At 50.7% G+C, this 282,241-nt stretch overlaps 6 protein-coding genes and 2 long non-coding RNA genes across 17 annotated transcripts in view; 5 read left to right on the top strand and 3 right to left on the bottom strand.

Moving 5' to 3' along the window:
- The window catches only part of SERPINF1 (serpin family F member 1), a 19,062-nt gene extending 14,811 nt beyond the window's left edge, over positions 1 to 4,251 (top strand). For all 3 annotated transcript variants that reach the window (XM_033185150.1, XM_033185149.1, XM_033185151.1), the window contains 3 exons: positions 1,022 to 1,164; positions 2,963 to 3,173; positions 3,870 to 4,251. In XM_033185150.1, coding sequence (XP_033041041.1) covers positions 1,022 to 1,164; positions 2,963 to 3,173; positions 3,870 to 4,129 — 614 coding nt within the window. In that variant the 3' untranslated portion in view covers positions 4,130 to 4,251. The remainder of the gene's footprint in view (positions 1 to 1,021; positions 1,165 to 2,962; positions 3,174 to 3,869) is intronic.
- A 1,970-nt stretch (positions 4,252 to 6,221) lies between these two features.
- On the bottom strand, positions 6,222 to 53,243 carry SMYD4 (SET and MYND domain containing 4). Of its 7 annotated transcripts, XM_033185146.1 has the most exons (12): positions 53,072 to 53,198; positions 52,341 to 52,415; positions 51,209 to 51,354; positions 38,727 to 38,871; positions 31,829 to 31,918; positions 27,539 to 28,748; positions 14,445 to 14,627; positions 13,828 to 13,991; positions 11,683 to 11,818; positions 10,714 to 10,830; positions 10,389 to 10,512; positions 6,222 to 8,206 (listed from the first exon to the last, which is right to left on the bottom strand). In XM_033185146.1, exons 3-12 carry the CDS (start codon positions 51,340 to 51,342, stop codon positions 8,059 to 8,061), a joined length of 2,451 nt encoding a protein of 816 aa, XP_033041037.1. In that variant the 5' UTR covers positions 51,343 to 51,354; positions 52,341 to 52,415; positions 53,072 to 53,198; the 3' UTR covers positions 6,222 to 8,058. The 7 variants fall into 7 exon arrangements, with proteins under 7 accessions (XP_033041037.1, XP_033041036.1, XP_033041035.1 ...); XM_033185145.1 differs by lacking the exon at positions 52,341 to 52,415 and having other exon boundaries at positions 53,072 to 53,243; XM_033185144.1 differs by lacking the exon at positions 52,341 to 52,415 and having other exon boundaries at positions 52,737 to 53,216.
- A 98-nt stretch (positions 53,244 to 53,341) lies between these two features.
- On the top strand, positions 53,342 to 117,824 carry RPA1 (replication protein A1). The gene is made up of 17 exons (XM_033185140.1): positions 53,342 to 53,498; positions 65,590 to 65,640; positions 66,690 to 66,768; positions 67,638 to 67,746; positions 75,204 to 75,292; positions 90,937 to 91,029; positions 94,756 to 94,888; positions 96,288 to 96,390; positions 98,931 to 98,999; positions 99,152 to 99,344; positions 99,498 to 99,637; positions 100,430 to 100,578; positions 103,732 to 103,864; positions 108,791 to 108,967; positions 110,371 to 110,478; positions 114,788 to 114,874; positions 116,820 to 117,824. The coding sequence occupies exons 1-17, from the start codon at positions 53,466 to 53,468 to the stop codon at positions 116,922 to 116,924; spliced, it is 1,851 nt and encodes a 616-aa protein (XP_033041031.1). The 5' UTR covers positions 53,342 to 53,465; the 3' UTR covers positions 116,925 to 117,824.
- A 38,090-nt stretch (positions 117,825 to 155,914) lies between these two features.
- RTN4RL1 (reticulon 4 receptor like 1) lies at positions 155,915 to 248,287 on the bottom strand. The gene is made up of 2 exons (XM_033185139.1): positions 247,782 to 248,287; positions 155,915 to 159,024 (listed from the first exon to the last, which is right to left on the bottom strand). Exons 1-2 carry the CDS (start codon positions 247,792 to 247,794, stop codon positions 157,700 to 157,702), a joined length of 1,338 nt encoding a protein of 445 aa, XP_033041030.1. The 5' UTR covers positions 247,795 to 248,287; the 3' UTR covers positions 155,915 to 157,699.
- LOC117067941 lies at positions 240,720 to 243,677 on the top strand. Its single transcript, XR_004430902.1, has 2 exons — positions 240,720 to 241,112; positions 242,167 to 243,677. It is a non-coding gene; the product is annotated as an uncharacterized LOC117067941 (long non-coding RNA).
- LOC117067940 lies at positions 240,721 to 246,627 on the bottom strand. Its single transcript, XR_004430901.1, has 2 exons — positions 246,542 to 246,627; positions 240,721 to 240,964 (listed from the first exon to the last, which is right to left on the bottom strand). It is a non-coding gene; the product is annotated as an uncharacterized LOC117067940 (long non-coding RNA).
- A 13,700-nt stretch (positions 248,288 to 261,987) lies between the features above and the next one.
- DPH1 (diphthamide biosynthesis 1) lies at positions 261,988 to 277,037 on the top strand. Of its 2 annotated transcripts, none has more exons than XM_033185137.1 (13): positions 261,988 to 262,119; positions 266,006 to 266,158; positions 266,281 to 266,344; positions 268,474 to 268,595; positions 269,032 to 269,189; positions 269,338 to 269,459; positions 272,573 to 272,641; positions 273,041 to 273,197; positions 273,328 to 273,428; positions 274,267 to 274,345; positions 274,656 to 274,796; positions 274,970 to 275,077; positions 275,772 to 277,037. In XM_033185137.1, the coding sequence occupies exons 1-12, from the start codon at positions 262,059 to 262,061 to the stop codon at positions 275,057 to 275,059; spliced, it is 1,317 nt and encodes a 438-aa protein (XP_033041028.1). In that variant the 5' UTR covers positions 261,988 to 262,058; the 3' UTR covers positions 275,060 to 275,077; positions 275,772 to 277,037. The 2 variants fall into 2 exon arrangements, with proteins under 2 accessions (XP_033041028.1, XP_033041027.1); XM_033185136.1 differs by having other exon boundaries at positions 273,325 to 273,428.
- Positions 275,084 to 276,583, top strand: OVCA2 (OVCA2 serine hydrolase domain containing). The gene is made up of 2 exons (XM_033185138.1): positions 275,084 to 275,433; positions 275,772 to 276,583. Exons 1-2 carry the CDS (start codon positions 275,250 to 275,252, stop codon positions 276,269 to 276,271), a joined length of 684 nt encoding a protein of 227 aa, XP_033041029.1. The 5' UTR covers positions 275,084 to 275,249; the 3' UTR covers positions 276,272 to 276,583.
- Positions 277,038 to 282,241: the final 5,204 nt, after the last annotated feature.

Genomic DNA, 282,241 nt, shown 5'->3' with positions numbered 1-282,241 from the left:
TATTTTTATTTATTTATTTATTTATATACTTTTTTGAGACAGAGTCTCACTCTGTCGCCCAGGCTGGAGTGCAGTGCCGCGATCTCCGCTCACCGCAAGCTCCGCCTCCCGGGTTTATGCCATTCTCCTGCCTCAGCCTCCCGTGTAGCTGGGACTAGAGGCACCTGCCACTGCGCCCGGCTAGTTTTATGTATTTTTTTTTTTTTTTAAGTAGAGACGGGGTTTCACCATGTTAGCCACGATGGTCTCGATCTCTTGACCTCGTGATCTGTCTCGGCCTCCCAAAGTGCTGGGATTATAGGCTTGAGCCACTGCACCCGGCCAATTTTTGTATTTTTAGTAGAGTCAGGGTTTCACCATGTTGGCCAGCCTAGTCTCGAACTCCTGACCTTAGATGATCCACCTGCCTCGGCCTCCCAAAGTGCTGAGATTACAGATGTGAGGCACCACACCCAGCCATTTTTATATTTTTAGTAAAGACAGGGTTTTGCCATGTTGGCCACGCCGGTCTCAAACTCCTTACCTCAAGTGATCTGCCCACCTTGGCCTCCCAAAGTGCTGGGACAACAGGCGTGAGTCACCGCGCCCGGCCATTTTTATATTTTTAGGACAGTATTTTGTCATGTTGGCCAAGCTGGTCTCAAACTCCTGACCTCAAGTGATCCGTCCACCCCAGCCTCCCAATATACTGCGATTACAGGTGTGAGCCCACTGCGCGCGGCCACCAGTTTACTTTTCTTGCAGGCTATCACAGAACGTGTACAATCCAGAGAGCCTAATCAGCCAAATCAACATCTTGCTATCGGAGTTTGCTGGTGAAGGGTACTCGGGGTCCTGGAAATAACTGTGGGGTCCAAACCACACACACTGAGACAGGCCTATTCCCTGAGGCATCAGAGCCCCTGATGGCTAAGCTGCCTTGAGTCAGGCAATTTTCAACAACGCGCTTTGGGGACACAGCATGGTGCCACTGTCTTTCTGGTCTCCTGGGGCTCAGACTATGTCATTCATTTCATTCCAGGGCAGTGGGTAACAAAGTTTGACTCCAGAAAGACTTCCCTCGAGGATTTCCACTTGGATGAAGAGAGGACCGTGAGGGTCCCCATGATGTCAGACCCTAAGGCTATTTTACGCTATGGCTTGGATTCGGATCTCAGCTGCAAGGTCCGTAGGGGTGGGGGCAATGTGGGTGATGGGTGGAGGGAGAGGACAGAGAAGCAAAACAGGGGAGTGGGAGTAAAACGACCTGTGAGATCCGACAGCTGTCTACGTTTTGCCTGCTGTTTGACTTCGAGCAGGTTACTAACATCTCTGAGCCTTTCCTCTTAAGATGGGGAAGGGGATTGTTATCAACACTTACCCTCCCAGGGTTTGTTTTATTTATTTATTTATTTTTTTTGAGACGGAGTCTCGCTCTGTCGCCCAGGCTGGAGTGCAGCGGCCGGACCTCAGCTCACTGCAAGCTCCGCCTCCCAGTTTCCCGCCATTCTCCTGCCTCAGCCTCCCAAGTAGCTGGGATTACAGGCGCCCGCCACCTCGCCCGGCTAGTTTTTTGTATTTTTTAGTAGAGACGGGGTTTCACCGTGTTAGCCAGGATGGTCTCGATCTCCTGACCTCGTGATCTACCCGTCTCGGCCTCCCAAAGTGCTGGGATTACAGGCTTGAGCCACCGCGCCCGGCCTCCTCCCAGGGTTTGTTGTAAGGATGAAAAAGGTAATATGAAACGGGCCCTCAGATTGGGTGCCCAAATGTTAGTTCTCTTTCTTTCCTTGAGACTCCTATTTCTAGAATTTAAAGCCAGACTTTGAAAAATAATGACAAACTCCAAATTGTTGGCATTCTTTTTTTTTTTATTTGAGACGGAGTCTTGCTCTGTCTCCCAGACTGCAGTGCAGTGGCATGATCTTGGCTCACCGCAACCTCTGCCCTGTCGGGTTCAAGCAATTCTCCTGCCTTAGCCTTCCTAGTAGCTGGGATTACAGGCACCTGCCAGCACGCCTGGCTAATTTTATATTTTTAGTAGAGACAGGGTTTCACCATGTTGCCCAGGCTGGTCTCGAACTCCCAACCTCAGGTGATCCGCCCGCCTTGGCCCCCTAAAGTGCTGGGATTCCAGGCGTGAGCCACTGCACTCAGCCAGTCATTGGCATTCTAAGGCTTTCAGTGTACCTGACTTCTTTTAGTTGTAGGTCTGTAACTGTTAACCTTTGTTGGGCCATGGCCATCACACGGGATCTCTCTGGGAATCTGACGACAGTGCCTCAAACTGGGGAGAGCACTGCCAGGTGTACACACACATTTCTGAAACCCGGGAGAGCACTGCCAAATGTACACACGTTTCTGAAACCCGTGAGAGCACTTCCAGGTGTTCACACACACGTTTCTGAAACCCGGGAGAGCACTGCCAGGTGTACACACACACGTTTCTGTCAACGATTTCAGGAGACTCTTGGGGCCCCGACACCATCTGTTCCATGGACCGTAGGTTGAGAGCCTCTGTTCAAAGGATGCTTTTGCTCTTGGCGGGTGGATGGGGTGGAGTCTCCAAGCCCTCTTACGGCCCCTTCGGTATTCCTATCCCCCGTTCCTCCTGTCTTAGTCCAGCGCTCTCTATCTAACAAATCATCAGCCAACGTTGGCAGACGGACTTTGGGAGAAAATAAAGACCTGAAATTCAATTCTAGCTCCTTAAACCACAGGAGAACATTCTTTCAGCAGATAACTTCAGTTGGTATTAGGCCAAGGTAAGAAAGGCCAGCAGCAGCCTTTCTGAAGAAATCTCAGGAGATGGCTTGCTGCCAGAAAGCGCTAACCTAGAGGGGAAATTGTTAAATAGATGAGGGGCTGGGGGAGGGACGAGGCCAGGGCCCCGCCACGGGAGAGGAAGACAGCTCCTGGCTGTGCCTGTCCCGGGCTTTTGGGCTCTAAAGGACTAACCCACATGCTTTCTCACTTGTCTCAGATTGCCCAGCTGCCCTTGACCGGAAGCATGAGTATCATCTTCTTCCTGCCCCTCAAAGTGACCCAGAATTTGACCCTGATAGAGGAGAGCCTCACCTCCGAGTTCATTCACGACATAGACCGAGAACTGAAGACGGTGCAGGCGGTCCTGACCCTCCCCAAGCTGAAGCTGAGTTACGAGGGCGAAGTCACCAAGTCCCTGCAGGAGATGAGTATGTCTGAAGACCCTTTTGCTTTTGGTGGGTGGGGCGGGCCGGGGTCTTCGGGCCTTCCACTTTGCTAAGCAGAACTCAGGGCTCCACGGCCTTGCAGGGGCTGTGGATGACTCCTTAAGCCTCGTCCCGCCAGAAGGGAAGGCTGAACTGCCTTCTCTCATCAGACTCATTCCTCAGCCTCAAGAGCAGACCTCCTTAACAGGCGCTCGCGACACTGCCCCTCAAGTCAAGTCTGTCTGACCTGTTTTCTCATCTTTTTTTTTTTTTTTTTTTGAGACGGAGTCTGGCTCTGTCGCCCAGGCTGGAGTGCAGTGGCCGGATCTCAGCTCACTGCAAGCTCCGCCTCCCGGGTTCATGCCATTCTCCTGCCTCAGCCTCCCGAGTAGCTGGGACTACAGGCGCCCGCCACCTCGCCCGGCTAATTTTTTGTATTTTTAGTAGAGACGGGGTTTCACCCTGTTAGCCAGGATGGTCTCGATCTCCTGACCTCGTGATCCGCCCGTCTCGGCCTCCCAATGTTTTCTCATCTTGACCTAACTTGCTAAGCACTCCACCCTCGGCCAGCTCTGAGCTCTTGAGGCCTCCCAGAAAGTCAACAGTGGTGCGCCATCCCAGCTTGCTTGCAGTTGGATCCCTTGGCTGGGGTGTTGGGGAAGGCAGGGTTTTAACGGACATCTCTCTCCATCTCTACAGAGCTGCAGTCCTTGTTTGATTCGCCAGACTTTAGCAAGATCACAGGCAAACCCATCAAGCTGACTCAAGTGGAACACCGGGCTGGCTTTGAGTGGAACGAGGATGGGGCGGGAGCCACCCCCAGCCCAGGGCTGCAGCCTGCCCACCTCACCTTCCTGCTGGACTATCACCTTAACCAGCCTTTCATCTTCGTGCTGAGGGACACAGACACAGGAGCCCTTCTCTTCATTGGCAAGATTCTGGACCCCAGGGGCACCTAATACCCCAGTTTAACATGCCAGTACCCTAGAAGAAAACCCCAGAGGCACAGCAGATTCCACAGGACAGGAAAGCTGCCCCCCGTAAGGTTAAAATGCATACAATAAAAGAGCTTTATCCTTAACTTGCTACTTTGTTCCTCCTCCTATTCTGAGCTATGCTAAATAGCACATGAAGAGAAACTGCTCTTTAGGAATTTGGTGGTTCTCTGCTCCTAGCCTGGTTTTATCTAAACGCTGCAGAAAGTCACCGTTTATAAGAACTTTAAGGTACCCGTGTTGGATAATGCAGGGACAGCTTTTCTGCTCTGGGGGTGTTTCGGTACTAGGATCTGCGATCCTCCCGGGAGGCCATTTCCTGCCCCCATAATCACTGAAGCACGCTTGTGAACAACACACGGAGAGATAAGAGAGGCCATCTGTAACGTAAGGAAATTGTTATTTTATAAATCATTTAAAGAAAGCTTTCAAGGACACAGTAAATAGACCCGATAGGTAAAGATTCTAAACAGATTCTTTGTAAGGAGGTATGCCTATTTTACAAAGTACAGCCGGGCGCGGTGGCTCACGGCTGTCATCCCAGCACTTTGGGAGGCCGAGGCGGGCGGATCACCTGAGGTTGGGAGTTCGAGACCAACCTGATAGACATGGAGAAATCCTGTTTCTACTAAAAATACAAAATTAGCAGGGTGTAGTGGCGCATGCCCATAATCCCAGCTACTTAGGAGGCTGAGGCAGGAGAATCGCTTGAACCTGGGAGGTGGAGGTTGCAAAGGGCCAAGATCATGCCATTGTGCTCCAGTCTGGGCGACAAGAATGAAACTCCGTCTCAAAAAACAACAAAAAACCCAAAGTATAACTGGGCTTTTTGAGGAACATGAAACACGCCCAGTGTTTGAAGTAGAATAACTATCGAACTGTCCACAGGACTAAACTTTTTCTTCTTGAAAAAGCTCTACCAAAAAAAGTCACTGTCTTCTCCCTTGCCACAGAATATTAGACAGGAGGAGAAATGATATTCTGGGGCCCTTCATTCTACAGATGTTTGAGTGCTAATTGTATTCCAGATTCCCAAAAAGCTATTGCCAGGTATCTCTGGGGCTACTGATTTCCTGATCATAATACAATGGCCACCGACGGGCACTTCTTGGGCACACTCAGGGTGGGTAATCTCTCAGCAGCAGCGTGGATCTGGCATTCTTTTCCACGAATGCACCCGAGCTACTTGGTCACCAGTGGTAACACAGCAACCAGGGTTCCGAACGACCTAGGGAACCCCGTACCCTTCTGACTGGAATGGGGTTGGGCTATTGCTACACATCCTGGTGGAAGGGAGCCGTCATCCCTACCCTCGGTCTCTTAAAATCGGAACCACAAACAGCAACGAATCCCCTGCAGCCCCCGGTTCTCATACTGTCTGTATTCGACTCGCCAGCTTGGAGAGGTCTGGTAGAGAAAAGGAGTCTTTTTAGGTTTGACAACAAAGAGAAGAACTCAGGGCCGGGCATGGTGGCTCACGCCTGGAATCCCAGCACTGTGGGAGGCCAACGCGGATGGCACACCTGAGGTCGGGAGCTCAAGACCAGCCCGGCCAACATGGAGAAACCCCGTCTTCACTAAAAATACAAGATTAGCTGGGTGTGGTGGCGCATGCCTGTAATCCCTGCTGCTAGGGAGGCTGAGGCAGGAGAATCGTTTGAACCCGGGAGGTGGAGGATGCAGTGAGCCAAGACTGTGCCACTGTACTCCAGCCTGGGTGACAGAGACTCTGTCTCAAAAAAAAAAAAAAAGGCCAGGCTTACACCCGTAATCCCAGCACGTTGAGAGGCTGAATCACCTGAGGTTGGGAGTTCGAGACCAGCCTGGCAAACATGGAGAAACCCTGTCTCTACTAAAAATACAAAATTAGCCGGGCGTGGTGGTGTACGCCTGTAATCCCAGCTACTTGGGAGGCTGAGGCAGGAGAAATGCTTGAACCTGGGAGGCGGAGGTTGCAGTGAACCGAGATTACGCCTTTCCACTCCAGCCTGGGCAACAAGAGCGAAACTCCGTCTCAAAAACAACAACAACAACAACAGAAACTTAGAAGGAGGCATATGTGTTATAAAGTCTTTACTACAAGTTTGATTTTATCAGTGTTTGGTTAGTGACTCTGCCAAGAGTACAGAATGAAGGGCAGAGAATAAGGACTGGAAAACTGGCAGGAAACACACTGAGAACCGCCATCCCTGGAGGAAACTGCTCAATACAATGGCTCCATATTCACTTCTCTAGTCACGATTTATACTCCACCGATTTTCACAAAAGATTCAGGGAAGCTAGATACCGTAAGTGGAACCAGGCGTCTCTGGAGGTAAGCCGTCTTACTGATTTCTTGTTTTACAATTATTTTTCAATTACAGTGTAACTACTAAGAGTTTTAGCTCCCACTGGAGTGGTGCACACATCTCATTACGACTAAAACCACAGGAATGTTCCAGGGAAACAGACTATCATCATTGAGCGAGGTGGAATCCAGCCAAAACCCCAGGCTAACCTCCAGATGCCTGCAGATCAGCTAAAATCCTTTTAAAGGACTTAGACTCTCCAGATACTAGTTTTAAGTCTTTTCTGGGAACTAGGGATTGTATTGGAGGCCACTTAACTATTTCAAGAAATATCCACCAAAATAGGTGTCTCTCTGAGTGCAATGGTTTCTGAGTCCCTCCAGCCCTCATATCCCAGGCTTGGGACTGTTGGGAAAGTCCTGTCTCCTGTTGAAAGCTCAGCAGCAACAGAACCTGTTTAGTTTAGTTTTTTTTTTTTGAGACAGGGTCTTACTCTGTCACGCAGGCTGGAGTGCAATAGTGTGATCTTAGCTCACTGCAGCCTCAGTCTACCAGGCTCAGGTGATCCTATCTCAGCTTCTTGAGTAGGTGGGACTACAGGCATGTGCCACCATGCTTGGTGAATTAAAAAAAAATTTTTCTGTAGCGATACGGTCTCACTATATTGCCCAGGCTGGTTTTGAACTCCTGGGCTCAAGCGATCCTCCCTATCTCAGTGTCTCAAAGTACTGGGATTACAGGCGTGAGCCTCCACACCCGGCCAACTCAACGTACTAGGATTACAGGCGTGAGCCTCCCACCTCAGCCTCTCACAGTACCGGGATCACAGATATGAGCCTCTATGCCGGGCCTGCAGAACCTACATAGAACCCACACCTGGTCCGCAGAACCCACAACCGATCCACAGAACCCGCACACAGCAGCAGAACCTCATTTTTTTTTTGAGATGGAGTCTCACACTGTCATCCACGTTGGAATGCAGTAGAGCGATCTCAGTTCACCGCAACCTCCGCCTCCTGGGTTCAAGAGATTCTCCTGCCTCAGCCTCTCAAGTAGCTGGGATTATGGGCGCCTGCCATCACGCCCAGCTAGTTTTTGTATTTTTAGTAAAGACAGGGTTTCACGATGTTGGCCAGTCTGGTCTCGAACTCCTGACCTTGTGATCCGCCCCCCTCAGCCTCCCAAAGTGTCGGGATTGCAGGCGTGAGCCGCCTTGCCTGGCTGGCAAACAAAACCTCTTTATTTTTTTTTTTTAGACGGAGTCTCACTCTGTCGCCCAGGCTGGAGTGCAGTGGCACGATCTCCGATCACTGCAAGCTCCACCTCCCAGGTTCACGCCATTCTCCTGCCTCAGCCTCCCAAGTAGCTGGGACTACAGGCGCCGCCACCACACCTGGCTAATTTTTTGTATTTTTAGTAGAGACGGGGTTTCACAGCGTTAGCCAGGATGGTCTCGATCTCCTGACCTCGTGATCCGCCCGCCTCGGCCTCCCACAGTGCTGGGATTGCAGGCGTGAGCCGCCGCACCCGCCCGGCCATAACCTCTTTAACTTGTGTTCCATGGGCTCCTTTTCTGTGGGTCAAAATCCCCTTGGGACCCTAAACTCAAGACCTTACAAGGGTGGGTGGTAAGTCCAATAAACAGGATTTCATCTTCTGGAGCTCCTGGATTTCATCGTCCCACGGGCCACAGTGCAGCGACAGAACCTCCTCAGCCTTCTGTATTGTCCTCAGGGCTTCGGGTACTGCAAACCTGAGCCAGGGAGGTAAGAGGAGTTAGTTCACTGATTCGTGAGGCAAATGTTAACTGAGGGCCTACTCACACACTGTGAAGAACGTAAGATCATTTCTGTCATCAAGGATCTTACAATCTAGAAAAGTAAGTAAGACACTGTCACAAACACGCTGCAAAGCAGAATGAGAGAAAAAAGTTATAAAAGAGAGTATAGACTCCAGGATCCTGAGAACAAGAGGCAAATCTCAAAGCTTTTTTTTCTTTGAGACGGAGTTTCAGTCTTGTCGCCCAGGTAGTGGTGCGATCTCAGCTCACTGCAACCTCCGCCTCCCGGGTTCAAGTGATTCTCCCACCTCAGCCTCCTGAGTAGCTGGGATTACAAGCGTGCGCCACCACACCCGGCCTCAAAGTTTTCATCTGGTATTGACCACAGGTTTACACAGCAGTTTTCATCTTAGAGTGACCATCTTAGGGCTGACCTCTGACCTAACTCTGCCGCCCTTTCCCCTCTCTCTGACCAAACAGAATGTCTCTGTGTCTTGGGTATCGGGCCCACTCACCATTCATAGCCTTAGGCTGAATCTCTTTTTCTTTTTTTTGACACGGAGTCTCACTCTGTTGCCCAGGCTGGAGTGCAGTAACCGGATCTCGGCTCACTGCAAGCTCCGCCTCCCGGGTTCATGCCATTCTCCTGCCTCAGCCTTCCGAGTAGCTGGGACTACAGGTGCAGCCACCTCGCCCGGCTAGTTTTTTGTATTTTTTAGTAGAGACGGGGTTTCACCGTATTAGCCAGGATGGTCTCGATCTCCTGACCTCGTGATCCGCCCGTCTCAGCCTCCCAAAGTGCTGGGATGACAGGCTTGAGCCACCGAGGTTGAATCTTTAAACACTTTCTCACCAGGGCAGCTTTACCAAGGTTGGAGGTGTTCCCCCCAGAAATCCTGAAATTGGGCCCTAAATGGTCTCAGTAGCAAAAGTGGATTTGGCATTAGTGCATCCGTGTGCTGTTCTTTCCTTTTAACCTTCAAAGCAGGTTCCCCTGCTTAGAACAGAGGATTAAAAAAAAAAAAAAAAGCTGGGTGCGGTGGCTCATGCCTCCAATCCCAGCACATTGGGAGGCCGAGGCAGGTGGATCGCTTGAGGTTGGGAGCTGGAGACCAGACTGACCAACATGGAGAAAGCCTGTCTCTTAAAAAATATAAAATTAGCCGGGCGTGGTGGCAGGCACCTCTAATCCCAGCTACTCGGAAGGCTGAGGCAGGAGTATCACTTGAATCTGGGAGGCAGAGGTTGTGGTGAGCCGAGATCGCGCCATTGCACTCCAGCCTGGGTAACAAGAGTGAAACTCCATCTCAAAAAATAACAACAACAACAAAAAAGCAGGGTTTCTCAACCCTGATACTATTGACACTGTGGGCTGAATCCTTCTTTGCTGGGGCTGGTGGGGTGCACTGTCCTGTACACGGCAGGATGCTTAGCAGCACCTCTGGCCTCTTTCCACTAGCTGCCAGTAGCACCCCCCTTCCAAGTCATGACAATAAAAAATGTCTCCAGAGATCGCCTGAGCCCAGGAGTTTGAGGAAGCAGTGAGCTGTGACGGTGCCACTGCACTCCAGCCTGGGCAAGACAGCAAGACTCCTTCTCAAAAAAAAAAAAAAAAAGTCTCCAGGCAGTACCACATGTCTGGGGGTAAAATCAGCCCTGATTCCCTGGTTCAAGCAAATGCACTACAAGGAACAGGATGCAGAGTAGGGAGAAGGCAGAGAGCCTGGAGTTGAGAGTGCTGGGGATGAGACAGCCAAGGAGGCTGTGATGAACCCGAGAACAACGGGAAGGAACACTATCCTGGAGGTGGGTGGGGCTGCCCGGCCAAGTGCTCTCTGGGAAATTCACTTGAGATCTAAAAGCTTTCCCCATATCTCCCAGGAGGAATTCTTTTTTTTTTTTTTTTTTGAGACAGAGTCTCGCTCTGTCACTCAGGCTGGAGTGCAGTGGCACGATCTCGGCTCACTGCAAGCTCCGCCTCCCGGGAGGAAATTCTAAAGCGTTAAGTTTGTTAGCAAAACAGGCAAAGCTCTCTCCTAAAGAGGAAATAAAGAAGTTTCAACATGCTTTTAAAAACACCATAGAAAAAAAGTAATGCCCAGAAGAGCCTAGAAAAAGAACAGTGTGTGCCCTGTGAGGTGGGAAGAGGACTCACCCGTTGAAAAAGATCTGGGCCAGTTTGAAGAGCTCATGGCCCATTTCAACACTGGATGGCCCGTGGCGAACCTCCACCACGCGGAGACTCTTCTGTAGATGGGTGGCTGACTTTTGCCAGTCCCCTGTGAGAAGAGAAAAGTCTTATTCCAGAAAAGAACCACAGTCAACTGTGGATGCACATTTTTGGGGTGAGAAAACGGAATCAGAGGGGGAGCAGCGTCAGTTTACAGAGTGGGGGGTAACCAGGCAGGCAAGGACGGGGCCACGATGAAACACCCACAGCAGACTGTTCCTGACGCAGAACATGAAGGCTGACGCTGTACCTAAGGCAGCACAGGCCCGGGCCAGGCCATCCGCGATCTCTCCCACCATGGCGTGTTCTGCCCACAGGAAGCTCTCGGCATCACGCTGGCACCCCGACAGCAGCTGAACGGCTCGCTCTGTCAATTCAGAGGAAAGAGGCCTCACTACAGACATAAGCCCAGTCCTAGAAATGAGAACCCAGGTCTCAAATTCTCTGAATCAGCTGGGCTGAATGTGGAAATTCCCCTTGGCCTCCCTGGGTTGTCACCAACCCACAGTGTCTGTTCCAATAAAGCTGCTGTTCTCTTACATTTTCTCTGTCAGTGGAGAAAGGCGCTAGGGGAGGCTTTCCCACATTTACCCTGGGTTTACAACATCAACTTGCCAACTCGACCAACTCTACCTTCCACGTACGGCCATGATTTCTCTTGACCCTGAAATCTAAGCTAAAGGTCAGCTTTCATAAAGCAGGGAAAATACAATCCCATGACGTCAAGCTCTAAGGCGGGGTTTTCAAGGGCGATGGGGAGCTCCACAACTCTCTTTCTGAAAAAAGCAAGACACTCCTATCAGTTGGGCTCTCGCCCCACTGCTCTCCAGCACAAACCAGCTCTGACCAGGGCAGAACCGCCCTTCTAGGAAGTTATGCCGCTAGGCCCTGGAATTAAAATAAATGACACTGAACTTCTGGAACTGCACAAAGCTCACGGATGTCAGTGATGACCCATTAGCTGGCAGGGGTACTTCAACTTAGCAATCGGATGCAGAAGGAAACAAGAGCCGAAATCACCTGGCCCCTTTTCAAGGGCCCCACAGTAACAGGGCTGGTCAGGGTTTGGTCTCACTGGCCTATATAGCCATCTTGTGGCTGGCATGGGGATAATGACATTCAATTCTTCCATCAGTACTGAGTATCCTTGAGTCCAAAATGGTATCAGAATGAATAAAAGGGAAGGGGCTGGAGGACCAAAGCCGGGAGCCAGTCTCACCCAGTTCCCCATCTCTGAGAAGCTTCTGGGCCACTCCGACCTGCTGCTGAAGGTCCTGTAACCGAGAGACTAGGTCGTCTCTGCTGACGACGGATTCTGCACAAGGTCTGTTGCCACAGCGCAGCACGCCATCTCCCTGTGGAAGTCAGTTTTCTCTTTATTCCAGCGCCAGGGTCGGTTATCAACATTGCCTGTGCTTACATTATAGGATTGCTCCATAGTTTCTTACCTCATGGAGGAAAGAGACGCCTGTAATAACACATCACGACCAAACCCTGACAGAATTTGGTTTGATGGCGGCAGTTCTAATGAAGGCAGGCGTTGATCCCACCTGAGGTTTCATTCTTGGAACAGAACGGGGATAGTGCACCATTTCTGTCCATTTCTATAGCCCCTCTCGTCGCTTTTTGGGGCCAGGACTTTAGATGACGAACATTTCTAGTGGTTATGAAAAAGTCCTACGAAAACCAATAGAAAGGCCAGGCGCGGTGGCTCACGCCTGTAATGCCAGGACTCTGGGAGGCCGAGGTGGGCGGATCATGAGGTCAGGAGATCGAGACCATCCTGGTTAACACAGTGAACCCCATCTCTACCAAAAATACAAAAAATTAGCGGGGAGTGGTGGTCACGGGTGCCTGTAGTCCCAGCTACTCGGGAGGCTGAGGTCAGAGAATGGCGTGAATCAATCTGGGAGGCGGAGTTTGCAGTGAGCTGAGATCGCGCCACTACACTCCGGCCTGGGCGACAGAGCGACACTCCGTCTCACAAAAAAAAAAAAAAAAAAAAAAGAAAGAAAGAAAACCAATAGAAAGGCTGGGCGCGGTGGCTCACGCCTGTAATCCCACCGCTATGGGAGGCCGAGGCGGGTGGGTCTCTTGAGGCCAGGAGATTGAGACCAGTTTGGCCAACACAGAGAACATGGCCGACCCATCTCTACTGAAAATACAAAAATTAGCTGGGCGTGGTGGCGTATGCCTGTAATCCCAGCTACTGGGGAGGCTGAGGCAGGAGAATTGCCTGAATCTGGGAGGTTGAGGCTGTGGTAAGCGGAGATCGTGCCACTGCCCTCCAGCCTGGGTGATGGGGCGAGACCCCATCTCAGGGAAAAAAAAAAAAAAAAAGAAAACCAATAGAAAAAGGTGCTAGGTGTGATCGCCTACATTCGACCTCGGGTCTGCAAGTTTAGCTTTCTAACACAACCAGCTCTGCTTTCTAACACAACCAGCTCTGCGTTCTAACACAACCAGCTCCGCGTTCCACTCATGACTCTCCGAAGAAGGATACGGCACCTCTGGCAGAGGGGAAAACCTGAGGCGGGCATCTGCTGTGCTTCAAAGGCCAATATCTATTTTCTCATTTGGCAACAGCAACCCAGTTTCTCATGAGGATCCCTCTCACCCTCAGTCCCACGGCTGCTGCCCTACAGCTGAGGGTGTGGCATGTGGCTCACATATAGCTCCTTTCTCTGGCCCAAATGGCTGGAGGAAAACTATGTCGCCACAGTTCTCAGGTCAATGAAACTCAGTAGCATCTTTGCCCAGGCTGCTGTTAGAGTGGCGTGTGCTCTTATCCTCCCTGGCAGGAGGTCCGCAGGCTGCTGGCAGCTCTCCTGCACCATAACAGGGAAGTCTGTGTGAGGATGGGCCACCACGGAGAAAATGAAGCTGAGAGGGGTGGACAGAAAGCCCCTGGATCAAGCTGTATCTTAAGTAGCCTTATCCTGGAATTTTTTTCTTGAAATTTTTTTTTGGTAGAGACAGGGTCTTGCTATGTTGCCCAGGCTGGTCTCGAACTCCTGGCCTCCAAGTGATCTCCCCACCTCAGCCTCCCAAAGTGCTGGGAAATAGGCAAGTGTCACTGTGCCTGGCCTATCCTGGGACTTTTCAATGACTTACTTGAGCAAATAGATTCCTAGTCTCCCCCAAATCCCACACCAGTTCAGAAGGGATATTCTGTCCTTTATAAGAGAAACATTAAATGGAACCTTTCCCTGTGGTTTCTCTGGAGGGGAAGCAGTGTATGCGGATGACTGGCTACAATGGAGGATGACTGGCTACAATGGAGGCGGCTTCCTCCCAAACACTGATCACCCTCGGGCTGGAAAACGGACCTCCGGGAAAAGTAGAGGGGAGAGGAGACAATTACCTGCATGGGCGCTCTGCAACTGTTGCAACAGAATGCTTTCCACCTGGGCCCTGCAGCCATCCTGTGTGCCTCCGACTGACAAGCTGGACAGGTGCAGTCAAAGAAATACTGAGACCTCAGCTTCTGCTGCCTTTCGGTAACCCCCATCCGGCTCTTGTGAGGCCCTGGAGGGAGATCACCCTCAGCCAATATTGAAAGCAAGAGAGAGTCAAACACTACTTAAAAACCTTCAGCGTAGTGGAGGGTCTGGACAATTACTTATCATGGGACAGCTAACCTTTACTCAAACATTTGTGGAACTGGATACTAAAATAAGCTTCCAAGTTGCTGAGACAGGAAGAAAGAGAAGCCAAGAAGTTGTTCCTAGCCCATTTTCAGAATAGGAAATTTATAGTGATTAAACAGAGCAAGACATAGTTTAGCCACAATGGAGCCCTAGTACGAAGGCCCTTCCTTCCTTCCTCCCCTTCCTTGTTTTAGGCCTAAGTGTTCACTGCCTCTTCCAGGAAGCAGACAGTAGACAGGTGAAGTCACACGCCCGGTGGCTTGCTGACTCGCATCCCCCCGTCCTTTTCTGTCGGAGAAGGGCAGGACAGCAGCGCGGAGGGATGGCTCACCGTAGCAGTGCAGAATCTCTTGCCCCTTTCCAATCCGCTGTGATGCCCGGATGGTGGCGACAGTGCTAGTGAAGGACACGCTGGTGTTGGGGCTGCAGGAGTGGTTCAGGAGGCTGATGACAGGGAAGATGCCTGTGGCAAGGCGCACCTGCCTGCTGTCGGTAACGATGCTCCCTTTACATCCTGACAGGGCAAGAGGAAAGAAGGAAAAAGGTGTCAGGATATGAGAGCCCTGGCCTCGCCGTCTATTCCTCGGAAGATGAGCCGGGCAGCTAGGCCTGCAGCCCGTGTGAGTCATGGCGCCACGGCCGGATCCAAAGTAAATCAGATGGACCATGACTCACCGCAAGCGCTGGTCCCCAGGAAGCAAAGTGGATGAACCACACCAAGTCCACTGGAGTCCTGGAACCTGATGACTGTGTCTCTACACCACAAAATAGCCCAAGATGAGAACTTATAGAAAAGCAATAAAAAAGGAATGAAGAGTAGGGAGCGTTCTAGATAGTTTCAGGATGTTCCTGAGGGAGCACACAGAAACCAGAGCCCCTGTTGAGGTGACTTCCCAGAGTTTTAGAGCCCAAAGGCTTTTGTTTATCTGGTCTTTGGCTGGTTAATAGAACAAGCGACCTAGTTACTAACCCGAACTTTATATATTTAAGCAGGCCAGGCCCCGGGGCTCCTGCCTGTAACCCCGAGGCTCAGGCAGAAGGATTGCTTGAGCCTATGAGTTCAAGGCCAGCCTGGACAACACAGCTAGATTTGGTCTCTAAAAAAAAAATTAAAAAAATTAGCCAGCCATAGTGATGCATATCTGTAGTCCCAGCTACTCAGGAGGCTGAGGTGGGAGGATCAATTGAGCCCCGGAGTGAGAGGCTGCAGTGAGCCATTATCGCACCACTGCACTCCAGCCTCGGTGACAGCGGGCCCTGTCTGGGGAAAAAAAAAAAAAAAAAACCATAAAATAAAGAAATAAATAAATATTTTTAAGAAGTTTTACCATATTTGTAAAATTTATTATTTTTTTCTTTTTGGTCTTTTCAAGCCCATAGTAGTTTACTTTAAAATTTTGTTCATTTTGGCCAGGTGCAGTGGCTCACGCCTGTAATCTCAGCACTTTGGGAGGCCGAGGCAGGCAGATCACAAGGACAGGAGATCGAGACCATCCTGGCTAACACAGTGAAACCCCGTCTCTACTAAAAACACAAAAAATTAGCCGGGCGTGGTGGTGGGCGCCTATAGTCCCAGCTACTTGGGAGGCCGAGGCAGAATTGCTTGAACCCAGGAGGTGGAGGTTGCAGTGAGCCAAGATCGCGCCATGGCACTGCAGCCTGGGCGACAGAGTGAGACCCTGTCTCCAAAAAAAAAAAAAAAAAAAAAAAAATTTGTTCATTTCAGAAAAGAAAACATGGTGGCTAATTAGCTTTTTTTTTTTTTTTTTTTTTTTTTGAGCCGGAGTCTCGCTCTGCCGCCCAGGCTGGAGTGCAGTGGCCGGATCTCAGCTCACTGCAAGCTCCGCCTCCCGGGTTCACGCCATTCTCCTGCCTCAGCCTCCCAAGTAGCTGGGACTACAGGCGCCCACCACCTCGCCTGGCTAGTGTTCGCCAGGATGGGCTAATTAGCATTTTAAAAGTCCACTTATAACGTGTCACTTAGCCAGAGGCTCCACCTGTGCCGGTTTTTGTCAAAGTCATCTGTCCTAGGAGTATGTACAGTAATCTTGGGCATACAGAAATGCTTCAATTATCTTCAGTAGCCTCAGTTTAAGCATGAGGCAAATTATGTTTCCAACAAAACAGGTTGGAAGATAAAAGATACTAGTATTTAAGAGGAAACATTCAGTTTTCTGGAAAACTAGAAAAAGCATGAAATAATTGTGATTATCACCGAACACATGCCAGGAATCTCAAAAAAACCACTCACCAGGCTGGGCACCGTGGCTCTTACCTATAATCCCAGCACTTTGGAAGGCTGAGGTGGACGGATCACCTCAGGTCAGAAGTTTGAGAGTAGCCTGGCCAAAACGGCAAAACCCTGTCTCTACTAAAAATACAAAAATTAACTGGGCATGGTGGCATGCGCCTGTAGTCCCCGCTACTCTGGAGGCTGAGGTACAAGAATTGCTTGAATCCAGGAGGCAGAGGTTGCAGTGAGCCAACATCACACCACTGCACTCCAGCCTGGGTAACAGAGCAAAACTCTGTCTCACAAAACAAAAAAATTCACAAAGAAATAAATAGTCTAGGTATAAATGTAATGGATAAAGAAAATATTACGAATCATTGCGTGAAAATGTTTTATAGGCTGGGTGCTGTGGCTCATGCCTGTAATCCCAGCACTTTGGGAGGATGAGGCAGGAGGATCACTTGAGGTCAGGAGTTTGAGATAAGCCTGGCCAACATGGTGAAACCTCGTCTCTACTAATATAAAAACTTAGCTGAGCGTGGTGGTGTGCACCAGTAATCCCTGCTACTTGGGAGGCTGAAGCTGGAGAACCACTTGAAACTGGGAGGCAAAGGTTGCAGTGAGCCAAGATCGCACCACTGCACTCCAGCCTGGGTGCCAGAGCGAGACTCTGTCTCCAAAAAAAAAAAAAAATTAGTTTTATAAAGGAAAACACTAAATGTAGGAATAATAGGAATAATGTTGTCTCTCTGGAGGCAATTCTACTATCTGTTGCTAAGATACAAGAATAGAGCAAGTAAATACATTTCACAGGGAATCCAAATGACTCAATTCTAGTTAATAATTCTACAAATTGTATTAAAATCTCTCATCAGAGCTTCTCCGAAGTGCCTCACTGATTTTGTTTCTCCTTCTCCGCCTTGTTCAATGCCCACCTTCTGGTGTATGTGCCAACGAGCAGTGAAAATGCTAAAAGGCAGGTGGCAGGAAGGAGCCGGCCAGGGCACGGACAATCTGTAGTCTGAATAATCAGCGTGTGCATCATTAAAAGTGGACTTGCATTGCCAACTACTGATAACTGGCAATCTATATTAGAACCGCTGCTAAAATTTTCCAGAAAAGCATGATCCCACTACAGTGAGTAATGTCAGCTTTGTGAATTATTTTTAGATTACCCTCTGACAGAAGTAGGCCCAGGAACTGTGGGTATTTATGTCAGCGTTAAATCTCTAATTATTTCTAAAAAATTAAGTATCGATTTTTTAAAATTACTCAATATTTTGCATTAATCATCTATTAGTAGAGATAACAGAAAGTGAGAATATGTATGTACTTCATCAACCAAATTTATTCTGTGACATTTTGTATTAAAATAAAGAGGGAGTGACTCTATACCAAAAGGGTATCTTGCTAATATCCCTAGTGTGTTTATTTTTTATTTATTTATTTATGAGACATAGTCTCACTCTGTTGCCCAGGCTAGAATGCAGTGGCATGACCTAGGCTCACTGCAACCTCCGCCTCCTGAGTTCAAATAATTCTCCTGCCTCAGCCTCCCGAGTAGCTGGGATTACAAGCGGCCACCACGACTGGCTAATTTTTGTGTTTTTAGTAGAGATAGGGTTTCACCATGTTGGCCAGGCTGGTCTCGAACTCCTGACCTCATGATCCACCCGCCTTGGCCTCCCAAAGTGTTGGGATTACAGGCGTAAGCCACCGTGCCTGGCCATCCCTAGTACATTTAAACTGGGATTCAAGTAAAGAAAAAAAGATTCATTCACAATACTTTGAGAATATACATCCTCTGATATATATTTTGCATAATGAGAAAATTGTGAGTGTGTGTCTAATCAAGGACCCAAACTAAAGATAGATTCCTTCGGCCAGGTGCGGTGGCTCACGCCTGTAATCCCAGCACTTTGGGAGGCCGAGGCAGGTGGATCATGAGGTCAGGAGTTCGAGACCATCCTGGCCAACATGGTGAAACCCCATCTCTACTAAAAATAGAAAAAACTAGCTGGGTGTGGTGGCGGGCGCCTGTAGTCCCAGCTACGTGGGAGGCTGAGGCAGGAGAATGACATGAACCCGGGAGGCAGAGTTTGCAGTGAGTGGAGATCATGCCAGTGAACTCCAGCCTGGGTGACAGAGCGAGACTCCATCTCAAAAAAAAATAAATCAAAATCAAAATAAAAATAAATAAATAAATAAAAAGATTTCTTCATTGCTAAAGAGTGAAAGCAATGGGCAGTGAATGGATGGGAAGTGGCATGACACAGAAACCCAGTAAAACGTGTTATGACAGGAATCCAGATAGATCACGAAGGTACCATTCCCACTGAGACAGAGCCACATGTCACGGTCTAGAAAATCATCACTGGCCAGTTCTGTCCCTTGAGATAAGCCCTGGTGAGAGGTTTCTGGGGAACTTTGATTAAATAGGATTTATGCAAAGATAGTAACATACATTTGCATAGGTTTTTGTCAAAGTCTATCCTAGTTAACACTTTAATCCTTCACCTGCACTGCTAATGAAACAGATGCTAATGAAATTCAATGAGAACACTAAATTGGGAGGCATCAGAACCCCGAAGAAATAATAAAAAGGGATATAATAAGATTAGAAATATGAGCAGACTAAAACAAAATGAGATGAAATTTAAAAATGAAAGTGAACCTTGCTGGTGGGCGCGAAACAGTGGAACTTTCCTGCAGGGCAATTTTGCAAGATGTATCAAGTGCCTTAAAAAGGGTCACAGGAGGCCGGGTGCAGTGGCTCACGCCTGTAATCCCAGTACTTTGGGAGGCTGAGGTGGGAGGATCGCTTGAGCCCAGGACCTCAAGGTTACAGTGAGCTATGATAGCCCCACTGCACTCCAGCCTACGTGACAGAGTGAGACCCTGTCAAAAAGAAAAAGAAAAAAAAGCCACTAATTGAAATTACAAAAGGAATATGTGGTAGTCAGAGAAAAATTTTAAAAATTGAACATTACAGAGAAAATGACAGTCACCTGTAATGCCATCACGCAGATATAACATGTTGTCTTTAAATCCTAACCTAAAATGCATTTTAGAATTAAAAATACAGGTCTGGCACGGTGGCTCACCCCTGTGATCCCAGCACTTTGGGAGGCCGAGGCAGGAGGATCACTTGAGCTCAGGAGTTTGAGACCAGCCTGGGCAATGTGGCAAAACCCTGTCTCTACAAAAAATACAAAAGTTAGCCCAGTGTGGTGGTGCACACCTGAGCCCAGCTACTTGGGTGCCTGAGGAGGGAGGACCACTTGAACCCTGGAGGTCGAGGCTTCAGTGATCTGAGATCGTGCCACTGCACTCCAGCCAGGGCAAGAGACCCTGTCTCAAAAAACAAAAACAAAACTAATAAAACAACTTGCTGCTGTGATAGGCCCACAAGAGTATCTGGTTTTAATTACTAGAGAGAGGTTAGAGAGTGACTGTTTTCATGTATCACTATTTTATCATTATCAATAAATAACATCGATCATGACCGATTTTGTGTATCATTATCAATACAGTGCTTGCGCATTTGTGCTTTTAACAGCTGTACTGAGGCCGGGCGCGGTGGCTCAAGCCTGTAATCCCAGCACTTTGGGAGGCCGAGACGGGCGGATCACGAGGTCAGGAGATCGAGACCATCCTGGCTAACATGGTGAAACCCTGTCTCTACTAAAAAACACAAAAAACTAGCCGGGTGAGGTGGCGCGCGCCTGTAGTCCCAGCTACTCGGGAGGCTGAGGCAGGAGAATGGCGTAAAACCCGGGAGGCGGAGCTTGCAGTGAGCTGAGATCCGGCCACTGCACTCCAGCCCGGGTGACAGAGCGAGACTCCGTCTCAAAACAAAAACAAAAACAAAAACAAAAAAAAACAGCTGTACTGACATAGAATCCGTCTACCATAAAATTCACTTACGGGTACGATTCAGTGCTTTTTTGGGGGGAAATTTACATGATTGGGCAAACAGGACCACAACCGGTTTTACATTTTCATCATTATGCACGTTTTTATTTTTATCTTGCTTTTTTTAGACAGGGTCTCACTCCGTTGCCCAGGCTGTCGTGCAATGGGCTGACCTCAGCTCACTGCGGCCTTGACCTCCTGGGCCCAAGTTGTCCTCCCACCTCAGACTCCCGAGTAGCTGCGACCACAAGCGCGCACCATCACGCTCAGCTAATTTTTGTAGACACAGTTTAGCCATGTTGCCCAGGGTGGTCTCTAATTCCTGGGCTCAAGTAATCCTCCCGCCTCAGCCTTCCAAAGTGCTGGGATTACAGGTGTGAGCCACTGTGCCTGGCCGCTATGCATATTTCTAAACGTTGATTTTAAGAGCTGTATAGTTGCTAGAGATGTTCCCTCATTTTGTCCATTTACATCTTAATTTTTGTTTATGAGGTTTTTTTCGGGGGGAGGTTGTTAAAACAATGACAATTTCATTTGTTCACAATTCTGTACCGCAGCAGTTTTGGCTCAGCTCAGTTGAATATTTTTTTTTTTTCCTGCTAGTTTTGCCTGGGGCTTACTCACATGCCTGCATTCCTGTGGCAGGTGGTCTTTTATCCTCAAGGCAGCCAGCCCAGGCTTGTTCACAGGGCTACAGTATCATTCCAAGACGGTGACAGTGGAGGCAATTAAGGCTTAGACTCCAAAGTTACATAATGTCACTTCTGTCTATTGGTCAAAGCAACTTACAGAGCTAGCCCAGATTCAAGGGAAGGGGGAAAAAAAAAACTCCTTTTTTTTTTTTTTTTTGAGACGGAGTCTTGCTCTGCCACCCAGGCTGGAGTGCAGTGGCCGGATCTCAGCTCACTGCAAGCTCCGCCTCCCGGGTTTACGCCATTCTCCTGCCTCAGCCTTCCGAGTAGCTGGGACTACAGGCGCCCGCCTCGTCGCCCGGCTAGTTTTTTGTATTTTTAAGTAGAGACAGGGTTTCACCGTATTAGCCAGGATGGTCTCGATCTCCTGACCTCGTGATCCACCCGTCTCGGCCTCCCAAAGTGCTGGGATTACAGGCTTGAGCCACCGCGCCCGGCCAAAAACTCCACTCTTTAACAAGAGAAGCAGCAACGTCAAGCTGCAAAGAGGCAACTTACAGGGATGGAAGAAATTGTGGTCATGTTTGCAAACAGCCTTCCCCAGAGGTTCTGAGGCTTATCCAATCTCATCATGTCCATGATGACACTGAGATACACAGAAGTTCAGCAGATTAGGTCTTCTGCCTCTCAGTGTGGTGTTTTTTTTTTTTTTTTTTTTGAGACGAAGTTTCGCTCTTGTTGCCCAGGCTGGAGTGCAGTGGTGTGATCTCGGCTCACTGCAACCTCTGCCTCCCGGATTCAAGCGATTCTCCTGCCTTGGGCTCCTGAGTAGCTGGGACTACAGGTGCCCTCCACCTCGCCTGGCTAATTTTGTGTATTTTTAGTAGAGACAGGGTTTCACTGTGTTAGCCAGGATGGTCTCCATCTCCTGATCTTGTGATCCGTGCCTCGGCCTCCCAAAATGCTGGGATTACAGGAGTGAGCCACCGCGCCCGGCCAACGAGCTGTTCTTCTGTTGTTGTTCCCAGTGGTGGGGTCTTGCTATGTTGTCCAGGCTGGTCTCAAACTCCAGGGCTCAAGTGTTCCTCCTGCCTCAGCCTCCTCTCTATCCATAGAGAGAGACTTGCTCTGTCGCCCTGGCTGGCGAGCAATGGCGCAAGCTCAGCTCACTGCAACCTCCACCTTCCAGGTTCAAGCAATTGTCCTGCCTCAGCCTCCCGAGTAGGTGGGATTACAGGCACCTGCCATCACGCCCGGCTAATTTTTGTACTTTTAGTAGAGATGGGGTTTCACCATGTTGGCCAGGCTGGTCTCAAACTCCTGACCTCAGGTGATCCGCCCGCCTCAGCCTCCCAAAGTGTTGGGATTACAGGTGTGAGCCACCGTGCCTGGCCTGTTGAGACAGGGTCTCACTCTGTCAACCAAGATAGAGTGCAACGGCACCATCATAGCTTACTGCAGCCTTGACTTCCTGGCTCTAGAGATCTTCCCACCTCGGCTTCCTGAGTGGCTGAGACCACAGGCGTGTGCCACCGTGCCCAGCTAATTTTTAAACTTTTTTGTAAAGATGGGCTCTTGCTGTGTTTCCCAGACTGGTCTCCAACTCCTGGGCTCAAGCGATTCTCCCACCTCAGTCTCCCAAAGTGCTGGGATTGCAGGCGTGAGCCACTGTGCTCGGCTTTGATCCGTTCTTGAGAGATGTTTCTTTTCTTTTTTTGAATTATGGTTAAATATGTTTCTTAAAAGTTTTAAAGAATTCACATGGAAACAAATGGATCTGGCTTATTTTTATGGAAATATTTTGATAACTTGACTCTTCTATAATTACTGGTTTTTTAAAGTGCTTTCCTCCTTCTGGGACAATTTAGGCAATTTTTTTTTTCTTTTTTAAAAATTATTATTATTTTTTAACAAACAGGGTCTCATCGTGTTGCCCAGGCTGGTCTTGAACTCCTGGACTCAGGCAATTCTCCCACCTTGGCCTTCCAAAATGGTGGGATTACAGGAGTGAGCCCCCGTGCCTGGCTTTTTTCATATTTTTTAGTAGAGATGGGGTTTCACCGTGTTAGCCAGGATGGTCTCGATCTCCTGACCTCATGATCCGCCTGTCTCGGCCTCCCAAAGTGCTGGGATTACAGGCTTGAGCCACCGCGCCCGGCTTTTTTTTTTTTTAATTTAATCCCAACAGGGGATCTTGCTCTGACGCCCAGGCTGGGGTCCAGTGGCACGGTCACAGCTCACTGCAGCCCTGAACGCGGGCTCAAGCCATCCTCCCAGGCCAACCTCCTGAGTAGCTGGGACGACAGGTGCATGCCACCATGACTGGCCTTTTTACTTTACGTTTTGTAGAGATGGGGTTCTTACTCTCTTTCCCAGACTGATCTCAAACTTGTAGCTTCAAGTGATCCTCCTTCCTCAATTCCTAAACTATTGGGATTACAGGTGTGAGCCACAGTGCCGGCCTGGTTTTTTTTTTTTTGAGACGGAGTCTTGCTCTGACGCCCAGGCAGGATTGCAGTGGCGTGATCGCGACTCACTGCAACCTCCGCTTTCCGGGTTCAAGTAATTCTCCTGTCTCAGCCTCCCAAGTAGCTGGGACTACAGGTGCATGCCACCATGCCTGGCTAATTTTTGTACTTTTAGTAGAGACGGGGTTTCACCATGTTGCCCAGGATGTTCTCAAACTCCTCACCTCAGGTGATCCACCAGCCTTGGCCTTCCAAAGTGGTGGGATTACAGGCATGACTGTGCCTGGCCTGTGAGCTGTTTTTTTTTTTTTTTTTTTTTTAATGTTTTCTGCTAGAACTATGGGAAAGGTATACAATCATTTTAAAATTTAATCGTATAACAGGACCACTGTGTAAGTGTTTTTAATGTTAAAAAATCAGAAAAGTTCAAATAAGAGAGTAGCAATCACCTGTATTTCCACTTTCAGAATTAATCACTGTTCAGATTTTGGTATTTTTGCTTCTACTGTTTCTTCTCTATACATACATATTTTAAAAACATTACATAAACAATAAATGACGCATAAAACATTAGAACCTCATAAAGCCAATGTTTCCAAACCACTTTCCATGACCCCAAGCTGTATTATAATACGTATCTATCCAGTTTTTTTTTTTTTCCCCCGAGACAGAGTCTCACTCACTCTGTCACCCAGGCAGGAGTACAGTGGCGCGATCTCAGCTCACTGCAAGCTTCGCCTCCCGGGTTTACGCCATTCTCCTGCCTCAGCCTCCTGAGTAGCTGGGACTACAGGCGCCCGCCACCACGCCTGGCTAGTTTTTTTTTTCTTGTATTTTTTAGTAGAGACGGGGTTTCACCGCGTTAGCCAGGATGGTCTCGATCTCCTGACCTCGTGATCCGCCCGTCTCAGCCTCCCAAAGTGCTGAGATTACAGGCGTGAGCCACCGCGCCTGGCCTCTACCCAGTTCTTATTAGCCAAAGAATAAACATGTCTTTTCCTTTTTTTTTTTTTTTGAGACAGGTTCTGTCTCTGTTGCCCAGGCCCTAGTGCAGCGGTGCAACTCATGTCTCAAGGAAGCCTCCAACTCCTAGGCTCAAGCGATCCTCCCGCCTCAGCTTCCCAAGTAGCTGGGACCACAGGCACACGCCACCATGCCTGGCTTTTTTTTTTTTTTTTAGAGATGGGATCTTGATATGTGGCCTAGTATGGTCTCAAATTGCTCGGCTCAAGCAATCTGCCCACCTCAGCCACCCAAAGTGCTGGGATTAAAGGCGTGACCCGCTGCAGCTAGCTTCAGGTATTCTTTTTTATTTGAGACGGAGTCTTGCTCTGTCGCCCGGGCTGGAGTGCAGTGGCCGGATCTCAGCTCACTGCAAGCTCCGCCTCCCAGGTTCACACCATTCTCCTGCCTCAGCCTCCTGAGTTGCCGGGGACTACAGGTGCGCGCCACCATGCCCAGCTAATTTTTGTATTTTTAGTAGAGATGGCGTTTCACCATGTTGGCCAGGATGGTCTCTATCTCTTGACCTCATGATCCGCCCTCCTCGGCCTCCCAAAGTGCTGGGATAATAGGTATGAGCCACCGCACCCGGTCCTATTAAGTATTTTAAAGGCAAGACATGGAATCAAGAGTTGGTAACTTTCTGCCATTTAATCGGGAAGCCCCATATATTTTTATGTTCAGAAAAACAGAACAAAATAAGTATATTAAAAAATGCAAGTGAGTGTACCCAAAGGATAACATAATTCTGGAAGAACACTCAACAGCTGTATTTTAGATGGTAGCAATGGCTCAAAGAAGCAAGAGAGGGCAGAGGAGAATACAGGCCAACTTGAAATGTGATTTAGTAGTTTCATGGGACCAGGCCAGTCCTATTTTTACACATTCCATGTGCTTCAGGATGGGGAAGAGAATCTTGGCCAAAACATGTCTGCTGAGATACCTATATTCCATATAACTTGCCTGCTGAATTAAACATAAACATGCACATTAAAATAGGCTGACAAATTCTAGATGACCTAATCTGAGCAGATCAAATGAGTTAAGCATGTAGAGTTCAGTGAAGCCACATTTAATATTCATCTGTCTATAAAAACTCGGTTTAGCTAACACCTGGCTTCCTCCCTCTCAAGAGAGTTAATCGAAAAAATTAAGAAAAGTATAATGAACGGATTGAGTCAAAAAACATTTTCTGCTAAAATGAAGATCATAAAATAGAAAGACTGCAAATGCCGCTTTTCTAATAATAGCTGTATCTGTTGTCAGTACAGTCACAGTGGAGATATCAAGCTGGATCATGATTCTCGGCACATCCAAGCTTCCCATCTATCTTTTTTTTTTTTGAGACGGAGTCTGGCTCTGTCTCCCAGGTTGGGGTGCGGTGGTGTGATCTCAGCTCACTGCAAGCCCCGCCTCCCGGGTTCAAGCCATTCTCCTGCCTCAGCCTTCCCAGTAACTGGGACTACAGGCGCCCGCCACCATGCCTGGCTAATTTTTCATATTTTTTAGTAGAGACGGGGTTTCACGGTGTTAGCCAGGATGGTCTGGATCTCCTGACCTCGTGATCTGCTCGCCTCGGCCTCCCAAGGTGCTGGGATTACAGGCTTGAGCCACTGCACCCGGCCCCTATCTATCTTTTTTTTTTTTTTTTCTGAGACGGAGTCTGGCTCTGTCGCCCAGGCTGGAGTGCAGTGGCCGGATCTCAGCTCACTGCAAGCTCCGCCTCCCGGGTTCACGCCATTCTCCTGCCTCAGCCTCCCGAGTAGCTGGGATTACAGGCGCACACTACTGTACCTGGCTAATTTTTGTATTCTGTCATGTTGCCCAGGCTAGTCTCAAACTCTTGAGCTCAAGTAAGTGATGTGGCCCACCTCGGCCTCCCAAAGTGCTGGGATTACAGGCGTGAGCCACTGTGTCAGGCCTTTTGTGTATGTACCTTATAACAAACTTGCTATTAGTGTTTAAGACAGTTTTCCTTCATAACCAAAAAATTTCAGGTTGAGTGCAGTGGCTCACACCTGTAATCCCAGCACTTGGGGAGGCTGAGACGGGAGGACTGCTTGAGCCCAGGAGTTCAAGACCAGTCTGGGCCACATAGCAAGTCCTTATCTCTATTAAAAACATTTTAAAAGGCCGGGAGAGGTGGCTCATGCCTATAATCTCAGCACTTTGGGAGGCCAAAACAGTTGGATCATCTGAAGCCAGGAGTTCAAGTCCCACCTCACCAACATGGCAAAACCCCGTCTCTACTAACAACACGAAAAAATTAGCCAGGTGTGGTGGCGTATGCCTATAATCTCAGTTACTTGGGAGGCTGAGGCATGAGAATCATTTGAACCTGGGAGGTGGAGGTTGCAGTAAGCCAAGACTGCACCCCTGCACTACAGTCTGGGAGAGAGCAAGACTCTGTCTCAAAAAAAAAAAAAAAAAAAAAAAATTTTTTGTCAGCAATATGAACTTTTTAAAGAATTTATTTATTTATTTATTTATTTATTTATTTATTTTTTTTTTGAGACAGAGTTTGGTTCTGTCGCCCAGGCTGGACTGCAGTGGCCGGATCTCAGCTCACTGCAAGCTCCACCTCCCGGGTTCCCGCTATTCTCCTGCCTCAGCCTCCCGAGTAGCTGGGACTACGTAGGCGCCCGTCACCACTCCCGGCTAGTTTTTTGTATTTTTTTTTTTAGTAGAGATGGGGTTTCACCGTGTTAGCCAGGATGGTCTCGATCTCCCGACCTCGTGATCCGCCCGTCTCGGCCTCCCAAAGTGCTGGGATTACAGGCTTGAGCCACCGCGCCCGGCCTTTAAAGAATTTAAAAAGAATTTTACAAACATAGCTTTACACAACTCTGTAAAGTTAGCTGGTATAAAACTACCCATTTTACATATGAGACACTGGGGCAGAACGGGATCAAATTTTTTTTTTTTTTTTTTTTTTTTTGAGACGGAGTCTCACTCTGTTGCCAGGCTGGAGTGCAGTGGCACGATCTCGGCTCACTGCAACCTCCGCCTCTGGGGTTCAGGTGATTCTCCTGTCTCAGCCTCCCGAGTAGCTGGGACTACAGGTGTGCACCACCGCGCCCAGCTAATTTTTTTAAATTTTATTTTTAGTAGACAGGGTTTCACCACGTTGGCCAGGATGGTCTTGATCTCTGGACCTTGCGATCTGCCCACTTACCTGTGTGTTGTATGGTGGTCATCGCCTGAGCGTCAGTCTCCCTCTTACCTGTGTGTTGTATGGTGGTTATCGCCTGAGCATTACACTGCAGCTGTAACATGTGTCTCAGCATTGCCACTCCCCAGATAGTCACATCGGGACACAACTCAGGTGTCACTGCTGCTGTAAGCTGAGAGGAGTTCACACCTGTTGGGAGGGCCTGTGAACTGGCTGCTTCTAGCTGCCTGCACAGTACAGAAGCACAGAGAGCACAGAGGAATTTGTGCTCTGGGCTATGGTTTTCAGTATGGGGCAAAAGGTTGAAGACAGCATTATAATTACTGTCATACTTCCCATTCGCATCGCATCCAGGAATCGGGGTTTCAACCCTGTTGCCATTTTTCTCACTCTCTCCTTGGCCACAATTAAGTGTCTTGACCTGATTGTTGCTTTCTGGTAAACAGATGTCCTTGTTACTAATCTTGACACAAAGCTTCTTTACGATTTTGCGAACATCCTCAAATCCCACCACGAGAGTCAACCTCAGGGCAATGTGGCAAAAGACACCCAGTGTGAGCAGCAGCGCCCCCAGAGGACATTCTGTCCTGTGGTAGAGCTCCCAGGCCTGCTGCAAACACTCCTGGCTGCAATACTTGGCATAACTGCATCCGTCACACGGAACTGTGGCCAAAGTGTGCTTCAAACATCGGTGACAATAGAGGTCCCCATTGGTGACTCTGGTGTCCCATTGGCTGTCTGGGCCGTGATGCGGTGGTGGCAGTTCTCCTGGGTTGAGAACATTCACAAAAGCATCCTCCTTCACCAGGAGCTCTCCTGGGAGAATATCTTTCGTGGCAACGAGATAGCGACCTTTTAAAGGATCTATGCACAAGCCGACGGATGATGAAGCACTGCAAAGTTGTTCATTCTCTCCCCCGAGCGCCACATCCTCAAGGGTTTTGGCCAGAGTTGCTGGGAAGGTTTCTGTGAGATTCTCCTTTTTCTGTACCTTCATTTTCAGATGATGGAGGTTTCTCTGCAGAGTCTGAGGGGGAACATCTGCTAGGGTTGGTGTGGGCGTGAAGTTCCTTTCAAGATCACCGATGGTCTGGCTTGCCTCCTGTAGTCTCCCCAGGGCCACCAGACATTCTGCTTTACGTAACATGATCTTGGGCTGCAGTCTTTCTGGATAGCCATGCGTCTGTGCTCTGATAATGTCTTTAAGACATGTCTGAAAACAGAAAGAAAATCCCACAATGACCCTTGGTCCCTACTCTTCAATGTTTACTGAAAGTATTTCCAAAAATCTATAGGAAAGTTAAGGATTATTAAAAATGGAACAATTACAACCACACGATTATTTAGATCATATAGTTCTGTGTGATCCTTTCAGTGATTACCAACACTTGTTGAGGATATTGGTACACTTAATGTTCTTGGATTAAATATTTCTATTTTTCAAGGAAAAAAGTCTTCTGGATAGAAGAATTATAGTATGGTGACTAAGAGGCAGGCTTTGGAAAAAAAAAAAAGAGGCAGGCTTTGAGTCCAAGCAGACCGCATTCAAATACACTCTGCCAGCCGGGCATGGTGGCTCACGCCCGTAATCCCAGCACTTTAGGAGGCCGAGGTGGGCAGATCACAACGTCAGGTGATCGAGACCATCTTGGCCAACACAATGAAACCCCGTCTCTACTAAAAATACAAAAAATGAGCCAGGCGTGGTAGCATGCACCTGTAGTCCCAGCTACTCAGGAGGCTGAGGCAGGAGAATCGCTTAAACCCGGGAGGCCAAGGTTGCAGCGAGCCGAGATCACACCACTGCACTCCAGCCTGGGTGACAGCGAGACTCTGTCTCACTCACAAACAAACAAACAAACAAACAAACAAACTCTGCCTCTTACTAGCCACATGACATTGTGCAATCGACTTAATTTCTCAGTGTCTTAATTCTATTTAAAAAACAGGGATAATATCTCCCAGTGTTGTTTTAAGGATAAAAGGAAATAATGTATCTCACATGACAAAAAGAGCACCTGGAACACAGTGCATGCTCAATAAATGATAATCATTATTATAAGAAGGAAAACATTTGGGCATGGTGGCTCACGCCTGTAATCCCAGCATTATGGGAGACTGAGGTGGGAGGATCACTTGAGTCCAGGAGTTCGAGACCAACCTGGACAACATAGATGAGACCCTGGGCTCTACAAAAAATTGAAAAATTAGCCAGGCCTGGCGGCACAGGCCTATAGTCCTAGCTACTCAGGAGACTAAAGCAGGAAGATTGCTTGAGCCCAGGAGTTCGAGGTTATAGTTATCTATGATCGAGTCACTGCACTCCAACTCGGGTGACAAGAGACCCTGTCTCAAAAAAAAAAAAAAAAAAAAAGAAAAAGGAAAATAGAAACAATCAGTATAGAAAATTTATAAAGGGTGGCCCAGCACGGTGGCTCAAGCCTGTAATCCCAGCACTTTGGGAGGCCGAGATGGGCAGATCACGAGGTCAGGAGATCGAGACCATCCTGGCTAACACGGTGAAACCCCGTCTCTACTAAAAAATACAAAAAACTAGCCAGGCATGGTGGCGGGTGCCTGTAGTCCCACCTACTTGGGAGGCTGAGGCAGGAGAATGGTGTAAACCCGGGAGGCGGAGCTTGCAGTGAGCTGAGATCCAGCCATTGCACTCCAGCCTGGGCGACAGAGCGAGACTCCGTCTCAAAAAAAAAAAAAAAACAAAAAACAACAAACAAGAAAAGTTATAAAGGGTTAAATGTATTGGAAATACATTAAACGTTCTTCTTCCTAATCATTGGCCTCAGTAGTCCAGGACTTTCTTGCTTAGGGTCTAGAGTTAGATTCCTGCTTTTCTCTTTTAGTCTGAAGGGCAGTTAAGTGTGGACCTCTTACTATTTCAATAGTTCTCAACTCTAGGGTATAATTTGAATTTTTGTAGAATTCTGAAACAGATGTATCAAAATGGCATTTTAGAGCTTGTCCTTAGACTTTTTTTTTTTTCTGTATTTTTTTTTAGTAGAGACGGGGTTTCACCGTGTTAGCCAGAATGGTCTTGATCTCCTGACCTCGTGATCCACCTGTCTCGGCCTCCCAAAATGCTGGGATTACAGGCTTGAGCCACCACACCCGGCGAGATGGGGTTTCACCGTGTTAGCCAGGATGGTCTCGATCTCCTGACCTCATGATCCACCCATCTCGGCCTCCCAAAGTGCTGGGATTACAGGCTTGAGCCACCGCGCCCGGCCTTATTTATATATATTTTTTGAGACAGAGTCTCGCTCTGTCGCCCAGGCTGCAGTGCAGTGGTGCGATCTGGGCTCACTGCAACCTTGCCTCCCAGGTTCAAGCAATACTCCTGCCTCAGCCTCCCGAGTAGCTGGGACTATAGGTGCCTGCCACCACGCCCAGTTCATTTTTGTATTTTTAGTAGAGATGGGGTTTCACCATGTTAGCCAAGACAGTCTCGAACTCCAGACCTTGTGATCCGCCTGCCTTGGCCTCCCAAAGTGCTGGGATTGCAGGTGTGAGCTACCGTGTCTGGCCTTGTACATTTTTTTTTTTTTTTTTTTTTTGAGACGGCGTTTCGCTGTGTCACCCAGGCTGGAGTGCAGTGGCGCGATCTCGGCTCACTGCAAGCTCCGCCTCCTGGGTTCCCGCCATTCTCCCGCCTCAGCCTCCGAGTAGCTGGGACTACAGGCGCCCGCCACCTCGCCCGGCTAGTTTTTTGTATTTTTAGCAGAGACGGGGTTTCACCGTGTTAGCCAGGAGGGTCTCGATCTCCTGACCTCGTGATCCACCCGCCTCGGCCTCCCAAAGTGCTGGGATTACAGGCTTGAGCCACCGCACCCGGCCGCCTTGTACATTTTTTTGAGATAGAGTCTCACTCTGTCACCCAGGCTGGAGTGCAGTGGCGTGATCTTGGCTCACTGTAACCTCCACCTCCTGAGCGATTCTCCTGCTTCAGCCTCCTTAGTAGCTGGGAGTACACTACACTACACTCGGCTAATTTTTATCCCTGTTATTTCTAGTACAGATGGGATTTCACCGTGTTGGCCAGGCTGGTCTTGAATTCTTGACCTCAGGTGATCTGCCCGCCTTGACCTCCGAAAGTGCTGAGATTACAGGTGTGAGCGCCCAGCCCAACTTTAGGTAGATGCTAATGTGCTTCCAATTCAACCAATAGCAGCACGGCCTGATTTGAGTGCTCCATGGAAGAAGCAGAGATGAAGGTCTAGTCCTCCAGTGAAGGCCCTCCGGATCCTCTCCGTGCACACCAGGTATCCGGATACTCACCTCGTACTGACCCAGGTGGAAGAGGGCTGCCGAGCGGTTAGCATAGCACAGCGACATGTCCTCAGTGTTAGGCCTTGAATGTGACACTCCCTGCAAAACAATGAACTGGTTAAAGGTATAAATGGAAACTAGTATCTCTAAAGTACATTTTTCAGATATTACGGGCTCTAGTACCAAAGACTGTGTGAAACTGGGAAAGTTACTGAACCTTTTTGTGCTTCAGCTTACGTTTTAACTACCTGAGAGCAAAGCTGTGAAGAGCAAGTGAGGACATCAGTATTAAAAGCACTTTGTCAGATACAGCTTCAACCACAAACAACACTGAAGGTGAAGAAGAAACTGAGGGAAATACCTGCAAGCATAATATCCCATTTCCTGAATATAACAAAGGGTGGGTGGCACACATAGAAATTCACACAAGGAGAAACATAAATAGTTACAGAAAACAAATGATTAATTCACATACGGATAGCCAAATAGATGAAAATGAATGCAAAAAAAGGGATACTAGGCTGGGCGTCGGGTCTCACATCTGTAATTCCAGGCTGAGGCAGGTGGATCACTTGAGGCCAGGAGCTCGAGACCAGCCTGACCAACATGGCAAAATCCTGTCTCTACCAAAAATATAAAAAAAATAGCAGGGCATGATAATGTCTGCCTGCAATCCCAGCTACTTGGGAGGCAGAGGCATGAGAATGGCTTGAACCTGGGAGGCGGAGGTTGCAGTGAGCTGAGATAGTGCCTGAGTGACAGAGCCAGACGGTCACAAACAGACACACAAACAAACAAAAAAGAGTACTTTTTTCTATCATCAAATTGGAAAGGATTAATAACTATAAATATGGTTCTCAAGTAAAGGTAGGAAAGATGGTGAGTATTCAATAAAAGTACTGGGATAGCCTGATGCGGTGGCTCAGGCCTGCAATCTCAGCACTTTGGGAGGTTGAGGCAGGTGGATCACTTGAGGCCAGGAGTTCGGGACCAGCCTGACCAACATGACAAAAACCCATCTCTACTAAGAAAAATACAAAAATTAGCCGGGCGTGGTGGCGCACGCCTGTAATCCCAGTTACTTGGGTGGGTGAGGCAGAAGAATTGCTTGGATTCAGGAGGCAGAGGTTGTGGGGAGCTGAGATCATACCACTGCACTCCAGCCTCTGTCTCAAAAAAAATAATAATAATCATAATAAAATAAATACATGTAGCCAGGCGCGGTGGCTCAAGCCTGTAATCTCAGCACTTTGGGAGGCCGAGACGGGCGGATCACTAGGTCAGGAGATCGAGACCATCCTGGCGAACACGGTGAAACCCCGTCTCTACTAAAAATACAAAAACTAGCCGTGCGAGGTGGCGGGCGCCTGTAGTCCCAGCTACTCGGGAGGCTGAGGCAGGAGAATGGCGTAAACCCGGGAGGCGGAGCTTGCAGTGAGCTGAGATCCGGCCACTGCACTCCAGTCCGGGCGACAGAGCGAGATTCCGCCTCAAAAAAAAAATAAAATAAAATAAAAAAATAAAATAAAATAAATACATATATATGGATAAGAAGGTAGACAATGAGCAAAATAAAGTGATAAATCTTTCATTGGATAAATTCCAAATATATCAAATTCTTAATGTAAAAACAAAGCAACAGGAGCACTGGAAGAACTGTAGAAAGCATGCAAAGTAATGCTGGAAGAATCGCTATGACACAAAACCCAGAGGCCATAAAAGGTTAATAAACTTTACCGCCTGAAAAGAAACAATATCTTCACACCAAAAACAAATACAAGCAAAAGGCAAACACTGAACTGGAAAAAATATCTGCAATTCATATTATAGGCAAAGAGCTAATTTCTTTGTCAAGATTTCCTACAGATCACTAAGATGAAAACCAATAAATCAACAGGAAAATGGGCACCGATATGGACAGTTCTCACAGGAAATAAAAATGGCTTTTAAATATGTGAAAAAAAATGCTCAGCCTCAATCAATAAAATGCAAATTAAAGCTGTACAGAAAGGCCATTTTTTACCTATCAGGCAAAGCAAAATAAAATTGATGGCACACAGAGTTGGTCAAGGAGTGGGATAATGGACATTCTCATTATGCAGTTAGTGCGGGTGTACACTGGTTTCATAATTACCGAGGGTAATTTAGCAATATATGTCAAAATTCTACATGTATATATATCTTACATACATATAAAATATCCATTGACCCAGCAATTCCTCTTCTAGGAATTAATCCTACAGATACAATCATTTATCATACAGTTATATATGAAAAATGACATTCATGCAAGGGTTTTTTTTCTTTTTCTGAGGCAGAGTCTCTCTTTGTTGTCCAGGCTGGAGTGCAGTGGGGCGATCTCAGCTCGCTGCAGCCTCCGCCTCCTGCGTTCAAGTGATTCTCCTGCCTCAGCCTCCCAAGTAGCTAGGGTTACAGGCACGTGCCACCATGCCCAGTTTATTTTTGTATTTTTAGTAGAGATGGGGTTTCACCACGTTGGCCAGGCTGGTCTTGAACTCCTGACCTTAGGGGATCCACCCGTCTCGGCCTCCCAAAGTGCTGGGATTACAGGTGTGAGCCACCGCGCCTGGCCCTGTGCAAAGTTTCTCATCACAGAATTGTTTGAAATAGCAAAAGAGAGGAAACAAGCATGGATCCACAGGATACTGGTTACATAAATTGATACACCCATTTAATGGAACACCATGTAGCCATAATAAAGAATGAGGACACTCTTTTTTTTTGAGACAGAGTTTTGCTCTTTCGCCCAGGCTAGAGTGAAGTGGCGTGTTCTTGGCTCACTAAAACTTCCGCGCACCTCCCCTACCCCACCCCCCACACTGGGGTTCAAGCAATTCTCCTCTCTCAGCCTCCCGAGTAGCTGGGATTATAGGCGCATGCCCCACCACGCCCAGCTAATTTTTTGTATTTTTAGTAGAGACAGGGTTTCGCCCTGTGGGCCAGGCTGGTCTTGAACTCCTGACCTCAGGTGATCCATCTGCCTCGGCCTCCCAAAGTGCTAGGATTATGGGTGCAAGCCACCGTGCCCGGCCTGAGGACGCTCTTTATGTACTGAAATGGAATGATCTTTAAACTATTACTGTTAAGTGGACAAGGCATGATGCTGAACAATATGTGCAGAATGTTACGGATGTAAAAACACAGTGTGTGTGCAGGAGTGAAAGGCTGTATTTACACACGTCTGGAGTACGCTCTGGAAATATACTCAACGGTGCTAGTTTATGGGAACAGAAAACCACGTGGTCAGGGGACAGGAGAGGCAGACGACACTGTACACTCTTGCACTTTTAAAATCTACGTGAACAGATTCTCTACTCACAAATAAACCGATATAATATTAAAACTGTAATCATCACAACCAGTACTGCTTGGGATATGGAGAAATGAACATTCCCATACTCCTCCAGGAGGGATGTTAACTAGTTCTTTCCTGGAGAACAATTCAGCATCAAGTACCAAAGGCCTGAAAAAATACGTTCCTTCTGCCCCAGCAATTACCCTTCTATGAATCTACCCTAAGCAAGCAATCAGATATATACAAATATTTACATAGAAAGATGCTCATTGCAGTGTTATGATCCCGAACAATTTGCCAACATTAGGAGATGTGAAATCAAGTACGGCCTTTTCTCTGTCATGGAACACTAAGCCAGCCGTCAAGCATCGTGTTCCAGCGGAAAATTGAATAACGTGAGAAAATGGGCACACTCAACTGTCGAGGGAAAAAAGCAGGTCACAAAACAGAAGGGGCAGCATTATCCCAATCTTGTAAAAACATATTTTCGGAGGAAAAAGTCTGGCTGGATGGATGTAAGCAAAAATGTTAACAGTGCCTATCACGGGTTATGAGATTTTTTTTCCTCTTTGTGCTTCTCTGTACTTTTCGAAGTAAACATATATTACTTTTACAATCAGATAAAAACAACAAATATTTTTACAAAGAAAATAGCAGCTTTCTAGAAAATTGCAGAGCACCATAATCACCCATATACTGGCTTCATGAAATAGGAAGGCTCATCTCCCTCCGCAGTCAGAGCAAACCTTAATTTTTTTCTCTGGCTTCGGTTTTTATTTTCCCTGTTTTCCTTGAAGAACTTCCCATGTCATCACATTTATGATGCACATACATAAAGTTGAAGAGATTAGCTCTGAAAAAAGAACTATTAAGCCATTTATCACTGGATCATTATACCTAACGGACTTTAATCCCTCAGCAATCACTAAAGCTTACATTATTTAGCTAAATACTTTATTATAACACTACAAAGCAGGGATTTTATCAGCTGTAGAAGCTGCTGTTGTAGGTGTGATCGTTTTTGGAAAATTAATCCCAAACTGCAAGCACGTTCAAGCATAAACCCGTTAAAGATTCAGAGTAGGATGTACACCCTTCAAACGAAAAAATGGTTTGTTTTGAACAGAGACAGGGCCTCGCTGTGTTGCCTAGGCCTGCCTTGAACTCCTGGGCTCAGGCGATCCTCCTGCCTGGGTCTCCTAACGTGTTGGAATTACATGAGTGAGGCACTGTGCCCAGCCTACCCTTCAAATTTAAACTTACTCTTTTAATATCCAAGGTCACAGAATGGGTGCAAGAGATTGATACGTTCCTGCTTTAAGCCCATGTAAGTCTCTTAAAAGCTATGGAAGGAAGTTGCTCCAGGGATCTTGTTCCAGTTCTTACTATGAAAGCAGGACAACAAGAGTCATTTATACATTATTGTATAGATGAGGTCTTGCTATGTTGCCCAGGCTGGTCTTGAACTCCTGGGCTTGAGCAATCCTCTTGCCTCAGCCTCCCAAAGGGCTGGGATTACAGGTGTGAGCCACTGTGCCCGGCCAAGAGTAACAGATGACTGATTCCATCAAGCTAACAGTCTCATCACACATTCAGATAAAAGTGGCATGCAGTCCAACAGGGGCTGACAGACATGGGCAAGGCAGGCGAGGGGCCAGTAAGCTTACTGCTACAAGGTATGGGAAGGAATATGGACACAGAAGTTTCTTGAATAAATTCAGAACACATAAATTCCTTTTTTTTTTTTTTGAGGCAGGGTCTCACTCTGTCACCAGGCTAGTGCAGTGGCACAATCACAGCTCACTGAAGCCTGGAACTCCTGGTCTCAGTGACCCTCCTGCCTCAGCCTCCTGAGTAGCTGGGACTGATATGGCAGGTGGGCAGGGAATGCTGCATAAAGGCGGGTCCCTGGCTAGGGCTTCACCCTCGGGCCGTGCCCACTGACTTAGGTGAGGACAGGCACTCCTGCCTTCGCGCCTGAATGCTGCATTTTCCAAGACCACCCTGGTCTGCCACGCCCCCAGCCTGGGCCTATAAAAACCCAAGACCCCAGCAGGCAGACACATAAGCAGCTGGACATTGTCAGGAGTATGCCGGCAGAAGACCAGCCGACAGGCACCAGCATGCCATCGACCAGTGGCAGAACGACACAGCGTTTGGCCACAGCAGTTGGAGAAGAGTTGGGTCGCTGAGTGGCCGGACTCCAGGGGAAAACCATCTCCCTTCTGGCTCCCCAACCTGCTGCGAGCTACTTCTACTCAGTAAAACCCTGCACTCATTCTGCAAGCTGACGCATGATCTGATTCTTCCTGTACACCAAGGCAAGAAGCCGGGATACAGGAAGTTCTCTATCCTTGTGACAAGGTGGCGAGCCTAACTGAGCTGGTCAACACAAGCCGCCTAGAGACAGCAAATTAAAATAGCACCACGGAACACACGCCCACTGTGGCTTCAACTGTAATCATTCAACCCTAGACACTGCCCTGGGGTCGGAGCCCCACAGCCTGCCCGTCTATGTGCTCCCCTAGAGGCTTGAGCAGCAGAGCACTGAAGAAGCGAGCCACACCTCCACTGCACGCCCTGCGGGGGGAACAAGGGGACCCTTCCCGTTTCAGGACCACAGACGCATGCCACCACCAGTCAGGCTAATTTAAAATTTTTTTTTTGTGGCTGGGCGCGGTGGCTCAAGCCTGTAATCCCAGCACTTTGGGAGGCCGAGACGGGCGGATCACGAGGTCAGGAGATTGAGACCATCCTGGCTAACACGGTGAAACCCCGTCTCTACTAAAAAATACCAAAAACTAGCTGGGCAAGGTGGCGGGCACCTGTAGTCCCAGCTACTCGGGAGGCTGAGGCAGGAGAATGGCGTGAACCTGGGAGGCGGAGCTTGTAGTGAGCTGAGATCTGGCCACTGCACTCCAGCCTGGGTGGCAGAGCAAGACTCCGTCTCAAAAAAAAAAAAATTTTTTTTTTTTTTTGCGTTGAGAAGGGGTCTCCCTATCTTATTGTCCAGGCTGGTCTTGAACCCCTGGTCTCAATTGAGCCTCCCGACACAGCCTCCCAAAGTGCTGGGATTACAGGTGTGAACCACTGCACTGGGCCTATAAACTACCTTTTGTTTGAGACTATAACCACCGCAGAATTCTGTCAGATTTCTTTTTAAAATCCATTCAATAAATTATAGATAAAGGTAACACTGGCTATGAAATTTAGCAAGACGGCTCTATCTCCTGAAGAAATATGCATTGTTAAATGGCTGAGCTGGGCCAGGCATGGTGGCTCACGCCTGTAATCCCAGCACTTTGGGAGGCTGAGGCAGGCGGAACACCTGAGGTCAAGAGTTGGAGACCAGGCTGGCCAACATGGCGAAAACCCATCTTGACTAAAAACACAAAAATTAGCCAGGCAGGGTGGCACATGCCTGTCATCCCAGCTTCTCAGGAGAATGAGGTGGGAGGATTGCTTGAATCCCAGAGGCGACGGTTGCAGTGAGCTGAGATCACACCACTACACTCCAGCCTGGGCAAGAGAGCAAGACTCTGTCTCAATGAAAGATAAATAAATAAATTGCTTGAGCTGGGAGTGTTTTACCTTAGAATACAGCACTGCAGCTGCTGTGTAATCTTTCTCCTGAAATTTTTTGTTTCCTTGTTCTCTGTAGAAAAAGGGAGCGTCCGAGTCCTTCCCCACCAAGTAACCTTTAGAAAGTCTTTGTAGAAACAGTTCATCCTCAGGTCTGCGTGAAGAGAGGAGGAAACAAAAGCAGCAGAAATGTGTTATTTCAAGGAAAGCTCCAAATCATTGCCTTCGAAACTAGAAAGCGGGCCCGCAAAACATTCCGCACACATGAGGATGTGTATACTGTGCAGTGTGATTAGAGGAAAGAAATCTCATAGTCTCAGAGACACAGGGACCAGAACTTTTTGAGACAGGGTCTCACTCTGTCACCCAGGCTGGAGTGCAGTGGTGCCATCTCCACTCACTGCAGCCTTGACTTCCCAGGCTCAGATTCTCCCACCTCAGCCTCCTGAGTAGCTACACTAATTGGGAGGATGTGTGCCACCAGGCCTGGCTAATGTTTGTACTTTTTGTAGAGGTGGGGTTTTGCCATGTTGCCCAGGCTGGTCTTGAACTCCTAGGCTCAAATGATCAGCAGAATTTTTTCTTTTTTTTTTTTTTTTGAGATGGAGTCTCACTGTCACCCACGCTGGAGTGCAGCATCATGATCTCGGCTCACTGCAACCTCCACCTCCCCGATTTCAGTGATTCTCCTGCCTCAGCCTCCTGAGTAGGTGGGATTACAGGCGTCCATCACCGTGCCCTGCTAATCTTCGTATTCTGAGTACAGAAAGCATTTCGCCATGTTAGCCAGGCTGGTCTCGAACTCCTGACCTCAAATGGTCCACCTGCCTCAGCCTCCCAAAGTGCTGGGAAGACAGGTGTGAGCCCCCACGCCTGGCCAGAATTTCTATTTAGAGGACTGAACGCTAATTTTTTATTCTTTATCTCATAATTATTGGCCAATGAACCATCCCTTGGATCATACATCATAAATACCTTTTTTTTTTTTTTTGAGACAGAGTTTCGCTCTGTCACCCAGGCTGGAGTGCAGTGGCGCAATCACAGCTCACTGCCAACTCTGTCTCCTGGGTTCAAGTGATTCTCCTGCCTCAGCCTCCTGAGCAGTGCGGATTAAAGGCATGTACCACCACGCTCAGCTAATTTTTGTTTTTTCAGTACAGGCGGGGTTTCGTCATTTTGGCCAGGTTTGTCTTGAACTCCTGACCTCAAGTGACCCGCCTGCCTGGGCCTCCCAAAGTGTTGAGATTACAGGCATGAGCCACTGTGCCCAGCCAGGATCTTGAGTCTGGAGAATGAGATTAATATATGGTGTCTTTTGAACCAAGGAGTATTCTCCACTTCAACTGCTGAAAATACTGGAGTGGCTGACAGAAAAGAAGAGAGATAATGAGAATGAATCATAAAGTAAATGTAGTAAAACATTAACACTTGCGAAATTTGGAAGAATTCACCAAGTCTTCGTACTGGTTTTTTTGGAGACAGAGTCTCACTTTGTCACCCAGGCTGTAGTGCAGCAGTGGCATGATCTCAGCTCACTGCAACCTCTGCCTCTCGGGTTCAAGCGATTCTTGTGCCTCAGCCTCAGGAGTAGCTAGGATTACAGGTGTGAACCACCACACCTGGTTAATATTTTGTATATTTAGCAGAGATGTGATCTCATGATGTTGCCCAGGCTGGTCTTGAACTCTTGAGCTCAGGCAATCTGCCCACTTCGGCCTCCCAAAGTGCTAGGATGACAGGTGTGAGCCACTGTGCCCGGCCTCTTTGTACTATTTTTGCAAGTAAGTCTGAAATTATTTCCAACTAAAAAGTTTAAGAAATAAATATATGGCCGGGCGCGGTGGCTCAAGCCTGTAATCCCAGCACTTTGGGAGGCCGAGACGGGCGGATCACGAGGTCAGGAGATCGAGACCATCCTGGCTAACACGGTGAAACCCCGTCTCTACTAAAAATACGAAAAACTAGCCGGGCGAAGTGGCGGCGCCTGTAGTCCCAGCTACTCGGGAGGCTGAGGCAGGAGAATGGCGTGAACCCGGGAGGCGGAGCTTGCAGTGAGCTGAGATCCGGTCACTGCACTCCAGACCGGGCGACAGAGCAAGACTCCGTCTCAAAAAAAAAAAAAAAAGAAATAAATATATAAACGTTCTACATAATAAAATTAATCAAGCTGAGCTAACACATATACATACACACATACTAACAAAAAATATACCTATCTTCCAATAAAAAGAAATATATAATAACATATTGTCTTTGACTATAATGCCATAAAGTAAAATATGAATACAAAAGTACAAACTCAAATGACATGGAAACTAAAAATTCTCTTAAGCAACTCTTGAATCGAAGAAGAAATCAGAGAGCTACAGAATGGCCAGGCGCGGGGGCTCACGTCTGTAATTCCAGCACTTTCGGAGGCCGAAGAGGGAGGACTGCCTGAGCTCAGGAGGAGGCTAGCCTGGGCAACATGGGAAGACCCTGTCTCTACAAAAAATACAAAAATTAGCTGGGTGTGGTGGCATATGCCCGTAGTCCCAGCTACTTGGGAGGCTGAGGAGGGAGGACTGCCTGAGCGCAGGAGGTCGAGGCTGCAGTGAGCCATGATGGCCCCACTGCGTCCAAGCCTGGGTGACAGAGTGAGGCCCTGTCTCAAAAAAACAAAAAACAAGAACCAAAAGCCCTGGAGAATGTTTATAAGTATTTTTAAACTTTTTGTTTACAAAGACCCACAATAAGAAATTCCTTTCACATTGTGACTCAGTATAATGCTTTTGTATTTGAATACATTAAAATTTTATAAAACATTATTTATCTTTGCTGTGTATGAGGTAAAAACAAAGCTAGTATCAAATATGATTTTATTAATATTTAAATACAACATACAAAAGTCACAAATAGGGCTGGGCGCGGTGGCTTATACCTGTAATCCCAGCACTTTGGGAGGCTGAGGTGGGCAGATCACCCGGTCCAGGACTTTGAGACCAGCCTGGGCAATATAGTGGAACCCATATCTATAAAAAATACAAAACTTAGGCGGGCGTGGTGGCAAGCACTTGCAGTCTCAGCTCTCGGCAGGCTGAGGCACAAGAATCGCTTGAGCCCGGGAGGCGAAGGTTGCAGTGAGCTGCGATTGCACCACCACACTCCAGTCTGGGTCAAATAACAGAAAAAAGAAAAACTAGGAATGATTTTATTTAATTTAAGAGGTATGCTTGCCTGTTCTACATTTACTCCAGTCCAGAAAATATGAAGGCAAACCCTATGCCTGTCTGCTACACCACAGAGCTTGCTCTTTTTTGTCTTATTTATTTATTTATTTAGAGACGGAGCCCCCGCTCTGTCACCCAGGCTGGAGTGCAGTGGTGCGATCTAGGCTCACTGCAAGCTCTGCCTCCTGGGTTCACACCATTCTCCTGCCTCAGCCTCCCAAGTAGCTGGGACTACAGGTGTCCGCCACCACGCCCGGTTAATTATTTTTGTATTTTTATTAGAGACGGGGTTTCACTGTGTTAGCCAGGATGGTCTCGATCTCCTGACCTTGTGATCCTCCTGCCTTGGCCTCCCAAAGTGCTGGGATTACAGGCATGAGCCACCATGCTCAGCATCTGTTTTTGTTTTAAATTAGGTTAAACCTAAAAATCCTAGTTCAAACTAAAGGTTTGTGGTAAACAGCAATAGCAAAATTCTTCTTGCCTAACAATAGATGATGAACTCGAATTTTTTTTTTTTTTTTTTTGAGATGGAGTCTCGCTCTGTCGCCCAGGTTGGAGTGCAGTGATGCAATCTCGGCTCACTGCAAGCTCCACCTCCCAGGTTCACGCCATTCTCCTGCCTCAGCCTCCCGAGTAGCTGGGACTACAGGCGCCCGCCACCATGCCCGGCTAATATTTTTTCTATTTTTAGTACAGACGGGGTTTCACTGTGTTAGCCAGGATGGTCTCGATCTCCTGATCTCATGATCCGCCCACCTCGGCCTCCCAAAGTGCTGGGATTACAGGCGTGAGCCACCGTGCCCAGCCTTGAGTTAATTTTTGGATATAAAGGCCCAACTTCAGCCTTTTGCATGTAGATTGCCATTAGGATACAGACAAAAAAAAAAACAGCACAGTTTTTCTTCCTCCATCCTTGCCTTCTCTCCTAGAACCCTGGGGATGTAAAGCCTTTCACGGAGCTAACTGGCGAAGCAGAAAGTCCCAGCTCTGGCCCCAAAGTAAAGTGCAGATTACTGAGATTGGACATAATAGCTTAATAACTGGGACATATCCACATATGCACCATTTTTTCTCTAAGCCATTTGAAAGTAAGTACAGGCATCATGGATGTTCACCTCTGAATATTTGCAGGCCTCTGCTTTAAAAATAAGGACATTCTCCCATATTACCATAATATCATTATCACTAAAAAATAACAGTAATTCAAATATTTAAATTTAAATGTTACCAGTTATTCCTAAAATGTCTGCTGTATATTTTTCTCACCCTAACCAATCCAAGATCAATGTTCTCATGTACTGAATTTAGTTATTTCTCTTTAGTCTCTTTTTAGATAGTGCTATAATTTTTAAGTTTATTTTTAATTTTTTTTTTCTTTTTGATACAGGGTCTCACTTCCATTGCTCAGGCTGGAGTGCAGTGGTACGACCTCTGCTCACTGCAACCTCTACCTCCTGCCTTAGCCTCCTGAGTAGCTAGGACTATAGGCACGTACTGCCACACCCAGCTAAATTACTTTTTATATAAAATAAAGATGGTGTCTAGCTGTGTTGCCCAGGCTGGCCTCCAACTCCTGGGCTCAAGGGATCCACCTGCTTCAGCCTCCCAAAGTGCTGGGATTATAGGTGTGAGCCACTGGACTTGGCCAACTACAATTTTTTGGGGTTTTTTTAATGATAATTTTGTTTTTAAAGATTCAACACCAGAAAAATGTTTCACATTCTAGTTTTGCCTCATTGTTTCCTCATGGTTAGATTCACATTAAACAATTTTTATTAAGAATATGGCCGGGTGTGGTGGCTTACACCTGTAAACCCAGCACTTTGGGAGGCTAAGGCAGGCGAATCACCTGGGGTCAGGGGTTCAAGACCACCCTGGGCAACATGGTGAAACCCCGTCTCTACTAAAAATATAAAAATTAGCCAGGCACAGTGGTGCATGCCTGTAATCCCAGCTATCCAGGAGGCTGAGGCAGGAGAATTGCTTGAATCTGGGAGGCGGAGGTTGCAGTGAGCAGAGATCGCGCCACTGCCCTCCAGCCTGAGAGACAGAGCGAGACTACGTTGCAGAACAAACAAACAAACAAACAAAATGGCTACATAGTTAAACCTATATACTTCTTGTTGCCTCAAATCAGGAGACATCTGATGTCTCCCCAGCATTGTGGAAGCTAAGTTTGGTCACTCAGTTAAGGTGGTAATTGCTGAATCTTTGCAATATAAAGACACCTTTCCCTTGTACTTAAATAATCTATAGGGCCACACTTGGAGATCATGTGAAGAGCCTGTTTCCTAATGATGTTACGTCTAAAGGTTTGAGCATCCACTGATAATTGCCAGAATCATTCATCACATGGGGGTTACAAAATGGCGAGTTTTCTAATTCTACCATTATTTCTAAATTTATTAGCTGGCATTCTTTTGTAAAGACAAACTTTCTCCTTTTTCTTCTTTTACTTGTTTCGTGTGAGCAATATTCACACAGACATAACATGTATTTACTTATTTTTGTTTGTTTTGAGACAGAGTCTCACTCTGTTTCCCAGGCTGGAGTGCAGTGGCATGATCCTGGCTCACTGCAATCTTCGCCTCTGGGGTTCGAGGAATTCTTCTGCCTCAGCCTCCCAAGTACCTGGGATTACAGGCACCTAATACCACGCCCAGCTAATTTTTGCATTTTTAGTAGAGATGGGGTTTCGCCATGTTGGCCAGGCTGGTCTAAAACTCCTGAGCTCAGGTGATCTGCCCATCTTGGCTTCCCAAAGTGCTGGGATTATAGGCATGAGCCACCCAAAAGTCAAATTGCCTGCCCAAAACTCAAATAAGAAAGTAAACTCAGATATTTACAGTACCACCATGGACTTCCACAATTTACTATCATAAACTATTACCACCATTACACTTTCTCATGGTCAAATCATGCCAATATTGGCCAGTGAGAACCTCTTCAGACTGGTTCCTATGTTATTTTTGTTTTTGATCCAGGGTCTTGCTCTGTTGTCCGGGCTGGAGGACAGTGGTACCATCATAGCTCGCCACAGCCGCGGTATCCTGGGCTCAGGCAATTTTCCCACCTCAGCCTTCCAAGTAGCTATGACTACAGGCATGTGACACCACGCCCAGCTAACTTTTAATTTTTTTGTGGAGACACAGTCTCATTATGTTGCACAGGCTGGTCTCAAACTCCTGGGCTCCAGCAATCCTCTTGCCTAACCCTCCCAAAGTGTTGGGATTACAGGTGTGAGTGGTGTCACCATACCTGGCCTAGGCTCTTTTTTATAGAACTCTATTCGTCTTCGAGCACTTCCTTGTTTTCCGACACAAGTTATTCCAATTGAATCAGTACAAGATAAAAAACAAACAAGAAGGCTGTGAGTGTGGATAGTGAAGCTATGAAGAATTTCCTACGACATTCTAGGAGATTATTAATTGCAGGAGTGGAGAGGTAGGGGTGGACAGCAGGGGATCTTCGGTCTCAAAAGATTTTCAATAGATGAAAGGCATCTCTTGTGGGAAAACATTTCTCAAAGAATGTCCATTGGCAAGAAAGAAAAGTGTCTGCTTGGCTGTAGACTTTAAAGGGCCAATTCCTATTTTTACCTAACAGGCATGCATGTGGAGATCAGAAGTTTAAATCTTTTTTGGTTACTTTAGATTGTGATTGAACAGACTTACAAACAGCTATTTGAGCGAACTTGTTTTTCAGGAAAGAGGGCTCAGTATGAATTAGGGAGAGACATCCAGAGCAAACAAAAATGGAGGTGATTTATTAACCCCAGAGGAAACGAGAGCAGTACAACAAAGGAAATGTAATTCAAAGCATCCTTCGCGGTTCATGGGAGCAATATTTACACAGACCTAAGAATGTATGCACTGAATGTTGGTTCAATAAATTTAATATTCTATTGGTTATATTATAAATTATCACGAGGGAATGAAGGAAAAACAAAGTATAGGCCTGGCGTGGTGGCTCACGCCTGTCATTCCAGCACTTTAGGAGGCTGAGGCGGGTGGATCATCTGAGGTCAGGAGTTTTGAGACCAGCCTGACCAACATGGAAAAATCCCGTCTACTAAAAATACAGAATTAGCCGGGCGTGGTGGCACGTGCCTGTAATCCCAGCTACTTGGGAGGTGGAGGCAGGAGAATCGCTTCAACTAGAGAGGCAGAGGTTGCTGTGAGCCAAGATGGTGCTATTGCACTCCAGGCTGGGCAACAAGAGCAAAACTCCATCTCAAAAAAACAAAAACAAAAAACAAAGTATATGCCTGTGAGTTGGGGATACGAGAGCAAAATTACATCTAAAATTATACAAACTCAAGAAAGAGCAGCGTTTGCACTGTTTAGAAAGAATAAATTAAGTGTCAGAAGGCTGAGCACAGTGGCATCCCTGTAATCCCTGCACTTTGGGAGACCAAGGTGGGCAGATCACCTGAGGTTGGGAGTTTGAGACCAGCCTGGCCAACATGGTGAAACCCCATCTCTACTAAAAATACAGAAATCAGCTGGGCATAGTAGTGTGTGCTTGTAATCCCAGCTACTCGGGAGGCTGAGGCAAGAGAATCACTTGAACCTGGGAGGCAGATGTTGCAGTGAACTGAGATGGCGCCACTGCACTCCAGCCTGGGTGACAGAGTGAGACTCTGACTTAAAATAAATAAATAAATGAAAATTTTAAATGCCAGAATAAACAGTTAAAATAATTTAAAGTAGCTATCTCTGGGGAATAAAAATCAGGAATGGGGAAGAGTGGACAGGGAGTTGCTGTTTTTCGCAGTAAGTTTTGAAGCACTATTTGATTTCCTTCTTTTTTTTTTTTTTTTTTTTTTGAGATGGAGTCTCGCTCTGTCACCCAGGCTGGAGTATAGTGGCGTGATCTCGGCTCACTGCAAGCTCCGCCTCCCGGGTTCACGCCATTCTCCTGCCTCAGCCTCCCGAGCAGCTGGGACTACAACACCCGCCACCTCACCTGGCTAATGTTTTGTATTTTTACTAGAGACGAGGTTTCACCGTCTTAGCCATGATGGTCTGGATCTCCTGACGTGGGCGTGGTAGGCGTGATCCGCCCACCTTGGCCTCCCAAAGTGCTGGGATTACAGGCGTGAGCCACCGCGCCCAGCCTATTTGATTTCTTGAAGTATGTATACATATTATTCTGATAAAAAAAAATTAAACTAAGGAAGGAAAATATTTTCACGAAGGCTTCCAGTCTACATAGTTTTACAGGATTTTTCTACTAGCCTTTAAGAACCACATAATTCCTACATTATATAAACAATTTCAGAGCACAGAAAAAGGTGGGAAGCTCTCCAAATTCATTGAGGCTACCGTAACCCACTATGGTATCAGCTGGGATTACAGACACCTGCCACCATGCCCAGCTAATTTTTTGTATTTTTAGAAGAGACAGGGTTTCACCACGTTGCCCAGGCTGGTCTTGAACTCCTGACCTCAGGTGATCCGCCTGCCTTGGGCTCCCAACGTGCTGGGATTACAGGTGTGAGCCACCGCACCCAGCCAGATGATTTTAAATCAGATGATTTTTAATTTTTATTTACACCACCAATCACCAAGTAGAAAATGTAATTGGGGGGAAAAGTCTCATTCACAACAACAACAAAAACCTTACAACGAGAGTAAGTTGAACATGAAATGTGTAAGACCTATATAAAGAAAACTACAAAACTTTACTTAACAATGTAGGCCGGGCGCGGTGGCTCAAGCCTGTAATCCCAGCACTTTGGGAGGCCGAGACGGGCGGATCACGAGGTCAGGAGTTTGAGACCATCCTGGCTAACACGGTGAAATCCCATCTCTACTAAAAAAATACAAAAAGCTAGCCGGGCGAGGTGGCGGGCGCCTGTAGTCCCAGCTACTCGGGAGGCTGAGGCAGGAGAATGACGTGAACCTGGGAGGCGGAGCTTGCAGTGAGCTGAGATCCGGCCACTGCACTCCAGCCCGGGCGACAGAGCAAGACTCCATCTCAAAAAAAAAAAAAAAAAAACAATGTAAAAGAAGCCTTAAATAAATAGGAAGACATACCCTTGGATTAGGAAATTTGATATTGTCAAGATGTCAGGTTTCCTTAAATGAATCTACAAATCCAATACATTCTCAATCAAAAACCCACAACATTTTTTATAGAATTTGAGAATTTGGCTGGGTGCGGTGGCTCACGCCTATAATCCCATCCTGGCTAACATGGTGAAATCTCGTCTCTACTAAAAATACAAAAAACTAGCCGGGCATGGTGGCAGGTGCCTGTAGTCCCAGCCACTCGGGAGGCTGAGGCAGGAGAAAGGCGTGAACCCCGGAGGTGGAGCTTGCAGTGAGCTGAGATCACGCCACTCCAGCCTGGGCGACAGAGCAAGACTCCATCTCAAAAAAAAAAAAAAAAGGAACTTAATAAGCCAATTCTAAAGTTCACATGGGGGAAATGCACACAAAATATCCAAGATTTTTTTTTTTTTTTTTTTTGAGACGGAGTCTCGCTCTGTCACCCAGGCTGGAGTGCAGTGGCACTATTTTCTTTTCTTTTTTTTTTTTTTTGAGACAGAGTCTCGCTCTGTCGCCCAGGCTAGAGTGCAGTGGCACAATCTCTGCTCACTGCAAGCTCTGCCTTCTGGGTTCACACCATGCTCCTGCCTCAGCCTCCCCAGAAGCTGGGACTACAGGTGCCCACCACCACGCCCAACTAATTATTTGTATTTTTAGTAGAGACAGGGTTTCACTGTGTTAGCCAGGATGGTCTCGATCTCCTGACCTTGTGATCCACCGGCCTCAGCCTCCTAAAGTGCTGGGATTACAGGCGTGAGCCACCATGCCTGGCCAACAAAGAATATCTTTATAAACTCCCAAGTAGTTGGAATTACAGGCATATGTCACCTTGTCTGGCTTGATTTTTATACAGCCATATCTGTCATTTTCCTTTTTTTTTTTTTTTTTTTTTTTAAGAAATAGCCTTGCTCTGTCACCCAGGCTGGAGTGCAGTGGCACGATCATGGCTCACTGCAGCCTTGACCTCCCAGGTTCAAGTGATCCTCCCACCTCAGCCTCCTGAGTAGCTGGGATGACAGGCACATGCCACCATGCTTGGCTAATTTTTAAATTTTTATAGACATGGAATCTCACTATGTTGCCCAGGCTCCTGGGCTCAAGCAGTCCTCCCACCTCTGACTCCCAAAGTGCTAGGTTTCCAGGCATGAGCCACCACAGCCAACTTCATCTTCTTTTATAGCTTCTGGGTTATATGCCTTGCTTAGGATGGTTTACTCCACCATCCCAAGCAAGGCAGGAGGATCGCTTGAGCCCAGGAGCTCAAGGTCCGCCTGAACAACATACTAGGACTTTGTCTCTAAAATAAATTTAAATAAAATTTAAAAATTTAAAACCTATATACACAATTTATATAATGTAAATGTACAAAATTTACATTGTAAATAAGGTAAAAAAGATAAACAGATTGGGAATAATGTATATAGCAAATAATAACTTACATAGCAAAGAATTACACAGCTAGATTTATGAAGATCTCCTACAAATGAACAAGAGAAAGAAAGACAACCCACTAGAAAATGGGCAAGGGACACAAATAGGCTAGAAATAAAAATGTACTGGGGAGCTGGGTGCAGTGGCTCACGCCTGTAATCCCAGCACTTTTGGAGGCCAAGGCGGGCCGATCCTCTGGGGCCAGGAGTTGGAGACCAGCCTCCCCAACATGGCGAAACCCTGTCTCTATTAAAAATACAAAATTAGCCGGGTGTGGTGGCATGTGCCTGCAATCCCAGCTACTCGGGAGGCTGAGGCAGGAGAATGGCGTAAAACCCGGGAGGCGGAGCTTGCAGTGAGCTGAGATCCCGCCACTGCACTCCAGCCTGGGTGACAGAGGGAGACTCTGTCTCAAAAAAAAAAAAAAAAAAAAAAGAAAGGTGTGTGTTTGTGGATCTGCAAATACATAAGGTTCTGCTTTATATGTCATATTAAGCACTAATAAGAGCCAGTCACTAAACTAAGAACTTTATATACATTATCAAACTATCATTCAATTAATGTTTACTGAGCACTTATTTTTTGACACTGCACTATTTTTGTCTATAGAAAGACAAACAGGCCGGGCACACTGGCTCATGCCTGTCATCCCAGCACTTTGGGAAGCTGAGGTGGGCGGATCATTTGAGGACAGGAGTTCGAGACCAGCCTGGCCAACATGCTGAAACCGCATCTCTACTAAAAATACAAAAATATGAGCCGGACGTGGTGGCATGTGCCTGTAATCCCTATTCGGGATGCTGAGGCATGAGAATCACTTGAATCCAGGAGGTGGAGGTTGCAGTGAGCTGAGATCGCGCCACTGCACTCCAGCCTGCGTGACAGAGCGAGACCCTGTCTTGAAAAAAAAAAAAAAGAAACACAAACAAATATAAACATGGTCCCTTCCCTCATGAAGTTCACAATCTAGTGGCGAATGCAGGCATTAGTCAAAAGAGCACACACATACATAAAGGAAAATCACACAGCGTTGTAAATGCACAGGTAAAGATGGCCCAGCTGAGGCTCAAGGAGAGCTTTCCTGAGGAAAGATTGGCTAATCCTGTGGGATGACAGAAGTGAATTAGTTCACAGGACATGCTGGGATAGAAAGGAACCATGAAAAGCACTTCAGGCATTTTCCATCAAAAAGAGCTATTACAGGGGGGAGGGGAGGAGGGTTGGCATTAGGAGATACACCTAATGTAAATGATGAGTTAATGGGTGCAGCACACCAACATGGCACATGGATACATACGTAACAAACCTGTACATTGTGCACATGTACTCTAGAAGTTAAAGTATAATAAAAAATTAAAAAAAAAAAAGAGAGATATTACTGGGCCAGGCATGATGGCTCACACCTGTACTCCCAGAGAGCTATTACTGGGCCAGGCATGATGGCTCACACCTGTACTCCCAGAGAGCTATTACTGGGCCAGGCATGATGGCTCACACCTGTACTCCCAAGGTTGGGCCAGGCATGATGGCTCACACCTGTACTCCCAGCACCTTGGGAGTACAGGTGTGAGCCATCATGCCTGGCCCAGTAATATCTCTGTTTTTTTTTTTTTTTTAATTTTTTAGGTGGGAGGATTGCTTGAGCCCAGAAATTTGAGACCAGCCGGGGCAACATTACAAGACTCAATCTCTATTTAAGAAAGAGAGAGAGACAGAGATTACTTCAGAGCAAATGACAAAACAGAACATTTTTCAGATCACAATTCCCTCGTTAAAGCTTCCATTTACTTACTGAAGAAGTGCAGAGGAATGAAGAAAGATATCGCTCAAGGTCTCTGCTGTAGAAATTGTGACCTGAATGGACTTTGGGAGTGAAGCCCACTTTTGAAGCAGGTATGATTTCCACTCATCCACAGGCAAATCCATGCTGCTTTCGATCTATAAAATGAGTAAGAAAATAGGAATCTTACAAATGCACAATTTTAGAAAATCAAGAGTTTGACCCTGTGCAGTGGCTCACACCTGTAATCCCAGCACTTTGGGAGGCCGAGGTGGGTGGATCATGAGGTCAGGAGATTGAGACCATCCTGGATAACACAGTGAAACCCCATCTCTACTAAAAAATACAAAAAAATTAGCTGGGTGTGGTGGCACACGCCTGTAGTCTCAGCTACTCGGGAGGCTGAGGCAAAAGAATCGCTTGAACTGGGGAGGCTGAGGTTGCAGTGAGCTGAGATCACGCCATTGTACTCCAGCCTGGGCAACAGAGAAAGACTCTGTGTCAAAAAAAAAAAAAAAAAGAAAATCAAGATTTCATTCAAGGAAGCCTAAAGCAATAAAATCAATTCTTGTGGTCTTTTCCTCTAGTTTATATGCTAAGGAAAGATCTATATTCTCTCACAGCAATTCACTCGACATCCTTCCATTCAGAAATATTTACTGAAAGACTACTTTGTCACAGGCACCACGCAGGTGATGGTTTTACTAAGAGGAAGCAGACTAGATAGCTATCATCCGTATCCTCTTAGTCTTTTTTTTGTGTGTGAGACAGAGTCTTGCTCTGTACCCCAGGCTGGAGTGCAGTGGCACGATCTGGGCTCACAGGGTGCCTCCCAGGTTCAAGCAATTCTCCTGCCTCAGCCTCCGAGTAGCTGGGACTACAGATGTGCGCCACTACTCTTGGCTAATTCTTGTAGTTTTAGTAGAGACGGGGTTTCACCATGTTGACCAGGCTGGTCTCGAACTCCTGACCTCAGGTGATTCGCCAGCCTGGGCCTCCCAAAGCGCTGAGATTACAAGTGTGAGCCACTGCGCCCGGCCTGATCCCCCTAGTTTCTCAAGTCTGAAACCTGAGACACTTCCCCAGATTTTTCTTTCTCCCCACCCCAACAACTATTCAATTAACAGGTATTTCTCTCTCTTACATAGTTCAGCGTTTTCTTTCAACCCCCAGGTCATTCCTTCGGTTTAAGTCCTCACCATCTCGTCTGGCATTCTTCCTAGAGTGTCATAATTAGTGTCCATGCCATTGGCACCACTCCCCACTTTCAATCCAGCCTCCAACACTGAGACAGAAGTCAGTGCTCTGCCTTAAATTCACCAACGCTACTCCAAGCATATCGGGAAGCCCAGGACAAAAGGTCCTTACCTGACTCTTGGCTGACTTTCTAATTCTCAGGCCTCACTTGCTCCTCTGCAGCCTTGCATACTGAACTACGCATTACGATCCCCGGCTTGCCAGGCTATATCATCTCTCCAATGTTTTGGCATAGGCTATTCGTGCTTTCCGGACCAACCCTACCCTGGCTTTTGGAGTCCACCTGGAAAATTCCCACAGGTTCGTTCTTCAACTCGGTTCAAATGGCACCTCCGAAGGCTTACCCTGATTTCCAACACTCTTGGGGCCTGTACCACGTCTACCTGGCGCTGGGGCTACTCACGGCATAAAGTGCCCCCACACACTGTCCTCTTCTCCAAGGACAGGGACCAGGTCTGATTCCCCTTCGGAGACGCCCCCCTCAAGGGTGCCAAGCTCAGGGTTTGGCCCCGGTTGAGAACTCAGCCCCGCGTTGCTGGAGGAATCGGGTCACTGCTGCGACTCGATTTAGCAGCTGAGGTCTCAGGGAACAGCTTTAACCTCCTCTGAGCTACCAACCCGTGCACTCGCCGGAAACCGAGGCGAGAAAGCCTCGTGACCCCGCTCAGAGGCGCCCGGAACTGGGCCGCGGACTCCCTCCCTGCGCCCGTGCACTCCCTCCCCGCGCCCGAGCAGCTCCCGGCGCGCCCCTCGGCGCCCCGCCCCGCCCCGCCCCGTGCCCCACGTCCCGCGCCAGGCCTCCCTTGGGCCCGCGAGCGGGTCACGTGCGCCGCGCCTCGGCCAATGTGGCGGCTGCGCAGAGCCCGGGCCCGCCCCTGGACCGCGCGCACGTCGGGGGCGGGAGCGGCGCACGCAACTCCTCGGGCCAATAACTGCGCAGCAAAAACGCGGGACCCCGGTGGGGAAGCTCCAGCTGTCGAGGGGTTCGCGCGGGAGTCGGGGCGGCGGAGCCATGGTCGGCCAACTGAGCGAGGGGGCCATTGCGGTGAGGAGGTGCCGGGGGCCGGTCCGGCCGTCCGGGATGGCTGCGGCCCCGAGCCTCGCGGAGTGGAGAGGGGGAGGGGAGCCCGGGGCGACGGGGGATGAACGCGAGGGGAGGAGAAGGCGGGGGGCGGTGGGGACCCGCCGAGCGCCCGTCTAGTGTCATCACCCCCTCCTTAGAGCATTCTTCCGATCGTCTTTGAAACATGCTCACGTTTTTCCTACTTAAGAACAAAGTAAATAAACGCTTGCCTGTCTCTCGATCTTCCACCTGCGGCCACTTTGTTTCTTCTCCTTTCCTCCCCCGCAGCCAAACTTCTTGTCTGGTTTCAGCCACTTCCTTTCCTCGCCTCTCATCAACTCTTTAACCCACTCCAGTCATCCCCTTGATCGCTGTAGAAAACCCCGGCTGAAGGGACCAGTGGCCTCCAAGTTGCTAAATCCAGCCCTTTTCCGTTTTCAGCTTACCTGAGTTCTCAGCAGCGTTTGCGTTTGAGCCCTGCTTCTGCTCACACCCTCTTCCTTGGGTTTTAGTGGCTCAGCTTGGCGGGTCTATCCCCGTATTATTTGCAGGCCCCTCTTTGTAAATTTTTGTTGACTTAAGGCTCCCTCTAGGCCCTCTTGACTCCCAAAGGCAATTTCTTTTCTTTTTTTTTTTTCTCCAGCCTGGGCGACACTCACTGTATCGCCCAGGCTGGAGTGCAGTGGTACGATCTCGGCTCACTGCAACCTCCGTCTCCCGGGTTCAAGCGATTCTCCTGCCTCTGTCTCCCGAGTAGCTGGGACTACATATGTGCGCCATCACACTCGGCTACTTTTTTGTGTTTTTATTAGAGACGGGGTTTCATCATGTTGGCCAGGCTGATTTCGAACTCCAGACCTCCATTATGTCTCCCGCCTTGGCCTCCCAAAATGCTGGGATTACAGGCATGAACCACCGTTACCGGCCCCAAGGCAATTTCATTGCCATTTATTAATATATGTCAGTTTTTCACAAATTTCTTTGTACTGAGCCACCTTTACTCTAAAAGACAAACTTCTATAATCTATCTGCTTGCTTATTCCATGCTTCAGAGGCTTTTAAGTTCGATATACATATCCCAAAGCAAATTCGTTATCTTTCTAAGTCTGGGCCCCTTGATCCCTATCTTCACGTACCATTATCAGTTCAGTGCTAACCAGAGGTTGAGAAATCATTCCCCCTACATTGTCCATCTCCTGGGCATCCAGTCCCTCACCAAGCGAAGTGTATTGTACCTCTGCGTAGATCTATCAAGCCCACCGGCTTCTTTCCATCCATACTGGCACTATCATTCTTTTTTTTTTTCCTGGGCTGTTCACTTCCACTCAGCATACGTTCCTGCCACCATTCCCATCCACAGCATACTCTCAGCCTACTCTCCAGTCACCCCCAGATTTTTTTAAAAATTTAGATTTCTGGTATTTTCCATACTCCTACCTTCTTCCATGGGGCATTTGAACATTTTTTTTTTGAGACGGAGTCTTGCACTGTTGCCCAGGCGCCCAGGCTGGAGTGCAGTGGCAGGATCTCAGCTCACTGCAAGCTCCACCTCCCGGGTTCACGCCTCACCCTGAGTAGCTGGGACTACAGGCGCCTGCCACCACACCTGGCTAATTTTTTGTATTTTTTGATAGGGACGGGGTTTCACCGTCTTAGCCAGGATGGTCTCGATCTCCTGACCTTGTGATCCTCCCGCCTCAGCCTCCCAAAGTGCTGGGATTACAGGCATGAGCCACCACGCCCGGCCCTGAACATTCTTTTCCCTCTGCCCACTGCCTGGGTGGTTCTTCACTCTTCCCCACGCTGGCAAACACCATCTTCATATCTCAGCTCGTTTGTGACTTCCGTTACTAGGCTAAATCCCTTTGAGATCTCAATTCCTGTTCATTCACTTATTGATTTATTTGTTTTTTTCTTTTTGAGATGGAGTCTCGCTCTGTTGCCCAGGCTAGAATGCAGTGGCACGATCTTGGCTCACTGCAACCTCCGCCTCCTGGGTTCAGGCAGTTCTCCTGCCTCAGTCTCCCAGGTAGCTGGGATTACAGGAGCCTGCTATGGTGCCCGGCTAAGTTTTGTATTTTTAGTAGAGATGGGGTTTTACCACGTTGGCCAGGCTGGTCTTGAACTCCTGACTTCAAGCAATCCACCTGCTTCAGCCTCTTGAAGTGCTGAGATTATAGGCGCGAGCCACTGTGCACAACCTCATTCACTTATTAGATGCATGACTTGAGGCAAGATACTAAACTCTGTTTCTTCTCTGTAAAATGAGGGCAGTGATATCTATTGCATAAGATTAGTAGGAGGATGGAGTGAGTTATTAAATTTAAACTGCTTAGCACACTGATACATAGAAAATGCTCAGTATTTTTGTTACCTATTAATAATTACAGATACAGTTTTATGTTTGTTGTTTGAGTAATCAGTTTATTTTTAAATTTTTAAAATTAGTATTATATTTGTTTGTTTGTTTGTTTTGAGACAGAATCTTGCTCTGTTGCCCAGGCTGGAGTGCAGTGGTACATTCTTGGCTCACTGCAACCTCTGTCTCCCAGGTTCAAGCGATTCTCCTGTCTTAGCCTCCCTAGTAGCTGGGATTACGGGTGCCCACCACCACACTCTGCTAATTTTTGTGTTTTCAGTAGAGACAGGGTTTCACCGTGTAGGCCAGGCTGGTCTCGAACTCCTGGCCTCAAGAGATCTGGCCACCTTGGCCTCCCAGTATGCTGGGATCACAGGCTTGAGCCTGGCCTAATCAGTTAACTTTCTGTAAATTCCATGAGGCCTGCAATCATGCCTATGTTGTTTTACTCTGTGTCGTATCCCCAATACCTGGAGAAGTGCTGGCAAGTTTTAGGTGCTGAATAAATGCTTGCTAGTTACATGAATGAATGAGGCAGTGGGGAGAAAGGGACAGGTGAATGGGGAAGAAAGGCAGCTTGGGGGAAAAACAGAAATGGGAGGAACTGTTGTTGGACTCAAGTGAATATTTAAATTAGGAATGTGTGAATGCTGAAACCTGGGAAGTGATTTTAAATTGTAGCCTTCATTTATTTTATAGCTACTGCCTTGTGTCTTTAAGACAAATTAAGAATGTTTCTAGGCCGGGCGCAGTGGCTCACGCCTGTAATCCCAGCATTTTGGGAGGCCGAGGCGGGCAGATCACCTGAGATCGGGAGTTTGAGACCAGCCTGACCAACATGGAGAAACTCTGTCTCTATTAAAAATACAAAATTAGGCAGGTGTGGTGGCGCATGACTGTAATCCCAGCTACTTGGGAGGCTGAGGCAGGAGAATCTCTTGAATCCAGGAGGTAGAGGTTGCGGTGAGCCGAGATGGCGCCATTGCACTCCAGTAACAAGAGCAAAACTCCCATCTCAAAAGAAAGAAAAAAAAAGAATGGTTCTTCACTTTTAAAAAGACTGATCATGGGCCAGGCGCAGTGACTTATGCCTGTAATCCCAGCACTTTAGGAGGCCGAGGCAGGTGGATCACTGGAGGTTAGGAGTTCGAGACCAGCCTGGCCAACGTGGAGAAACCCTCATCTACTAAAAATACAAAAATTAGCTGGGTGTGGTGGTGTGTGCCTGTAATCCCTGTTACTTGGGAGCCTGAGGCAAAATAATCACTTGAACCCACGAGGCGGTGAGCTGAGATTGCACCGCTGCATTCCAGACTGGGCGATAGAGTCTCAACAAAAATAAAGAATGATCATGGAGATATTTAAATAATTTGATAAGTTCTTTTTTTATTTTTTATTATTTTTTAGAGATGGGGTCTCACTCTGTTGCCCATGCTAGTCTGAAACTCCTGGGCTTAAGCGATCCTCCCACCTCAGTTTACCAAAGTGCTGGGATTACAGGTGTGAGCCACTGCACCCGGCCACATTAGTTTTTGTATTCAAAATTTTATAAACCTATTTCCAGTGTAGGTGAAGGATTTTGTTCATCAATGAAAAATGAAAGTTTCACATGTGTTTGTGGTGATGGAGTGAGTTGGAGAACCTTTGTTGACTTATTATCAGCTAAAGCAAGTACCATTTTCGTTCAAAAGATGCAGGCCACAAAGGGTACGAACATACCACACAAATAGTGGATGCATTTGGGCAAGAGCCACACGATAAAATAAGAGATGATGCATGGAACGCTTGTGGTAAACAGAATACATAGCATTTGTATGTTAATTAATTATATTATAGAATGAAAGTGGAAGGGAAGTAATGTTTTTGACTATTTCTAACATGACAGATGCTTTAATAGCCAGTACTTAAGTAACCCTATAAGATAGCTATTTTTTATATTCCCACAGAGGAAGGAAGTACAGAGAGGTTAAATAATGTGTCCATGGGGTGAAGATTTGAACACATGTGCCTTTTTTATTTTATTTTATTTTTTTTGAGATGGAGTCTCGCTCTGTCGCCCAGGCTGGAGTGCAGTGGTGCAGTCTCGGCTCTCTGCAAGCTCCACCTCCCAGGTTCACGCCATTCTCCTGCCTCAGCCTCCCGAGTAGCTGGGACTACAGGCGCCCGCCACCTCACCTGGCTAGTTTTTTGTATTTTTTAGTAGAGATGGGGTTTCACCGTGTTAGCCAAGATGGTCTCGATCTCCTGACCTCGTGATCTGCCCGTCTCGGCCTCCCAAAGTGCTGGGATTACAGACTTGAGCCACCGCGCCTGGCCTTTTTTTTTTTAAACAGGGTCTCACTCTGTTGCCCAGGCTAGAGTGCCGAGGCGCGATCTCGGCTCGTGGCAACCTCCACCTCCTGGGTTCAAGCGATTCTTTTGCCTCAGCCTCCCAATTACAGACGTGTGCCACCACGCCCAGCTAATTTTTGTGTTTTTAGTAGAGACAAGGTTTCATCATGTTGGTCAGGCTGGTCTTGAACTCCTGGCTTCAAGTGATCTGCCCACCTCGGCCTCCCCAAGTCCTGGGATTACAGACTTGAGCCATTGCACCTGGCCATAATTTTTTTTTTAAATGACAGTCTTGTTTTTTGTCTCTCAGGCTGGAGTGCAGTGGCACGATCATAGCTCACTGCAACCTCCAACTCCTGGGCTCAAGTGGTCCTCCCACCCCAACCTCTCGAGTAGCTGGGACTACAGGTGCATGCCACCGTGCCCAGCTAATTTTTTTTTTTTAATTTTGTGTAGAGATGGGGTTTCACCATCTTGCCTAAGCTGGTCTCGAACTCTTGGCCTGCAAACAGTTCTCCTGCCTGGCCTCCCAAGTCTTTGGGATTATAGGCATGAGCCACTGTGCCTGGCCTTGTCCCTTAAAACGAGTTATCCATTTGTAAACAGCTGATTTCTTTGGAGCATTGTCCCCATATACTTTTCTTTTTTTTTTTGAGACAGAGTCTCACTCTGTCGCCGGGGCTGGAGTACAGTGGCCGGATCTCAGCTCACTGCAAGCTCCGCCTCCCGGGTTCACGCCATTCTCCTGCCTCAGCCTCCCGAGTAGCTGGGACTACAGGCGCCGCCACCTCACCCGGCTAGTTTTTTGTATTTTTTAGTAGAGACGGGGTTTCACCGTGTTAGCCAGGATGGTCTCGATCTCCTGACCTCGTGATCCGCCCGTCTCGGCCTCCCAAAGTGCTGGGATGACAGACTTGAGCCACCGCGCCCGGCCTACTTTTCTTTCATAAAGCATTGGTGATTTCATCCTTCTTCCACCCAAGCTTCACCTTGAATTTGGTGTTCATTGTTGCTTCCATTTTAGCAGAACTCATGTTGCTCTGACAGGCCTCTTTTCAAATTGATGTCTTATCCTTCTTAGTTCCTTACACTAGATCTTGTTCAGACATGTTACAACAAGTTATTATGAGTTTATTTCAGTGCAAAAAATTTTTGAAATGCATGGATAGTTTTTTCATAATGTACATTTTTCATATACTTTTTCAATTCCTCTCATATATGCATGTGGTTTTAAAATCAAACGGAACAGAAAAGTGTTTGTGGTCGGGCATGGTGGCTCACATATGTTAATGTCAGCACTTGGGGAGGCTAAGGCAGGAGGATCCCTTGAGGCCAAGAAGGAGTTTGATACCAGGCTGGGCAACATAGCAAGATCCTGTCTCTATTTCATTTTTTTTTTTTTTTTTTTTTTTTTTTTGAGTCGGAGTCTGGCTCTGTCACCCAGGCTGGAGTGCAGTGGCCGGATCTCCACTCACTGCAAGCTCCGCCTCGCGGGTTTACGCCATTCTCCTGCCTCAGCCTCCCGAGTAGCTGGGACTACAGGCGCCGCCACCTCACCCGGCTAGTTTTTTGTATTTTTTAGTAGAGACGGGGTTTCACCGTGTTAGCCAGGATGGTCTCGATCTCCTGACCTCGTGATCCACCCGTCTCGGCCTCCCAAAGTGCTGGGATTACAGGCTTGAGCCACCGCGCCCGGCCTATTTCATTTATAAAGAAGAAAGAAAGAGGTGTTTAATGTCATTACTGACCTTCTGCCCTACTTTGTCCACTTCTATTCCCCAGAAATAACTGCTTTTTAGAAAAATCACTGTCATTGATATTTCACTTACATATAATAAATTGCACCTTTTTTTTTTTTTTTTTTTAGGCAGAGTCTCCTGTTGCCCAGGCTGGAGTATAGTGGTGCAATGTCAGCTCATTGCAACCTCTGCCTCCCAGATTCAAGCAATTCTCTTGCCTCAGCCTCCTTAATAGCTGGGGTTACAGGTGCATGCCACCTCGCCCGGCTAATTTTTGTACTTTTAGTACAGACAGGGTTTTGCTATGTTGGCCAGGCTGGTCTCGACCTTCTGACCTCACATGATCTGCCTGCCTTGGCCTCCCGAAGTGCTGGGATGACAGGCGTGAGCCACCGCGCCCAGCCAGGTCGCACCTATTTTAAGTGTACAGCTTGATGAACTTTGACAAATCTACGCACCCCTGTAACCGCATTGCCTCCGTGGAGATACAGAATAGTTCCATCAGTGCACCCCGCCTCCTGCTCCTTCCCCACCTCCGTCCTCACCCGAGGCAACCCGTGTTCTGGTTTCTCTCTGTAGGTTAGTTTTGACTTTCCTAAGACTTCATATAAATGGAATCAAATAATATCTACCCTTTTGTGTCTGGCTTCTTTCAGCAATATTTTTGTGTTTTTCCAGAGGTAAGGTCTCTGTCACCCAGGCTGGAGTACAGTGACACAGTCATGGCTCACTCCAGCCTTGACCTCCTGAACTCAAGAGATCCTCGCACCTCAGCCCCCTGAGTAGCTGGGACTACAGGTGCATGCCACCACTCTTGGCTAATTAAAAAAAAAAATTTTTTTTTTTTTTTTTGAGATGCAGTCTTGCTCTGTTGCCAGTCTGGAGTGCAGTGGCATGACCTCAGCTCACTGCAACCTCTGCCTCCTGGGTTCAAGCGATTCTCCTGCCTCAGCCTCCCAAGTAGCTATGCCTGGCGAATTTTTGTATTTTTAGTAGAGACAGGGTTTCACCATATTGGTCAGGATGGTCTCAATCTCTTGACCTCGTGATCCACCCACCTCGGCCTCCCAGAGTGCTGGGATTACAGGCGTGAGCCACCACACCCGGCCTAAAAATGTTTTTTGTAGAGATGGGGTCTTGGTGTGTTGTCCAGGATGATCTTGAACTCCTGGGCTCAAGTGATCCTCCCACCTTGGCCTCCCAAAGTGTTGGGATTACAGGCATAAGCCACCACTCTGGACCAAAATGTTTTTTGAGATTTATCCATGTTAATTCAGTAATTTGCACTTTTGTATTGCTCAGTAGTATTCCATTGTGTGACTATAACAAAATTTGTTTATTATTTCACGTTTGGGTTATTTTCATCTTTTGACTTAAATGAAGATGCTATGACCATTTAAGTACAAATCTTTTTGTGGAAATATGTTTTCATTTCTCTGGGATAAATATCTAGGCACGTCATTGCTGGGTCATAGGTAACTGAATGTTTAAAAGAAATTGCCAGACTTTTCCAGTGTGATTATGAGAATTCTAGTTGCTCCATGTCCTTGCCAGTCACCAGTCTTTGATCCTGGGTATTCTAGTGAAAGTATAAAGGTATCTCACTGTGGTTTTAATTTGTATTTCTCTGGTGACTAATGAGCATCTTTTCATGGGCTTACTGGCCATTTGTGTATGTTCACAAAAGAAGTGTCTGTTCACGTCTTTTGTTCACCTAAAAATTGGGTTTTGTACTTATTAAAGAGTTGTAAGAATTCTTTCTTCTTGATAGGTCTTTTGTTAAATATAAATATTACATATATTTTCTCCCAATCTGTGACTTGCTTTTTCTTTTTTGAAATTTTCTTTTTTTGAAGTGCGCTTTTAAATTTTGATGAAGTCCACGTTATCAGGTTGTGGTTTTTTGTCAGATTTTGTTTTGTTTTTTGCAGACTTGAATTTGTGTGTCCTAAGAAATCTTTGCTAGGCCGGGCACGGTGGCTCACGCCTGTAATCCCAGCACTTTGAGAGGCCAAGGCGGGCGGATCACCTGAGGTCGGGAGTTCGAGACCAGCTTGGCCAACATGGAGAACTCTTGTATCTACTAAAAATACAGAATTAGCGGGGCATGGTGGTGGGTGCCTGTAATCCCAGCTACTCGGGAGGCTGAGTCAGGAGAATGGCTTGAACCCAGGAGGCGGAAGTTGCGGTGAGCCAGGATCGCGCCATTGCACTTCAGCCTGGGCAACAAGAGGGAAACTCAGTCTCAAAAAAAAAAAAAAAGAAATCTTTGCCTATCCCACCCAAGGTCACAAATCTTTTATACTGTATTTTCTTCCAGAAGTTTTATAGTTTTAGCCTTGCCTTATGGTCTGTGATGCATTTCCAGTGTACTATTTTATCTATGATATATAGGTCTTTTTCTTAATATAGATATTCAGTTGTTCCAGCCCTGTTTATTGAAGACTATCCTGTTACATTGAGTGACTTAGTCACTTTAGATAAAATCAATGGAATGTATATGTGTATATCTCTATTTCTGGAATGTCTGTTCTGCAATTGATTTCTATGTTGGCTTATGTCAATAGCACATTGTCATAAAAATTGCAGATGTATAGTAAATCTTGAAATTGGGCATTGTAAATTCTCCAGCTTCATTTCTTTCTTTTCTTTTCTTTTCTTTTTTTTTTTTTTGAGGCGGAGTCTCACTCTGTCACCCAGGCTGGAGTGCAGTGGCGCCATCTCAGCTCACTGCAACCTCCACCTCTCGGGTTCAAGCAGTTCTCCTACTTCAGCTTCCTGAATAGCTGGGATTACAGGCGCCCGCCACCACACCCAGCTAATTTTGGTATTTTTGTTAGAGATGGGGTTTCACTATGCTGGCCAGGCTAGTCTCGAACTCCCAACCTCATGTGATCCGCCTACCTTGGCCTCCCAAAATGCTGGGACTACAGGCCTGAGCCACAGTGCCTGGCGTTGAGCTTCATTCTTATTTTTATTTTTATTTCATTTTTTTGAGGCAGGATCTCACTCAGTCACCCAGGTTGGAGTGCAGTGACATACATGATCATAGTTTACTGCAGCTTTATCTCCCTGGCTCAAGTGATCCTCCCACCTCACCCTCCAAGTAGCCGGGACCACTACGCCCAGCTAATTTTTTTTTTTTTTTTTTTTTTTTTTTTTTTGAGACAGGGCTTTACTCTGTCACTCAGGCTAGAGTACAGTGGTGCCATCTCACCTTACTGTAGCCTCTGCTTCCCAGATGCAAGCAATCCTCCTGCCTCAGCCTCTCGAGTAGCTGGGACTGCGGGCGTGTGCCACCACACCCAGCTACTTTTTGTATTTTTTGTAGAGACGGGGTTTCGCCATGTTGGCCAGGCTGGTCTCAAACTCCTGACCTCGTGATCTGCCCGCCTTGGCCTCCCACAGTGTTGGGATTACAGGTGTGAGCCACCGCGCCCGGCCCTACCTGGCTAACTTTTTATAGAGATGGGTCTCCTTATGTTGCCTAGGCTGGTCTCGAACTCCTGGGCTCAAGTGATCCTCCTGCTTCCGTCTCTGAAAGTGCTGAGATTATAAGCATGAGCCTTGTTGGTAGTTTTCAGTGTGCAGTTCTTACATATGTGCTGTTAAATATATCCCTAAATAATTTACTTTTGAGGCCCAGCGTGGTGGCTCACGCCTGTAATCCCGGCATTTTGGGAGGCTGAGGTGGGCAGATCACCAGGGGTCAGGAGTTCGAGACCAGCCTGACCAACATGGTGAAACCCTATCTCTACAAAAATACAAAAATTAGCCGAGTGTGGTGGTGCACACCTGTAACCCCAGCTACTCGGGAGGCTGCAGCAGGAGAACTGCTTGAACCCGGGTGTTAGAGGTTGCAGTGAGCTGAGATTGCACCACTGGACTCTAGCAATACAGAGCGAGACTATCTCAAAAAATAAATTTTTTTTGATGGTGTCTAAGTGGCATTTTTGAAAATTTCATTCTTCAGTTTTTATTGCTAGTATATTAAAATACGTATGATTTTTCCACACCTGCCTTGTGTCCTGCAAACTTGCTAAATCAACTTACTAGTTTTTATAGATACCTTAGGATTTTCTATGTAAAGGATCATGTTATCTACAAATAAAGGAGGTTTTATTTGTTCCTTTTTAATATTTTTATTTTTTATCTGGAGAGGGAGCCTCACTCTGTCGCCCAGGCTGGAGTGCAGTGGCGCGACCTCAGCTCCCTCCAACCTCCGCCTCCTGAATTCAAGCGATTCTCCTGTCTCAGCCTCCCCAGCAGCTGGGACTACAGGCATGCGCCATCACGCTCAGCTAATTTTTGGAAGAATCAGTGTTTCACCATGTTGGCCAGGCTGGTCTCGAGCTCTTGACCTCAAGAGATCTGCCCGCCTTGGCCTCCCAAAGTGCTGGGATTACAAGCATGAGTCACCGTGCCCGGCCAGTTCCTTTTTAATCTTTCTGCCCTTTTTCCCCTTGCCTTATTGCGTTAGTTAGAACCTCTAATACCACATTGAATAAAGATGTTAAGAGGTATATCCTTGCCTTATTCCCGATCTTGGTAGCCTGTTATTGTCTTTTACTGTTAAGTGTGATGGTAACCATAGGTTTTTTTTGTAGATGTCAGCTATCAGTTTAAGCATTACTTCTATGCCTAGTTTGCTAAGACTTTATAATGAATAAGTGTTGCCTTTTCTGTATCTGTTCAGTTGATAATGATTTTTCTCTTCTGTGAATGTGACAAATTACATTGATTTTTCAGTTGTTGAATAAACCTTGCCTTCCTTGAATAAATCACACTTGGTCATGACATATTATCCATTTTATATAGTACTGGATTTGATTTGCTATTATTTTGTTGAAGTTTTTTTTTTTTTTAGACAGAGTCTCGCTATGTTGCCTAGGCTGGTCTTGAAGTCTTGGGCTCAAAACAGACCTCCCACCTCGGCCTCCCAAAGTGCTAGGATTATAGGCGTGAACCACTGCTTGGGGTGGTCTTTGTTTTTTTTTTTTTTTTTCCTGTCGTAGTAAACCTAACATCATAAAATGACTTGGAAAGAAAGTCTTGTCTTTTCTGTTTTCTGAAATGATTTATGCAAGTTTTTGTTTGTTTGTTTGTTTGTTTGTTCTTAAATGTTAGAATTCACCAGTAAAGCCATCTGGACCTAGTGTGTTCTCTTTTGGAATATTTAGAACTATAAATTCAATTTCTTTAATAGATACAGAGCTACATAGATGTTCTTTTGTATCGGTTTTGATAATTTGTATTTTTCGAGAGGTTTATCCAGTTTATCTTGGTTGTTTTATAAAGTTGTTCCTAACATTCCCTTATTATCTCTTTAATATATATAGAATTTATTTATCTAATTCCCTGTTAATGAGTACTAGAGGGAAATGACTGTGCCGTTATGAATAATGAATACATACGTGATACCGGTGTTAGAGATGTACTGTGTTTCCTTGTTGTAAAACACGTGTCTCCCTCTTACCATTTTATGGTTTGTCCAGGGTGATAAACTATATGTTTCAGCTGACAGGCTCTGAATAGGCTCTTTGAACAATCTTATCTGTATATTCCAAATACGAACCATAAAAACATGTCATTTTCTTCTTGCTTTGAGTGCATATCTCACACAAAGCTGTTTTTACTCCCTCAGGCCATCATGCAGCATGGGGACACGTCCATGAAGCCCGTCCTCCAAGTCATCGTAAGTACCTGTGTGTGTTCCTTGTCAGCTTCATTAGAGTCAGCTCGTTATAAATTACGTCCGACGAAGGACAGACAGATTTGTCCACTTTCGGAAATTCCCCGCCTTGTCACAAAAAATAGGCCAGTCTACCTTGTACCCCTGAAAGGAGCCAGGCTTTTTGAAAATATTGCTACGTGAGCTGCCAAGTCCTACTGTCTTTGGAGGTTCCGATTGAAGGCTTTGCCTCTCTTCCTCCTCACCGTTGATAGATGACTGTGGTGCACCTTGCCTTTCTGCTCTTGGGTTTGTGTCGTTCACATCAGCCTTTTACATGACTTCCAGAAATACATCTAATATGAACTTGTCTCCTGAACATTCTTCAGTTAACACATCATTTATTTAAGGGGTTCTCGAACTTCAGTGGGAGTTTCGAAAAATAGAAGCAGAATGCGGGCTCACGCCTGCCAGTTTTCAGTCAGCCGGTCTGATGGGTCTCTGCTGCAGCGCAGTAGCTGTGGGTCACTGTGGCCTCTGTGTGCAGATTTCACTTCCTTTGGAAACCTGCCTCTGCTGTCTCTCAGGTGGGGATAAAGGTCTCGGCTCTGCTACCTGATCATGGGCACATGTCACTTAGGTCTCTGTGCCTCCATCTCCCCATCTCCACCCCAGTTGTTAGGCCCTTCAGGACAAGGATACTTTTTGTTCATTTTGTATTTTTAGCACATTTGCTACACGGCACCTTGTGTATATTGGGTGCCTCATTATTTATTTATTTATTTATTTTGGTAATTGATTTTCAGCCAGATTTGAGTCAGGAGTGAGAATTCAAGAGTACAGGCAGCTCGTTTTATTTCCCTCTCTATTGTGTTTAATAATGTTAGTGGAGAGGTTAGTGGGAAAATCATCAAATCCAATTTTCTTTTACTTGGATTTAGATGTCAAGAGAATGGGCAAACAGTTCAGTTTGTGTTGAACTAATGGCAAACTCACTCTCCTACCACTTCGGTTTACTTATCCCTGGGGACGGGGCAGACGACCTGGCTAATAAATCAAGTTTTGTGTCCTAGAACATCCGTCCCATTACTACGGGGAATAGTCCGCCGCGTTATCGACTGCTTATGAGTGATGGATTGAACACTCTGTCTTGTGAGTATGGCGTATCCATCTAGAAATGTGTGAGTATTTAAATAATAGAAGCACACCCAGCCCTTTGGTTGCCATAATTTGGGGGCGTTCATGAAATCCATACTTGCTTGGCTGTGTACTTCATTCAGACAGAATTACAGCTGTCAGCATTCTAACGATAGACTAGAGGTAGTGGAAAGCTGCTTGGCTTAATTTTCTCTAACTGGTGTTCTGTGTTTTCTCTGATTAATTTCCCTAAGAATGATGTTGACATTAGTGAGCGTGATGGGTTAGCTGCCCTATACTTTCCTGTTTTGGGGTTTTATTTCTGTGTCGGAAGCTATAGAGGGGAGAAAGGAGAGAATTTTTAAATGATTTTGACCACGTTAGCAAATTCACACATTTAAGAGGAGCAGCAAATGTTTAACAGCAAAATATATAGTTTTTCACTGTGTAGAGTCTGACTAGTTTTCATTTCAGGAACATATTTAAGGCATTTTTCTTTTTTTTCTTTTTTTTTTTTTTTGAGACGGAGTCTCGCTCTGTTGCCCAGGCTGGAGTGCAGTGGCATGATCTCCACTTACTGCAAGCTCCGCCTCCTGGGTTCACACCGTTCTCCTGCCTCAGCCTCCCGAGTAGCGCCCGCCACTGTGCCTGGCTAATTTTTGTATTTTTTTAGTAGAGACAGGGTTTCACCGTGTTCGCCAGGATGGTCTCGATCTCCTGACCTGGTAATCCGCCAGTCTCAGCCTCCCAAAGTGCTGTCATTACAGGCGTGAGCCACCACGCCCGGCCTAAGGCATTTTTCTTTGCTAGCACAGGTATGAGTAGCTTTCAAGTTCTTAAGACTGCAGGATTTTGGAGGCTAAAGAAATCTCTGTGCTTTTCAGCTTTCATGTTGGCAACACAGTTGAACCCCCTTGTGGAGCAAGAACGACTGTCCAGCAACTGTGTTTGCCAGATTCACCGATTTATCGTGAACACTCTGAAAGACGGAAGGTATGTGGTGTGCTTTTTTCCTGTCTTACTGTATTGTAGAATGGGAATGAATTTAAGAGCAAAAAAGGCAATAGTGAGTTTTCAGCTAAGAATTTAACAGCTATTCAGTTAAGAACTCAGGTAGCTAACACATGGCACCCAAGGAAGAGAAACATGGAAACAAGTTGGAAATTTCAGAGCAAAAGATTAAAGTAGAATGCAGAAATCTTGTTATTTCTAATTTCTTCAGAAGCAGCGCTTTTAGGATTTCCCCCAAAAGTATCTTATCTTTTTTGTTTGTTTGTTTTTGGTAGAAACGGGGTTTGCCATGCTGCCCAGGCTGGTCTCAAACTCCTGAACTTAGGCAATCTGCCCACCTCAGCCTCCCAAAGTGCTGGGATTACAGGTGCAAGCCACCTCGCTCGGCCTCAAAAGTATATTTTAATGAAAAGAGGTCCCTTATTTTACAGCAGAAAACAACAATTATTTTGTTTTTTTGTTTTTTTGTTTTTTTTTTGAGACAGAGTCTTGCTCTGTCGCCCGGGCTGGAGTGCAGTGGCCGGATCTCAGCTCACTGCAAGCTCCGCCTCCCGGGTTTACACCATTCTCCTGCCTCAGCCTCCCGAGTAGCTGGGACTACAGGCGCCCGCTAGGTCGCCCGGCTAGTTTTTTGTATTTTTTAGTAGAGACGGGGTTTCACCATGTTAGCCAGGATGGTCTCGATCTCCTGACCTCGTGATCCGCCCGTCTCGGCCTCCCAAAGTGCTGGGATTACAGGCTTGAGCCACCGAGCCCGGCCAACAACAATTATTTTGTAATGCTGCTTTTGTGTGTGTGTGTGTGTGTGTGTGTGTGTGTGTGTGTGTGTGCAATCTTGAATCTCTTATATTAAATGCTGTATTTAGCCAATATAGAATATGTTGAACCACGTGTGGTGGCTCATGCCTGTAATCCCAGCACTTTGGGGGCTAAGGTGGGAGTGTTGCTTGAGGTCAGGAGTTTGAGACCAGCCTGGGTGACATAGCCAGACCCTGTCTCTAAAAAAAAAAAAAAAAAAAAAAGTTAGCGAGGTGTGGTGGCACATGCTACAGTCCTAGCTACATGGGAGGCTGAAGTGGGAGGATTCCCTAACCCCAGGAGTTTGAGACAGCAGTGAGCGGTGATTGCACCACTGTACTCCAGCCTGGGCAACACAGCAAGAGACTATCTCTAAAAAAAATTTTTTTTGAAAAAGGAATATGTTTTACACTGACAAGTTGCTGCATGCTGGAAATACAATGATGAACAGAACTGTTATTCTCATTGCCAAAAAATGACTTATTTTAGGCAAGGTGCAGTGGCTCACACCTGTCGTCCCAACACTTTGGGAGACCAGGTAGGGAGGATCACTTGAGCCCAGGAGTTTGTGACCAGCCCAGACAATATGGTGAGACCTTGTCTCTATGAAAAAAAATAAAAGCCGGGCGTAGTGGCAGGTGCCTGTGGTCTCAGCTACTCGGAAGGCTGAGGAGAGAGAATGGCCTTAACCCTGAGAGGTGAAGGCTGTGGTTAGCTGAGATCGTGCCACTGCATTCCAGGCTGGGCAGTAGAGTAAGATCCTGTCTCAAAAAAGTCCAAAACAACAACCACCACCAAAATAAAAACAATCAACAATACTAAAAGGTTTAAGTAATTAGTTTTTAAAAATTGGGTTACACTGGTTTTAGGACTCCTAATTTTCTCCAGCTGTTCTTTTTTCCTACCTCTTTAGGTTGGTTGGATTTCGCTCAAGAACTTTTTTCTGGACGGGCTCTTTAATGCCATATTCCCCATTATCAGCCTGTTGGCCTTTCTACTGGATGAGAACTTGCCTGGCTGTCTATTCTTAGGTTCTGTGACTTTACCCTCAGAATTTTGTTTTCTGGCATTGAGTGTTGATCTGGAGAAGTCTTAAGGGCAGCCTGGTTTGATTTCTTCCCTTGTAGAAAGCTTTGCTTTTTTTTTTCTTGAGGCCTCACTCTGGTTGCCCAGGCAGGAGTGCAGTGGCAGGAGGGCAGTGGCAGGAGTGCAGTGGCAGGAGTGCAGTGGCACCGCCAGGGCTCATTGCAGCCCTGACCTCCCAGGCTCAGGTGATTCTCCCACCTCAGCCTCCCAAGTAGCTGGGACTACAGGCACTCACCACCACCGCCAGCTAATAGGCTTTGCTTTTTCTACCTATATTCCTGAAGATTTTTTTTCTTTATATCTCGACTTCAGTACTTAACCAGGCTATGCCTCAATGTCAGTTGCACAGATTCTTTTTTTTTCTGGTATGTGATATGCTCGTTCAGTCTGCAGATTCAATTCTTTTCAAGCAAGTTTTTCTGTGTGTTATTCCTTAATGTTGTTTTCTATTTCATTTACTGAGTTCTAGTTTTTACATATGTTGTAGATAACTTTGACCTCCATATAGGTATTTAGTTTAACCTTTTTTCTAATGGATGCATTGGCTTGCCTCAAGGTTTTCCAACATAATAGTACAGTTTTTAGCCTTCTCTTTTCTGCTCCTCCATCTTTATAAATTATGAGATGTATGATAGTATTAATTTTGTTCTGTTTTTTCTTAGCTGTTCAAGCTCCCTTTTCTTCTTCATCTCCTGTTTTAGCTCATCGTTTGGCTCTTCATTGGTCGAATGTGTACAGTCGTACTTACTTTGCAGATCGCTTTGGAGGAGTGCTTGCTCCTTTTCTTGGCTCGCACTTTCTTCTAGAGTGGGTTCTTTCATTGTCTCTGCCTCCCTGTTCCTTTCACTCGGAAGCATTGTTGTGTGTTGTGTGGTTGCTTTGTGATCCCTTTTTATTTTGTTCATGCTTCATGTGGACAGTCCTGTCCCGACTTGGCATTTGCTCTGACATAGTCTAGGCGAGGTACACGTTGCCAGCCTTCTCACGTGGGACCTTTTGTCTTCCAGTCCAGGCCACCTTGGGTGCTTCCGTGGTGCTTTCCAGCCACTCAAATGTCCTCCAGGGCGTGGTCGCGGGAGAGGGTGGAAGCGTTGCTGGGATGGGGTGCAGTCCTTGCTGGGAAACTCTTCACAGCTCACTCTCTCCAGTCACGGAGACAGCTCCGCTCCCCTGGGCTTTGCCTGACTGCACTGCCTCCGCTTGGAGACTTGCCTCGTGTTCTTTCGTACCTCTGCCGAGAGGCTGTGTATGACTGGGTGTATTTACTCCATGCTTTTTTGGTGATCATCTAGGTTTATTCTAAACAGGACTTTAGCAGTCATCCTTGTACTTTACGTGTTTATGCTTTTATTTCTGAATAACAGATTATTAGAATTTGTATTGTGGGGTCAAAGGACACCTATGGAGAGTGTGTCCATTATACTCATAAATGTTATATAAGAGTATCTATTGACCGGGTGCGGGGGCTCACGCCTGTAATCCCAGCACTGTGGGAGGCTGAGGCGGGCAGATCGCAAGGTCATGAGATCGAGACCATCCTGGCCAACATGGTGAAACCCCATCTCTACTAAAAATACACAAATTAACTGGGCGTGTGGCGGGCGCCTGTAATCCCAGCTACTCGGGAGGCTGAGGCAGGAGAATCGCTTGAACCCGGAAAGTGGAGGTTGCAGTGAGCCGAGATTGCCCCATTGCACTCCAGCCTGGGTGACAGAGCAAGACCCCATCTCAAAAAAAAAAAAAAAAAACCTATTTCTGAATAGACAAATTCATAAAAACAAATTCAATGATTGGTTCTCAGGGATGGTAGAGTGTGGAGTGACTGTCATTGTACACGTGGTTTCTTTTGGGGATGACGACAACGTTCTCAAGTTAGGTAGTGGTGATGCTTGCATAACTGCGGAATGCAAAACTCCTGGGATTATCCTCTCTGAAAGGGTGAATTCATTATAGTATGCGAGTGATATCTCAATAAACATGTTATTTAAAAAGAAGTGTTTGGCATTAAATTTGTCAGCATAACTGTGTATTAGTAATATTTTAAAAAATAATTATCAACCAGGCACGGTGGCTCACGCATGTAATCCCACCACTTTGGGAGGCTGAGGCAGGCGGATCACCTGAGGTCAGGAGTTTGAGACCAGCCTGGTCAACATGGTGAAACCCTGTCTCTACTAAAAATACAAAAATTAGCCGGGTGTGGTGGCAGGTGCCTGTAATCTCAGCTACCCGGGAGGCTGAGGCAGGAGAATCACTTGAACCTGAGAGGTGGAGGCTGCAGTGAGTTGAGATTGCCCCACTGCACTCCAGCCTGCGCGACAGAGCAAGACTGTGTCTCAAAAAAAAAAAAAAAAAAAAGATTGCCTAATACTCAACTCTTGTTTCTTTCTTGCGATAAATCCTGCCTTAAGAAAATAATCCTAGGCTGGGCTGGTGGCTCACGCCTGTAATCCCAGCACTTTAGGAGGCTGAGGCAGGTGGATGACCTGAGGTAGGGAGTTCGAGACCAGCCTGGCCAACATGGTGAAACCCTCGTCTCTACTAAAAATACAAAAATTAACCAGATGTGGTGGCAGATGCCCATAATCCCAGCTACTCAGGAGGCTGAGGCAGGAAAATCGCTTGAACCTGGGAGGCGGAGGTTGCAGTGAGCTGAGATTGTGCCATTGCACTGCAGCCTGGGCGACACAGTGAGATTCTCTCTGAAAGAATAATAATAATAATCCTCTTAGCTTTTTTTTTTTTTTTTTTTTTTTTTGAAACGGAGTCTCGCTCTGTCGCCCAGGCTGGAGTGCTGTGGCCGGATCTCAGCTCACTGCAAGCTCCGCCTCCCGGGTTCACGCCATTCTCCTGCCTCAGCCTCCCAGGTAGGTGGGACTACAGGCGCCGCCACCTCGCCCAGCTAGATTTTTTGTAGTTTTTAGTAGAGACGGGGTTTCACCGTGTTAGCCAGGATGGTCTCCATCTCCTGACTTCGCGATCCGCCCATCTCGGCCTCCCAAAGTGCTAGGATTACAGGCTTGAGCCACCGCGCCCGGCCTAATCCTCTTAGCTTGCTAATTTTCTGTTTTTATTTTTTAAAATCTTTTTAAATTTTCTTTCTGTTTTTATTTTTTAAAATCTTTTTTCTGGAAAATTTTAAACATCTACAAAAATAGACAATACACAGTAGTTTGATGAGTCCCCATATAGGCCTTCATTCAGCTCCAAATTGTCACCTGTTGTCCACTTTTGCTTTATCTCCATCCTTGCAACGTCCAACTCTCCTCTGTAATTTCGAAGTAAATCTCAGACATATTATTTCATCCATAAATATTTTAGTATATATTTTTGAAAGATAAGACCTCTTAAAAAGACACTATCCCGGCCGGGCGCGGTGGCTTAAGCCTGTAATCCCAGCACTTTGGGAGGCCGAGACGGGCGGATCACGAGGTCAGGAGATCGAGACCATCCTGGCTAACACGGTGAAACCCCGTCTCTACTAAAAAAATACAAAAAATTAGCCGGGCGAGATGGCGGGCGCCTGTAGTCCCAGCTACTCGGGAGGCTGAGGCGAGAGAATGGCGTAAACCCGGGAGGCGGAGCTTGCAGTGAGCTGAGATCCGGCCACTGCACTCCAGCCTGGGCTACACAGCGAGACTCCATCTCAAAAAAAAAAAAAAAAAAAAAAAAAAAAAGACACTATCCCATTTCACACCTAAAATAACAAATACCCTGTCAGTGTTGCATTTCGAACTTGTGCGTGCGTGTACGTGTGTGCGTGTGCGCCTGCACAGTCTGTATGAATCAGAATCCAAAACAAGATTCCCGTGACAGTAGATGGACGGTCTGTTAAGTCTCTCTGAATCTGTAGGCTCTGCCTCTACCTTTTTTCTCCTTTACTGTTTATTTGCTGAAGAAACCAGGCCATTCATGCTTCACCTCATGCAGTTTCCCCCAGTCTGGATTTGGCTGATTGCATCCCTGTAAAGTCGCTTAATGTGTCCTTGTCATCTGTATTCTCTGTAAGTTGATATTGGTGTCTCCTTTTAATATGCTGCTAGATTCATCTTGCTGATATTTTATTTAGGATTTGTGGGATATCGCAGGATGAAATTAGTTTTGGTTTTGTGTGTGTGTTTCGTCTTAGGTTTTAGTATTAGAGTCATACTGAATGATTCATAAACCTTCTATTTTTATATGTTCTGGAGTGATTTGTATAATTTTGGAAAGTAGTTAAATATCTGCCACTAAGTATCTATCAGATAGTTATTACAGGGAATCTAGATACCATTTTCAGGAACAGATAATTTCAAGCTTATCTTATTGAAACTCTGATGTGAAACCTGATAAGGGTTTCAAACACACCGATTGATTGTATGTAAAAATCCAGAACCAGCAGTCAGACCATTTGAAGTGTAAAATGTGATGAAACCGGGTAGATTATTGCTTGAGTATTGCTCTAGGCCAGTTTCTTCATCTCCACGGCCACTAACCTCTCTCAGGCCTCTGTCATTTTGTCTCTTCTCTTGGGCTCCCTGCCTCCAGTTGGGTTCCCATTAAATTCCTTCTTCATGTTTCAGTTCTTTTTAAAATGCAGACATTGTGATGTGCTCATCAAGTATGCATTGAGCAACAACTGTGGGCCATTTGCTTCATTAAGCACTGGAGGGATACCTGTCTTTATTGACAGGACAGTCCAGTAGGCGAGAGAGAGAATAACAAAATAACCACTAATGAACATATAATTAAGACGGAGCAGAGTGTTCTGAAGGAAAGGAACCGTGGCTGTAGGAAAGACTAGAACAAAGCAACCTGATCTCAACTAGAGATTAAGGAAGCGTCTCTTGAAGTGATGTTTGAGATGAGAGCTAAAAAACGAGTATTAGATGAGGCAAAATGACAAAGAACACACCACCACCATCTCAGCAGCATGGACAAAGGCCTTCTGGCAAGAGGGACTGTCGCAGATGGCAACACTGAAAGGAAACAGGAAGGGCAGAGGGCAAAAGGCAGAGGGCAAGGCAGCCCCATGGATGCACTGGAGGGGGTTTAGCAAGGCCAGGCCAGGCAAGCCATGGCACAGGTTTTTCTTTTTGGCCTAAGGTCATTGGGAAGTTATCACAAGGTTTCAATCAGAGTTAAAAATCAAAGAACTCTGAAGTTCTTAAAAATGGGTCATAATTACATTTTTTAAAATACTTGTTGTCATAATTGTTTTTCACTGAGAAAAAGTCATTGTTTAGATATGTGTTTCTGAAAACAGGTCATCTCTTTTTATGCCATATATTCTCGTGTTTAGTCATCTAAATTCTTACAGTGTCAGTTGCTCCTTGATACAGTACGTAGCAAGAACACTGCATTTTAATTAAGGAACTAGACGGGAAATGAAAACCCTGCAATCTAGAAAAGGCTTGATCATGACGCAGTGAAAGATTAAGAGAAATATTTATGTAAACGGATGACAAAGGGAAAACAGTTTTATCAAAATGATCATCAGGGAAAGCATTTTGAGTAGCTTATCATTTGAACGCAATTTATTTTTCTAACCTGTTTCTGTTTGTCTGCTTTTGCAGGAGAGTAGTTATTTTGATGGAATTAGAAGTTTTGAAGTCCGCTGAAGCAGTTGGAGTAAAGATTGGCAATCCAGTGCCCTATAATGAAGGTAAAATGCTTTGGCATAGGTTGTAGCACTCAACTGAATACCTCTTTCTATAGTTGGAATTCTACCTGTTGGATTCAGTTTGACTTGTTAGTGTTAATAAAATGATAGTGATTCTGGGGTCTAGGAACCAGGCTATTCTGTCAGGCTTTTTCAGTTCTAAAGAAACGATGTGGGAGGGGGGAGGGGGGAGGGATTGCATTGGGAGTTATACATGATATAAATGATGAATTGATGGGTGCTAACGAGTTGATGGGTGCAGCACACCAACATGGCATAAGTATACATATGTAACAAACCTGCACGTTATGCACATGTACCCTAGAACTTAAAGTATAATAAAAAATATAAAAAAAAAAAAAAGAAAAGCAAGAGAAAAAAAAAAAAAAGAAACGATGTATGAAGAAAGGGCACAATTAGAAAGCAGTGGACAAATGGGCTGGGTGCGCGGTGGCTCACACCTGTAATCCCAGCACTTTGGGAGGCCAAAGCAGGTGGGTCACTTGAGGTCAGGAGTTCGAGACCAGTCTGGCCAGCATGGCAAAACCCCATCTCTACTAAAAATACAAAAAGTAGCCAGGCATAGTGGCCCGCACCTGTAATCTCAGCTACTCAGGAGGCTGAGGCAGGAGAATTGCTTGAACCCAGGAGGCGGAGGTTTCAGTGAGCCGAGATCGTGCCACTGCACTCTAGCCTGGGCGACAGAGCGAGACTGTGTCTCAAAAAAAATAAGAAAGTAATGGACAAAGATTCAGTTATACTAGACTAAAAGAAAATATCTAGGATATTATAGGGTATCTGTAATATTAATGAGAAACGTGTTTTCCTAAGATTTATCTTATGCACACTTTTGTTTTGTTTTTTGTTTTGTTTGTTTGTTTTTTGAGACGGAGTCCCTCCTGTGTCGCCCAGGCTGGAGTGCAGTGGCCGGATCTCAGCTCACTGCAAGCTCCGCCTCCTGGGTTTATACCATTCTCCTGCCTCAGCCTCCCGAGTAGCTGGGACTACAGGCGCCTACCACATCGCCCGGCTAGTTTTTTGTATTTTTCTTTAGTAGAGATGGGGTTTCACCGTGTTAGCCAGCATGATCTCGATCTCCTGACCTCGTGATCCGCCCATCTCGGCCTCCCAAAGTGCTGGGATTACAGGCTTGAGCCACTGCGCCCGGCCTGTTTTTTTTTTTGAGACAGAGTCTCGCTCTGTTGCCCAAACTGGAGTGCAGTGGCACGATCTCAGCTCACTGCAAGCTCTGCCTCCTGGGTTCACACCATTCTTCTGCCTCAGCCTCCCGAGTAGCTGGGACTACAGGTGCCCTCCACCACGCCCGGCTAAGTTTTTGCATTTTTAGTAGAGACGGGATTTCACCATGTTAGCCAGGATGGTCTCGATCTCCTGACCTTGTGATCCGCCCGCCTTGGCCTCCCAAAGTGCTGGGATTACAGGCATGAGCCACCGCGCCTGGCACACTTTTGTTTTTAAAAAGTGTGAAGCATGCAGTCTATACTCCTGTGATAGCACTCACCGCACTGATAGCTTTTAGAATTATCCCTGTTTACTGCTAAGCCGTGAGTAAACTATGTGAAGGTAGAGATCATGTTTGTTCTAGTGCCTAACTTGAGGCTGGCCTTTAGTAAGTATTTGTTGAAACAAGTTGAATATATAACATTATTTTACTGTGATTATCTCTTGATGATGAAATTACTAATGATTTAATTTTCTCATGAAAATGTATAGAAAAGCACAATGAAATCAGAAGAAAAAGTCCATTTTTTCTTTGCATCCTAAAAGAAGCTGAAAAAAAAATCATTACTTTAGACAAAAGAGACGATTCTAGAGAAAGGCAAAAAAAATCTTCAAATCACTGGCCCTATTAAAGGAAAAGATTGTTTGCCCTTACACCAAGTCAAAAAATAAAGTAAAAGCCTCACTTTATACCAAAATAAATTTGAGATGTATCTTTTCAAGTTAGAAAATGAAACCATCAAAAATCAAAAAGAAGAGGCTGCACAACGAATAATTCACAGTGAATATTTGTTTAAATTGAAAATTTAAAATTACGTATTAAAAATAGGAAAGCAGGCACGGTGCCTCACACCAGTAATCCCTGCACTTTAGGAGGCCAAAATGGAAGAATTGCTTTGAGTCCAGGAGGATGAGACCAGTCTGGGCAACACAGGAAGACCCCATACCTACAATAATTTTTTAAAAACTTAGCCAGGTGTGGTGGCTCACACCTGTAGTCTCAGCTACTTGGGAGGATGAGATGGGGGGATTGCTTGAGCCTGGGAGGTTGAGGCTGCAGTGAGCTGTGGTCGCACCACTGCCCTCCAGCCTGGGAACACAGCAAGTGTCTGCTATACCCCACTGCAAAAAATTAAAAGTATGTCAACTTAAATTAGGATAAAATATTTGCAACTGATAGGATTGACAAAGGGTTACTATCTTTACTATTTATTGAATTTTTTGCATATTAGGGAATAAAGTACTTCATTAGCAGCAGGCATTGGAGAAAAATAGATTGTTCACTATAGAAGGAAAACAGATGGCTGATACATTAGAAAACATCTTCAGCCTTGCTTGTTATCTTTGTCTTGTTCCTGATCTCAGGGAGAAAGCATTCAGACTTTCACCATGAAATATCATGTTAGCTGTAGGGTTTTTTTTTTTTTTTTTTTTTTGAGACGGAGTCTCGCTCTGTCGCCCAGGCTGGAGTGCAGTGGCCGGATCTCTGCTCACTGCAAGCTCTGCCTCCCGGGTTCACATCATTCTCCTGCCTCAGCCTGCCGAGTAGCTGGGACTACAGGCGCCCGCCACCTCGTCCGGCTAGTTTTTTGTATTTTTTTTAGTAGAGACGGGGTTTCACCGTGTTAGCCAGGATGGTCTCGATCGCCTGACCTCGTGATCCGCCCGTCTCGGCCTCCCAAAGTGCTGGGATTACAGGCTTGAGCCACTGCACCCGGCCTTATTTATTTATTTTTGAGATGGTGACTCATTCTTTCACCCAGGCTGGAGTGCGGTAACTTGATCTTGGCTCACTGCAATCTCCACCTCCCAGGTTCAAGCGATTCTCCTGCCTCAGCCTTCCAAGTAGCTAGGACTACAGGTGCCCACCACCATGCCAGCTAATTATTGTATTTTCAATAAAGACAGGGTTTCACCATATTGGCCAGGCTGGTCTCGAACTTCTGACCTCAGGTGATCCACCCACCTCGGTCTCCCAAGGTGCTGGGATTACAGGTGTGACCCACCGTGCCCAGCCTTGAGTCTTATTTTATGTACAGATTATGGTCTCTTTTGGTAAGTTCTGTGTGTACTTGAAAAGAAGATGTATTCTGTTGTTGGGCAGTCTTGTAAATGTCAATTAAGTTGAGTTGTAAATTGTGTTATTCAGTTTTTCTATATCCTTACTGTTTTTCTGTTTACTTGTTCTGTCAGTTACTGAGAGGGACATTGAAATCTCTAACTGTAATAATTATAAGTTTCTCTCTCTCTCCTTGCAGTTCTATTAGTTTTTGCTTCATGTATTTCGAAGCTCTATTATTAAATATCTATATAATTTAGAATTCTTGTGTCCACTTGAAGAGTTGACTCTTATCATTATGAAATGACTTTATCCCAAAGTTCTGTGCTTTGAAGTCTGCTTTGATATTAGCATAGCCACTTTGGCATTCTTTTTTTTTTTTTTTTCTCGTAGAGACAACGTCTTGCTCTGTTACCCAGGCTGGAGTACAGTGGTACATTCACGGCCCAGTGCAGCCTCAACGCCCTGGGCTCGAGCAGTCCTCCCACCTCCGCCTCCTAAGTAGCTGGGACTACAGGCATGTGCCAACAGGCCCAGCTAATTTTATTTAATTTTAATTTTTATTTATTTATTTATTTTTGAGACAAAGTCTCACTCTTTTGCCAGGCTGGAGTGCAGTGGCGCGATCTCAGCTCACTGCAACCTCTGCCTCCCAGGTTCAAGTGATTCTCCTGCTTCAGCCTCCTGAGTAGCTGGGGCTACAGGCATGCACCGCCACGCTCAGCTAATTTTTGTATTTTTAGTAGAGATGGGGTTTCACCATGTTGGCCAGGATGGTCTCTATCTCGACCTCATGATCCACCCACCTCAGTCTCCCAAAGTGCTGGGATTACAGGTGTGAGCCACCGCGCCCGGCCTAATTTTATTTTTTGTGAACATGGGGTCCTGCCATGTTGCAGGACTGGTCTTGAATTCCTGACCTCCAGCAATCCTCCTGCCTCAGCCTACCAAGTAGCTGGGACTGCAGGCTACATTGGTAGTCTGGGAGATGGAGTACTGGGCCTGCCTGGACTGGGACTACAGTGCCACCATGCCCAGCTCATTACTTTTATTTTTATTTGTAGGGACGGGGTCTAACTTTGTTGCCCAGGCTGGTCTCAAACTGCTGGCCTCAGTCCTCCCGCCATAGCCTCTTGAAAGGCTGAATTACATGCCTAAGCTACCTTGCCTGGCCATTGTGTATACTTTCTGTTGCTAGCCAGTCAAATTCACTCATCGTTTCTCAGACAATGCCTCATCTGCTGTTAATCCCATTGAGTGTATTTTTCTTCTCAAATAGTATAATTTTCATCCCTAGAAGCTCGATTTTGGGTCTTTTAAAATCTCTTCTCCATCTCTGCTTAATTTTGGGGACATACAGAGCACAAAGACGATATTTGTCTTAAGGTCCTTGTCTGCGGATTCTGATGTCTGTGTAAGGTCTGGGTTTGTTTCCATCAGTTGATCCCGGCCTCTCCCATCACAGATCCTATTTTCCGGCTTCTTTTCATGCCTGGCCCTCGGACTGAATGCCTCGGACGAATGATGTTGGGATTTGGACCTTGTTGGGTGCTGCAAACTTTTGTAATCCTGTAATGATTCTTGAGCTTTTTCTAGGGATACAGTTAACTTGGAGACAGTTTGATCTTTTGGTGTGTTGCTTTTAAGATTTATTAGGTGGGATCAGAGAGCTGCATTTAGTCTAGGCGTAGTTATTCCCAATACTGAATCAAGACCTGACAGGGTGTTCTACTTCATGCTCCATGAATATGAATTTTTCCCGTCTGACTGGTAGAAACAGGTACGATTTCAAGCTTGCTATAAACACAGGCATGGCTCCCTCTGGCCTTCTTAGATGGTTCTCACCCTGGCCTCAGATAGTGTCCACACACACGCGGGCCAACCAGTACTCTGCTGACTACCCAGGAAACCTGCCACCCATCTCTGGAGTTCTCTGTGTACAGCCCTCTCTTCTCTACTCCTCTGTCCGGCCAGCTAGACGGTGATCTCCCCAGACTCTTGGCCCCCATCTCTGCACCTCGGGTTCTGGCAGGCCCCCTAAGCCCTGGAGGCACTGAGCTGGTGCAGACTCACTCACTGTCTTTCCCATGCACAGCAGTCGCTGCCCTTCATTGCTTAGTGTCTCGTGTCTTGAAAACCGTGTGTTTCAGATATTTTCTCCTTTTTTGGTGGGGGGAAGGGGTTATTTTAGGTATTAGGGTAAACCTGGTCTCTGTTGCTCCATCATGTCCCGTACATAGTTTTAAAAGTTGAATATTTTTGCAAGGTGTGTCCTTAAAAACAAAACAGCATTCTCCTGGCTCACTTTTCTTTGGCCTCTGACTCCTGTCTGGAGACAGTGTATTTCAGATCTGCAGCTGTTTCATCTCTCTTTTTCTCCGTATTTCTTTTTTTTTTGAGACGGAGTCTCGCTCTGTCGCCCGGGCTGGAGTGCAGTGGCCGGATCTCAGCTCACTGCAAGCTCCGCCTCCCGGGTTCACGCCATTCTCCTGCCTCAGCCTCCCGAGTAGCTGGGACTACAGGCGCCCGCCACCTCGCCCGGCTAGTTTTTTGTATTTTTTTTTTTTTTAGTAGAGACGGGGTTTCACCGTGTTAGCCAGGGTGGTCTCGATCTCCTGACCTCGTGATCCGCCCGTCTCGGCCTCCCAAAGTGCTGGGATGACAGGCTTGAGCCACCGCGCCCGGCCTGTCTCCATATTTCTAAGTAACACATTTGTGCTGCTCTTTGTTAATTCTTTCAGTTGAAGCATTTGTTTATTAACTTCACACTACGGGAGATTAGAATGTGGCTCGCTCTCTCTCTCTCTCTCTCTCTCTCTCTCTCTCTCTCTCTCTCTCTCTCTCCCCCTCTCTCTCTCTCCCCCTCTCTCTCTCTCCCTCCCTCTCCCCCCGCCCCCACTCTTTTTTCTTTTTTAAGTCTTCCTCTGTCACCCAGGCTGGAGTCCAGTGGCGTGATCTCAGCTCACTGCAACCTCCGCCTTGTGGACTCAAGCAATCCTCCTTGCCTCAGCCTCCTCAGTAGCTGGGATTACAGGTGTGCACCACCGCTCTGCTCCCTGCTAGTTTTTGTTTGTTTGTTTGTTTGTTTGTAGCAATGGAGTCTCGCTGTGTTGCCCAAGCTGGTCTCAAACTCCTGGGCTAAAGCAGTCCGCCCACTTCAGCCTCCCAAAGTGCCAGGATTACAGGTGTGAGCCACCGTGCCCAGCTTAGCATGTAGCTCTCTTATACTTCCCTTGTCCCTGCTATCCACATGGAAGAAGTAGATGTTAATATCAGATTAGATCAAAATTAATTAATTAATTAATTAATTTATTTATTTGAGATAGAGTCTTGCTTTGTTGCCCAGGCTGGAGTGCAGTGGCATGATCTGGGCTCACTGCAACCTCTACCTCCCAGGTTCAAGTGATTCTCCTGCCTCAGGCTCCCAAGTAGCTGGGATTACAGGTGCCTGCCACCATGCCCGGCTAATTTTTGTATTTTTAGTAGAGATGAGGTTTCACCATGTTGGCCAGGCTAGTCTCGAACTCCTGACCTCAGGTGATCTACCCGCCTTGGCCTCCCAAAGTGCTAGGGTTACAGGCGTGAGCCACCGCGCCCGGTCAAAATTTATGTATTTACTTATTTGGAGACAGGGTCTTGCTTTGTCATCCAGGCTGGAGTGCAGTGGCTCAAACACGGTTCACTGTAGCCTCGACCTCCCAGGCTCAAGCAATCTTCCCACCTCAACTTTCCCAGTAGCTGGGAGTGTGAACTACCACACCCAACTAATTTATTTTATTTTATTTTTATTTATTTATTTTTTTGAGACGGAGTCTCACCCTGTCACCTAAACTGGAGTGCGATGGCACGATCTTGGCTCGCTGCAGCCTCCACCTCCTGACTTCAAGCGATTCTCCCACCTCAGCCTCCTGAGTAGGTAGGGTTACAGGTGCCCACCACCACACCTGGCTAATTTTTTGTATTTTTAGTAGAGACGGCGTTTCACCGTGTTGGCCAGGCTGGTCTCGATCTCCTGACCTCACGGGAGCCACCACACCCAGCCCCAACTAATTTTCATATTTTTTGTAGAGACAGTTTTGTCATGTTGCCCAGGCTGATCTTGAGCTCCTGAGCTCAGGTAATCCGCCCGCCTGTCTCCCAGTGTGCTGGGATTACCAACGTGAGCCCCTGCATGGGGCCAACATCAAAATTTAAATGGCCGGTCAGATTTTAGTTTTTTTGTGAAACATATCTTGCTTTGTTAAAAATTTAAAGTTTTCAAAACATACCTGTAGAAGGCAACTTTCAAATGGTTGTTATGTTTTCAGATTGATGTTTTGAGTAAGCAGAACAACGTCATTTTACTGTTTTACTAATCAGCCAATTTTTGAACTAAATCTAAGGTCACTAAGAGATGATGGTCAGTCATGAATATTTGGAAAAACATTTGTGATATAATTTATAGAAAAGACATGTTCAGAGTGTATCGAATAATTTTAAGAACATATCACTCATTAAATACATATATTAACTAACTATAACTGTGACACTGAAAATATAAAATTGACTTTAAGCTGATCTGCATCAAGAAGCTGGAAGATGGTCGTGTGGCTTGTCTGAAATCTTCTAGTGTCTTTATCTCCTCTTTCCCAAGTGATTTCTCAGTAGGAAGCTATGTTTGTACTCAGAGAAGGAGCCGTTTCTTAAAAATTAAACTGTCTCTCTGCTGCTCCCAATAGACGGAGGTGCTTAGCTGGTTCCCACTGAAGCACACTAATTCACTGTCTTGATTTAAACTTACCAGTATATGCGGGGCACAGTGGCCCACGCCTGTAATCCCAGCACTTTGGGAGGCTGAGGCGGGCAAATCACCTGAGGTCGGGAGTTCAAGACCAGCCTGACCAACATGGAGAAACTCCCTCCCTACTGAAATACAAAGTTAGCCGGGCATGATGGCAGGTGCCTGTAATCCCAGCACTTTGGGAGGCTGAGGCGGGCAAATCACCTGAGATCAGGAGTTTGAGACTAGCCTGGCCAACATGGTGAAACCTCATCTCTACTAAAAATACAAAAATTTAGCTGAGCAAGGTGGCGTGCGCCTATAGTCCCAGCTACTTGGGAGGCTGAGGCAGGAGAATCGCTTGAACCTGGGACTCGGAAGTTGCAGTGACCTGAGATGGCACTGTTGTACTCCAGCCTGGGCAACAGGAGTGAAACTGCATCTCAACAATAAATAAATAAAAATAACCTTAGCAACATGGTTCTTCAGTTTGTCTGTAACTAACTTTTGTATTAGTAGGGTTTTCGCTTTAGGATAAATGGAATTGAATTGAACCCAGTAACTCTTAACGCTGGGGACAAACTGCATCCTGTCTTCGTTTTCCTACCTGGAAATGAGTCCTGGCCTTTGCCTAAGTGAAATAATGGAAGAGAAAGGAAAGTTGGAGAGTCTCAGTTCTGGACCTTAGCTGTGAATTCAGCACAATCACAGAATGCTGAGATAGAGGAAACTATTTTAGAGATCAGTTGATCAGTTTTTAATTATTAAATAAAAGCGTGAATGAGGCAGTGAAGTAACTTACCCGAGGTCACACAGTGGGGTGCTACAAGAAATGCGAATGAACATTTATCATTTCCCAGTGAGAACAATTTCCATTGTGCCCAGAGCTTCAAAGATTAACCTTCATACCAAAGTTTTTGCCTACTTGAAAATTGTATTTAAGTACATAGATCGTGTGAGTGAGTCTATTGCAGGAATGTTATATACATAATTGAAATTATCTCTATTTCACATTTATATATTTGTCCATTAAAACTTGCATAATTAATGTAAAATATAATTGAGATAATCAGACATCTGTTTTCTTTAATAAACTTTAATCTTGAATAGATAATATGGTTAAATGATTTCAAAAAGATAATGTACTTAACATGACTTCAAGTCACAGCTACCGAATTGTGCGTTCAGAAGAGTCTCACTCCTACCCCTGCCGCCCCCCTCGCCCACTGCTGCCCTCTAGAGGTAGAGTTTTAGCGGTTTCTTTTTATCCTTCAGGCGTTTCTTCATGAGAATGTAACCAAATACAAATACATATTCTCGTTCTGTACTCCACTTTGCCTCCACAAAAGGCAGCATTCCTTGTACACTATCTTGTCTTTTTATCCTGCTTTTATTTATTTGTTATTATTTTAATAGAGACGAGACCTCACTATGCTCTTCAGGCTGGTCTCAAACTCCTAGGCTCAAGCGGTTCTCCCACTTCAGCCTCCCAAAGTGCTAGGATTACAGGTGTGAGCACTGCACCCAGCCATATCCTGGTTTTTAAAAATTTTCTGGCCAAGTGCGGTGGCCCCCGCCTGTAATCCCAACACTTTGGTAGGCCAGGCTGGGCAGATTGTTTGAGCTCAGTTCACGACCAGCCTGGGCAACATGGTGAAACCCTGTCTCTACCAAAAATACAAAAAATTAGCCAGGTGTGGCGGTGCACACCTGCAGCCCCAGCCACCCGGGAGACTGAGGTGAGAGGATCACTTGAGCCTGGGAGGCGGAGGCTGCAGTGAGCCAGGGTCGTGCCGCTGTGCTCCAGCCTGGGTGACAGAGTGAGACTCCATCTCAAAAACAAAAAAAGAAAAGTTTTTTTTTTTTTTTTTGGCCTAGAGGTATTTCCATATACTTGTATATGCTTAGAGATCTTTTTTTTTTTTGAGACAGAGTGTCTGTCACCCAGGGTGGAGTGCAATGGCTCGATCTCAGCTCTGCCTTTTGGGTTCAAGCAGTTCTCCTGTCTCAGCTTCCCTAGCAGCTGGGATCACAGGTGCCTGCCACCATGCCTGGCTAATTTTTTTATATTTTTAGTAGAGATGGGGTTTCACCCTGGTGGCCAGGCTGGTCTCGAACTCCTGACTTCAAGTGATCTGCCCACCTCTGCCTCCCAAAGTGCTGGAATTACAGGCCTGAGCTACCACACCCAGCCACAGTTTTAGTTTTTACACTGAAATTATTCATGCTGCTTCTGTCTTACACTGTTGTGGCTTCTTGATTTATAGTGTTTTGGGCTTCATTTTCACACAACTTGGAATGTACAGGGTTTCTCTGTTCCCTGGTTTCACTGAAGATGTCGTTTGTAATGAGGGATGTGCCTACGTGAGCTGGTATTCGTTCCTATGACTCTATTGGTTTTTAGAAGTGGGAAGATGTGGGGCTAGGCCATCACTATGCTCTTTCCAGAGATGGAACCTGCTAGATATTAATTTTTATTTACACAAATTGTAATTTGATCCTTTAAATTGGAGAGGGAATGGGGTAAGTAAAGTTCTAAATTATTAAATCAACACATCAGTTTTGTTTTGCAGTAGTAATGTTTTGTTAAAATGAGCGAATTGGTTATCATATTCTCAGCTTTTAGGAAGGTAGGCTAAGACAAAGCAACGCTTAGCATTTTTCTGAAACCTTTGGATGCAGTCAGGACAAGAGAGAGGTGACTGTGCCCAGCTTTATCACCTCCGGCCAGGTTTCTAGTGTTTTTTGTTTGTGTGTGCTCTATTTAATTGAATGATTGCTTTGGACATTTTCTGTTTTGGGGGCAAAAGCCCAGTGAAGATGGGCTGGGCTCAGTGGCCAGTGGCTCATACCTTCAATACCTACACTTTGGGAGGCCAAGGCAGGAGGATCGCTGGAGGCCAGGAGTTCAAGACTGGCCTGGGCAACATAGTGAGACCCTGTCTCCACAAAAAAACAAACAAAAAAAAATTAGGCAGGCATGATAGCACGCTCCTCTAGTCCTGGCTCCTCGGGAAGCTGAGGTGGGAGGATCCCTTGAGCCCAGGAGGTCAAGGCTGTAGTGCTCCGTATTCACACCAGTGTATTCCAGCCTGGGTGACAGATGGAGACCCTGTCTCAAAAAATAAAATAAAAAAAAAAAGAAGAGAGATGATGAAAGGATTGAAGGATACTTATTGCTTAGTCAGAAATATAGGGCTGTGGGCCGGGTGCAGTGGCTGACACCTGTAATCCCCAGCACTGTGGGAGGTCGAGGCGGGAGGATCAGCTGAGCCCAGGAGTTCAAGATCAGCCTGGGTAGCTGTAGACACAAAAGTAGTCTCTACAAAAAAAATACAAAAAAAAAAGCCAGGCATGATGTTGTGTAACTGTAGTTCCACCTACTGGGAAGGCTGAGTGAGGGGATTGCTTGAGGCCAGGAGGTCAAGGCCTGTAGTGAGCCATGATCATGCCACTGCACTCCAGCCTGGGCATCAGAGCAATACCCTGTCTGAAGGGGGCGGGGGGGAAAGAAAAAGAAAAGAAACACAGGGCTTTGGGAGAATACTCCTTTATTTCCTTTCTCCAGTGTCTGTCAAAGCTCAGAGGGATGAGAAGATTGCTGTTCAGGATTACTTACTCTCGAATCTCATCGTAACCAGAGCAGTGAGCCAGTGCGGGAATAGCTTTCCTGTAGTGACTTCTACCTCACAGGGCATTTCACAGCAGTGCTTTCTCCTCTGTTGGGAAAGGAAGCACAGTCTGTACTAGTGGGTAGAGAACTAAAGTTCATTTTGTATTCTCCCAGCACCTAATCCAGAACTTGTGCCTTGTGAGGTGACCAGTACAATTACTTAAGTGTAGCCCACAAATAGGCAGGAATTCCAAAATTTGCATTGAAATGGTCTTAGTCGGGCGCAGTGGCTCACTCCTGTAATCCCAGCACTTTGGGAAGCCGAGGCTGGCGGATCACCTGAGGTCAGGAGTTCGAGACCAGCCTGGACAACATGGTGAAACCCTGTCTCTACTAAAAATACAAAAATTAGCCGGGCGTGGTGGCAGGCGCCTGTAATCCTAGCTGCTCAGGAGGCTGAGGCAGGAGAATCACTTGAACCTGGGAGGCGGAGGTTGCAGTGAGCTGTGATCGCGCCACTGCACTCCAGCCTGGGGAATAAGAGTGAGACTTACCATAATGTTGACCTGTCTTATTGGAATGGTTTGATTGGCAGGTGACACAAAGCAGAAGATGTATCAGAAGTTAAGTCTCTGCATTACTTCTTTGGGGTGTAATTTAATTTTTGGAAGGATTTTTACTTAGCTGTAGACTGAATTTTCTCAGTCTCGTGGCCCTCTGCTGTGCTGCCGTGCATTCCCTGGAAGGTAGCTTTTGCTGTGTAGAATGCACTGAATTCTTGCCGTCCATTTGGCTCTGGGCCGTCTCTCGTCTCTTGTGCCAGATTTGCACATCTGGTCCAGAGCAGGAGTTAAGGATTGGCTCTAGTAAGTGGATTAGTAGCTTTTCCTAATTACCAGATCTCATAACTAGAGTTGCGGCTGCCAGAATTGGTTGTTCACAGTTCACAATTACCAAGATGATGATGGAGTACATGGATCTAGTCATAAAAGGCTCAGTTCAGGATGATGTCCTGCTTCCCAGCTGTGCGATTTGAGCAAGTTACGTGGTTCCTCTAACCTAGCGTTCTCATCTGTTAGAGGGTATGATAATAGTGTCTACATCACAGGGCTGGCAGGCACTGTAGGAATGCACGTACCTGCATTCTCCTGAATGCGGTACCTGAAGCAGGGTAAGCGCTCAAAAAAGGGTAGCTATTATTCATACATATTATAGGGCTTGATTGGAGACTGGTTAAATATGCTGTGCTTCATTGAATCTCAGAATCCAGTGATCACAAGACTGTACCGTTATATTATGTACTACTAAAAGGAGGTGATGTTAAGACATTAATTTACATGAAAAAAATGTGGATCTTAGAATAGGTAAACTAAGGTAAGTCACATTTTTAAAAGTTGTGGTAAAATATACCTAACATGAAATTTACATTTGACCTTTTTTTTTTTTTTTTGAGACGGAGTCTCGCTCTGTCGCCCAGGCTGGAGTGCAGTGGCCGGATCTCAGCTCACTGCAACCTCTGCCTCCCGGGTTTACACCATTTTCCTGCCTCAGCCTCCCGAGTAGCTGGGACTACAGGCGCTGCCACCACACCCGGCTAGTTTTTTGTATTTTTTAGTAGAGATGGGGTTTCACCGTGTTAGCCAGGATAGTCTCGATCTCCTGACCTCGTGATCCGCCCGTCTCGGCCTCCCAAAGTGCTGGGATTACAGGCTTGAGCCACCGCGCCCGGCCCATTTGACCATTTTTAAGCATACAGTTCAGTGACATTAAGTCCATCAACATTGTTGTTGTACAGCCATCATCACCATCCATCTTCGGAACTTTTTTGTCATCCCAAACTGAAACTCTCGTGCCTACTAAACATGAGCTCTCCATTCCCCACTCCCGCCAGTCTCTGGTAACCCCTCTTCTACTTTCTGTCCCTGGGAATTTGTCTATGGTAGGTCCCTCTTACTATTTAGCTACATTTTTGTTTGAGACAGAGTCGCTCTGTCGCCCAGTCTGGAGTGCAGTGGCGCGATCTGTGCTCACTGCAAGCTCCGCCTCCCGGGTTCACGCCATTGTCCTGCCTCAGCCTCCTGAGTAGCTGGGACTACTGGCGCCTGCCATGGCGCCTGGCTAATTTTTTTGTATTTTTAGTAGAGACGGGGTTTCACCGTGTTAGCCAGGAGGGTCTCAATCTCCTGACCTCGGATCCGCCCGCCCCGGCCTCCCAAAGTGCTGGGATGACAGGCGTGAGCCACTGCGTCCGGCCTGATTTAGCTACATTTTTATAGAAATTGAATCTGTGTGATCAGCAAGATTGGATGACCACGTCCTTTTCAACAAGGTTCTTAAACAAGCAGACATGATCTGAGGAGGGAATTTTCTAGTTTAGAGATTTTGGAGGGAGGAAGTGGGAGGGAGTGTAGCAGAGGCTTATGTATTTTTATGGTACTCTTCTATTTTTGAATGTTTACATCTTTATTCTCTTGAATATAATTCACGAAGCAGGTAAAGATACAGCTTTTGTTCTATTTCTTTCCAACCACTTAGCCCCAGTACTATTTCCTGAGCAACTCATCTTTTTCTACTGATTTTAAAAAAGGTTCACTGCAGAATTTTAGACTGTTCCTTCACGAGATGCCTCGTCAGAGAAGAGCAGTTTTCCCTTGTAATTTTATGTGACACTTTGTAAATTCAGAGATAATGGAAAAGCCAAAATGTAAACACAAAAATTTCACTGTCAATAATCAGGCTCTTTTTCTATGTAAATAAGGTCTCTCAATTCTTCTCTCCATAGGAAGAACTAAACGGTTCTATTTAACCTTTTTAATTTTATGCTAAATTTAATTTACTCTAATGGCACCACCACCTCTCATTTAGTCGTGCCAGTTAAGAGTAATATTGGCAGAAGTAAATTAAATCAGTGTGTAACGTGCCCGTTTGAGTTAGGACCTTGGAAAACGCAGCAGGAACGCAAACTCATCAGTTGGAGAAGGCAGAGACAGGGTGGCAGGTGGGAAGCCCTCCCAGCTGTGGGTACCATTTTTGTTCTTAGGGCACTCTAGGACATTTTTTTGAGTTGCCTTTGTGTGCTGCAAGTACCGTTGGTGAGCTGCCCAGATGAGGTTGACTTCTGCCTTTTAGAGCCAATCGCTAAGGCAAAGTCAAATTCCATAAATCTGTTATTTCACAAAACGAAGTGTATTTTACAGTTTTCACATTCGTCAGCTCCATCAACATTTGTGTAAGGAGTGATGGGTAAACACATACTCTTACGGCGGCATTTCTTAGTTTCTGCTTCAGACACGCTCATTTCCCCCCTTTCCTTTTAATCTGCCTGTTTCCTTGACACACCTGCTTCTGAACTTCATTGTCATCTCTCCCTGCTGTGACGGTTCACCAGCACTTCACGGTACCGGAGACTCTTTCAACTTGCGTTTTCCACCAACTGTCAGTTGCAAAATAAGGTTGCTTTGTTTGGGAGGGAGAGGGTAGAATCCTTTCTGAATGTCTCCTTTTCCTTTGAAGCAGGAGCACTTCAGAGACAATTGAACTGCTTTTAGGTTTTTCTTACCACCCAGCTTTTTCTTCTGATTGATCCTGCGGTGAACACACGGTTCTGTTGATGACATCGATTTGTTGCTATGGAAATAGTGGTAATGTCCCAGATTCAACCCAGTGACTTTACTGCAGGTTGTTGCAGGAGAAATGGGCAAGGCTTTAGGAGAGAACCTCATTAAAACTGAAGGCTATCAATTCTAAGCAGGTGAAAGGTAGATGGAGCCAACCTTTTGTGTAATGAAAACACAAAGTGAACCCCTAGCAGATGCACTGCGTGCCGTTGAATGTCTCAGCATGAATTCTAACCCATGGGTGTCTTTGACAAAATAATAAAATTTACCCTTTCCCAGAGCATTTCTTCCACCCCAGTTTAAATCTCTTAACCCAAATCCTTCACACTAAAATGGGCTTTCCCTTTTGGTCTTCAGGACATGGGCAGCCACAAGCAGCTCCTCCAGTGTCAGCAGGCAGCCCAGCGGCAAGCAGCAAGCCCCAGCAACAGCATGGAAGCTCGGGAGCGGGTAAGACGCCTCACGAGGGCACGCGCTGACTGTGGGCGTCAGACTTGGGAATCATGTTTTGAAATTTAATCTGGGACTAAAGGGAGTTTTCCAGATGCCATTCATTGCAGGGTTGTGTCTGGCAAAGGAGAATTCTGATTCATGTTTTAGAGTATGTGATTGAAAACATGGTTAAAGATTGTCTTTTTTTTTTTTTTTTTTTTGAGGTGGGATCTTGCTCTGTCACCCAGGCTGGAGTGCAGTGGTACCATCACAGCTCATTGCAGCCTTAACCTCCCAAGTTGCTGGTACTGTGGGCACATGCCGCCGTGCCTGGCTAATTTTTTTGTAGAAATGATGTCTTACTGTGTTGCCCTGGCTGGTCTCAAACTCCTGGCCTCAAACAGTCCTCCGTCCTTGGCCTCCCAAAGTGCTGGGATTATAGGTGTGAGCCAGAGTGTCCAGCCAAAGATGGTCTTTTTTTTTTTTTTTTGAGATGGAGTCTCGCTCTGTCGCCCAGGCTGGAGTGCAGTGGCCGGATCTCAGCTCACTGCAAGCTCCGCCTCCTGGGTTTACGCCATTCTCCTGCCTCAGCCTCCTGAGTAGCTGGGACTACAGGCGCCCGCCACCTCGCCCGGCTAGATTTTTGTGTTTTTTAGTAGAGACGGGGTTTCACCGTGTTAGCCAGGATGGTCTTGATCTCCTGACCTCGTGATCTGCCTGTCTCGGCCTCCCAAAGTGCTGGGATTACAGGCTTGAGCCACCGCGCCCGCCCAAAGATAGTCTTTTAAAGAGACTTAATAGCCAGACTTTTTAAAAAAAAAAAAAAAATCAAATTGATACATTCTTCTCTGTTCATAGTTTACCACGTAGTTTCTTAGTTTCCCACCTCTTCAGGTTTTACACCCTCTGACTTTCTGCGAATTTGCATTCCTTTTAAGTTCTTACCTCGGGACCCACTTAGTAAGTCTGGCTTATCCGTCTCCAGGTTTCCCATTTTGGGCCTCGTGGGTGTTTATCGTTTGCTTGACGACGGTATTACTTATATTGGTCACAGGTTCTCCTTCTCAATTTCATGGATGAGAAATGGTTTCTTCATTGACTTTTCTCTGCAGCAGGTCCTGAGAGGCCCTAATGAAATCATTTTGTTTACTTTCTGGCCTTTACTTTAGGAACCTCTTGATCTGGGAAGTCACCGTTGAAAATTTGGATTTGTAGAATGTGGTTGGATTTATTTTTAAAGGTCCTTTTTTCTGTCACAGCTTCACATATACCTCTTCTCCTCCCCTCAACTATTAGTTTCTATTTTTCAGTGCTAACATTCTAAGAAAAGCGAGGTTAAGACGTGACTAATGTTTCTGTGAAACTTTCAGGACTTTTCCCCCCATTGCTCTTCATTTTTTTTTTTTTGAGACGGGGTCTCACTCTGTCGCCCAGGCTGGAGTGCAGTGGTGCGATCTCGGCTCACTGCAAGCTCCGCCTCCCGGGTTCACGCCATTCTTCTGCCTCGGCCTCCCATGTAGCTGGGACTACAGGCGCCCACCACCACGCCCGGCTAATTTTTTTTGTATTTTTCGTAGAGACGGGGTTTCACCTTGTTAGTCAGGATGATCTCGATCTCCTGACCTCATGATCTGCCCGCCTCGGCCTCCCAAACTGCTGGGATTACAGGCATGAGCCACCGCACCCGGCCTGTTGTTTTTAATCTGCCTCGCAGTATCTATCTGCCTCTCTCGCTCTTACGAGTTCTTTCTCTCTCTCCTTTTGTAAGTGGATCTGTTTATACACAACTCTCAAATAATATGCTGTTGGCCAGGCGTGGTGGCTTATGCTTATAATCCCAGCACTCTGGGAGGCAGAGGTGGGCGGGTCACCTGCAGGACTTCAAGACCATCATGGCCAACATGGTGAAACCCCATCTCTACTGAAAATACAAAAATTAATCAGGCGTGGTGGTGTGTGCCTGTAATCCCAGCTACTCGGGAGGCTGAGGCATGAGAATCGTTTGAACGCAGGAGGTGGAGGTTGTAGTGAGGCAAGTTCGCACCAGTGCCCTCTAGCCTGGACAACAGAGTGAGATTCTGTCTCAAAAAATATATATATGTATATATACACATACACACACACATACACACACACACTTTTGAAGAGGGTGGTGAAATAGACTCTAACGTGGTAAATAATCATTTCCTTAGGCTGATATACAAATAGTACATTATTCCTCTCCCTCCCTCCACAGAATTATTTTTCTGGTTGTCTATCTTTGCCTTATATTAAAATACATTTTGAAAAATCTGGGCTGGGCACAGTGGCTTACACCTGTAATCCCAGCACTTTGGGAGGCCAGGGCAGGGAGGATTGCTTGAGCCCAGGAGTTTGATACCAGCTTGGACAACATAGTAAGATCCTATCTCTATAAAAAATTTTTTTTAAAGAATCAGCCAGGCATGGTGGTGTACGCCTATCGTCCCAGTCACTCAAGAAGCTGAAGTGGGAGGATCGTTTGAGCTCAGGAATGAGGCTGCAGCGAGCTAAGATCATGCCACTGCACTCCAGCCTGGGGGACAGAGCAAGACCTTGTCTCAAAAAAATGAAAATCAGTTAATGTTCCCTAAACTATGTAGTGAAAGAAAATGAACTGGATATGTACGGAGGAGAAGCTACCCAGCATGAAATAAATTGGATGAATGGATGCTTGTGTGTGTTTTATGAAATTATAAATTATGTATGGGTATACACGTGTATTCTACAAAGTACATGCGTTTCCGTACACAATCTTGAGGTAATTACTGTTGCGTGTGTATTGATCTCTCTTGACTCCCCAGTTAGAATAGAAAATTTTAACCCTGGAACACTCCTATGTATATTTTTTACTAATTTACGAATGCCTAGAAGGGTGTGGTACATGCTGTGGAAACTCGGTAAATAAATACTGTAGAGATGGTGTATTGATCTTTTTAGCCAAATTCTATTCTGAAAAAATGTTTTGATATAGAGGGTATGAAATCACTGAACTAAATTATATTTTCTGAATTTGGAGGTTGAGTTTTGCAGATACGTGGTGCATCTAAAAGAACTTTTATCTGATCCCTGTGGTTTCCCGGTGCTGGGCAGCTGCTTAGGTTTGGATTAAGGAGGCGGAAGGGTCTTAGTGGTCACCCACTTACGTGTCTTGACCAGAACTGATTCCTGCCCTTTACTCAACTCATTCTTACGGACTTCACTCTAGACTTTCTAGTCCTCTAGACGCGTGGAGATCTGGGAGTTGTCTGGGGATTTGGAGGCAATCTATTTGTGATAGGTCCTTTACGTCCTGTCTTTCCTCTTGCTTTTTTTCTTGTGTGACTAGTGCCTTGCCATCAGTTTTACCAGTTACGAAAGTTGATTTTCTTTTTCTCACCCGTTATCTTGCCCATTGACGCAAGACAAGTGTGTAAGAGGGCGGCCTTCAGAAAGAACAGTGTCTGGATTCATTACCATTACTACCTTGACCTCGGGGCTGACGTCAGCAGACGTAACAGTGAGCGTCTGTGTGCGCAGCCTTCATTCTAGATTGCTTTTCCAGCCTCCAGCCTCAGTCTCTATTTGATCTGCGTATCCCTTGCATGCTACAAAGGAAAAGCTTTGCCTCTCATGTTATAGGATTTCACTAGTGGCACCTCAAAAATTTAGAGTTATGGTAAAGCTTACTATTAAAAAGCTAAGTAGAATAATAATACTCCTTTTTGTTTGCGTTTGTTTTTTAAGGTTCCACTGTTTCTAAGGCTTTTGGTGCTTCAAAGACATTTGGAAAAGCTGGAGGTCCCAGCCTGTCAAACACTTCTGGGGGAACACAGTCCAAAGTGGTGCCCATTGCCAGCCTCACTCCTTACCAGTCCAAGTGAGTTATGCATAGAATAAGTTCAGAGTGTGCTTACGGAATCCTAGAAGCTGTTGTGGACTCTTGAGTTATTTATGTGCAAACTTCAGGGTCACCACCAAATAGAATGGGTTTACTCTTTTTTTTTTTTGCTGAGGAGGAAAGGGGTACAGATTGTGGCAACCTTTAACTCTTGTTGGAAAATATAGCAATAGCAATCTGCCATAGCCTGTGAGGTTTCATTCATTTTGAAAGAATTTGAAATTAAAAATATGTAATGCTTAATCAGTTGGTAGTCTTATGAGTAAAAATAAATATTTCTGATAATTCAAAAGGCATTTACTCTTCTCCTATAAACAGGAGACTTCGTCTTTGGTTTAGTTGGCTAAAATAATCTGCAGAATTTGTATTAACCACATTGACATACCCTGAGCCTGTATTTCATTTGTATGACTTTTTTCCACTAAAAATTAATTTGAAGCCGGGCACGGTGGCTCATGCCTGTCATCCCGGCACTTTAGGAGGCTGAGGTGGGCAGATCACCTGAGGTCGGGAGTTTGAGACCAGCCTGGCTGACACGGTGAAACCCTGTGTCTACTAAAAATAAAAAAATTAGCCAGGCGTAGTGGCGGCGCCTGTCATCCCAGCTACTCAGGAGGCTGAGGCAGGAGAACGGCGTGAACGCGGGAGGCAGAGGTTGCAGTGAGCTGAGATCGCGCCACTGCACCCCAGCCTGAGTGACAGAGTGAAATTCCGTCTCACAAAATAAATACACGAAATAAAGCAATTTGAATAGTTAAAGATTAGAGTTCTTTTTTCAGAATCCTTCCAGGTATGTTTACATTTATTCTTCAATACTCTGTAATGTAGGAAAGCTACTTTTCCCTGTGAATCATAAGTAAGGTACCTAATGTGCCCTGTGCCTCCTTTTTCCGTGCCTCTCTCCAAGGTCACGCTGCTTCGGCGTGTTGTCCCTGACAGTCCAGCGACGTCGTGGATTTCTATTCAGGGTACATTAGGAATGAGACAGAAGTTTGACAGCAGTTACATCAGTTCCCGTAATTGAAAACCATGGCAAAATATCATTGCTGGTGTTACTGTATTTTCCAGCTTTGAACCTTTCATGAAGGGCATATTGCTGCCTTGGTGATGCTTTTTGGAGAAGGGAGAGAGTTTATAAATTTACTTACTTGACAGGAGAATGAGTTAGTATTAAATCACCTTGCATGTTTTACTATTTGCTTATTCTGTAAACTGTCAAACCGATGTGTCATCTTGGGGTTTTAATTAGCTGGATTAAAATACGGGTTGGAAAATGGAATATGTGTTTGAAGACGAGAAAGGCTGTAGGAAGATGATTTCTTACTTGATCTCTTCTAAGGAAGACTCCAAACACTAATGTAATCGATTTGGTTTGTAGGTGGACTATTTGTGCTCGTGTCACCAACAAAAGTCAGATCCGTACCTGGAGCAACTCCCGAGGGGAAGGGAAGCTTTTCTCTCTAGAACTGGTTGATGAAAGTGTGAGTATTTGTCATGTGGGGAAGTAAGAGTAGTAGACTCTCTGAGAAACAAAAAGCTCAGCTCTGCGGGCCTATGAGGTGACAAATAATAGTAGGCCAGAGAGAGGCATGATTGTTATTGTGCTTTTCCCTCTGTCTTTTGATGCTGTCTGGAGTAGAGGGTTAAGGTCATAAATAAAATCTTTGATCTCGAATACAGTGTTTGTAGCAGTAGAAAGTAGTTTTCTAAATGTGTAAGTAGCCTCATGGGCAGGAGGAACTGGAGACCGTCTGATTTGCTGGCGGGTGCAGTCAGAGCACTGGGAGGTGATGCCTGCTTGTGAGTACAGTGGAGCTTTGGGCCACAGCAGAAGACACACAGTTGTGACCTTGGTACAGAAATGGTTTTGTGGGAAATGGGCTCTGACTGTGCAGATTCTTTATTTGCTTTATTTAAACTAAACAGAACCATGACAATGAGACAAAATTCCTATCCCATGGAAGCATGACAGTCTTGATAGCTGTTAATCTATTAGTTTTGTGAATAATTCCTGAAATTGCCAGGCATGGTGGCTCACGCCTGTAATTCCAACACTTTGGGAGGCCAAGGTGGGCAGATCACTTGAGGTCAGGAGTTCGAGACCAGCCTGGCTAACATAGTGAAACCCCGTTTATACTAAAAATACAAAAATTAGCCAGGTGTGGTGGCAGGTGCCTGTAGTCCCAGCTACTTGGGAGGCTGAGGCAAGAGAATCGCTTGAACCCAGGAGGCAGAGGTTGTAGCCAGCCAAGATTGCACCACTGCACTCCAGCCTGGGCGACAGAGCAAGACTCCATCTAAATGATAATAATAATAATAATAATAATTCCTAAAATGTACTTTAGCGTTCTTTTCAAACTGCTGCAGATTTCCTGTTTGTTCAAACTCCCAAAGGGGGAGAAAAAAATAGTTTTTTTTTTTTTTTGGAAGTTGATATAACACCCACAATGTTTGACTGTGTGATGGCAGAATCAATATTAGAACCTTTTTTTTTTTTTTTTTTTTTTTTTTTTTTTTTTTTTTTTTTTTACAAATTATTGCTCCAATGTGTGGTGGTTGGCTAAAATTTCTTGCCCATCTGTAGCATTATGGGTGACAGAAAAGCGAAAGTGAAAATCAGATCACAAGCAACTTGAAAACATGACTTATTCTGACATTTTTGGCAATGGCCCCGAATGGGAAGTGGTTTGTCACTGAGAGGGCAGCTGAAGGGAGCTGGTGAATCACCCCCGTGCAGCACCTTCCTCGTGGGCTCCGGGCGTGTCCCTCAGTATTCAACGGTTTTTGGTTTTTATTGTCAGAATAAATGAATCGTCATTGCCCTTTTGTGCTGTTGTATTTCTCAGCTGAGGCTAATGCAGCATGATTATGGGATCAGCTAGTTGAAATTCTCGTTCTTCAGCAGGGCCAGTGACTTGAATGTGTGACTGTAAAATGCGGGTTCCGGGGATGTCCGTAGCCCTCTCTGGGCCCCGTTTGTGTGTGTGCCCCTGCTCTCAAGATGTCACTTTGGTGCTGGGGTGGCCTGTGTTCGATCCCAGTGTCTCTTGGTGCTGGGGTGGCCTGTGTTCAGTCCCAGTGTCACTTGGTGCTGGGGTGACCTGTGCTCAGTCCCAGTGTCACTTGGTGCTGGGGTGGCCTGTGTTCAGTCCCAGTGTCACTTGGTGCTGGGGTGGCCTGTGTTCGATCCCAGTGTCTCTTGGTGCTGGGGTGGCCTGTGTTCAGTCCCAGTGTCACTTGGTGCTGGGGTGACCTGTGCTCAGTCCCAGTGTCACTTGGTGCTGGGGTGACCTGTGCTCAGTCTCAATGTCACTTGGTGCTGGGGTGGCCTGTGTTCAGTCCCAATGTCACTTGGTGCTGGGGTGGCCTGTGCTCAGTCCCAGTGTCTCTTGGTGCTGGGGTGGCCTGTGTTCAGTCCCAGTGTCACTTGGTGCTGGGGTGACCTGTGCTCAGTCTCAGTGTCACTTGGTGCTGGGGTGGCCTGTGCTCAGTCTCAATGTCACTTGGTGCTGGGGTGGCCTGTGCTCAGTCCCAGTGTCTCTTGGTGCTGGGGTGGCCTGTGCTCAGTCCCAATGTCACTTGGTGCTGGGGTGGCCTGTGTTCAGTCCCAGTGTCACTTGGTGCTGGGGTGACCTGTGCTCAGTCTCAATGTCACTTGGTGCTGGGGTGACCTGTGTTCAGTCCCAGTGTCACTTTGCTGCTGGGGTGACCTGTGCTCAGTCCCAATGTCACTTGGTGCTAGGGTGACCTGTGCTCAGTCCCAATGTCACTTGGTGCTGGGGTGACCTGTGCCCAGTCCCAATGTCACTTGGTGCTGGGGTGGCCTGTGCTCAGTCCCAGTGTCTCTTGGTGCTGTGGTGGCCTGTGTTCAGTCCCAGTGTCACTTGGTGCTGGGGTGGCCTGTGCTCAGTCCCAGTGTCTCTTGGTGCTGGGGTGGCCTGTGTTCAGTCCCAGTGTCACTTGGTGCTGGGGTGGCCTATGTTCAGTCCCACAGCCCTAACCTGCCCACTTGCCTCTGCAGGGTGAAATCAGAGCTGCAGCTTTCAACGAGCAAGTGGACAAGTTCTTTCCGCTTATTGAAGTGAACAAGGTATGGCTGTGCTGACTTTAGAACTGACACCGCCCCGGGGTGGAGGCAGATGAGAAGACTCTGGCCCAGGGGAGGGGTGTGTGGTGACAGACCAGGCGTTTCTGTCCAGTTGGATGGTAGTCTCAAGTTCTGTGACGCGGTCTCCTTCGCAGGTGTATTATTTCTCGAAAGGCACTCTGAAGATTGCTAACAAACAGTTCACAGCTGTTAAAAATGACTACGAGATGACCTTCAATAACGAGACTTCCGTCATGCCCTGTGAAGACGGCCATCATTTACCTACGGTTCAGTTCGATTTCACGGGGATTGATGACCTCGAGAGCAAGTCGAAAGACTCACTCGTAGGTAAGCCCGTGCGTGGGAAGGAGGAGCAGGGAGGATGAGCTTCCTTTGCACTGTACGGGGCGGTGTCAGGACTTCAGTGCTTGCCCTTCACCCTTTGCTGGCGTCAGAGTGGGAGCCTTGACCGCCTCCTGCTAACATGTGCCTGTGTTTTAGACATCATCGGGATCTGCAAGAGCTACGAAGATGCCACTAAAATCACAGTGAGGTCTAACAACAGAGAGGTTGCCAAGAGAAATATCTACCTGATGGACACATCTGGGAAGGTGGTGACTGCCACGCTGTGGGGGGAAGATGTAAGTGCTAGGATGGGGCGGTCAGCACACACAGGAGGAGCTCCTGGAGGGGAGGTGGTCTTGTCCTGTAGGATGGGGTCTTCAGCACACACAGGAGCCTCTGGCGGGGAGGTGGTCTTGTCCTGTAGGATGGGGTCTTCAGCACACACAGGAGCCCCTGGGGGGAGGTGGTCTTGTCCTGTAGGATGGGGCGGTCAGCACACACAGGAGGAGCTCCTGGGGTTGGGGGAGATGGTCTTGTCCTGTAGGATGGGGTGGTCAGCACACACAGGAGGAGCCCCTGGGGGGGAGGCGGTCTTGTCCTGTAGGATGGGGTGGTCAGCACACACAGGAGGAACCCCTGGAGGGGAGGTGGTCTTGTCCTGTAGGATGGGGTCTTCAGCACACACAGGAGGAGCTCCTGGGGGGGAGGCGGTCTTGTCCTGTAGGATGGGGTCTTCAGCACACACAGGAGGAGCTCCTCGTGGGGGCGGTTTTGTGCTATGAGTTGGGAGCTTTCACCGTGTAGGTGGGAAGGGTTGTGCTGTCTGGCAAATATTTGAAATCCTTTATCTTCTGTGAGATTTGCTGTGATTCAAGCTTTACGTGGGGAAACGCTCTTTCCCCCAACTCGAGGAAAGCAGTGATAGTTTTGATGTGTCTCTGAGCAGATTCTCATGTGTGAGGTGTGTCTTGTCTAGATTCCATGTACACTGATTACGTTCACTCTACTTGTTTGCCTTGTTTTCTATAAAAGCCTTCTGTGTTCTTCCTGCTAGTGATACTTGTATATGTCTGGTGTTTCTTTTATAGGCTGAAAAATTTGATGGTTCTAGACAGCCCGTGTTGGCTATCAAAGGAGCCAGAGTCTCTGATTTCGGTGGACGGAGCCTCTCCGTGCTGTCTTCAAGCACTATCATTGCGAATCCTGACATCCCAGAGGCCTATAAGCTTCGTGGTTGGTAAGTTTTGTGGGGCTAAACAAAGGGTTACTTGAGGCTGGGCTTTGAGAAAAGCTGGTTACAGTCAGTATGTGAGCTCTCTGCCAAGCGGAAGGCGTCGTCACTGAGGGGTGCAGCTCCTGTGTTTCTTGGAGGCATTATGCCGTCCGAGAGGAGGGCTTTAAAGCCCCTGAACTGACGAACCTGTCATCCCAGGACAAACTTAGGGTCTGAGGAGGCAATTAGAACGTGAGTGCTGCCTGCTGACCTCGCTTCTGCCGCAGGAGGGGATGGAACGTGAGTGCTGCCTGCTGACCTCGCTCCTGCCGCAGGAGGGGACGGCCAGGCTTCAGCAGCTGTGCGAGTGCTGAGGACGCCTCTCTTTCCAGGGCTTCAGCTCTGGGCCTCTGTGGTGTGGGGGGAGCACAAGCTTGCTTTCTCTGTCAAGTCTTTGGTGCCGATCACATCTTCTAGTGTGTATTCGCTGGACTCTGATCAAGTGTGGTGAGAACAATGGGCTTTTTGTTAGAATTAGATTGCTATTCCCAAAGCACTCAAGGGATGAGGAGAGCCTGTTAAAATCTCCTCACTGTATCTAGCTTTTCAGAACATTCAAACTGTGTCTTAAAAGAGTACTTCAAACTGAAACACGGGATGCAAGGATTGATGTGGTCAGAGAAAACACTTCGCCAGCCCAAGCTTCAATAATTCCTGTAGCTGTAGTCACGGGGGGGAGTGTGTCGGTTTCCAGCTGTGTCTTAGGATTTAAGCAACGAAAGAATGAGCTCATTTTACATACTCCTCCTTTGTTTTGACTCATTTGAACCAATGGCACTGGTGTCTGACCACTTTCCTGAGCCATCTTCTGGAATGTTCAGTCACTAAGCCGTCCTCACGAGCACTGTGGGCCACACGTATCTACCACACTGCAGGGTCCGTTCATAGTCTGACCAGAACTAGCCACAGATTTGGTTTGTTCTTATTGCTTGATTTTCTTTCACGTGCTGAAGCTCCACTCCAGGTTAATTGCATTCCCACATGATCATATTTTATTTGTCAATAACCATGATCCTAGTCAACATAAAAAGCATGGCTATCCCCAGAATAAAATAACTTGGCATTGATCAAAGACCAGTTCAGTGCACACACGCTATCTGGACAAGGATTAGAGATGTTTAGATCTTGGCTATAACAATGTAGAGTTTTTACTGTAAGAAGGGCCACCTCTGGCCGGGTGTGGTGGCTCAAGCCTGTCATCCCAGCACTTTGGAAGGCCGAGATGGGCGGATCACGAGGTCAGGAGACCGAGATCATCCCGGCTAACACGGTGAAACCCCGTCTCTACTAAAAAATACAAAAAACTAGCCGGGCGAGGTGGCGGGCGCCTGTAATCCCAGCTACTCGGGAGGCTGAGGCAGGAGAATGGCGTGAACCCAGGAGACAGAACTTGCAGTGAGCTGAGATCCGGCCACTGCACTCCAGCCTGGGGGACAGAGCGAGACTCTGTCTCAAAAAAAAGAAGGGCCACCTCTCTCCTTGCTCTTGCTCTTGCTTGTCACCACTCCTGACGAGTGGTCTTTGGTGGCAAATGTGTCCTTGGAGCTTTCGAAACCGTAAACTTGTGTAGCTGGTAGTGGTGAAACAGATTTATGGGCCTTGCTGTGCCCCGTGAGGGATTTAGCCGCTGACCTGACAGGGGAAGGCAGTTGTCTGCAGCTTACGGCACCATCCATTCTGTTCGATGGTCTCTGTTTCGGGAGCCTGTTCTTTGTGCGGTTACCCACCGTCGAATGGTGTTTGGCACGCCTTTCATCTCAGGCCGGCTCCCTCTGCCGCAGCTGTGATCCTGAGCACTTTCTCCTTGGCCCCTTTTCCTTCATGTCAGTTGATGTGTGATCAAGAAGTACAATCAATGTTCATAATTTAATACAAATTAATTTAACTTCAGTATTAGCAAAAGTAAAATTTCACTAAGAAAGTAAATCTACAAGAAAAAAGATAATGCCTTCTGATTAGTTGCCCTGGTTTATAAAATCTTTTGGAACAGGCACGGTAGCTCACGCCTGTAATCCCAGCACTTTGGGAGGCCAAGGTGGGCAATTGTTTGAGGCCAGAAGTTCAAGACCAGCCTGGCCAACATAGTGAAACCTTGTCTCTACAAAAAACACAAAAATCAGCCAGGCGTGGTGGCACGTGCCTGTAGTCCCAGCTAACTCAGGAGGCTGAGGCATGAGAATCGCTTGCCAGGAGGTGGATGTTGCAGCGAGCCAAGTTAGTACCACTACACTCCATCCTGGGTGACAAAGCAAGACTCTGTCTCAAAACAAAAAAAACCACTTTTGGCTTCTGTATCAGGCATAGGAGGCCTTTCATGGAAACCCTTTTGCTATCACAGTATATTGACTGTCCCTCTCCGTACTGATACATTTCGGGGAAGATCAGAACGCAGCTGCTGGCTGAGAATGAGCATTAGTAGCCTAAAGGACTAGCCCAGACGGCCCCTTTATAGCTTACTGGTTGTTGACTTTCCCGGTTTCTGATTTTAGGCCTGGGGTGGTCCGGCCGCTGCTGATAGGCAAGGCTAGTTTAAGAAAGGATTCTTCGGTACTTTGGCAGGGATTCTCTTCACCACTGGGGGGCATCAAAGCAACTGGGATTCAAAGAGAGGTCATTCCGTTTCTTCAGTAGACTTTGGGCCAGGAGCAGTGCCGCACGCCCTGTAATCTCAGCACTTTGGGAGGCCGAGGGAGGAGGATTGCCTGAGTCCAGGAGTTTGAGCTCAGCCTGGTCAACGTAGCAAGACCCTATCTCTAAAAAAAACAAAAAAAAAAATTTTAATGGGCCTGGGCATGGTAGTCCCGGTTACTTAGCGGGGCTGAGGTGGGAGGATCCCTTGAGCTCAGGAGGTCAGCGCTGCCTTGAACCATGATTGTATCATTGCACTCCAGCCTGGCTGACCGAGTGAAACGCTGACACCATTTTTTTGTTTAATGTAAACATTTAAAAAAAGATAGAATTACGAAGATACTGACTTCAGCCGAGGTGAGCGTGACCTGTGTGGAAGCTGGGCGGGTGGTGGGAAACCTGTGTCTGGCGTATAGCAAGCAACAGGTCGCGTGTTGGGAAGCCTATCATACCGAGGACTCGTCATCCGCTGTTTGTTCACGTTCTCAGGTTTGACGCAGAAGGACAAGCCTTAGACGGTGTTTCCATCTCTGATCTAAAGAGCAGCGGAGTTGGAGGGGCCAACACCAACTGGAAAACGCTGTACGAGGTCAAATCCGAGAACCTGGGCCAAGGCGACAAGGTACCCAGCATTCCTAACCACCTGCACAAAGGCCCGCAAAGTGTGCAGGAGGATAGATTCGGGAACTTGACTTCCGACACCAGCTGTCAGAGCTGTCATTCTGACCCGGGGCTGGGACCCGAGTGTGACGTGGGGGTTGAGATTCGCTGGCAAGGGAAGTAGCCAGGTGGGCTCCTGAGAATGTGTGTTAACCCTCAGGGGACTGGAGGCAGGAGAGTCTGAAGAACTCTTAGAGTCAATTCCGAGAGAGATCTTGGAGCAGGGGTGAGTCGAGCTTTGTGGTATCGTATCAGCTGCCTTCGGGCCCATGTGTGTTTTCTGTGATCCTTCCTGCAAATTAAAGTTCCCACATATCAAAAAGACGTTTTTTGAGATGAGCATTAGTCCGGCTCAGTGTCAGACATGAGGCAGTTTCATGGGTGCTGTTCCTGGCTGTAGAAGACAGTGTGGTAACCTCACAGGCTGAGAGCTGCCGGCATTCCCTGACAAGGCCTGATATTTGACTTTTAGTTGCAGCGTTCCTGTCAGTGTTTGTATTTAATGACCCTCCTCCCATCTTGATCTAAACCTGTATTCTGCCAGCAGTTCAGTATTTAGATCATTTATTTCTCCTTTATGCTCCTAAAATAGCAATGCCCGCTCTTTTATTTTCATCATATACAGTGTAGGTTTCCTTCCTACTCTCTCATTTCACTGTATACCCTCATCCATCATTGTCAGCAGCAGCTCTTACGGTGCTCTTATAGAGCATCTCAAGAATCAAACACTGGACAGATCCTTGTCGTCCTGTCATGGGACACCCAGTCTTTCGGTTCTCTGTAATCCCAGCCGCCCGGGAGGCTGAGGCAAGTGGATCGCATGAGCCCAGGAGTTCGACTGAGCAACGTGGGAGACCCCTTCTCTTAAAAACAAAAACTTACTTGCTAAAAAATGCTGACAATCATCTGAGCCTTCAAGTTGTCATCTTCTCGTTAGTGGGGGTTTGTTTCAGTGTGGATGGCTGGCTGATCACGGCGATGGTTGCTGAACATCGGGGTGTCTTTGTCAGTTTCTTAAAATAAGACAGCAGTGAAGTTTGCCACGTTGGTTGACTCTTCCTTTCACAAAATATTTCTCCATAGCAGGTGATGCTATTTGACAGCATTTTACCCACAGGAGAACTTTTTCAAATTGGAGTCTGTCCCTCTCAGGTCCTGTCACTGCTTTATCAACTATCGCAAAAGGATTTGCGAATTCTAAATCCTTTGTTTTCCTTTCAACAATGCTCATAGCATCCTCACTAGAAGAGATTTCATCTCGAGAAAACACTTTCCTTGCCCATGGTAAGGAGCAGCTCCTCATCCGTTCAGGTTTGATCCTGAGATTACAGCAGTTCAGGCCCATTTTCAGGCTCCACTTCTGATTCTAGTTCTCTTGTTTTCATCACATCTGCAGGTCCCTCCTCCACCAAAGTCTTGAAGCCTCAGTGTCAACCATGAGGTTGGGAATCAACTTGTTCTAAACTCCTGTCAGTGTTGGGATTTCAGCCTCCTCCCATGAATCACGAATGTTCCTTTTTTTTTTTTTTTTTAAATTTGAGACAGGGTCTCATTCTGTCACTCAGGCTGGCGTGCAGTGGCTTGATGACAGCTCACTGCAGTCTCCACCTCCCAGGCTCCCAAGCTGGGACTACAGGTGCTACCACACCTGGCTAATTGTGTTTTTTTTTTGTAGAGACGGCATTTTGCCATGTTGCCCAGGCTGCTCTCAAACTCCTAGGTTCAAGGGATCTCCCTGCCTCAGCCTCCCAAAGTACCAGGGGTTGCAGGTGTGAGCCACTGACTGTGCCCAGCCAACTGTTCTTAATAGCATCTAGAATGGTGAATCCTTTTCAGATTTTCAATTTACTCTCCCCAGATCCATCAGAGGAATCACTCTGGCGGCTATTGCCTCGTGAAATGTGTCTCTTAGACTTAAAAAGTCAAAATTACTCCTTGATCTGCATGGGCTGCAGAATAGACGTTATCAAGCATGAAAACAATATTAAATCTCCTTTACTGTGTGTCTCCATTGAGGCCTCAGGTGAACAGGTGCATTGTCAATGAGCAGTCGTATTTTTAAAGGAACCTCTTTTTCTGAGCAGTAGGTCTCAACAGTGGGCTTAAAACAGTCAATAAACCACGCTATAAATAGATACGCTGTCATCCAGGCTTTGAGGTTCTATTTATAAAGCAGAGGCAAAGTAGATGTAGCATAGTTCTTATGAGCCCTAGGATTTTTGACATCGTCAGCGAGCCCTGGCTTCACCTTATAGTCTCCAGCTGCATTGGCGCCTGACGGGAGAGTCAGCCTGTCCTTTGAAGCTTTGAAGCCAGGCATTGATTTCTACTGTCTAGGATGAATGTTCTTGATGGCATCTTCTTCCAGAAGACTGTTCTGTCTCCGCTGAACTCGGTTGTTGAGTGTAGCCACCTTCATTGGTGGTCTTAGCTGGATCTTCTGGAGAACTTGCTGCAGCTTCTCCATCAGCACTTGCTGCTTCACTTTGCACTTTTGTTATGGAGATGACTTATTTCCTTAAACCTCATGAACCAACATCTGCTAGCTTCCATCTTTTCTTCTGCAGCTTTTTTTTTTTTTTTTTTTTTTTTTTTTTTTTTTTTTTTTTTTGAGGCGGAGTCTCGCTCTGTCGCCCAGGCTGGAGTGCAGTGCCGGATCTCAGCTCACTGCAAGCTCCGCCTCCCGGGTTTACGCCATTCTCCTGCCTCAGCCTCCCGAGTAGCTGGGACTACAGGCGCCCGCCACCTCGCCCGGCTAGTTTTTGTATTTTTAGTAGAGACGGGGTTTCACCGTGTTAGCCAGGATGGTCTCGATCTCCCGACCTCGTGATCCGCCCATCTCGGCCTCCCAAAGTGCTGGGATTACAGGCTTGAGCCACCGCGCCCGGCCTTTTTTTTTTTTTTTTTTTTTTTTTGAGACAGAGTCTCACTTTGTCACCCAGGCTGGAGTGCAGTGGCACAATCTCGGCTCACCTCAGCCTCCGGAGTAGCTGGGACTACAGGTGCACACCACCATGCTCTGACAGTTTTTTGTAGAGACTGGGTCTCACTATGTTGCCTGGCTGGTATCGAACTCCTGGGCTTAGGTAATCCTCTCACTTCTGCCTCCCAAAGTGCTGGGATTACAGGCGTGAGCCACTGCACCTGTCCTCTTCTGCAGCTTTCTCACCTCTCAGCCTTCATAGAATTGAAGAAAGGTGAGGCCTTGCTCTGGATTAGGCTTTGGCTTAAGAGAATGTTGTGGCTTGATCTTCTATCCAGACCACTACAACTTTCTCCGTATCAGCAATAAGACTGTTTGCTTTCTTCTTTATGTGTTCAAAGGAGAGAGACAGGAATAGTTAATTGGAGGATCAGTCAGCATGCATACAACATTTATCAATATAAGTTCCCCGTCTTATATGGGTGCAGTTAGTGGCACCCCAAAACAACTACAATATTGCCGTTAAAGATCACCATAGGCCAGGCGCGGTGGCTCACGCCTGTAATCCCAGCACTTTGGGAGGCCGAGACGGGCGGATCACCTGAGGTCAGGAAATCAAGACCATCCTGGCCAACATGGTAAAACCCTGTCTCTACTGAAAATACAAAAATTAGGTGGGCCTGGTGGTGGCACACGCCTGTAGTCCCAGCTACTCGGGAAGCTGAGGCAGGAGAATCGCTTGACCCTGGAAGGCAGAGATTGCAGTGAGCTGAGATTGTGCCACTGCACTCTAGCCTGGTGACAGAGCAAGACTCCGTCTCAAACAACAACAACAAAAACAACCACCATAACAGATATAATAATAATGAAAAAAGACCAGGCATGGCGGTTTACTGCTGTAACCCTAGCACTTTGGGAGGCCAGGGTGGGTGAATCACTTGAGGTTTGGCGTTAGAGACCAGCCTGGCCAACATGGCAAAACCCCATCTCTACTAAAAAATACAAAAATTAGCCAGGTGTGGTAGTGCATGCCTGGAGTCCCAGCTACTTGGGTGGCTGAGGCAGAAGAATCACTTGAACCTGGGAGGCAGAGCTTGCAGTGAGCTGAGATCACACCACTCACTGCACCCCAGCCTGGGCGACAGAGCGAGGCTCTGTCTCAAAAAAAAAAAAAATATATATATATATATATACACACATATGATGAAAAAGTTTGAAATCTTGCAAGAATTACCAAAATGTGACAGAGAGACATAAAGTGGGTACCTGGGAAAACTGTGCATTTACTTGACCCAGGGGCGCCGCCAGTCTTCAATCTGTGAAAAACGCCCCATCTGTCAAGTGCAGTAAAGCAAAGCACACAGTAAAGTGAGGTGCGCCTGTAGTTGCAGCGGAGAGTATGACCAAATGGCTGCTAAGGCCTGAAATATTTACCATTCGGCTTTTTACAGAAGGAGCTTGCTGATCCCTGGCCTAAACAAGGAAAAGGTGAATCTAGGCCTAGACATGACTGTCGTGTTTTTAACGCGGGAGGAATGGCTGATCGTTGGTGCGCTGGATTTGCGTGGTCCGCATTCTGTATTTCCTAGATCTGTGGCCTTTGGAGGATCAGAGGATCAGGAGAAAGAAATCTTTGTCTTTCGTAGTCTTCCAGCAAAGAGGAAACAATTTCACTTTTGATTAACTCAGTCTAATTTAGAATTAACTCTTTTATTGTTAAGGAATTATATGCCTTAGAACTTGGCTTATTAGAACTTGGCTTATTACTTTCATGGGTTTTGTACTTGGCACATGTGATTTCTAAAACTACAGAAGGAATTATTCCCTGTGATCATTTGTGATCTTGAGGATTGGCATATATAAACACTTACCACCTAAACGTAAGGGCAAGCTTTGAACTGCCTCTCAGTCTGATCCCGAGTGGGCTCGCTGCGCCACGCCTCATGCCACTCTTTTCTCCCAAAGCCGGACTACTTCAGTTCTGTGGCCACAGTGGTGTATCTTCGCAAAGAGAACTGCATGTACCAAGCCTGCCCGACTCAGGACTGCAATAAGAAAGTGATTGATCAACAGAACGGATTGTACCGCTGTGAGAAGTGCGACACAGAATTTCCCAATTTCAAGTACCGCATGATCCTGTCAGTAAGTAGCCTCGGTAGATGAGAACCACAGTTGTGTTCATTGAGGCCGTCCCCTGTGCCAGGCACTGTGGTCACAAGAGTAGAAACAAAGGCATTCCTGGTAGGAAGCCTGCAGGTGAGTAGGTGTGGAAGAGCTTATTCTTCCTCTTTTTCACGCCAGAAAGCGGCATTGAGATCCCCCAGCTGATTTCAGTCTTTCGTGTGTGTCATACAATCATAGCGTCAGTGACAGGTGTCTGCTAATAACTGCTATGAAGATAGATTAATTGGAAATGGCATTTTTAGACAGCAGTGATGGTGCTTATGTAGCCAATGCCTGTATTGAGTTATTTTCATGTGGATAATCTATTCTCTAGCTTTAGTATCGCTGACTTCAGAGGAACCTGATGGTGTGCTGCTGTGAGATTGTTGCCTTTTTGCATTTTAAGAATTGTTTCTGGTTTTAAAATAATAATTTTAAAAATTAGCTGGGTGTGGTGTTGCACCCCTGTAGTCGCAGCTACTTGGGAGGCCAAGGTGGAAGGATTGCTTAAGCTCAGGAGGTTGGGGCCGCAGTGAGCTGTGACGATGCCACTGCACTCTATTCTGAGCAACAGAGTGAAACCTCTGTTTGTTTTTTTTTTTAAATGTAGCCGGGCGCGGTGGCTCACGCCTGTAATCCCAGCACTTTGGGAGGCCAAGATGGGCGGATCACTAGGTCAGGAGATTGAGACCATCCTGGCTAACACGGTGAAACCCCGTCTCTACTAAAAAAATACAAAAAACGAGCCGGGCGAGGTGGTGGGCGCCTGTAGTCCCAGCTACTCAGGAGGCTGAGGCAGGAGAATGACGTGAACCCGGGAGGCGGAGCTTGCAGTGAGCCGAGATCCGGCCACTGCACTCCAGCCTGGGCGACAGAGCCAGAGTCCGTCTCAAAAAAAAAAAAATGTAAAACCCAACTTGACAATTTTTTTTAACTCACTCAAAACCCTTCATCCAAAGCCAGCTGCACCTGGACAGGAACTAATCTGATGAGCCTCTCTCTGTCACCCAGGCTGGAGTGCAATGGCGCGATCTCGGCTCACTGCAGCCTCCGCCTCCCAGGATCAAGTGATTCTCCCGCCTCAGCCTCCTGAGCAGCTGGGATTATAGGCGCATGCTGCCATGCCTGGCTAATTGTTGTACTTTTAGTAGAGACAGGGTTTCACTATGTTGGCCAAGCTGGTTTCAAACTCCTGACCTCAAGTGATCCACCTGCCTCGGCCTCCCAAAGTGCTGGGATGACAGGCATGGTCTCACTGCACCCGGCCCTCTCTGGAAATTATTTTAATAAGTGGAAAAAGAACATTAACCTCTCCCTATCTTCTTAGTGTGTCTTCTTTTTATTATTTCTTTGCTGAAATAATGTACAATTGTGTTTTTTAGGTAAATATTGCAGATTTTCAAGAGAATCAGTGGGTGACTTGTTTCCAGGAGTCTGCTGAAGCTATCCTTGGACAAAATGCTGCTTATCTTGGGGAATTAAAAGACAAGGTCAGCCACCTATTTTATAACTTTTAATGGTTCTCATCCTATAACACTGACCCCCCACACATACACACACACACTGTTGGAGGTTTTGGGTTTTTTTTTTTTTTTTGAGGCGGAGTCTTGCTCTGTCGCCCAGGCTGGAGTGCAGTGGCCGGATCTCAGCTCACTGCAAGCTCCGCCTCCCGGGTTCCCGCCATTCTCCTGCCTCAGCCTCCCAAGTAGCTGGGACTACAGGCGCCCGCCACCTCGCCCGGCTAGTTTTTTGTATTTTTAGTAGAGACGGGGTTTCACTGTGTTCGCCAGGATGGTCTCGATCTCCTGACCTCGTGATCCGCCCGTCTCGGCCTCCCAAAGTGCTGGGATTACAGGCTTGAGCCACCGCGCCCGGCCTGGGTTTTTTTTTCTTCTTTTTTTTTTTTTTTGTTGGTTTGTTTTGAGACAGAGTCTAGCTCTGTCACCCAGGCTGGAGTGCAGTGGCGCGATCTCGGCTCACTGCAACCTCTGCTTACCAGGTTCAAGTGATTCTCCTGCCCCGACCTCCTAAGTAGCTGGGATGACAGGCGCCCGCCACCACGCCCGGCTAATTTTTGTATTTTCAGTAGAGACGGGGTTCCACCATGTTGGCCAGGCTGGTCTCCAACTCCTGACCTTGTTGTGATCTGCCCCCTTCAGCCTCCCAAAGTGCTGGGATGACAGGCGCGAGCCACCGCGCCCGGCCCAACACTAACCCTCTTCTTGCTGTTTAACATGTTTTAGTTTGTTTCTTTTAGGTATTGTATACAGTTTCTCAGCCTGATGATTATTTAAGAGCTTATCTGATGTTATCTAATTTTGTCCATTTTGGATGTGCTTAACATTGAAATAATGTATATAAAAGTACTTTAAAACCAGAGCACTGGCCGGGCGCGGTGGCTCACGCCTGTAATCCCAGCACTTTGGGAGGCCGAGACGGGCGGATCACGAGGTCAGGAGATCGAGACCATCCTGGCTAACACGGTGAAACCCCATCTCTACTAAAAAAAAATACAAAAAAACTAGCCGGGCGAGGTGGCGGGCGCCTGTAGTCCCAGCTACTCGGGAGGCTGAGGCAGGAGAATGGCGTAAACCCGGGAGGCGGAGCTTGCAGTGAGCTGAGATCCAGCCACTGCACTTTCTAAGTTTAAGCCACTCGTTTCTCCTGTTCCTATTAGCACTCAGAGCTAGTGTGCCTGAGATGACTTAGATTGGGAGGTGTCCTTGAAACAACCTGAATTATTACAGGCATACTTTTTTAACATAGTAAATACGTTCCAGAAAAGTGGAGTCAGATCCTGGCTTAAATGCACATATATCAAGTTCCTGGGTCTGTCCTATAAAACAATAATAATAAATCCACATATAAGGTGCCTGCCATTTTAGCCCATCAGGTGCAATTCTTATGAAGTGACTTTCTTCCGTAAGATAACTTTGTCCATTTCAGTTTTATAAGTTTGCATTTTCACATATTAGGTTTATTTAATGCACAGAATAGATTGCTAATAATGCTGAATTTAGGAAGGGTAGTTGCTCAGATAAAACATAAGGAAGACCAATAAAAGCTATGTTTTCTGGGCCACATAAATGGGCATTTGTCTGTAGGTGGTTTTTTCCCCGATTTCCTCCAAATTGGTTGGAGCACTTGTAAAGGCCACAAAGATGAAAGGCTTTGCCGTTTGTTCTGGTGTGTTTTTCTTTTTCTTTCCTGTCTGTCTGTTTGGGCTCTGCCCCTGACTCTTTTTTTAAATCGTCCATGAGATCTCTCAGAATGGTCTCAACAAATCCTGTTACAGAAATAACTAGAACTGACTTTAAAGTGTGATAGTATCTTTTGTCTGTTTTTACCTGGTCCTCAATTTTCCTATCAGATTTTAAGGCTCGAGTCAGCCTTTCAGGATTTTTTATGAGCTTGTTATATTTGACTGTTTTTACTGCTGGTGAATGAGGACATACAGAAACTTCCCCGAGGAACCGTGAGATCCTGGATTAGGCGCTCCACGCCCCTCAGCTTGGAAGTATAATGGCAGCTGCTGTCATCTTCTCCAGCTTTAACCCGTTGTTTTCTTTTCTTTCTTTCTTTTTTTTTGAGATGGAGTCTCGCTCTGTCGCCCAGGCTGGGGTGCAGTGGCCAGATCTCAGCTCATGGCAAGCTCCACCTCCCACCTCCCGCCTCCCGGGTTCACGCCATTCTCCTGCCTCAGCCTCCCAAGTAGCTGGGACTACAGGCGCCCGCCACCTCGCCTGGCTAGTTTTTTGTATTTTTTAGTAGAGACGGGGTTTCACCGTGTTAGCCAGGATGGTCTCGATCTCCTGACCTCGTGATCCGCCCGTCTCGGCCTCCCAAAGTGCTGGGATTACAGGCGTGAGCCACCGCGCCCGGCCCCGTTGTTTTATTTTCATATCTGAAAGTCCAGGGGATGCATTTGGTTTGGGTTTGGGTTTTGATCAAGTAACCTTTACAGAATAGAGTTCTGTATAGCAAAGCTGTTCTCATGCTCGGCGTGACTTGCAGAAAATACTAGGCTGCTAGGCTGGTGTGAACTATTAATTTCTTTTTTTTTTTTTTGTAAAGGGTCTTGATCAACTATGTTAATATAGTTATTACACATTTATTTATGCATCTTTGTACATAGTATATTCTCTAATTTCTGTTTACTAGACTGTTTTTTTTAAGAAAGAAACAAATTGCATTTGAGGAGTGACAGAGGGAAAAGGATTGTTTTTAGGCCTTCCCTAGCCTTTGCCCACTTCAACAGTCTTCTCTGCTTGCACACCAAATCAGTAGCTATAAATACAAAGGCTGAAATCATGAATTATATTAAACTTTCTTCTGAGTGTTTTTCCTTTTTTTTTTTTTTTATCTGAGACAAGGTCTTGCCTCGTCACCCAGGTTGGAGTGCCATGGTGTGGCACTCCTGGGCCCAGACAGTCCTCCCACCTCAGTCCTCAGTCTCCTGAGTAGCTGAGACTACTGGCACATGCCACCATACCTAGCTTAATTTTTTTTTTTTTTTTGGTAGAGATGGGGTCTTGCTATGTTGCCCAGGCTGGTCTTGAACTCCTGGCCCCAAGCAGTCCCCCCACCTTGGTCTCCCAAAACTTTGAGATTATAGTTATGCACCACCATACCTGACCTCCTCTTAATTCTTTTTTATTTTTTTATTTTTTTGGAGTCTCGCTCTGTAGCCCAGGCTGGAGTGCAGTGGTGCAGTCTCAGCCCACTGTAGCCTCCGCCTCCCAGGTTGAAGCAATTCTTCTGCCTCAGCCTCCCTAATAGCTGGGATTACAGGCACCTGCCACCATGCCCAGCTAATTTTTGTATTTTTAGTAGAGATGGGGTTTCACCATGCTGGCCAGGCTGGTCTTGAACTCCCAACCTCAGGTGATCCGCTTGCTTCTGCCTCCCAAAGTGCTGGGATTACAAGTGTGAGCCATAGCGCCCAGCCTTAAAGTCTTAGAAAATTCATAAGAGTGTTTTTAATTTTTTGTGTCTAGTAAAACACACATAACGAATTTGCCTTTGTAACCATTTTTTTTTTTTTTTTTTGAGACGGAGTCTTGCTCTGTCCCCCAGGCTGGAGTGCAGTGGCCGGATCTCAGCTCACTGCAAGCTCTGCCTCCCGGGTTTACACCATTCTCCTGCCTCAGCCTTCGGAGTAGCTGGGACTACAGGCGCCACCACCTCGCCCGGCTAGATTTTTGTATTCTTTAGTAGAGATGGGGTTTCACTGTGTTAGCCAGGATGGTCTCGATCTCCTGACCTTGTGATCCGCCCATCACGGCCTCCCAAAGTGCTGAGATTACAGGCTTGAGCCACCGTGCCCGGCCTCTTTGTAACCATTTTTACGTGTACAATTTAGCGGCGTTAGGTACATTCACATTACTGTGCCCCTGTCACCCCCATCCTTTTCCAGTACTTTTTTTAATAGGCAAATTCATAAAGACAGACGACAGACTTGTGTTTTCCAAGGGTCGAGGGAAGGGGAGAATGGAGACCCACTGTTCATGGGCGGCGGTTGGAAACTCCGTACACTGAGCAGTAGCTCCTTCTCCACAACCCTCTTCCCCCGGCCCTGACAACTGCCATTCTACCTTCTGTCAATTTGATTAGTGTTTAAATTTTCAGTAAAACTCTACTCAAAACAGTTTTATGTAACGTTACCTGTAGGTTAGTCATTCCTAAGTAATTTCATACTACCTGGGAGAGTGGTTTTCAGAAGTCTTTTGAAAAGTCTTACTGGTATTTGCAAGTTGTCCTGTGGTTTCCATGTGTCAAGTTTTCTATTTGTTTTTGCAGAATGAACAGGCATTTGAAGAAGTTTTCCAGAATGCCAACTTCCGGTCTTTCATATTCAGAGTCAGGGTCAAAGTAGAGACCTACAACGTAAGTAAGGGCCCAGGGCAGCAGGGTTAGTGGCGGGGAGGTGCCGTCTGTCACCCACGGCAGAGCCGCGACGCTCACTGGCAGGGAGTTACTGTACACACCGTGTGCCAGACCACGGTGCTGACTTTGCGCAACACAGGTACTGTTATTGTCCCCATTTCAGATGAGGAAAGAGAGAGAGCTTCAGTGTCCTGTCAAAACAACGGCGGTGGGTAGGGAATACTGTAGGGGTTTTTTTTGTTGTTGTTTATTTTTGTTTTTTTGTTTTTTTGTTTTTTCAGTGAAATCCTAGGATTTTTTTGTCTGTGTTCTGATAAAAATTATAACGCATGCAGTAGAGTCACATCTTTGACAAATTTAGGTTGTGGATAAGTATATTAAGTATACGAGCCGGGCGTGCTGGTGTATGCCTGTGGTCCCAGCTACTTGGGAGACTGAGGCAGGAGTTCAAGGCCAGCCTGGGTAACATAGTGAGACCCCCGTTTCTAAGTCAGTCAGTATATGAAACAAAGACCACATGTAGTTAAAACTACCTTGAAAATTCCTTAAAGTGACCATAATACTATTTATGTATGTATGTATGTATGTATTTGAGACAGAGTCTCTGTCATCCAGGCTGGAGTGCGGTGGGACAATCTCGGCTCACTACAGCCTCCGCCTCCCGGGTTCAAGTGATTCTCCTGCCTTAGCCCCTCGAGTAGCTGGGATTACCGGCACCCGCCACCACGCCCAGCTAATTTTTGTATTTTTAGTAGAGACAGGGTTTCACCATGTTGGCCAGGCTGGTCTCGAACTCCTGACCTCAGGTGATCCACCTGCCTCAGCCTCCCAAAGGGCCGGGATTACAGGCATGAGCCACCGCGCCCGGCCGAGTTATAATCAAACGGTATTATTGAGCACTGTCTGCCAGATACTGTTCTACATGCTTCACGTGGAATATCTCACTTGAGCCTACTAACCCTATATGTAGAAACGACTGTTACCCCATTTTGCCACTGAAGGAATACATACAGAGACACGGGCGTTCAGAGAACAAGTCACCTGCCTAAGTCGTATGCTAGGAAGTGGCCGAGCTGAAGTCCAACCCGCGCAGCCTGACTTCAGAGCTTTGCTCTTGATCATGCTTATGAGTGTCACTGGATTTAGTAATGGCCAAGCACGCAGCAGCGTGACAGCTCCGAGCTCGCCTGTGCAGCCTTCCTGGGCTTCCTCCCCTCTGCCCGGAAAGGCACCATTTAGTCTGGAATGTAAACGTAGGAGTGGGATGGGGGAGTGGTAAAAACGCCCCTGCTGATGGCAGGGTGTACTCATGTACTTACCTTAATACCTGTTGTTAGGCATGCTACTATCAACGCTAAATGAGATAGAGAGGATCAGATGTCACTGTGAAACAATGTCAGGAAGTGGGGTGGGGCCGGAGGGGATTTTTGGGGTCCTTCAGCCCCATCGTGTCTGGACAGGGAAGGTGAGGTGAAGAGAGGCTGCCTCCCCAGAGCTGAGACGGGATGGGCTCGGTCGTCTCCCTCTGCTGCGGATGTTCTTTCTTTCACAGCTCAGCTTTTCTTGAAAGTTTAAAAGTTGAGCTTTCAGAACTAGCTGTGTGGCTTTGGGCAAGTCACATGCCCTCTCTGGTCTGTATCCCCTGCAGTAGAGAGAATAAAATTAAACTAGAGAAACCCTCTAAAGTCCATCTCACGAGGATTCTAGGCTTCTGAGCGTTTGGGAGCTTGGGTAAAAAATCAGAAGGGCCTGTGCTAGAGAAAGGACCTGTTTGCTCACCCAGCCCCAGATATCAGGACTAGGCTGTCACTCACCGGAATGACTGAACTCTGAGCCTCGTGTGTCTGTTCCCTCCCACTGGGCTCACTGAAACCACTGAAGCAAAAGGGGCTTCACTGCTCCACGCCACGCTTTCACCGCTCACAAACCGCTTCTCTCTTTGAAGGACGAGTCTCGAATTAAGGCCACTGTGATGGACGTGAAGCCGGTGGACTACAGAGAGTACGGCCGAAGGCTGGTCCTGAGCATCAGGAGAAGCGCGTCGATGTGAGGAGAGCAGCGCCGATGGGGTAAAAGTTTGCAAATAAAGAGCCAAAATGGAATCGATTTCCTCCCACCTCCGTGTGACAATCCCGTGTTAGCTACTCAGCACAGAGGCTCTTTATGGTGGCCTAAGCAATTTCCTCTTGTGTGTGCGTCTCAGAACCCGTCGGTAGGCAAAGCAAATACGCTCGGGTGGCTGTGGTGTAGACCGTGTCAGGCCTAGGGAGTCAGCCAGCGGTGAGTGTAAGACCAGTCGCTCCCTCTGCCTTCAGGCTTTTGTCAGTTTCATTATCATCAAGCAGGAATTATGTCATAGGTCACTGACCCTAACGGCAGACCATGAAGTAAATTATGTGACTAGGTTTTTGCTTCTCCAGCAGTGACCCCCCCGCCCCGCCTCACAACCTGGGTTCTTCTCAGCAGGGAGAGCTGAGAAGCATTTGTGGGCACCTGGGTATTTTAGTAAGTGTGTCTTCCTAGAATTCAAAGGCTCTCTCTTTCTAGAGGTGCTACATAGTTGTTAATGCTTGGAATGGCAATAGGGTAGAATTATTAATCAAAGGCATCTCTTTTATATCTGAAGAGTATCCTTCCTTCAGGGTTTAATAGACTGAGTCAGATGGGTCTGATACTAATCAAAATTGTCTCTTCTGAGGACTGCTGATAAGCATTGACTTGCTGTCCCCTAGGGAAATCCAAGCGACTACAAAGCGTTTCTTTAGTTTTCATTTCAATTAATGTTGCATTTCGCTTGGTGAATGCGTCCTTTTTCTACCTGTACATTTTCCTGGCATTCGTATATTTTGTTTTTTTTGACTAAAGCTACGTTACACGGAAAGGATTTTGAAGGCTTTTGTTTCCCTTGCTTTGTTTTAATAAACAGTATATTCTTTGCTTGCGAATCCTACTTTCTTTGAATGCAAAGAGTTCCCGTAACTGGAAAGCGATTAATTAGCCTTCATGATAAATGTTCACTTGGGGGAGATGTTAACTCACTGTAAACCCGAAGATTAGTCCAAGGCATGGAGATCCTTCTTCCTAGTGTTTGCAGCCCTGAAATGCATCTTTAAAAGCATGAAAACACTAAAAACAAAAAGCCATTTTGCCAAAGGATGCGGATGATCCGGCGCTTGGGATTTTACTGATGTTTACACAGCAGTCTAACACCAGCCAGGCTTTGAAATGTGTACAGACAGTGAGCTGGTAAGAAAACAGTAATTATGCTACTGGGCCTTTCAGTCAGCAAGAGCATGCTTGCTCTGTGTGTTCCTAATCATATTAATTATCTATCTGGTGGCTGCAACACACCGCCTGCCATTGGCTGCACATCTCTCCCTCGTACCCCAGCAGTGCGGCGGTCAGTTGTCAGTCTGCTGCCAGAGGACCTGCTGTTCATCGCTGCACATGCCACCCGTGGAGGCTTTTGGAGGAGGTGGTGTCCTGTGTCTCCCCCATCGCTGTCCGCCCTTGACATAGGAGCCAGCCAGCCCTAGACGGGATGGCTTCCGTTCCTGAGGACAGACACAGGGACTCCTGCTCAGCCTCACTAATGGTTTAGACACATTCCTTCCTACCCTTCTCTAGTCTCAGGAGATGGTAACCAGGTCGCATTTCAGTCTCTGAGGCCTCAACCATTTTTACGGAAGTTCTTTTCTGTCTGACCTTGCTTATGAAGCACCGACTAGAAAATTACAGTCTTCAGCCTCTTCTGGATTGACAAATTGTGGGTGGGAAGTGGTGATCTAGCTTTCAGCCCAGTAACCAGTCTCTTACGCCTACTACTCCCAGCATTCCGTCCTCTCCCCACGTGTCTGTCCACACAGCGAAGAGGCCTGAGCAGCCGTGGCACCAGGACGCATCCAGGGAACATTAACACCCGTCCCCGCGCCTTCTCAGTGGCCAGTGTGACGAACCCAGCACGTCTCCGTGGATGTGACTGGAAACCCAGGGGCAGTGCTGGGGGGTAGGGCTCCCTTGAGGAGGACGTTTCAAACAGATTTCCCCACTAAAAGGTCAGATCACCAGCAGAGGAGCGTCAGAAATTGGCTCCACTATTGGGCTTTTAAGAGATTTTGGTCCCTGAGGGTTGCCTAAATAGATTCTGGCCCACAGTTCGTAGAATTCTCTTGGATATAGTTTACCTCGAAAGGCTATTCTTGTGGTTCTATTTCTCCTCTTTCACTTAGAGATCAATGTTGATTTTGCATACACCATGACATCAGCGTTAAGCAATCAGGAGGAAAAAATCTAATGATTTCGCCTTTATTTCAAGCGGTTCTTGCATTCCGTCCAGTCTCATTGTGAAAGAGGCAGGGAAAAAAATTAAAGGGTAATAATCTGATTTCTGTCCATATTTCCAATGTTTTATGCTTTCCATTAAAACCTTGCTAATCTCTCGCGTGCTGTCCTGTTTTAAACTGCGGAGTCAAAAGTTCCCCTCCCCCACTTCTGTTTCCTGAGTGGGCTGTCTTCGAAAAGTATAAATACTATTGACCGTGGTATTTAATACACTAATGAAACCCATGGTTATTGACTACATAATTAATATACTGTCTAAAAGTGGCGTTTGGCTGCCCAGTATGTAAAGGTTCATATTGACTCCTGTTTCTTTGGCAATATGCCGCCCAGGGTTTTATTTATAGAGAATGAAGCAGGTTGTTTGGTCTTCTTTTCTGCTTTTCACTTGTTGGAAGGCCACTATTCCCCCAGTAAATTGATTGCTTCCTTGTCTCAAAGAGAAGAATCCGCCCCCCGCCCCCACCCCCACCCCGTCTCCTTTTATGTGGTTTGTTAGTTCTTAGCCTCATCTCCACAGTGCTGGTAGAGTTCTGGCTTTTTTTTTTTTTTTGAGACGGAGTCTGGCTCTGTCGCCCGGGCTGGAGCGCAGTGGCTGGATCTCGGCTCACTACAAGCTCCGCCTCCCGGGTTCCCGCCCTTCTCCTGCCTCAGCCTCCCGAGTAGCTGGGACTACAGGCGCCCGCCACCTCGCCTGGCTAGTTTTTTGTATTTTTTAGTAGAGACGGGGTTTCACCGTGTTAGCCAGGATGGTCTCGATCTCCTGACCTCATGATCCACCCGTCTCGGCCTCCCAAAGTGCTGGGATTACAGGCTTGAGCCACCTCGCCCGGCCGAGTTCTGGCTTTTATAAACACCTTTGGAAATCATCGGTTCCTCAAAAACAGAGCTTAGATGTTTAATTTTTACTTATTAAAAAAAAGACTGGTATGTTTTGTTATTAAGATATTTAAGTAAATGTTTAAGAAAAAAGAAAAGGATTATTTGGACTATTGACCATTTCTTATGCAAGTAATCCGTTTATTTTAGGAAGATAATCTGCAGTTAAGAAAAACAAAATGGGCCTGACACAGTGGCTCACGCCTATACTCCCAGCACTTTGGGAGCCTGAGGCGGGCAAATCACTTGAGCCCAGGAGTTTGAGACCAGCCTGGGCAACATAAGGAGACCCCATCCCTACAAAATAAAAATAAAAATTAGCTGAGTGTGGTGGCCTGTGCCTGTAGTCCCAGCTACCTGGGAGGCTGAGGTGGGAGAATCACCTGAGCCCAGGAGGTCGAGGTTGCAGTGTGCCGAGGTTGTGCCACTGCACTCCAGCCTGGGCGACAGAGTGAGACCCTATCTCAAAAAAGAGAGGAAAAGGGTGAGTGCGGTGGCTCTCCCCTGTAATCCCAGCACTTCGGGAGGCCAAGGCTGGTGGATCACCTGAGGTCAGGAGTTCGAGACCACCCTGGCCAACATAGTGAAACCCCACCTCTACTAAAAGTACAACAATTAGCCAGGTATGGTGGCGGGCTCCTGTAATCCCAGCTACTCGGGCAGCTGAGGCAGGAGAATCACTTGAACCCGGAAGGCAGAGGCTGCAGTGAACTGAGATCGCACCACTGCACTCTCGCCTGGGAGACTGAGCAAGACTCCATCTCAAAAAAAAAAAAAAAAAAAAGGGCAGAAGAAAAAAAAATGACTTAGGATTTCACCAATCAGTAATAAACACTTGTGTAGCTGGCTAATTTTTTCTTCCTTTTTTTTTTTTTTTTTTTTTTTTTTTGGAGACGGAGTCATGCACTGTCACCCAGGCTGGAGTGCAGTGGCGTGATCTCGGCTCACTGCAAGCTCTGCCTCCTGGGTTCATGCCATTCTCCTGCCTCAGCCTCCCGAGTAGCTGGAAGTACAGGCACAAGCCACCACACCCGATTAATTTTTTGTACTTTTTAGTAGAGACGGGGTCTCACCGTGTTAGGATGGTCTTGATCTCCGGACCTCGTGATCCGCCCACCTCGGCCTCCCAAAGTGCTGGGATTACAGACGTGAGTCACCGTGCCTGGCCTTTTTTTTTTGTGACAGAGTCTTGCTCTGTTGCCAGGCTGGAGCTCCGTGGCGCGATCTTGTCTCACTGCAACTTCTACCTCCCGGGTTCAGGCAATTAACCTGTCTTGGCCTCCTGAGTAGCTGTGACTACAGGCGCCCGCCACCACGCCTAGTTAATTTTTGTATTTTTAGTAGAGACAGGGTTTCACCGTGTTAGGCAGGATGGTCTTGATCTCCTGACCTGGTGATCTGCCTGCCTTGGCCTCCCAAAGTTCTGGGATTACAGGCTTGAGCCACCGCGCCCAGCCCTGGCTAGTTTTCTCTATGGATCTATGTGTATAGAGTTTAAATTAAAAATGGGAGCATGGTACGCATATCATTCTGTAATGTTTTTCTCCTAGGATGTACATCTTTATTTTGATAAAAATCACATCAAAACCACCATCAGGCCAGGTGCAGTGGCTCACACCTATAATCCCGCACTTTGGGAGGCCAAGGCAGGCGGATCACTTGGGATCAGGAGTTCCAGACCAGCCTGGCCAACATGGTGAAACCACATCTCTACTGAAAACACAAAAATTAGCTGGGTGTGGCCGGGCACGGTGGCTTACGCCTGTAATCCCAGCACTTTGGGAGGCCGAGGCAGGTGGATCACGAGGTCAGGAGATCAAGACCATCCTGGCTAACATGGTGAAACCTCGTCTCTACTAAAAAGACAAAAAATTACCCAGGTGTGGTGGCAGGCGCCTGTAGTCCCAGCTACTCCGGAGGCTGAGGCAGGAGAATGGCATGAACCTGGGAGGCGGAGGTTGCGGCGAGCCAAGATCGGGCCACTGCACTCCAGCCTGAGCGACTGAGGGAGACTCCATCTCAAAAAAAAACAAACAAAAACAAAAAAATCACAAACATAATATAAAAATGTACTAATCATTTATAGCTTTAGATAAATAATTGTAAGTGGTGTTTGGCTCTTTGGATGTGTGTACTGAGCCAGCTCACTCTTGCAGGAGGCTTATACTTTTCTAATTGTTATAAATTCAGGATTTCACGGGCAGAAGCGTTTACACTTTGTGGCACTGAAAATCTATGCCTTCTCTTGTTCTGTTAGGTTCTCTGATTTTTCTTTGCCTAAGTCCAGGGATAACTCCTGTAACCCTGTATACCATCAAGGGCTGGCAGGTAATTTGAGCAGGCCCTTGGAAGCAGGTAGATTAATGTAGGGAAGGGAAGGGAAAGGAAGGCTTTGGAGCCCTAGTTTCATCCTGCCTACTACACAGATGGGGGTTGTGCCTATGAAGAGGCTAAACTCTTGTTTTCCACCAGCCTGGCAAAAATGGCCTCTTGAGAATACATTTGACTTGCCTATAAATCAACCTGATTAAAGCTATTAATGATTATTAAATCTTGTAATTATATTTGTAATGGTGGTTTTGAAAAATCATTGAGAAAAGTATGTAGTCACCTGTCTTCCTGGTTCCAGCCTCTCAGTATGTGACTTTATTTTTTGAGATGGAGTCTCTGTCGGCCAGGCTGGAGTGCAGTGGTGCGATCCTGGCTCACTGCAATCTCCACCTCCTGGGTTTAAGTGATTCTCCTGCCTCAGCCTCTTGAGTAGCTTGAGACTACAGGTGTGCACTAGCACGCCCAGCTGATTTTTTTTTTTTTTGATAGAGTCTCACTCTGTTGCCCAGGCTGGAGTGCAGTGTCACGATCTCGGCTCACTACAACCTCTGCCTTCCGGGTTCACACCATTCTCCTGCCTCAGCCTCCCGAGTAGCTGGGACTACAGGCGCCCGCCATCACGCCCAGCTAATTTTTTGTATTTTTAGTAGAGACGGGGTTTCACCATGTTAGCCAGGATGGTCTCAGTCTCCTGACGTCGTGGTCTGCCCGCCTCAGCCTCCCAAAGTGCTGGGATTACAGGTGTGAGCCACCAGGCCCGGCTGATTTTTTACATTTTTAATAGAGACGAGGGTTCACTCTGTTCGCCAGGCTGGTCTCGAACTCCTGACCTCAGGTGATGTGCCCAACTCAGCCTCCCAAAGTGCTGGAATTACAGGCGTGAGCCACCACGCCAGCCTTAGTGTGTTACTTTTTTTTTTTTGAGACGGAGTTTCGCTCTTGTTGCCCAGGCTGGCATGCAGTGGCATGATCTCGGCTCACTGCAACCTCTGCCTCCCAGCTTCAAGTGATTCTCCTGCCTCACTCTCTGGAGTAGCTGGGATTACAGGCATGCGCCGCCACGCCCAGCTAATTTTGTATTTTTAGTAGAGACGGGGGTTTCTCCATGTTGGTCAGGCTGGTCTCAAACTCTCCACCTCCGGTGATCCGCCCACCTTGGCCTCCCAAAGTGCTGGAAATACAGACATGAGCCATGGCGCCCGGCCAGTGTGTGACTTTAACTCAAGGTACCTGTCCCTGAGAACTGTGGACTATTTGGAGCAAGGCTTAGGGGCTAAGTAGTCATGTCACAGTGAAATTAAAATGCAGTTGAGGGAGAAATTGCTGGAAGACTGGAGTCAATCAGGAAAGACGTCACAAAGAATTGGGTGATTTGAGGCTCACAGATTAGAGCCTTTATTTAGGTCAGGGCTGTCCGGTCTGTGTGTGGAAGACCGACAGCAATACCTGGAAACAGTGGCGTGTGCTGTGTTCGTCACTGACATGAAGCCACGCAGTGCCACGGAGGCTGGGTAGAGGCACCGAAAGGAGCTGGGTTCCTGGTGCAAATAGGGTAGGGTTTGAGCATGGGCTGAGTAAAAGGTTCTTTTTTTTTTTTTTTTGAGATGGAGTCTCTCTGTTGCCCAGGCTGGAGTGCAGTGGCGCAGTCTCGGCTCATTGCAACCTCCACCTCCTGGGTTCAAGCGATTCTCCTGCCTCAGCCTCCTGGGTAGCTGGGATTACAGGCATGTGTCACCATGTCTGGCTAATTTCTGTATTTTTAGTAGAGACAGTGTTTCACCATGTTGGCCGGGCTGATCCTGAACTCCTGACCTCAGATGATCCAGCCTTCTCGACCTCCCAAAGTGCTGGGATTACGGACATGAGACACTGCCCGGCCAGTAAGAGGCTCTTGTGTTATCCATCGCCATACCCCTAACCTCCATTGGGTTTGTCGTGAGAGTGTCTGACTCGCCAGTGAGCTCGTGAGTGTGTGTGAGAGGCTTTGAACCAGCCACCTGGCTGCATTTGCAGCTTCTCAGGCTCTTAGTAGCTGTCACTTTGCACCCTCTCTTTAGCTGTTGATGAGTCTCAAAATGTATACTTTTCAATAAAACAAACCATTTTTTTCAGCCTTGAATAGACCTTGTGAAAAACTGAATCCCACCTGCCTCGTGAGAAATATTTATATAGCCAATTCAAAAGTGATCATGTAAACTTTTCATAATTGTGAGCCGTTCTTATAAAATTATGCCCGTTCCCTAGTGCATTACCCAGCTGGTAATTGGAAGTTTGTGCTGTCATTAAAAATGACAGCTTCCTCAGATAACATTCTCGGTGCTTGTAAAATGCAAATAACCAAACCTATATTTAACTTGTGTGTGGTGCAGTTTCCTTTCAACGGCCAGGTAACCCAGGGGCTGGTGGCTGTTACGGAGGAGGGCTCGCTACAGGGAGCTGCAGCTCTGTGCTCTTGAATGCCCTGCCCTGAAATGGAGTCAGAACAGCCAGGACTTTTTAAAAATAAGCCCCAATTGGACTCTCATCTCCTCTCACCGTTGACACTGCTGTTCATGTTGAAGTTTATTTATATCTTCAGTCAGCCATGGTACAGAGGTCATTTCTATTGGCCTAAAATTTTAGAGGCTTATATGTTTGCCTGGGAACGCTGATCTCCTCGGTACTTAGGCTTGTAATGCAAAGCCTGTCTCTTGCAGAAGCTTTTCTGCTTCCATAACGCGGCGACTCCCACCGTCACCACCACCACCACCAATTTCCTGCTCCACGATTCATTCAAAACCTGAATAGCTGTATAAGGTGCATCCTTGCAAATGAGCTCTCCTCCCCTAATGGGCTCTTTCCAGGCAGCAAACCTTCCATAAAGGAGCCACTAATTAAGCAAAAAACAGTTCGTCTTAGCCACGTTTCAAGAACCCAGCAGTCTAGAAGATGGCAACATCCTTTATAGCCGTGATGTTAATAATATTCTTTTGTCTCATACCAGGGTCTTTAACCGGCAGTTTGGGGGTTTGGCTGTGTGTGTGTCCCTGTTCTGTCTTGCTCTCCATCTTGAAGAGGAAGATGTGTTGCCGTGGACTTTTATTTTTATGGAAATCCTTGTTAAAGTCACTCTTTAAGGATTAAACCCACACCAAGCCTTCCTGGTTGGAAAGAGGCGCTGGAAGGAGTGTGATTTGCAGTGGGGGCACGCACAGGCTCTCTGGGAAGACGCCTGTCAGTCAAAGCGGCTCTCGTTGTGAGAGGATCTGACTGCTTGGTTCCCTTCCATCTCCGTCTGAGGGAGAATTGAAGGTGTTAGCAGGCTCACCGGGCAGCAACACTCAGACTGATGTGCAGGCCGCCGCCACGTGCTGCATGTGCTTCCTGATAGAACCTTGAGCTCCTGCAGCCAAGCCTCATTGTGTGTGTGTTATTAAAGTGCCAGTGACTAGGAAAAGCAGAGCCCTGTTAATTAGAGTGCAACATTCTTGCATAGTGGTAGTGTTCCGTTTGTGGCATAATTGTCACAGCAAATTATCAGTTAGGTTAAATATTGAGCTGGTAGTTCTCAGCGCTTCCATTCTTGGCTCCACCCCGCCACCCCCCCACCCCCTCCTACCCTCCCTCACCATCACCTGCTGGCCTGCACTTCTAACTTGATCTTCTGCCAAGTGGTAGCTTTTAAGTGAGGCTTAGAGCAGATACACTTTACAGCAAGAGCAATAAATCTAGCTTTAGGCGAGTTATAGGATGCCAGGAACATCTGAATGAGGGGTCCAATTTCTGCTGTGTATGGGGGTGGACGGGGTCATCTTGTGGGGCTTCTGACTCCAGCGATAAAACTGGGTCCTCCATATATCTGACATGGTGTCTGTCCCGTGAGAAGATACTTGAGGTGACACAAGAAATGCGAAGGAAATAGAAGACCTGGACCCTTCTCAATTTCCATCCATGAGCCGGGGAGCCTCACACAATGGAAGAGCACTTTCTATAAGCAAAAGCAGAGGGACAGAGGGTGCCGAGTATGTGGTGTGGGAAGGGAGTGCAGTGGAGGAGAGGGGACAGTCACAAGACCTGTGAGTTATCAGGGACCAGCTGGAAGAAAAGTCCATTTCAAACTGAAGGACCGGCACTTTGCACAGGAGCCAGTAAACCAGGTGCAGGTGATACCAAGAAAATTAGCTTGGTTTGAGCGGTGAGTCTTTGTAGAAAAATAAATGAGATTGCTGCACACGGGGAGGGCGGCCTGGATCTTCATTTCCTTGGAGCTTAAGACTTAAGCCCTGTGGAATGTAGGTTCTAGGAGTGTCCTTTGTCACTAATTGACCTTTCAGCTGCTCATAGAGCTGGCATTCTCGCAGGCCAGGTACACGGGAAGAGAACACCGGAGCAGCCTGCCTCCGCTTAGCCCACTGCATAGCTGAGGAAATCCTGCCGGGGATGTTATTGGAGGGTTATGCACTCGATTCCTCCCGAGCTTCGTGCTGGGCTGCTCATTTTCTTTGGACAAAGATAGACTGGCTCCCTCTCTTGTTGATGGAATGGAAATTCTCTTGCATTACGGCTCGCGTGATAACTTCGGTGGTGGTGGTGTGGGGATAATGAAGAGTCTCTTAATGGCTCTAGTTAAACCTGGTAATATCAACTCTATCAAACTGGAGCTGGCTGTGGGAATCTAACCCACTTTTGTATTCCTAAACGCCTAAAACCTGCCACGGGCATCTTTGCAGTGTTAATAAGGAAGCAGTCATTGCTTGTCTGTGTCCCGGAACGTATTTATAAGCCTGTGTTAATTTCTGGAATAGCGCCTCTTCCAATCCCAGCCCCCGGTCAGTCTCCCCGGATAGGTTTGGGAAGTCAGGTCGTTTTGGTCACACATCACCATTCTTGGTCCCTGAGCTGGGCATGCTGGTTTAATGCCCCCAGAGGAAGAGAACTCATTTTATTCTGGAAATTGGGGAAGTGAATTTGCTTCAGGACCTGCCCAGGTTTAATTAGTCCAGTCCATAAGCAGGCCTGGCTCCGTGTCTGAGTCATGCGTGCACGTGGATGGTGTGTGTGGCATGTGCACGTGTGTGCCCTGGCAGCCACTATAACGTGCCCGGCAGTGGCTGCTGTTCGCCCAGGTTGGCCCAGTTCAGTCCTGCTTCCCAGGGTAGCTGGTGGATGTGGCCACCTTACAACCCCCAAAAGCCTTCCGGGTGCACCCCCAAATGGAGAAGGAGCCGGGTGGGGTGTGATTAGGAAATGGGGGCCACATGCCAAGACAGGAAGGGGAAATGGGGAGAAAACAACAAGAAAAGGAATAGGTGGGGAGAGAGGTCATTTTCACCTAAATTAAAGAATGGAAATGACCACGATGAACACAAGGAGGGCCAGGATTCCTCAGCCAGAGCTGCGAGACCGTGACAAATGGCTCTCCAGGGAAACGGGGCACAGCCTCCTCTCCTGGAAGTCAGGAAAGGGGTCTCTCCACCAACCAGGGGCGGGAGGCAGAGCCTGCGCCGCCGGATTTAGCCTGGAAGTTAAAACCACTGAAGCAGTTTATAGAAACAGCAGAGTGAGCCGCCGCGCACAGTCAGTAGGCAGGACCCAGAGACGCTGGCATCAGTGTTTCAAATGTGCTCAGGGTAATTAGTTTTGAATTACCATGTGCATATTTTAAACATTTAAATGATCATCCCAGCTTTTCGGAAACAGTTGCACGCGGCTTGATGTCGCCTGCCCTCCCGGGCGGCCTCCCCACGGGGACGCAGCCAGGTGGCGCCTCGGGGTCGTGCGGCCTCAGCCCGGGAGGGGCGCGCGCTAAGCCCGGGGATCAGCGCGGATTAGGCCGCAGCCTCGAGTCCGCGCGCAGCCGCTCGCCTGGGACTTCCCTTCCTCCCAGCCTGCGTCGGCTGTGCCAGGTTTTCAAAACGTTCTGCTCAGCGCTTCAGTTCCCCATTGTGCATGAAAATGCAATTCCACGCGGGCAGCTTTTTCTCCCCCGTTTGATTTCCCGGAGACCCGAGTGGCTGGGAAACTTGAAAGGTGACTGGGCCAGGTGGGAGCCGCGTTTGGTGTTTGCAGCCAGCGACCTTGTCCGCCAGTCTCTCGAGGCGAACTGCCTTCCCCAACTCCGTTCTCCCTGGGGTTCGACTCAGAATGCAGACGACGATTTCCAAATTCCCTAAGTTCGGAGGCGCTGGGAGGGGCGAAGGTTTCAGGCCTGGACCCCCCGCGCCTTCCCTGCCGGCTGCAGGGGCGGACCCAGGCTGCGCCGCCGGGTATCTCACAGACGCCCTGTGTGTGAGATGTCTAAAGTCAGATCCCTAATTTCAGGCACCCGAATTTAGCATCGTGGCTTAGAAACGCTGCCCTGCGTCCCCTTCCTTCCGGTTACAAGCTGTTTCTCCAGCAGGTGGAGCTGGGAGAATAAAAACTAGGAGCCTGTGCCTGGGACCTAGAAGAGGGAGCTAGCTAGCAGTGCTGAAATCCTGATTGAATGAAAATTGTTCATTATGCAAACCGTCTGGTTCAGTACACAGAGGCAGCCCCCAGGCGCAAACCCCAAGTAGTTGCTGCTTCTCTCCCCAGATTAAAACATATGAACTGCTTTGATGTAATCTTATAACAAAGCCTAATAGAAATTTTATTTCTTTGAAGTTGCCTGTCATTTCTTATTGCCCCCCCTTCTGCCGTCCTATTAATACCCGTGCAGTCTGGGATACGCTGCCGAGTTTAGACCTTATTTGATGATGGGAACAGTGCGTTTACCTCGGCAGTGGCCGGAGTTATTTAAATACAGTTACACTGCTTGCAATATGTTTAATCTCTTGGGCTTTTTTTCCCCCCACTGCTATTTATCATGTTAATAGAATGCTACAGAATATCACATTATGCAATGTGTTTAAATTAATCAATTATATTAGAAAAATATTGGATAGGAGTTTCAATGGTAAGTGGGTTTTCGTGGAAATAGTTTCTCATTAGTAGATCAGCTGCACACAGGGTGGAAATTGTAAGGATTTGGGAATACGCTGTATTTATGACCTATTTGGCTAATTAAAATTAAAGCATAATTTTAGCATGAAGTTACTGCAAGACTTTGCAGAGAGGGTGGAGCAAGAAACTTGCCCAAATCCAGTTACTTTTAAATGTCAGTTGCCATAACAACTTCACATGAGCCATATTTTTACTTGAAAATTCCTTTTAGGATTCAGTTGCTATAATAATTTGCCTCAGCTCTTTTTAGGAGACATATTTTCCAGTTTTCCTTCTGTGATCATTTCAAGACTTTCATTACTGTAACGAAAAATGACCATGGAAACCTCAACTCTTCCTTTCTCGGTGTGCAGGAGCAGAGTGGTCCCCCAAAATGGAAATAGAGGTTTCCAGGAGGTATGCTGTAGGAAGGCACCCCCAGGCCACGGGGGAAGGGGCCAAGCTCCGGGGATCCATTGTTTCAAGAGTGAGTTCCCTTCTGGTGGGAATTATGAAGCCAACAGAATTTTTTGAGGTGTGGCTGTTAAGCTTTTCTATGTCCTGGGAGCTCTGCATGAGGCAAAGTCCAGCCTGACCATCTCAAGGAAGAATGAGTCTACTCATGTATTATGAACGCCCACTGGGGGCCATCAGCTTGTCATTCAGAGGAACTGCTGGCATTTGATGAGCGAGTGAGGCAATCCCCAGAGTATTTAGTTAGAAGCAAAGTGGTAGCAGAGTCAAGTTCAGTGCCCTTTCTTTTCGGTGTTTAGCTGCTAACCTTAATTCATTAGCCAATATGACCTCGGAGAAGCACCTGCAGCTATGCTCTGTTCTGGCCACAGACACAGCAGACGGGACTAGTTTCTGCCAGCCTTCCAGATCTCTCTGGGCCAACACCGTTGTTGCTGAAGGCAAGCTCGGGGTCCCAAGAAAAAGGTCCTGCAAGCGGGAAGAACATTCTATTTCAAAAGGCTTCTGGTTCCTCCTTCTGGGGGGAGCCTGGCTGCTCTTGCTGACTGGTGTCCCTGGCAGAAGCTGTAATCCGGTCTCTGGCTTTAGGGATACCATAGTTCCTCTTTTGGGAATTACCATGGTCCTTCCTCTCCCTTTTCCATCTTCTGTCTTTCTACATCAACTCTTTGGTGGGATCTCCAGTGGTTATATATATACACATATATATATTTTTTTTTAGATGGAGTTTCGCTCTTGTTGCCCAGGCCGGAGTGCAATGGCACAATCTCGGCTCACTGCAACCTCCGCCTCCTGGGTTCAAGCGATTCTTCAGCCTCAGCCTCCACCTCCAGAGTAGCTGGGATTACAGGCACTCACAGCCATGCCCGGCTAATTTTTGTATTTTTAGTAGAGACGGTTTTGCCATGTTGGCCAGGCTGGTCTCGAACTTCTAACCTCAGGTGATCCACCCACCTTGGCCTCCCAAAGTGCTGGGATTACAAGGCATGAGCCACCATGACCACAATGGCCACAACTTTTTTGGGGGGACTCTAAAGCTTGAAAGGGGCTGGGGGGCCGGGCGCAGTGGCTCATGCCTGTAATCTCAGCACTTGGGGAGGCCTAGGCAGATGGATCACCTGACGTCAGGAGTTTGAGACCAGCCTGGCTAACGTGGTGAAACCCCATCTCTGCTAAAAATACAAAAATTAGCCAGGCGTGGTGGCGCATGCCTGTAATCCCAGCTGCTTGCAAGGCTAAGGCATGAGAATCCCTTGAACCCGGGAGGCAGAGATTGCGCCACTGCACTCCAGCCTGGGCGACAGGGCCAGATCCATCTCAAAAAAAAAAAAAAGGGGGGGGGGGACAGTGGGCCTCCTGCAAGAATAGCAGAGGAAAGAGGACACCTGCTTACCTTCTACCCTCCTCCAGGGACTCCTGCACCTCCTGGTGTCCTGACACGTGCAGCCAGGGGGACATTTGTCTCTCCCACCTCACAGGGTGGAAGTGAGGATCAAACACAATAATTTGTGGGAAAGGGAAAACATAAAACAGTCCATAAATGTGCAAGGAATCATAATTATTATATTTTCTCCTCTGGGTGAACCAGACTTTGGAGGTATGAAGCTCACACACGAGGAAAATCAACCGAGCCCGATCCATGAGCTGCTCTTTTCAAACCTCACTGACGTGCCTCTGGAAGAGACTTTGGTGAAGGTTTGCATCTGTTTGGGGATGTCCAACATTTTGATTGTTCTGTACACGTCCGCCGAAATGTAATACTTGACATTTCTCTAGAACCCGTTGTATTTTTTTTAAACTGTGTAACTGAACTATATGTTCAGGGAAATGGAAATAAAACATGATTGCTTAGTTTAGATATGAAAGTGGAGTTTCTGCTTTATCCTCACCCTCCTTTGAGGACACTCATTCTTTCCCCACTTTCCGGCCCCCAGGCATAGAAAATAGACTGTTCCTTTGCACATGAAGGAGGCAGCGTGGGGAGAAAGACAACGTGCGGACTGTGGTCAGGCAGATCTGGGTTCAAATCCCCCATCTTCCATTTACCTGACCTCAGAACTTATTCCCTCGTGTATAAAGCAAGGATGATATTAGTGCATGCCTTCGGGGCCAGTTGTAAGGATTAGAAATATCATACGTAAAACACCTAGCATATCGTGGGCTAACATTTGTTTTTCTTTTATACATCTAATTCTGGGAGACGTGGGCTACATTTTTTAAAATGCAGTGATGGCTGCTATCCATGCTCAAGGAAAAATGGAAATTCCTTTGGTCAGTCTGGCCCAGCTGCTGGTGCCCTGGGACCTCTTGGGGGATGCTTTCATGCCCTCAGGTGATTAGCATGAGGCAGCTTCTAGAGTCTGGTGGTGACCATCATTTCTTAGAGCTCCTGAAGGTAAATTTGGGACAGTGGGTGAACAGCATTGCAGGCAGGTTGGTTTTGACTCAACCAAAAAAAGTGCTTTCTAATGATCAGAACCCACCTGTGACATAATAGGTTCCTTTAGAGTAGAATGAGCTTCCGTCCCTTTCCCATCGACAAAAGGCTGATAAATGTCTGCAAAGCCCCCTGTAGGAGCAGAGCCCTGTGCTTGGCCCTGGCGACTGCCAGCTTCCGGAGAGGACACGTGAGGAGGAGTATCCCTGGTTCCCGTGCTTGGCTCAGACTTCTCTTTTGGCTCCGTTCCTCGCTGAGGGTGCCTTGTGGGCAAGATGCTGTGCTGTGGTCTCCCACTTTAGAAACCGCCTCAGCGAGAAGGGACTCGGGGCTGAGGGACCCTCTGAGACAGGGACATGGTTTAGGCAGGTGTGGCCTGTCTTTGGGAAAGGTCCAATGCCCCCATGGCTTTGTGATGGATCCAAAATTAGTTACCCGGCTAGGCACAGTGGCTCACACCTGTAATCCCAGAACTTTGGGAGGCTGAGGTGGGCGGATCACTTGAGGTTGGGTGTTCGAGACCAGCCTGGCCAACATGGTGAAACCCCCATCTCTACCAAAAATATAAAAATTAGCCGAGCCTGGTGGCGGTGTGCGCCTGTAGTCCCAGCTGCTCAGGAGCCTGGGGCAGGAGAATTGCTTGAAGGCGGGAGGTGGAGGTTACAGTGAGCCGAGATCGTGCCACTGCACTCCAGCCTGGGCAACAGAGCGAGACTCCATCTCAAGAAAAAAAAAAAAAAAACACCAAAATTATGGTAACCCAAGGGGTGACTGGGTTACTGGTAGTCGGCAGGGGCAGTTACTGGCTAACTGGCAGTGGGCAGTTAGCCCTATTGCAGGGAACTTGCCACCACCATCCCTATCTGGCGCTCTCCCTCCCCTTCATTCTTTCCCTTCTTCTCTCTCCACCCCCTTCTCTTTTTTCTCCTCTGTCCCATTGACAGCAGAGGATCCAGTGGGGCCTAAGAGAGAAGCCTTTGTCCCGGGAGCAGTTCTCTGGGTCACCGTGGCTACCACAGTAGGTTGAACGGTGGCTGCCCATAAGATTTGTCCACCTGGAAACAGAGCATGAAACCTCGATGGGAAAAAGGGTCCTTGCAGATGTGTTTGTTAAGGACTGCAAGACAAGGTCATCCTGGATAGGGTGGGCCCTAAATCCAATGACAAGTGTCCTTCTAGGAGAACAGAAGGAAAAGGAGACAGGACGCTCAGCAAAGGGGACGTGAAGACAGAGGCAGAGAGGCTGGAGGGATGTCCCTACAAACCCAGGAACACCAAAGATTGTGTGCAGCAGCCACCAGAGGCCAAGAGAAAGGCATAGAACAACATGGCGAGACTCCAGCTCTACAAAAAAAAAAGTAGCGATGGTATCGTATGCCTGTAGTCCCAGCTACTCAGGAGGGAGGCTGAGGAGGGAGGATGGCTCGAGCCCCAGGAGGTAGAGCCTTCTGAGCCATGATTATGCCATGGCACACCAGCCTGGGTGACAGAGTGAGACCCTAGGCTGGGCATGGTGGCTCACGCCTGTAATCCCAGCACTTTGGGAGGCTGAGGCGGGCGGATCACGAGGTCAGGAGTTCGAGACCAGTCTGGCCAACATAGTGAAACCCTGTCTCTACTAAAAACACACAAAAAATTAGCCGGGCGTGGTGGCGGGCGCCTGTAATCCCAGCTACTCACGAGCCTGAGGCAGGAGAATCGCCTGAACCCGGGAGATGGAGGTTGCAGTGAGCCAAGATCGTGCCACTGCCCTCCAGCCTGGGCGACAGAGCGAGACTCCATCTCAAAAAACAAACAGAGTGAGACCCTATCTCAAAAAAAAGAAAAGAAAGAAAGAAAAAAGAAAAAGAAAAAAAAGAAAGACATGGAACAGATTCTCCCTGAGAGCCTCCAGGACAGAACCCGACCAACACCTTGATTTCAGACTCTGGCCTCCAGAGCTGGAGAGAAAGTTTCTCTTGTTTCCAGCCACCCAGTTTGCGGTGGTCTGTTTCCACAGCCCTGGGAATACCGGCAGCCCGTTGTGTCTGCCATCATTGAATTATCCCGTGTTCTTTTGCCTGGGTCAGTGGGGAAGCCGTGGGTTCCTCAGGTTTCCATCGTATTCATTCGTAACTGGGATCCCTCACTCCGGGGCTGTCGGGTTCCAATCCTCATGGCACAGCTCACCTTTCCTCATCCCCCAGTGCCCCGTGGTGTCTGCCTTGTTCTGTGTCAGGTGTGGTTGCATCCTCAGGGACTGGGGTTCTTATCACTTACTGGCATCGGAGCCGGCTCCGAGGAGCACGGGGTACTGGGCACAGGCTCCCAACCCACGCAGGAGAAAAAAAAAAAAAAAAAGGCCCATCAGCAACTGGAATAACAACCTTTTCAAAAATCACCTTTTGAAAATAGTGGCACCAGCCAGGCACGGTGGCTCACGCCTGGAATCCCAGCACTTCGAGAGGCCGAGGCGGGCGGATCACGAGGTCAGGAGATTGAGACCATCCTGACTAACATGGTGAAACCCCGTCTCTACTACAAATACAAAAAGTTAGCCGGGTGTGGTGGCGGGTGCCTGTAGTCCCAGCTACTCGGGAGACTGAGGCAGGAGAATGGCATGAACCCGGGAGGCGGAGCTTGCAGTGAGCCAAGATCATGCCACTGCACTCCAGCCTGGGGGACAGAGCGAGACTCCATCTCAAAAAGAAAAGAAAAGAAAAGAGAGTAGCACCAAGCATGCAGTAAATAGCTTTCAGCCACATTCCACCAGCCATAAATTTGATCTGTTTTGACCTGGACACAGCTGTTTCCTCTCCTCCCTTCAGCCTCTGACTCTGAAATGGCAGCGGCCAAGTGCCCATTGTCGTCGGTGGTGAGTTCTCGTGGTGAAAGGCACTTTAATGAGAGAGTTGGCACCACGTCCTGCACCTCAGCGTGTACTGTTCCCCCAGCAAAGTTTTTAGTTAACGAGTTTGGGGGTTTTGATCTGGAGAGCACTAGGGAGAGAAGCTGGAAGGCCCAGCAGTGACATCCCTTTCGAGCCGGCGCTGTCTTCCAGGAGCTGAGGAGGAGCCTGCAGGGGGTCTAGAGGTGGGCTGTGCAGGTGGCATGCTGTGCTGTTCCCTCCCATCCACTGCTGCCCCCACCCCCAGCCCCCTGCCTTCTCCTAGGAGGACAGCAGAACCCCTGGGTGTGGTTCTTTGAGCTTCAATGGGCCTGCCCTGCTTTTCAGACAGAAGTGTCTCTTCTCAGTGCAACCCAGGATTAGTATGGAAATAGAGACATCTTTTTTTTTTTTTGAGACGGAGTCTCGCTCTGTCGCCCGGGCTGGAGTGCAGTGGCCGGATCTCGGCTCACTGCAAGCTCTGCCTCCCGGGTTCCCCCCATTCTCCTGCCTCAGCCTCCCGAGTAGCTGGGACTACAGGCGCCCGCCACCTCGCCCGGCTAGTTTTTTGTATTTTTTAGTAGAGACGGGGTTTCACCGTGTGAGCCAGGATGGTCTCGATCTCCTGACCTCGTGATCCGTCCGTTTCGGCCTCCCAAAGTGCTGGGATTACAGGCTTGAGCCACCGCGCCTGTAGACATCATTTTTAAGGGGGCCTCTGCTGATATCGCCTTTACCGTGTGTGTGGGGGAGTCAGCCCCTGGGCTTTGCTCTAAGCAGCGACCGTCCACCGATCCTGTCTCCTAGGCAGGTGGCACCCAAGATGCTCTTGCATGGGACCCTGTCACTCCAGAACATCCGTCGAGATTCTCCTAGCCAGGCTCGATGTCCGAGGAGCAGCGGCTTTTCTGATTCTCAGAACCAAGAAGAACCTTTTTATTTTTTATTTTTATTTATTTATTTATTTATTTTTGAGAGGGAGTCTTGCTCTGTTGCCCAGGCTGGAGTGCAGCAGCACGATCTCGGCTCATTGCAATCTCTGCCTCCTGGGTTCAAGCGATTCTTCTGCCTCAGCCTCCCGAGTAGCTGGGATTACAGGTGCCCGCCACCATGCCTGGCTAGTTTTGTATTTTCAGTAGAGACGGGATTTCACCATATTGGCCAGGTTGGTCTCAGACTCCTGACCTTGTGATCCGCCTGCCATGGCCTCCCAGGGTGCTGGGATTACAGGCGTGAGCCACCGCTCCTGGCCTAGAAGAACCTTTTAAACCTTTTCATCTCATTCTTTCTTTCTTCTTTTTTTTTTTTAGTATTATTAACTGTGTGAGAGCACCAAGGACGGAATGCTGCTGAAAATGAGAGGGCTGTCAAAAACCAGAAAGAAGGGAAGTCAAATGCTACCCCCAGCAGCAATCACTGGCAGGTGTGCTGCGATCCCCCCATTTCTCAGCGGGGTGGTCCTACCTGTGCCAGCCTAATTGCCACCAGTCTGCGGCCCTGCGTGGTAATGAGGGACTCGGGCGCTACGCACTCTTTAAATGACCAACATTTAAACGACATCCATTTACCTTTCACGCACCTCTGCTTCGCTTCGTAATTATTGGCAGCATCTGACTTCCTCTTTTGCTACGGAATCCATTTCCTCATCCTCCTGGGGAGAGGCTGTGGCCCTCTGTGTACCGTGGGGCGACACGTTTTGTGGCAACAGATTGTGATTTGGGGAAGGAGGCTGCGACCCTCAGGATGAGAGAGATGCTGGGAGAGGGGACCTGTCTTCCGTGGAAAAGCAGCGTCTTTAATGGAGTCCTTAGCAATGGCAGAGGGAGGGGTGCTGTAGGGAAATGCACGAAGCTGCAGCCTGAAGTGTAAATATGATGACTGTTGTCTCTTTCTTGGGAGGTAAATAAATCAGCTCGATGTAGATTCGAGAGGTGGCTGGTGGTGCTGTGTACTCGCACGGCACCCCGAACTCGGCCTCTTCAGAGTGCTTCAGATGTTGATTCATTACGCCTTTCACCAGCTCAGGGAGGAGGGAGGTGTGGAGAACTATTATCCCAGCTCTAAACCCAGGGACTGGGCGAGGTTAAGAGGCAGTAAGTTGGGAGGAAAAGGCGGCGGCCCCGGCAACCCAGCCAACACTTCCGCCGCTAGAAACGTCTGCTCCACTTAGAAACAAGTCATTGTCAGGTAACCTATTTTTTGGGGTGTAATTTCAGCATATGAGGGCTTTGTCTCCTCTGTATATTTCCTTGCTTGAAAAATGTATGAGCTTATGGAGCAGGAGAGAGTGACTTTAATCCTGTGCCAAGCTTGTTTGGAGGCTGAAGCGTCCGAGAGGGAAACAGGAGAAGCTGACGCACTCCAGGTCCCAGCCCCACTGGAATGGAGTCCCTTTGGCACATGGATAAAAACAAAAGCCCGGGCTGGGGCGCTGTGTTGCGTTGGTGGAATCACAAGGCTTATAACCTTGAGTTTCAGGAGTGTGGATCTGAAATGGTTTCATCATTAAGAAACTGTTGGCAGGCCGGGCGCAGTGCCTCAAGCCTGTAATCCCAGCACTTTGGGAGGCCGAGATGGGCGGATCACGAGGTCAGGAGATCGAGACCATCCTGGCTAACATGGTGAAACCCCGTCTGTACTAAAAAAATACAAAAAACTAGCCGGGCAAGGTGGTGGGCGCCTGTAGTCCCAGCTACTCGGGAGGCTGAGGCAGGAGAATGGCGTAAACCCAGGAGGCGGAGCTTGCAGTGAGCTGAGATCCGGCCACTGCACTCCAGCCCGGGCGATAGAGCGAGACTCCGTCTCAAAAAAAAAAAAAAAGAAAGAAACTGTTGTTGGCCAAGTGTCCAGAGGAAGGGTTCAGCCTAAGGCTTCGGCCGTGGTTCTGAGTAGCAGCTGGTGCAGGGACACTGGAGGAGCAGCTGGGCTCTGCGAATGGGTGGAAAGGGCAGAGTCTTTGTCATCCCAGGGCCAGAGTTCAACCTCAACTATAGCATGGAAAAGTCAGGCAGCGAGGAAGGGGCGATATTCAGATCCCAGAGGGGCGGGCAGCGTGTTGAACAGTCCTCTGCAGTGCATGTGGGGCAGTCTTGGGCTCATCTCGCCCCAATCCCTGCCGCTCTCCTGGGGCACCTGTGAACGGGAGGTGTGAGCAGGCCAGTTGCCGGCAGAGCTCTGTCATGTGGGTTACCAAGGAACGAGAGAATAGAGGAAGCTGCCTTCAGAATCCCCAAAGACCAATTTCTTCCAGCCCCAGCAAGTGTGGGGAGCCTCCACCGAGTCCCGGCCGCCAGGGTGGCTGCGGCTCGGCATCTTCCGATGGCCTGACAGATGGAGGCACACCCGGCACCTCCAGGCACCTGGGGAGAGCACGGGGAGGTGCCCGACGCACCTGGCTCCTTCTCTGAGGGAAGGCACCTCTGGGCATGCCTGCCTGGGCAGCACCTCCTGCCCCTTGTGCATTGAAAGGGGCAAGAAGCCTCTTGCCTGTTTACTCAGCCCACAGGGCCCAGGCTGCTCCCAGCCCCACTGGGCAGGCCCTGTAGGGACAGTGGCAGTAGGCAGTTAGTCCTGTTGCAGGGAACTTGCCACCACCATCCCTATCTGGTGCTCTCCCTCCCCTTCATTCTTTCCCTTCTTCTCTCTCTACCCCCTTCTCTTTTTTTTTTCTCACTCAGCCTCTCTGCTGAATTCTGCATTGACATCAGCACTTCCAAAAACAACAACAAAGGAAAGTGGGTCAGCGGCGTGCCGGATCGGAGCTGGGCCCTGGTGCCAGCTGAGTCCGGGGCTGCGGCCCATCTCATGGAGAGCCGGGGGCGCCCCAAACTCTGTGCCACAGGCTGGCACATGCAGCTTGGTTCCTGCCCTGTGTTCTCAGGGGGAAGGGGTAGGTACGCGTGCATGGCCTGTGTGTTGGCATGCTGGCTTACGGATGGGGCAGAGTTGGGGTTTCTGCACCGAAGGCAACACTGTGTACACTCCATACAATCCTTCTGGTCCAGGGTATGATAGAACTGGGGGTCAAGAAACGCAGGGTGCACACGCCTGCAATTGGGACTGGGATCCAGCCTGCAAATGCACATTGATTGACATACGTGTGTGCACAAGCCTGATGGCACGGCCTTCTCAGCCCTCTCCCTCCAGAGCTTCACGCATAACATTTCTTCGGCTCTCTACGGTCACGGAACTCCCAGTTCTACTTGAAAGATTACCCAACATGCTAATTGGGACCCCTGCTATGATTAAAAAGAAATTTCAGATTAGAGCCACCATGCCATAGAGCTCAGGAAGAAAACAGCTCTTTATAAACCCAGCAGGAGCAGACTTCCGTTTATTTATTTATTTTTCTAACTTTGAAAGAAATTGCATCTTGATGTTGTCTGGCCCACAATGAGTGACTCAAGTACAAATAGTCACCAGGTCAGGCCCAAACTGTAAAGAGGGGCACTCGGGAAGAGATCAAATTACAGCCTCTTCCCCCGCCCCCGGCTTTCTAATACGTAACCGGGTTATTTCTGTAAGCCTAGATCCTGCCTGGGCCAGCGCCTTTGGCCCCCTGACCTGGGACATGCTGCCGTTCCATCTGGGTCAGGCTTCACCCACGATAAAGCTTTTATGAGCAGCCCAGGGGGAGGAGCACATTTCTTTTTTGTTGTTGTTGAGACGGAGTCTCGCTCTGTCGTCCAGGCTGGAGTGCAGTGACCAGATCTCAGCTCACTGCACCTCTCGGGTTCACGCCATTCTCCTGCCTCAGCCTCCCGAGTAGCTGGGATGCAGGCGCCGCCACCCCGCCTGGCTAGTTTTTTGTATTTTTAGTAGAGACGGAGTTTCACCGTGTTAGCCAGGATGGTCTCGATCTCCTTCGTGATCCGCCCATCTCGGCCTCCCAAAAGTGCTGGGATGACAGGCGTGAGGCACCGCACCCGGCCCAGGAGCACATTTCAGTGAAGCTACCTGAAGTGATTAGCTCTGGAGGTCCCCCGAGGAGGCTGCAGGGAGGGAGGATTTAAGCTGTGGTCAGTAAGAGGCAGCCACAGCTATAAGAGCAACATGTCTGAATGATTTCACCGCAGGGCTGAGCTCATCGCGTTGATACTTTTAGAGCTCATTAGCTTGGGGAGGGCGCTGGCATGCTGTACCGGGTCCCCTGGGCCTCTGACCTCTCAAAGCAGCTCTTCTTGGATCAACAGGGAAGAAGTCCTACTAATTCCTTTTCTCCTTCCACCATCAGCACCAAACACCCATCCCCTAGTGAAGGTTTTTAAACATTAACATGGAACCCAAACCCTCTTAAAAGGCAGCCATTTGACTTTATGAAAATAGGCCAGGTGCGGTGGCTCACGCCTGCAATCCCAGCACTTTGGGAGACCGAGGCGGGCAGATCACCAGGTTTGGACATTGAGACCATCTTGACTAACACAGTGAAACACCCTCTTGACTAAAAATACAAAAAATTAGCTGGGCATGGTGGCGGGCACCTGTAGTGCCAGCTACTCGGGAGGCTGAGGCAGGAGAATGGGGTGAACTCAGGAGGCGGAGCTTGCAGTGAGCCGAGATCGCGCCACTGCACTCCAGCCTGGGCGACAGAGCGAGACTCCATCTCAAAAAAAAAAAAGGAAAAAAGAAAAGAAAAGAAAAAACATCTCCCTAATGTCAGCTTCATTAAAAGATGTAACAAAAGAACATCAATGTTTGCTGATAGAAGAATACAATTGTCGGCCGGGCGTGGTGGCTCATGCCTGTAATCCTAGCACTTTGGGAGGCCAAGGCAGGCAGATCGCCTGAGGTTGGGAGTTCAAGGTTAGGCTGGTCAGCATGGTGAAACCCTGTCTCTACTGAAAATACAAAATTAGCCGGGCGTAGTGGCAGGTGCCTGTAATCCCAGCTACTCGGGAGGCTGAGTCAGGAGAATTGCTTGAACCCAGGAGGCGGAAGTTGTAGTGAGCCGAGATCACACCATTACACTCCAGCCTGGACAACAGAGTGAGGCTCTGTCTCAAAAAAAATAAAAAGAGAATATAATTGTCTTTAAGGGTAACAGGCTGGTTATTGCAGATAATTATGTGCAAATAATGGAAGGCGGGTAATAAAGAGGAAGGAGGCCGTGCGCACGGAGCTGGCACAGGTGAGCGGAGCCATTGGCCAGAGTGGGGTTGGGTCGGGGCTAGGGACAGCATAAGGTAAAAGAGCCACACTGCCAGACTCCTCCAAAATCATCATTCCCAGAGTTTTTGCATTCCACAGAGCAGTAGGGTTCCAGAAAGAATGTGGAGGGCTTGCCTTGGGTTGCCAGCATTTTGTTTGGCCAATGAGAGACCCCAAGACACAGCAGTTGCTATGCACCAGTCCTGTTGGTTCAGAAAAGAAATAAATATACATATTTTTAAGACAGAGTCTCACTCTGTCACCCAGGCTGGAGTGCAATGGTGCGATCTTGGCTCACTGCAACCTCCACCTCGTGGTTCAAGCAATTCTTCTGCCTCCGCCTCCCAAGTAGCTGAGATTACAGGCACCCGCCACCAGGCCTGACTAATTTTTTTGTATTTTTTGTAGAGACGGGGTTTTGCCATGTTGGCCAGGCTGGTCTCGAACGCCCAAACTCAGGTCATCCACCCGCCTTGGCCTCCCAAAGTGCTGGGATTATAGGCGTGAGCCACCACGCCCGGCCAAAGAAAGATCTTTTTAGAATACCCTTCTCCCTCCCCAAACCAAAGGAAAAAAAAAAAAAAAAACAAGGACATGATTTCAGAATAAAGGATTATCTTTAGATGGAATAAATTTGGCTTAGCAAAAACTCCCTACATTAATGTTTCGTTGCAAATCGGTAAAATCGCAATCACAGGCTCCCCTTGTCTCCAAACTAGCATTTGGAAGCCAGTGTTCCAGGGAGCTTGGAGCCTGCCAGTTGCCACAGCTTTTAGGATGACAAGGAAGCAGATTGCCTGGGTTTAAAATTCCGTTGCCGGCGTCTTCTGGAACCAGCCGCTCCATCCTTTTCCCCCACACCCCCCCCCCCCATTTTCCTTGTGTGACAGAGTGGAGGCGTAGACGATTGGTTGAAACCAAATTGGTCACAAGGACAAGCTGGTCAAGACAGACATTTTCCGCCGCGGCCTTGGCTGTTTCACAAGCCGGTTCTGCCAGGAGAGCCGAGGACTCGTCATCCCCAGGCAGAGCGCCACCTACATGCCAGGTGGGAGGCGGCGTTGCGGAGGGTGAAGGGAAGGAGTCTGGGCCAGTTCTCAGCCTTTTTCAGGATCTTATGAAAAGGCCATGCGGGCCTGCATGCACCTGTGGGCCCAGCTACTCAGGAGGCAGAGGCAGGAGGTTCGCTTGAGCCCGAGAGTTTGAGACCAGCCTCGGCAACAAAGCAAGACCCCATCTCAAAAACATAAAATTAATTAATAAATAACAATAATTAATAAGGCCGGCACAGTGGCTCACACGTGTAATCCCAGCACTTTGGGAGGTCGAGGCAGGTGGATCACTTGAGGTCAGGAGTTTGAGAGCAGCCTGCTAACATGGTGAAACCCAACCTCTACTAAAAACACAAAAATTAGCCAGGCGTGGTGATGGGTGCCTGTAATCCCAGCTACTGGGGAGGCTGAGGCAGGAGAATCAGTTGAACCCGGGAGGCGGAGGTTGTAGTGAGCCGAGATGGTGCCACTGTGCTCCAGCCTGGGCAACAGATTGAGACTCCATCTCAAAAAAATTAAAAAAGCTTTTGGCCTGGCACGGTGGCTCACGCCTATAATCCCAGCACTTTGGGAGACCAAGGTGGGCAGATCACAAGGTCAAGAGATTGAGACCAGCCTGGTCAACATGGTGAAACCCCGTCCCTACTAAAAATACAAAAATTTGCTGAGCGCAGTGGCTCACGCCTGTAATCCCAACACTTTGGGAGGCCGAGGCGGGGAGATCATGAGGTCAAGAGATCGAGACCATCCTGGCTAACACAGTGAAACCCCGTCTCTACTAAAAATACAAAAAATTAGCTGGGTGTGGTAGTGGGCGCCTATAGTCCCAGCTACTCGGGAGGCTGAGGCATGAGAATCGCTTGAACCCAGGAGGCAGAGGTTGCAGTGAGCCGAGATCATGCCACGGCACTCCAGCCTGGTGACAGAGCGAGACTGTGTCTCAAAAAAAAAAAAAAGAAAGAAAAAGAAAGCTTGCTCTGGAAACCTGCACATTCCAGGGGCCCTGCATTGAATTCCAGGAGGTTTGTGGACACCTCCTTCTTCATCTCCCCAACCTTGTTAGGGGGACTCTGGCCAAGAACCCTGCACCTGGGCAAACACTTCTCATTTTCCATTTCTCAGTTCAATGATATAATGATGTTTAAAATCCTAAAATTTCATTCAGAAATATCCAAGGGGGGGAAAAAAAAAGGACTCTTCCTTCCTTTGTGCCTCTTGGAAGCTTTATTTTTTTCTTTATCAAAGTTGTTTGAATATGTGAAAACTTTACCTAAATAGGTAAAATAAATATCATTAACTGAAAACAAAATATATATATATTTGGAGCAGAGGTTTAACAGACAAAAGAAAGAGACAGGAGAAAGGTAAACAGCTCTGTCTCTAGTGAGAGAGAGGGAACTTCCGAGAGGAAAAGGTCCAATTTTTTTTTTCTTTTTCTTTTTTCAGACGGAGTCTCCTTCTGTCACCCAGACTGGAATGCGGTGGCACCATCTCGGCTCAGCAAGCTCCGCCTCCCGGGTTCAAGCAATTCTCCTGCCTCAGCCTCCCGAGTAGCTGGGACTACAGGCACCTGCCACCACGCATGGCTAATTTTTGTATTTTTAGTACAGACGGGTTTTCACCGTGTTGCCAGGATGGTCTTGATCTCTTGACCTCGAGATCTGCCCACCCCAGCCTCCTAACGTGCTGGGATTACAGGCCTGAGCCACTGTGCTCGGCCCCAATTTTTGTTTTTTTTTTTTTTTTAGACGGAGTCTCGCTCTGTCGCCCAGGCTGGAGTGCAGTGGCCAGATCTCAGCTCACTGCAAGCTCCGCCTCCCGGGTTCAGGTGATTCTCCTGCCTTAGCCTCCAGAGTGGGATTACAGGCGCCCGCCACCATGCCCGGCTAGTTTTTTGTATTTTTGGTAGAGATGGGGTTCACTGTGTTAGCCAGGATGGTCTCGATCTCCTGACCTCGTGATCCGCCCGCCTCAGCCTCCCAAAGTGCTGGGATTACAGGCTTGAGCCACTGCGCCCGGCCTTTTTTTTTTTTTTTTTTTTTTTTTTTTGAGACAGGGCCTAACTCAGTCACTCAGGCTGGAGTGCAGCAATACAGTCACAGCTCTCTGCACCCTTGAACCCCTGGGCTCAAGCGATTCTCCCACCTCAGCCTCCTCAGTACCTGGGTCCACAGGCACGTGCCACCACGCCTGGCTAATTTATTTATTTGTTTATTTATTTTTTATATTTTTTTTAGACAGAGTTTCGCTTTTTGTTGACCAGACTGGAGTGCAATGGTGTGATTTCGGCTCACCACAACTTCTGCCTCCCAGGTTCAAGCGATTCTCCTGCCTCAGCCTCCCGAGTAGCTGGGATGACAGGCGTGTGCCACCACGTCCAGCTGATTTTTTTTTTTTTTTTTTTTTTAGTAGAGACGGGGTTTCACCATGTTGTCCAGGCTGGTCTTGAACTCCTGACCTCATGTGATCCACCTGCCTCGGTCTCCCAAAGTGCTGGGATTACAGGCGTGAGCCATTGTGCTGGCCTATTTTTTATGTTTTCTTTTTCTTTTTTTTTTTTTTTTTTTTTTTTGGTAGCTCGGGAGTCTATGTTGCCCAGGCTGGTCACAAACTTAAGGGCTCAAGTGATCTTCCTGCCTCAGCCTCCTAAAGTGTATGAATTACAAGAATGAGCCACCACGCCTAGCCTGCCTAGCTAATTAAAACAATTTTTTTGGTAGAGCCAGGCACGATGGGTCTACAGCCACTCAGGCTGCCCAGACTGGTCTTGAACTCCTGGGCTCAAAACTAAGGCCAAAATGGGCGCCTAAGGCAGGAGAATCACTTGAACCTAGGAGGCGGAGGTTGCGGTGGGCCAAGATCATGCCACTGCACTCCAGCCTGGGCAACAGAGTGAAACTCCATCTCAAAAAAAAATAAAAATAAATAAGTACAGGTCAGGCGTGGGGGCTCATGCCTGTAATTCCAGCACTTTGGGAGGCCAAGGCGGGCAGATCACGAGGTCAGGAGATCGAGACCATCCTGGCTAACACGGCGAAACCCCGTCTCTACTAAAAGTACAAAAAAATTAGCTGGGCGTGGTGGCTGGCACCTGTCGTCCCAGCTACTCGGGAGGCTGAGGCAGGAGAATGGTGCGAACCCAGGAGGTGGAGGTTGCAGTGAGCCGAGATCGCGCCACCGCACTCTAGCCTGGGAGACAGAGGGAGACTCTGTCTCAAAAAATAAATAAATAAAAATAAATAAATAGGTACATTCTGGGCTGGGTGTGGTGGCTGACACCTGTAATCCCAATGCTTTGGGAGGCCAAGGAGGGAGGACACTTTAGGCCAGGAGTTCAAGACCAGCCTGGGTAACATAGCGAGACCCATCTCTACAAAAAAAAATTTTTATTTTTTGAGACACAGCCTTGCTCTTGTCGCCCAGGCTGGAGTGGAATGTCATGATCTCGGCTCACTGCAACCTCTGCCTCCCGGGTTCAAGCGATTCTCCTACCTCAGCCTCCAGAGTAGCTGGGATTACAGGCACATGCCGCAACACCTGGCTAATTTTTTTCACATTTTTGGTAGAGACAGGGTTTCACCACATGTTGGCCAGGCTGGTCTTGAACTCCTGACCTCAGGTGATCCGCCCACCTCAGCCTCCCAAAGTACTGGGATTACAGGTGTGAGCCACTGCGACCAATTTTTATTTTATTTTATGTATGTGTGTGTATATATATATATTTTTTTGAGACGGAGTCTCACTCTGTCACCCAGGCTGGAGTGCAATGGGGCAATCCTGGGTTCATGCCATTCTCCTACCTCAGGCTCTCGAGTAGCTGGGACTACAGGCGCCCGCCACCACACCTGGCTAATTTTTTTGTACTTTTAGTAGAGACGGGGTTTCACTGTGTTAGTCAGGATGGTCTCGATCTCCTGACCTCATGATCTGCCCACCTCGGCCTCCCAAAGTGCTGGGATTACAGGCATGAGCCACCGTGCCCAACCTGTACCTATTTATTTTTATTTTTATTTATTTATCTATTTTTTGAGACGGAGTTTCACTCTGTTGCCCAGGCTGGAGTGCAGTGGCACAATCTTGGCTCACTGCAACCTCCACCCTCCGGGTTCAAATGATTCTCCTTCCTCAACATCCTGAGTAGCTGGGATTACAGGTACCTGCCACCGCGCCTGGCTAATTTTTTGTATTTTTAGAAGAGATAGGATTTCACCATCTTGGCCAGGCTGGTCTTGAACTCCTGACCTTGTGATCCACCCGCCTTGGCCTCCCAAAGTGCTGGGATTACAGGTGAGCCACCGCGTCCGGCCCAGAATGTACCTATTTTATATCTGTGCAGAGGAGGCCCTATGTGGTTCTTGCAGGCCTGATTGTCAACTTTTTTTTTTTAAGAGTGAAGATTCTTCTCAATGATTATCAACTTTGAGTCACCTCGTGCCCATTGTCTTTTTTTTTTTTTTTTTTTTTTTTTGAGGCGGAGTCTCGCTCTGTAGCCCAGGCTGGAGTGCAGTGGCCGGATCTCAGCTCACTGCAAGCTCCGCCTCCCGGGTTTACGCCATTCTCCTGCCTCAGCCTCCCCAGTAGCTGGGACTACAGGCGCCCGCCATCTCGCCCGGCTAGTTTTTTTTGTATTTTTAGTAGAGACGGGGTTTCACCGTGTTAGCCAGGATGGAAGTGCCCATTGTCTTACAGTGGTCCGCAGACTGGAGGCTCCACCATGGCTTACTGCAGCCTGGACCTCCCAGGCTCGAGTGATCCGCCTGCCTCAGCCTCCTGAGCAGCTGGGACTACAAACGTGTGCCACCATACCAGCTAATTTTTAAATATTTTTATGTATGTGTTTTTTATGTTTAAATTGAGATGGGGTCTCTCTCTGCTGCCCAGGCTGGTCTTGGACTCCTGGGTTCAAGCGATTCTCCCACCTCGGCCTCCCAAAGTGCTGGGATTACAGGTGTGAACCACCACACCCAGCCATTTTTTGTATTTTTTGTAGAGGCGGAGTCTTGCTATGTTGCCCAGGCTGGTCTCAAGCTCCTGACTCCAAGAGATCCTCGTGCCTTGGACTCTCAAAGTGCTGGGATTCCAGGTGTCCACTATCTTCCTTTACGTGGTGGAAGGAATTCCCCGGGCAGTCTCATGGTACTCTGTAGGTGGAAGGAGGATGGGGCCAGGTCTTCTTTCCCTGCCCAGACTACAGGAGTCTGTCACACTTAACATGGGGTCTTTTCAGACGTGAGGATTCAGCTACACCTGTCAAGAAACTGGGGCCACCATCTTGGCCAGTTTGGGAGTTTTCTGCCACTGCCCCTTTTTCTTGGTGGGAAGGAAGGCAGATAGGAGGGAGCTCTCGGCAGCTCCCTCAGTGACCGGGAGGGCAATTCCAGTCGCCTCGTTTGGGAAAGTTTGGGGAGTCAAGACAGCGGAAAGAACGAGGAAAAGCAGGAAGACAGATCTTCTGACTTTCTCTCCAAGGCTTTTGCACATCAGCTCTTCTGAGCTTGAAGTTCCTGGGAATGAAAAGGAAGATTTCCCCAGAGTGGTCCCATCTTAGCCTTAAGCCGTGTGGGACAGGCTCTCCACTGCTGGGATTTCTTCCTCTTGGGCAAAAGGAAGAACAGGGCTGAATTGAGGAAGAGCCTGTGCTCTGGTCTTGGACTCAGAAGCACAGGTCTGAATAACTGGAAGGACCGTTTTTTTATCTGTAAAGTGAGGATTATAATCATGTCTCCACACAGGGGGCACTTCTCAGTTGTGTCTGTGAGGGGACTTTAAAAATCTGAAATACAGGCCGGGCACAGTGGTTCACGCCTGTAATCCCAGCACTTTGGGAGGCCAAGGTGGGCGGATCACCTGTGGTCAGGAGTTCAAGACCAGCCTGGCCAACATGGTGAAACACCATCTCTACTAAAAATTCAAAAATTAGATGGGTGTGGTGGTGCGTGCCTGTAATCCCAGCTACTCAGGAGGCTGAGGCAGGGGAATTTGCTTGAACCTGGGAGGCGGAGGTTGCAATGAGCTGAGATCACACCACCGTACTCCAGCCTGGGTGACAGAACGGGACTCCATTTCAGAAAGAAAAGAAAGAAAGAGAGAGAGAAAGAGAGAAAGATGAAGCCACTCTGAGCGAGAAGGGTGGAAGGAAGGAAGGGAGGGAGGGAGGGAGGGAGGGAGGGAAGGAAGGAAGGAGGAAGGAAGGAAGGAAGGAAGAAGGAAGGAAGGAAGGAAGGAAGGAAGATGAAGCCACTCTGAACGAGAAAGGTGAATGGGCAAAAGGAGGCAGCTTCGTATGGTGGCCTCTGGGGAGCCCGAGACCAAGCACTGGGCCCACCATGAGGTTGGCTGGGGAGGAGAGAGGAGCTTGTGCTGCAGCAGAAGTGGTCACAGGGAGATCCCTCCCCGAGGTGTCACCTGTGAGGCTGGGGGGATGTTCGTTTTTGGGGTGGTGTGGAGTGAGTGAGGAAGGAGGAAGTCTGAGGTTGGGGGTAGCCGGCATGCTTGGAGGTCCCAGCAGCTGTACCCTGACAGTTTGCAGCCGGGACGCCTCTATGGCACCTTCCAACTAGAATACCCAACCTCTGCCCGGTCTCCCCTCAGTGGGCATGATGCTAAGTAGGACCTGCCCAAGGTGGATTTGAGACACTTTTCTTCTTCTTTTCTTTCTTCTTTTTTACTTTGTTTTAATATTTTTAGTCTGCTTGCTAAGGAACTTTTTTTTTTTTTTTTTTGAGATAGAGTCTTGCTCTGTCGCCCAGGCTGGAGTGCAATGGCGTGATCTTAGCTCACTGCAACCTCTGCCTCCCAGGTTCAAGCGATTCTCTGCCCCAGTCTCCCAAGTAGCTGGGATTACAGGCACACGCCACCAAGCCTGGCTAATTTTTGTATTTTTAGTACAGGCAGGGTTTCACCATATTGGCCAGGCTGGTCTCAAACCGCTGACTTTGTAAGCCACCTGCCTCGGCCTCCCGAAGTGCTGGGATTACAGGCGAGAGCCACCGTGCATGGCCAATGAACTTTTTTTTTTCTTTTGAGACAGGGTTTTGCCGTTTCACCCAGGCTGGAGTACAGAGGTGTGATCACTGCTCTCTGCAGCCTCAAACTCCTGGGCTCGAGCCATCCTCCTGCCTCAGCCTCCTGAGTAGCTGGGACCACAGGCATGTGTCAGCATGCCCACCTAATTTTCATATTTTTCATAGAGATGGTATCTCACTGTGTTGTCCAGGCTGGTCTTGAACTTCTGGCCTCAAGCAATCCTCCCACCTTGGCCTCCCGAAGTATAGGGATTATAGGCGTCAGCCGCTGCGCCAGACCTAAGCCTCCTTTCTGAGTGCTCTGGACACAGGCGAGGAGGCCAGCCTGGGAGGAGCTCCTGGAAAGGCGGCTGGTGTGGAAAGTCAGAAGAGCCTGTACCTTAGACTTGCAAAGTGTCAGATACCTGGTGGCACTTTAAATGCCACAGATAAAACAGTGAGAGACTCTCCTGGCAGCAAGCGAGATGAGGGGTCAGGGACCTCAGGGCCTCTGAGGCTCAGATTTGAGATAAAGAATAAAAACATGGCAGGGCGCAGTGGCTCACGCCTGTCATCCCAGCACTTTGTGAGGCCGAAGTGGGCGGATCACGAGGTCAGGAGTTTGAGACCATCCTGGCCAACACCGTGAAGCTCTGTCTCTAATAAAAATACAAAAACTAGCTGGGCGTGGCAGTGGGCACCTGTAGTCCCAGCTACTCTGGAGGCTGAGGCAGGAGAATCACTTGAACCTGGGAGGCAGAGGTTCAGTGAGCCGAGATCACGCCGCTGCACTCCAGCCTGGGTAACAAGAGCTAAACTCCGTCTCAAAAACAAACAAACAAAAAATAAAGACACCTCGGGGACCCCGTGGTCCCTGGTACAGGGGAGAACGTCAGTGTACCCCAGCCGGCCATGGGAGTACAGACCCTCCAAGCTCACACTGGACAGGTAAGGCACTGGGTGGGACTAAGGACTCCCTGCCCTTCGTGACTCCACCCTCGTGAGTCAGGTAAACTCCTTTAGGGCCAGGGCTCAGTGAGAAATGCCGCTGCTCAGGGCTCAGCCCAGAATCTGTCGACTTGTCACACAAGCGCCTGTGTCCCTGACAGATGGCCACCAGTGTGCGTGAAGGGAGGGGCTCAGTCCCACCCTTCACTCTTCCTGAGTGACAGCCGCGTGACAGACTCTGCTGCCCCTCTCCTGACGACTACCCCAGCAAATAGACAAAGAGGGATTTGGTTTTCCACTGCTGCCTCCTTGGCTGGCATGTCAGCTGCACATGCGGAGACCCTTGTGTTCACCCTGCAGTCCCAGGGGCTGGCTGGGGCCTTGCACATGGCCAGGGCTCAAATCTGTTTTGTTTCTTTTTTTTTTTTTTTTTTTTGACGGAGTCTCGCTCTGTCTCTCAGGCTGGAGTGCAGTGGCACGATCTCGGCTCACTGCAAGCTCCGCCTCCCGGGTTCATGCCATTCTCCTGCCTCAGCCTCCCAAGTAGCTGGGACTACAGGCATCCGCCACCACGCCCGGCTAATTTTTGTATTTTTAGTAGAGACGGGGTTTCACCATGTTGGCCAGGGTGGTCTCAATCTCTTGACCTCGTGATCCGCCCGCCTCGGCCTCCCAAAGTGCTGGGATGACAGGCGTAAGCCACCGCACCCGACCCAAGTCTATTGACTATGTGAATGTCCCACACTAGGCTGCATGAGGCTGCACAAGGGAGAGAGGCAGGACACCGTGCTGGAGAGGCATGTGAGCGCGTGTGCAAAAGCCTCTCCCTAACGTGGTTCCCGTCTGCATCTTTTCCTCCTTCTGCCTCTTTGGCTACACGGCTGCCCCGTGGAGCTGTGCCCTCTCTCTCCAAGTGAGACTGTACATGTGCACCCTGTGGGGTCTTGCTTAAAGACCACCTTCCCCTGCCCATCCAGTCCATGCTACTGTTTCCTCTGTGGGTTTGTCCCCACCCTGGCCTCTCATCACTGGGCAAGTCTTACGTGGCAGTTATCCCTCCAATCTCTCTGGCTGGAGTGGTGCGTGGCCACCTGGATGCTGCCACTCAGAGGACATTCTTGTCTTGCCAGTGACTGTGCCCAAAGCAGGGCCGGGGGTGGGGAGAGAAGATACCAAGCCTGGTGCCTCCTCCCAGCCTCCTACCTGTGTAGGCCTCCAGCACTTGTGTTGCCTTCTTCCTTAGAGTTGGTCTCCTGGGAAATGGTGCTTACAGAGATGGAAGAGTTTAATACATCTCTTACTTCCTCTCTCTTTTCCGAGGCCCTCAGCGGGAGCTACAGAAGCAGTGGCTGGCGGAGCCTCCGAGGCGTCTGGGTGAGGGAGGAAGGGGGTGGCGCGGAGCCTCAGCCAATTTGGAAAGCACTGTGACCCAAGCACATCTTGCAGCAGCAATGTCAAATTCTGCCGTTCAGGCATGCCATTAGTGTGCGCGCTGCCACACAGGAATCGGTGGCACAAAGGCACATCCTTCCCCACCCTCCTGGAGCTTAGAAACTAGCAGCTCTAATGAGAAATGAGGGCAGAGAGGAGAGAGATGAGGGCAGGCCCCCTCCATGCAGGCTGGTGCTGGTGTCAGAGGAGGCTGACCCACTTCTTGTGGTGGTGAGGGGCCTTGGCGGCCGACCCACTGAAATGCCACTTAAACCAGCCGCTGCTGCCTGCACGAGGGTCTCCTTTGTCCAAACCCCGCACTTGGTGCTCTTGGAGAGAGCCCTGTCACCCTGGCAGCACGGTTCTTCTCTCTGCCTCGCTTCCCCTTCTCCCCCAGGGTTCCCAGGGTCCCTTCACCCCGTGGGCTCTCCAGGGCCTGGACTCCCCCGCCTTCAGCAGCCCTCTCTGGCGAGACAGGCAGGACCACGCGAGGGAGGGTGCTCAGGTGGCCATGCAACGCGCCGAGCCTCTCTTCCCAGCTTTTTGATTGTGCCGTGAGTTATTTAGCCAACAGTAGATGTTTATGTATTTTTTAGAGTTCATATTTATTAACAGGCGGGGAAGGAGGAGACCGGGAGATTTATACGGAAAGCATGGTGAGTTAAAAGGGACAATTAGAGAAGCAGAAAGATACCAAGCATAGAATTGTAAAGGATATTTTAACGCACAATCAAAGGTTCTTGAGATATTTTCCAAGTAGACAGAAGGTAAAAGAAAATTGGCCCATTATGAGCTGATAGTGGGGGATTGGTGACAGGGGATGGAGTCGTGGCTGACGGCTGAACTCCTGCTTAGAAGAAAGTGAAGCTAGAGGGGCAAGGCGGGGAGCTGAACCGGGTCAGGAGCCTTCAGAACGGGGCTGGAAGGGACTCCATCAAAGCGTGCACCCGCCCCTCCTCAAAGAATGAACACCAGCCATGCGTGCTGGCCCAGCCTGTCATCCCAGCACTTTGGGAGGCCGAGGCGGGCGGATCACTTGAGGCCAGGAGTTCGAGACCAGCCTGGCCAACATGGTGAAACCCCATCTCTACTAAAAAGACAAAAAATTAGCTGGGCGTGGTGGCTCGCACCTGCACTCCCAGCACTTTGGGAAGCCGAGGCAAGTGGATCAGGAGTTCGAGACTAGCCTGGCCAAGGTAGTAAAACCCCATCTCTACTAAAAATACAAAAATTAGCCATGCATGGTGGCGGATGCCTGTAATCCCAGGTTCTTGGGAAGCTGAGACAGGAGAATCGCTTGAACCTGGGAGGTGGAGGTTGCAGTGAGCCGAGATCACGCCACTGCACTCCAGCCTGGGTGACAGCAAGACTGTCTCAAAAAATAAATAAATAAAAAATAAAACAATTGGCTTGGTGTGGTGGTGTGTCCCCTGTAGTCCCAGCTACTCAGGAGGCTGAGGCAGAAGGATTGTTTGAGCCTCAGGAGGCTGAGGCTGCAGTGAGCCATGATCATGCCGCTGCACTCCAGCCTGGGTGACAGCGTGAGATCCTGTCTCAAAAACGAAACAAAAACAGACAACAAATAAACCCAGAGAAAGACTGCCTCCTTAGGTCAGCGCAGAGTGGGGTCTGGAGGAGCTGGGTCCCTGGCAGAGAGGTGGGTCTGCTCAGGGGCTGGTGGGGCCTGCCTGGGAAGCCGGTGTGCATGTAAAGGGGAATTTGCTGAGGGCTCGGTGGCTCCAGGGAGCCTCCCCAGCAAACTCCTCTCTGACCCCAGTCCCTGCAGCTTGCCCTCCACGAGGACTCCCAGGCTCTCCTGCTTCCCCAAACCTGCTCACAGGCCTTCCTGGGGCCCATTCACCATGGTGGCAGAGTGCTGGTGATTAGTTGGGTGATGAGTAAACATTTGCTAAATGGGATTCTTGGCTCTTGGCATGAACAGCCCCAGCAGGAGAAGACAGGGTGTGGCTGGTGGGAGGGGCTCTGGGGCTGGTCGATGGTCAGAGCCGGCACAGGCAGAAGCACGGGGCGGGGGCGGGGGGTGCTGCTCCGAAGCCAGGAGGGGCTGAGGGCGGCCGCGAGCTGGGAAGCAGGGAGCGCGGGCCGTGGAATGCTTCCCGAGCTTGGAAGCAGCAGGTGTCTGGGAATGGGCCTGCGGCCCAGGCAGACTTCCAGCAAGCGCTCCAGCTTGCTGGCACGAGGGGAGGATCTGGCTGAGCCCAGGAGGCAAGTTTCCACCATGAAACCCACTGTTGAGGAACCGCGGCAAGGATGCCACGGTCGGAAACCACGTGCCTATAGACAGGCTGGGGGGACGGGCGGGAGGATGACCCCAGGTCGGGGGGACCACACAGCCCCTCCACTTCCACGGCAGAGTGGAGCCCCTGAGCAGGATCCCCTGGGCCGCCCCGTCCTGGGCGCGTCTTCCACACCCTCAAGCCCGGAGTGTTTTTGGATACCCCAGACACGGTACTGTGACCACCTCTAGCCCCACTCCTCACACTCTTCTCTGGACGGCTCCTCATCCTCTAAGACTCACTGCAGTGTCACCTCCACCTGGAAACCTTCTCTAACTGCCCCCTCCCCCCGCCCCAGCCGAGCTCCTCGTTTTGGCGGCCGAGGGGTGCGAAGGCGAGCACCAACACCGTACCAGTTGCAAATACTTGTTTCCTTATCGGGGCTCTGAGCTCCTTGCCCTGAGCCATGTCTTCTCACGTTACGTCCCCAGAGCCTGGCCAGTGGATGGACACGGAAGCCCTTGATCATCCCTTGTTGAATGAACCACGCAGAGCCAGCCAAGCTCTGGGGTCGGCAGGGAGCGTGTGTGAAAAGCCTTAGAGACCCCCAGTGGCCACCCAGCCCCTCCGACAGGGGTGGCTCTGTCCCCGTCAGTCCACAGTGGAGGCCTGCGTGGCAGGAGGGCGGGGAAGGAGAAGAGATGGTTCCATCTGGGAGTCCAGGGGGTCCAGGGAAAGCAGTGGGGGAAGATGGCAGCGGAGGGGTGGCCTCCGCCTCTGGGAAGACCACAGGAATCTGCATCTCCCTGCCCTGAACGAGACGCGGGGGGCTGGGGCTGGTGAATAGAGAAGACTTTGCCTCACCCCTGACGTGTCCAGTTGCTCTGATGTTTGGGGCGATGGTGTCATCATAGCTGCGTAGCATGAGCTTCTGAGTGACAAGAGATGTCACCTGCATCACAGCTGCCTTGGTTCCCTCTACCTCTTAGAGGAGAAAGCTGCTAAAAATGCCTGGCGTCCTGGGCCCCCACTGCCTCGCCTCTAATAACAGTCGGCAACCAGAGACTGTGCTGTGCTTGACAGAGGCGGATCATTTATAAAACATTAGCATTTCTCATACTGACATTTCACTTCCATATTACAGGACTTCCTAAGTCTTTCAAAAAAAAATTTAATAAAGTGCTTAGACTCTTGATTTTCCCACTGAGGGCCTTGCTGTCTGAAGTTGGAAATGAAATCAACAACATCATGACATCCTTGGGTTCTAAGGGACAGCCAGGCCCTGGCACCGGCCTGGGTCAGCGCCTGCGGGCCACAGGGGAGCAACTGCAGGCTTAGGATTCTTTGGTCTACAGTCACTGGACTCCCTTTAGTGAACGCCCCAAGCCTCATCCTGAGGAGGATTTGTCCAGCCAGGCCTGAAAACACAGGCTTCCTCCCTCTATCCGGGGAACCTTTCTCTGAAGCCAGAGAGGCATGCACAGTCTCCAGGCCCACCCGCAGCTGTCCCGGTGGGTCCCTGGCCTCCTGGAAAACCCCTGGGGCCCCAGGAACTGACCGTTCCCTTGCAGCTGCCTGTCCCCACCAGCCACCTGCCCGGCCCCCTGAGAATCAATCACTCAGCAGTTGCTCCTGAGGCTCCTGGGAATAGGCCAGAAGGACCCAGGACCAGCCTCCTCCGGGGAGAGCCACGGAGACGGTGCCGACCCGGGGCAGCCAGAACGTGGAAAGTGAATCATGTCCTGAGCGGGCGAGGGAAGTGCCACGAAATGGAGCACTAGGGTGTGCGTGCTCTCACGTGTCCCATGAGTCAGCGTGCCCCTGCCCCCTGCGGCTCCTCCCGCCAACAAATGTGCTGTGTTCCCAGAGCTGTGCCCGGCCAGGCTCGCCCACCCACAGAAGCCCAGGATCTGCCACCTGTCAGGAATGCGGGGTTAGGAAATGAAAAACAGGGTTCTTGTCCAAGATCGTTTATTGTTATTATTTTTCTCTCTTAATTGGATTCAGCGTTTCTGGCTCCTCACACACATCCTCTCTGGTGGGGGATTCAGGTTTGTGCAAAGCGCAAAGGAGCTTGTGCCCACCTGGGCCCCCGGCCAGCAGCATGGCTGGCTTTGATCGGAGCCCTCTTCCCTGTCCGGGCTCGCCTGCCCCAGTCCCTGCTCCTGAGCCCTGAGTCCGGCCTCCCGAGCCTCTGCCTGCACCCTGAGCACCCCCAGGTCGGCTGGGAGGGCGGAGTCTTCCATGATGCAGAAGTGCCTGAGATGGTTCATGAAATGCCCTCGTCGGTTCCCTTCTGCTAAGGCCCCCCGACGCCTCCCTCCTGCTGTCCAACACGGGGCCCTTGCTGGGTCACCCATCAAAGAGCCTCAAGGAAAAATTCAGCAGCTGAGCCATGCGGGAGACCTGGGCTCAAGCCCAGAGTCTCCTTGGCCCGTCCAGACCGTCACTGACCAAACGCGAGGCTGAGGACACGGTCCAACCCTTTGGACTAACACTGCGGATGCTGCCTGGCCTGCTGGCTTCCAGACCCAAAGCCCCTTCCTTCCGCTTCTCCATCTCGCTCACCCTCAAGGCCTGGCTCCCTGACATACAATAAGCTGCTTCTCACTTCTCACCCTGAAGCCAAGAGCTACGACAGCAGGGGTGACAGGGTGCTCCAGAGTGGCAGACAGGCTTGTGTTGCATGTAAAAACAAGGTGATGCCCTAAATATCTAAGAATATTGGTCCCCCAAAGTGACTCTTGCTGCCTCCCCGTCCTCACCGTCCCCGCTGACACCTTGCCCCAGGCCCTTGGCAAGCCCGGGTTCCTTGGAGACTATCATTGCCAGGTTGGGATTCTAGACAAAAATTCTATCACTTTGTTCTTGCTAGAAATCACCAATACAATCCTTAGTTCAGCAAATACAGTTTTCTGTATAGTTTATAAACATGAAAAGACGTACAGTTAGGTAACGGAGTGGGAGGGGACTGTGCATGTGTATATATATATTTATATGTAGAGTGTGAATATATATAAGTGGACGTAGTTATAAAACTGCACCTTCTGTAAGAACCTCATTGCCTGGGATGAAGTTCTACATTTCAGCCTCTGATGATCTTTCCTTTGGTAATTGGTTCTTGGATCCCAGCAGTTGGGCCTGGGTCTGTCAGGGTTGCCTGAGACAGTAGGAATGAGAGAGGCATTGCCCCCGAGGGAGGGGCTGAAGGTGGAGTAGGGTAGAATTCAGGGCAGGGTGACTCAGTGGCCTCAGGCAAGAGCCAAGATGCCACCTGCTCATGTGTGCCCAGACTGCTGGCCGCCCAGCCTCGTGGATGAGCCTCGTTTGTTCTCTGCGTCCTGCTTTCTCCAGGAATCATGTGGCCCTCCGGACCTCTCTGAACCACTGGGATTCCACAGAGCCCCGGTTCCGCCGTTGGGGGCAATTGTCCCACTGTTGCTAGTGGAGGGGGCACTTGGAGTGCCTTTTCCCACCTTGCCGGAGTGGACACTGTCCGTGGGTGCTCTGCGGGGCTGGCTGGGACAGCCGGCTGAGATGCGCCAACCCCTCCCGCCTAGGGCTGTACACTTTGGGTTTATAATCCACAGGGCAGGGTCCAGACGTCCAGACAGCATCCAAAGCCTCTACCAGCCTTTTCCTGAAACCCAGCAGGTCTTCCACTGGTTAAAAAAAGAAGAAAATAAATTCTGTTCCTTGGTGGACATGTGGCAGTGCTGGGTGCTGACGCCCTGGGTCCTCAGCGGAGAGAGACCGCCAGCCCCAGTGTCCAGGCCAGGAGGGAGGCCCCCAGGGAACTGGCCGAGGAGGCCTGCTGCACCCCGCTGGGGGCACGGATGGGGGTCCTGCGGGCACACTTGCCCTTCCTCTTGGGCCGGGCCGTGGGCATGATGTCAAAACTGAACTTGTGCTGGTAGTCAGGTGCATAGTCTGGCATGTCGGGGGCCTGTTTCCCGGCGCCCGCCTTAGAGATCTGATTGCGGTTCCTGTGGCTGGTGCAGTTCTTGCCCGGCTTCCTGTGACCCGACCGGGAGCCGGGTGGATGGCCATGCGGGTGGCCCTTGCTCCTGGTGGGGCCGTGGGGTGAGTGGTGCTCCTTGCGGGCAGCCCTGTCGGTGGTGGTCAGTGTGTGTGACTTGATCTGGTGGGGGGACGCTGGTCCCGTGCAGTTCCGGAAGTCCTCGGCCCTCAGCAGCTTCAGGTCCTGGCCGTGCCGCAGCCCGGGGGACACGCAGGGGACAGCGGAGCTGGAGCCTCGGAACCTCTGCAGCCATTCCCACAGGGAGCGGGCACGGCAGCCGCAGTCCCAGGGGTTGCCATTGAGCCGGAGAAACTCCAGGGCCCCCAGCGGGGCCAGGCACTCGCCCTGCAGCTCCGAGAGGCTGTTGTTGAAGAGGAAGAGGGTGGTCAGCCTGCGGAGGTCGTGGAACGCCTTGTGGTGGACCCACTGCAGCTGGTTCTCGTGCAGCAGCAGACGGTCCAGGTTCACCAGGCCCCGGAAGGTGCCCGGGCCCAGGCTCCACAGCTTGTTGCCGTGGAGAAACAGGTGGCTGAGGTTGACCAGGTCCACGAAGATGTCGTCCTGGAGGTACTCGATGTGGTTGTCCTGCAGGTAGAGGTACTGCAGGCTGTGCAGGCCGCCAAAGACGCCGGCCGGTAGGGCGCTGAGCCCACACTTGTAGAGGTAGAGGGCGTGAAGCCTCACCAGACCCTGGAAGGTCTCGGGCGCCAGCGTCCGCAGCTGCCGGTTGTCGCCGAGGTCCAGCTCCTCCAGGTGCACGAAGCCCTCGAAGGTGCTGGGGTGGATGTAGGTGATGTTGTTCGAGTAGATCCACAGGGTGACCATGGCGGGGCTGAAGTGGCCGGGCTGGAGGAGGCCAATGCGGTTGTTCTGCAGGAAGACGCGCTCGCTGTCCACGGGGATGCCCTCCGGGATGGCTGCAAAGTTGTGCGCCTGGCAGCTGACCGTCATGGGCGCCGGGTAGCACACGCAGTCCCGTGGGCAGCCGCCACCCAGGGGCAGCCCCGCGGCTACCAGCAGCAGCAGCAATTCCACACAGCACCCTGGCAGGGAGAGAGAGCACAGCCAGGTCAGGGGCCGTGCAGGTGAGGATGGGCACCGCACCCTCTGGCGCCCGCCGGGGCCGCATCCTCATCTTGGCTGAGCTCAGTGAGAGCCTCGCCCCTGGCTGGAGCAAGGCCAGGGTCAAGGCCCAAGCCTGGAACCCGTCGGGGATGAGAGGCCTCCACTCCTTGGTGACCCATTTCTGCTGGGCTGGGAGGTGAGTCTGGGGTGAAGGCCCCGATCACCCCCACACCTCCTTAGTTCCACCCCACAGCTGCTGAGCCCCAGCCCCACCTGCTCCAGCTCCTCCAGTCACACTGCTGGGGTGGAGGCCATGACCCAGGGACACAGCCGTCAGCCTCCTGCTCCCCTCCTAGCTCTGCCACTGGTTGTAGTTATCTGCACTCACAGATACTGAGAGGGCTCTTGCTCTAATGTAGTAAATATCTCATGTAGAGTCCTGAGGAATCTCTATTTGTTTTTATATTTAATTTCATTTAAGTTACTTATTTTTGATTGATTGATTGATTTTTTTTGCACAGGGGACGGAGTCTCACTCTGTCGCCCAGGCTGGACTGCAGTGGTGCGATCTCAGCTCACTGCAAGCTCCACCTCCCGGGTTCAAGCAATTCTCCTGCCTCAGCCTCCCGAGTAGCTGGGACTACAGGTGTGCACCATCACACCCAGATAGTTTTTGTATTTTTAGCAGAGATGGGGTTTCTCCATGTTGGGCAGGCTGGTCTCGAACTCCTGACCTCAGTGATCTGCCTTGGCCTCCCAAAGTGCTGGGATAACAGGTGTGAGCCACCGCGCCTGGCCAGAATCTCCTTATTTAAATCATTCCCAATCACAAGCAGAGCATGCATGTGTGGCACCAAAGTTCACCTCAAATAATGTCTCCTTTACAGTGTCTTCCACGCCCTCAAAACATACAGGCAACACCCCTTCTAAGCCTCAGTTTCCTCATTTCTGAAACACAGACATAGCCGGGCGCGGTGGCTCACGTTTGTCATCCCAACACTTTGGAAAGTCGAGGCAGGTGGATCACCTGAGGTCAGGAGTTCGACACCAGCCTGGGCAACATGGTGAAACCCCCTCTCTACTGAAAACACAGAAATTAGCCAGGTGGCAGGTGCCTGTCGTCCTAGCTACTTAGGAGACTCAGTAGTACTCAGGAGGCTGAGGCAGGAGAATCGCTTGAACCTGGGAGGCGGAGGTTGCAGTGAGCTGAGACTGCACCACTGTACTCCAGCCTGGGTGACAACGTGAGACTCTGTCTCAAAAAAATAAATAAATAAATAAAATAAAATACAGACAATAGCGGTTCTCCCTGGCAGAGCTGAGAGGGCGTCCTGAGAGGGCGCCTGTCTGTGAAGGCCTGGGGGTGGCACCAGCTGTCAGACGGAGGCTGCCCCAATCCCGGCCCTCCTTCTGGCCCCTCCCCCCTCCCACCTCACTCCAGCCCCCAGGCTGTGGCTGCAAAACCAGGCCTTGCCTCTCGACTGTCCAGAGCGTTTCCTCTGTAGCTTCCCTCTAATTGGGCATTAATTAGGCATTCGTTAATGGATCCTTAAAATAATTTATTTTCGAATGTGTCCAGCCTGTGGTCAGATAATGGCCCTGCGCTCATTACGGGAGCAGCCTCATTACGGACGATCGTCATTACCTACCTTTTTCCAGGGTCGCAGCTGCCCCAGGCGGCCGGGCAGGCGCGCCGAGGTGGGGGAGCCGGCTCCAGGCCTCCAGGCCCCCACCCTGGAGGGCCAGGCAGCCATCTCCTCCCTACCCGGCTAGGCTCCGACCCCTTTGCTTCTAGCTTTCCAGCCAGGCCTCGTGGGAGAACCGGGGCGCCCGGGGCAGCTGAGTCCCTGCTGCAGCTGTGCCCAGAGCTTGTGGGATGAAAGAACCAACCCTCTGATCGCTCTCGGGCCAGCCCTGCTCCCGGCCTCGTGCCGCTGCCTGCCCAGGCTCCCGGCCCAGCAGGCCTCACTGCCACTGTCACCCCCTCGTTCCTGGCAGAAACAGCGTCGTAAATAAGTGACAGCTCCCAGCTGTTGGGAGTTATGGGCTCCCAGAGAGTGGCAGCTGCTTCCCGTCCCCTGTAATCACCCAGCTTCGACTGAACATTTCCAACACATAAAAATCATCGTACATAATTTGTTTTTTTTGCATAATTGGGCTCGGTTGTGATTTCAGAGGAGTTATGACTTCAGTGGTGGTGGTGGCACAGCTTCAAGGACCCTTTTCTGGGCCAAGCTGTGCTCTCCATGGCCTCTACGGTGACTTCAGTCCCGCCCAGTGCACAGCCCACAGGCTGGGCCGAGGCTGCTGCCGTTCCCCCTCCTACCTCAGTTTCCCCTCCTGCCACGCGTAGGAGATGATGGTAGTGTCCACCGTCCCCACTTGGAGGCTCAGATCTGGCCTCCAGACCCTGCTGCCTGCCTCCATCTGCTCAAGGAGCCCCAGCCCCGCAGCGGGAGGCAGAGGTGTGAGGGGGGAGGAACCTGGGCTCCAAACCCCACCTGACTTTTGGGAAACCTGCCCACTGCCTGAGGCCTCCACACCCAGGGCTGGAAGGGGGCCCCAACCCACACCAGCTGCACCTGCCACGGAGCCAACACTCCGTGTCTCTCTCAGCTCACACTCCTCACCCCTGCTTGGGCTGCTACCCTCCAGGAAGGCCGCACCTGCAGGAAGCTTCCTCCCCCAGGGAGTGGCCCCCTACGCCACCCTGAGGGAACCGGGGTGCCTCTCCCAGCTCAAGGGTGTTCATGGTGTTCACTGCGCCTCATCCCACATCTCAGGCTTTTGGGGACAGGGCCCCAGCCAGGCCACTCTGCAAAGACAAAGCCATTTCCGTCCCTCAGGCTGCAGCAAGAGAGGCCTCGCGGCAGGGGGACGGGGGTGGTATGTGTCCGGCTCAGCGCTAATCCCACTCGACATTTGCACAGCTTACTGGAGTTTACAAAGTGCTTCTGCTCACGCTCCCCTGAGCCTCAGAACTACCCTGCGTGCTGGGCGTGGGGAGCCCTCCTCCACCTGCTGTGTGGCTATCTCTGGAAGGCCCCGGATGCAGTTCTCTGAAATGAAGCTAATAGGGGTCCCACGGAGAGACATTTCCCCACCAGACACAAAGCAGGTGCCTCCAAAGGATGTCGGGGAACAGGGGAAATCAGGCAAGGACCCCAGTTTAGGCGAAAAAGTCAAATGGCCCCAAATCCAGGTGTGGGCTTGGTATGTGGCTTGTGGGTGTGCCGTGGGTGGGAGGGGTCAGAAAGCAGGGGTGGCGTGAAGACCCAGGGCAGGAACCCTCCTGCCCCTCCTCTGAGAGGGCTCCAGGCTTGTGCAGGGCCTGGCTCACATTCCCTGTCTCAAGAAAGAACAAGCCATTGGATCAGGGGCCTGGAGGTGGGGGCTGGGCAACAAGCCACAGGCACCAGGGTGGGCAGCCCCTCCGGTCCCAGTGCCTGAGGACGGTGGAGGGCCCCTCGGGGGCCAGGCCGGGGATCCAAGTCCCAGGGAGCGCTCACCAACCTTCAGCACTGCTCAGAGGCAGGGGACCCATGCCAGGGAAGCTGTCCTTCCAGGCACCCCTGCGCCTCCTCCTGGGGATGGGGGTGTCTCGGCTGAGTGCTTCTGCACCCTGGAAGTTGGTCCCATCTCCAAGACCTGGACCAGCTGTCCCAGCCGGCTCCGATGCCTCCAGTACCCCCTGCCAGAGCCAGTGGGTGCCCCAGTCTTGGATTGTTCCCCCTGCTGGGTTTCTCCCAGGGAGGCTGGCACAGCATTGCCACGGCTCCTCCCGTGCCCCTCCATGCAGCCCTTGGGAGCCCTGACCCACTGATTGCCTGATTAATGTACTAACAATGAGGCCCGCGCCTTTGCGGTGCATTTTAAGATTGCAAATTAGCAGGGATCAGAGTCTCCGTGGAGGAGCCCTGCACCCCCTCCCACTAGCCTCCTCCTCCCCTCCTGGGTGGGGCAGGGGTGGCTCTACCAGAGGGGACTGAGGAGAGCAAGGCTGGGCCTCCCCCAAAGCTCCCCCAAGCTTTCCCTGGGGTGTCCCCCTGCTCCTCCTCTCCTCCAGGGGCACACACTCGGCTGACTGCTCGGCTACCCCCAAACCTCCCGGCCTCCCACACGCCTGAGCTCACCCGCATCTCCACAACCTCATTCATTCCCTACTCCATTCAACACTGGCTGCCTGAGCTCCGGCATGTGGGGGGTGCCCGTGGGGAGGGCCCAGAAGGAGTGGGTGGGGGGACAGGGGGCATCCTCATGGCTCACTAGCAGATGGGGGTTCCTGAGACCAGGCAGTCTGGCCAGGTGCTAGGGCCTGGAGTAGGCCCCTGGAGGTGTGAGTGGGAAGCGGGGGTGCCGGGAAACACCCGGCCATCTCTGTGCCACCTGCCAACATTGTTCCGTCACCTCCTGGAGGATGAATCTGGGAACAAGGGAGAAGGGTCCCTGCCCCACAGGGTTGCCTTAGGATTCCGGCCAGCACAGAGGAGGCAAGGAGAGCTGGTGTTGTGTCGAGGTCCTCCTTTCTGCAAAATCCCAAGTCCCTGCTTGCTGGGCAGGGAGCATGGGGGCAGGTCCGGTGGGTGGCCTGCGCCCGGGAAGGCGTCCTGCCCAGTCCGCTCCGCAGCCCCAGATGTGCCTATGCGTGGTCCTGTGAGGCCAGACCTGCCGGAATGGGCGGGAGGGGAAAGACAATGACCACAGCCCATGCAGAGGCCCCTGTAGTGGGAAAGGGGCGACGTGCCCCTTCCTACCCTGGCTCTGCCTCTCAGGCTCTAAGTACACAGACTTCCAAGGAGGCTGTAACGTCAGCTCAGCTGGACTGGGGGAACCTAGAGCCAGGATGCCCAGAGATCTCCCCACTGGTACAGCCCAGAAGGGTCCTTGCCCCAGGCCCAGGCCAGGTGGCCGTCGTGGAGGGTGCTCTGCAGCTTCCCAGCCCCCGGAAGCAGGACAGGACCAACCAAGGCGGACTCAGACCTAACTGTGTACGAGAGTCCTCAGGACAGCCCCCGGGAGCCACACCAGTTCACGAAGGAGGAAACGAGGTCCGCGGGGGAAGGCACCGGCCACGGCACACGGCTGGCGACAGGGCAGCGAGCAGGCCTCACCCAGCTGACTGCGGAGTCCAGGGCTCTGCCCGCAGATCCACCTTGCACGGGGTGGGCAGAGCATCCTCCACGAAGGGCTGGTTGGCCCTCACAGGCCCCAAAGCCTCAAGCTGCTCACCCCAACCTGCCAGCACCAAAGGGACTGCCCCTCCCTGTGCCTGAGCCAAGGTGGTCCCGTGGCTGGCATCCCCAAAGCCTCCCGGGCAGGGCCGTGGGGCTCTCTGAGTCTTTGAGATGGGTCAAATCCCTGTGGCTCTGCAGCCCTCCCTCCCTCCCCCTCCCCCTCCCTCCCCTCCCCGCTTTCCCAGCCCTGGCAGATGCTCCTCTCTACGCCAATCGATGCTAACCCAATGCTCTCTGCTGGTCAGAAAACAGCCTCAGGCCAGGCCGGCTGCACTTGGGGCTGCTGGCGTCTTAGGCTACTTGGCACTGTCCCTCCATGCTGCACCCAAGCGCAGGCCACTTCCTGGTGGGCCCATCACCGCCTCCCCAGCCCCGCCTGGAGCCTGGCTCAGCCCTGGAGACATGGAAGCCAGCCAGCGCACAGCTGGGCTTCCCTCATCCTATTGCTGGACGTGGGGCGTGGGGTGTGCAGGATGGGCAGGGAGGGGCTCCTTGTCCATGGCATAGGGCATTGGAAAGAGCACAAGCTTTGGAGCCAGAGACACCTAAGTCTGAATCCTAGCTGCCCCGTTTTTTTTTTTTTTTTTTTAAGACACGGTCTTGCTCTGTTGCCCAGGCAGGAGTGCAGTGGCACAATCAAAGGTAACTGCAACCTCAACCTCCCGGGCTCAGGAGATCCTCCCACCTCAGTCTCCCGGACAGCTTGGAATATAGGCCCACACCACCACGCCCAGTGAATTTTTTATTTTTAGTAGTGACGAGTCTCACTATGTTCCCCAGGCTGCTCTTGAACTCCTGGGCTCAGCCTCCTAAAGTGCTGGGATTACAGGCGTGACCTCAACTTAACTAGTGTGTCCCCACGCTTGTGTGAGCCTCATCTTCCTCACCTGCAAAATGGGGCAGTCATTTAAAGCTCCAGCGTGGCCCTCTCGTCTGCGGACGTCGGCCTCCCCCACATCTCCATCTGTCACACGAAAGCCTCCCAAACTGAGCTCTGCTCTTCCCCCACAAGCCTCCTCCACTCGCGTATAATCCATCTCAGTCGGAGGCAGCTCCTTCGTTTCAGCTTCTCCGGCCAAACACCTTAGAAATATTTTAGACGGAATCTCGCTCTGTCGCCCAGGCTGGAACGCAGTGGTGCGATCTCGGCTCACTGCAACCTCCACCTCCCGGGTTCAAGCGATTTTTGTATTTTTAGTAGAGATGGTGTTTCGTCATGTTGGCCAGGCTGGTCTCGAACTCCTGACCTCAAGTGATCTGCTCACCTTGACCTCCCAAATTTCTGGGATTACAGGCATGAGCCACTGTGCCAGGCCAACTTCAAAATGTATTCAGCAACTATCCACTTCTCATGGCCACCACCCCAGTCTGGGCAACCATCACCTCTCGCCTGGACTACTGCAAGAGCCTCCGAAGTGGTCCCTCTGCCCCACCCTTGCCCCTGCATCTCATCTAACACAGTAGCCAGGGAGATCTAGCAAGAGTCTGTTAGAACACGATGCTCCTCTGCTCACCCCTCCGTGGCTCCCATCTCACTCAGTAAGGTCCCTCCAAGTCTGTTCTGTGGCCCAGAGACTCCCCTGGATCTGAGCTGCCAAGCCCTCGTTCCCTCCCCCGCCACAGTGGCCTCCCTGATGCGCCTTCTTCATGCCAGGGATTCTCCACCTCTAGCCTTTTGCACGTGCTGTTCCCTCTGCCTGGAGCGCTTCCCAGGGTGTCTGGGGGGCTCCTGCCCTCACCTCACCATTCGTAGCTGTCCCTGCCTCTTCCTCAGGTGCTCCAAGTTCCCTGAGGCCTTGTCTGAGCAGCTTCCTATTTTTTTGTTTTTGTCTTTGTTGACGGATCTCACTCTATCGCCCAGGCTGGAGTGCAGTGGCACAATCTCAACTCACTGCAACCTCCGCCTCCTGGGTTCAAGCGATTCTCTTGCCTCATCCTCCTGAGTAGTTGAGATTACAGGTGCCCGCCGCCACGCCCAGCTAATGTTTGTATTTTTAGTAGAGACGGGATTTCACCTTGTTGGCCAGGCTGGTCTTGATCTCCTGACCTCTAGATCCACCTGCCTCGGCCTCCCAAAGTGCTGGGATTACAGGGGTGAGCCACTGCGCCCGGCTTTTTTTTAAAAATAGAGATGGGGTTTCACTATGTGGACCCGGCTTGTTTCAAACTCCTGGCCTCAAGCAATCCTCCCGCCTGGGCCTCCCAAAGTGCTGGGATGATCGGTGTGAACCACTGTGCCCCACCACCCTGTTTCACTTTACCCCACAGCATTCCCCCCTTATAATATGCTACATGATTTCATTATTATTATTATTATTTTGAGACGGAGTCTTGCTCTGTCACCCAGGCTGGAGTGCAGTGGCGCCATCTCGGCTCACTGCAAGTTCCACCTCCCGGGTTCACGCCATTCTCCTGCCGCAGCCTCCCGAGTAGCTGGGACTACAGGTGTCCGTCACCATGCCCGGCTGTTTTGTATTTTTTAGTAGAGAGGGGGTTTCACCATGTTAGCCAGGATGGTCTCAATCTCCTGACCTCATGATCCGCCCGCCTCGGCCTCCCAAAGTGCTGGGATGACAGGCGTGAGCCACCGCGCCCGGCCAATTTCCTTATTTTTCTAATTGACTTTCCATCTCTTCTGAGCGTTGACTCTGTGAGGACGGTGGTTTTGTCTGCTGTGTTCTCTGCTGTACCCTCAGGGCACAGAACACTGGCACCCAGCAGGTGCTGTGTCACAACGGCTGGATGAAGGAAGGGCCTTTCTGAGTCAGCAGGGGGGCTGACAGGTGCTGCTCAGGAAGCCTTAGGCCCAGGGCCTGGCTCCTAGCAGGTGATCCATAAACAGAGGGGTGCTTACCAAGCGCAAGGAGCCTCAGAGCCTCCAAGCTGAGAGCAGAGACTAGGCCCTGGCTCTATCCTGAGGCTCCCTGGTCAATCACAGGTGACCAGACAGCGAGGAGAGTTCTGGGAAGGAGGATCCAGCACCAGGTCAGCCAGAGGCACAGGGCAGGGTGAACAGGGCAGGTTTGCCTGAGACAGAGGGGTTTCCCGGGATGTGGGGGACTTTCAGTGCTAAAACCAGGACAGTCCCAAACAAACCAACCAACCAGGACAGGTCGGTCATCCAGGTCATTGGGGTCAGGCTCATCCAAGGCCTGTGCCTCCCTCAACAAAACCCCTGAATGCAGGACGGGGAGGGACACACGGGCAGGCACGAGGCACGTGTCTTCTAAAACACCATGCGTCCCGCTCAGTCCCTGCAGCCAGGAGGTCGGCCTGGGCCCAGACTGAGCCTGTGCGTGGCGTGTGTACCTGTGTGTCATGTGCACGTGTACATGTGTGCACGGGGTCTATGTGCGTATCTGAATGTGTGTGTGTGTGCACACAGGGTCTGTATGGATCTATGTGTGAATGTGTGCCTGTGTGTACAGGGTCTGTGCGTTTCTGTGTGAAAGTGTGTCTGTGTGTGCACAGGGTCTGTGTGCATCTATGTTGAATGTGTGTCTGTGTGTGCATGGGATCTGTGCGTCTATGTTGAACGTGTGTCTGTGTGTGCACGGGGTCTGTGTGCATCTCTGTGCGAATGTCTGTGTGTGCACAGGGTCTGTGTGCATCTATGTTGAATATGTGTGTGTGCACAGGGAATGTGTGCGTCTCTGTGTGAATGTGTGTGTGTGCACGGGGTCTGTGTGCATCTATGTTGAATGTCTGTCTGTGTGTTAATGGGATCTGTGCGTCTATGTTGAATGTGTGTCTGTGTGTGCACAGGGTCTGTGTGCATCTCTGTGCGAATGTGTGTGTGCACAGGGTCTGTGTGCGTCTCTGTGTGAATGTGTATCCGTGTTTGCACGTGCACGTGTGTCTGAGCATGTATGCTTGTGTGCTCGTGTACACGAGCGGGCCTGTGTTTATACGTGTGTTCACAGCTGAGTGCATGTGCAAAGCCTATGCATGTGTGTGAATACACAGTTATGCACACAGACACACATGCCTGTCTCGGGACTGTGGAGGGGGTGGCAGCCCGGCCCCCTTAGCTCTGCAGCGTGCCTCTCTCACCCTCCTGAAAATGGGGCGGGGCCCTCTTCTGAACAGAGCCACCCATCCCAGGTCTTATCCTGGCACTCGCTCTGGCTTCGCCTTCAACTCCCGCCCTCCTCCCGACACACTGAATTATGTACCCGCTTCAGGTCCCTCCCGCACACCAGGATCTCTCTCAGCTGAGAAGTGGGCGGCCCCTTATTGGAATAGCCTTTCAGCTTTCATTTGCCTCGCGGGGCCCCTGGAACAGGCCTGGCTGGGAATACCGTGCTAATTAGGCCGCCAAGTTCTCAGGGGAGCCTTGCCAGAGCAGCCCCCAGCTCCCCTACCCTCTGCTCATCGGGTCTCCGGTCTCCTTGCTGTGAAGGTCTCGCATGGGGTGGGAGCTGGAGGCTGGCACACTGACAGCTCTGGACCACATACTGCCCCGGCTTGAGAGCGGCTCCCGTGGCAGCACATTGCAGTGGGATGACCTTAGGCCAGTCACTCAGTCCTGAGGTCTGGGAACTGGGGGTCTGAGCAGCTGGCTTCTCGGGTGCATTCAGTGGAACTGTGTACCGAACTGCTCAGCCCCATGCTGGTTGTATGGGTGGCCCTCCCTAAGCAGTGATGATCACGTTACTGCTAGTGTTACCAGAGGGAACTGCCCCCACCTGCTTCGGGCTCTCCCAACCCCCAGCGGATCCTGGACCCTGGATTTCAGTCCATCCACCCTGGTGCACCCAACCCGCCACAGCGGGACCTGACATATCAGATGCCGAGAAGGGGCTTTAGCCCAGGGCTGAGGGTCCCTGCCAGGCTACAGCTGCAGGTGGAAACAGTGCCCTGACCTCTCTACTCGGCCCTCTCTGCCCTTTGACCCAGTCACACCTGGCCCTGGCAGTGCTCCTGAAGCCCAGGGCCCGTGGCCTCTACTTTCACCTCCTGCAGCTCCTGCTTTCCAGGGCTCATAAAATGTGTCCTGTTATGCAAATTTGCTCCCTGGTTTGGGGGCCCCAGAATCTAAGTTGTGGCAGCACAGACTCCAGAGCTGAAGGCCGAGGGCTTCGGAGAACTTGCCCTTCCCAGGAAGTTTGAGGGAAGGCTCTGGGCCCTGCATCTGAGCTTGGCACCTTGTGGAGACAACTGCCCCTCCCCGAAAGCTACAGCAAATTGTGGACCACCCACTGCCGGATAGGCAGACAGGCAGACACAGGCGGACAGGCAGACACAGGCGGACAGGACACAGGCAGACATAGGCGGACAGGCAGACACAGGTGGACAGGAGGACACAGACAGGCAGACACAGGCGGACAGGCGGACACAGGTAGACAGGCAGACACAGGCGGACAGGCGGACAGGTGGACACAGGCAGACGGGTGGACAGGCAGACAGGCCCACTGAGTCCCCAGTGATAGCGAAGGTGTGTTTAGTGGGGTGGGGTTACCTCTATGGCAATGGGACCATCCTTGGTGGCAAATGTCTGTTTGTGATGCCTGCCTGGAGGAACAGGCGGGGTGTAATGGGGAGGGCGTGGGATGGGGACCTACTGTTTTTTTTTTTTGAGACAGTCTCAGTCGCCCAGGCTGGGGTGCAGTGGTGCAATCCTGGCTCACTGCAACATCTGCCTCCTGGACTCAAGCCATTCTCTTGCCTCAGCCTCCTGAGTAGCTGGGATTACAGGCGCCCACCACCACACCCAGCTAATTTTTGTATTTTTAGTAGAGACGGGGTTTCACCATGTTGGCCAGACTGGTCTCCAACTCCTGACCTCAGGTGATCCGCCCACCTCGGCCTCCCAAAGTACTGGGATTACAGGCATGAGCCACAACGCCTGGCCAGGACCCGCTGTTCTTGAAGGCTGTGGTGCTGGGCAGGCCAAGGTGTCAACAATGCAAAACAGGAGCCGGGAGCCTGCCTTTGAGAAGCAGGTGCAGAATGCCCTGCCAGGGCCCTTGTTCCCCAGGCCCAAAGAGCCGCCCCTTCCCTGTGGTCAGTGAGAGGCATTCAGAACCAGCATCTAGAGCTCTGAGCACAGCCCAGATCCTGTCCATCACCCGGCTCTGAATCTGTCCCCACTCCTTCATTCACGAGACTGACTGAGCTCTGGGCTTGCTTCCACAGCAGCAGGAGGCTCGGCTCCTTCCCTCCTGGGGCCTACATTCTCCTGGGGGTGCAGTCAGACTAAAGGAACCAGATAAGCCCCAAATGACAGATCGTAGTAAGTGCTGGGGACAAAAAGACAGGGTTGAGATAGAGACAAAGGAAGGGACCTATCTTAGCGGCGTGCTCTTGGAGGGCCTCCCTGGCGACTCCCTGGCGACTTCTGAACTGAAACCTAAAAGATAAGAAGGAGCTGAGGAAGAACTTTCCAGGCAGAGGGCACAGCAGGTGCAAAGTCCCTGGGGCAGGACTGAGCTTGGCCTGGACAAGGGCAGAAGGGCAGGAGATGGGGTCGGAACAGCGGGAGCCGGGCCTTGTATGGCCGGAAACGCCGCAGGAAAGGGTTTGGATCTAATTCTGGGTGTGATGAGGAGTCACTGAAGAGCCTGGCGCGGGAGCTACAGGAGTGGGTTTGGATTTGGGAGGTTGCATTTGGAGGGTGACTTGAGGGGGAGCCAGGAGGGAGACCTGTGGCCGGCCGAGAGCTTGGGGGCCTGAAGCAGGCAGGGGCCATGGAAACAGACAGTGCCGAGTAGACTGGACAGATGCCAGGATGGGGCCCGACACAGTGATATCTGGGTGAGGGAGGCGACGGGGGCCATGGGGCGACTTCCCAAGTCTATTCCAGATGACGGCGAGGATGAAGGTATCACTATGAGACTGGAGGAATAAAACAGGAAAACAGGCTCAGGGGCAGCCAGGGCATAGCTGAGAACACGTAACGTCCCAAGCCTTAGAGAGATGTTTAATTGGCCGCAGCTGGATGTACAAAACTGAAGCCCAGAGGTCAGCCGTACACTTGGGAGCTGTCGGCACAGAGAGGGCGTGTAAATCTGTGGGAATGAGGTCGGGGCAGCAGCTCACGCCTGTAATCCCAGCACTTTGGGAGGCCGAGGCAGGTGGATCGCTTGAGTTCAGGAGTTTGAGACCAGCCTGGTCAACATAGTGAAACCTCATGTCTAACGAAAATACAAAACTTAGCCGGGTGTGGTGGCGCATGCCTGTAATCCCAGCTACTCAGAAGGCTGAGGCACGAGAATCGCTTGAACCCCAAAAGCAGGGGTTGCAATGAGCCGAGGTTGCACCATCGCACTCCAACCCGGGCGACAGAGTGAGACACAGTCTTCAAAGAAAAAAAAAAAAGGCTACTTGGCAACATAGTGAGACTGTCTCTCTCCGTGTGTCTCTTTTTCTGTGTGTGTGAAAGTAAGTTTGTTAAGAAAGTAAAGGAATTAAAGAATGGCTACTTCATAGGCAGAGCAGCCTCTATTTAAAAAAAAAAAAGAAAAAAAAATTTAAAATTTAAATTATATGAGAGGCCAGGCATGGTGGCTCATGCCTGTAATCCCAGCACTTTGGGAGGCCGAGGCGGGCGGATCACGAGGTATGGAGATCAAGACCATCCTAGCTAACACGATGAAACCCCGTCTCTACTAAAAATACAAAAAATTAGCCAGGTCTGGTGGCGGGTGCCTGTAGTCCCAGCTACTCGGGAGGCTGAGGCAGGAGAATGGCGTGAACCCGGGAGGCAGAGCTTGCAGTGAGCCGAGATCCGGCCACCGCACTCCAGACTGGGTGACAGAGCGAGACTCCGTCTCAAAAAAAAAAAAAAAAAAAAATTAAATTATATAACACAAAATAGTAAACACACAGGATTGAGGCTTTTCACAACACAGTGCTTTTGGGGAGGGGAAAGGAGGAGTCAGCCATGGAGAAGGACTGGAAAACCCAACCCCCCTCTTCTTGGCTATCAGGATCCAAATTTCCCTCAGAGGCAATCATGTGCGCCTCTCCTGCTACAGGTGAGTCTTTGTGTACTTCACTGGCCGGGGTTGGTTTAAACAGGAGCATGTGACTCAATTCTGACCTATGAGACACAAAAGAAAGTTTGCTGAGGGACTTGTGGAAAAATTTGTCTTCCTCCTTAAAAGGGACAGAAAGGGCCAGGTGCAATGGTTCGTGCCTGTAATCCTAACCCTTTGGGAGGCTGGGATGGGAGGATCAATCACTTGAGGCCAGAAGATTCAGGCTGCAGAGCTATGATTGTGCCACTGCACTCCAGCCTGGGTGACAGAGTGAGACCTCACCTCTGAAAATACAGATTAAGGCTGAGTATAGTGGCTCACATCTGGCTCATATCTGTCATCCCAGCACTTTGGGAGGCTGAGGCAGGTGGATCACCTGAGGTCAGGAGTTCAAGACCAGCCTGGCCAACATGGTGAAACCCCATCTCTACTAAAATGCAAAAATTAGTCGGGCGTGGTGGCGTGCCTCTGTAGTCCCAGCTACTCAGGAGGCTGAGGTGGGAGAATTGCTTGAACCCAGGAGGCAGAGGCTGTAGTGAGCCATGATTGTGCCACTGCATTCTCGGTGATGGAGTGAGACCTAGTTTCAAAAATAAAATAAAAATAAATAAAAATAAATAAAGATTAAAAAATAAAAATTAAGGCAAGACATGGTAGCTCATGCCTGTAATCCCAGCACTTTGGGAGGCTAAGGTGGGAGGATTGCTTGAGCTCAGGGTTTGAGACCAACCTGGACAACATAGTTAGAACCCATCTCTACAAAAAATACAAAATTAGCTGGGCACAGTGGCATGCACCTGTAGTCCTAGCTACTCAGGAGGCTGAGGCAGGAAGATCACTTGAGCCTGAGGTTAAGGCTGCAGTGAGCCATGATCACACCACTGCACTCCAGCCTGGGTGACAGAGCAAGATCCTGCCTGCAGAGTCTCTGAGAATCTCCGGTCCCAGACTTTGAATTACCTACTCTTCTCTGTCAGTCTGAGCCCCGCCCTTTCACTAGGGACCCACCTCCGGGCAGCCACTAGATCCTGCCAGTCTCTGACCTCAGGCCCAGGAGGTTGGACCCAGGTAGCATTTAGCATAGGCTTTGCATGTAGTCCCCAACCCCATTTTTCCCTGTGAGGTTTTTATTTAATATCAGTCATCATTATTTACTTCCAAAATAATACTTGCCAGACCTGGGTGAGGTGGCTCACACTTGTAATGCCAATAATTTGGGAGGTCAAGGCAGGAGGATGGCTTGAGCCCAGGGGTTTGAGACAGCCTGGGCAACATAGTGACACTCCATCTCTATAAAACATTTTAATAATTAGCCGGCTATGGTGGCACATGCCTGTAGTCCCAGCTACTCAAGAGGCTGAGGCAGGAGGATCACTTGAGCCCGGGAGGTCAAGGCTGCTGTGAACCATGATCATGCCACTGCACTCCAGCCTGGGCGACAGAGTGAGACGCGACAGAGTGAGACCCTGTCTCAAAGATAGGGTCTCACTCTGTCGCCCAGGCTGGAGTGCAGTGGCGCAGTCTTGGTTCACTGCAACCGCCACCTCCCGGATTCAAGTGATTCTCCCGCTTCAACCTCCTGAGTCGCTGGGACTACAGGTGCACACCACTGCACCCGGCGAATTTTTGTATTTTTAGTAGAGACAGGATTTCACCATGTTGGCCAGGCTGGTCTTGAGCTCCTGACCTCAAGTGATCCGCCCGCCTCAGCCTCCCAAAGTGCTGGCATTACAGGTGTGAAATAATTATTATTAAATTAAATAAGACTTGCCAGTTATGGAAAACATGAAAAGTATAGAAGTAAAAAGGAAGAAAAATCACTACCATCCCATTACCCTTGACAACCATTGACAAGAGCCTTGCTGTATCTTATTTCAATACTCCCCTTTTTATATGGAGCTATATAAAATTTAAATAAAAATTTAATACCAAAAGAAAATATGGAGTTCTGTATCCCGCATTTTCCACTTAAGACCATTCCATTCATTCAGCAGCTCTCAGGGGGCCTCTATCTTTGAGGTTGTGTACTAAGGAAGCAGCAGAGAGCTCAGCAGGCAGAGGGGCCCCACCGCCCAGGGGGGTGCAGGCGAATGGGGAACAGGCACTCATCAAACACCACGCCCAAACACAATCGCAGCTCCTAACACGGAGTACAGAGGAAGATCCAGGTAGCTACGAGAACTGTGGGGTTTCCCTCATCAGTGGGGGTGCGAAGTCTTGGAGAGTCTGAAGGCTGAGGACTCAAGTGGGGGCCTGGCTGGGGGAGTGGGTTCCAGCCAGAAGGAGTCACCTAGGCTGAGGGCCTGAGGCCAGAGGCAAGGCACAGTTACTTAACAGAAGAAATGATGTGGTAACAGGCACGATGTTTAGAGTATCCCACTGCATGGACAGTGCATTTATTTATCTGTGAAAGAGTTAGATTGTTTCTCATTTTTCACTGCTACAAATGATCATGGCAGAAATTGGTACCAGTTGCCTCCTGGGAGGGCTGCAGGGGAGCTCCGGGACTGGGGTGAGGAAAGCATCACTGTGTATCTGTCAGGAACTTTTTTTTTTTTTTTAGACCGAGTCCCATTCTTGTCACACAGGCTGGAACGCAATGGCATGATCTCGGCTTACTGCAACCTCTGCCTCCCCTTTTCAAGTACTTCTCCTGCCTCAGCCCCCCGAGGAACCGGGATTACAGGCGCCCACCACCATGCCGGCTTTTGTATTTTGAGTAGAAACAGGTTTTCATCATGTTGACCAGGCTGGTCTCGAACTCCTGACCTCAGGTGATGCACCTGTCTCAGCCTCCCAAAATGCTGAGATTACAGGCGTAAGCCACCAGGCCTGGCCAGGAAATTTTGATGTATTACCACATGACTGTATCTATTGATTCTTTTCAAGAGTCAGTTAAATTAAAACTAAATAACGTTGGAATGAATACCTTTGTGCTCACGACTTGGTTCAAATACCTGATCCTTTCCTTAGATCAGATTGATCGAGTCTAAGTCCTCTTGACATCTGCTGACGAGACACCTTTCAGAACATTCAGCTCCTAAAACCTTAAGCTCTACACTCAGAAAATCACCAGCTGTGGGAGCTCTCACACAGATTCAACCCTTTCCTCTGTTTGTCTTCCCAACTGGACCGTGAGCTACCCAAAAGAGACAAGGTCCGTGAGCCTCCTATGAAGAGGAGACCGTGGGGAAGGGAAGGGGGTTAACATGTGCTGAACCCCTTCTGTGTGCCAGGCCTACCCACACACACACACATTGAACAGTCTCCTCTTAATTATTATAAGGGTATTAATATCCTCATTTTACACCTGAGAAAAATGAAGCTCAACAAAGTGAGACGGCAGGGCCGGGCGCGGTGGCTCATGTCTGTAATCCCAGCACTTTGGGAGGCTGAGGTGGGTAGATCACCTGAGGTCAGAAGTTTGAGACCATCCTGGCCAACATGGTGAAACCCTGCCTCTACTAAAAAAAACAAAAATTTGGCCAGGCGCGGTGGCTCAAGCCTGTAATCCCAGCACTTTGGGAGGCTGAGACGGACGGATCACGAGGTCAGGAGATCGAGACCATCCTGCCTAACACGGTGAAACCCCGTCTCTAATAAAAAATACAAAAAAAACTAGCGGGGCGCGGTGGCTCACGCCTGTAATCCCAGCACTTTGGGAGGCCGAGACGGGCGGATCACAAGGTCAGGAGATCGAGACCATCCTGGCTAACACAGTGAAACCCCGTCTCTACTAAAAATACAAAAAAATTAGCCGGGCGTAGCGGCGGGTGCCTGTAGTCCCAGCTACTCAGGAGGCTGAGGCAGGAGAATGGCGGGAACCCGGGAGGCGGAGCTTGCAGTGAGCTGAGATCTGGCCACAGCACTCCAGTCTGGGGGCAGAGCGAGACTCCATCTCAAAAAAAAAAACCAATTAGCCTGGCGTGTCCGTGCACACCTGTAGTCCCAGCTACCTAAGAGGCTGAGAAGGGAGGATCGCTTGAGCCCAGGAGTTCGAAGGCTGCAATGAGTTGTGACTGCACCACTGCACTCCAGCCTGGGAGATGAAGTGAGACTATGTCTCAAAAGCAAAAGCAAAAATAAAACCAAAGCCAGGTGATTTATCCAACACGATGGAGTCAGGATTCAAACAAGCTTGCCTGGCCTCCAGCTGTGGGAGGAGACTTCTCTCTCCTTAGAGGCCGCTGCTGCACAGAGACCCCTCTCCCAGCATCAGCCCCTCCAGTGCCCCACCAGGCACCCCCTCCCCACCTCCCATGAGCCGTGTCTTTGCTCTCTTGCCAATAACTTCATTCCTCCCCTGTTTTCATTATTAATTCCCTCTTCTTGTGCTTCACACTCATGAGGCTGGGGAGACGGACAAGGCGGATGGGGAAGCAAGTGGAAATTCTGTGTAATACCACCGTCGGTATCACAAAACTTGTCTTAAGTGCCAGCCCTAGGGACTTGCTAGAGTTAGCACGACAGAGGTGGGGCTGAAGGTCAGATTAAATTGGACTAGTAACCCCAGGGGGATACTCGAAAGAGGGTTGCTAAAGAAAGAGTTCCGGCAGGATCGTGCAGCGGCCGAGGCAGGCAGCTGACAGCAGCGTGCGGGCCGGCCGGGCAGATCAGGCCTGTTCGCGGGGCTTGTTGGTGACAGGCCTGGGTTCACACATCCTCCTCCGGAAGCCTGAAATCTTGCCTTTTCCCCCCCAGTAATGAGTTGGTATAAAAATGGATCTTGAATAAAATTGTCTGCAGTTTTCAAATTTCAAACTGCATTAGTCAAAATATATCAAATTTCCATGTACTGACTTACCACCTGCTCAAAATCGGATCCTTTTTCAGCTGGAATATATTGAAACATGAATCACCTCCTGAGCGGCAAAAGGGAGAAGAAGCGAGGGTGAGGCCCTCTCCAAACACGCCGGTGGGCGAGCTGAAATCCTGGGCTCCGCTGGGCTCCCCCGGCCTCCGCCTGACAATGGCTCCTTTTATTTCTGGAGTTGTCCAGGCCCCTTGGCCACTTCCCTTGATCCTAGGTTTCTGGCTCAGACCCTTATACTCTGGGCAGTCTATGGCACGCAGTGCAGACAATAATCATTTCATGTCTTCTGGCCTTTAATAAGCACCTACTGGCTGGGCACGGTGGCTCAAGCCTGTAATCCCAGCACTTTGGGAGGCCGAGACGGGCGGATCACAGGTCAGGAGATCGAGACCATCCTGGCTAACACGGTGAAACCCCGTCTGTACTAAAAAAAAATACAAAAAAACTAGCCGGGCGAGGTGGCGGGCGCCTGTAGTCCCAGCTACTCGGGAGGCTGAAGCAGGAGAATGGTGTAAACGCGGGAGGCGGAGCTTGCAGTGAGCTGAGATCTGGCCACTGCACTCCAACCTGAGCGACAGAGCGAGACTCCGTCTCAAAAAATAATAATAATAATAATAAGCACCTACTATGTGCTGGGTGCTCAGACTCACCAGAGAGGCAGACCTATAATGGTATTGCTGAATCTGCTCATCTTGGCAGCACTGGGCACAGTTGGCCTCCCCTCTGGAAACTCTTTCTTCTCTTCTCTTTGGAGACCTGGCTCTGTCGTCTTGTCCCCCCTTGCTGCCTGCTGCTTCTTGGTCTGCTCTTCCCAGCCTGGTCACCACATATCCTAAATCCCCAGAGCTCAGCCCTTGAACTTTCTCTCTTCTGTAGTCACGCCTGTCCCCAGGTGAGCTCATCCAGGCCCAGGTTTTTATTTTGTTTTGTTTTGAGGCAGAGTCTCACTCTGTCATCCAGGCTGGAGTGCAGTGGTACGACCTCCACCTCCCGTGCTCAAGTGATTCTCACGCCTCAGCCTCCTGAGTAGCTGGGATTACAGGCACACGCCACACGCCTGGCTAATTTTTGTAGTTTTAGTAGAGATGGGGTTTCACCGTGTAAGCCAGGATGGTCTCAATCTCCTGACCTCATGAGCTGCCTGCCTCGGCCTCCCAAAGTGGTGGGATTACAGGTGTGAGCCACCGCGCCCGGCCTAGGCCCAGGTTTTAAATACCATCTGCATGGGGGTGGGGATCAGACATGTGTTTTGGCTCTAAACTGCAGACCAGTCCACCCGCCTGCCCACCTGGCATTGCCATGTTAGTATCTAATAAGCAGCTCAAACTCCGCCTGTCCTAACTGTGTTCACCGTGTGGGCCTCCCTGTCTCAGCAGATGGCACCTGCAACATTTCGGTTGCTCAAGCTGGAAATGCAGGTGTTATTCTCCATTCTTCCCTTTCCTTCGTCATCTCTTCCTTTAATCCACTAAGTCCCATTGGTCCCACCTTCAAAATACATCCCAAAGTCACATCACCCCGTCTCCACCATCCCACCCCACCCTAGGCCACTATCATCTGTCCCCTGGGCCCCTGCCGTGGCCACCCTCACTGGTCTCCCTGTTTTTATTGCAGCCCCATCACCACCCACAGCCTAAGCACAGCCAAAAGGATCTTCAAAAACAGTAAGTGCTATCATGTTACTTTCCTGCTTGAGATCTTCAGTGGCTTTCCATTGCACCAGAATAAAATGCAGTCTCCTCACCAGCCCACAACGCCCTCGTGAGCGGCCCTACCTCCCTCTCCAGCCCCATCCTGCACACTCTTCACAGCACCAGCTGCACCGGCCTCTGTTCCTAGACCACAGCGAGCTCATTCTTGCCTTGGAGGCTCTGTTTTGTTTTAGTGTAAAATATACAAATTTTTATTACAAATAAATAGCTAAAAGTTAACATTTTGAAGTGTCCAACTCACTGGCATGCAGCACATTTGCGACGATCATCACTATCTAGCTCAGAACATTTTCCAAGGGAAACCCTGTCCCCATTAGCAGTCACTCCCCATTCTTCCTCCCCCAGCCCCTGGCAACCACTAATCTGCTTTCTGTCTCTGTGGATTTGCCTCTTCTAGAGATTTCATACAAATGGAATCATACCACGTTGGCCTCGGAGTTTTCACACTGACTGTTCTGCCCCAACAGGGCCCTCTCTGCCCCAGGCCTTTGGGGGACCATCTCCTTCTTAACATTCGTCTTGGCTCAAAAGTCACCTCCCTGTCTCCAGCCGATGCCCCCGCCCCTCTGCTCCCAGCCACTCTCCATTTCATAAGTATCCAGCCCCATTTATTTCTCTTGTAGCACTTAACACTCTCTGAGAGCATCTTGCTTAATTATTTGTCTTTCCCCTTGTCGCTCCCTGGGACATCCCCAGCCCCAGGACAGGGCCAGGCTCCTAGGTGGTGGTCAGCAGTTACTTGTGGATTGGATGGGCACATTCACTATCAAGCACGCGGATGGAGCCATCTACAAAGCTCAAGAAACAGCCAAGGAAGGAAGAAAGCAGTGCTGCCGAGGAGGGGAGGAGTAACCAGGAAAAGTCACGAAGGGAAGGGGGACCTGGGAGGAGGACTGGACGCTCAGCTGGCCTTCGGCCTTCGGGGAGGAAGGGGCATTCGAGGAGGAAGGAGCAGGGCGTTCCAGGCAGAAGGAACCGCATGGGCAGAGCCTGGAGCGCGAGAGGAGAGAACAGTCAAGGTAGGAGTCACGTGATGGCCTCTCTAGTTTGCAATTTGTCCCCTAATTGATTCACAGTCACGGGCCTCCCACAGAGAGGACATTTCATACAGATCTGGGAGCTGGGTTTGATACAACATGTAAGGGACCGAGAGGAAAGAACGGGTGGAGTCTCTCTTATTTGATTCTTCTTCCCCCCTCCCACTCTGGTCCTAGTGTGCTCTGGACACCCCATGGACGCAAAGAAAAGTAGGCCAGGGCCAGGCGCGGTGGCTCAGGCCTGTCATCCCAGCACTTTGGCAGGTCGACGCGGGCAGATCACTTGAGGTCAGGAGTTCAAGATCAGCCTGGCCAACATGGTGAAACCCCGTCTCTACTAAAAATACAAAAAAAAAAAAAAATTACCAGAGCGTGGTGGCGGGTGCCTGTAATCCCAGCTACTTGGGAGGCTGAGGCAGGAGAATCGCTTGAACCCAGGAGGCGGAGGTTGCAGTGAGCCAAGATCACACCACTGGACTAGACTCCAGCCTGGGCAACAGAGTGAGACTCTCTCTCAAAAAAAAAAGCAAAAGAAAGAAAGAAGGAAGGAAAGAAAGGAGAGGAGAGGAGAGGAAAAAGAAAAGCAGGCCGGGCGTGGTGGCTCATACTTATAATCCCAGTGCTTTAGGAAGCTGAGGCAAGAGGATCACTTGAGTCTAGGTGTTTGCCAACAGCCTAGGCAATACAGCGAGACCCCATCTCTACCAAAAAAAAAAAAAAACTAAAAAAAAAAAGTAGCCAGGCATTGTGGCACGTGCATGCGGTCCTAGCTGCTCAGGAGGCAGAGGCAGGAGGATTGCTTGAGCCTGGGAGGTCCAGGCTGCCAGTGGCCGTGGTGTATTACTACACTTTATCCTGGATGACAAATCAAGACCCTCTCTGAAAAAAAGAAAAAAAGAAAAAAGAAAGAAGAAAGAAAAAGAAAAAAGACTAATTTCAAGTTTTCTTTTTATTTACTTATTTTTTGAGATGGAGTCTTGCTCTGTCTCCCAGGCTGGAGTGCAGTGGCGCGACCTCGGCTCACTGCACCTTCAGCCTGCCAGGTTCAAGTGATTCTCCTGCCTCAGCCTCCTGAGTACCTGGAACTACAGGTGCTTACCATCACGCCTGGCGTAGTTTCCAGTTTTCTGATTTAAAATCATCTTGTAACCACCTTTTAAGAGACATGGGAAGGCCAGGGGTGGTGGCTCACGCCTGGGTAATCTATGGGTAATCTCAGCACTTTGGGAGGCCGAGGCAGGTGGATCATTTGAGGTCAGGAGTTTGAGATCAGCCTGGCCAACATGGTGAAACCTTGTCTCTACTAAAAATACAAAAACTAGCCTGGCAGGATGGAGTTCCTGTAACCCCAGCCACTTGGGAGGCTGAGGTCAGAGAATAGCTTGAACCAGGAGGCAGAGGTTGCAGTGAGCCGAGATCGCGCCACTGTGCTCCAGCCTGGGTGGCAGAGGGAGACTCCATCTCAGGAAAAAAAAAAAAAGAGATGTGGGAAGGTAGGGAGGGCAATGAAGTATATCACAGATCATGGCCAACTCTATTGTATTTTTTTAGAGAAAGGGCTCTGTTGCCCGGGCTGGAGTGCAATGGTACAATCATAGCTCACTGCAGCCTCGAGCTCTTGGGCTCAAGCGATGCTCCTGCCTCTGCCTCCTGAGTAGTTGGGATTACAGACACGAGCCACAGTACCTGGCTTGTCAGCTGTGTTTTAATGGTCAGAGGAGGGTCCTGGCTCTTCGAGTTCCTATGAGGAAGGCAGAGCTGGGATGGACCTGGGACGGCTTCCCATTGGCCCTCCACAGACTCATCTTTCTGGGCTGAGCCACTGGCCCCTCTGGGCGCAGAGCTGTCTGTGAACCCCGTGTCCTTCATTTCTCTTGATTGAATCAGGCCTGGCTGACCCAGCCCCGTGGCTCTGGGAGTCCAGCTGAGCTCCCAGGAGGAGAGGCCCTTGCCCAAAGCTAGGAGGCTCACAAGGGCAAATTCAATTGTGGGCGAGGTAGGACCCATTAACCTGTCTGTGGACTGCAGCTCCCCCACCCTTTATCCCTCTGCCAGCCAGGCCTGTCCAGGCTGCCTCTGCTGGATCCCCACTGCCTGCCACCTTCGGGGGCTCCCTGCTGCCTCTGGGCTGTGTCCGCCCGCCTTTGCCGCTTGGCACCCATAGCTGTCATCACCTGGGCCTCTAGGATCAGAGCGGATTTTCAGGTGAGAAGGAGAACAAATCTATGGGAATTTGCACGTCCACCTTGGAGGCAAACCAGGCTCTTGGACCTTCCCAACCCTCAAGCTTCAGGGCGCAATCTGCGCTTGGGAGTTCTTTTTTCTTTTTTTTTTTTTTTGAGACTGAGTTTCCCTCTTGTTGCCCAGGCTGGAGTGCAATGGTGCGATCTTGGCTCACCGCAACCTCTGCCTCCCGGATTCATGCCATTCTCCTGCCTCAGCCTCCCAAGTAGCTGGGATCACAGGCGCCACCACACCCAGCTACTTTTGCATTTTTAGTAGAGACAGGATTTCACCATGTTGGTCAGGCTGGTCTCGAACTCCTGACCTCAGGTGATCCACCTGCCTCGGCCTCCCCAAGTGCTGGATTACAGGTGTGAGCCTCTGCGCCCGGCCTGCCCTTGGGAGTTCTAATGGGGAGGAGGTCCTGGAGGCAGGTGGGAGTCACTTGAGAAAAGCGTTCTGGGATCTCAAGCCTCCGGAACAGTCCAGGGCTGTGCTGTCCAGCATAGCAGCTGCTATGTACATGTGGCTATAAACACTTGAAAAGTGCTCACTTCAAAGACTTAGTAAGAAAAAGAATAAAAATACCTCATGAATAATTTTATATTGATTTCATGTTGATATTGCAATATCATATTTTGAATTTAGTTGGTTAAATATAAAAATATTTTAGGCCCAATGTGACTCTTCATGCCTGGAATCTCAGCACTTTGAGAGGCTGAAGCAGGAGGATTGCTTGAGTCCAGGAGTTCGAGATGAGCCTGGGCAACATGGCAAGACTCCATCTTTACAAAAAATTTAAAAATTAGCTGCACGTTGGTGTATGCTTGTAGTCCCAGCTCCTCAGGAGGCTGAAATGGGAGGATGGCTTGAATCCAGGAGGTCGAGGCTGCAGTGAGCTATAATTTCACCTCTGCACTCCAGCCTGGGTGACAGAGCAAGAACCTGTCTCTAAAAAAAGTTATTTTTAATTTATTTCACCTGTTACAGTTTGCTTTTCTTTTACCTTTTCTTTTTTTTTTTTTGAGACGGAGTCTTGTTCTGTCACCCAGGCTAGAGTGCAGCAGGAAGCAGGCCAGAGCAGGCCTCCCTCTGAAACACTCAGTTACCTCTGAGGAGCAGGGCGGGCCAGGAGCCCCGAATGGGTCTGGGCGACCCTCAGGGGTGCAAAGGAGAGTTGGCTCAAGGTAGAGTGGTCTGGGGCCTCTCCCAGTTTGCGTTCCAGGTAAAGACCCCTGGCCCTGCCAGGTCCCCGCTGCCCTCAGCGCTGACTGACAGCGTCCAGCCCATTCTTGCTGGAAGTCTGGCTCCCTCGCCCCCGACTCTCCGCCCTCGTCTGGGCTCTGTCTAGCAAAAGGCCACGTGCCTGTGGTGAAGACGATGGCTTCTGCTTCCCCCCGCCCCAGAGAGGGATGGCTCGCTCTCTTTCCTTGCTTCAAAGCCCAGAACAGCCTTTCAGGCTCCCCACTAGAGCTCCTGCTTTCTGCTCAAGAACAGGGCAGGCTCGTTGACGCAGCCAAGACGAGCACATCACTACACCACGAGTGGCTCTGGAGCTAATGAAGGAGCCCAGCCTCCTGCTCAGGCCAACAGCCCCCCGCCCAGCTCCCTGTTCCTCTGTGATGGCTCATTATTCCGGTATTCCCAGGAGACAGATGGAATTTTTTTTTTTTTTTTTTTCCCCACCAGTGCCTAATTACATTCCAACTCGACATGGTACAGTGACATGTGTCCAAGCCGCGGACGATTCCCAGCGCGACTGAGAGCTGAACACTCTGCCAGAGGGTCCAAATGGGATGTTTCAGTCTTGAGGTGTGTGTTGAGCTGTTAGCTGGGGAGGCCCTGGAGTGAGACCTCCTCTCCTGTCAAGAGCAAGCCGCACCTGGAACTAATAGAGCTCGGCCTAAGGCCACCGCTGCGCAGGCAGAAGATGCTTCAGATGGAAATTGATGGAGGGAGGGGGTGTAGGAAAAGCATTCCCTGAGGGCCTGTCCCCAAGGGAGGGAGAGGATTCTGACCCTCATCAGCCTAACTTCCCTGGACAGGAGTGTTCAGTGGAGCAATCTCAGCGTGCTCCTAGCCTAGGAGAGTCCCTGAGCTGGGGAAGGGCAGTCTCTGTCTTGGGGTTCCCTGTGTGTGTGGCCCCAAGTTCCAGGGACTGCCCCCACCCACCAACATAGCCAAGGGTCTGATGTTGGCTGTGGACGCTTCCAGAGGACAGAGAGTCCTCTGCCCTCTGCCTCTCTCCAGAACCGGTTCTGTCATCCTGTGATGGGAATGGAGCCACTGCTGGTTCCTGATTCAACATTTTAGCTGGTTCCGGCATTGCCACCACCAAAGCACTTCTCCACGGTGGTGCTTCCCACCTTCAACCCACCCCCACTGCCTTCAGGGACCCTTCCAAATGTTGCCCAGTCTCTCCCTACCTCACCTCCAGGCCTGGCCCCTGGCCTTCCCAGCATCCTCACACATCCTTCCCAGAATTATGGGCCATCTGCCTCTGGTCCCATTCTCTCACCTCTCCTTAACCCGGAGATCTCAACTCAAATGCTTTCAGAGGCCACGCAGGAAACAGAAGAGGCTCAGGTGGGCTGGGAGGTGGCACAGGTGGCAACCCAGAAGCCCCGCCCCTCTGCAGGCCCCAGGCTCCAGCTGCTGCTCCCTGGAAGGAAGACGGGGTCCTGGGTTGTCAACTCTTTAGATTTTGCCAGAGGCTGGGAATCAGGATTTTTGCATGCAATTGGTTGGCAGCAAATTCAACAAACAAAACAAACAAAACACTATGTGGGCCAACACAGCTCCACCTGCAGCCTGGATTCTGCCCGAGGCCAAGGCTTCTGACAGCTGCCTTCCTGGTCTAGCTGGGCCCCTCAGCATCCTCAGCTCCCCGCCCCGCTACCCACCGCACCTCAAGGTCTGTCTGTAGACTCAGCTCCAGCCTCTTCCCTTGAACCACAAAACCCTGCCCAACCCAAATCTCCCTGCAGCCACAGCCTCACTCTCCTGCTCTTCACAGGCGAACTTCGCCAACACCACCTCCTCCCTGACCTCTTCCTCTTCCCAGTCCTATACCTGGAATTCCACCCCTCCTCCCAGGCAGCCATGTAGACTCCTGCCGTTGTCCAAGCCCAACACTTTCCAGTCTCTGTCTTTCTTTTAGAAAACAGAGTCTCACTGTCACCCAGGCTGGAGTGCAATGGCGCCATCTCAGCTCACAGCAACCTCTGCCTCCCAGGTTTAAGCGATTCTCCTGCCTCAGCTTCCCAAGTAGCCGGGACTACAGGCACCTGCCACCATGCCCGGCTAATTTTTGTATTTTTTAACAGAAACGGGGCTTCCCCATGTTGGCCAGGCTGGTCTCGAACTCCTGACCTCAGGTGATCCACTTGCCTCAGCCTCCCAAAGTGCTGGGATTACAGGCGTGAGCCACCGCGCCCGTTCTCCAGTCTCTGTCTTGCCTCAACTGCCCTGAGGTCAAAGTCCCCTTGAAATCTCCCCGTCCCAGTTTCCTTGACACAGCGCCCACCCAGGACCACTCCAACTATGCTGGACGTTCCTTCTCAGCCTCTGGCATGGGCACGTCTTCTTCTCATTTTACCCGCAGCCCGTGGGGGCCACCGTGACCTGCGCATAGACTGGTGGCTCCAGATTCCCCTCATCTCAGCGCTCTGCTGATTCCAAGTCCCAACAGCTTTCTGCACAGGTCCTGTGGCATCTTCTGGAGGCTTCCCCCTCAGCATTCCCCAAATGAAAAGCACCCCATCCAAACCCTTTCCTGGGCCACCCTCTCAGTGACTGCCGCCGCCTCAGTCTGCCAGAAACCCAGGACGCTGCCTTCTCCTCTCCCCTTGAGTCGAGTTCACCAAGTCCCACAGCTTGGGCCGGCCGTCCTCGCTGCTGACGGATCAGCTGCCTCCTCACTCATCTCCTGCCTTTGCCTGGCCCCACTCCCCCTTCTCTATCGGAGAGGTTTTCCTACGACCCAGCCCAATGGTGTCACTCCCAATTCCTGTGACCCTTCTTGCAGGAGGATTTCTGATTCTGCCCTGGGCTGGAAGCCAACGCTCATCTGCAGTCAGGAGCTCAGCGCGCTCCAGGGGGGCTGATGTTCCCTGCTTATGCCTCCTTCCCTCCGGTCTCCGGCCTGGGGTCACGCTGTCCCCTCTCCCTGGGACGCCCCTCCTTCCCGCACATCTCGGGCCTGGGGTCACGTGTCCCCTCTCCCTAGACGCCCCTCCTTCCCGCACATCTCGGGCCTGGGGTCACACTGTCCCCTTTCCCTGGGATACGCCTCCTTCCCGCACATCTCGGGCCTGGGGTCACCCCTTCCCCTCTCCCTGGGACGCCTCCTTCCCTCGCATCTCCGGGCCTAGGGTCACGCCGCCCCCTCCTCTCCCTGGGACGCCCCTCCTTCCCGCATCAGCCTAGCTCGTTGGGCGTGTTCTTCGAACTTGGCACAGGCTAAGGGGATTGTCCCCTTTGGGGCTTACCGAGAACACTGTTCATTCGACCTGGCCTCATAATTGTCAGTTTGCATGTAGGTATCTGTCGCCGAGTGACAGACTAGAGGCACAAATGGACAGAGCCAGGCCACATATAAAAATAGAACTCTGACCCACGGTCTGCAGCAACCAGCCCAGGAAGCCAGTCTGTTGTCTACAAGTCAGACTCGCCGGGAGCCGGACACTGTCTCTTTTTTTTTTTTGAGAGGAGTCTCACCCTGTCGCCCAGGCTGGAATGCAGTGGCAGAATCTTGGCTCACTGCAACCTCTGCCTCCCAGGTTAAAACGATTCTCCCGCCTCAGACTCCCAAGTAGCTGGGATTACAGGCACCCTCCACACGCCCAGCTAAATTTTGTATTTTTAGTAGAGATCGGGTTTCACCATGTTGGTCAGGCTAGTCTCAAACTCCTGACCTTGTGATCCACCCACCTCAGCTCCCACAGTGCTGAGATAACAGGCGTGAGCCACCTCGCCCGGCCAGGACCACTATCTCTAGCAAACATTCCAAGAAGCAAAACAAGGACCTCTGCAACAGTCCGCCCAGAACAGCTAGGACTTGATTAGTTTCCCTCATTTTTGTTCCCACTTTCAACTTCAGACCAACCGGACAGAAAGCCAAATACGCTCCCCTAGCCAACCACAGTGGATGAGCTGCTTTCCCTTAGCCAGTCGCCAACTTCCCTAAGCGAACAGCCTCCAATCAGAGCATGCTAGAAGTTTTCCCATTTTCCTCTGTAAAGCTTGCCCACTCCTCTGCCTCCCTCGACTCTTTGCCAAAACTTGAGTCAGGTGGCTGGCTCCCTTGCTATAAAAGCTCTGAATAAATAACCTTTACCGGTTCTTATTTGGTTGGTCCTTTATTTCCACATGTGTGTAACAAACCACTCTGAACACGAGGGCTTAAACAAAACCATTTCTTACTACAATAGTCCTGTCCATGAAAAAAAATTCATGATCTCACGACTCTCTGGGTCAAGCAGGCTCAGCAGGATGGTTCTTCTGTTGTTCTCACTCCAGGTCTCTAATGTGGTTGCAGTCAGATGGTGGCAGGGGCTGGAGTCATTTGGGGACTGAGTTATGATGTGTAGACACCTTAGCCTCTCCCTCTCCAAGAGGCCTCAGAATTTCTGCTTTTTTTTTTTTTGAGATAGAGTTTCATTCTGTCATCTAGGCTGGAGTGCAATGGTGCAATCTCAGTTCACTGCAACCTCCACCTCCCAGGTTCAAGTGATTCTCCTGCCTCAGCCTCCCAAGTAGCTGGGATTACAGGCACGTGCCATCACGCCCAACTAATTTTTTGTATTTAGTAGAGATGGGGTTTCACCGTGTTGGTCACCCTGGTCTTGAACTCCTGACCTCAGGTGATCCACCTGCCTCAGCCTCCCAAAGTGCTGGGATTACAGGCGTGAGCCACTGTGTCCGGCGAGGATTTCTCCTCTTAATGTGGTCTCTGTGCATGATCTCTCCAGCAAGGTAGCTGGACTTTTTACCTGGTGGTGCAGAGCTCCTAAAACCACAGAGTGAAGCTGCCAGCCTTCTTCAGGCTTAGGACCAGAACTGGCACAACCTTACTGTGTAATGTAGAATGTGGCACTACATTCTACCAGCTAGATTCAGCTGCAGACCCAGCCCAGATTCCACGTGGCAAGGGGCCCTCACGGGACAGGCATGGCAGGAGGGATGAGTGCCATCTTTGGAGAATGGCCACAACACAGCTTCCTTCCCCACGGACACTGTGTTCTTGGTCTCTGTGCCTGTGGCATCTAGCAGGGGGCTTGTCCAAGTCAGTGCTCAGCCACACCTGATAATCAAGGGAATGGAGGGAAGGATGGTGGGTCCGACAGAGGCACAGAAGGGCTCCACACTGGCTCCCCTGCCCCCAGGCTCCTACCACCATGTTTCGTTCACATAAACACTGCTCTCTGCTGCCTAACACTCCTCTATTTTTAAACCTCTCAAGCAGCGAGTGGTGCTTAACATTTTTTGAATCAGGGACCCCTTAAGAAATCTCATGAAAGCTGTAGGAGACCCTCTCCCTAGAGAAGTGAGCCTACACATAATTACTCATACTTCTGCAGCATATTAATGACGGTTGCCCTTGACTAAGATCTTACCGTGTGCCAGTGACTGTGGGGGCACGTCATGCACATTATCCGACCTCTTACCCCAAACATCCTGCAAGGTAGATACTACTTAGTATGGTTTGCCTCTGTGTCCCCACCCAGATTGTATCCCTTATTGTAATCCCCATGTGTCGAAGCGAGGAGGTGATTGGATCATGGGGGCGGTTTCCCCCTTGCTGTTCTCGTGATAGGGAGTTCTCATGAGATCTGATGGTTTATATGTGTTTGACAGTTCCTCCTTCACAGGCTCTCTCTCCTGTTGCCTTGCGGAGAAGAATGTGTTTGCTTCCCCTTCTGCCAAGATTGTAAGTTTCCTGAGGCCTCCCCAGTCATGCAGAACTGTGGGTCAATTAAACCTCTTTCGTTTATAAATCACCCAGTCTCGGGTATTTCTTTATAGCAGTGTGAAAACGGAGTAATACACTACTATTTCGTTCAATTTTATAGATGAGGAAGCTGAGCCTCAAAGAGGTGAAGGAATAACTAGAAAGAGGCAGAACTGAGACTGAGCAAGAAGGTCTAACTGCCATGCCATGTACTTGGCTGGGTGTGGTGGCTCACACCTGGAATCCCAGCACTTTGGGAGGCTGAGGTGGGAGGACTGCTTGAGCTCAGGAGTTGGTGACCAGCCTGGGCAACATAAAGAGACCCTGTCTCTACAAAAAAAAAGTTTAAACATTAGCCAGGTGTGGTGACACACACCTATAGTCCCAGTCACTTGGGAGGCTGAGGTGGGAAGATCACTTGGGCCCAGGAGGTCAAGGCTGTAGTGAACTGTGATCATACCACTGCACTCCAGCTGGGCAACTGAGCAAGAAGCTGCCTCAAAAAATAAAGTAAAATCAAACCCCTCTCTGAGTGCTCCCAGAGTCCTACTTCCTGTTCCGAACACCCCGCCTGGCTTCAAGGCCCTGAATAAGCCAGAGTAATAACTCTGTGCCCTCCATTAGATTTCTGCCTGCTCTCAGGCCACATCTCCTGCTCCCTTCAGCCTGGCCACCCTTGACCCTTCCCACTTGGGGGCCCCTCCCCTGCAACGCCCTCTCTACCCTCTGTCTCCACCCTAAGGTCAAGTCTCCCTTCTCCTTGGAGATTTCCCCGACCCTAGCTTGCCCCAGACTCACGCCTATTTTCCCGCCTGTGTGGAGCTGTCATCATTTCCTGAGTAAAAGTTAACTTCCCGACTTAGCAGCAAGCCCGTTGAGAGCAGAGACCCATGGTCCACGTCTTTCTCACTTTCCAGACGGGCACTGGCATCAACGCTAACTGTGCACAGACTTCTCCACAGGCCCATTTTTCTACGCAATTCTTTTGTTTCCTGAATCCTCAAACCCAAAGACTAAATGAAACTCCAGAGGGGACCAGGCCAGAGAGAGCCTGGCTGGAGCTGGACTTGTCTCCTCTCTGCAGACGAAGCCACGGCCGAAACAAAATGCAGAGTCAGAACCAAGCTGCGTCCAACCCCCACCTGCTGCTCCAGCGGGCATATCGGGTGTCATCTGTTTCTTTCTTTTGCATTCTCAGGGGATACCGTGTTGCACAAAATCTGTGACTGCTTTGTTTCCCAATAACAATAAATAAAGACTAGGCTGGGCATGGTGGCTCATGCCTGTAATCTCAGCACTTTGGGAGGCTGAGGCAGGCACATCACTTGAGGTGAGGAGTTTGACACCAGCTTGGCCGACATGGTGAAACCCTATCTCTACTAAAAATACAAAATATTAGCCGGGTGTGGTGGCAAATGCTTATATCCCAGTTTCTTGGGAGGCTGAGGTGGGAGAATCACTCGAAACCTGGGAGGTGAAGGTTGCAGTGAGCTGAGATTGTGCCACTGCACTCCAGCCTGGGCAATAGTGTGAGACACCGTCTCAAAAAAAAAAAAAAAAAAAAGCAGCCGGGTGTGGTGGCTCATGCCTGTAATCCCAGCACTTTGGGAGGCCGAGGCTGGTGGATCACGAGGTCAGGAGATTGAGACCATCCTGGCCAACACGGTGAAATCCTGTCTCTACTAAAAATACAAAAAATTAGCCGGGCGTGGTGGTGGGTGCCTGTAGTCCCAGCTACTCGGGAGGCTGAGGCAGGAGAATGGTGTGAACCTGGGAATCGGGGCTTGCAGTAAGTGGAGATGGTAGCACTGCACTCCAGCCTGGGCGACAGAGCGAGACTCCATCTCAAAAAAAAAAAAAAAAAAAAAAAAGAGTCTGGGCGGGGTGGCTCACGCCTGTAATCCCAGCACTTTGGGAGGCTGAGGCGGGCAGATCAGTTGAGGTTACAGTGAGCTGAGATCATGCCATTGCACTCCAGCGTGGGCAACAGAGCAAGACTCCATCTCAAAAAAAGAAAGTAATCCCAGCTTCTTGCGTTCCCCAGGATTCTGCTCCCCTGATGTCCTCCACCAAAAGCAGGTCAGGAACAGAAAGCAGAGACTCCCATTGGTCCAAGGACAGACGTGACTGACCAGACGGGTCCGCACCATTTCTGTCTCTGAGGCCTGGCCCCAGCCCCTCATGTTAGCTTGAGGGTCAAGGTTACACTTTGCATATAATGATACATTTAGTTTAAAAGACCTAGGCCGGTGCTATAATCCCAGCATTTTGGGAGGCCAAGGTCGGCGGATCACCTGAGGTCGGGAGTTCAAGACCAGCCTGACCAACATGGAGAAACCCCATCTCTACTAAAAATACAAAATTAGCCGGGCGTGGTGGCGCATGCCTGTAGTTCCAGCTACTGGGGAGGCTGAGGCAGGAGAATCGCTTGAACCTAGGAGGTGGAGGTTGCAGTGAGCCGAGATAGCGCCATTGCACTCCAGCCTGGGCAACAAGAGTGAAACTTCGTCTCAAAAAAAAAAAAAAAAAGATCTATCATAGGAGCGGGGAAAGGTTACATTTAGTTCTCACTACCACCACACATGGAGACCGTTTAATAATAAAACTTTCCAGCCCTGGAAACAGGGCGAAACTCCATCTTTACAAAAAAATACAAAAAATTAGCCAGACACAGTGCCCTGTGTCTATAGTCCCAGTTACTTGTCTGCAGTTCCAGATGAGATCTGGGTGGGGACACAGAGCTACTATAGACCCAGCTGCAGAGGTGAGAGGATGGCTTGAGCCCAGGAGGCGAAGGTTGCAGCGAGCTGAGATTGTGCCGCTGCACTCCAGCCTGGGTGACAGAGCAAGATTCTGTCTCAAAAATAAAACAAACTCTCCATTTTACACATGAGAGGGAACCAAAACTTACAGAGGTAAATGACTTTTCCAGGACCACTGTGTCAGCCGAGTGTCATTAGATAATTTGAGGAGAGTTTAATAAAGGGACGATTGACAAAGGTGTGGGTGGAGCCTAGGACATCCAAAGGGATAGTAAATAACAGGCAAGAAACCACTGGTGTTACTACCCAGGGTCTGAAAGGGTAAAGAAAGGGACTGGAGGCCGGGCGCGGTGGCTCAAGCCTGTAATCCTAGCACTTTGGGAGGCCGAGACGGGCGGATCACGAGGTCAGGAGATCGAGACCATCCTGGCTAACATGGTGAAACCCCGTCTCTACTAAAAATACAAAAAACTAGCCGGGCGAGATGGCGGGCGCCTGTAGTCCCAGCTACTCGGGAGGCTGAGGCAGGAGAATGGCGTGAACCCGGGAGGCGGAGCTTGCAGTGAGCTGTGATCCGGCCACTGCATTCCAGCCTGGGCGGCAGAGCGAGACTCCGTCTCAAAAAAAAAAAAAAAAAAAAAAAAAAAAAAAGAAAGGGACTGGAAATGAGAGCCCAAACAGAGAAGCCAGGTGGAGACGGGCTCTGACCAGAGCGAGACCTATGGTCAGGGGCAGTGCCAGCCTGTAGAGGGGCGGATACATACCCAGCGGTCCCTCTCCTCCTCACTCCCCTCTCTTCCTCTGCTCACCTGCCACTGTCTCCCACTAGCTGAACCTGAAGGCAGAGGGCAGGAGCCCACTGGTGTCATCAGCATAGGTCAGCTTCCCAGGCATGGTGCCTGCTGAAGAGCGAACGGGATGTCCCAGCACCTTCACTAGCTGGGAAGGAGGAAGCCTGCACTCAAACTCAGGCTCACTCATCGCCAAAGGCCAAGCATTCAGCCCTTCCACTACCATCTTTCCATGGGGTAGAAGTCAGAGGCCCAGGGGCCCCCAGTGCCCTGAGTGTTGGCACCTGTGGCACCCCCACCCGTAGTGATCTAACTCCTGCCTTGCTCACCACACAGCTCTGACCCCAAAATGTGCTTTCTAGTTTTGAGAGAAGACACAGTACAGGAAGCCGAGGATGTCCCCAGCAGAGAGGAGCTGTTCGATGATGAACCTAAAAGCCTCGTATTAGCGTCTTTACCTAAAAGGCACCAAACACCACACAGAAATGGGTCTCCCCCGACCCGACTGGCTTCTTGCTTGGGGTAGTGAAAGGGTTTCAGTGAAGATGTGAGCTGAGACTCTGCAGTTCAGAGCATCAGCAGAAAGCTTTTGGGGGGCCAGACGTGGTGGCTCGTGCCTATAATCCCAGCACTTTGAGAGGCCTAGGTCGGCAGATCACTTGAGGTCAGGAGTTGGAGACCAGCCTGGCCAACATGGTGAAACTCTGTCTCTACCAAAAATACAAAAATTAGCCGGGTGTGGTGGTACGGGCCTATAATCCCAGCTACTCGGGAGGGTGAGGCAGGAGAATCGCTTGAACCTGGGAGGTGGAGGTTGCAGTGAGCTGAGATTGCGCCACTGCACTCCAGCCTGGGCAACAGAGCAAGATTTGGTCTCAAAAAAGAAAAAAAAAAAAAGAAAGAAAAAGAAAAACAGAAAGCTTTGGTAGGAGGGGGATTAAGCTGTACCCTGTGACAGGAGGCTCAAGGCAAGCTAAGGCCACATCATCTCACTGAACCCTGCACCATTTGCAGATTTATTGAATCGAGAGCTAATTCTGACACAGTTTCTTTCAGGACGATCTACCTCACAGGTGTGCGAAATGTATCTGAGATAAAGAAAACCATTACAGAGAGAACACAATCTCCAAAGCCCACCCTTGAGACCAGAAATAAACAAAAACAGTAGCCCGTACAAATGTGCAATTAAGTTTCCAAATACTTAGGAGCCACGAGAAACACCATCCCCGCAGAGAGCAGGTCTTTTTTTTTTTTTTTTTTTTTTTTGTTGAGACGGAGTCTCGCTCTGTCGCCCAGGCTGGAGTGCAGTGGCCGGATCTCAGCTCACTGCAAGCTCCGCCTCCCGGGTTTACGCCATTCTCCTGCCTCAGCCTCCCGAGTAGCTGGGACTACAGGCGCCCGCCTCGTCGCCCGGCTAGTTTTTTATATATTTTTTTAAGTAGAGACGGGGTTTCACCGTATTAGCCAGGATGGTCTCGATCTCCTGACCTCGTGATTCGCCCGTCTCGGCCTCCCAAAGTGCTCTTTAAGGCAATTTTCTTGAACTCTATTCAGCACTCACTCAAAATGCCTTTTAAAAATAACATATGGGCCGGGCGCGGTGGCTCAAGCCTGTAATCCCAGCACTTTGGGAGGCCGAGACGGGCGGATCACGAGGTCAGGAGATCGAGACCATCCTGGCTAACACGGTGAAACCCCGTCTCTACTAAAAAATACAAAAAACTAGCCGGGCGAGGTAGCGGGCGCCTGTAGTCCCAGCTATTCGGGAGGCTGAGGCAGGAGAATGGCGTAAACCCCGGAGGCGGAGTTTGCAGTGAGCTGAGATCCGGCCACTGCACTCCAGCCGGGTGACAGAGCGAGACTCCGTCTCAAAAAAAAAAAAAAAAAAAAACATATGATTTTCCTCCCTCTCCAAATGCACCCTTGTTCTTTCTCTTTCAGGTAAGAATGAGCCAGCTCTGGAGTGAGAAAGGCAGTCACTCCTGTTGACAGGGAATGATGGACTATGTTCCCAGGAGGGCAAATCGCAAAGTCAGACAAATGCCCCTGCCCAGGGCTACAGGAGTCTTGCTGAGCCATGAGGAGGCCCAGAGGCAGGGGGTTGGCCCGAAGGGTCTTCACTCACCCCTAGAAGGTCATGGTTCCAGAGACCAGGCTCCTCTCTAAAGATGTGTCGGCCCACGGCCTAGTCTGTGTTCAAATAATGAACATTTTCCCAGAAGGAGATTTGAGTCCCTGTGAGAATAAGTCTCAGATTCACTGTTAGGTTTGCTAAAAATGAAAGGATCTTCTCTCTGCATGAGGCTGAGGGATTTACAATGAGGTTTAAGTAGTGTTGGTGCTGCAGAAGGAAACGGGACCCACATCCTGGCCCTGCCACTCAGCAGCAGTGTGACTTGGGGCAGGTAGATTGGCGTCCTTGTGCCTCAGTTTCTGAGCTCCAGTGGGGTACTTCCCAGGGCTGTGGGGAAGCTGTGCGGTTTATCTGAGTACCTGGTTACAGTCCCTGAATCTGGACAAAAACCACTGCAGTTGGGGCTCAAACCATTGCCCCACTCCTGGAAAAAGACCACCACCCAGCCTGCAGGGCAGGGAGCCAAGGCTGACACGGTTCTGAGACAGCACAGGCCACGGTTAAAATTAAAGCCGGGGCCAGGCACGGTGACTCATGCCTGTAATCCCAGCAATTTGGGAGGCCGAGGCAGTGGATCACAAGGTCAGGAGATCCAGACCAACCTGGCTAACACAGTGAAATCCCATCTCCACTAAAAATACAAAAAATTAGCAGGGCATGTTGGCGGGCGCCTATAGTCCCAGCTACTCGGGAGGCTGAGGCAGGAGAATGGCGTGAACCCAGGAGGCGGAGGTTGCAGTGAGCCACCATCATGCCACTGTACTCCAGCCTGGGCGACAGAGCGAGATTCCATCTCTAAAAAAAATAAGTAAAGTCCAGTCTTTGGGTGGAACTCGGCTGGGACTCACTTGTCATGTAGTGGCTATGTGCTCTTGGCCAAAGCACTTAGCTTCTCTGAACCCCAGGGTCCGTATCTGTGAAATGGGAACATTGATAACATGAGATCAAATGAGCCTGTCCAGGTACAGGAATAGCTAAGCTAAGGTACAGTCCAGCTTAGCTAGTGCTTGGCTCGGAGTAAGTGCTTAATACGCAGTTTGTTACCATTGTGGCCTCTGAGATCAGACTCTCCGTGCTACCATTTAATCACATTTTGTTTCTTTGTATTTGTTTTTACAGTTACTTTCTATTTATGGCAGGTGATAGATACTCTGCCTCTCCACTGGATGCTGTATCCAGTTTCCTTTTAAAATACATTTATCTAAGTGAAAATGGGTCAATCTACGGAAGAAAACAGAAGTGCAAAAATAGTGCAGGTGCGCACAGACGGGCGAGACGCTGGGAAGGTGCGAGGCAGAGACTAGAGTCTGGGGAACACCCAGGCTATAGAAAGGCAGAGTCAGGCCCGAGAGCGCCCCACACCCACCCCACAGCCACCCCGAGGTCGTTCCACCCCAAGGTCATTCCAAGGCCAGCAACGGTAGTGGTGACTCTGACGACCTTGGAGCCTGCCCTTCCCCACCTTCGGGGTTCTCCCTGGATCCACCACCTCGTCTCAGGCAGAAGTCCCCAGCCCCCTGAAGATGACTTCCCCCAAACAAGAGTGGGGTTAAGAGCCGTCCAGTGCCGCCCCCCACCCCGCCCGCCTGCCCGGGATGTCTGGGACCCAGGAACCACCCGCAGCTGGGAGACCCACGGCGGCCTGGCCAGAGACCGCGGGGCCTGGGGCTCGGGGAGGTAAGTGGGGGCAGGAGGAGGTCCCTTTGCGGAGGGAAACCAATGTCATCCGTCCCCAACTTCTGAGGAGAGACCCGGAGCAGCCAGCGGATAAAAAAACCCATGCCGGCCCTCACCGAAGTGTTACAACTCTGTCCCAGTTGCCTGGCAACCGCGCAGGTGTGTGATAGGGCGAGCGGCGCTCCCGGGAGCCAACCAGCGGCCGCGGGCCTACTGGGTGGGAGCCCGCGCCAGGGGCGCGTCCTGCATCCTGCACCCCGCACCTGCATCCGTGCCCCGCATCTCTCACTCCGCATCCTGGACCCCGCACTCCGCACCTGCATTCGCCCCCCGCATCCTTCACCCTGCATCCTGCACCCCGCATCCTGCATCCTGCATCCCTCATCCTGCATCCTGGATCCCGCACCCCTCATCCCGCATCCTGCACCCCCCGCACCCCTCATTCCGCATCCCGCACCCCGCAGTGGCGCGCACCGCAACCCCGCCTCCTGTGCCCTTGGGGAGGGAGGAACCACCATTGCCTGTGGGGGTCAAGGCTGGGGCAGCTGCCAGGCCCTGCTGGGCTGCATTTAACCCCCCAAGCTCCTGCCGCCCCTGCTGTCTCCAGGCGTCGCTTTACCGGCCTCGAAATCAGTGGCCAAGAGCCCCCACCCGTGCAAGCGGCTTCGAGGCTCCCCACCCCACTGGGATCCAAACCCGGCACTTCAGGGGAACCCAAGAATGGGGACGGGAGGCACCTCCCTCTTCAGGACCTGGGCTCTCCTTTGGGCCACACGCACCTTCTCCTTTCCCCAAAGGAGGGGCTCGTGGAGCAGAAGCCTTCAGAGCAGAGGCTTGGCCCACCGTCCGCAGCAGCCATCCGGGTGGAAGCGCCCAGGTGGCCTCTGCAGCGGGCCTCCCCGCAACAGCAGGAGAGAATAGTGGCCAACAGCTCTTGCTTGGAATTAGGCCTGTGTTTGGATCCCAGCCGGTGACTGTGTGACCTTTTTTTGGTTTTGTTTTGTTTTGTTTTTTGAGACGGAGTCTCGCTCTGTCGCCCAGGCTGGAGTACAGTTGCACAATCTTGGCTCACTGCAACCTCCGTCTCCCGGGTTCATGCCACTCTCCTGCCTCAGCCTCCCGAGTAGCTGGGACTACTGGCACCCGCCACCACACCCGGCTAATTTTTTGTATTTTTGGTAGAGACGGGGTTTCACCGTGTTAGCCAGGATGGTCTCGATCTCCTGACCTTGTGATCCGCCCGCCTCAGCCTCCCAAAGTGCTGGGATTCCAGGCGTGAGCCACGGCGCCAGGCCCGGCTATGTGACCCTGAGCCAGTCTTGCAACCTCTCAGTTTGCTCATCCAGAAAATGCGGGGTGGGGGGTGGGCTGCTGTGCGGATTCAGTGAGGTAATGCATACTCAACATGGAGCATCCTGCTTAGCAAATACTTAGCCCTCCATTCAGCTCAGAGAAAGAAATGGTTCCATTGGGAACTGGAAGCTGTTGCCATTAAGCACAAGTCCCACAGTTGCTGGGGAGATTCCCACCACAGAGCTCCAAGCTCCCCACCACACCCCACTTCCAGTAACGTGTGCAGGGAACCTCTCAGAGGTGGGGCCCAGAGAAGGGCGGAGGGCTACCTGGCTTCCCCACGTGGTGGCTATGCCCAGCCAGCAGAAGGTGTGCCCCTGCATCTACTGCCTCCTAGCACCATTTCCAACAATCCTAAAGAAACACTGAGGCCAGGCACGGTGGCTCACACCTGTAATGCCAACACTTTCGGAGGCCTAGGCGAGTGCATCACTTGAGGTCAGGAGTTCAAGACCAGCCTGGCCAACATGGTGAAACATCATCTCTACTAAAAATACAAAAATTAGCTGGGCGTGCTGGCACACACCTGTAACCCGAGTTATTCAGGAGGCTGAGGCAGGAGAATTGCTTGAACCCAGAAGACCAAGGTTGCAGTGACCTGAGATAGCGCCACTGCACTCCAGCCTGGGCGACAGAGCCAGACTCTGTCTCAAAACAAAAACGGGCCGGGCGCGGTGGCTCACACCTGTAATCTCAGCACTTTGGGAGGCCGAGGCGGGTAGATCACGAGGTCAGGAGATCGAAACCATCCTGGCTAACACGGTGAAACGCCATCTCTACTAAAAATACACACAAAAAATTAGCCGGGTGTGGTGGCGGGCGCCTGTGGTCTCGGCTGCTGGGAGGCTGAGGCAAGAGAATGGCGTGAACCTGGGAGGCGGAGCTTGCAGTGAGCTGAGATCGTGCCACCACACTCCAGCCTGGGCGACAGAGCGAGACTCTGTCTCAAAAACAAACAAACAACAACAAAACAAAAACAAAAACAAAGAAACCTAATCTCTACAAAATTATAAAAACTTAGCCAGGCGTGGTGGCCCACGCCTGTGGTCCCAGCTACTCAGGAGGCTGAGGTGGGAGGATTGCTTGAGCTCAGGAGGTTGAGGCTGCAGTGAACTATGATTAAGCCACTGGATTCCAGCCTGGGCAACAGAGCAAGACCCTGTCTCAAAAAAGAAAAGAAAAGAAAAGGACAAAGAAGGAAAGAAAAGAAATGCTGAATGGGGGGGTGTGGGTTGGGGGTATCACTCAAGGCTTTGCCTAACTGTCCAACTCACTCAGCCTGTCTTGGCCCTAGCTTTCCTCTGTCCCTCTAAGTAGCATTCCCCACGGGAGTCTTCATCAGCCTATACTAAGATCTCTGCCTTCCTGAAGTCATCATTGCCCACCTGCAATTCAGCAGGGCCAGGCACAGACCAGAACAGAAAAGGGGAAAAAACAGGCCAGCCAAGTCCAGCCCTTTGCCCAGCGGGGTGGCCCTTCTCTTTGGAGCGCACCTCCCCACCCCGTCCCTCCTCCTCCACCCTTGACTGCCACTGACCACTAGGCAGGCCAAGCGTGAAAGCGCTCAGACCCGGCATTGCGTGGAGAAGGAAATCTCTGTTCTTCAGGCGAACCCTGTCCAGCCTTTGGGGATGCCCCTGAGAAGCCATGCTGAGCCCCAGGAGGTGAAGGCCCAGGCCCTTTCCCACACACCCTGGCCTGGGACTGTCTTAAAATCCCAGCATTCCTAATCCACTTGGCTCAGATACATTTTCTTTTCCTTTTTTTTTTTTTTGTTTGAGACAGGGCCTCACTCTATCACTCAGCCTGGAATGCAGCAACACAATCAGCGCTCACCAAAGCCTCGACCTCCCAGGCTCAGGTGATCCTCCCACCTCAGCCTCCCAAGTAGCTGGGACTACAAGCTCGTGCCACCACACTCGGTAATTTTTATTTATTTATTTATTTATTTAGCAGAAACAGGACCTCACTATGTCGCCCAGCCTGGTTTGGAACTCCTGGGCTCAAGTGATCTGCCTGCCTAGGTAAACCGCTGAGATTATAGGCGTGAGCCCCCATGCCTGGCCTGATATGTTTTCTTAAAAAGACAAATTCCAATTTCATAGGATCCCAGGCAGCTTTTGACACTAATGTTTCCATGGGCTTTTTTAAAGCTTCGGCTATTCATTAGAGAGCAAATATGTTAAGATGTTAACTACCGGGCGCGGTGGTTCAAGCCTGTCATCCCAGCACTTTGGGAGGCCAAGACGGGCGGATCATGAGATCAGGAGATCGAGACCATCCTGGCTAACACGGTGAAACCCCGTCTCTACTAAAAATACAAAAAACTAGCCGGGCGAGGTGGCGGACGCCTGTAGTCCCAGCTACTTGGGAGGCTGAGGCAGGAGAATGGTGTAAACCCGGGAGGCGGAGCTTGCAGTGAGCTGAAATCTGGTCACTGCACTCCAGCCTGGGCGACAGAGCGAGACTCCGTCTCAAAAAAAAAAAAAAGATGCTAACCATAGGGCCTGGCCCTGCCCTGGGTATCTGCCTCCCTCTCACTTCTTTATACCGTTCTATACTTTTCAAACTTTCCACAGATGACATGGATTACTTTTATAGTAAAAATAAATAAACAAACATAAAAGATTAATTCATGGGCCCGCTCAGCAACCTATTTAAATCCTTATCAAAGTGGAGCATTTGGGAGGCCGAAGCGGGGGGATCACCTGAGGTCAGGAGTTCAAAACCAGCCTGGCCAACATGGAGAAAACCGGTCTCTATTAAAAATACAAAAAAACAGTCGGGCGTGGTGGCGCATGCCTGTCATCCCAGCTACTCAGGAGGCTGAGGCAGGAGAATCACTTGAACCCAGGAAGTGGCGTTTGCGGGGAGCGGAGATCGCATCCCTGCACTTCAGTCTGGGCCACAGAGTAAGATTCTGTCTCAAAAAAAAAAAAAAAAAAAAGTGGAGCAGAGTTTCCCAGGGGGCCAAACCTGGCCCCTGTTCCTGGCTGCTTCCTAGAGCCACACTGGGCAGGAAAGACAGGAGGCATCGACGGGGTAAAGTGCTCCACAGGAGTCCCTTGTCACCACAGGGAATAGCTACAGTCTCAGAGAAGAGGCCGGCAGTTTCCTGGGAGCCTCGTGCCTAGGACGCTGGCAGCACTTTGGGAAGCTGAGGAGGGAGGGTCACTCGAGCCCAGTTCAAGACCAGCCTGGGCCGGGCGCGGTGGCTCAAGCCTGTAATCCCAGCACTTTGGGAGGCCGAGACGGGCGGATCACGAGGTCAGGAGATCGAGACCATCCTGGCTAACACGGTGACACCCCGTCTCTACTAAAAATACCAAAAAACTAGCCGGGCGAGGGGGCGGGCGCCTGTAGTCCCAGCTACTCGGGAGGCTGAGGCAGGAGAATGGCGTAAACCCGGGAGGCGGAGCTTGCAGTGAGCTGAGATCCGGCCACTGCACTCCAGCCCGGGCGACAGAGCGAGACTCCGCCTCAAAAAAAAATAAATAAATAAAAAAAATAAAGACCAGCCTGGAAAACATAAGGAGACTCCGTCCCTACAAAAAAACTTAAAACTATCTGGGTGTATTGGTGCACGCCTGTAGTCTTAGCTACTTGGGAGGCTGAGAGGCTGAGGAGGGAGGATCACTTGAGCTCTGGGGGGTCAAGGCTGCAGTGAGCTGTGATTGTGCTACTGCAACTCCAACCTGGGTGACAGAGCGATACCTTGTCTCCAAACAACAACAACAACAAATCTAGAAACGACGCTGACTCCGTCTTGGTATTCTTTTCTTTGCCTAACTCTGTTTTTGCAGAGACTAGGAAAAGGGGACTGCTGGGCCTTCCCTCCCTCATGCCCTGCGACTGCCTCCTGTGCAGATTGACTGGGCTGGGGTCTTTCCTCCCTCATGCCCTGTGCAGACTGGCTGACCTGGTCCAGCCTCAGCAGCCTCACAGGTGTCACCGCCTCCTTCCAGCTGAGCCTGCCCCAGCCTGAGCTGTGGCTGATGTACCCGTGCACATTGCCCTGGGGGCTCCGTGCCTCAGCCTTGACCGCTCTTCTCCTAGAAAGCTCTAGAACTCACAGTGCAGTGCCTGGGACACAGCTTGTACCCAACAAGCACAGTCGTGCATCCCTTAATGACAGGGACACATTCTGAGAAATGTGTCATCAGACCATGTCGCTGTGCAAACATCATAGAGTACATTTACACAAATCTAGACGCTAGAGCCTACTGCACACCTAGGCTATACGGACAGCCTATTGTTCCTAAGTTACAAACCTGCACAGCATGTTCCTGTGCTCAACACAGCAGGCAACTGCAACACAAGAGTGAATATTTATGTATCGAAACTGGCCGGGCACTGTGGCTCACGCCTGTAGTCCCAGAACTTTGCGGGGCTGAAGCGGGTGGATCACCTGAGGTCAGGAGTTCCAGACCAGCATGGCCAACATGGTGAAAACCCATCTCTACTAAAAACTACAAAAATTAGCCGGGCGTGATGGCAGGCACCTGTAATCCCAGCTATTCAGGAGGCTGAGGCAGAAGAATCGCTGAAACCCAAGAGGCAGAGATTGTAGTGAGCTGAGATCACGCCACTCCACTCCAGCCTGGGGAACAGAGTGAGACTCAGTTTCGAAAAGAAAAGAGAAAAGAAAAAGAAAAAGAAAAGAAACGAGGGAGGGAAGGAAGGGAGGGGAGGGGAGAGGAGGAGAAGGGAGGGGAGGGGAGAGGAGGTGAAAGGAGGGGAGGGGAGGGGAGAGGAACGGAAGGGGAGGAGAGGGGAGGGGAGAGCAAGGGAAGGGGAGGGGAGGGGAGGGGAGAGGAAGGGAGGGGAGGGGAGAGAAAGGGAGGGAAGGAAAGGGGAGGGGAGGGGAGGGAAGGGAAGGGAAGGGAACCAGGTGCAGTGGCTCATGCCTGTAATCCCAGCACTCTGGGAGGCCGAGGTGGGCGGATCATGAGGTCAGGAGTTTGAGACCATCTCAACTAACACAGCGAAACCCCATTTCTACTAAAACTACAAAAAAAACTAGCCGGGCGAGGTGGCGGGCGCCTGTAGTCCCAGCTACTCGGGAGGCTGAGGCAGGAGAATGGTGTGAACCCGGGAGTGTAGGTTGTAGTGAGCCAAGATGGCGCCACTGCACTCCAGCCTGGGGGACAGAGCGAGATTCCGTCTCAAAAAGAAGAGAAGAGAAGAGAAGAGAAGAGAAGAGAAGAGAAGAGAAGAGAAGAGACGAGACTCTGGGAAGGGGCAGTGCTACAAACACCTGGCCCCTGGATGCGGTGCAGGAAGCTCTCCCCTCCTGTATGGAGGTGGTCGGCCAGGCTCCCCGACAGCTCCAGATTGCTGGGTAACCCTGAAAATGGAGTGAGGAAAGTCCCACAGCTTACTGAGCCAGAGGAAGGAGGAAAGGGGTGGCTGAGCAGGAGGTAAAGCGAACCTCAGGGAGGGGCAGTGGCTGACAGTCAGTGTGTGCTGCAGGCTGGGCTCCCTTTGCTGTGAGCTCCTTGAAAGGCTGGGTTTTTCCCAGTTCTCTCTCGGGCACCCCGCAGGGCAGCAACCAGCAAACTGGGCAGGTGCCTCCGGGAGGCCATTTTGTGGTGGAGCTAGGCTGAGACCTCGCATTCTTCTTCTTCTTCTTTTTTTCAGACAGAGCCTTGCCCTGTCGCCCAGGCTGGAGTGCTGTGGTGTGATCTCAGCTCACTGCAACTTCCGCCTCCCAGGTTCAAGCGATTCTCCTGCCTCAGCCTCCCCAGTAGCTGGGATTACAGGCATGTGCTACCATGCCTGGCTAATTTTTGTATTTTTAGTAGAGACGGGGTTTCTCCATGTTGTGCAGGCTGATCTTGAACTCCTGGCCTCAAGTGATCCACCTGCCTCAGCCTCCCAAAGGGCTGGAATGACAGGCGTGAACCACCACACCTGGCCGAGACCTCACATTCTTCTGAGGACACTTGTCCTGTAATGACATCAGTGGGGGCCAATTGACTGTGAGACTAACGAAACATCCACAAGCCCTTCCCAGGACCCTGCACTTAATTCGGGAACAAGGTTCACTGCAACCTTCACATCCTGGGCTCAAACGATCCTCCCACCTTAGCCACCTGAGCAGCTGAGACCACAGGCACGCACCACCATGCATGGCTAATATTTTCTTTTTTTTTTAAGTACAGGCAAGGTCTTACCAGGTGCATCCAGGATGATCTTGAACTCCCAGGCTCAAGCGATCCTCTCACCTCCGCTACTCGAGCAGCTGAGGCCATAGGCACGCACCACCACACCTGGCTAATTCTTTTCTATTTTTTCTTGTAGAGACGGAGTCTTACCAGGTGTGTCCAGGATGGTCTGGAACTCCTGGGCTCAAGCAATCCTCCCACCTCAGCCTCCCGAAGTGCTGGAATTACAGGTGCGAGCCATGGTGCCGGGTCCTGAACTGAACTCTATACTCATGACTCATGACTCGTTTTCACAACAGGGTCCACAAAACCTTCAGCCTCCACCCAATCCGGATCGGAACCAGAATGCCAAAGCCTACAGACTCCCTCCACCCACACCAAGGCCCACTCCCTGCTCCCGGCTGGGGCGTGTAAGCTGGTTTCCCCTGGCAGAATCAGGCTCGAATGAGGGCTGGCCAGAGCCCTGAGGCCAAGGAAACTCCTAGATCATGTCTCAAGGCCGGCTGTATACACCAAACGCAGGTGGGCAGCACCTTCCCTTCCCCCATTTAGTCACAACAGCACAGAGTCCAAAGAAGTTCTTGATCATTTTGAATGGCGGCTCCTTTTGAGAAGCCGATAAAGGTCCTGGATCTTCTCTCCCCTAAAATGCACCTGCACCTATTGTTCTAGGGGCCTGTGGATGCCTGAGGCCCACTAGGTGCCCTGTAGGAGCCTGAGCAGCCGAGTCAAGGTCACTGCTCTGCTACGGAAGCAGCTTGGCGTGAAGCTGACATGGATGACAGTGAGGAGGCTGAGTTCCATCCCAGCTGCTGCTGCTTCTTTTCATTCTTTTGAGACAGTGTCTCACTCTGTCAAACAGGTTGGAGTGCGGTGGCTCAATCAGAGCTCACTGAACCCTCAAACTCCTGAACTCAAGCGACCCTCCCTCCTTAGCCTCCCAAAGTGCTGGGATTACAGCCAGGAGCCATGGTGCCTGGCTCCATCCCAGCTTCTAAGTCACTTCCCCAAACCTCTGCTGAGCTTTGCATGAGATGTTCTCAAAATTCCTTCCAACTTGAGAATTCCGATTCTTTCTGCGACTTTCAACTTCTGCAGGCCTGAGCACTGCCTCCAGGCCTTCAAGAAAAACAGGAGAGCCGGGCAAGGTGGCTCACGCCTGTAATCTCAGCACTTCGGGAGGTCGAGGCTGGTGGATCATCTGAGGTCAGGGGTTCGAGACCAGCCTGGGCAACATGGTGAAACCCTGTCTCTACTAAAAATACAAAAATTAGCCAGGCGTGGTAGCACACGCCTGTAACCCCAGCTACTCAGGAGGCTGAGGCAGGTGAATCGCTTGAACCTAGAAGGCGGAGGTTGCAGTGAGCCGAGATCCTGCCACTGCATTCCAGCCTGGGTAACAAGAGAGAAACTCCATCTAAAAAAAAAAAAAGAAAAAAGAAAGAAAAAAGAAAAACAGGAGAAACGGAGCTCACTTAGGCTAAACACCCCGTTATATGCGACAAGCATTTTTCATACACTACTCATTTGATTCTCTCAATGACCGTTTGGGGCAAATATAGTTTGTTCCTGTTTAACTGATCATGAAACTGTCCCGTCAGGTGAAGGAACTCCCCTGAAGGTGCTTGGCAAGTGGGGCTTGGATTTGAACCTGGGCCTGATGGACTCCACAAGCCTGTGCTCCTGGCACCAAGGCGCTTATTCCCTGTGTGCCTGCACCAACGCCCTAGGTCCCCTGCTTCTTCTCACCCCCTCTGTCAACTCTGCCCGGAAATGTGGGCCTTCCCTCTACCTTTGGAACCTCTTGGCATCAAGCCACCTGCCTCCCACTCTCTGTCCCCAGGGCTTGCAAGCCGCCTGGCAGATGGGAAATGAAGGTCCCATTCCCATCCATCTGGATCAAATCCTACTGAGTCCACCCCCTCCTGGGTCCACTGCTTCACTGGGGGACAATTAATGGCTATGGTTGATTATTGGACACTTATGCACGGAGCCACATAAACCGGGTTTACATTCCTGGATTTAAAAGCCCAGATTAATCGCCCTGGGCTGGTTCTGTCACATATAGGGATATATTTTCTTCTTGGAATTTACAAGTAGTTCCATCTGAGAAATAAACAACCAGAGATAAAAATTACATTGTCACAGTACAGGTGTGATAGATGTAGGACGCCAGCCGTCTGGTGGCTGAGGAGGTGCTGTGCCGATGGGATCCACCAAATGAGCCCGGGAGGAGTCCCAGGTAAGGGGGATAAGATGCTGATGGGATCTCAGCCGCAGGGGAAGTGTGTAATCTCTGCAATTTGCATTGCATCCCTGTAAATCACAGGGTTCCCAGGCCTGCTTCCAGAGCCAGGGTGAGAGGGTGATTGGCAGGAGACCTCCTCAAGCTGCCCCGCCTCCCAGCTGCAGGCCTCAGGAACCCCAGCCTTCAGGAACAGTAGGATGGCCCCAACTAAGCAACAAGCAGGAAGACACTTGCCTATAACCTTGACAGCTTTGTCTCCATCAAGACACGAACCACCTCTCTTGTCTCTACTGCTACTAGCAGAGAGGAACTAGGCCTGTTGGTGGAAGAAAGCTATCTCCTGAAGGTCACAGGAAAATCAGGCGGGATCTGGGGTCAGCAGAGTAATAATAACAACTAACATCTCTTGAATGCTTTTACCAAGTGCTCAGCACCCTGTGAAGGACTCGGCGAGGATTATTGTGTATTAATCCTCATGACCACCCGATGAAGTAGGCATTATTATTATTATTATTATTTTTTTTTTTTTTTTTTGAGACGGAGTCTTGCTCTGTCGCCGAGCCTGGAGTGCAGTGGCCGGATCTCAGCTCACTGCAAGCTCCGCCTCCCGGGTTCACGCCATTCTCCTGCCTCAGCCTCCCGAGTAGCTGGGACTACAGACGCCCGCCACCTCGCCCGGCTAGTTTTTTTGTATTTTTTAGTAGAGACGGGGTTTCACAGTGTTCGCCAGGATGGTCTCGATCTCCTGACCTCGTGATCCGCCCGTCTCGGCCTCCCAAAGTGCTGGGATTACAGGCTTGAGCCACCGCGCCCGGCGAAGTAGGCATTATTATTAACCTCACTTTACAAATGACAAAACTGAGGTGCACGGAGGTTAAGTGACTTGCCCACGGTCCCTGGAGTGAATTGAATGGTGGCCCCCAAAAGGGTGTGTCCACCTCCAAATCCCGGGAGCCTGTGGCCTTATTTGGAAAAAGGCGTCTTTGCCGACGTAATTAAGTTAAAGATCTTGAGATAAGATCATCCTGGATTATCCCGATGGGCCATTAATGCGATGACAGATTTCCTTACAAGAGACAGAAGAGGAGGAGACAGAGGGAAGCCACATGAAGACGGAGGCAGAGACTGGAGTGATGTAGCCACAGAGAACCTCCATGGCCCCGAGAAGCTGGAAGAGCCTTGGTAAGGGGCACAGTCTTGCCAACACCTTGATTTCATATTTCTGGCCTCCAGAACTGTGAGAGGATACATTTCTCTGGTTTCAAACTACTGAGTGTGTCATGACAGCCATTAAAAAAAAAAAAATTCATAGCTAACAATCACAGAGCCAGGAGTCAGGTCCGGCAGGCTGACCCCAGACTCAGGCCCTGCCCACCGCATGACACGATGCTCCCAGGTTTCCAGGCCTGGGCTCCAGGCTTGGCTCTGCTGCAACTGAGCCGTGTGACCTTGAGGACATCTCCAAGTCTCAGCTTCCTTATCTGCAAAATGAGAGGGCTGGACCAGATAAGTGGGTGCCTCAGAGGCTGCCGCTGCGACAAGGGGACCAAGTGGGGTTCTGAGTAACGCAGGCAGGTGCGAAGGAGAAAGAAAAAAGGCTCAGCAAACCATTTGTAGGCAACCATTTACAGGGAGTTTTGGCCACCCGTGATATGGTCCCCTCCTTTTGGCCACAGAACCCTGCTTTTCCTTCGGGAGAGCTGGTCCCCTCCCCCAGCTCTCCACCCATGCCCGTGACGGAGCCGGCTCAGCCCCCACCTTCCGGAGTGGGCTTGTACCCAGTCAACACCTGCTCCCAGGCCTCCAGGACTGGTTCAGGGCTGAATTTGAGCCAATGTTATCAGACCCACAACTTTTGTTCAAACCTGTGGGGGAAGAGAAGTCCTCCCTTTCCGGGAGGAGGGACAGATGGAAACCTGGAGCTGCTGCATCCTTCTGAGAATGATGCCAACTCCGGGAAGCCATGCCAAGAAGCCATGAAGGAGAAACCACGTCCGGAGACACCACGGGCTCACGATGCACCTGAGAGGAGACTGTCCGTTTCATGAGCCTGTAAGATTCCTGCTCTGTTCCAGTGGTTTTGTTTCCGTCTTTTGTAACCAGAGTCTCAACCTTCAGGTCCCCAGGCATGGCCATTTCCAAGGGTCCTTCTAGCTCTGAAGCAGTGGGATTTCAGAGTCAACAAAATCACAGCACCTGTTTGCCTGCACTGCAGATGTGTGTGAGTTCAGAGACACACACACACATACACACACACACACACGGACTTTCCACACATGATCCCACAACATCCCTGACCAGAAATAATTAAGCCCTCATGCTGGGCGCGGTGGCTCACGCCTGTAATCCCAGCACTTTGGGAGGCCAAGGCAGGTGGATCACCTGAGGTCAGGAGTTCGAGACCAGCATGGCCAACATGGTGAAGCACCATCTCTATTAAAAATACAAAAATTAGCCAGGCGTGGTGACAGGCGCCTGTAGTCCCAGTTACTCTGGAGGCTGAGGCAGGAGAATCACTTGAACCTGGGAGGCAGAGCTTGCAGTGAGCTGAGATTGCACCACTGCACTCCAGCCTGGGAGACAGAGCAAGACTCCATCTCAAAAAAAGAGAAAAAAAAGAAAAGAGGCCGGGCGCGGTGGCTCAAGCCTGTAATCCCAGCACTTTGGGAGGCCGAGACGGGCGGATCACGAGGTCAGGAGATCGAGACCATCCTGGCTAATACGGTGAAACCTCGTCTCTACTAAAAAAATACAAAAAACTAGCCGGGCGCGTTGGCGGGCGCCTGTAGTCCCAGCTACTTGGGAGGCTGAGGCAGGAGAATGGCGGGAACCCGGGAGGCGGAGCTTGCAGTGAGCTGAGATCCGGCCACTGCACTCCAGCCTGGGCGACAGAGCGAGACTCCGTCTCAAAAAAAAAAAAAAAAAAAAGAAAAGAAAAAGAAAGAATTAAGTCCTCAGTGCTGGAACACGCCTCCCCTCTCTAGAGGTGTCTCCACTGCATCCCTAGCACCCAGGAGTACGCCTGAACCCCCTGATGTCTTACATGCTTGCTGAAGGAATGGAGAAATGAATAAACAGATGCCGGATGCTGTAGGCACATATAACTGGAGGACCTGATCTTGTCTGGAAGGCTCAAGACCACTGCCCAAGGAAGCATCCTTTTAGCTGGGCTCTAGAAGAAGGGTAGGAATCGTCCAGGTAAGCAGACTGAGGCAAGGGTAACATTCCTGGCAGCACAGCCCACATGTGTGAGGGCCCTGAGGGCGCAGGGAGACAGGCACATGTGAGGAACAGAAAGAAAACAGTCAGTATGAGCAGAAATTGGTGCGAGATGAGGCTGGAGGATAAGCAGGGGCCAGATCTCACGAGGTCAGTTAAAAAGCCCTGTTAAAAACAGGGGCCTCTATTTCAAGAGCCGTGGGAAGCCATTAAAGGATTTTAAGCAATCAAAGTGATATGATCACATCATGTTCCCTAACATCCCCTAATTGCGGCGGCGAGGAGGCTGGAGACCAGAGAGTAATCTAGACCACCAGTCAGGAGGCTACTGCAATAGTCCAAGCAAGAGAGGTAGGACCCTGGTTTAAGACGGTTAGTGGCAGCAGGGGAAATGGAGAGGAGGGGATGGAGGTAAAGGAAGTGCAGGAGATGGACTCACCGATGGAAGATGACGAGGAGAGGATGACTCAGTGGGTGCTCAGCGCACAGCGAGCCAGATCCTGCACCGTCCTAGATTTGCACACTTCTATTAATGTGGCCAAAAATTATAGAGGCTTTTTTTTTTTTTTTTTTTGGAAGGCACATCAAACTTTCTGACTCACTGTGCTTGCAGGCAAATGCTTCCTCATCATCATAACCCTTACTGGGACGAGACGGCTCTGCTGTGAGCACGCTGGAGGGGCCCTGGAGCCAGGGCAGACTGCTGGATCGCAAGCTTGAGAAGGGTGCCAGAGCATCACACTGACTGAGAACAGAAAGCTGGGGGGTGGGAGTGTCATATATTATTTATTTATTTATTGAGACAGTATTGCTCTTGTCGCCCAGGCTGGAGTGTAATGGCGTGATCTCGGCTCACTGCAACCTCCACCTCCCGTTTTCAAGCAATTCTCCTCCCTCAGCCTCCTGAGTAGCTGGGGTTACAGGCGTATGCCACCATGCCCAGCTAATTTTTGTATTTTTAGTAGAGAGGGGATTTCACCATTTTGGACAGGCTGGTCTTGAACTCACAACCTCGTGATCTGCCAGCCTCGGCTTCCCGAAGTGCTGGGATCACAGGCGTAAGCCACTGTACCTGGTCTGAGTGTCATTTCAAGAAGAAGAAAGTATGCTTAAGCCCAAGAGTTCGAGACCAGCCCCAGCAAGATAGCAAGACCCTGTCTCTGCAAAAAACAACAACAACAACAACAAAATTCATGATAGTTTGTACAACAATGTGAATGTGTTTAATGCCACATAACTGTACACTTAAAATGATTACCATGGTAAATTTTGTTGTGTACATTAAAAACCTTTTTTTAATTATCAAGGATACATAGAATATTTGAGAAGCTGAGGCTGGAGGATCACCTGTGGCCAGGAGGTTGAGACCAGCCTGACCAACATGGTGAAACCCCATCTCTACTAAAAATAAAAAAATTAGCCAGGCGTGGTGGCGGGCGCCTGTAATCCCAGCTACTTGGGAGGCTGAGAGGCTGAGGCAGGAGAAGCACTCGAACCTAGGAGGTGAAGGTTGTAGTGAGCTGAGATCACGCCACTGCACTCCAGCCTGGGTGACAAAGCAAGACTCCATCTCAAAAATAAATAAATGAAATAAAATAATAAAAAATAAAAAGTTCTTGTAGGCCGGGCATGGTGGTTCACATCTGTAGTCCCAGAACCTTGGGAGGCTAAGGCAAGGCAGGAGGATGGTTTGAACCCAGGAGTTCAAGACTAGCCTGGGCGACAGAGGGAGACCTCATCTCTATAAAACATAAAAAACATTAGCCAGATGTGTGGCATGCACTTGTGGTCACAGCTACTTGGGAGGCTGAGGTGGGAGGATCGCTTGAGCCCAGGACGTTGAGGTTGCAGTGAGCCGTGGTGACACCACTGCGCTCCAACCTGGGCAATAGAGCTAGACCCTGTTTCATAAAACAAAACTTAACGGTAATAAAATCAAGCTAGCATAAGAAAGGAAGGAAGGAAGGGATTATCATGGAGCTTTTTGATTTTGAGTCCACTACAGATGCGCTTCTGAGTCAGAATCTTTACAAAGCTGGGTTTTCTGTCTATCACACCGTTGTTCTGCTGTACCTCTTAAAGTCTCTCTGAGCTGTGTCTCCAGGAGAGGAGACGGTGTGTACCAAGCCCTACACCCACCCTTTCTTGCATGTGTAGTGCTCCCCCTGCATGGCCACAGTGGAGAAAGGGAGAGCATTCGGGGAACTAGTCCCTCTCGAGATTCAGAGAGCGCCAACTCAGGTGGAATCTGGATGCCTGACCTTGGCCAATTAGTACCTTGCTCAGTGTAACCAACCAACTCGCAGATTCCATTCGATTCAGCAAACATTTATTGAGCATCTCAGTGCCAGCTGATTTCTGTCTGTTCTATAAGTGCAATGAAGCTCAGCCTTCTCTCTAGATTAGAGTCATTTGTATTTCAAGGCAAAAAGATAGGTTTTAAGTACCTGTGAGAGGCCGTAATGGATGCTCTGGGGAGGGGCAGGCATAGGCTTGTGGGGAGGGAGAGGAGCTGAGAATCAGGGCAGTAGGACCTGGCTGGAAACGGAAGAAAAGGTGGACTGAGAAGCCAGATAAAGCCTGCGAGTTTGTTTTTTTTTGTTGAACCTCCCCCCACTTTCTTTTTAATTGAAAAGATAATGCATGCATATAGTAAAAATAAAAAAAAAAAAGACTTCAAAGAACACAAAAGGGTACACAATAACAAGTAAGTCTCCTTTCCTCTCCCAGACCTCCAGGCCCCAGAATCTTTCTTCAGAGGTATCCCACTGTTAACAGTTTCTTTTGTGTATTTCCAGAAAATTTCTATCACACACAAGTATATCTTTTTAGAACCCAAATGGTAGTGCTGTGTATTACCACTGCTTTTTCACTTCGCAAGGCAGCCTGGCATCCACCCCACCTCAGTGCATGCAGTCACCCACTCCTTGCAGCAGAGAATCCCATTGCACTGAGGCTGTTGTCATCTACCCAGTGGATCCCCTCCTGATGGACAAGGAGGTTGTTTCCAGTTTCTAAACTTGCTCCCACATGTGCGTTTCTGCCCGCAGATACAAGGGCAGCCGTAGATCAATCCCTGGAAGTGGAATTGCTCTATTTACGTAGCTGTAACTGCGACTGTGACTGACAAGTCCAGGGAGAGCTGTGTCCTAGAAGAGGAGAGACGTGTACTGAGCCCCACGCCCACCCTCCTTCCTTGTACACACAGGCCCCCAGATCCCTCATGACGTGGGCCACGTAGGAGCAAGGGTTGGACTGCATGCAGAAAAAGAGTCCTCGTGCTGGGCGCGGTGGCTCACGCCTGGAATCCCAGCACTTTGGGAGGCCGAGGCGGGCGGATCACAAGGTCAGGAGATCGAGACCATCCTGGCTAACACGGTGAAACCCCGTCTCTACTCAAAATACAAAAAATTAGCCAGGCGTGGTGGCGGGCGCCTGTAGTCCCAGCTACTCAGGAGGCTGAGGCAGGAGAATGGTGTGAACTGGGGAGGTGGAGGTTGCAGTGAGCTGAGATCGCACCACTGCACTCCAGCCTGGGCGACAGAGCGAGACTCCGTCTCAAAAAAAAAGAAGAAAGAAAGAAAAGGAAGAAAGGAAGAAAGGAAGAAAGAAAAGAAAGAAAGAAAAAGAGTCCTTCTCTGGGTTCAGAGGCAGCCAACTTGTGTGGCTGGGGACCCAGCTGGGGGCAAAGAGCCGCCCCCCCTCCCCAAGTTGGGGCTAAGAGCGTGTAGAGGGATTGAAGCTTAAGGATACAGTGCCTGGCACGCAGTGACTGCTCCATCAGCATGACCTATTATTGCTATTATTATTATCGCTATTGTGATCCAGAGGGAGCCTGTCTCACCAGCGGCCGGGAAAGCTCCCTGTGTTGTTCTGTCCAAGAGTCTAGTTGACTCAAAGGCACTGAAGTGGGAGCCTGCTCAGCTCTTGGAGCTGGATGAGAGCTGAGACAGGCAGTTCCCACTTATCACAGCTTGGCATCTGCAATTCCCGGGCCTTTGCCAGTACCTAATAAACACCATACTTCATGCCTTGCCATCGTCACCCACGCGTCCCCTGACGCCTGCTGACGATGGCTGCCACAGCACACAGTCAGCATTTCACCCTGACACATGACTCTCTTATGACCTGCTTTCTCTTTGAATGGATGCAGCCTGAATGATGTCACTGTGACATAATGAAACTACAGGTGAGGGCCGGGCGTGGTGGCTCCCACCTGTCATCCCAGCACTTTGGGAGGCTGAGACAGGTGGATTGCCTGAGGTCGGGAGTTCAAGACCAGCCTGGACAACATAGTGAAACCCCATCTCTACTAAAAAAAAAATACAAAAAAATTAGCTGGGCATGGTGGAGGGCGCCGTACTCCCAGCTATTCGGGAGGCTGAGGCAGGAGAATCACTTGAACCTGGGAGGTGGAGCTTGCAGTGAGCCGAGATCGCACCATTGCACTCCAACCTGGGCGAGAGAGTGAATCTCTGTCTCAAAAAAAAAGAAAGAAAAGAAAAGAAACTATAGGTGTGTATGACTGGGTAGGGAACGTCAGCACTGACACACCCAAAAAAGAATTAGAAGAATTAGCCTTGACTTTGGGGGCCAGTCAGACCTGGGTTCAAATCCTGGCCCTGACACTTCTAAGCAAGTGTCCTGGGGAAGTCATTTAAGTTCCTTGAGCCTTAGTGTCATCACCTGTGAAATGGGCTAAGTAGTTGTTCTAACAGGATTACTGTGAGGAGTAAGAAAGATAATGAATTATTTATGAGGCTTTTTTTGTTTTTTTTTTTTCAGACCTGCTTTATTCTAAAACTTATTTTAGGCAGTTGAGATAATATGTGTAAAATGTCTGTCACATAGTAACGGCTCAATAAAGCATCCATTCCCTTCTCCTGCTCTTCATCAGAGTGGTCATCTTTGAACCCAAGCTCCCCCTCGCAAAGCACTGCCATTACTTGAAACAATTCTGGAACTTCCTAGTGAGAAAACTGGCTCAATTCATTAGGGTGCCATCGTGTTTTCAATCTTAAAAAAAAAAAAATTCCAATAACAAAAACAAATCACATTCTGCAAATTGTTCAACCCCTGTATTCACAACACACAGCTTCAAATTACTTTTGGCCTTTTCCAAAAAATCAAACCCACCCTCAAAGGTCAAGGATTCGCCACTGCCAAGGCTATTAAGAGGAAAATGCTGTGAAATCTGAAGCAATTTCCCAAGAAGAACTCATCAAGTTTTGAGCAAGCACAGCGGAACTGGAAGAAAAACACAGCCCCCCAGTGCCCGCCCCCGGCTACGTGGAACCACCCCGTTCCTCAGGACTCGTGCGCTCGAACCTCGCCGCTCCAGGTCCCAATCTGTGGATCGCTTTCCCCAGTCTCTGGAGTAAGATCTGATTTTGCTGCCTCTGAGAAGAGTGTGCCCAGGTGGAATTCACAGGCACTGGGGGTTTGAGGAGGGAGTGACGGGCAAGAGCTGGAGAGGACGAAGTGGCTTTCATTCCATCCCTTACAGGGATAGTGAGGAGGGGGTCCTGGGACAGTGGACCAGCAACCCAATGCCTTGGAGGCACAGCCACGTGTCCCCCATACTGAGCCCACGCGGACCCACCAACTCTCTCAGCCAGGGAAGCACTTGGTCCCTCCTCAGGCAAAAGCAGGGCGAATACTGCCCAAGGCCTGAATATCCTCGGCCTCATCCCCAGATACTCTCAATTCTCAGGTCAGAAAATGCCAAAGGGGCTGCTCCATCCCCTCCCTGCCAGCTTGTGAGCTTATCAAACCCACAATTTGGGAGAAGGTCCTGCCTCTACCTAACTCCACAGAAGGCGAAGGACAATGAGTCTGAGTGAAGATGATGGAGTCAGCCAGGCCTGGATTCCAATCCCAGCTCTGCCACTGACAGGCCCGGTGACCTTGGTCAGCACAAGCAGGCTCTGCTGCTTCCCACCTCCAAACCTCAGTTTCCTTCTCTAGGCAAGGGGATAATACATAGTTGGATTAGGGGAAAGGTGGTTGAAAAGGAGGCTTATAAAGATTTAACGATGACCGTAGGTCGTGGTGCATACCCGCATACAATTCTAGTACTTTGTAATTTGGGAAGCTGAGGTGGGAGGATTGCTTGAGGCCAGGAGATCGAGACAAACTTGGCCAACATAGCAAGACCCCATCTCTAAAACAAACAAACAGACAAACAAATATGAAATGAGATGACAGAGGCTCTCAACAGATGGCCACAAATATTCCCAAGGCCCTGTGACTGGAGCGTGTGGTTCCCCTGTGTTTACAGGGGGCCTGGGACCATGCTCAGAGCCCACAGTGATGGAATGAGCCTCTCAGGCCCCAGCAGCCCACTGAGCTCTCACTGCAAAAGGCAGGCACGGGGCTGGGTGCGGGGGCTCACACCTGTAATCTCAGCACTTTGGGAGGCCAAGGCAGGTGAGTCACCTGAGGACAGGAGTTCGAGACCAGCCTGGCCAACATGGTGAAGCACCGTCTCTACTAAAAATACAAAAATTAGCCAGGTGTGGTGGTGGGCGCCTGTAATTGCAGCTACTCGGGAGGCTGAGGCAGGAGAATCACTTGAACTCGAGAGGCGGAGGTTGCAGTGAGCTGAGATAGTGCCACTGCACTCCAGCCTGGGTGACAAGAGTGACACTCTGTCTCAAAAAAAAAAAAAAAAAGGCCGGGTGCGGTGGCTCAAGCCTATAATCCCAGCACTTTGGGAGGCCAAGAAGGGCAGATCACGACGTCAGGAGATCCAGACCATCCTGACTAACACGGTGAAATCCCGTCTCTACTAAAAACTACAAAAAAAAAAAAAAAACTAGCCGGGCGAGGTGGCAGCGCCTGTACTCCCAGCTACCCGGGAGGCTGAGGCAGGAGAATGGCGTGAACCCGGGAGGTGGAGCTTGCAGTGAGAGCTGAGATCCGGCCACAGCACTCCAGCCTGGGCGACAGAGCGAGACTCCGTCTCAAAAAAAAAAAAAAAAAAAGGGAGGCATGGGCAGGGGAACCTCTACAGGCAGGAGGGCCTAAGCTTGGCTCTGCAATGACCTTTGTCCTTCGCTCACTCTCCTTGTCCTCGTAGAGTCATGCCCCAGATAAGGGAGCTGACTCTCCCTGTCGCTGGAAGTCCCACCTGCCAGAAGGCGGTAGAGCAACATGGTTATGCCTGGCACTGCGTGCTGAAGAAATACCCCTGGATCATTATCATCCCCCTCAGATGGCTCGCTGCAAGATCTACCGTCAAAGATAAACAAGTCCTTATCTTCTTGCTAATTGGTTCGAATCGATTGACCTTATAGTGGGTCTAATGTACAACTGGTGAAAGATGGCCTGTATGCCAAGCAACCCATGCACTTAACTAGCTGTCGCTCAAGCACAGAACAAGGCATATTAACCCAAATTTCTCAGACCGCCTTCTCCTGAGAGGCTGCAGAGCCAGCATCTCCCCTGTTGGGCTAACATTTGCTGGGCCAACAGGCCCGCTTAGAGGCACCTGGATGCTATTAGGCGGGTGGTGATAACACTGCTGTAGGTTCCTCGGAGAGGTGAGGAAGCGCTGAGCCTGTGACAAGTGTCCCTGGGCCCTGCCCTGGCTCAGGCTGCCTGGCAGGAGAAGGGGCTGAGTCCCAAGTGTTGGCAGGGGAGAAGCAGGAAGGCAATTTTCCTGGTACTCTCCTCATCTGCCTTCCATGTGCCTTTTGATCTGTTTCCTTACTCGGCCTTCTCCCAGGAAAGCTTGAATCTGTCTCATTGAACCCATCTCTGAGGCCAGGTCACTGCTGCTTTCCAGGTGAGAGTTGATGTTCAGTCTTTAATCACTGCCAGTGTCTGAAATAGTCCAGAAACTGGTAAAGACAACAGACACCAGGAGGTGGCCTAAAAATCTTGGGCAGAGTACGGGTGTACAGTAGCTCTCCCCACCTCCCCTCCCCCCCCACCCAAGTTCCCCCTGCAGACAGCTGGCTGCTGCCTTCCCCCCCAGAAGCGGCCAGCTACCCCCAACTTTTTTCTGCTCTATTAATAAACCTCAGCTGAGATCCTTGCGAGCCCCCTCCTCCGGATTTGATACTCCCTGGCTCGCCTTATCAGCCTTGCTTTTCACAAGCACTTAAATTCATGAGAAAAGGGAAAAAGTGAAATCAGATAGAAATGCAGGTCTGTTTGCTGTTTTCTCCAATGAAATGGTTCTGGGTAAACAGCAGACGCCTTTGATGAAATCCCAGCAGGCTTAAACAATAAAGCTGGTTACAAACTCAATCTGGTGGAGATATCAGATCTGAAATTGTTTCAAAAAACATGTCAACATTTTCTAATGCTCCCCCAAAAAAGAAACTTCCTGGGCTGCCCACTGTGGAGTCTGGGTCAGGGAGACAGGACAGGGGCTACCCCAGCCTCTGCCCAGGCCCGCTGGGACTTTGTGCACCAAGAGCGAGGAGCAGGCTATTCCTGGCTGCTGGGGGCCCTGCTAGCTGCAGATGTGTAAATGGCCACTTCAGAGTCATAACCTAAGCCAGGCAGGGGAGCAGCATCCCTTGTGTACACCACTGCACCATCCCCCGCAACCAACCTGGCCTCCCCACCTTCCCCCTTAGCTGTCTTCCATTCTCCACACTGCAGCCAGCAGAGGCTTTTAAAAATGTAAATCAGATCATGTCATTCCTTTGCTGAAAACCTCTAATGCGTTCACACTGCACTTAGAATAAAATCCAAACTCCTCCGTGGCCTACCAGACCTTCAGGGATCTGCCACTCACTACCTGCTCCTTCCCTAACGACACTCAACGTCGATGGCCTTCTTCCCAAATTATTTCCTGCCTCTGGGCCTTTGCACTTCCTGCAAACTTTGTCCTGGATGTTTTTACCCCAACCCATCTTGATCAGACAGCTCCAAGACCACCCCAACGGATGTGGCTCCTCTCCTGGCCAAGTGCAATATCACATAAGAGTTTTATTCTCTACACTGAGTCTAACCACGAGCTGAAATCATTGCATGTGTTTACTTCTTAACTATTGCTCTCTGGAATGCAGTCCCTCGGCAGGTCTGAACTTGACTGACTGGTAGTCGACAAGTATGACTAGCGCATAGTAGGTGCTCAATCATTATCACTGCATGAATGAATAAGCGGTGAGGATGTCACCATCCCCTCTAGGATATTCCCCAGGCAATGCCCAGGAAATCAGGAGCACCACCAGAACACTAAGGTATCCTACTCCAAGGTATAGGAATACCTTGCCGGCCTCCCTCTAGGGCCCCTCTAGCTGCCCCTGCCCCACCCAGGCCTCATCCAAGCCCCTGCTGGCTTTAGGCCACTAGGACTTGGAGGTCAGGCCTGAGCCGGGGCTGGGAGGTCCCTGCCCCCTTCATAGCCCTCCTCCTCGGGCCTGCATCCCCGCAGACCACCCCCCGCCCCAGCTGACGCCCTCTGAGAAGGGAGATGTCAGGGACAGGCCGGTGGGGGCCGGCGCGCTCCTCGCAGGCCTTCTTGGGAAAGCGTGGGCGCAGGTGCCTTCGGTTGGGCTCCTGGGTCTGGGGCCTGGGGGCGGACAGCGATGTCACCCCCAGGGTGCCGGGCGCCCCACCCCCACCCCTGCCCCAGGCCGCGATCGATCCCTGCCTCTCCCGGCCTCATTACCGAGGGAAAGCTGTCGGGGCTGGCAGGGGAGCCAGACGGCGGCGGAGGGGGCGGGGAGGCCTCCTTGGCTCCCTGGCCTGGATTAAATATTTACTATGTTTTGTTTGGCCTTTGGGGGAGGGGCGGGGAGGGCTGTCTCATCGATCCGGAGCTGCGGGGCGAGGCCGGGCCTGGCCTGGGGCGAGGGCGGTGCCCAGATCCGGCGCCCCAGGGCCTCCCGCAGGCCGACCCGAGCCGAGGGCGCCCTTTGGGCACCGGCCCCGCCGGGGAAGGTCGTCTGGCTCTAGAACCGGGGGCCGCGCTGAGAAATCGGGGTCACTGCGCGGGGAGCCGCGGCCGCGCTGGGATCCGTTCCCTCCCGCGGGAGCCGCCGGCCGAGGATCTGCGCGCCCCACGCGCCCCGCTCGGGTCGGGCCTCCGGTCCCCGCGGCTGCCCCCGGGCCGGCCACCGCTGCCCAGCGCGCAGGTCCCTGCCGGAGCCCCGGCGGCTTTCCTGCCCCCACTTCACAGACGCGGACGCCGAGGCGGAGGATGGGGACGTGGGGCCTCCTCCTGGGCTGGCCGGGACGTGGCCTCCCAGGCGGCCGCGGCGCTTTCCTGCCCAAGCTGGCGCTGCCGGAGCGCCCGGGCCCCGCTCGCCTCTCGGGCCTCGCAGCGGAGACGGGGACAGGGGCGGCTTCGCGCGCACGGGGACCCCGGGGTGGGGGTGGGGCTCTGCGAGGGCCCTAAAAAGGCTGGGGGCGCGGGTTGGACGCACTCTCCCGGCAGCCGAAGAAGACCCCCGAAACCCCTTTATTCTCTGCGCGCTCATCCCACGCGCAGAACAGACACGGGCCCTGCCCTCACCGAGGGTTCCAGTCCGCTGTGCACAACTGAAGAGCCACTCCCGCTTCCCTGCACGAGGATATCCTCTCACACACAGGGCGGGGACCACTGGACAGCCCCTCACAGGGATGTTCACTCGCCCCAGAGCGCGGCTCACACCACAGTCTACACGAGACACATGCGCGCTCACACACACACACACTGCACTGAATGTGAGCTCATCACAGAAACACACACACGGGCCGGGCGCGGTGGCTCAAGCCTGTAATCCCAGCACTTTGGGAGGCCGAGACGGGCGGATCACGAGGTCAGGAGATCGAGACCATCCTGGCTAACATGGTGAAACCCCGTCTCTATTAAAAAAAATACAAAAAACTAGCCGGGCGAGGTGGCAGGCGCCTGTGGTCCCAGCCACTCGGGAGGCTGAGGCAGGAGAATGGTGTAAACCCAGGAGGCGGAGCTTGCAGTGAGCTGAGGTCCGGCCACTGCACTCCAGCCTGGGCGACAGAGCGAGACTCCGTCTCAAAAAAAAAAAAAAAAGGCCGGGCGCGGTGGCTCAAGCCTGTAATCCCAGCACTTTGGGAGGCCGAGACGGGCGGATCACGAGGTCAGGATCGCGAGCCATCCTGGCTAATACGGTGAAACCCCGTCTCTACTTAAAAATACAAAAAACTAGCCGGGCGACGAGGCGGGCGCCTGTAGTCCCAGCTACTCGGGAGGCTGAGGCAGGAGAATGGCATAAACCCGGGAGGCGGAACTTGCAGTGAGCTGAGATCCGGCCACTGCACTCCAGCCTGGGTGGCAGAGCAAGACTCCGTCTCAAAAAAAAAAAAAAAAAAAAAGATTGGAGACCAGCCTGGCCAACATGGTGAGAAATACAAAGCCGGGCGTGGTGGCGAGTCCCAGCTACTCAGGAGGCTGAGGCAGGAGAATCGCTTGAACCCGGGTGGCGGAGGTTGCAGTGAACCGATGGGCCACTGCACTCTGGCCTGAGCAACAGAGCAAGACTCCATCTCAAAAAAAGGCAAAAAAGAAACCACACACATATACACACGTGCAAGAACTGCCCCATCACTGCGCACGTATATGCACATGCAGCTCCCAACACTCACGCACAAAGAGCTGTTCACCCACTGCCACCCTGTACATGGCGGTATACACACACGCACACAGAACTATCCAGCCTCCTCTTCCTGTCCCTGCACACATGCACAAATACACACTGCAGTGCCCACTCCCTATACATGCCCCCCCCCCCACACACATACACAGGCACACACTCCTGCGTGCTGACTGCAGGCGGCTGGGGAAGAACTGCAGCCTCCAGTCCTGCTCCTATTTAAAGAGAAGCATTGCTGGAAAAGGAACAAAAGCAAAGCTGGCTATAAATAGCCACCTCCCTCCCGGCTTTTCCTGCCCTCCGGCCTCACGGCCTTGCCTCTCCTCTCTTCTCCTGCCTAGGGCCCAGAGCAGACGGGGCAGGCAGTGGGGCCCTGCAGGCCAGGTGGCCAAGTGCTGACCACTGGGCAGGCCAGGGGCCCTGGGCCTGGATGGGTGCAGGGGCACAGGCCGGCCACCTGCAGCCAGCCTTGTGTGCATGTACCCAGCACAGAGGGAGGGAAGCCTGCTTGGGCCAGGGCTGCTGCCTCAGCAGAACTGCAAAGGCTGACAGCTGTGTCGGGGAGAAGGCGTGTCTGCCAAGCAGCAGCCACCGCTGCCCCAGGTGTCCCACCCCAGCCCGGCCAGGCCTTTCCTAGTTTGCTTGCTGTGTTGGCTCGTGGGACTCAGAGCCAAGGATATTGGGTGCCTTGTCAGGAAGCAGGATGGGGCAGAGGAAGGAATGTCAGGACAAGAGGCAGGGAAGGGACACAAAGTCCTATTTTCAGTTCCATTTTTTTTTTTTTTTTTTAAGATGGAGTCTCTCTCTGCTGCCCAGGCTGGAGTGCGGGGGCACGATCTCGGTGCTACCTCCGCCTCCTGGGTTGACGCGATTCTCATGTCTCAGCCTCCCGAGTAACTGGGATTAGAAGCACATGCCACCATGTCCAGCTAATTTTAGTATTTTATTTATTTATTTTGAGACAGATTTTCACTCTTGTTGCTCAGGCTGGTGTGCAATGGTGCGATCTCGGCTCACCTCCACCTCCCAGGTTCAAGTGATTCTCCTGTCTCAGCCTCCCGAGTAGCTGGGATTACAGGTGTGTGCCACCACATCCGGCTAATTTTTGTATTTTTGGTAGAGACAGGGTTTCACCATGTTGGCCAGGCTGGTCTCGAACTACCGACCTCAGGTGATCCACCCAGCTCAGCCTCCCGAAGTGCTGGGATTACAGGTGTGCGCCACTGCACCTGGCAGGGTTCTGGTTCTATTACCTACGGTTCCAGCGGCCTTGGGCAAGGCTCCAAATCATACCACCCAGCCTCACCTTCAACCCCTCTTGGAGGGATAGTGGGAATACTGCATGAAAACCGTTGTGGCTGGCAGGCCTTTGTGAGCTGTGGAGGGTGATGGAATAGGAGAGGTGACAGGCTGCCCTCTATGTCTGAGAATAACTTGATAAAGATAACAATAATAATGTTTTTCATTTACTTTGTTTTTATTTTTTTGTAGAGATGGGGTCTCACTATGTTGCCCAGGCTGGTGTTGAACTCCTCGGTTCAAGTCATCCTCCCCTCTCCACCTCCCAAAGTGCTGGGATTACAGGTGTGAGCCACCACGCCTGGCCTTTCATTTACTTTGTATTTTCCATGTGCCTGACACTGGACTATGTTTAGCTTACTTGATCCTCTGTAAGGTAGGCACTATTTATATTCCCATTTTCTAAATGAAGAAACTGACACTCAAGTGCTTGTTCCAAGGTCACACAGGCCCCTAAAGCACACAGCCATGTTGCAAGGTAGAACCGGGTCTGTCTGAGACCAAAGGCCTCCTTCCTATGACCTGTACTGCTGGGGACTAAGGCACCCTTGTTCTCAAGCAGCCCCTCCTTAATGGCCAGTGGCAACCTGGGTGGGGCTAGGCTGCCTCCCCCAGGGCTGCGGGAAGGGATGACTGCGGGATTCTCCCCTGCTAAGGTCCCCACTCGGGGTTTGCGGCATCAGCCCGCCCCTGTCCCTGGCTCCACTGAGGGGCCTCTTCACTTCAACCCCGGGGGAGGGGAGGGGAGGGAGTGGGGGGAGTTCAGGCAGACCTACTTTCAAGGCTTTAATCCCTTTTGCTTAAAGGATTTTTTTTTTGCTTGGGGAAGACTTGGTCTGATCAGAGGAGAGACGCAGGGAGCTGACAAGCTTCGGAGGATGGGGGGTGGTGAGGAGAAAGAAATACATATTTATTATCCTCAATTATTAAAAAATAGATAGTACGAGATCTTAGGTCCTGGCAGACACTGCAGCGGCATTTCTGCAAGAAGTATCTTCCTTCCTTCTTTCTCTTTCTTTCCCTTTCTTCCTTCCTTCCCTCCCTCCCTCCTTTCTTTTTTCTTTCTCTCTCTTTCTTTTTCAATTTTATTTTTATTTGAGACGGAGTCTCGCTCTGTCGCCCAGGCTGGAGTACAGTGGAGCCATCTCAGCTCACTGCAAGCTCCGCCTCCCAGGTTCATGCCAGTCTCCTGCCTCAGCCTCCCGAGTAGCTGGGATTACAGGCACCCGCCACCACGCCCAGCTAATTTTTTGTATTTTTAGTAGAGACGGGGTTTCACTGTGTTAGCCAGGATGGTCTCAATCTCCTGATCTCATGATCCGCTCACCTCGGCCTTCCAAAGTGCTGGGATTACAGGCATGAGCCACCACGCCTGGCCTCTCTTTCTTCCTCTCTCCGTCCCTCCCTCCCTTCCTCCCTTCCTCCCTTCCTTCCCTCCCTCCCTCCCTCCCTCTTTCTCTCTCTCTCTTCCTCCCTCCAGCCCCTCTATCTCTGTTGAGATTGTAACATGGCTAGCTTGTTAGTAAAAACACTCTGGCCAGTTCCCAGTGAGGGGCGGAGGGAAAGTCAGGTCCTGGCGAGGAGGCAAGGGCAGCAGCCAGGGTACTCCATACCCCAGCTACCAGGAGGGGCCCAGACCCAACTCAGCAGCGAGGGTGGGGCAGGAAGGATCTGTGCCCCGTTTTGGGCTGCACAGGCTGGGTCCGAGGCGGGTGTGTTGCCCCAGCTATTTTTTTAAGTACCTGCTGCTCTCTTGGGACAAACCCTTCATGAATAACAGGCCTTCCCCTGTGTTGCTGTTCTTTTCAAGGGTGTGGTGAGAGAGAAATCGATTCCAGCTTTCTCTGTGGGGGAGGTGGCAGTTCTCGCCCCACGCTTCTGAGGGCTTCACCAGGGGGCACTGCCAGCTTCCAGAACACACCCTTATCTTCCCAGGGATTGGATCTGCTTGCTGAATGGGGGCCAGGCAAAAGCGTGGTGCAAAGATGCCAAGGCAGCGTACGAGGGTCCTGAAGGCCTCTGATACCTGACCCTGCAGTCTGGCATACAGGCGGGTGACACCCACAGCCTCTTTTGTTGTGGCTCCTAAAACAGGGCAAGGCAAGAGGGATCTACAGTGAGGAGAAAGGCCAGGGAGGCACGCCCATCGAGAAGAGGACTGTGGCATTTTCATTTCGGTGCCCAGAGTCCCCCAAGAGCCTGGCACCAAGAGGCGTCGTCCACGGCTGCAGTGACAGAGGACAGTGACGCAGAAGGAACAGCAGCAGGGGCTCCCGGAGACCTTGCTCTGCCACAAGAAGGCATGTTACATCCACTTTGTCACAAACTCTCAAAGCCCCAGAAGGCAGATGGCATTAACCCCACTTTTCAGATGACAAAACTGAGGCCAGAAGGATTTAAAGCATCTGACCAGGGTCAGGCACCTGGTAAATGGCAAAGCAGGGGCCTGAGTCCCGCCTGCCTGGCCCCACGGCCCTTGCCCCTGTCTGCTTGGCACAATCTGTGGAAGCAGCAGGAAAACCTGAGCAGACCAACATTAACTTCAAGAGGAACCAGGCAAGAAGCAGTGTCTTGGCAGGGTGTGGTGGCTCACACCTGTAATCCCAGCACTTTGGGAGGCTGAAGTGGGCAGATCACTTGAGGTTAGGAGTTCGAGACCAGCCTGCCCAACATGGCAAAACCCAGTCTCTACTAAAAATACAAAACTTAGCTGGGCGTGGTGGCAGGTGTCTGTAATCCCAGCTACTCGGGAGGCTGAGGCAGGAGAATTGCTTGAACCCGGGAGGCGGAGATCGCAGTGAGCCAAGATCGCGCCACTGCCCTCCAGCCTGGGTGACAGAGTGAGACCCTGTCTCAAAAAAATAAAAAACAGGCCGGGCGCGGTGGCTCACGCCTGTAATCCCAGCACTTTGGGAGGCCAAGGCGGGCGGATCACGAGGTCAGGAGATTGAGACTATCCTGGCTAACACGGTGAAACCCCATATCTGCTAAAAATACACAAAATTAGCTGGGCGTGGTGGCAGCGCTTGTAGCCCCAGCTACTCAGGAGGCTGAGGCAGGAGAATGGCGTGTACCCGGGAGGCGGAGCTTGCAGTGACCCAAGATCGCGCCACTGCACTCCAGCCTGGGCGACAGAACGGGACTCTGTCTCAAAATAAAATAAAATACAATAAAAAACAAAAAACATGGCCGGGCGCGGTGGCTCAAGCCTGTAATCCCAGCACTTTGGGAGGCCGAGACGGGCGGATCACGAGGTCAGGAGATCGAGATCATCCTGGCCAAAATGGTGAAACCCCGTCTCTACTAAAAAAATACAAAACCTAGCCGGGCGAGGTGGCGGGCGCCTGTAGTCCCAGCTACTCGGGAGGCTGAGGCAGGAGAATGGTGTGAACCCGGGAGGCGGAGCTTGCAGTGAGCTGAGATCCGGCCACTGCACTCCAGCCTGGGCGACAGAGCGAGACTCCGTCTCAAAAAAAAAAAAAAAAAAAAAAAACAAAACAAAACAAAACAAAAAAAACATAACAAAGAAGCAGTGTCTGTTTTGCAGGCCAGGAGGTGGAGGCACTGGGCTGAGGCGGGGCTTTCTTTTCCAGTCAAGGAGACCCTGTTTCAGAGACAAGGAAGAAGCGGCCACCTGGAGGTCAGGGCTGTGGACTGGCTGTTCTTGGATGGTGTACCAGTTTTCTGGGGAGGCCTTCACCCTCATCTCACTTTTCCAGGCCAATGAAAACCACTTTAAAATGCTTTCCGCAGTTCCACCTGCACGGCCTTAGGAGACTTCTCCCTGGCCCTGGGCAGAGAGGGCAGCAGGTTCAGGACAGAGCAAGGATAGTCCTTGGCAAACAGGGTGGCCCTCCACCTCCACTCTAGGTGACCTGTCCCTGCTGGTCTTGGGTTTCCTGCCCCTGGCCAGGACTGGCATGTGTCCGTCCTGACCACTCACACAGCTCTGGATGCAGAGAGGCCAGACTCCAAAGGGCAGTGAGATGTGGGCTGTAGCCAGGTCAGCCCATGAAGTGCACTGGGAAGGAAGTGACCACTGCTACTAGCGGTAGGAATGGCAGCGTTCATTGAGCTCCCGTTCTGGGTCAGGCCACAATAAAGTGCCAAGAGCTTTTTAAATTTTCATTTATTTGTTTATTTTTTGAGGCAGGGTCTGGCTCTGTTGCCGAGGCTGGAGTGCAATGGCATGATCTTAGCTCACTGTAGCCTCCACCTCCTGGGCTCAAGTGATCCTCCTACCTCAGCCTCTCCAGTAGCTGGGACTACAGGTGCCCGCCACCACACTTGGCTAATGTTTTCCACGTTTTGTGGAGACACGGTCTCACGATATTGTCCACGCTGTTCTCAAACTCCTGGACCCAAGTGATCCTCCTGCCTTGGCCTCCCAAAGTGCTGGGATTACAGGTAAGAGTCACCACATCCGGCCACCGAGAGCTTTATAAGCACTGTCTTATTTCATCTTCACGACTGAACAAGTACTATTATTAGGCCCATTTTACAGATGAACTCAAGTCTGGAGAAAAAAGGTCATTCTCAGGATTTCAACCTGGCTCTGGCTTAATCACTCCACTCAGAGGCGAAGGGCTTGGCCACTGACCTTTGGAATTAGGCCCTCCCTACCAAGTCCTTTCCTCTGATGAGGAGGAAGGCTCCATTGAGCAAGGACAGTTACTGGTATGTCCAGAGAGGCCACAGGGCTCATGGCTGGCGTGGTGGTGCACACCTGTGGTTCCAGCTACTCAAGAGGCTGAGGTGGGCAGATAGCCTAAGCCCAGGAGGTTGAAGCTGCAGTGAGCTGGGATAGTGCTGCTGCACTCCAGGCTGGACAACAGAACAAGACCATCCCTCTCTCTCTCTCTCTCTTTCCTTCTCTTTCTTTTTTCTTTTCTTTTCTTTTTTTTTTTGAGACAGAGTCTCGCTCTGTCGCCCAGGCTGGAGTACAGTGGCACCATCTCGGTTCACTGCAACCTCCGCTACCCGGGTTCAAGAGATTCTCCTGCCTCAGTCTCCCGAGTACCTGGGAGTACCGGCGCCCTCCACCACGTCTGCCTAATTTTTTTTTATTTTTTAGTAAAGACGGGGTTTCACTATGTTAGCCAGAATGGTCTCGATCTCCTGACCTGGTGATCCGCCCGCCTTGGCCTCCTAAAGTGCTGGGATTATAGGCATGAGCCACCATGCCTGGCCTCTTTTCTTTTAATAGGTAGGGTAAGGGGAATTAGGAATGTCATATTTGGGGGAAGTTTGCAATTTTTTTTTTTTTTTTTTTTTTTTTGCAACAGAGCCTTGCTCTGTGGCCCAGGCTGGAGTGCCATGGCGCGATCTCAGCTCACTGCAACCTCCATCTCCCAGGTTCAAGCAATTCTCAAGCTTCAGCCTCCCAAGTAGCTGTGATGACAGGCGCGTGCCACCAGGCCCAGCTAATTTTTTGTATTTTTAGTAGAGACCAGGTTTCTCCATGTTGGTCAGGCTGGTCTCCAACTCCTGACCTCAGGCAATCCACCCACCTCAGCCTCCCAAAGTGCTGGGAATACAGGCGTGAGCCACCGCACCCAGCTGGATTTTTGAGACAGGGTTTTGTTCAGTCACCCAGGCTGGGGTACAGTGGTGCAATCATGGTTCACTGCAGCCTTGACCTCCCAGGCTCAAGTGACTCTCCCGCCTCAGCCTCCCAAAGTGCTGGGATTATAGGCATGAGCCACCACACCTGGCCAAGTTTGTTTTGTTTTGTTTTGTTTTGAGACAATCTCTCGCTCTGTTGCCCAGGCTGGGGTGCAGTGGCACGATCTCAGCTCACTGCAACTTCCGCCTCCCAGGTTCAAGTGATTCTCGTCCCTCGGCCTCCCAAGTAGCTGGGATTACAGGTGCGCGCCACAATGCCTGGCTAATTTTTGCATTATTTTTTTTTTTTTTTTTTTTTTTTGAGGCGGAGTCTCGCTCTGTCTCCCGGACTGGAGTGCAGTGGTCGGATCTCAGCTCACTGCAAGCTCCGCCTCCCGGGTTTACGCCATTCTCCTGCCTCAGCCTCCCGAGTAGCTGGGACTACAGGCGCCCGCCACCTCGCCCAGCTAGTTTTTGTATTTTTAGTAGAGACGGGGTTTCACCGTGTTAGCCAGGATGGTCTCGATCTCCTGACCTCGTGATCCACCCGTCTCGGCCTCCCAAAGTGCTGGGATTACAGGCTTGAGCCACCGCGCCCGGCCTTTTGCATTATTTTTTAGTAGAGACTGGGTTTGGCCATGTTGACTGGTCTTGAACTCCTGGCCTCAAACAATCCTCCTGCCTCAGCCTTCCAAAGTCCGGAGATTATAGGCATGAGCCACTGTGCCCAGCCTTTTCTTTTTTCTTTTTTTTTTTTTTTTTGAGACGGAGTCTCGCTCTGTCACCCAAGCTGGAGTGCACTGGCCAGATCTCAGCTCACTGCAAACTCCGCCTCCCGGGTTCACGCCATTCTCCTGCCTCAGCCTCCCAAGTAGCTGGGACTACAGGCGCCCGCCACCTCGCCCAGCTAGTTTTTTGTATTTTTAGTAGAGACAGGGTTTCACCGTGTTAGCCAGGATGGTCTCGATCTCCTGACCTTGTGATCCGCCCGCCTCGGCCTCCCAAAGTGCTGGGATTACAGGCTTGAGCCACCGCGCCCGGCCGCCTTTTCTTTTTTTTAATGCGTGCTCAGCTGGGTAGAGGTACAGGAAGAGGTTGGCGATGGGGCCCTGCAAAGATGAAGGGTGTGTTACCCGCCATGCTCTATGGAACACATTGGCTGACCATTTCCAGTGCCGGATGATGTTGGGCAAAGCACTGCAGCTCTCTGAGCTTCAATCTTCCAGCTATGAGGTCCCTTCTAGTGCCACAGTTGAAATCTACAAATATGTCAGAATCACACAAATCCCCTGACCCAAATCAGAAGCAAGGGGTATGCCCCTCCTCATACTCCAGCCACAGTTTTCTGATACCACAAGCCACCCGGATCCCAAAGAAAACGAATGCCTCTGCATACTTTCCTCTTCTGGATCACCCACAGTCAGCTTCACTGGAGACCTAGGCCATGTTCACAGCCCTAACACACACACACACACACACACACACACACACGCACACACACACACACTCCTCCTCTCCAAATAATTGGATGATAGTAATTCAAGTCCCGTCTGGCTGCTTGGGGTGGTGCCAATGGATGTCACCGACCTCTTGCTCTGGCCTCCACCCGGCCAGCTCCCTGTGAAGGCCTTGGCCTCTCATACTGCTCCCCTGCCTCTGCTCAGAAACTCACAAAGTGGGTAGGCCAGGATGCCAGATGCTGGCTGTGGCACGGTCTCTAACAGTGGTCTTGCCAATCTGAGGGTGCTAGCAGATTCCATAATGGAGCATTGTGCAGTCATTAAAACTGAGGCTTGGCTGGGCACAGTGGCTCACGCCTGTAATCCCAGCACTTTGGGAGGCCAAGGCAGTCAGACCATGAGGTCAGGAGTCTGAAACCAGCCTGGCCAGCATGGTGAAATTCCATCTCTACTAAAAATACAAAAGAATTAGTCGGGCATGGTGGCACGCACCTGTAATCCCAGCTACTGGGGAGGCTGAGGCAGGAGAATCGCTTGACCCCGGGAGGTGGAGCTTGCAGTGAGCCGAGATCGCACCACTGTACTCCAGCCTGGGTGACAGAGTAAGACTCCGTCTCAAAACAAAACCAAAAAAACAAACAACACCAACAACAAAAAGCTGAGGCTTGGGCCAGGCTTGGTGGCTCATGCCTGTAATCCCAGCACTTTGGGAGGCTGAGGTGGGAGGATCACCTGAGGTCAGGAGTTTGAGACCAGCCTGGGCAAACTCCATTAAAACAAACAAACAAAGTTATCTGGGAATCGTGTGCACACCTGTAGTCTCAGCTACTCGGGAGGCTGAGGTGGGAGGATTGCTTGAGCCCAGGACTTACAGGCTGAAGCGAAACACAATCTCACCACTGCACTCCAGCCCAGAGGACAGATGAAGACCTTGTCTAAAAAAAAAAAAAAAAGCTTAGAATTACAAACATAATAAAACATAAAATAAAAATTTGACACATTGAAAAAAAGGAATTACCAACATAGAAAGGTGTTTAAGAAATACTGTTGGCCGGGCGCGGTGGCTCAAGCCTGTAATCCCAGCACTTTGGGAGGCCGAGACGGGCGGATCACGAGGTCAGGAGATCGAGACCATCCTGGCTAACACGGTGAAACCCCGTCTCTACTAAAAATACAAAAACTAGCCGGGCGAGGTGGCGGGCGCCTGTAGTCCCAGCTATACGGGAGGCTGAGGCAGGAGAATGGCGTAAACCCGGGAGGCGGAGCTTGCAGTGAGCTGAGATCCGGCCACTGCACTCCAGCCTGGGCGACAGAGCGAGACTCCGTCTCAAAAAAAAAAAAAAAAAAAAAAAAAAAAAAAGAAATACTGTTAATTAAACAAGACGGGTGCATCTGCATGAATGTAGGAAGGAAGCGTAGCCGGATTATGAAATGCACGAACGCCTGGGAGGGAGGAGTTTTCCCACACTTTGCTCTTTGGGCTGTGGGGTTGTAGTGATTTTCTTCTTTTTGCCAATCTGTAGGTTTCCAGTGTTTGCTCCCTGGGTATGCATTTGGGAAGTTCAAAAAAATTCTGTGGCTGTTGAGTCAACCAACCCTCCTCCTCCCTGGTTCTTGAGGCTTTGCAACAGTTGGGCTCCCACCTATCTGCCCTACCACTAACTGATCCGCCACCGCTCCGTGGCACGAACAATGACTGTGGCCTAAGCACTGGTTGCCGTATTGCTCTCCAGCCTTTCCAACCTTCCCGTCAAGCCCCTCTTTCTCTCACAAAGCCTCCCAGGTGCACCTGGTGGGCAGGTACCTCTCCTCCAGCCGCCTTCCCCCTGGCTTGAAAGTGCCTTCCTTATTACCTACACCATCCTTTCACTTATCCGACATGTGGCTTCTCTCTCCCAGCAGGTTGTAAATTTCCTGGGCCTGCAGACTGAGCCTCAGCCCAGGGTTTACTCGCTCCCACCCTGCCTGGAGCACAGTGCGAGTTCATTCAGGAAATGATTGCAGGGCCCAGGGGTTCTAGTCTGGCTGGAACCGATGGTGTAGATGGGGAGAAAAGGGTGATGTACCAATGAGACAGTGACTGAAAAAGACAAGGCTGTACACAGAACTAAGTTCTATGTTGTATGCTGTGGAGTAAAAGGGCAGGGTTCACCAGGCGCAGTGGCTCACGCCTGTAATCCCAGCACTTTGGGAGGCAGGTGGATCACCTGAGGTCAGGAGTTCAAGACCAGCCTGGTCCACACGGGGAAATCCTGTCTCTACTAAAAGTACAAACGTTGGCCGAGTGTGGTAGCTCACGTCTGTGATCCCAACATTTTGGGAGCCTGAGGTGGGCGGATCACGAGGTCAAGAGTTTGAGACCATCCTGGCCAACATGGTGAATCTCATCTCTACTAAAAATACAAAAATTAGTTGGGCGTGGTGGCATGTGCCTGTAATCTCAGCTACTGGAGAGGCTGAGTGAGGCAGGAGAATGGCTTGAACCCAGGAGGCAGAGGCTGCAGTGAGCCGAGATCACACCACTGCACTCCAGCCTGGGCGACAGAGCAAGACTCCATCTCGGAAAAAAAAAAAAAATTAGCCAGGTATGGTGGTGCACGCCTATATTCCCAGCTACTCAGGAGGCTGAGGCAGGAGAACCGCTTGAATCTGGGAAGCAGAGGTTGCAGTGAGCCGAGATCACACCACTGCACTCCAGCCTGGGCGACAGAGCAAGACTCCGTCTCAAAAAACAGAAAAAGGGGCCGGGCGCGGTGGCTCAAGCCTGTCATCCCAGCACTTTGGGAGGCCGAGACGGGCGGATCACGAGGTCAGGAGATCGAGACCATCCTGGCTAACACGGTGAAACCCCGTCTCTACTAAAAAATACAAAACTAGCCGGGCGAGGTGGCGGGCGCCTGTAGTCCCAGCTATACGGGAGGCGGAGGCAGGAGAATGGCGTAAATCCGGGAGGCGGAGCTTGCAGTGAGCTGAGATCCGGGCCACTGCACTCCAGCCTGGGCAACAGAGGGAGACTCCGTCTCAAAAAAAAAAAAAAAAAAGGAAAAGGCAGGATTCACGAGAATCAATCTCTGACCTTTTACTCAAACTGCAGCCTGGGCCACATAAACAGCCGAGAAAGAGAAGCATCTGCCCCTGATGTAACGGGGGATCCCCAGCTCAGCTACTCCTCCTCCTGCCCGCCGCCATAGCTGTTGCTTTGGTCCCTGAACCCCCGGCCAAGTGGCTGATGGACTTGGGACTGACCGCAAGTTCTGGTTCTGGTACTCTCCAAAGGAATCTCGAACCACTCCACAAGGCCGCAACACAGAATGCCGGCCCTGCCCACAGCCCCAGCCACAGAGACAGCCAGGTACTGTAGCAAGAACACCCTGACGCAGGGCCTTTGCACCTGCTATTGTTCCTTCTGCCAGGAGAGCCCTCCGCAGGGAGAAGCAGCTCTAATGTCTGCAGTGCCCTCCCTCACTCCCTCACTCTGCATAGGCGTCTGTTTCAATGTCCATCTATCAGAAAGACTTCCTGCCAATCTCCCTAAAATAACTGCTCTCTGGTCACCCTCTGTTCTACAACTATCAATTTTCTTCAAAGCACTTACCCCACCTGATAGAATATAGTTGTTTAGCTGGGCACGGTGGCTCACACCTATAATCCCAGCACTTTGGGAGGCCGATGTGGGTGGATCACTTGAGGTCAGGAGTTCGAGACCAGCTGGGCCTACATGGTGTTACCCCATCTCTCCAAAAAATCAACAACAACAAAAAAAACTAGCCAGGCACGATGGCAGGCATCTGTAATCCCAGCTACTCGGGAGGCTGAGGCATGAGAATCGCTTGAACCCAGGAGGCGGAGGTTTCAGTGAGCCAAGATCTTGCCACTGCACTCCAGCCTGGGCAACAGAGCAAGACTCGGCCTCTCTCTCTCTCTCTCTCTCTCTCTCTCTCTCTCTCTCTCTCTCTCTCTGTCTAGTTGTTTATTGTCTATTTCTCCACCCCAACTAGAATGTCAGCTCCATAAAAACAGGAAACTTGGAATTTATTTATTTATTTATTTATTTTGAGGCGAAGTCTCGCTCTGTCGCCCAGGCTGGAGTGAGTGGCGCAATCTCGGCTCACTGCAAGCTCCCCCTCCCGGGTTCACGCCATTCTCCTGCCTCAGCCTCCCGAGTAGCTGGGACTACAGGCGCCCACCACCACACCTGGCTAATTTTTTTGTATTTTTAGTAGAGACGGGGTTTCACCGTGTTAGCCAGGATGGTCTCGATCTCCTGACCTCGTGATCTGCCCGCCTCGGCCTCCCAAAGTGCTGGGATTACAGGCTTGAGCCACCGCGCCCGGCCTATTCATTTATTTATTTATTTAGAGATGGGGTCTTGCTCTGCTACCCAGGCTGGAGTGCAATGGTGTGATCACAGTTCACTGCAGCCTCCTTCTCCTGGACTCAAGCAATGCTCTCCCCTCAGTCTCCCAAACAGCTGGGACTATAGGCACACACAACCATGCCTGGCTAATTAAAAAAAAAAAAAAAAGAAGAAGAAAACTTTGTGGAGATGAGGTCTCACTATATTTCCCAGGCCGGTCTTGAAATCGCGGGTTCGAGTGATCCTCCCACCTCGGCCTCCCTAAGTGTTTGGATCACAGGTGTGAGCCACCATGCTCGGTGCCTTGGACTGTATTCATCGCTTCATCCTCAGTGCCAGCAGAAGGCAGGCAGTCAATTATTGTTAAATAACGTTTGTCACATGGAGAGAGCCTTCTATATCCCTCCTGGCTGAGAAGATAAAAGGTGTCCGCTCATCCATGGATACAGAACTGGTCAGTGGTCAGGCCGGGCGCAGCGGCTCACACCTGTAATCCCAGCACTTTGGGAGGCCGAGGCAGGTGGATCACAAGGTCAAGAGTTCATGACCAGCCTGGCTAAGATGGTGAAACCCCGTCTCTACTAAAAACACAAAAATTAGCCGGGCATGGCGGCAGGTGCCTCTAATTCCAGCTACTCGGGAGGCGAAGGCAGAAGAATCGCTTGAACCCAGGCAGCAGAGGTTGCAGTGAGCCGAGATCGCGCCACTGCACTCTAGCCTGGGTGACAGAGCGTGACTCCGTCTCAAAAAAAAAAAAAGAGAATTGGTTGGTGATCATGGTCTGTAACACGGTCCAACAGGAGTCATGACATGGCTGGCTCCACTGGGCTTTTCCTTCTGGGAAATAAAGCTGGGAAAGCCAGGGATCCGAGGCACTGAGCTGTGGGAGGGGAAGGGGAAAGGCGGTGTTGGAGAGCAAGGGGTGGGTGGGTCCTTGGCTTTGGATGTGGGGCAAGAGGAGGAGCTGGTGGGGTGCAGGGAAAGGCCAGAGCAGAGAGGCCAGGAGAGGGACATGGAGGGCTGTACATCCTGGAGCTACTTCTTAGCCTGGAGGCTTTGGGAGTCCAGGTCACTCATCTCCTTGTAATAATCCCCCATTTCCAATGGGCTCCCATGAATCTCTGCAATCAGAATTGGCCATGAAAGCAGAAATACCAGTCCATCAGGGGCAGTGGGCCAATTACGGTAAGATGATCACCATCACAATCTCAAGGCAGCCCGGGGCTAACTGCCGCCCCGCGAGTCACGTGTGAGTGGTAAAATGTCCCCTTTGGCTGGTGCATTCTCTTGAGCATGGCCCAAGAAGTTGCCAGGCCTCTTTCCCTCATCCCTTGCTCGCTGGGGGAGATTCTTTTTACAACCGCAGGCCTGAGCAACACCCCTGGAGCCCTCCGCTGGAGGAGAGGAAGCAGTTCAAAGTAACAAGTCAATTTCACAGATGGGAGCGAAGACAAAAGAGGCAGAGCCTTCTCACCCTAGGCACCACCTGAGCTCAGCTTCCTCTGGCCATTTTATCTCGTCGTGTTTGGTCCGGCCTCATTTAAACATTTCAGATCGCTGAAGCCCAGAGAGCGTCCACCAGAGGTTTCCATTTGCCACAGAATCGATAGTGCAAATTTTGTTCCAAACAAATCTGCCAAGTACAACCCTAAACTTTTCCAAACGAGAGGTTATTTCTTTTCCCAACACAGCGCCTGCTCTGCTGGGCATCCTCTGTGGTCCAGAAGACCAGTCTTTCCACGCCTGCTGGCTTCCTGGGGCCACGAGGAACACAGCTGGGCTGCGGTGAGGTGGCAGCAGCCCTAGGGCCCTGCCCCAGCTACTTAGCCCCCGCCGGAGCCTCAGTATCCTCATCTGTAACTTGGAGCTAATGAGACCTGCGTTTTCTGCTTTTAATGAGGCGTTGCACAGCGAAAATTGCGTGGTAAGACTCTTTTCTACATCCTCCTCACTAAAAATTCCCCATTTCCTCCTGGTTCCTGGTACTGTTTCTATTTTTTCTTTCTCTTTTTCTCCCTCTCTCTCTTTTTTTTTAAAGCCCTAGATTATGATTTAATTTTTCTTATGGTTACAGAATAATTTAAATATTAGGTTTGGGTACTAAGTTTCTTGTGGTCCAATCTATGTGTACAATCATTCAATCAACACTTATTATCCAATCAACTCATGTTTAGTGATCCAACACTTTTTAACCTGATGTCGCTATGTGCTATGTTCTTTTGTTTTTTTTTTTTTTTCGAGATGGAGTCTCGCTCTGTCACTGAGGCTGGAGTGAAGTGGTGCGATCTCGGCTCACTGCAACCTCTACCCCCTGGGTTCAAGCAGTTCTCCTGCCTCAGCTGCCCAAGTAGCTGGAATTACAGGCACCTGCCGCCATGCCCGGCTAAATTTTGTATTTTCAGTACAGACAGGATTCCATCATGTTGGCCAGGATGGTCTTGAACTTGTGACCTCAAGTGATCTGTCCTCCTCGGCCTCCCAAAGTGCTGGGATTATAGGGGTGAGCCTCCACGCCTGGCCTGCTATGTTCTATTTTGTGCAGGATGCTGTTTTAGTGGGGTCCTGATAGGAAAGAGCATTTTCAGATTGAGTGATTTGATGAATAAAGAAGACAGAAGTGCGGGGAATAGGGAAGGCCTAAGAGATAAAGTCAAAACCACCCCCAACACATACAGACCCCCAGGGCTGAGTGAGGGGGAGCTCTTACTGAACTCAGAGGTAGAAAGAGCTGCCAGGAGAGCTAGTGGCAGGGGCTGTGTAGCAGATACTGCGAGGGCCTGCCCACAGCCCTGACTTTGACCATTTCAGCACAGCAGCCTGACTTTCAGCCGCCAGGACTTGCATTTCTTTGCCTCAGGGCTTTCTCTAGCAGCAGAGCTGGCTTTGCTCACCTACAGAGCAGGCCAAATGTGCTGGGAATGAATACCACTACAGGAACAAGACTCAGCCAGTGACCGGTGGGCACTGGAACATAATACCCCAGCTCCCTCACCCTGGAATATAAATATCCCAGCTCCCTCACCCTGAAACATAAATAGCCCAGTTCCCTCACCCTGGAATATAAATACCCCAGCTCCCTCACCCTGAAACATAAATACCCCAGTTCCCTCACCCTGGAATATAAATACCCCAGCTCCCTCACCCTGGAACATAATACCCCAGCTCCCTCACCCTGGAATATAAATACCCCAGTTTCCTCACCCTGGAATATAAATACCCCAGCTCCCTCACCCTGGAACATAAATACCCCAGCTCCCTCACCCTTGAGGTTTGATAACTTTGAAGTGCGGGTTCTAGACTGCATCCCAAAATTGTGCAGCAGGGTTAAGCTCTGGTGCCCACAGTGGTAACTACTTGACCCAATGAGTCCCTGATTGGCCCTCCCACTCGCTTCCTGGCATTTCCTTGGATCATTTCCCAAATAAACTACTTGCTTGAATTTTTGAAACTCAGGCTGTGCTTCTGGGAAAACCTTTGGGCGGCCTTTTGCAGAGGGACACCCAGTGCCCATGGGGACTCACCCTTGGCAGACCCAGCTGGAAGTGGGAGGGTGTGGAAGCCCACTGTTGAACTTGGACAGGCCAACCCTGAAGAACAGAGAGCAGCATGAGGGATCTGGAGGGGCACAGGATGGAGAAGTTCCAGTCTCTTCTTGGAACTCACCACCATCTGGCGGGGAAGGCAGATCATGTAAAAGTATTACCATCGCAACAAGGCAGGCTGAGTACCATGACAGGGCCCTACAGAGCTCTCAGGACCCGCCATTCTCCCCATTCAAGGCATGAAGGGACTTTCCCCAGAAGATGTGTGTAAGTTGAGAGCTGAGGATGGGAGTGCAGGGGAAGCAGCCACAGAGTGTTCTAGGCAGAATGAGCTGCTTGTGCAGATCTTTCGAGACAAAAGAACATGACTCAGGCTGGGCGCAGTGGCTCACACCTGTAATCCTAATGCTTTGGGAGGCTGAGGCAGGCGGATCACCTGAGATCAGGAGTTCGAAACCAGCCTGGCCAACATGGTAAAATTAGCCAGGTGTGGTGGTGTGCACCTGTAATCCCAGCTACTTGGGAGGCTGAGACAGGAGATTGCTTGAACCTGGGAGACGGAGGTTGCAGTGAGCCAAGATCACGCCATTGCACTCCAGCCTGGGCGACAGAGCAAGACTCCATCTTAAAGGAAAAAAAAAAAACAAAACAAAAACAAAAAACAAAGAACATCATTCAGTTGAATCCAAAGAAGTTCAGTAGACCTGGAGCTCAGAGTTCAAAGCAGTGGGGAGAAAGAAGGTCAGAGCTGTGGTGGGGCCAGGAGGAAGGATGTGGCAGGCCATCCCCCTGATGAAAAAGGGAATCGCTGAGGGGTTCTAAGACGAGAGAGACAAGAGCACAGGGCACTGTGGAATTCGGCCACTATGTAAGACCTGGTTTCAGCAAAGGCAAGATAGGAGGCTGCTGGGAGCGTCAGGAGATGATGGTGGCCTGGGCTTGGGTGGAGGCAGAGCAGGCAGTGGTGGAGGAGGTGGGAAGGGTGCCATGGGAGAAGGGTAAGGCTTTGCGAGGGACGGAGGGTGCGGGGAGGTCAGGGGTCAGCTCTTGAGCTGGCGGTGGCTGGAGAGCAATGGTGCCAGATGCCATGATGGGGAAAATGAGGAAGAGGCAATTTCAGACACGCTGGGTTTGAGAGGCCTGTGAGACCACCAGTGAGGACACTGGTGGGCAGGTGGCTCTGGACATCAGAGGCTGGAGATGGGATATCAGGGGAGTCAGCCAATGGCCGGCCACTGCAGCCACGGCCGTGCTGAACGCCCCAGGAGCCAAGCATGGCGCTGCCCAGGGAGGTGCCACATTTGAGAAGTGGCAAGAGGAGGGAAGCTGGCCAAGACGGCCGAGAGGGGCAGCCGTGGAACCACGGAGGCTGCCATCAGGGAAGCCAGGGAAACAGGACGGCCAACAGGGCCAATGCCCCGGAAGGTCAAGGAGATAAGGAAAAGGTCTGTCGGGTTTAGCGTCAAGCCAGAGCAGTGACTGTGGATGCTGGGGAAAAAGCAGGGTTTGCCTTGAGGGGTGAGAGGTGAGAATAAGGAGACTCCAAGTGTGGACAATCCCTTCCTCGATCTGGGCGGAGACAGCCGAGTGGCCGCAGGGGTCTGAAAGGAGGGGATGAAACATCCCACCAGCCGCAGGTGACAGGACTCAAACCCCTTGCCCTGTGGACAGTGGACAGTCTCCTCGTTAACACACAACGCTCAGCACACCCAGTGGTTTCCTATGTCCTGCAAGGAGGGATCACAGGGGATTCCAGAGCCTCTAAGCTGGAGGGGCGGCCTGGGTGGCACTGAGGCCAAAGGAGGAAGCCCTTCCCCCTGGCTCTGGCTCTGATCATGGCCCCCGTCCTGGGCTCTGAAATTAGGTACCATTTGAAAAAACTCCTGCTATTGAAAAACATTTGAAGGCCGGGCGTGGTGGCTCACATCTGTAACCCTAGCGCTTTGGGAGGCTAAGTTGGGAGGATCACCTGAGGTCAGGAGTTTGAGAACAGCCTGGCCAACATGGTGAAACCTTGTCTCTACTAAAAATACAAAAATTAGCCAGTTGTGGTGGCGCGTGCCTGTAATCCCAGCTACTTAGTAGGCTGAGGCAGGAGAATCACTTGAACCCGGGAGGCGGAAGTTGCAGTGAGCGAAGATCGCGCCACTGCACTCCAGCATGGGTGACGCAGCGAGACTCTGTCTCAAAAACAAAAACAAAAAAACAAAAAAACCTTTGAAAGACCATCGATCTAGTCATATTACAGATGGGTAAACTGAGGCCCAGAGACGAGGAGACATGTCTGGGGTTCTACTGAGTCTGCCCCAGAGATGACTGGATGCAGCCCCAGGGTGCCAGCTTCAGCGATCTTTCCACAGCCCCACAGTTCCTGGAAAGGAATGGGCCGTGGCAAGGCCAAAGCCAGGGTTGCCACAGGGCTGTTGTGAGAGGCAGAGTCTGGCAGCGTGTGATGAGAGACAGAGAGACGCAGCGTGTGGCATGGGGCACATGCCAGCGACAGGCGGCAGCAGGCGGGCAGGCGGGCGGCCGGGCTGCGGCGCCAGAGCAGAGCCGCTGTGCCCAGCATCCGGCCTGCCCAGGTGCCCCACACTGGCCATCGAGTAACCTCCCTGGGCCCTGCCTCCCCTGAGGTTGGCCGGCTGCAGACCCCAGGCCCACCTCCACATGTGCCCCTTCCTTCTCCCAGCTTGCTCAGACAAGCCCATGAATAGAACATGAAAGGCAAAACCTTCTGAAAGAAACAGCAGCTCCCTGGTAGCAGTTGTCCCACTAAATGTCAAATGCAGAGCAAGGCTTCTTGCCTTGTGTGCGTCTCACTAATGGAGGCATCTTAGCCTCCATATCCCCATCATCCCATCGCCCTATAAATAAATCATGGTCAGAAGAATGCCAATTTTCCCCCTCAGGCCTCATGAATCTCTCAACATAAGCATATGTAGAGGCCCTCTTCACCATGTGCTGGCTCTGGTGCCCGGAAAGAGATAGCAAACCCTGTGAGGATGATTTTAGAGGCAGAAGGAAACTTTCCTACCATCTCAGTGGGCTGAAAGTTGGGAGCCCAGCTTCTGTCCTGACTTGGGAGAGACTCTTGCTCAATTTCCCACAGACCGACCCTGGCCGATGTGGTTGTCACCATGATGCCACCACCCTCTGGAATCAACTCAGTAAGCTGCCAAAGGCCCATCGCTGGGGGCTGCAGTGGTCTGTCCCCTGGCAGACAAGTCATGAGTCGTGCCCACCCACCCCCTGTGAGGGCGAGCCACACACCCACTCAGCAAGTGTTGTTCCTGACATGTAGCACACACAGCGCTGGCCTGCCCACTCCTGGGAGCCCCTGCCCCCACTGAGTGGCTCACCAGTGTGCCATGGCGCCAAACCCCGCTAGTAGACTGATGGTGTGGGTGCCAACAGAGGCTCTGGTGCACTTGGGGGGTACTGCTCTGCAACAGTGACCTCTGGCACACACACTCCAGGGAAGCTGTTGCGTGCTTTCCCAGGTGTGTTTCTGTACACACACACACACACATGCTATGGTGCCAACTCTTTATTGCTGTGCCAGCACAGAGGCCTCCAGAGTGACTCTCCTGAATCAGATAGCAGGGGATGTTTGCAGTTTCGTTTCCACGCTTCACTGACTGGTTAGACAGTGATCACAGGTTCGGAAGCACGTGCCTCACCACAGCAGAGGAGGCCTCCACTCGGAGGCGGGATTCCACGCTCCTGCACCCTGAGATCGGCAACACTCCCGACCTTGTTTCATCTTCTTTCTTTTCCTAAAGAATCACAGGGAGAATTGACCTCTCTGGGACTCAACTGTGGCTGGAAGGGGACAGGAGAAGCCCTCTCTGGAGGACAGCTGAGCCCTGCAGCTGCCATCCTGCCTGACAGGCTAGGGCTGGGCTGTGGGAAGGCCCCCAGGAGGTAGGGAGCACTACAAGGCTAGAGGGGCAGGTGTAGGTGGAGGAACCGGTGTGTTCCGGGGCTGTGCTAGCAGGTCCATCAGGTCACCCTGGAATGGAAGCCAGGGAGAGCAAACCATGGGCAGGGCTGAGAGCCCAAGCAGAGCCCAGCCCCCAAATAAACCATGGCCCTGGGCCTTTCTCAGAGGATGAATGCAGGCAGGAGGGTTCCTGGCCCACTGTCCCATCTCTGTCCCCAAGGAAGAAACCAGGGCAGCAGACAGAGGTGAGGACTGTGTCTTCCAGACACCAGGGGAGAGGGAGTAGGAGAGGGCATATGAGACAGCAGCTCAAGCCCCAGGGGTCCCAGATCCCTGCCAGAGAAGTTCCTGAGGAACCGCAGAGGGGAGTGCATGGGAACCACCAGCAAGCTCTGTGAGAAGCCAGAAATGAATCAGCAGCACCCAGCGCCCCGCAAAACAAATGTCAGAGAAATCAAGACAGATGGGCACGTGAGACAGTGGAGCACAGAGGTCCAGAGAGCAAGGGGGAGGGTTGGCTTGACAGACAGAGCGGGGGCTGCATCCTGACTCAGCAGTGTGCCGGCTGGGTGGCCCAGGGAAAGGGACTCCAACTAGCTATGCCTCAGTTTCCTCATCTGGAATAAGCACAGACGGATCCTGCAGGGTGGTGGTGGAGGTGGCATGAGATAAGGCGTGGAGCACCCTCAGTGAGGCTCAGTAAACACAAGCGGCTATTGGCAGCACGTGGACAGGGACGGGCAGGTGGGGAAGAGCAGGTTATTGCCTGCTGCCTGTTTCCAGCTAGCATCCATATCTCCTCACAGCAGGCTTGGCTGGGCATGGTCTGTGAAGCCCGAGGTGGCTGTGACTCATTCTAGTGATGGACACCAAGTTAGTGGGCTCCTCTCTCCAGTTCCTCGACATCCCTGGAGGCCCCTGCTCCTGCACCCCTAGCCTTGGAGCTGACGGTTCCCTCAGTCTTCTCCAGGCCTTGGGGGGACCCTCGCGCCAGGGTCCCTTCCTGACTCCTCTCTCTGTCTCACTTCTGCCCAGGGAGGTCCGGCCACTGCACCCCGAGGAAAGGGCTGCTTCCGGCACTCTGCGTGGAGGTCCTGGCTTCTGCCGTCCCTGGAGGCTCCGCTCCCGTTTTGCCAGCTATTTTGCTGCCTCGGCCATCTGTTCCCTCCCTGTCATCTCCTCTCTGCTTTAACCTTAACCACTACTTCACTGCAGATGGTACCAGGCAGTTCCGCTCTCGACATCCTTCACGACGCCTGCCCCTCCTTCTCATCTCCAGCAAGTGAACCACTCTGTCCTTTTTGAAGCCTCACCCCAAAGACATGGCCAGAGCTTGGAGTTGGACTCACCCCACCCAACTCCCCCTCCTCGATGCCATCTGCTTTCAACTCCACCACTGGCCAGGGGCAAACACCTACCCCTTCCCCTGCCTTTTCCTCTTCAGACTTCTTCTCAAACTCGGCCAGGAACCTCTCCTGGCATGGAGCGTGTGTCTGCTCTGGGTGTCTACCTGGTCTCCATCAACAGAGCCATGTAACCGCCCAGAGGGCTCTGGGAGCAAGCTGAGGCAGAGGCCAGAAACTCTGAAGCTCATTCCTGCTGTGGAGGAACCAAGGCTCGTGCTGGGAGTGTGGGTCATGAACAGTTTCCCTGTCGAAAATGGACCTGAACACTCTGCAGTAAGGAATTGTTTCCGTGCTGGCATGGTGGGAACTGAACCAAAACACTTTTTCTGTGTTGTCTGAGCTCACAGGAACATTGCTCTGCTGTCCTTGCTGTTATTCTGGCTACTGGTGAGAAAATGCATGCATGGGCTTTACTTAGCAACTCGCTCTGCCTCTCCTCTCTGTCAGGGTGCTCCCCTAAAATCTCTCCTCTTGGCTTCTTTTTTTCTGGCATAAGGACCCAGAGCTCTGAGGAGAGCAGCAGCCCAGAAGCTCCTAAGGAAAGAAGCTGTTTTGGTGAGATTGGTTCCACCAGGCTACCTGCCTTGATTGGGACAGAAATGGGCTGGGAAGACCGAAATCTGACTTCTGCGCCTGGATTTGGGCTAAAAAGTCTCACAGCCTGATAAGGGCTCTTGTATCTCCCCTCTATACTTCCTCTGCAGCAGAAAAGAGTATCTTGGCCGTCCATGGAACACTCTTCTCTCCCTCTCGCCACTGAGGCTAAGGGCAGCGATATTACTAATAGCTCCAAGTCTTGGTTGCCCCCAGAGAGAGGCAGAGATGTAGCCTGCCCACATCTGGCCACATGAAGGCTCTCCAAACACCTAGGGGAGCTCTGGATTCAAGTCAAGCAACCATCTGACGCCACCACGGTCCCTCCTTCCCTTTGCCTTCCCTTCTTTCCACAAAAGAGAAGCCCAAATCTGCCACCAGCCCAGCCCATCTGCCCATGGAAACCAACGGAACCAAATGCATCTTGCTGGGTTGCAGGCCTTAATCTAGCTCTTGCTGAATTATTCAGGGATGGCATTAACTTATAAATGAGTGTGTTTGACTGATTTTTGTGGTTGATGTACAGATAAATTCTAATGAAAGACAGTAACAAGATTTTAAATTATTAATTAGACTGCCACTTAACAAAGCCTATTTGGCACTCTGTTTTCTTGCTTAACAAGACAAAAACTTTAAGGAAAGGTCCTGTATTAGCCCAGAGGCTCTTGATTTGCATTCTGTTTTTATAGCTCTACACATGAAAAGCACGGGTCCTGACCTTAGGTAGGCCACTTCTGGCAAAGCAAACCCCCCAGCAGGCCGCCCTTCCTTCCTGGATGTTGCTGGGTGGCTTGGGGCCTCGCTTGCCCTCCTGCCTCTCACCTCTTAACCAGAGGCTTGCTTTTAATATCCCTGGTTTTGCCGGCTAGGCCATGAGATGGAGAAGCAGGGAGGGCAGCTGCTGAAGCCTTCAGCTACCAGGACTGTCAGCAGCTTGCTCCCACTGGGGCTGTTCTAGTTCACAGAGGTGGGGCTGTGGCCAGTAGTCCTTTCATTAAGAGACGCAAGGCAGTCCCCCCAGTCCTTCCAAAATGTCGTGCCAGGGGACAGCTTTACTAGGACAACTAGGAATCAGAAAGATGATCCTCATGGCCCAAGGTCTGTTCCTGCCTTCCTCCTCCTCTGGGGCTTCATACCACTGGACTCCTCACTGCACAGGGCACTCCATTATCAAGACCATGAGCCCTGCCCTTTGCAGAAAGATAAGGGTTTTCTTCTCTTCCCTCCTCCCCACAGGATCTAGGGAAGGCTACTCTTTCTTCATCTTTCAAACCCTTTTCAGAATCATAATTAAATTATTACACTCCCTCAGGTCCAGGACCCCACATAGGGCTCTGCATATTATAGGCAAGAAAATAGCAAGATCTATCTAAACACTTCCTATATCTTTCTTTCTTTCTTTTTTTTTTTTGTAGATGGAGTCTCGCATCTTTTCCCGGGCTGGAGTGCAGTGGCGCAATCTCAGCTCACTGCAACCTCCGCCTCCCGGGTTCAAGCAATTCTCCTGCCTCAGCTTCCCAAGAAGCTGGGATGACAGGCATGTGCCAGCACGACTGGCTAATTTTTGTATTTTTAGTAGAGATGGGGTTTCACCATGTTGGTCAGGCTGGTCTTGAACTCCTGATCTCAAGTGATCCTCCCAACTCGGCCTCCCAAAGTGCTGGGATTACAGGCATGAGCCACCGTGCCCAGTCTGTTTTTTGTTTTTTTTTAATAGCGTCTGGCTTTGTCCCGCAGGCTGGAGGGCAGTAGCACAATCTTGGCCCACTGCAGCCCCTACCTGTTAGACTCAAGTGATCCTCCCACCTCAGCCTCCCAAGTAGCTGGGACTACCAGCATATGCCACTGCACCTGGATAATTTTTTAAAATTTTGGCCAGGTGCGGTGACTCACACCTGTAATCCCAGCACTTCGGGAGGCAGAAGTGGGCGGATCACTTGAGACCAGGAGTTTAAGACCAGCCTGGCCAACATGGCAAAACCCCATCTCTACTAAAAATACAAAAAATGAGTCAAGCATGGTGGCGTGCACCTGTAGTCCTAGCTACTTGGGAGTCTGAGGCAGGAGAATTGCTTGAATCTGGGAGGCAGAGGTTGCAGTTAGCTGAGACGGCACCACTGCACTCCAGCCTGGGCAAGAGAGTGAAACTCTGCCTCCAAAAAAAAAAAATTTTTTTTGTAGAGATGGAGTTTCACTCTCTTGCCCAGGCTGGCCTCGAACTGGTCTCAAGTGATCCTCCTACCTTGGCCTCCCAAAATGCTGGTATTATAGCCATGAGCCACCGCACCTGGCCTCCTATATCATTTTTGCTTGGAGACTTTGGGAACAATTCTAGAAGCAGACACTTGAATGGCCACCTCCCTGGGCATTAGCCTCAGGCATGCTTTTGGCTTTGGGCACCTACCTAGTATCCATACAGAGAATCTGAGTGTCCTATACAGGTGTGCAGAAGAAACAAATCCAAAGGATCAGGATCTGGGGCCAAGAGAGAAAACTGCTCGCCCAGGAAAGAACCAACACAAGTCATCTGTCCACACAGTGTCCTAGGGGCGGTCTCCAGGTCCCCAGGGCGTCTCTTCTCTGCTTCCTTTGGGCCAATTCAGGTGGAAACCTATCGGTAGAACCTCTTCAGCCAACCAGGCTGTGCGGGAAGGAAAAAACAGCCCGAGTAGCAAACACATGTGACTGCTAAGCCTCCAGTGGCCACCTCTTGTGCAGGGTCAGGAGGCTCCCCGCCCGGGGAGCCGCCTCCACAATGCAATGGGCTCATCCATAGCTGGGTCTTTGGCTAGCCAGGATGGGAGAGAAAGGCTCTTGGAAGCTGATGGAGCCTCCCTGGGCACCTAAACCATATAAATAAAGTGCGTGGGCTGCTTGGTGGCTCATTTTTAACTATAAACTACCAAAAGACAAAAGACCAGAAGGGAAATGAGATGTCAGTTCCTCTCCATTATCCCTATCACAGACCCACAGCCCAGACATGGCGGCCTCTTAGAGGTGCCCAGGAAGCCTTCCCGACTGGGGCAAGTTTGCATGCTCCAGGCCCAAGTTTCTCAGACCTGGGCTCGTGCTCACCTCTGTAAAAAGCACCTTCTCTGGGCAAAGACACTTTGGCCAGCACTGCTCGGTTGCTGAAAGGATTTTTTGTCCCTTTCTGCAGGGAAAAGGAGCATCTGGGGTGTGTCTGCGAAGCGGTTTCTCCAACTAGCCCCAGAGACTCTTCCACACCACAGCGAAGGCAGCCAGCGTTTCCCCTCCCTGCACTGCACCGACCCACGTGGAGGGCACAAGTCATACACAAGTTTGTGACTCTTCCAAGACGACGGGGCAACTCAGCTTCCTCGGTCGGCCCAAGCTGCGACCACCAAACGGCCTTTATCGCCCACCAAAGGCCTGGTTCCTCCACCCACCTGTCTGACCTGCTTATATCTGGGTCTCCGCCATCACCTCCACATCTGCTTCTCTCCGCCCATCTTAGGGCTTCGCTTCCCCCCCCTCCCCCACCTCCACCCCCTCCCCGTGCGCGTTTTCTCCTTCCCCATCCTGCTGTGAGGTCAGAATCCTGTGCTTACGACACCTCGGTCTGTTGCCATGGAAACAGGGGCGGATTAAGGCTGGAGCGCGGAGCGCAGGGATCAGGCCCCTCCGCTACCTGAGCTCCCGCCTCAGCCGGCTCCCGCAGGGCCGGGGCAGCCAACCGCAGGCCCCGCGGCTTCTCAGCCTCCCGGCCGGGCCAGGCGCGGGGGGATCCCGGCGGGGCGCCACAGCCCGCTCGGACCTGGGAGGGGAGAGGCAGACGCAGAGGCTGGAAGAGCTGGTGGCGGGGCCCGTGGGCTCCCGGCGTGATCACTTGCCCTCCCAGGGCCCAGGGGACAGCGCCCAGCGTGGCAACCACGTGGGGGCGCGGCGGGACTTCCCCGGTGCCCGCACCAACTTTGCCGCGCTCGGTACCGGGCCGGGCTGCCGGGGCGTCTAGCTAAGGTGGTCGCGAAGCCAGCTGTCCTCAAGTTGAGCTGGGCACCGGTCGCGCACACTGGCGGCACGGCCTTCGCGTCCCTCCACTCCCAGCATAAGGAAAGTTTGAGGAACTGGACATCAGGCGCTGGCTGCTCCCCACCCTCAGCAGCTGGATGCCCAGAGCCCATCCCTGGGGATCAGAGCAGGACTGCAGAGAAGACGTCCGCGTCCGGGCCTCGTCTGGGGAGCTAGGGCGCGCGGGGAGCGCCCGGGCCGCGCGGTCACTGACCGCTGGCTGCACAGCAGCGCCGTGCGGACTCGGCCTCCACAAAGCGGCAGAAGCAAGGGCGTGTGCCCGCGCAGGGGATGGAGCCTGCAAGTGCAAAACTTTATCACAGCAAAGCAAAGGTCCCAGGAGGCCGGCTCCGCTCACTCTGGTCTCCGACTGACCCCTCCGGGCCTGATCTCTAGGCCTGGCCACTCGATCCATGGAGCAAACCCCGTGTCTCACAACTGGCCACCGACGGGAGCTGAGCCCCAGCAGCAGCCCCTCGGCGGGTGCGCCCGGCGAAATCCATCAGCCCGCCGGGGGCTACTTCCCGGACCCGGAGCCCCGGCGCCGGGCGGCTCCCGGGCTCACGGCTCTTTCCTGAGCGCATTCAACTTCAACTTGCCCCTGCGGCTCCAACTCACCTTTGCGAAGCATGTTGGCCACGGGGCCGCCGCTCCGAGGTCGGCCTAGGCGCACTCCCTCCCGGGGTCCAGATTCAAATCCCTGGGCGCCAGCTGCAGCTAATCCGAGCGCGTCGAGGCGGGGGCAAGCCGGGGATCCGCTCGTGCCCGGTGGCCCGGCCCCTCAGGGGCATGGTGAGCTCCAGCCCCGCGCCGAGGACACCGGCGCCAGCAAGCAACCGTGGTGCTGCCCGGCAGCCCCGCGCGCTTGCTCAGCCCCGGGGCGAGTGGCTTGCTCCGCGGAGCCGGCGGCCTGCTTCTGCCACCCGAAGCACTTTGCAGGCGGTTTTGAGGGGGGACGCCGCCCCCTGGCCGGCCGGTCGCAGCCCCCTCCTCTCCGCCCCCTCGGACCACCGCCGCCTCGGCTGCTGCAAAAGGGCGCTTGCACGCACCGCCGAGCTCCGGGGAAAGCACCCGGCGCGCGTTTGCAGGACCGAGCGATCGGCGGAGCGGGGCGCCTCCCTTCCTCCCCCCCCACCCCGGCTTCCCCCTCCTCTCCTCCTCCCTCCCTCCTTTGCTCGCTAGCTCCCTCCCTCTCGCTCCGCTCCCCGCCCCCGCTCACGGAGCGCCTCCCATACAAAATTTATGAAAGTGCTCTCAGCTCGCAGTGCCGAGCGCCGTCCTATTCCCAGGGCAGCAGCGCTCAGCCGCGCGGCGCCGCCTCCCAAGGTGTTTTCACTGCACCCGCCCCCGGGGAAGATCCTCCGCCAGCGTCCGTCCAGGCACCTGCCCCAGTCCCGAAGCCGGTCCTCGGGCCACTCCACGCCCCTCCCCGGCCCCGCGGGCCTCCCGGAGCCCGAACCCGCAGCCCAGCCCCCGTCCGCTCGCCCTTCGCGGCTGGAGGTCATCGGGAGAGGCGGCTGGGACGCGAGGACCGCCGCCCAGAGTCTGGATCGCGAGTCCGCTCCCTGCCCCGTCTCCTCCCTGGCCAGCGCCCCTTCTCCCAGTCTCGACGGCTCTTCCCCGCACTGAACAGCTCCAGCGAACCCGGCTGCCCCGCACCCCGAGTCCCAGGACACTGTTCTTTTGTGGGGAGAGGAGAGGAGCAAGCCATTCGGGAAGGGTCAGCTGCAAATTCCAGGGAGAAGGAAGGGCCCGTGCGGGCTCAGGTGGGCTGTCTCCGCCTGGGTGGGGTGGGGGGGGGGTCTTTGATCTCCCTTGGTCCACACAGACCCCTCCAGGGGTTCGCGGAAAATAGAGGAGACGCCCCTTGGAAAGTGGGTCCCGCAGGGGCCTGTTGGGCGAGGGAAGAGAAGATTCGGGCCAGGCGAGATCCTGGGTGGAGGCGGCACCCCCTGCTGGCCTGGGATCAGAGGGATTCGCAGCGAAGGGAAAGTGGATGGACGAAGGCTCTCATTCAACACACATGCACCCAAGGCTCAGCATGTGTGGGGCACCGCTGTGGCTAAAACTTCAGCAGACGAAAAAGGCTTGTCTTTGCCCTGTCCTCAAGGAGTTTCCTTTTTTTTTTTTTTTTTTTTTTGAGACGGAGTCTTGCTCTGCTGCCCAGGCTGGAGTGCAGTGGCGGAATCTCAGCTCACTGCAAGCTCCGCTTCCTGGGTTCACGCCATTCTCCTGCCTCAGCCTCCCAAGTAGCTGGGGTTACAGGCGCCCGCCACCAGGCCCGGCTAATTTTTTGTATTTTGAGTAGAGACGGGGTTTCCCTGCGTTAGCCAGGATGGTCTCGATCCCCTGACCTCGTGATCCGCCCACCTGGGCCTCCCAAAGTGTTGAGATTACAGATGGGAGCCACCGGGCCCGGTTGAGTTTCCATTTTAATAGGGACCAAATGAGAAAAGTCCAGAGAAGCTGGGAAGATGGTGCTTAGAAGAAAACAAGCAGAGTATTATTCTGGAGCTGACACAGGTAGGGGTGGCAGTGAAGGAAAGTTGCTCTGAGCAGGTGACATCCAAGCAGAAATCCAACTGAATCCCTCCTTGTAGGAAAAGGTGACATGATAGGAAGGTCAAAAAGAAGGTCAGGGCCGGGTGCGGTGGCTCACGCCTGTAATCCTAGCACTTTGGGAGGTGGAGGCAGGCAGATCACAAGATCAGGAGTTTGAGACCAGCCTGGACAGCATGGTGAAACCTAGTCTCTACTGAAAATACAAAAATTAGCTGGGCATGGTGGCATGCATCTGTAGGCCCAGCTACTCGGGAGGCTGAGGCAGGAGAATAGCTTGAACCTGGGAGGCGGAGGTTGCAGTGAGCTGAGATCGTGCCACCGCATTCCAGCCTGGGTGACAGAGGGAGACTGTATCTCAAAAAAAAAAAAAAAAGGTCAGGCTGGGCGCAGTGGCTCACACCTGTAATGCCAGCACTTTGGGAGGCCGAGCTGAGCAGATCACTTGAGGTCATGAGTTCAAGACCAGCTTGGACAGGGTGAAACCCTGTCTCTATTAAAAATACAAAAATTAGCCAAGTATGGTGGCACGCACCTGTAATTCTGGTTACTTGGGAGGCTATAGGGGAATCTCTTGAACCCAGGAGATGGAAGTTGCAGTGAGCCAAGATCACACCACTGCACTCCTGCCTGGGCAACAGAGCAAGACTCTGTCTCATAAAAAACAAAACAAAACAAACAAACAAAAAAAGAAGGCCAGTCTGACATATTCACTCATACAAGCATTTGGTGGCACTGAACCTTCAGATCTGAGCTAAGGCTCTGGGCTTGGGCTTCCAGAAGCTTCAGGTGTCGTGGGAGAGGAAAGACCCACAAATCATCTTAGAGTTTGACAGAAGTCACAAAGACTGAGAAAGGGCTCTGCTAGCGCTGCCAGGGACTATGGGATAATCAGGAAACAGTCACAGAAGAGGTACCCTTGGAGTTAGGTCTTGAGAGCTGAGTTCACCACATTGAGAAGGGGGAAGGGCATTCCATGCAGATGCTTGAAGGTGAGAAGTAACCTTGTTCTGAAGATGAATAAGATTGGTCCTTGCTGAGGACCATAGGCTCACATCTATAATCTCACCGCTTTGGAAGGCTGGGGTGGGAGGATTGCTTGAGGCCAGGAGTTTGAGAGCAGCCTGGGCAACACAGTGAGACTCCATATCTATTTCAAAAAAATGTTTAAAGATAAAAAAAGATTGATGGCTGCTACTCTGGGCACACTGCCCATGGCCACAGGAGCAGTTAAAAACAACGAAAAAAGATTGGTCCTTCTTGGGGTAGGAACAGAAGGTGAGGCATTCCTTCTCTTAGCCACCAGCTGCAAGGCAGTGCTGACGCCACTGCCTGCCTGAGCCCCCTACACTGGGAGCTTAAGAGGTCCTCTTGTCAGTACACCGAGGCCCGGAGAGGATGAACAACTTGCTCAATGTCACATCACAGATCAACGATAAAGTGTGGGCCTGACTCAGGGCCTGAATGTGGGATAATCCTCCTTCCACCTCCCCAAGCCGCCTCCCCATGACCCCCTAGCCCACAAACTCTAGCATCTTAGGAAAAGTTGGCTGGGGCTGGGCGTGAGTGTGAGAAGCAGAGTTATTTCAGGCCTCAGGAGGGCTGGGTGCTGCCTTGGAGTCCAGCCAGGGGGTGGGGATGAGTGAAGGCGGGTGTTGTGGTGTAATGTGGGGGTGCGCTGTGCCCGCCTTCTTGTCAGGCAGTAATTACTCAGACTGCTGAGTGACTCAGGCAGGGAGACCCCCACAGACAGATGGAGGTGTCCTCGGCCCAAGCTGAATGGCAGCCCCCAGTGTCCTGCACTAGGGGGTCTTGAGGATGATTTCTCACGGCTGTTCTTCACGTCCAGTTCTCCTAGACATCATCTGGCTTCCTAATGGGTGCCAGAGCAGTTCATTAGGCACAGTGGATACGGGGCGATGTTACAAGAGGATGGGACCTTTGCCATCAACAGGCCCCACCTCTGATGAGGGAAAGGTCCCAAGGGATATGGCGCCTGCTAGGGAGAGGCCATTGCTCAGTTGGAGCCAATCCTTTCCCCTTGAAACTCGAAGCTGCAGCCAGAGCTAAGGCTGTCCACAGGCTGGGCAGTGGTGTCCTGAGAAAGGAGAGGCTGAGTGAGCTCCTGGAATTCAGGTCTTGCACCTGGGGATCCGGAGAAGATGAGGGGAGATGGGAAGGTCCAGTCTGGATGCTTATCGAGTTGAGGGGAGTGTTCCTGGGACCCACAGTGGTCACGTTTCTGTCTAGAGCTACCTGTCCTAAGAGTGCTGATGGCCTGAGGTGCAGAGCACTGACCCTTGGTGATCACTCCCCGCCTGCCTGGCCATTCCTCCTCCCTGGGCAGCCTCCCAGGCAGGGCCTGTCTCTGGCTGCTTGTTTTCACTTCTCCCTGCACCTTAATTAGGGGTTTCCAAGCAGGGAGGGCCTCTGGGGGAGCCCGAGGCCACAGAGCTGACTTAAAGGGCTAGCTGTGCTCACAGCACCACCACACAGAGAAGAGGATGCTAGGGGACTGGGTAGACCTTCCGCCCTGACAGACCATTGTTCTGCAGGACATCTGCTGAGGGCCAGTCCTGCAGGTACTTTGCTCTTCCAAAGGTCAAAGCCGTTTCACTGGCTATCTTCTCTTTGGGGTCTCCTGGGCTCTGTCAGTGATCAGGAGAAAGACGAGCCCTGAGGGGCAGGGCAAAGGTTGGCCAGGGTCCAGAAGGGTTAGACATCACAGTCCTCAACTGCCCACCCTCCCAGGAAAGCACCCTCAGGCTGCGGGCCTGCCCCAAAACTGCAGTTTCCCCCATGTGAACCTTCTACAGGGTCTACACGGTAGATTCTAAAGGTGATAAGGGCTGGGTGCAGCGGCTCACGTCTGTAATCCCAGCACTTTGGGAGGCCAAAGTGGGAGGATTGCTTGAGTCCAGAGGTTCAAGACCAGCCTGGGCAAAACAGTGAAACCTTATCTCTACTAAAAACAAAAAACAAAAAACAAAAAACTTAACTGAACGTACGCTTGTGGTCCTGGGTACTCAGGGGGCTGAGGCAGGAAGATGGCTTGAGCGCAGAAGATTGAGACTGCTGTGAACAATGATCGCACCACTGCACTCCAGCCTGGGCGACAGACCAAGATCCTATCTCAAAAAAAAAAAATTTTTTTAAGGTGATAAGGGCGATCCAGAAACCTGCACCAAGACTCTTAACTTGGAGTTAGGCTGGTGGTCCCTGAGTTCTGTCCTGCCGGACAGTGGGGGTCCCCTAGGTAGGGAACGTGGCCCCACACGGCGGCCGGGTGACCGGCCACCGCTTACCAGGAGGGGGAAACTGGCAGGGGGTCTGAAGGAAGATCTGGTGGGTGTCCCCCTTCACAAGACTCGGCCTGCAAAGCTCGTGCAGGGAGTTAGCACATAGGAGAGCTCTGGTCCGGGAGTGGCAGGCTCGTGCACGGCCAGGGAGAGGAGTGGGAGACTGAGTCGCAGGGAGAGGGCAACTGCAGTGGTCGGGGACCACTAGGGAATTCTGAGTCCCGGTATTCTGGGCTGGGGTGGAGCTCCGTATAGCCCCGCCCCTAGCTCCTCCTTTATGGCCCCTCCCAGCGGGTATCCCCGCCCCCCGCTGACCCATCGGCGATCCATCGCAATGCCTGCGCTCTCTGCGTTCTTCCAGCGCTGTCTTTTCAGTATCACGTGCGCAGGCAAGTGATGGCGGCGGTGGTTGCGTTGGCGTCAGCGGAGCAGGGCGGCCGAAACGGCCCTGGCAGAGGTGGGTGCTGCAACGCTGTGCCCTCCAGACCTCGCATCTCGGGGCGGGCCCCCCCAGTTAGGGACAGGACCAACACCCTTTAACTGCGGCAGCGTCTTTCTCCTCTAGACCCCGCTGTTAGTCGCCTTAGGCCGCTGTCACCAGCTGGGGGTCGCTGTCAACCGGAGCCCAGGGGTAGCAGTCTTTTGCAGCTTTAGGGCGCGACCGAGAGCAGCCCTTAATCCTCAAATCGGAAACTACAGCCTTGCCTTGGCGAGCAGACGGACGCAGGAAGATTGACGGATAAAACGGACTGGACGGGGAGGGAAGGGCCAGGCCAGTTGCAGCGGGCATTTTACCAGTGCGCCCTCAGGGAATGTTTTCAGGGAAGAGGCACAAGGTTTCATTCGCCAGGCATTAACTGAGCGCCCACCGAATGCCAGGCCTGCGCTGGTGCAGGTATTGGGATCAGAGATCTCAGGCTACTGGGGGAATGTTAATGTAAACATATAGCCTTGTGATAAAGGAGGAGGTGCCTCCTGGCCCCTGGGACACATTGAAGGGCTAATGTTAGCAGCTCCTACACCCCAACTGTTATGCCCAGACCGTTTATTCCCCGAAGAAGACCACCAGAGTCCAGAGTCAAAGCCAAGCGGCAAGGATGTTATTTTTTTTTTTTTGAGACGGAGTCTCGCTCTGTCGCCCAGGCTGGAGTGCAGTGGCCGGATCTCAGCTCACTGCAAGCTCCGCTTCCGGGGTTTACGCCATTCTCCTGCCTCAGCCTCCCGAGTAGCTGGGACTACAGGCGCCCGCCACCTCACCCGGCTAGTTTTTTTTTTTTTATTTTTTAGTAGAGACGGGGTTTCACCGTGTTAGCCAGGATGGTCTCGATCTCCTGACCTCGTGATTCGCCCGCCTCGGCCTCCGAAAGTGCTGGGATTACAGGCTTGAGCCACCCCGCCCGGCCGGCAAGGATCTTTAATGCAAGTTCGAACTTGGTCCCTCCGTTCTACAACATACAAGAGGGCCCCGAATGATGCATGTGCGCGCTTTTTATAGCCCGATGCATACAGGATATGTAAGGTTACAGAGGTACAAAGGAATTCTTTTGGTTGCAGCATCACAACTGGTAATTGGTTAATATTTTAAGTTATACAATTAACAGTTTTCTATTCCCGCGCATTTAGTAAAACTACAAACGGTTGTGACCTTATCAGGGGCTCTCTAGGTGGTGTTTCTGAGGTGTGTGTGTGGGGGGTGTGTTTGTGTTGGGCTCAGGAAGTTGGGACAAAATAGAGGAATGTGTTTGTACTGGGCCCAGGACTAAGATATGTGGCAGACACCGGTAATTAGAACAGAACAGAGCAGGACAGAGACTTTCACAACGTTTGTCCTTACAATGTCTGGAGTCTATCGATAACCTAATCGGTTAGTTCCAGGGTCGATCTTTAACTAGGCTCAGGGCGCCGCCCGGGCTGTTTGCCTGTGGACTTCATTTCTGCCTTTTAGTCTTTTCATTTGATCTCTTTCATTCCTCCCTTTCTCAGGTACATCTGCAGCCAATCTTGGGTCTTATAAGTCTGATTCTGTTTCAGCGTTTACAGGTTGGTATTGGGCTCTGAGGACTATGAGCTGTATGGTGTCAAACCTTTCCCTGACAAACCGCAAAATTCTGTTAATCACACAAGGTCCTACGGTAAACAGAAATAGTAGACTTAGCAGGGGTCCAAGGAAGAGGGCTAACAGGGGAAACATAGAGGAATTCCACCATTGATTTGCAGCTGAGGCAAAGTGCTGTTTTCTCATTTCTATGCTTAACTTACGTAACTGTTGGACCCGGTTCTCTACAAGCCCTGATTCATTTACATAGAAGCAACAGTCTTCTTTCAGGAACATACATGTACCACCTTTTTCAGCAGTGAGTAGGTCTAGGGCCCTCTGGTTCTGCAAGGTCACCTGAGCTAGGGATGTGAGCTGTCACTGAAGGGAGGCAAGGGACTCAGCTGACTCCTCCATGGCCGCGGCAAATTGTTGGTACAATTTGTTGCTTTCTATGAGGGTGTGACCTAGGGCTCCCCCTGCCGGTCCGGCCGCAATGAGGGATGATGTGAGGGAGATTTCCGCAATGAGGGGGAGAAATATTGCTCGTGGAGGTCTCGGTCTAGGGGCTGGGTGAATAGCAGTACTAGTCCAGTTACCGGTATACCCCAGGAACACGCCGGCAGTTAGTAGAGTTAACCGGGGAACTAATGTGACAGGAAGACACAGTAGGTTGGTAACAGAGGGACCAGGTAGATTCTTAGATAATGTTCCATTACACCAGAAGAATATGCCCGGCGGGGCTCGTAGGGTGGTTCTAGGGGGCGTTACAGTGATGTTGCAGAGGCTGGAGTTAGTGCCTGAAAAACAGTAGGGAAACTTTTCCTGACTGGGGTTTAGGTACAGTGGTACATTAAGAATGGGGGCGTTCGTGAGATTCTGAAAGTCCCTAGTTTGGGTGGAGGATTCCCATGGCAGAGGGACAGCGGTTAGTGGTGGATGCCCAAGGGTGGCACACAGAAAGCAGCCAGACAAGCCGTGAAGTCCTGTAAGGTTAGCAAGTTCTAATCCTTCTTGTAATAATTCTAACCAGGAGAAAGGGCGTAATTCTTTTTTTTTTTTTTTGAGGCGGAGTCTCGCTCTGTCGCCGGGACTGGAGTGCAGTGGCCGGATCTCAGCTCACTGCAAGCTCCGCTTCCCGGGTTCACGCCATTCTCCTGCCTCAGCCTCCCGAGTAGCTGGGACTACAGGTGCCCGCCACCTCGCCCGGCTAGTTTTTTTGTATTTTTAGTAGAGACGGGGTTTCACCATGTTAGCCAGGATGATCTCGATCTCCTGACCTCGTGATCCGCCCGTCTCGGCCTCCCAAAGTGCTGGGATTACAGGCTTGAGCCACCGCGCCCGGCCAGGGCGTAATTCTTGTGTCAAGTCTGTCTTCCTGTCGTTGGATATCCCCATGGACCAGGGGCCGTACTTGAACTAGGCCACGTGGAGGAAGAGGAATAGTATACAGCCCCATGTTGAGGCGTGGTCCAGTGGGAGTTCCAGGGGTCCTTAACTATCCAAGTGTAGATGCCGCCTCTATCCTGCTGGTAGAAGTTCCACCCGGATTGCTCGTTCCACCCTCTGACTGAGTGCATTTTGCAGTAACTGTAGGGGCAGACTGCGTTTTGGTGCCACCAATAGTGTTTACAATTGTACTCAGTCTGATCAAACTCAAAGCATATTGTTGGTACCACAGGTTTGGCTATCTGAAAACCAGTAAAATCTAGCAAAATTGGGGCACTGCACCCTGAGGAGGGGCAGTCAGCACTGGCCAATAATTTCGCGGGCTTATGAGGTTGCCCAGGGTGGGTTCGATTTTCATAAAGCCAGAACCTCCAGACAAAGGGATTAGAAACTGGTTTTGTGTTTGCCCCAGTGGCCACTAGGGTGACTAACATTAGGGTTAGACTACCTAGCTGCATGTTTGCAGTGAGCTATGCTGCCGGCGCAGGGTGAGTTTTAAGGGGTTGTTCTTAGCTTTGTCCACAGTCCACGTGGTCGGTGCTTCAGTCGCTGCCGTGATGGGTCCGAAAAGGTCGGAGGCTGGGTCCACCGGTTTGACATGGGTGTAGTGGATCCACGACGCGATGCCTTCTACCTTCAGGGCGGTGGGTGTGGTTAGGAGTACTTGAAGCGGTCTCTTCCACCGGGGCTCCAAGGTTTCTTGCCGGTGTCGCTTGACCAGGACCCAGTCTCCCGGCTGGCACGGAGGGGTGTCGGTGGAGGTCCGGTCTCATACAGTTCCTTCAGCTTGGGCCAGACTTCCTGATGAATTTTCTGCAAGGCTTGTAGGGAAAACAAGAGTTCAGAGACATTTTCTGTTTCAGATTTGAGCAGATCATCTTTTAGGCTGGGAACCAGGGGTGGGGGTCTGCCATACATGATTTCATAAGGGGTAAGGCCCAGTCTGTAAGGGGTATTACGGGCCCGGAACAGAGCGTAAGGGAGAAGGACCACCCAATTAGCGCCAGTCTCCATAGTCAATTTGGTTAAGGTCTCCTTTAAGGTCCGATTCCTTCGCTCTACCTGTCCTGAACTCTGGGGCCTGTAAGCGCAATGTAATTTCCAACTAGCCCCAAGGATGGAAGCCAAATCCTGACTCACCTTAGCAACGAAGGCCGGCCCATTATCTGACCCTATCTGGATGGGAAAGCCATACCTGGGGAGGATATCTTCCAGAATTTTCTTTGCTACAACCTGAGCAGTTTCTCTTTTGGTTGGAAATGCTTCAGTCCACCCTGAAAAGGTATCTACAAAGACAAGTAAGTACCGATACCCGTTTTTTTCTGGCTTTACCTCAGTGAAATCTACTTCCCAGTAGATACCGGGCCTGGTTCCCCTGAGCCTTGTTCCTGCAGCAGCCTGGGATTGGGGATAGGCGTTGCTAAGCTGGCAGACTTTGCAACTCGTCACAATGCTGCTGGCCGTTTCCGCTATGCGTCTGATCTTGAGCTTGGAGCGTCTAATCAGGTCCATCATCCGCCGGGCACCCAGATGGGTGGTTCGGTGGATGTGTTCTAACACTTGCTGTCCTAATTTTTCTGGTAGGATAATATGGTCATTAGTATCAGTCCACCACCCATTCTGGATCTGTTTCAGGGGAAGTTTCTCGATCCACTGGAGATCTTGTTCTGAATAATCGGGGTGATATGGCAGGTCCCGGGGGCCCGGATCAGGGAGCTGGGTGCAAGGAGTTGACTGGGAGCCTTTGCCACACTCCTTGCAGTTTGGTCTGCCAGAAAGTTGCCTTGAGCAGTTGGAGTGGTTGGCTTCTGGTGCCCTGGGCAATGTACAATAGCCAATTTTTCTGGTTTCCATAGGGCTGCTAGCAGGGCTAGGATCTCTTGCTTATTTTTTATCTCTTTTCCTTCAGCCGTTAGCAACCCTCGCTCCCTGTAAATGGCCCCATGTATGTGTGCAGTTTCCTCCCTGCCCCTAAGGTAAGAGCTTGGGTGAGCGCTATCAGTTCGGCCCTCTGGGCCGATGTCCCCGGGGGCAGGGGTTCCGCCCAGATTACCTCAGTCTCTGAAGTCACGGCTGCTCCAGCATACCTCTGGCCTTGGTGTATGAAGCTGCTCCCATCGGTGAACCAAACGAGGTCAGCGTCAGGAAGTGGGCGGTCCTGCAGATCCTCTCGAACTCCGTGCACCTGGGCTAATATCTCGGTGCAATTATGGAGCGGGGCGTCCAGGTCCGGGTTGGGCAGTAGCGTGGCAGGGTTTAAGGTTGTTGGGGGCAGGAAAGTTATTCTGAGGGGGTTTAATAGTAGTCCTTGGTAGTGGGTGAGCCGGGCGTTGCTTATCCATCGGTTAGGCGGCTGTTTGAGTACACCTTTGATGGCATGTAGGGTAACGACCCGTAATTCTTGTCCTAAGACAAGTTTATCAGCATCTTGTACCATCAGGGCCGTGGCTGCGATCATTCGGAGGCAAGGGGGCCACCCGGCAGCCACCGGGTCTAATTTCTTTGACAGGTAGGCGAGTGGCCTCCGCCACGGGCCTAAGTTCTGAGTTAGCACCGCCTTGGCGACACCCTTGCTCTCATCCACGTATAAGTGGAAGGGCTTAGTGACGTCAGGTAGTCCCAGTGCAGGCGCAGAGAGTAGGGCGGTTTTAATCTGTTGGAAAGCCGTCTTGGCTTCTTCTGTCCAATTAAATGGCTGCTGTCCCCGGGTTGCCTGATATAAGGGTTTAGCCAGCTCCGCGAACCCAGGTACCCACAGTCTACAAAATCCCGCCGACCCCAGGAATTCCCTTACTTGTCGGGTGGATTGTGGCCTGGGGATCTGCAGAACAGTCTGCTTCCGGGCGTCTGTTAACCAGCGCCGCCCTCCTTTTAGCAGGTACCCCAGATATGTTACTTCTGGTTTACAGATTTGAGCTTTCTTTGCAGAGGCCCGGTAGCCTAGACTCCCTAGAGCTTGTAAGAGGCCCTTGGTCCCTTGGAGGCAAGCTTCTCGGGTCTCTGCTGCAATCAGGAGGTCATCAACATACTGTAGTAAGGTTATTTCAGGGTGTTTGCGTCGGTACTCACCCAGGTCTTCATGGAGGGCCTCATCGAACAGGGTGGGAGAGTTTTTGAATCCCTGAGGCAGTCTGGTCCATGTCAGTTGGCCGCTTATGCCCCTTTCAGGGTCAGTCCACTCGAAGGCGAAAAGCTTTTGGCTCTGAGGGGCTAAAGGCAAACTGAAGAAGGCATCTTTCAAATCTAAAACAGTGTACCATTGGTGTTTAGGGTTTAGAGTACTCAGGAGGGTGTACGGGTTAGGCACAGTTGGATGTATGTCCATAACCCTCTTATTGACTTCTCTTAAGTCTTGCACAGGTCTGTACTCCCCGCTATTAGGTTTACGTACCGGCAACAAGGGAGTATTCCAGGGTGAGTGACAGGGCCGAAGGACCCCTTGGTCGAGGAGCCGACGGATGTGGGGCGTAATTCCTTCTTTGGCCTCTAGGGGCATCGGGTATTGACGTACCCGAGCAGGATCTGTCCCAGGCTTGAGTTCGACAAACAAGGCAGGACGGTGTTTCGCTAGTCCTAAGCCTCCCGTTTCTGCCCAGGCTCCTGGATATTGCTGGAGCCAGGTCGCTATGTCCTGGTCAGGGGCCGCCTGCTCCTGGTGGAGCCAGTACTCATCTTCTAAGGTTATGGTCAGGACGGGCACAGGCTGATTTTGGGAATCGGTCACGATGGGCCCCTCAGGGAGGAAATGGATCTGTGCTCCCATGTTAGTCAGCAGGGGACAGGGGCTTTCAGGGATAACCAGGAAAGAGTGGGTTACATTCTTGGCTCCGAGATTTACTGTTCTTTGTGTCGTCCAGGGGTACTTCTTAATTCCTGTGGCCCCTTGTACCCACGAGGACTTGGAGGATAATTTTCCATCAGTTTCAACTAGGACTGAGTGCTGTGCTCCCGTATCGACCAAGAACTGAACTGGGGACCCCTCCACTTGCAAGGTTACCCTGGGTTCGGGGAGGGGGACCGAACCCCGTCTTCCCTAGTCCTCGTTTTGAGTGACTAGTACGGACGGGTGTAGGCCTAGGGGGTCCCCGTCCTTGTTGTTTCTTTTTGGGGCAGTCTCTTGCCCAGTGGCCAACTTGTTTACAGTAGGCACATTGGTCTTTGCTCAGGTTGTTATATCTGGGGGACCGCTTAGGTTGGGTGTTCTCTGGCTGTAGATGCTCTTTTTGTACAACCGCTGCCAGGACCTTGGTCATTTTTTCCTCTGGAGTATCTCTGTTATTGTAAACCCGCTGGGCTATCTGAAGAAGGTCCTGAAGCTGTTTTCCCTCTAAGTCTTCTAATTTCTGGAGCTTCTTTTTAATATCTGGGGCTGCCTGATTTACAAAAGACATCACAACAGCTGCCTGAATTCCTGGGGCCTCTGGGTCTATGGCAGTATACTGCCTAAAAGCCTCTATTAGTCTTTCTAAGTAGCTAGCCGGGCTTTCTGTCTTTCCCTGCAGAACAGAGTATACTTTAGCCAAATTGGTGGGCTTGCGAGCAGCTGCCCAGAGACCTGCCATTAGAGTCTGGCGATAAAGGTGTAGCGGCCCCTTACCTTCTGCCGTGTTGTAATCCCATGCCGATCTGGTCAGAGGAAAAGTCACATTTATGAGGTCGGGGTTGGCATTCGGTTGACCGTCGTCCCCTGGGACCAGCTTTCTAGCTTCTACCTGTATTCTCTCTCGCTCCTCCGTTGTGAACAAGATTCAGAGGAGCGGCTGACAATCATCCCAAGTGGGCTGGTGAGTGAACATGACACTATCCAGTAAGGCCATTAAATCTTTGGGGTTGTCTGAAAACCGAGCACTCTGAGTCTTCCAATTATATAGATCACTGGTGGAGAATGTCCAGTACTGGAGCCTAGGACTTCTTGAGTGCAGAAGATTGAGACTGCTGTGAACAATGATCGCACCACTGCACTCTAGCCTGGGTGACAGACCAAGATCCTATCTCAAAAAAAAAATTTTTTTTAAGGTGATAAGGGCGATCCAGAAACCTGCACCAAGACTCTTAACTTGGAGTTAGGCTGGTGGTCCCTGAGTTCTGTCCTGCCGGACAGTGGGGTCCCCCTAGGTAGGGAACGTGGCCCCACACGGCGGCCGGGTGACCGGCCACCGCTTACCAGGAGGGGGAGACTGGCAGGGGGTCTGAAGGAAGATCTGGTGGGTGTCCCCCTTCACAAGACTCGGCCTGCAAAGCTCGTGCAGGGAGTTAGCACATAGGAGAGCTCTGGTCCGGGAGTGGCAGGCTCGTGCACGGCCAGGGAGAGGAGTGGGAGACTGAGTCGCAGGAGAGGGCAACTGCAGTGGTCGGGGACCACTAGGGAATCCTGAGTCCCGGTATTCTGGGCTGGGGTGGAGCTCCGTATAGCCCCGCCCCTAGCTCCTCCTTTATGGCCCCGCCCAGCGGGTATCCCCGCCCCCCGCTGACCCATCGGCGATCCATCGCAATGCCTGCGCTCTCCGCGTTCTTCCAGCGCTGTCTTTTCAGTATCACGTGCGCAGGCAAGTGATGGCGGCGGTGGTTGCGTTGGCGTCAGCGGAGCAGGGCGGCCGAAACGGCCCTGGCAGAGGTGGGTGCTGCAACGCTGTGCCCTCCAGACCTCGCATCTCGGGGCGGGCCCCCCAAGTTAGGGACAGGACCAACCCCCTTTAACGGCGGCAGTGTCTTTCTCCTCTAGACCCCGCTGTTAGTCGCCTTAGGCCGCTGTCACCAGCTGGGGGTCGCTGTCAACCGGAGCCCAGGGGTAGCAGTCTTTTGCAGCTTTAGGGCGCGACCGAGAGCAGCCCTTAATCCTCAAATCGGAAACTACAGCCTTGCCTTGGCGAGCAGACGGACGCAGGAAGATTGACGGATAAAACGGACTGGACGGGGAGGGAAGGGGCCAGGCCAGTTGCAGCGGGCATTTTACCAGTGCGCCCTCAGGGAATGTTTTCAGGGAAGAGGCACAAGGTTTCATTCGCCAGGCATTAACTGAGCGCCCACCGAATGCCAGGCCTGCGCTGGGTGCAGGTATTGGGATCAGAGATCTCAGGCTACTGGGGGAATGTTAATGTAAACATATAGCCTTGTGATAAAGGAGGAGGTGCCTCCTGGCCCCTGGGACACATTGAAGGGCTAATGTTAGCAGCTCCTACACCCCAACTGTTATGCCCAGACCGTTTATTCCCCGAAGAAGACCACCAGAGTCCAGAGTCAAAGCCAAGCGGCAAGGATCTTTAATGCAAGTTCGAACTTGGTCCCTCCGTTCTACAACATACAAGAGGGCCCCGAATGATGCATGTGCACGCTTTTTATAGCCCGATGCATACAGGATGTGTAAGGTTACAGAGGTACAAAGGAATTCTTTTGGTTGCAGCATCACAACTGGTAATTGGTTAATATTTTAAGTTATACAATTAACAGTTTTCTATTTGTTCCCGCTCATTTAGTAAAACTACAAACGGTTGTGACCTTATCAGGGGCTCTCTAGGTGGTGTTTCTGAGGTGTGTGTGGGGGGGGTGTGTTTGTGTTGGGCTCAGGAAGTTGGGACAAAATAGAGGAATGTGTTTGTACTGGGCCCAGGACTAAGATATGTGGCAGACACCGGTAATTAGAACAGAACAGAGCAGGACAGAGACTTTCACAACGTTTGTCCTTACAATGTCTGGAGTCTATAGATAACTTAATCAGTTAGTTCCGGGGTCGATCTTTAACTAGGCTCAGGGCGCCGCCCGGGCTGTTTGCCTGTGGACTTCATTTCTGTCTTTTAGTTTTTTCATTTGATCTCTTTCACAACGACCACTAGGGACTTGTCAGAGGAGGATCTGTGATGGGCCTAGGAAGCCTAGGCTGATTGTCCAAGGCTTTTGAAACAACTGACCAAAAACCATAGCAGTGGTAACGTTCAAATCTGGTCTCAGGGTCCCGGCCTGCCAGACTAGATCTCCACTGGACCATCCCCACCTCCGCCCACACAGTGGGTGAAGCCTCCCCTCTGGGCGGATCCCTCCTATCATAGCGTGGGGCCCTGGCAGAAGTTGTGGAACACAGTACAGTCTCAATACATATTCGTTGAATAAGTTAATTTCTTCCCTTTTCATATCCTTAGACTGTCTGGCTCCTAAAGAGATATGGGGGTTGAACTAAGCTTAATGTGGGGTCAGGGCATAGTGGCTTACACCTTTAGTCTGAGCACTTTGGGAGGCTGAGGAGGATTGTGTGAGCCCAGGAATTCCACACCAGTCTGGGGGACCCTGTATGCACAAAAAAATTAAAAAATAGCCCTGCGTGGCCGGGCACAGTGGCTCACACCTGTAATGCCAGCACTCTGGGAGGCAGAGGGGGGCAGATCACCTGAGGTCAGGAGTTCAAGACCAGCCTGGCCAACATGGTGAAACCCCGTCTCTACTAAAAATACAAAAATTAGCCAGTCCTGGTGGCACATGCCTGTAATCCCAGCCACTTGGGAGACTGAGGCAGGAGAATTGCTTGAGCCCGGGAGGCTGAGCTTGCAGTGAGTTGAGATCGCGCCACTGCACTCCAGCCTGGCGGACAGAGTGAGACTCTGCCTAAAAAAAAAAAAAAAAAAAGCCGTGTGTCTTGGCACGTGCCTGTGGTCCTAGCTACTGGGGAGGCTGAGGTGGGAGGATTGTCGATTGAGCCCAGGAGGTCGAGGCTGCAGTGTACCATGACTGCGCCCCTGCACTCCAGCCTGGGTGATGGAGTGAGACCCTGCCTTAAAAAATAATAAGCTGAACTGTGGGGAACAGGGTGAGACCAGAGTAAGGGCTGCAGTCTTGCTAAGCGCTACGGTTTCCCCTTTACTCCAGGAGTTGTAATTATGTATAAACCTGTCTTTGCTAGACTGCTGGTCCCTAAGGGACAAGGTCACTTTTCTGTCCTTACTGGTACGTCCACCACCCTGACTCAAGTGTTCTTTCCATCCTTCCTGATTTAAGAGTAAGGAGGAGCAATGGGACAGCTAAGTCCGTGTACGATGTTTATTTCCCTTTTAAATGAGGAGAGGTAAGCATGAAAGAATTAACCAATGTGGCTGTAGTCAGTGGGATTCGGAGTAAGGAGGGTAGTCTTTTAAGTTAGCATTCATGTGTAATGGTTTGCTTATAGACCTCATATCTAGAAGCTCAAAACTTCAAGGTATCCTCAGGAGGTGGGAGAGGGGAGACATTCTCCCAGGCTGGCTGGGCTGGCTAGACTGACTCTTGGGTTTTCCTCAGGGCTGTTCTCTATCAAGGAGCAGTATGTGGACTCAGACTCATTCTTTGCTCCTTAGCCCCCTGGTGTCACCTCTACTCTCCTGAGGAAGAAGGTGAGCCATATTCTATTCATGGGCTCAAGTCTTCCATTCCCAGTAATCTCACAACATGTAAATTACACTGGTTACCTTCTGGCTTAATGAATTGTCTCTACCTTCGGGATGAATTCAGTGACAACGAAAGCTGGGCCAACCCCCTTGGTGTCTGGATCTGGCCCTTAAACTCGGTGGAGTTAACAGCTTAGCTGGGTCTTGTTACTGAACTCAACTTGGGTCTCCCCGTCCTCACAAAGCAAAGCCAAATACTGACATTGAGGTTTGCAGGGAGAGAACAAGCATTTATGGTAAGGCGCCAAGCAGGGAGACTGGGCAGCTAAGGCTTAAGACCTAAACTCCCTGATGGCTTACAAGCAAAGGGTTTTTATTTTTTAAATTTTATTTATTTATTTATTTATTTATTTTGAGATGGAGTCTTGCTCTGTTGCCCAGGCTGGAGTGCAGTGGCGCAGTCTTGGCTCACTGCAAGCTCCGCCTCCCGGGTTCACGCCCTTCTCCTGCCTCAGCCTCCTGAGTAGCTGGGATTACAGGCGCCCGCCACCACGCCCAGCTAAGTTTTTGTATTTTTAGTAGAGATAGGGTTTCGCCTTGCTAGCCAGGATGGTCTCAATCTCCTGACCTCGTGATCCGCCTGCCTCAGTCTCCCAGCACTTTGGGATTCCAGGCGTGAGCTGCCGCCTGGCTTTTTTAAAGGCTGGGCTGCAGGCGGTCTTTAAAGTGAATTAAGGGCTGGGGAATTTCTGGAAGTTTCTTACCTACTTTCTGGCTTCAGTCTGTCTTAGGTCTTACATGACAGCAATTAGTTGGCATTTTTCATCTGGTGGGGGGTCCTGGTTTCTGAAAAACGACTTAGGGATATATGTCAAGATGTTATCTTTAGTTCCTATGGGGAACCAGACATCTCATGACTCTGACTTGAGTGACTGTTGTTTATTATCTTCTTGTTTAGCAAGTTACTGACTTCCCTAATTGCTGGTTATAGGGCTAGCTAAGAGGCCTGGGACTTTTCTTGAGATGACTCAAAATTTTTTATTTCTGTGCTTGAGTGGGGGCACCGACAGACCCTGAAAAGGGGTCCCTATTCCACCTCAGTCTGGCTGCAGCCAAAGACAGACACCAGCTCAGGCCTTGTATCCATTCTAGTTCGGGCCCCTCGGGGCCGTGTGGCCAGTCAGATCCCCCCTGAGATCCTGAAGAACCCCCAGCTGCAGGCGGCAACCCAGGTCCTGCCTTCCAACTACAACTTTGAGATCCCCAAGACCATCTGGAGGATCCAACAAGCCCAGGCCAAGAAGGGTGAGCCCGTGATCCTTGAGCTGGGGTGGGGGTGGAGGGGCTGCCTGGCCCGGATGGGACAGCATCCCCCTTGCAGCCCCTTCCTAGCCCTCCACGTCTCACGTCTTTGCTTTGTCTCACAGTGGCCTTGCAAATGCCGGAAGGCCTCCTCCTCTTTGCCTGTACCATTGTGGATATCTTGGAAAGGTGAGGCTTGGGACCCTGAAGAAGAGGCTGAGCCAGGCTGCTGCCATCCCCTACGCTCATTACCCGGGTGGGTCATGCCCTGGTGGCGGACATGTTTTCCTTCTGGACCTCCGCCGTCCCCCTTTCCCTCCCACAGCCACGCACACACTAAGGGAAAACCCGAAACAAATCTCCAGCTTGCTGAGGCCCTGCGTGTCCCTGCAACTCTCTCCTCCCTAAACATTTGGGACAGAGAAAGAGACCAATCCCAGTGTCTTCAAAGCTGCACCCAGAACAGGTGGTAGGACCCAGGGAGGAACCTGAGAATTCTCCAAGCTACCCCTGAAATGTGCTGAGTGGTCAGTGAGAGGTCTGCCGGTGGGCGCGGCGCGGGCACCTTTTCCTCGGGCACATTTGGGGAAGTAGAGCAAGGATGGGTTTGGAGCACGGAGGTGTCCGGGAGAAGGTATTCAGTTCCTCTACATCCTACCCCTGTCACTCTAAGTTTCTGCAATACAATGAGCCATCCTTGGTGGGGAGGGTGAGAGCTTAGCCATCTGGAACCAGCACAGGAACAGGGGAGAGGAACGAAGAAAGGGGAGGTCATCCCATGCTGGGAACCTCCCACTCCCCTGCTGCCCCATCCCCTCCCCTGTTCCTCCTTCCCCTCCCCTGCTCCCCCCTCCCCCTTCCCTCTTGCCCCCTCCCCCTCTCCCCCCTCTGCCTCCCCTCCTGCTCCCCTCCCCTCCCCTCCTGCTCCCTCCCCTCCCCTGTTCCTCCTTCCCCTCCCCTGTTCCTCCTTCCCCTCCCCTGTTCCCCCTTCCCCTCCCCTGCTCCCCCATCCTCCTCCCCTGCTGTCCCATCCTGCTCTTCCCTCCCCTGCTCTCCCTCCCCTGCTCCCCCTGCCTCCCCTGTTGCCCCTCCCCCTCCACTGTTGCCCTTCTCCTGCTCCCCCCTCCCCTGCCGCCCCTCCCCCTCCTCTGCTCCCCCCTCCCCCTCCCCTGTTGCCCCCTCTCCCTCCCCTGCTGCCTCCTCCCCGCCAATCCTTTTACCACAAACTCACTTCCCTGCTCGTACCCTCTTGCCCCTTGGGGATGCTCTCTGGGGCTCAGGCCAATTTGCATACATTTTAATCTATAAAAAATTAAGTGCTCTGGCTGACTCAGATGCCTGGGCTGCATTCTAAGGAGCTGAATAATCTGCTTCTGGGCACAGCCTGATTTGGGGAAGGGGGTGGAGGAGGGGGTGAGTAGCAGGAGCTCAACTCTTCCAGTGCCACAGCCCCAGGGGAAGGATGGGGAGACCCCAGTAACTGAGCCAGGCTCCACACCCCAAGTGTGAGTCTCTTCCAAGGAAGAGGGGGTTCTCCTCCATTCCTAACGTAAGTTTAGGGGTACAGGGTCTTCCCCACCCACATCTTCCCCACCCACGTCTTCCCCACCCACCCCCTCCCCCAGTGATTCTGGCCTGGCAGCCGATCCCACGGCAGTGTTCTGGCCACAGCCTCCTCTTCCTGAGGCAGGAGGCGTGTAGGTGGCGCCATGTGCTGTGGGGGACCTGTGCCTGGGTCCCCCCGTCCTGGGCACTAAGGGCCCTGCCTGTGGTGGGGAGGGAGTGGGGGTCCAGGCGAGAGGGCTTTGCCTGTGGTGGGGAGGGAGTGGGGGCCCTGCCTGTGGTGGGGAGGAAGGTGGGGGTCCTGTGGTGGGGAGGGAGTGGGGGTCCAGGCGAGATGGGGACTGGGTGTATCCATACAGCCACACCTATGCCCACCGCAGCACTCAGCATGGGAGTGAGGACCTTTGTGTGTGTGTGCGTGCTCACTGCTCTGGGTGGGTGAGTCAGGGCAGGGGGCATCTGTCTTTTGAGCCCATGTGTGCCAGACTGAGGGCTGGGGTCCCTCCTGCAGCCTGAGCCTGGGCAGAGGAATGAGGGTCCTCGTGCAGCAACAGTTCCAGGAGCGGTTGCCAGGCTGGGGGAGGTGGCAGCTGTGCCCCTCCTACTCTTTGTTGGCAGAAGTGGCAGCTGCCAACCCAAGGAACTGGAGAAGTAGAGAGAGAGGAGCTGGGCCCTGAGACACCCTCCCAGCATTGGGTCTCTCCCACCCCACTCCCTGTGTCCCTGTCCCACTGTCCCCCCCACCCCCCCGACAGGTTCACGGAGGCTGAAGTGATGGTGATGGGTGACGTGACCTATGGGGCTTGCTGTGTGGATGACTTCACAGCGAGGGCCCTGGGAGCTGACTTCTTGGTGCACTACGGCCACAGCTGCCTGGGTATGGCGGGGCCAGGACGTCTGGACGGTGGCGGGGCTGGCAGGGAGGCAGGCTGCACACTCATCTTCCCCATGGCAGTGGCTTCTTGTCCTGCTTGGAGACATGAGGTCCCTCCTGGTTTCTGGGGTGGCCTCTGCCTGCCTGCTCTGCAGGTAGATCTTTCCTTTGGATTTGGTTGCCTTGGCAACTGTGCTGTGTCCCAGATGCGGGTGTTTGAAAGGCTGCTGGTCGTAGAGCAGGCCAGGCCCTGGCCGGGTGACAGAGACGTCCGATTGAGAAGGAGCTTCTAGGGGACCCCTGACCCCCTCTTCTCCTACCCTGCCCTTTTACCCCCAGGCTGAAGCCACTGGGCCTGGTTGCTCAGAGACCTGAGCCTGGGCCAGGCCCTCTGCTGCTCCTGCCTCCCAAACAGCCCCTGAACTCCTCCCTCCCGCAGTTCCCATGGACACCTTGGCCCAAGACTTCCGGGTGCTGTACGTCTTTGTGGACATCCGGATAGACACTACTCACCTCCTGGACTCTCTCCGCCTCACCTTTCCCCCAGCCACTGCCCTTGCCCTGGTCAGCACCATTCAGTTTGTGTCGACCTTGCAGGTGAGTGGCACGAGGATCCTCGGCCTCCCGCAGGGTGGACAGCAGCCACTCTCTGGCTGTTGCTGGATCCCCAGGTGCTCCAGGCTGTTTCTCAGCCCTGGCTCTCCTGCCCCAGCCACTGGCTTCCCTTCCCTCGTCATTCCTACAGGCAGCCGCCCAGGAGCTGAAAGCTGAGTACCGTGTGAGTGTCCCACAGTGCAAGCCCCTGTCCCCTGGAGAGATTCTGGGCTGCACATCCCCCCGACTGCCCAAAGAAGTGGAGGCCGTTGTGTAAGTTAAAAATGGGGGCCAAGTAAGTCCTAGAGACATGAGTGTATCCTGGGAGGGAGCCTGAGGTTCATCATCCAGGAAGGAAATCACATCTAATGTTCCTTACCTGCTCAAGGTCACACTGCAAGGTGGGGACCAAACAGGGACCAGACTTGAGGTTTACTGTCGCTTTCTCCATTGCCCAGTCCACCACCCAGAAGGCTGTGCAGGGTGGGGGCAGGAGTCAGAGGGCCTGATGTGGGGGATGAGGGTGGGCTGGAAATGGTGGGAATGTAATTGGAGAAGATGGATGGGCACGCCCAGGCTGCAGCCCCATTAATTTACCATCTGGACAGCTAACAAGCAGAAGCAGTGTGTCTCCTGCCGCCTAATTATTTTAGGTAATGGAAATGCTTAATGTTGTGTGAATGCAGCCAGCCTGAGAGCCGACAGCTCCCCCGACTGGGACCAGGGAAGGGAGCCCCCGTTCCTTACTAATGTCTGGGAGGGAAGGGCACTCCCTGACTCAGTCCTACCTCTGGGGCTTCGGAGGCTGTTACCACAGGCCTGACATCCCTGCCCCTAGACAGGTCCACATCAGGGCCTTCCCCAGCCCAGACCTGGCAGCCCTGCCCCCTGAGCCGAATTCCCCCTGTGCCTGCGCCACTCAGTTTCTACCCTTGGGGGCTTCAAAGTGTATGTTGGAGGGAGGGACACCCTGAGTGTTAGCCATTCATCAGAATGAAGTGTGGTCTCCAAGAGGGAGAGAAGGAGCTGCCACAGGCAGGTTATCTTCCACACTCTGGAATCTTCAGGGCTGGGAAGCTACTGTCACGGACAGCATGTCTGCGGGCACACTTGGTACAGCCTGGGGTGGAGCCTCAGATCCACTGCTTCCTCACTGTTTAATATTAGGCAAGTCTCTTAACATCCCTGAGCCTCAGTTGTATCTTCTGTAAAATGGGTATACTATATGTATCTTGGAGGATGAGTAGACAGGACTGCGTGAACTAATTCACTTCAGGTACTTAGTCTATGCCTGGTACATAGAAGGCACAAGTCCAATAAACAGTAGCTGTTGGCCGGGCGTGGTGGCTCATGCCTATAATCCCAACACTTTGGGAGGCCAAGGCAGGAGAATTGCATATGTCCAGGAGTCTGAGACCAGCCTGGGCAACATAATGAAACCCTGTTCTCTCCAAAAAAAAAAACGAGAAAGGAAAAAGAAGGAAGAAAAATTGGCTGGGTATGGTGTCCATGCCTGTAGTCCCAGCTATTCAGGAGGCTTAGGTGAGAGGATCGCTTGAGCCTGGGAGGTCGAGGCTGCAGTGAGCCATGATTGAATCACTCAGGCTCGGCGACAGAGTAAGACCCTGTCTGAAAACAACAACAACAAAAAAATGAAAAGGAGGTAGCTATTGTTATAACTCAGTAACTGGGCCCAAGAGCTAGTTTGTGCAGAAAGTAGCCGTTGTATGCCCTGCAACCTCATGTACAGCATAGATCAGAGGTCCCCAACCCCTGGTCCCATGGCCTGTTAGGAACCCTGCCGCACAGTGGAAGGTGAGGGTGGGCCAGCCAGCATGACCGCCTGAGCTCCACCTCCTGTCAGATCCACCGCGGCATGAGATTCTCGTAGCGCAAACCCTGTCATGACCGGTGTGTGAAGGTTCTAGGTTGCATGATCCTTATGAGATTCTTTTTTTGTTTTTTTGGGTTTTTTTTTTGGTTTTTTTTTTTTTTTTTTTTTTTTTTTGAGACGGAGTCTCGCTCTGTCACCCAGGCTGGAGTACAGTGGCCGGATCTCAGCTCACTGCAAGCTCCGCCTCCCGGGTTTACACCATTCTCCTGCCTCAGCCTCCCGAGTAGCTGGGACTACAGGCGCCCGCCACCTCACCCGGCTAGTTTTTTGTATTTTTTAGTAGAGACGGGGTTTCACCGTGTTAGCCAGGATGGTCTCGATCTCCTGACCTCGTGATCCGCCCGTCTCGGCCTCCCAAAGTGCTGGGATTACAGGCTTGAGCCACCGCGCCCGGCCCCTTATGAGATTCTAATGCCTGATGATCTGAGGTGGGACAGTTTCATCCTGAAACCATCCCCCACTCCCACCCGTGTCTGTGAAAAACTGTCTTCCACAGTGCCAGAAATGTTGGTTACTTGAACACTACTGTCCACATCTGTATTGAGCTTGTAAAGGAGAATACGTTCCCCAACTTCCAAATGAGGATCTCTAGAACCCCAGGTGGCCTCACCATGGCCGGGCTGCTCCTTCACGCTTCCCTAGAAGCTTGGGGTGGGACAGTTCTTAGATTCTGCATTATGTAAATAGAGTCATCCAATTCAAACTCCTTATCTCACATGTGAGAAAACCAAGGCTCCAAGAGGTGAAATGATAGCTTGTTCCAGTTTACACAGAGTCACAGCACAGCTAGCCGTGAACTCAGTCCTCTGGACTTTTTTTTTTTTTTTTTTTTTTTTTTTGAGGCGGAGTCTCGCTCTGTCTCCCGGACTGGAGTGCAGTGGCCGGATCTCAGCTCACTGCAAGCTCCGCCTCCCGGGTTTACGCCATTCTCCTGCCTCAGCCTCCCGAGTAGCTGGGACTACAGGCGCCTGCCACCTCGCCCAGCTAGTTTTTGTATTTTTAGTAGAGACGGGGTTTCACCGTGTTAGCCAGGATGGTCTCGATCTCCTGACCTCGTGATCCACCCGTCTCGGCCTCCCAAAGTGCTGGGATTACAGGCTTGAGCCACCGCGCCCGGCCTGGACTTTTTTTTTGAGACAGTCTCGCTCTGTTGCCCAGGCTGGAGTGCAGTGGTGCGCTCTCGGCTCACTGCAGCCTCTGCCTCCCGGGTTCAAGTGATTCTTCTGCCTCAGCCTCCCCAGTAGCTGGGACTACAGGTGCATGCCACCATGCCCAGCTAAGTTTTTGTATTTTTAGTAGAGACGGGGTTTCACCTTGCTAGCCAGGATGGTGTTGATCTCCTGACCTCGTCATCCACCCGCCTCGGCCTCCCAAAGTGCTGGGATTACAGGCGTGCGCCACCATGCCCGGCCAGCCCTGTGGACTTCTAAACCAGCGAGTGCCTCTTCTGCTGCCCCAAACCACACTTACAGCCTCCTTTCCACCCCTGCAGGTATCTTGGAGATGGCCGCTTCCATCTGGAGTCTGTCATGGTTGCCAACCCCAATGTCCCCGCTTACCGGTATGGGCTGGGCCGGGCTGGGCTGACCAGCTGGTGTGGGGTGAGATTCCCTGCCACTGAGGCCCTCAATGGGTTGCATCCCCATTTCCTGGCCACTAAGCCACCAGCCCTAAGGGTCTGAGGCACTTGGGCCCTGGATCTGGGCATTAGTTCCAGGGCTGCTGTTGCCTACCCGTCTCCTGGGGTTTCCACTGAGATCCTAAAGCCGCCGTCTCTTGTGTTTGTCCCAGCTGTGGGACAGGTCTTCCTCATGACAATCCCCGCCCTTGCCTCTGTTCCTCATGACCTGCGTGGGGCCTAAAGGTTCAGGAGCCCTATCACGGGGCTGAGTCAGGAGCTGTGTGCACAGTCGTCGTCCCCACGGTGGCTGCACGGTGGCCCCGACTGCTGCTTTTCCAGGTATGACCCGTACAGCAAAGTCCTGTCCAGAGAGCACTATGACCACCAGCGCATGCGGGCCGCTCGCCAGGAAGCCATAGCCACCGCCCGCTCCGCTAAGTCCTGGGGCCTTATTCTGGGCACTCTGGGCCGCCAGGGCAGTCCTAAGATCCTGGAGGTGAGTGGGCTCAGGACAGCCTCTGGAGGAGGGCAGTGGCTGGGAACACAGCTGGGAAAACCTGTAGGCCACAGGTTCAGCTTTGGCTGCTTGACCAGGTGACCCCCACCCTGTCTCCCTCTCCCAACAGCACCTGGAATCTCGACTCCAAGCCTTAGGCCTTTCCTTCGTGAGGCTGCTACTCTCTGAGATCTTCCCCAGCAAGCTTAGCCTACTTCCCGAGGTGGATGTGTGAGTTTCCCCACCTTACGTGCTTGGCTATGACCGGTAAAGAAGCTTAGAAGCTGGGTCTTGCCCATCTCGTCTTGAAGGCTGGAGCCAACAGGAATTGCTTCCATGGCCATGGAATTTATTTATTTATTAATTAATTAATTAATTAATTAATTAATTATTTGAGACGGAGTCTCGCTCTGTCGCTCAGGCTGGAGTGCACTGGCCGGATCTCAGCTCACTGCAAGCTCCGCCTCCCAGGTTTATGCCATTCTCCTGCCTCAGCCTACCGAGTAGCTGGGACGACAGGCGCCCGCCACCTCGTCCGGCTAGTTTTTTGTATTTTTTAGTAGAGATGGGGTTTCACCGTGTTAGCCAGGATGGTCTCGATCTCCTGACCTCGTGATCCACCCGTCTCGGCCTCCCAAAGTGCTGGGATTACAGGCTTGAGCCACCGCGCCTGGCCTGGCCATGGAATTTTAATGTTTACAGAGACCTCCCTGGGAGGGCTAACTGGGTCATCCCTACTTTGGGACTCTGGGGGCTCAGAGGCAATGGCAGCATCACGTTTGTCCTTGTGTGATGCGTTTGAGTGGTGGCTGACACCTGCCCTGTACCAGGCACTAAATTTGGTTCTGGGGATACTATCACCAGTGAGCTGCCCTGGAAAGCTGTCGGCAGAGGAAACAGGAGAAAACACACAACAATACGGTATTCCAAACAATAGTGGGTCACTGTTTTTACTTTAGGATTCATAAAGCCTGTTAATGAATGGGTGTGCTGGGGCACTGTCATGGTCTTCAGCATGCTGCTGGCAGGGGAGGCCCTTCCTAGGGTCTGACCTGGCTTCCCTTTTCAGGTGGGTGCAGGTGGCATGTCCACGTCTCTCCATTGACTGGGGCACAGCCTTCCCCAAGCCGCTGCTGACACCCTATGAGGTAACACCAAGCTCTGGGAGAGAGAGGGCTTTAGACGTGGTTCTCAAAGGCGAGGTCCGCAGTGGAGTGGTGTGGGTGGGCAGCATTTCGCTATGTTCATAGATTCCGGAGGCTGACTGTCTCCATTTCTCCAACGGAGTCACCTCCTAGCTGTGTAGCCTCAGGCAAGGCCCTGAACCTCTCTGAACCACACATTTCCCTTCTGTGGTAGGGGACAGTGTGCCCTTCACAGGCCGTCGTGAGGACTGAATTCAGTAATCCAGGAGCAGAGAAACACTGGCAAATGTGATTGTCCGCTCCCCTCCCCTAGGCGGCCGTGGCTCTGAGGGACATTCCCTGGCAGCAGCCCTACCCGATGGACTTCTACGCTGGCAGCTCCTTGGGGCCCTGGACGGTGAACCACGGCCTGGACCGGCGTCCCCAGACCCCGGGCCGACCCGCGCGGGGGAAGGTAGGCGGGGGCTGCCAGGAGGGAGGAGAGACCGCGCTTGGGCACTGTCCGCCTCCCTGGCGACACGAGCCGAGGCCGCCGCCCTGCGATCGCGGCGGGAAATGCACAGGAGCGGAGCGGAGGGAAATGCAGGGTAGCAGAAACGAGACCCTGACCAAAGTCTGCAACCTCAGGTGCAGGAGGGGTCCACGCATCCCCCTTCAGCCGTGGCTTGCGAGGACTGCAGCTGCAGAGACAAGAAGGTGGCGCCGCTTGCTCCTTGACAAGCTCCGGGGCCTCAGGTATCCGCCCTTGCTCTGGCTGCGCCCCGCTCTTTGCCGTTGTCATGGGAACGCCTTGGCGCTCCGAGGCCCGCCTTCCGGGTGTTGCGGACGGTTGGCCCCGCCCTTTGCATTCTACTTCCGGTCGGGGAAAGACCGCTTCCGGTGCTTCCGTCGCTCCTTGCCTGTCATAATGGCTGCGCAGCGACCCCTGCGGGTCCTGTGCCTGGCGGGCTTCCGCCAGAGCGAGCGGGGCTTCCGCGAGAAGACCGGGGCGCTGAGGAAGGCGCTGCGGGGTCGCGCCGAGCTCGTGTGCCTCAGCGGCCCGCACCCGGTCCCCGACGCCCCGGGCCCCGAGGGCGCCACATCAGACTTCGGTGAGACAAACCCTGCTCCGGAAATACACTGTTTTCTCCCTCGTTTCGTCCCCTCGACACCCCTCAGCATCCCCCACCCCGCGTCCACACCCTTCGTTTCTCGCCGCCCATACCCTCTTGCTCAAACTGCAGCCTGTCCTCCCAGGCTTCCGCCTTCGTCGTCTTCCTCCGCTGTCTCCTGTTCAGGCCAGTCCATTCCCCGCCTCTCATTCCCCCAGACTTTCGCCTCGATTCCCTCTCTTTTCCTGTCATCTGGAACCCTCCCGCCCTTTCTCATTTCTTTCCTTTCTGGAGCCTCCCATGCCCTAATCCCATCCTCTTTCCCCATATCGCTGTAGGGTCCTGCCCTCCAGAGGAGCAGCCTCGAGGCTGGTGGTTTTCAGAGCAGGAGGCGGACGTTTTCTCCGCATTGGAAGAGCCCGCCCTATGCAGGGGCCTGGAGAAATCCCTGGGGATGGTGGCACAGGCACTCAACAGGCTGGGGCCTTTTGACGGCCTTCTTGGTTTCAGCCAAGGGGCTGCGCTAGCAGCCTTTGTATGTGCCCTGGGCCAGGCAGGCGATCCCCGCTTCCCCTTGCCACGGTTTATCATCTTGGTATCTGGTTTCTGTCCCCGGGGCCTTGGGTTCAAGGAATCCATCCTGCAGAGGCCCTTGTCACTGCCTTCACTCCATGTTTTCGGGGACACTGACAAAGTCATCCCCTCTCAGGAGAGTATGCAATTGGCCAGCCGATTCCCCGGAGCCATTACCCTCACCCACTCTGGTGGCCACTTCATTCCAGCAGCTGCATCCCAGCGTCAGGCCTACCTCAAGTTCTTGGACCAGTTTGCAGAGTGAAAGATCAAGCAACATCTCTGCTCCTACATCCAGCCCCTCTTGGGGTGGCCTCCATCCTCTGTGCCCTCCCAGGGCCCTCCACTGCTGTGAGTGCGTCTCCCCAGGACCAGTTAAGAGACAACTATCAATTCTTGAGACCTAAATTATATGGGCCCTGCCTTGTATTGAAGAAAAGGGGAGCACAAGGCCTTAATGGACATTGACTTGTGAACCTCAAACATGAAAATGGAGAGCCCTGGATTAGGAGGGTGACATGGGGAAGACAGAGGCTGGCACCATGGTGACTGCCACATAATAAAGTGGTGATTTGGATTTTGAGCATCTTTTTCCAAGTACACAATTTTATAATGGAAGTCGGTTTCTTGGCCATCTACATGGTCTTCTGGGCAGCACCAAGCAGGGAGATGTTTCCCGTTGTGAGTCCCAGGACAAGCTCCTGCATGGGTGCACATACTGACACGTTATTGGTGGAAGTTTGAAGGCCCAAACTGAAGGGAAGGAGGCCTCAGTGGCACAATCAGGGAGGAATATACATCTGAAAAGTTTTGGGAAGACATGACCTGCAAGGCTGCCTGAACCACAGTAATTCAGTCTTCTCTACCCAGATCACCGAGAGTTGTGTGCTGGTCTTCTCTCAAAACCTGGCTGTGTTCCCTGCTTCTCCCTAAGTGCTCTAACCTCGCTGAACTATGAGCTTGAAGGGTGGTTGATGCCAGACCTTGGGTGGAGGCCAGAGATAGTACAGAATGAACAGCCTCTTCCTAAATTGATCCCATCTTCAGGGTTTCTGAGATTGATGCCATTCTTTAGTGACTATAGCCAAGGCCTAAGCAATCCAGCTGGTTTTCTCTTTGGGGAGTATAGTTAGTTGTTCTTGGATACTTTGAGGATTGTTCAGTTTCTTTTTCTTTTTTTTTTTTTTTTTTGAGACAGGCTCACTCTGTCACCCAGGCTGGGGAGCAGTGGCCAAGATCCTGGCTCACTGCAACCTTGACTTCCTGAGTTCACGCAATTCTGTCTCAGCCTCCTGAGTAGCTGGCATTACAGGCATGCGCCACCATGCCTGGCTAATTTCTATATTTTTTTGTAGAGAGAGGGTTTTGCCATGTTGCCCAGGCTGATCTCAAACTCTTTAGCTCAATCCACCTGCCTCAGCCTCCCAAAGTGCTAGAATTGTAAGCCTGAGCCACTACACCTAGCTAGGATTGCCCACTCTTTCTTCTCTTTACTTTTAAAGACAAGGTCTGGGCCAGGCATGGTGGCTCATGCCTATAATCCCAGCACTTTGGGAGGCCGAGCGAGGCGGGCGGATCACAAGGTCAGGAGATCGAGACCATCCTGGCTAACGTGGTGAAACCCCGTCTCTACTAAAAATACAAAAAATGAGCCGGGCGTGGTGGTGGGCACCTGTAGTCCCAGCCACTTCGGGAGGCTGAGGCAGGAGAATCGCTCGAACCCGGGAGGCAGAGCTTGCAGTGAGCCGAGATGGTGCCACTGCACTCCAGCCTGGGCGACAGAGCGAGACTCCATCTGAAAATAAAGATAAATAAAGACAAGGTCTGACTCCGTCACCCAGGCTGGAGTGCAGTGGCACTGTCTTGATGGCCTCCGCCTCCTGGGCTGAAGCCATCCATCCTCCCACCTCAGCCTCCCAAGTAGCTGGGGCTGCAGGTGCACATCACCATGCCTGGCTAATTTTTGTATTTTTTGTAGAGAAGGGTTTCACCATCTTGTGTGTGATGGTCTCTAACTTGTGAGCTCAAGCAATCCACCTGTCCCAGCCTCCCAAAGTGCTGGAATGAGAGGCGTGAGCCGCCTCACCTGGCCAGTTACCCACTCTTAACGATTTGCCTCCCATGTCCAGTGCCACCTGACAGCCACCCCCCCTCCCCGCCCCCCACACACACCCTCTGTTTTCTGACTTCCTGCCTTTGCAAGACAAGAAGCCTGTTCTTTTTCTGGAAGATCACACCAACTCCTGTTTAGCCCTCAGGCATCGTTGCCAGGGAGCTAAGCAACTGAGCGGGAATTGTGATCAGGGACACAGTACAAATACTCCAGGCCATTTTTCTGACAACCAAACCGATATCCCTTAGGTTACCGAAAGTTCCAGGTTCCTCACTACAGAGAGTAGCTGTCCAAAATTCAAAACAAAACAACAAAACAAAACCGGGCATTATCCACCCAGGGACCCAGTTACTGGGTGTGGAAAGTGTGTGTGGGGAGGAGTGGGAGGTGGCTCTCCCTTGCAGTTGGCTTCTGCCTTGCTGTTTTAAGGAAACTTCTCCTTCAGCAAAAGGAGGAGATTTGGGGATTCATTGATTACACAGACTGTGGTATCTGACCCACTGAATTTTAGAAAAACTTATGATTTAAAGTTTCAGAAGTTGCACAGAAAAATCCAGATGTCTGGCTTCTCTGGAAATGATAGATTTGCAGTTCAGGGCTCCCATATCCTCATGGCAATCAGAGGCTGCCCCCTTGGGCACAGTCCCAAGAGGTGAAAATGACTTGCATACCCCAGCTGCTTGGGATTATTGAGGATGAAAGTAGCGAGAGGGGGAGAAATATTGGGGAGTGAATTTTAAGCCAAGGCTTAACATTAGAAGTGGGGTGGGTACAGCCCAGCAGTAGTAGGTGGAGCAGAAGGGCTCCTGGTCGGGGTGAGGATTCCTCCTGAGAACCATAGTGTCCAAGCTAGAGGGAAACATGGGGTCCACTAGTTCTCAACAAGTGGAACAGGTCACTTCCCATCATGCCGTCCAGGAGCAAGAGAGACTCTTAGGGGGTTGTGCCCTCTCCCCACCCTCAGTGCACAGTCTGTGTACCATTTACATCCAGATCATTTGTTAAAACCTGAATTCTGGCCCTGCGAGGTGGTTCATGCCTGTGATGCCAGCACTCTGGGAGGCCGAGGTGGGCGGATCACCTGAGGTCGGGAGTTTGAGGCCAGCCAGATTAATAGAGAAAAACTCCGTCTCTGCTAAAAATTAGCTGGGCATGGTGGCGCATGCCTGTAATCCCAGCTACTCGGGAGGCTGAGGCAGGAGAATCGCTTGAACCTGGGAGGCAAAGGTTGCAGTGAGCCAAGATTGCGCTGTTGCACTCCAGCCTGGGCAACAAGAGCAAAAATCCGTCTCAAAAAAAAAAACATAATAATAATAAGTAGCTGGGTGTGGTGGCATGCACCTGTAATCCTAGCTACTTGGGAGGCTGAGGTGGGAGAATCGCTTGAACCTGGGAGGTGGAGGTTGCAGTGAGCCGACACTGTGCCACTGCACTCCAGCTTGGGTGGCAGAGGGAGACTCCGTCTCAAAAAAACAAACCAACTTGAATTACGGGGCCAACTCCAGATGTACTGAGTCAGATTCACTGGGACCCAGGAATCTGCATTTTGGCAAATTGCCCCCATCATTCGCAAGCAGGGTATTTGAAAAACCACTGCCTTAGAGGTTGAAGAAAAGTCTCTGCTGAGGGTGTGTTATTTGAAAAAACCCCTAGTGTGAGTCTCATGCAACCCACCAGGGAGGGGAGCAAGCTCCCCAGAAGAATCACTGGTTAAACATTTTCAGTTTATAGCAAAGGAAAATTAGGTCCGAAGGATAGAAATAGGAATAGCATTCATTCATTCATTCATTCGTTCATTCAGAGACGGAGTCTCGCTCTGTCACCCAGGCTGGAGTGCAGTGGTACAGTCTCCGCTCTCTGCGGCCTCCACCTCCCGAGTTCGAGTGATTCTCCTGCCTCAGCCTCCCGAGTAGCTGGGACTACAGGTATGCATCACCACTCCTAGCTAATTTTTGCATTTTTAGTAGAGACGGGGTTTCGCCATGTTGGCCAGGCTGGTCTCGAACTCCTGATCTCAAGTGATCTGCTCACCTCAGCCTTCCAAAGTGTTGGGATTACAGGCGTCAGCCACTGCACCTGGCCAGAATAGCATTTATTGAGTACTAACTGTATAGCAGACATTGTAATAAGCAAGAGCTTTAATGTTGCCTAATTTAGGGCCAGGTGCAATTGCTCATGCCTGTAATCCCAGCACTTTGGGAGGCTGAGGCATGAGGATCACTTGAGCCCAGGAGTTCAAGACCAGCCTTGGCAACACAGTAAGACTCCCTCTCTACAAATAATTTAAAAGTTAGCTGGGTGTGGTGGCATGCACCTTTGGTCCCAGCTACTCAGGAGGCTCAGGTGGGAGGATCAGTTGAGCCCAGGAGTTTGAGGCTGCAGTAAGCTGTGATTGTGCCACTGTATTCCAGCCTGGGAGACAGAGCTAGATAGACCCTGTCTCCAAAAGAAAAACAGAAAAGAAAAAAAAAAAATACAAAAATTGGCTGGGGGTGGTGGCACACACCTGTAGTCCTAACTACTCAGGATGCTGAGACAGAAGAATTGCTTGAACCTGGGAGGCGGAGGTTGCAGTGTGCCAAGATCATGCCACTGCACTTCAGCCTGGGCGACAGAGCAAGACTCCGTCTCAGGAAAAAAAAAAAAAAAAAAAAAAAAAATATATATATATATAACGTTATATATATTAGGCTATATATATATATATATATATATATAGCTTAAACCTCACAACTTCATGTTTAATCTCACAACTTCACGAGGTAGGTACCATTAGTATTGTTTGAGACGGCGTGTCACTCAGTCACCCAGGCTGGAGTTCAGTAGTGCGATCTCGGCTCACTGCAACCTCCGCCTCCCAGGTTCAAGTGATTCTAGTGCCTCAGCCTCCTGAGTAGCTGGAATTACTGGCAAGCACCACCATGGCTTACTAATTTTTTGTGTTTTTAGTAGAGACAGAGTTTGACTATGTTGGCCAGGCTGGAGTATTATTATTTTAAGACAGGGTCTACCTCTGTCACCGGGTGCAGGATCATGGCTCACTGCAGCCTCAACCTCTTGGGCTCAAGTGATCCTCCCGCCTCAGCCTCCTGAGTAGCTTAGCTGAGACTACAGGTGCCACCTATCACACTGGCTTTTTTTTTTTTTTTTTTTTAAGAGATGGGGTTTCGGCCGGGCGCGGTGGCTCAAGCCTGTAATCCCAGCACTTTGGGAGGCCGAGACGGGCGGATCATGAGGTCAGGAGATCGAGACCATCCAGGCTAACACGGTGAAACCCCGTTTCTACTAAAAAATACAAAAAACTAGCCGGGCGAGGTGGCGGGCGCCTGTAGTCCCAGCTACTCGGTAGGCTGAGGCAGGAGAATGGCATAAACCTGGGAGGCGGAGCTTGCAGTGAGCTGAGATCCGGCCACAGCACTCCAGCCTGGGTGACAGAGCAAGACCCTGTCTCAAAAAAAAAAAAAAAAAGATGGGGTTTCACTATGTTGCCCAGGCTGGTCTCGAACTCCTGGGCTCAGGCAGTCCTCCAGCCTCGGCCACCCCCGCAAAACGGTGTGATTACAGGCATGAGCCATGTCTCCCAGCCCTAAAGATTTTTTTTTTTTTTTTTTTGAGACAGGGTCTCACTCTGTCATCCAGGCTGGAGTACAGTGGCACAATCACGGCTTGCTGCAGCCTCGACCTCCCAGCCTCAAGCAATCCTCCCACCTCAACTTCCCAAGTAGCTGGGACTACAGGTGTGCACAACTAATTTTCTTTTTTTTTTCTTCTTTCCTTTATTTCTTTTTTGTAGAGATAGGGGTTGCATTGTATTGCCCAGGCTCCTCTGGAACTCCTGGGCTCAAGTAATCCTCCCACTTCTGCCTCCCAAAGTGCTGGGATTACAGGCCTGAGCCACCATGCCCGGCCCCTAAATGATTTCTAAGATGCTAAACAACCCTAACATTGTACGGTCAGTCCTCTGGTTCTTTCCCCTCTGACCACACTCTGACCTCTTCTCAGAACATCCCAACCATTTCTCTTTTCTACCTCTGATTCCACCTTGAATTCCTCAAGCTCTTAGGAAAAAGAGCCCCCTTAGCAAGGAACCCCCTCAAAAGCCCCAGGCCCAGAGTGAACCCA

This window comes from Trachypithecus francoisi, unplaced genomic scaffold (genome assembly GCF_009764315.1).
Source record: "Trachypithecus francoisi isolate TF-2019V2 unplaced genomic scaffold, Tfra_2.0 Lachesis_group20, whole genome shotgun sequence".
Classification (NCBI taxonomy): Eukaryota; Metazoa; Chordata; class Mammalia; order Primates; family Cercopithecidae; genus Trachypithecus; species Trachypithecus francoisi.
This window is presented reverse-complemented; position numbering and strand designations above follow the sequence as displayed.

What these genes read in the sequence shown, in the direction of transcription:
- DPH1 (XM_033185136.1), top strand. Translation starts at nt 262,059, where the DNA reads ATGGCGGCGGTGGTTGCGTTGGCGTCAGCGGAGCAGGGCGGCCGAAAC. An exon ending in CCGAAACGGCCCTGGCAGAG is followed by an intron (nt 262,120 to 266,005) that starts GTGGGTGCTGCA and finishes TATCCATTCTAG; the next exon opens with TTCGGGCCCCTCGGGGCCGT. An exon ending in GCAGTCCTAAGATCCTGGAG is followed by an intron (nt 273,198 to 273,324) that starts GTGAGTGGGCTC and finishes TCCCTCTCCCAA; the next exon opens with CAGCACCTGGAATCTCGACT.
- OVCA2 (XM_033185138.1), top strand. Translation starts at nt 275,250, where the DNA reads ATGGCTGCGCAGCGACCCCTGCGGGTCCTGTGCCTGGCGGGCTTCCGC. An exon ending in GGGCGCCACATCAGACTTCG is followed by an intron (nt 275,434 to 275,771) that starts GTGAGACAAACC and finishes ATATCGCTGTAG; the next exon opens with GGTCCTGCCCTCCAGAGGAG.
- RPA1 (XM_033185140.1), top strand. Translation starts at nt 53,466, where the DNA reads ATGGTCGGCCAACTGAGCGAGGGGGCCATTGCG. An exon ending in AGCCCGTCCTCCAAGTCATC is followed by an intron (nt 65,641 to 66,689) that starts GTAAGTACCTGT and finishes TTTGTGTCCTAG; the next exon opens with AACATCCGTCCCATTACTAC. An exon ending in CCACGCTGTGGGGGGAAGAT is followed by an intron (nt 99,638 to 100,429) that starts GTAAGTGCTAGG and finishes TTTCTTTTATAG; the next exon opens with GCTGAAAAATTTGATGGTTC.
- SMYD4 (XM_033185145.1), bottom strand. Translation starts at nt 51,342, where the DNA reads ATGGATTTGCCTGTGGATGAGTGGAAATCATACCTGCTTCAAAAGTGG. An exon ending in CATTCCTCTGCACTTCTTCA is followed by an intron (nt 38,872 to 51,208) that starts GTAAGTAAATGG and finishes CTCTTCACGCAG; the next exon opens with ACCTGAGGATGAACTGTTTC. An exon ending in CTGCAGTGCTGTATTCTAAG is followed by an intron (nt 31,919 to 38,726) that starts GTAAAACACTCC and finishes ATTGTTTTGCAG; the next exon opens with GGAGTGTCACATTCAAGGCC.